General features: G+C 26.8%; 14 protein-coding genes across 21 annotated transcripts; 6 read left to right on the top strand and 8 right to left on the bottom strand.

Annotated features, from left to right (window-relative positions):
• Positions 1–1,455: 1,455 nt before the first annotated feature.
• On the bottom strand, positions 1,456–12,520 carry LOC127284477 (facilitated trehalose transporter Tret1-like). Of its 3 annotated transcripts, XM_051309919.1 has the most exons (5): positions 12,460–12,520; positions 12,133–12,185; positions 7,647–7,749; positions 6,627–6,807; positions 1,456–3,638 (listed from the first exon to the last, which is right to left on the bottom strand). In XM_051309919.1, exons 1-5 carry the CDS (start codon positions 12,500–12,502, stop codon positions 2,453–2,455), a joined length of 1,566 nt encoding a protein of 521 aa, XP_051165876.1. In that variant the 5' UTR covers positions 12,503–12,520; the 3' UTR covers positions 1,456–2,452. The 3 variants fall into 3 exon arrangements, with proteins under 3 accessions (XP_051165876.1, XP_051165878.1, XP_051165877.1); XM_051309921.1 differs by lacking the exons at positions 12,133–12,185; positions 12,460–12,520 and adding an exon at positions 9,949–10,129; XM_051309920.1 differs by lacking the exons at positions 12,133–12,185; positions 12,460–12,520 and adding an exon at positions 8,209–8,642.
• A 1,966-nt stretch (positions 12,521–14,486) lies between these two features.
• LOC127284696 (unconventional myosin-XVIIIa) lies at positions 14,487–113,127 on the bottom strand. 4 transcript variants are annotated; one of them, XM_051310301.1, is made up of 26 exons: positions 112,130–113,127; positions 110,042–110,590; positions 109,487–109,957; positions 100,572–100,706; positions 65,631–65,819; positions 65,202–65,378; positions 64,789–64,989; positions 64,289–64,441; positions 63,512–64,092; positions 63,136–63,318; positions 62,652–62,914; positions 62,233–62,395; positions 61,962–62,136; positions 61,021–61,179; positions 60,615–60,830; positions 26,737–26,865; positions 26,332–26,475; positions 24,501–24,590; positions 18,259–18,618; positions 17,770–17,924; positions 17,319–17,442; positions 16,789–17,243; positions 16,381–16,693; positions 16,056–16,319; positions 15,605–15,942; positions 14,487–15,499 (listed from the first exon to the last, which is right to left on the bottom strand). In XM_051310301.1, exons 1-26 carry the CDS (start codon positions 112,262–112,264, stop codon positions 15,493–15,495), a joined length of 6,129 nt encoding a protein of 2,042 aa, XP_051166258.1. In that variant the 5' UTR covers positions 112,265–113,127; the 3' UTR covers positions 14,487–15,492. The 4 variants fall into 4 exon arrangements, with proteins under 4 accessions (XP_051166258.1, XP_051166259.1, XP_051166260.1 ...); XM_051310302.1 differs by lacking the exons at positions 100,572–100,706; positions 109,487–109,957; positions 110,042–110,590; positions 112,130–113,127 and adding an exon at positions 79,826–81,093; XM_051310303.1 differs by lacking the exons at positions 60,615–60,830; positions 61,021–61,179; positions 61,962–62,136; ... (10 more) ...; positions 110,042–110,590; positions 112,130–113,127 and adding exons at positions 29,291–31,667; positions 33,210–33,358.
• Positions 105,216–106,935, top strand: LOC127284697 (cytochrome P450 9e2-like). The gene has a single exon (XM_051310305.1). The coding sequence runs from the start codon at positions 105,242–105,244 to the stop codon at positions 106,754–106,756; it is 1,515 nt and encodes a 504-aa protein (XP_051166262.1). The 5' UTR covers positions 105,216–105,241; the 3' UTR covers positions 106,757–106,935.
• Positions 113,128–113,641: 514 nt separating the features above from the next.
• LOC127284816 (MTRF1L release factor glutamine methyltransferase-like) lies at positions 113,642–115,587 on the top strand. The gene is made up of 5 exons (XM_051310513.1): positions 113,642–113,910; positions 114,110–114,198; positions 114,603–114,819; positions 114,913–115,157; positions 115,266–115,587. The coding sequence occupies exons 1-5, from the start codon at positions 113,683–113,685 to the stop codon at positions 115,504–115,506; spliced, it is 1,020 nt and encodes a 339-aa protein (XP_051166470.1). The 5' UTR covers positions 113,642–113,682; the 3' UTR covers positions 115,507–115,587.
• Positions 115,588–115,852: 265 nt separating this feature from the next.
• LOC127284464 (MTRF1L release factor glutamine methyltransferase-like) lies at positions 115,853–117,717 on the top strand. The gene is made up of 5 exons (XM_051309905.1): positions 115,853–116,134; positions 116,213–116,301; positions 116,520–116,736; positions 116,820–117,067; positions 117,300–117,717. The coding sequence occupies exons 1-5, from the start codon at positions 115,895–115,897 to the stop codon at positions 117,541–117,543; spliced, it is 1,038 nt and encodes a 345-aa protein (XP_051165862.1). The 5' UTR covers positions 115,853–115,894; the 3' UTR covers positions 117,544–117,717.
• Positions 117,718–119,163: 1,446 nt separating this feature from the next.
• Positions 119,164–127,722, bottom strand: LOC127284463 (bestrophin-4). Its single transcript, XM_051309904.1, has 9 exons — positions 127,384–127,722; positions 126,637–126,908; positions 125,030–125,169; positions 121,625–121,945; positions 120,914–121,472; positions 120,549–120,850; positions 120,132–120,346; positions 119,758–120,007; positions 119,164–119,677 (listed from the first exon to the last, which is right to left on the bottom strand). The coding sequence occupies exons 3-9, from the start codon at positions 125,098–125,100 to the stop codon at positions 119,329–119,331; spliced, it is 2,067 nt and encodes a 688-aa protein (XP_051165861.1). The 5' UTR covers positions 125,101–125,169; positions 126,637–126,908; positions 127,384–127,722; the 3' UTR covers positions 119,164–119,328.
• A 796-nt stretch (positions 127,723–128,518) lies between these two features.
• Positions 128,519–153,559, bottom strand: LOC127284787 (phospholipid-transporting ATPase VD). Of its 3 annotated transcripts, none has more exons than XM_051310451.1 (18): positions 153,080–153,559; positions 147,250–147,566; positions 145,444–145,696; positions 144,059–144,238; positions 142,278–142,538; positions 134,471–134,746; positions 133,980–134,148; positions 133,237–133,590; positions 132,872–133,164; positions 132,329–132,806; positions 131,818–132,250; positions 131,309–131,709; positions 130,913–131,200; positions 130,544–130,795; positions 130,355–130,459; positions 129,914–130,101; positions 129,654–129,788; positions 128,519–129,423 (listed from the first exon to the last, which is right to left on the bottom strand). In XM_051310451.1, the coding sequence occupies exons 2-18, from the start codon at positions 147,554–147,556 to the stop codon at positions 129,378–129,380; spliced, it is 4,419 nt and encodes a 1,472-aa protein (XP_051166408.1). In that variant the 5' UTR covers positions 147,557–147,566; positions 153,080–153,559; the 3' UTR covers positions 128,519–129,377. The 3 variants fall into 3 exon arrangements, with proteins under 3 accessions (XP_051166408.1, XP_051166410.1, XP_051166407.1); XM_051310453.1 differs by having other exon boundaries at positions 128,519–129,436; positions 153,084–153,559; XM_051310450.1 differs by having other exon boundaries at positions 153,084–153,559.
• Positions 153,560–153,932: 373 nt separating this feature from the next.
• LOC127284786 (rab GDP dissociation inhibitor beta) lies at positions 153,933–159,041 on the top strand. The gene is made up of 6 exons (XM_051310449.1): positions 153,933–154,104; positions 154,196–154,645; positions 155,806–156,228; positions 156,384–156,597; positions 156,807–156,989; positions 157,066–159,041. Exons 2-6 carry the CDS (start codon positions 154,485–154,487, stop codon positions 157,420–157,422), a joined length of 1,338 nt encoding a protein of 445 aa, XP_051166406.1. The 5' UTR covers positions 153,933–154,104; positions 154,196–154,484; the 3' UTR covers positions 157,423–159,041.
• Positions 158,786–162,826, bottom strand: LOC127284785 (beta-alanine-activating enzyme). Its single transcript, XM_051310448.1, has 9 exons — positions 162,701–162,826; positions 162,383–162,635; positions 161,486–162,315; positions 161,329–161,411; positions 160,358–161,256; positions 160,126–160,274; positions 159,897–160,060; positions 159,560–159,826; positions 158,786–159,492 (listed from the first exon to the last, which is right to left on the bottom strand). The coding sequence occupies exons 1-9, from the start codon at positions 162,702–162,704 to the stop codon at positions 159,124–159,126; spliced, it is 3,018 nt and encodes a 1,005-aa protein (XP_051166405.1). The 5' UTR covers positions 162,705–162,826; the 3' UTR covers positions 158,786–159,123.
• Positions 162,827–162,969: 143 nt separating this feature from the next.
• On the bottom strand, positions 162,970–165,206 carry LOC127284798 (S-phase kinase-associated protein 1). Its single transcript, XM_051310470.1, has 3 exons — positions 164,990–165,206; positions 164,058–164,336; positions 162,970–163,960 (listed from the first exon to the last, which is right to left on the bottom strand). The coding sequence occupies exons 2-3, from the start codon at positions 164,334–164,336 to the stop codon at positions 163,751–163,753; spliced, it is 489 nt and encodes a 162-aa protein (XP_051166427.1). The 5' UTR covers positions 164,990–165,206; the 3' UTR covers positions 162,970–163,750.
• A 481-nt stretch (positions 165,207–165,687) lies between these two features.
• LOC127284796 (DIS3-like exonuclease 2) lies at positions 165,688–170,301 on the top strand. The gene is made up of 8 exons (XM_051310467.1): positions 165,688–166,538; positions 166,615–167,408; positions 167,482–167,743; positions 167,816–168,336; positions 168,429–168,708; positions 168,801–168,994; positions 169,109–169,391; positions 169,501–170,301. The coding sequence occupies exons 1-8, from the start codon at positions 165,936–165,938 to the stop codon at positions 169,636–169,638; spliced, it is 3,075 nt and encodes a 1,024-aa protein (XP_051166424.1). The 5' UTR covers positions 165,688–165,935; the 3' UTR covers positions 169,639–170,301.
• A 65-nt stretch (positions 170,302–170,366) lies between these two features.
• LOC127284797 (E3 ubiquitin-protein ligase MARCHF6) lies at positions 170,367–176,241 on the bottom strand. Its single transcript, XM_051310469.1, has 7 exons — positions 176,109–176,241; positions 175,022–175,462; positions 174,629–174,950; positions 174,164–174,519; positions 173,443–174,099; positions 172,899–173,352; positions 170,367–172,835 (listed from the first exon to the last, which is right to left on the bottom strand). The coding sequence occupies exons 2-7, from the start codon at positions 175,403–175,405 to the stop codon at positions 172,081–172,083; spliced, it is 2,928 nt and encodes a 975-aa protein (XP_051166426.1). The 5' UTR covers positions 175,406–175,462; positions 176,109–176,241; the 3' UTR covers positions 170,367–172,080.
• A 3,114-nt stretch (positions 176,242–179,355) lies between these two features.
• On the top strand, positions 179,356–188,912 carry LOC127284814 (E3 ubiquitin-protein ligase UBR2). Its single transcript, XM_051310510.1, has 3 exons — positions 179,356–179,640; positions 181,940–187,447; positions 187,891–188,912. The coding sequence occupies exon 2, from the start codon at positions 181,984–181,986 to the stop codon at positions 187,342–187,344; it is 5,361 nt and encodes a 1,786-aa protein (XP_051166467.1). The 5' UTR covers positions 179,356–179,640; positions 181,940–181,983; the 3' UTR covers positions 187,345–187,447; positions 187,891–188,912.
• A 21,828-nt stretch (positions 188,913–210,740) lies between these two features.
• Positions 210,741–214,354, bottom strand: LOC127284817 (farnesol dehydrogenase-like). The gene is made up of 6 exons (XM_051310514.1): positions 214,174–214,354; positions 213,033–213,342; positions 211,799–211,925; positions 211,451–211,604; positions 210,955–211,098; positions 210,741–210,873 (listed from the first exon to the last, which is right to left on the bottom strand). The coding sequence occupies exons 2-6, from the start codon at positions 213,337–213,339 to the stop codon at positions 210,835–210,837; spliced, it is 771 nt and encodes a 256-aa protein (XP_051166471.1). The 5' UTR covers positions 213,340–213,342; positions 214,174–214,354; the 3' UTR covers positions 210,741–210,834.
• Positions 214,355–238,049: the final 23,695 nt, after the last annotated feature.

The raw sequence follows: 238,049 nt of genomic DNA, 5'->3' as shown, positions 1-238,049 counted from the left end.
TCCGTGTTTAAAAAAAAATAGTTTCTCTACTACCTTTTCAAGTAATAATAAAAAATTAATATTTTTTAATTTAATTTAAAAAAAATAATTTTCTTCTACATTTAAATATTAGTAAAAAGTACATTTGAAGGTAAGAGAAAATTTTTATCACAAAAAATACTTTTTAATTTTGAAATATTAAAATTAATTGAATTAAACAAAAAATTTAATTTAATTTTCCTCTCTATATTATTTTACTTATTCTGGGAAATCAATCTTCTTTTCTCATCCTTAAAAAAAGAAAAATCTCCATGTTTACCTGTTTTCAAGCTCAAGAAATCACTACTAATAATATTCGATAGAAGAAATTTTTTTTCTTATATATATTTTTCTTCTTTTTATTTTTTATTTTCCTATATACGAACTCAGTACAAAATGAAAACACAATCGAAGTCTAATATTGAAACTGGAAAGAGAGTTTTTGAAGAATAGAAGAGAAGCCAAGGATAAACTAATACTTTGACCTCTCTCTCTCTCACTCTTTTTCTTTCTTATCTCAGATACTCAGTTTTTCCCTATATTTTTCTTTCTTAATATTCTTTTTCCTACTGGTGAAAAGAAGAATCATGAGAAAAACATTTTATAGTTTTAGTCGTAAATGTGAATTGAAGCGATTTAGACGCATATATCCATTGAAGTAAAATGTCCATTTATCCACAAACGAAATTTTCGCACCACTGATCACGTTTGACCTCACTCTATTCAGTCAAAGCAGATTAAATACTCAATGTTCGCATTTTCTATTGTTATTTGTTAATATATATATATATATATAACAATATCGAGTGCCTCGCAAAATCAAATTTACTTCTTTTTTTTTTTGAAAGTAATAATAAATATTTATTTGAAATTTATTTAGAATATTTAAATATTTATTTTAGATTTTAAAAAAGAAAAAAATCGCTCAACGAAAAAAAATAAATAAAAGAAAAAAGATAATTTTTTTTTATTACCAAAATAGATAAAAAATTAATTAACAAAAATATTTTCACTTTAATTTTTAATTAGTTAAAATAAAAAAGAATTTTATTTATTCAATAAATCGGTTACTATTATCAAATAAATATTTATTTGAATGAAATAAACTGCGTTTAAACTAATTTTTGTATTTGAAACAAATACCATTTAATTGGCAGAAATAATAATTATTTAAGAAATAAACAATTATTTGATAATTAAGAAGCGGAATATTTGTTTGTATAATCGAAGGAGAGAAATTTGTAATAACTGTGTATTGGATATACAATGAAATAAATAATAATAATAATAATAATAATAATAATAATTATTATTATTATTATTATTATTATTATTTATTATATTATGAAATAATATATTTCTTGTGAGGATACAAAAAAAATTTTTTAGGTAAAAAAAATGTAAAACAGGTTTTTTTTTAAATAAATACAAAAACACTTAAAAATGTGAAAGAATCTATTAATTATTTAATTACAGTATAGTAAAACGATTAAAACATACATTATGTACAATATGAGTTTAAAATTTCACTTACATACTAAAATTGAAGATAATTTTCACTGAACAAAGTCAGAAAATAGTATTTATTTTTTTTAAAAGGTGTTATTATTGTTATTATTATTATTTTTTTTATTAATCATAGTTCATGTTTTTTAGCAGTCAGAAAATATTAATTTTTTTTACAAATTTATAATAACAAATGATAAAATTTTTCCTTTCTTTTTAAATAAAATTTCTTTTAAATATCTATAAAAATTTAATTGTTATTAAATTATAATTTAAATAAAATTTGATTTAAATTTCTATAGAATAAAATTATTAATTTTCTGTACCAATTAAATTGTTGTTAAATTAAACTTTAAATTCTTATTAAATTATTATTTAAATATTATCTTTCTTTAAAAACCAATGCTAAATTAAATATTAAAATAATAATTTCTATTAATTTATTAATATATTTAACAAAATATATTAATAGAAATTATTATTGTTTGAATATAGTAAATTTAAATTTTCTAAAATTAAATTGAATTGTTTAAATATCCGTTAATTAAAATTATAATTTTATTTTCATTGAAGAAACTACTAATTGAAAGTACCAATAAATAAATTTTTTTCTTAGTGATGAAAATGATCAATCATCATCATTTATTCAATCGCAATTGTCAGTTTAATAAACACTGGTATTAATTAATAAAAGTTGAAAAAAATAACTATTATATAACTTTGATCAATGACAGTATTTAATTAATTATCAGTAGCTTCAATTAATGGTACTTAAAAATAATAGGCAGTTTCCTACACTTGTAGTTAGATATGTGTTTTCAAGTAATATTTCAATTAATAGTTAATTGGCAACAACTGATAAATACAATTTTAAAATGCCAATAAATTAAAACTAATAATTTATTTAATAATAAAATTCTTTAATAAATTATTTACAACTACTTCTTCTTCTACACCTAAGTCCCTTTTGACTCAATATCTCTTGAATTTCATTTAAAGTTCGTTTTTTTGTTTCAGGTATAAAGGCAAAGACAAAGAAAAATGCAAGAAAACAAGAGATGGCAAAAAATGCAAACATCACATGTTCACCGTATGCTTCGCTTATTGGTGAATATAATTTAACAACAGTGAATGTGAGTATTCCATCGAGAATAGTGAGTGATGCGGCAGCAATACCTTTAACATTACCAGGAAAAAGTTCTCCAATCAATGCATTTGGCAATGTACCCAAACCAAGTTGAAATGCAATTTGAAAAAATACCATATCAATAATGGGAATTAAATTCACTGCCGATATATCAACATGCGTACTATCTATATAGAGATAAATGGCAAAAATTCCCAACGTTATTGTACAACCAATTGTTGAAAACATAAGCAATGGTCTTCTTCCATAACTATCAACAGTTAATGTTGCACCAGTTCCTGCTACTAAACCCGATGCAATAATAATAATAGTCGACACATGTGGTTCCAATCCAATATTATTTGTTTTCTCAAGAAGATTTTGAATATATTGCATCATACTAAAATTACCACTCAATTGTTGTGTCAACAATAATCCACTTACAATTAATAAGGCCTTACGATTATTAATTTGCATCAATAATTGTTGAAATCGTTCCTTCCAATTGCCCGACGATTCACTGTGTTGATTAATTGTTTCCAAAATGATGTCAAGTTCTTTGCGTACCTCCTCACGATCATCGATTCCCTTGAAGAATGATAGTACATTCATGGCTTCCTCATGAAATCCATTAGCTGCCAAATAATAAGGACTCTCGGGAAAGCAGAGAAAGACAATGACAAATATTAATGGAATTAAAAGTGCCACTGTTCCTAATACTTGATACGAGACCCATGGACCAATTGACACCATCAATAATGATCCAGTGAAGACATTAACTGCTATTAATGTTCCCAATGCTCCGCGAATTTTTACATCGGCCACTTCTGAGACGTACATTGGATTTGTCGAATAGGATATACCAACACCTACACCTAATATTATTCTTGCAAAATAGAGTGATTCAACACGCCAGGCGAAAATTGTCAATGTCCAACCGGAAATGTAGAATATACTTGAGAGCAAGAGACATCGCTTTCGACCAAACCTGCCAAAGTTAGTGAATTTTTTTTTTTTTTAATTATAAATTATTGTTTCTGTTCAACGACTGTATTTGAGGAGCAAGTTTTCAAAACCTGATAAATCCATATTTTTTTATTTCGAGAAATTTAAACAAATGACTTTCCACACATAACCACTAGAATTAATTTTAAAATAAAAAATTTATAATAATTTATTTCTATAACAATGTTTTTATATTCAATACGTTATGTTTCTAATTGAACTTTGTCATAATTGAGTGATTTACAGGTTTTGGTAATTTTTTCTAATATAAAACATACAAATTGTAAATCATCTTGGTTATGTCAATAAGTTTTTAAATTCAAAATTTGTAATTAATAAATTTTTTTCCTTAAATTTAACAGTGACAGATCGATTTGTGAGGTCCTTAAAATATTAAATTTATGGTTGTCTCCATTTTTTTGAAAAATGGATTTATCAAGTTTTGAAAATTTGCTCCTCATTTATTTATTGTGTGAATTTGGAACACATGAATAAATTCTAAAAATCAGTTAGAATTTTCATCTTATAGAATTCACATTTGATAGAATTTTTTCAGCCAAACATTTTATTTATTACTAGCAAAATTAAACGTGCGCAAGCGCGCCAAATTGAGTATTTAATTGTTTGTTATAAAAAAATTAAAGATTAATATTATCAATAATAATTTAATTTATTAGAATATTAAATTATAATAATAAAAATTATATGTTTACAGGCCTCGGATTATACGACTTTTTCCGATTTTTTTTCAAAAATACGACTTTTATCGACTTATTTTAATAAAATGGAACATTTTTTTTTTACATTTGAAAAAAAATGTAAATAAAATACATTTTTTTTTAGTATAAAATGTAAATCTTCTTCAATTCAATTATTTAACAAATTTTGAACTAAAATGATTCTTCACTAAATTAATTATTTTTAATAATTTTAATGAAATACATCACAAATTCAATTATATCAAAATTATTTTTCAATTCAAATTTTTATGAAATTTAACAATTGTTTATAATTTTAAAAAAATATATCACAATAAAATTGAATTATTTTTTAAAAATTTCAATTCAAAATAAACTAAAAATCAATTATTACCCGAAATTTTAATTCAAAATCAATTAAAAATCTAATAATTATACAAAATTTTCAATTTAAAATTTAATTATTTACCAAGTTTTCAATTTAGAATGCAATAAAATTCAATTATTTTCTAAAATTTCTATTCAAAATTAATTATCCAAATTTTCAATCAAAAATGAACTTAAATTAAATTATTATCCAAAATCTCAATTGAAATTCAATTATTTTCTAAAATTCCAATTCAAAATCAACTAAAATTCAATTCTATTCAAAAATTTAAATTCTAAATTAATTAAAATTCAATTATTTTCAAAAATTTCAATTCAAAATCAACTAAAATTCAATTATTTTCCAAATTTAAATTCAAAATCAACTAAAAGTTAACTAAAATACAATTATTTTTCAAAATTTTTATTGAAATTCAAATATTTTCAAAATTTTCCAAAATTTCAATTCAAAATAAACTAAAGTTCTATTATTTTCAAAAATTTAAATTCAAAATCAACTAAAATTCAATTCTATTAAAAAATTTAAATTCTAAATTAATTAAAATTCAATTATTTTCAAAAATTACAATTCAAAATCAACTAAAAGTTAACTAAAATACAATTATTTTTCTAAATTTTTATTGTAATTCAAATATTTTCAAAATTTTGCAAAATTTCAATTCAAAATAAACTAAAGTTTTATTATTTTCAAAAATTTCAATTCAAAATAAACTAAAATTCAATTATTACACGAAATTTTAATTCAAAATCAATTAAAAATCTAATAATTATCAAAAATTTTCAATTTAAAATTTAATTGTTTACCAAGTTTTTAATTTAAAATGAAATAAAATTCAATTATTTTCTAAAATTTCAATTCAAAATAAACTAAAATTCAATTATTACACGAAATTTTAATTCAAAATCAATTAAAAATCTAATAATTATCAAAAATTTTCAATTTAAAATTTAATTGTTTACCAAGTTTTTAATTTAAAATGAAATAAAATTCAATTATTTTCTAAAATTTCTATTCAAAACTAATTATCCAAATTTTCAATAAAAAATAAACTTAAATTAAATTATTATCCAAAATTTCAAGTAAAATTCAATTATTTCCCAAAATTTTCAATTCAATATGAACTGAAATTCAATTATTTTCCAAATTTAAAATCAAAATTAAATTTCATTATACTCAAAAATTTGAATTCAAAATTAATTCAATTTTCAATAATTTGAACTTAAAAGCATCTAAAATTTAATTATTTCTAAAATTTTCCATCGAAATTTTTTTTTTTTGAAATTTAATAATTTCAATTATAACTCTAAGGAAATTCAATTATTTTTAACTACAATGTATAGAAAATAAATTTATTGAAAATTCTGACTAATGAAAATTCGAACAAATTAAAAATTCTGTGAAGTGAATTTTCGGCTTTATAAAAATTCTATAATACAGAAAATCGGTTTAATGAAAATTTTACATAATAATATAATTCGAATAAATAAAATTCAGCTCAATGAAAATTATTATTTTCATTTCTTAAATTGCGAATAAAATTCTATTAAATGAAAATTCTAACAATTGATTTTTACAATTATATGGAAATTCCATCAAATAATAATTCGAACAAATAAAAATTATGTTATGCAGAAAATCGGTTTAATAAAATTTTTTGCAAAATAATAATTCGAACAAATAAAAATTCGGCTGAATAAAAATTCTACCGGATGAAATTCTATAAAATAAAAATTGATTTTATAGAACTTATTCATACAATTTTTCCTTTTTTTGGAGAAGAATTATATTAATTCAAAAATGACGCATTTTCGATACGAAAATTTTTAGTATTTTTTTTTTGTAATTTCTATATTTGTATATAAAAGGAGGGTAATTTTATTTTTACCTGTCCGATAACCACGCTCCCAAAAAGGATCCGAACATAGATCCTATCACAGTTAGGGAGGAAATCCATGATCCTTGATCGGAAGTGGTTTTTACTGGGACATCTTTCCCATTTTCCAGACGAGATATTGTCGTCGTGACCCATCCGTAAACTGTTCCCACAGATACCATCGATAAGGTCGCTGGAAAATGAATTAGAATTATTTATATACGAACAAAGAAATGATGGAAAAAATCGCAAAAAAAAACTCTAAATTCTATTTATAAATTAGTTTAATTTATATTTAAATTTAATTCAAAATTAATTTACTAATAAATTAATTAATTTTAATAATATAAATTAATTTATTAATAAATTAATTAAATAATTTAAATTAAAAATTATGGAACAATAAGTATTAGATATTTTTTTAAAAATTTGTTTTGGTATATATCTTTATTAAATTAATATCAATGAAAGTATTGCGAGTTTTTATAATTTTGTCATGAGATGTAATTAGTAACAGACAATTTTAAGAAATTTTTGACAAAACATTTTTCATCAAGTCAAATTGATTTTTAAAAGGGTTTATTGTTTTTCAAAGAAACCTTTTTAAAAAACAATTATCTTTGAAAACAAAGTTTCGTATAATTTTTTATATTACATCATTAATGAGGAGAAATTGATTTTATCGCTTTTGTTTTAATTGACATTTATTTAATAGTGACATTAGGATCCAAATAAATTTTAAAGAAACATCTTCTACCTAATATATTGTATACGACTTTTAAGAATTTATTTCTTACTAATTAATTTACAATTAAATAATATTTCACTGTTTCATATAATTATTTAATAATTTTTTGTAATTTTAACAATATTTTTTTTGGGGGGGGAAAAAGAAAAAAAATTCCAATCTTACTAATTAATTTACAATTAAATAATATTTCACTATTTCATATAATTACTTAATAATTTTTTGTAATTTTAACAGTATTTTTTTGGGGGAAAAAAGAAAAAAAATTTTTATAGATTAATCACCTGAAATGCAGGCTAGCCATTGTTTCCATTGAGTTCTTGAACTTTTCTTATGTAAACCATCAGCCAATCCTGGCTCTTTGAGCGTTTCTTCCGATGTTTTAATCTTCAAATTTATTAAATTTAAAATTATTAATTAATTAATTAAAGTTGAATAATAAGTTGTTTTTTTTTGCTTAGAAAGTAATTTTAGATAAATTTCCATAAAGAAAACCAAATAAAAAAAAATTATTTAAACAAATTCTTTTTAAAAAATTTTAAAAAAAACCTTTGTTATTTCTTATTGTTTATTTTTTTCGAAACAATTTAGTTAATTGTTGTAAAAACAATGTAGGAAAATAAAAACAATAGTTTTTTTTAAACTATAAATGGGAAATTTAAAATTTTTGATAACTGACATTTTATCGATCACTAATATTGATTTTGATATTGCACACGCGTTCTAAACAATTGACTTAACCTTATATGAAACACTCATATTCATTTTCATTCAAGAACGTAAATTTCAAATGAAAAATCGTTTTAATAAATTATTTCATTTAAAAAAAAAAAAAAAAATTCTTACCAGTTCAACAAAACTTGCCATTCTTTTATTTTTATTTGAATAAATAATTCACGAATAATCATGATAAATTTAATTTTATTTTCACAAACTTGTATTTAAAATCAATCACACATGCTGCTGACTAATATAGCACTAATGAAAAACACGTTCTACTCTTTTGAAACAGAGAGAGAGAGAGAGAGAGAGAGAGTATTTTTCATACTGTACTTATCTTTTGCGCACGCGTCTACAATTTCAAGTTGTATTTATAATTCGCCTCAAAAGCTTCCTCTCTTAAATTTTTTTTTTTTTTTTTTTTTCTTTCTCACACGTCAAGTATATCATTACTATGTAGAACAAATTTTTTCTTTTAGAGAGATAGAAAAAAATATTTCACATTTTTGAAAAACTTTCGAAAAATAAATTCTGTATAAAAAATAGTATTGTATCTCTCGAAATCCGTGTGAACAGAGTAAATTTTATTTGTTTAACTTTGTGTTAAGCCCCGCAGTGTTGTATATTTCGCAACATTTATTTTCCGCGTTTTCATTGATAAGGATTTATTTACATCAAGTGAATTCATTGTAGATAATGCGCACTTTAAAAAAAAAACTCCACATCGTAAAATTGAACCATTACTATTAATAACTCTATTGAAAAATTTTAAAAATAAAATTTGTCAACTAAAATTTTGTAAACGTTTAAAAAATTCTGGCTTTTAAAATTTTAATTTAAAAAATTAAAATTAAATTTTTGATTCAAACTATTAATTAAACTACCATTATGAATTAAATTTAATTCCCAGCAATTAAAATTACAATTAATTTAGAAAACTAAGATTAATATTATCTGAAAATATTATCAGTTGAAAATTAATTAAGAAATAATATTTTTTTCAAATTATTTTTTTTACAATTAAAATTATTTCAAACTAAAAATTTAAAAAAAATTAAATTAATTAAAAAGTACATTTATTTATTTATAAAAATAGCATTAATTAAAATTACTATTAATCGAAGCTAATTTGAAAAAAATAAACCCAGTAAAGAAATATTTTCAAATAAATTTGCAATTAAATGAAAAACTACTTTCGACATTATTTACATAACTTTTTATTTTTAATTCAATCATTCGTTTTTTAAAAATTGCGAATTGATAATTTATTAAATATTTAATTAAAAGTCACGTAAAAATGATTAAATTCAATTTCCGCGGAATAGTTTTAAAATATCAAATTTATTATTTTATTTCTATTAAATACAAATTGAGTCATCAATATATTATTTACATTATTTTTCGAAAAAAAATTTCTAAATAGAAATTTTCAAAAAATAAAAATTTTCTCTAAATGAAAAATTCAAAATCACATCCTGAACAACATTGACCCATTTTCCCGACCTTCGCCTACAACGTTGATCGATAAATATGTCTTCCGCATTTAAATTTCTGCGCATGATCATCGCAGATTTCTCACTTTTTAAATAAAATTGCCCCTGAACTTCAATTTCATAAACATTTGATTTCAAATTTTATTTTTATTTCAAAATTTACTTTCTTCAATTTTACAAAAGTTTTGTTTTTGCGCAATTTTTCATTTTCTTATTTACAAGAAAAATTGATAAACAAATAAACCGATAACTATTATGAATATTTCTTTAATTATTTAATTATTAAATTATTATTATTATTTAATTATCCATAATAATTATCTATTTATTATTTATTAGTTTTTATTAGAGTAAAAAAAAATTTTTCTCTTACACTCATGGCATAATTCCAAAAGATCTGTTCCTTAATCCAGGATCAATATTCGTAAAAAAAAAATATTCGATTGAATTTTGAATTTATCCCAGTATAAATTAGAAATAAATTAAAAGTTTTTTAATCTTTCAATTTAAAAAAAAAATGATCTTATCATTAACATCACTATCACTATACTATTTTATTCTCAGCATGCATACAATTTATATACACGTGATTTTTATATTCGATAATCTTTGGATTATCATTTATTTGACACGTTGTCATAAAATAAAGTCAATTTCCAAAATAGAATTTTTTATTATAAATAATAATAATAAAAAAAATTGTTTACTAAATTTTCATATTATAATTGTTAAATGGCAATTTTTTTTTTACATTATTATTTGAAATTAAAAAATTATTCAAAAAAAAAAAAAAAAAAAAAAAGTTTTGTGGTTCAAAGACCTCGATCGATATAATGTGCACATTAATGTATATAATATATATGTATACGAAGATGGTTTCCGCACTGTTAACACGAACGGCTCCGTTTTGAAACTGTGACCGAATGACTAAAAGACAAACTCGACAGCCTCCAGAATCGACAAAACTTTCACTAGGATTCTCTTTCTCACCAAGTGCAACTCTTTTTGACGCGGAAAACTTTTGCTAAAAAAATTCACTTTTTTTTATGGAAGGAACAGAAAAACTCTTTTACAGTTTCAAAAGTATAAAGTTCAAACTTTTCTTTATGAAAATTTATCTGATTTTGATAAAAAAAAAATTTTTTTTTTTTTTTTTGATAACTTATTTTATTTATAATATTAATTTAATTTAAATTAATTAACTGAATATCAACTAAATATTAACTAAATAATTATTTAATTATAATTTATTAATTTATTATATAATATAATAATAAAATAATTTATAATTAAAAATTATTTTGTATTTTTGTATTTGATACTAATTGCTTCTTCATGTAACTTTTTTTTTTTTTTTTTAATAATTTAAATTATTAGCCTTAATTTTAGTATTACAATTATTTCTATTCGCGACTTTGCTAATAAGTAGGCAATGACAATTATTATAGTCGAGTGAGCAGGAAACTCGAGTGAAAAACGAAATTCGAAACCCAACAATCTAAACCCAGCAGTAAGAACGTGCCATGTATGTTAAACATTCTATTCCAATTGTCTTATGCTCCTATTAAATAAGAGTTTTTTTTTAATTACTTCTTTAAATATTTTATCTAATTATTACTTTATTTTAATTTAATTATTAAAAAACCGATTTAAAAATTATAATTTCTTTCATTTTTTATTATTTATTAATTACCTTCGTTTCATTTATTTTTAATTTAATTTTTTTCTTTATTTAAACTTTCCTTATTGAAGAAACAAAAAAAAAATTTTTCTAAACAAAAAGAAAATATTTCAGAAATGAAGGTTCGCGTTTCCTGATGTTTGTCTGTCAATATTTCAGAAATATTAAACAATTGGAATATGAATGATTCATGGCGAGAAATGAATTTTAACGGAAGTTGATCCGTTGGTTTCTCAGTTTGAAAACTAACGATATGAATTTATCGTTCCAAACTGTAATTGCTCTGATGGATCGTCCGTCGCTTGTGTCGATAAAGCTGTCGATTCGCAACGCTCCACAGAAAAGCAAAACGAACTTTTGAGTAGAAAATTGAAAATTTTTGTTAAAACAAAAAAAAGAGAAAGAAAGAAATTCCACCTTTTTTCACAATCCGACATAAAAAAAAATAAAAATTCCACATTTCAATATTGGCAAGTTATGAATTTTTTTAACGAATACAATATAGGTGGCAAAAAAATTCCTTTATTGGCGGTTTTACATATAGGAGCGCGATAATAAATATAAAATTAAAAATATAAAATTTAAAACAAATTTTAAAGTGAAATTAAAAATGGAAAATAAATTATAATTTAAATAACAAAAAATATATATAAAAGTGTAAAACATTTCATCAAAGAGATTTCTTTTTGATAAAAAACTTCTCTTTGAATAGAATATCGAGACTAATATTTACCAGTAAAAGGAGTTTTTAAAAAGATTTTGATTGGAAGAAACGAGTTGAAATAGAAAAAAAAATGTTATTGAATTCTATCGAGTCAAAATGAATTTTCCATAATAAGTATAGGATAAATATTTAAGAAATATAAAAATACTTACAAGATTTTCTGTCACATTTTTTGAACCAGAATCATAAAACAAAAGGATTAATCCTATAAAATTCGAATAAAATTATCAAGTGAAATAATATTTTAAAAATTAATAACAATATTATAATATAAGTTTTATATTTTTGTTTTTTTGATTATTATTAATAAAAATAATTAATAACATTATTAATAAATAATAATCATAAATTAGTTTTTTAAGTTAGTGGGAAAAAAATAGTAAAACTTTTTAATAAGTACAGAATGGAAAAAATAAATCTAATCTAACCATAAATTAATAAAAATTTCATTATTAACATATTTGTTTATATTTTGTTACCTATGAATTTATTTTTAACCGATGTTGCCAGTCGAATATACATTGCACAATGGAAAACTAGTTTAAAAAATAATCTTCGAAATACATAGAACTTGAAATCATAAAAAAATTTTCAACGATAATGAAATATATTGTACCAACAATATTGCGTTTAATATACTTGACTCTCCTAATCAACATTTTATTACCCTATCACCGGCAAATATTTTTCATGATATTTCAAAATTTTGTAAATTACATAATATAATTACGTAATTTATTAAAAATTTTTTATATATTTTTAAATTATTAATAAATATCTAAAATTTTCTTTAAAAATTGTAAAAAAAATTGAAAACTATATTTAGCTGAACATTAGTTATAATTAAAAATAGAGAGGTCTGCTAATAATAAATGACAAATCTGAAAATGACGGATTTCAAATTTTCATAAATTTCAATCTTCAGCTGTGGGATTATTTAATTGAGTTATATTAGTATAGTATTTTTACAGCTCATTATATCAAGGGACGATATAATTATGAAATATATCTAACCACTAATTTCAAAATTATTCACCAAAATTTAACTCAATTTACTCTATAAATCTTTGGGAAATAATAAATTTTCAATTTAATTGCATTCCACCGCACGTGTATTCCATAATATCTTTATGTAATAAAACACCAAAAATAACGTTTAATTCAATAATTTGATGAAAAGGATATTAAAAAAAAAAAATCTTTTTTTTCATCCAGCTTGTAATTAAAAATTCACCTGAAAAGCAAGTCCCTTGTTAGTGAACCGTGATTAAATTAGAATTGTGATCGATTCTCAATTGACAAACAAATGCAAACATACACACATCGAATCAGCAATTCAAAGTTCCATTTGCACGCGTTTAATCACGCCCTACGAATCGTTAACAATTAAAAGAAATCAGTTTCACAATACATATAATGGAGTTTTCTCTCTCTCAAATAAATACGAAATTATACTTCATTTTTTTTTTTTTTTTTGTCACGTGAACAAAAATTTATGGAAACAATATAAATGCAACTACAAAATAAAAAAAAAGAAAAATTTTTTTTTTTAACTAACTCGAGAAAATAAACTTGGAATATTCATGATTCTTTATACGTTAAATTCAACGCTCAATAAAATTACGATTCTATTTCGATATTTAACGAATCCGTTGTATATATATTTTCACGAGGAAGTTTATTTCTTTTGACACGTTAAAGCTGAAAAAAAAAATGTTATTTCATACATTTGTTTTTTTTAAACAAATAAATAACTCAAAATATAATAATTTACAATTTCTGAAATAAAATTAGAATAATTATTAATATTCTTATTAAGTCTAAGTAATTAAAAAATGAACTCAACTATTATTATCTTTATGAGACGTGAAATTCAAATCGAATTATTATCTCAGCAGTAAATCGGAATTTGCAATCTTAATGAGTGTAATTAGGAATTGTAATATTCGTATGATCAATAAAAGAAAAATTTTATTCGATTATGCGAGGATGTCTTTTTCATTCAGAAATTCTTTGTTATCTTCTTCAAGAATTGGGTCGAACGAATTATCGCTTATTACGTCAACTATTAAAACGTAACTTTATCACGCAGACCGTCGTCTGGTTAACTCGCTGATCTAATTAGTCACTTTTCTTGTCTTTGAATAAAAAAAAATTACTTTTCTTTTTAAAGTCTTCAATAACTTACGCGAAATAATCCACTAAATTAACAATTTGTCCAAAAATCAACAAATTTAATAATTTGCTGAACATTAATAATTTTTTTTTTTCTAAAGTTAACTGAAAATATTAAGGGATTTAAACAGTGATCATTAATCATTTCATGATTTACTGCCCACTAATTAATTTCCCTTCAAGTTCTCTCAAAATGTAGAGAGTGAATTAATTTTAATAATCATTGATTATCGAGGATTAGGAGAATGGGAAAGGTGATTTATAAAATTGACCATTTTTTTTTTAATTAAATAAGATCTGCATTTTACAAAGCAATAAGTTACATAAATTCATACACGGAATTAAAAACACGTATTTTTCGTGGTCTTTGTTTTTTTTTTTTTTTTATACATATACATATATAGAATTTAATTTAATAATTTGATGACAGGAAATGACAAGTGTTATTTCACGTATAAAAAGCGTTGGGTGTATGTATATGAATTATTTTTTTTATTCTCATCTTCGTTACTTATTACTTCTAAGAAGAGATTTTTTTTTAATTTCATAAACTAACAAAACACACCCCTTCCGAGTGAGAGCATTGAAACAAATTTTCTGATAAAACTCGAAATTACAATCATCTAGACACAAATTTACAAAAAATCTATCAAGTCTCAATATTCTCAAAACAAATTAAATAACATGATTCAAATTGAATTCTAATTAAATAGAATTTCAATTCTTTCAATTAGATGGAATTCCAATTTTTCGCTAAATATAATTGCAATTCTTTTTTATTAGATTGAATCAGTCTAATAAATTCTAAATTGAAAAAAGATCGTATTAATTCGATTATTAAAATAAGAGACAGTGTTTTACCAGTTAAACTCGAAAGATGAATTCTGAAATTCGAGTTTGCGTAGTCCGATGACATTATCTTGGAAGACTGGAGAGCGACGAATCGTCGACGATTCATCGATATGTCGTGCGTGTTAGCACCAATTGAATAACAGACTTCACGTTTTAATCTCATTGTTAAAAAAAAAAAATTGGTTTCGCAATATTCATCAAGCGAAACAATGGCTTGAACTACAATCAGTCCTTTACTCGTTAATGGAATATTATTATTCGCTATGAAGAGCTAAAAGGAGCTACGACGCTTCAACTTTTCAACAGTGCTCGATGCGAGCTTTTACGATATAATATATGCAACCTACGCTTTCCTGCGTTGATTTTCTTTTTTTTTTTTTTGTAATCATCGATTCATTCATTAATCGAATTCTCTGTTCCTCTCTTTCTCTTCAATTCTATTCTTCGTTTTCCACATCGGACTCCAAGTCCGTTATCGACTCGGATCAGTCACTGTAATCAAAAAAATTCATTTCTTGTTAATTTCCCGAACTATTTCCTCGAAAAATTTGTTTAAATAGAAAAAAATTTATTTTTAAAAAGACAAAAAAAACGCACCTATCACTATTCTCACTAGTTGCTTCCTCGCTGCAATCCAAGTCAAGGTCACCTTGAATTGCACTTTGCAAATCGTCTATTCTCTGAAGAGCGAGTCTCAGATCGTCTCTGATAACTTTGGCCTCTGCCTCGGCAGACTCCAAAGATTTTTCCACATCTCGTCGCGCTCGTGTCGCTTCCTGTTCACGAGCAGTTGCCGATGCAGCTTCCTCTCTACTCTCACGAAGCGATCGTTGCAATCTTCTCGCGGCATCCTGAGCAGTTTGCTCCTTTGTTCTCAATAATGCCGATTCCGTTTGCAATTTATCCACACTCTCCTTGAGTCTCGCTATTTGCGTCTAAAAGAATTTTTTTTCTCCTTTAAATAAATTCCCATTCGAAATTCTCTTTATGTAAAATTAATAATATATTTGAAAATTAAGGAAAATTTCTAATAGTTAATGGTACAAACCTCAAGTCGTGCTCTGGTAGTTTGTTCAAGTTCAAGTTTACTTTCGAGTTCCTTGGTTCGAAACTCGAGTCTCCTCGTGGCGAGACTATTGGCGGTGGGATCACCAAGTTGCTCCACAGACTCTAACCGCTGACTAAGTTCTGTAAGCTGATCTTTCAAAGAAGATTTCTCAGCTTCCAAAGCTGCTATCTGTACCTGAGTTTCTTGAAGTTGTGCCTGTTCAGCAGAAACCTGTTGCACAGCTGCTCGATACTTCTTTAATACCTGATAGAAAAAAAAAAGTTTAAGTTTTTTTAAAAACTTAAATTTTAATCACGAATCTTACCTCTGCAAGTTCTTCTTCATTTTCTTCTAATTGAGACAGTAGTTCTGCGCGTTCTCTAGTGGCAGCATTAGCTCGATCCTCAGCTTCGGAACGTTGTCGAGTAGCTTCCTCCAATGCTGCTTGCGTCTCGTTCAAGTCCTGCTCCAGTGCTTGTTTCGCCTTCACCGCCACCGCCCTTGCACACTCAGCATCCTCCAATTGATTTTTGAGTTGACGCAGAGCCGCTTTACCAGTCGAATCACCCTTCGAACGTTCCAACATCGTTTGAGCATCTCTAAGAAGCGCTTTCGTTCGTTTCAAATCTCTCTTCAATCTGCAAAAATACAAAATCAAATTTATCAAAATGATAAAAAATTTTAGTATCAAATTTCAAATTCAGTATTGTAAAATCTAGTAATTAAAATGTACCTCTGAGTCATTTCGGCTTCAGCAGCACGATCAGTTCGATCTTGTTCCTCGAAGCAAACTAATCGTCGCTCTAAATCATGTTTCTCTCGCAATAATATTGTTCTTTCCTCATGTTCATTTTCAAGTTGTGCTTCCAATGATTTAACTTTTTTATGAGCATTACCTCTAACATCCTCGAGTTCCTCATCTCTCTGTTGCATTTCCTTACGCATTTCTTTACGCTGTTGCTCTATACTCATCTCGAGTCTTAATTTTGCCTGCTCCAATAATTGTACTTGTCCTGCCAAATCATCTAATTCTTCCTCCTGATCCTTACACTTCTTTTCGAGTTCGTGCTTCGCTTTCTTTAATTGTGCCACTTCTTCTTCAGTTTTTCCTCCGAATGTCAATTCTTCCAATTCTTGTGTCAATGTATGAAGCCGCTCTTCCTTTAATTCTATCTCTAATCGAGCGTCCTTTAAAAATTAAATCACAAATTGAAGCACTCTAACAAAAATTAAATAAAATCAAATTTAAAAAAAAAAACTTACACTTAAATTTTGTTCAACAGTAAATTTCTCAGCGATGGCAATCTCCTTTTCTCTCGCGAGCCTCTCTCTCTGTGCCTTCTCTTGCCTGAGATCATCCATCAAATTTTGTGTCTCCGAATCGAATCTTAAAAAACAATTTTTTTTTTTGACAAAGTTAGTCGTATTTCCAAGAAATACATAGTTAGTATCAACTTGTATATTTAATTTATTTCGTGTTGGCTCGGACTCATAGGTTGCCGATTTGGCATTATGCCAAACACTTGTTGCAGCTTAATGCAATGAGAATAGTAACCGGCAATGTCGACAATTCCAAAGGCAAAGGGGTTCAAATTCATTACAGAGATGATAAAAATCAAACAAAAAAAAAGGTTTGACAATTTTGAAATTTAAAAAAATATTTTTCAAATTAGAAAATTATAATACTATAAAAAAAAATCGATTGGCATCTTACTTGCGCTGTTTTTTCTCAAGTAGATTATTCCTTGCCGTTTGTTCTTCAAGAAGAAGTCGAAGATCGTGCATCTCTCCATTTAGTTTTTGAACCCGGCGTTTCCACTGGCCGACAACTTGACGTTGCTCCTCTACTTCCTCGTAGGCATCAGCCAACTGCAATGTGAAACACAACCAACTCTTTTAACTGGTCTCAATTAACCGCACCCGTAAAGAGTAAATAACACCCGTTATTCTCGTAACTAGTACATCAAATAAACGTCCGACTACAAAATTAATCATTTGCTGAGTCAGAATCTTGTTTACCTCCCCCGTCAAAAATAGGCTTCATGATTCTATTATTATTCTATAGTAAATTATTATTCTCTAAATCGGAATTAGTAACTATTTTCTTGTCTCCCTCATAGAAAAAATAATTTTAAAAAAATTTACAAACAAATTTAGTCATCGTGACTAAAAAAAGAAAAAAAAGATTAGTAAAAATCAATACCTTTTTTTCCAATTGTTTCTTTAGTCCAACCAATTGCTCAAGATCATCCTCATGTTGTTGTGCCATTTTTCTTTTGAAAAATTCCAATTCTCGCATTGCGTGCTCATATCTTTGTTTATAAACACCGCCATCTTCACCGTCCTCACCATCGGATGCAATTCCATTTAAATCAGCTGCTCTCGCATACAATAATTCCATTTCCAATCGTTCAGTTGCCTGTTGAAGATTTTTATTCGCCTCCGTGACATCTTGAAGTTCTCGTTCCAAACGAAGACGTTCTGATGTCTCAGCGTCAATTCGTTCAGCAGCCAACGTTGATGTGGAATGCTCTTCAGCAAAATCTGCTGTCATCTCACTCAACTGTAACAGACAAGATTTATTTATTTTTTTTTTTTCAGTGATCTAGTTTAATATTCTAGAAATATTTTAGAAACGAAAATAAAAAGTAATTTCGAAAAACAAAAACTATTTTTAAAAATAGATTTTCCACTTTTTTAAGAAAATGAAAAATCTGACCTCTCCGTTAATGGAAAGTGTATCTTCGGATAATCTGGAAACAGATCTAGAACGACTCCTTCCACCACTATTCGATTTTGTAAAATATTGAAAACCTTTAATCATTATATTCGTTGCACTACGACTCTTTAATAAATCTTTATTTTTATAATCAATCATCTCATTGGACTCGTTTCGATGACCAATTCTCTTCCATTCATCCATAATATGATCGGTTCTTTGAAGAAATTGTGAAATTTTCGAACTCAATAAATTCGATGCTGTTTCAGCTTCAAGATGTGATGCTGTTGGTTTAAATGATTGTCTAACTTTTTGCCTATCAATACCCAATACAAAATTTAGACTCGCATCAAAAATCACTGGCGCTTGCTCTTTAGTTGACATTTCTAAAATATCAAAACGACTTGAACATTCTTGTGGAAAAATTCTTCGCGGTGTTGGCGATTTAATAAAACCCGTTGAACGTAATGATGACGAATATGATTTTGGTGAATTGGTCAATGATGAATTTGATCCATAGTAACTTCTTGTACTTCCATTGAAACTTCGACAACTTGTCGTTAAACTAGGTGAAGGACTCCTGCTGAGAATTCTCGTTGAGGAGTTTGGTCTAATCACTGCTATCTTGCTCAGTGGTTTCGTTTGAAAGTGACTTGGTGGTAATGGTGGTCGTCGAATGAGATTTCCGCTCAAGGTACTTTCCAAGTGTTGATGAACACCACCAACAAGTTTTGGTGTGATGATTGGTTTATCATTATTGTCATCGATTGGTGTTCTTGAGTCGCTCGAAGTCGAGGAACTTGTTGTCAGTGGCATCGTATTTAACAGGTGGTTTTCCAAACTAAATAATTTTCAATCCAATTGCTTTTTTACACATTTTTTAAATTGAAATTGAAAAATAAATTTGTTTTCAATTTTGAAAAAATATTTTAAAACTTGATTTAAAATGGAAAATATTATTTTTGGAAAGAGATTTGAAAAAAAAAAATTTTTTTTGATATTATAACGGATTTGACATTCTCGATATGGGAAGCTTCACTAAAAGTTCATGACTGATTGACGGTTGCATAATCGATGACAACCAGATCGAGGAAAAGTCAAGATACGACTGCCTCGTTGGCCACCCGGTTTTTGTCCTGAGGTGTGAGACGCACTCGGAGAGGAGGTGGTCACCTCCGAGTTATTCTGAGAAGAAGCGAACACTTTTTGGATAAAGGCCAAATCCTCTTTTCCAATGAGGAACAAAAAAAATCACTAAAAGGAAGGAAGTATCGAAGTAATAAATTTTCAATTAAGTTATGAATTTTGCAACTCAAAATTGAAGCTATTAATAGGTTTGAAAAATAATTTTTACATTTTTAATAACAATTTTAGAAAAATGGAAAAAAATCATTTTTTTTAAAAAATTAAAAATTAGGTTTATTAAAAATTTGAAATGAAAAATTGTGTCAAGATCATGATCATTTGAATTTCCTTTATAGGAAGTTAGCAAAAGGCGTATTTCTCCTGTTGCTACTAGATAATAATCATGTAATGCGCGATCCGCATAGGCTCTCACACGATCTGCAATAAAAGTCATTTGGGAACGTGGTTATTTTATTATCTCAGTTGAATCTCTCTTTCGTTAATTACGTTGTCGTCCCAGGAGAATTACTTATCAGTCTCTGTGTACTCTCCAATAATCTCCTTTTTACTTTCCCACGAAACCATTGAAAAAATATATCTTCAACATCTCGTATAATTTTAATCCTTCTATTCTTTCAAAAAAAAAAAAAAAAAAATCCTTATAAATTTGGAACCAAAAATAATTTACACGACAAAAAGAATCAAACAGAATTACAGTAGGAAAAAATGAATTATTAATGAATAAAAAGAAATTAAAATAATTTTAAAAATATTTTTTTCTCAATATTTTGATATAATTCAAATAAAAATGGAAATTTTTCAATTTTTTATAACAAGAAATTATTGAATATTTAATTTCCATTTCTCCGTATAGAGAAAGATACAATCGAGTCTTTATGGGATTTATCTTTTTATTTCGATGAAAGGTCTTTAAATCAAAGTCTTAGAAAGCTTCTAATCCTATAAAATCTTGAAATCGTGGAATGTTCACCTTCACATTTCGAATTGAAATCAAGACAGTTGTATCTTGGAATTCAAATTCCTTTATACGACCTTCCCTAAAGGATCTCTTCCGCATTTAACGTGGCGGAGATTCACTTTGAGGTCAACCAGGCACGAAGGGCATTTGAGAAAATCGTGCGAGCAAATTTCTCTCCATAGGCAAAATCTGGGTCACTGGCACTTTTGTCTAGCGGCACTTTTCAAGTGCATCGGCTCTTTTGATTTTCAAATTAATTGACTTTTCTCTCTCTCTCTCTCTCTTTTTCTTTATAAATATATATCCCTCTCTTCTTTCTCTCCTGATAATATTGTAAAATAATACATATTTCTAATAAACTTCTTTTTCTTATAATTAACCTCATTTCTAGAATTATATTTTATTTTTTGTAAGAATTTGATTCTTTTATTTTTTTTATTTCGATTTTTTTATTGTCAAAATATTAAAAAAAAACAAGCAAATATTCTAAAAAAAATGTTTGTATGAAGCTAACGATGTTGTATAAATATGACTCATCATGATCAAAAAGCATAAAAGCTTTTATCTGGAAAAGTTAGGTAAACGATCGACTTTAATAGCAAGCATTTGCCTATATAGTACGGCTATTTAGAGCTTTAGAATGTACTTGATCGTCATAGTGTAATCCTGACAGGATCGTAAAATCTGTGCGGAAAATCTTTTGCCTTGTTCTTAATGAATAACCGGCGCGTCGTTGCTTGGATACCAAACAAGCCAAATGAGATTTAACGATGTCTCGTAAGTATCATGAAATTTTTTTTTTTTTTCTTTTTTTTTTTTGAAGCGCCTTTGTGCCCAACAGAAGCAAATTATACATGCGTAACAATGTTGTAATTACCAAGTCAGTCTGAAATGATTAACGACATTTACCGACAAAGCTTTTAAATTTGTCAAGCCATTCGCCTACAATTTTTTCTTTTCTTTATTTTTAATTTTATCTATTTACAAGAAAACCAGGAAGAGATTCCTTTTAATTTTTAAGAGTCTATGAATTTTTTTTCGTTTCACAAGTTGTAAAATATCGCGAAACATTATAATAATAAAATATTTTCCCTTCCGAAAGATAAAAAAAATAAAGTTCCATAATTTTATTTACATACAAAAATAATGCAAAAAATAAAAAGAAAATTGAATTAAATTTGCAAATTTTCTTTTTAAAAATTAATATTAATTAATTATTACAGTATTAATAGAAATTTTTTTTTTCATCGGGAAGGAAGAGTGAAAAGTAAAAGTCAAAACGTAAAAATCATTCAATAATAAAATCGGAAATTATTAATAATAACTTTCACATAAATTGTGATATGAATTTCTTCGTAATCATCATTTATGTGACACGTTTAATTTTTATAGTCACATGAAAATCGTAATTTTCATAAAATTGATAATTTTTCAAATAACATATATTTTACGCAAAATTATTACCATGATGAGAGTCGTGACAATTTCTCAACCTTTTTGTGAAATTAGTTTTTTTTTTTTTTATCTCTTATTCATTTTTTTCTCAACAGAATTATTAAGCCTGTAAACATAGACTTCGAAAATAATGCTAATTATTATTTGTTTTCTTTCCGTTTTTACTTGACTTTTACTTGTATGAATAACATTATAGTCTCCATATATACATGTGTACTCTCGCAAGATGTCTGTAATTTGCGATCTAGTTTATCTCCCTTGACTTTCTTTCACATTCTTTAGATACTGGTCCATTGTGCCATTTAAGATCAAGTGAAATTTTATAAAAAAAAAAAAAAAAACTGTCAATTTCTTTTACGACTCATGTTCTTGAATTTTACGAGGTGGAATTTTTATTTTCTCAATTTTCTCAATTGTCAAACAAAAAATAAAATCAATTTTTCGTTGCTTGAATTGTATATAAAAATTAAATTTTCCATTTTATTTTAAATTTTCTATCGTGAAGTCAACATTTTGTTAAAGGAATTTTTTTCAAAATCGAATAAACTGTTAAGTAACTGTAGTCCAATAAAAACGTAATTAAACGAAGTGTAAATAAAATTCTCAAATAGTTTTCTAAGTGCATTAATTAGAACTGTCCACGAGGCAATATATTACACACTTACGATTAAGTCATGCAATAAATGACTATATATAAGATTTACGCGTTATGATAAATATTTATCTTTAAATTACGATTTGAACTAATTTTAAAATTATTTTATTGACAGTAAAATTTATAGTATAAAAAATAAATCAATTTTTTAATTCTGTCAAAAAAAAATTTTTAATTATAAAAATTCTTTTTTTTCCAAATATTTTCAACTTCTAAAAGTTAAAAATTTGAATTGTTCCCTCATTATCTTTTAAGTTAACCTAAACAATTAAGTTTCAAGCTAAAATCAAAATTATTCCAATTAACCTATGCTTCTTTTACTACCCGAACTAATTCACCGTTTATCATAAAATGAATACCAACTACTTCTCATTACGTTCTGTTTTTTTTTTTTTTTTCAAAAAAAGAGAAAAAAAATGTTAAATCGAGCAATTAAATCTCGTTCCTGTTTCCTCGAAAGAAGGTTCGCGTGGGAGTTTTCATGGATACCGTTTTCATGGTGCACTTCTTCCTTACAGTGAAAAACTTCAGCAGTACCTAAATTAGAAATTTATCTTTTGCGTGAGAATACTTTAAGACAACAATTGTCTTTCGTCTTTTTTTATGTCTTATACAAATAACAGCTTTTTTTACTTTGAAAAAGCTTTGAAAAATAATTCTATAAATAGGAGGGAAAGAAAATATTCTCTTTTTCTTTTCATTTCAGTGAAAGGGAAGACACAATTAAAAAAAAAGGGGTAAGAAAAACGAGTTCAAAGTTAAATTCCCCGAGAATGTGAGAGAACGAGAGAGAGAGAGAGAGAAGAAAAATATTCTTTTGTCTAGAAAAAGAGAGAAGAAAATAATGTGATCGTCGATCATAAACCCTCTCAGTGGAGGTAATACTTGAGCACATATTTTGTGCTCGTCCTCGTTCACATTTTCCACTTATATACCACGCTAAACGGTCAAGTTGTATCGCTCTTAACTCGTTGCGGTTGTTTTCTAAGTGGTTTAATTAACCCACGATTCGCACCGGGCAAGTCAGGGTTGCCCCCCATTGAAAATGCTACACACCTTCAACTTTTTTGCCATATAAGAGAACGACGAGCAAGAAGGCTAATCCCAAGTTCCCTGGGAACATTCACGCAGGACCAATTTAATCTTCTTTGGCTTTTCTTTTTCTTCCATGGGTGAAGACAAGTTGGCTTTATCTTTTGCGCCAATCAATTGTCCAAATAAAGGATTTTTATTTCAACCTTTGCCGTGTAATTCGATTTAGCTTTTTATTTTTCTTTCGTCATTGTCTTTCTTTTCTATAATACCGCGCGTATCTCAATTATTTCAAATGAAAGTGACATTTTAAAAATTCTTTTTCGATTTTGTCACTGATATTTTTATTATTTTTTTTCTATTTAGTAATTTTTTTTATTAATCGAAAATGTTTTTTCGATTTTGTCACTGATATTCTTATTATTTTTTTTTCTACCTAGTAATTTTTTTTACATTTGGAGAATTTTAATTTTCACTCACCTTCGCTTCCAATTTGTCATTGTCGTGTTTGAGGTGATTTCTCTCCTGCTCCAAACGCTCAACCTTTGCCCTTAGGATTTCCAGTTCCTCCTGTAATATAAAAATTGATTTTAAAATTTTCTGTTGATTTTGATTAGAATTTTTTTATTCTAAATAAAAATTAAGCCTTTTCTTTACTTTGTTCGAATTAAATTACAATTTTCTATTCAAACGGTGGTTGAATTTCTCAACTAAATTTTTTCTAGTGTAATAATAACTTTGTTGATTCTGATTAGAATTTTTTTATTCCAAATAAAAATTAAGCCTTTTTTTTACTTTGTTCGAATTAAATTTCAATTTTCTGTTCAAACGGTATTTGAATTTCTCGACTAAATTTTTTTCAGTGTAATAATAATTTTGTTGATTTACATTTTTTTGTTCTAAATAAAAATCCTTTTCTTAATTTTGTTTTTTCGAATTAAATTTCAATTTTCTATTCAAACGGTAGTTTAATTTCCCAACTAAATTTTTTTCCGTGTAATAATTAAAAAAAATTCGATTCATAAGTTTGAATCTGTTTTCTAAAAAAAAAAAAAAAAAAGTGAAAAGTGATGTTTGGAATAAAAAATTCAAGTCATCAAAAGAGTGAAAGGGACATCGATCTGCTTTTAAAACAATCCTTAACAAGTGCCAAGTTTCTTTTTGTTTTTTTTTCCTCTCTCTCTCTCTCTATTTATTGTTAGTCTGCCAAATCCTTGTCGTAACATTGGCGCCGGACCAATTGATTAACGACTGACTGGTGTCATTCTCATTCTAATCGATCGATAGACTTCCAACCAGACGCTCCCATTTTACATGCTTCGATGCGGTCGATTTTATTTCACCGCATTTCAATTTCAGCTTTCGCGTTTACAATTCGTTCCTTTCACTGTATATTAGATGCGCGCAAACAAATATATATCTCGTTGCGCCTGGTTATTTATTGAAAAGCATTCATTGTCCAAATGCAATAAACCAATTGATAGAAAATATATATAAACCAATCGAGATTAGACGTCTTTTTAAAGTCGCATTTATATATTTTCAAAAGAAGTTACTATCGTGATTTAATATAGTTGACAAGTTTCTATTGAATTATTCATTTATTTTTTATTAAGATAATTATTGCAAAGAGAAATTCATTCTTTAAAATTTATATCTTTTTATAAATTAATATATATTTATCATATAGAATAAATAGAAAATAATTAATTATTATTATACAATTTTTATCTTTATAAATACATATATGAATAAATATTGCAGGGGGAAAGATTAACACCTTGAAATTTATTTTCTAAATATCGTGTGCGTACTAAATTTCTTTTTTTTTTTGACTGGTTTAATTAATTTGTGTATTTTTTCGAATTATCAACATTATGCGATTAAAGTCGTTTAATGATATTAGAAAACCGTTAGTAGAGACAGGTGATTACACCATGAAAGCGGGTTAGCAAAATAGAAACAAAGTGTAAATTGCAATATATCCACAGTTTTCCAATAAATGTTGGAATTTTATTCTCCTTTCTTCATTATATTTAAAAAATCGATTTCATAACGGTTCAATATTTTAATTTTTAATTTGCGACCTCCCATAAATATTTTTGATAAAAATTACATTTGTATAACTTGTTTAAAAAAACGAAAGCCTTTTTTCTAGATAGAATTAATTAATTGTGAATCAATAATTAATTATTAATTTATTAATGATTACTTAGAATAATTAATAATTCGTTAACGGAATTTATACCAATATTATTTGATTTAATTTTTACTTTTAATTGTATTCAATATTTTTTTTTTTGATACTTACTTGTCTTGCTTTTAATTGATCTTCTGTTCGATGAACATTCAAAAGTGGTGCAATTTTCACGTAAAGTCTCCACCATGGCCATTCTCGAACTGACATTAATTTTCGAACATTTCGCTGAATACATCTTACTGCCAAGTCTTGCAACTGAAACAATAATAAGTAACTCGTTAATGGAATTGTAATTGGCTCAATTTTTGACAATTATATGAAAAATATTTTAAACAATTTTACTTATAAAATAAAAATAAAATTACAATTTTACAAAATAATTATTAATTTCCTAATTTATTTATTTAGTTCTAAATTTTGAAATACAATAAAAAAAAAATATTAAAAGATAAAATTTCAGAAAGTAATTTACAATTAAAAGGAGAAAATTTGATAAAAAGACAAAAATATATTTACTTTCAAAGTATTGAGTTTCCTTCGAGCCAGATAACCCCTGCATCTTGCTTGAAGGAGTATGATGTGTCCGGTTAGTTTCTCGTCCCTTTGGGATTCAAGTCGTTCTAGAGCACCAGCCCTGAAGAAGATCTGCAAAACAAAAAACATGAAATATAAGAACTCGTATTAGTACAAACCAGAATCGACGATCTCGAGTATCAGAAAAAAAGTAAAGAAAAAAAATAACTTCATTCAATGTCAAATATTTCAGAAATATAATATCTCTATATATACTTATAATATAATATTAAGAAATAATTTTGAAAAATATATAAATATATAATATATTAAAAAAATTTTTTTTTTCCTCAAAAATATATTTAATTTAAATATTTCTTCATATATTTTACAAGATAGACAGACAGAGCTTTCTAATTCCCTGGCGCGGTGTTTTTTTTCCCAATCTTTCAAAGATGATATTTCTCAAATCAATTTTTTATTAATATAAATTCCAGATTTTAAAATAAATTATATCCACTCATTTAAACATACGTACTTAATGGAAATTGTAAGTCCGCCTACGAGGATTTGGAAGTAAAAAAAAAATCATTGATAGGAAAAAAAGAGAATTAACGATGTTGAAATGAGATCGACTGAAAGCTCGATAGATTAAGAGCCAATTTCAGTTTAGATAAATTATTATTGTATCTCACGATTGAAAATACGTAAATTTAGAATTTTTTTTAACTAGAAAAAAAAAATTTTTTCCCCAAATTGATTTTTTACTGAATCATAAATTAATCTGACCAAAATTATTTTCTGAAATTAATAAGTTTTTAATGTTACATAATTGTAATAATATATTTGTTTATATTAGGTAGTTCGCGTTTTAAAATTCTATTATATATTTTTAATGGTTATTTCCTTACTGTTTATATATATTTTTTATGATTATTTTTTCATTATTCTTTTCGTCATAGTGAAAGTTACGGTCATTTCATTTCAAATAAAAATGCAGTCGTTAAAATTGTTATCATCTTCAAAAATCAATTTTTCGGCGTTTCATTCTTAGAATTACATAGTTTTTTTTTACGAGATTTTTTTTTGTGAAAATGAATTTTTAAAAGAAATTCTGATTTTTTAAGAGACTAAAAATTGTTGAGAAATTATAAAGTCGATATTTTCTGTATAAATATATCAGGTAGAATGACATTATTTATTTACAGGAGATAAATATTTTTAAATCTAGTAAACAAATCCAGTGAATAAATGATTAATAATTAAAAATTAGCAAATAATTGATTAAAAATTTGTTTGATTAATTGAAGAAATAAAACGATTTCTTGAATTCAATTTTTTCACATTTAGAAATTATAATAAAATTTATATTATTTTTTTTTAATTCATTAAAAATTCTTCATAACCATTTTTTTAATATTTTGTAAATTGATCATTATACTATTATTTATATTATAATATTATTTACATTTATTTGTAATTTTATTCTTGGAATAAAAATAAATTTAAAAAAGAATATTTTTCAATGTAAGAATTATTTTTTGATTTTAAAAATAATTTATGCTAACTATAAAAATATAATTAATTATGAATTAATGAAAGGCATTTTTTCTTATAGTTAGAGTGTATGTATAATTATTTTTCCCTTTAATAAAATTTCATAAATTGAAAAAAAAATTTATTTGATTCAAATACTCGATTACTTGACTATTATTAAATAAATATTTATTTGTATCAAATAATTATTATTTGAGATGGTATTTGTTTCAAATACAGAAATTGTTGGTACAAATAGAATTTATTTAATTTAATTAAAAATTATTTGGTACAAGTAAATATTTATTTGATAATAGTCAAATAATCGTGTATTTGAATTAAATACATTTTTTTCAGTAGTGCGAGTAATTTACAAGGAATTATATTCTTAAATTTAGAATATTTGTTCAAATATAATTCAATTCAATTCAAAAATATAAATTCAAATATAATTAATTATGAATTAATTAAAGCCATTTTTTCTTATAGTTAGAGTATATGTATAATTATTTTTCCTTTTAATAAAATTTTATAAATTGAAAAAAAAATTTATTTGATTCAAATACTCGATTACTTGACTATTATCAAATAAATATTTATTTGTATCAAATAATTATTAATTAAGATGTTATTATTTTCAAATACAGAAATTATTGGTTCAAATACAATTTATTTAATTTAAATAAAAATTATTTGGTACAAGTAAATATTTATTTGATAATAGTCAAATAATCGTGTATTTGAATTAAATAAATTTCTTTTTTCAGTAGTGCGAGTAATTTACAAGGAATTATATTCTTAAATTTAGAATATTTGTTCAAAAGCGGACTTCTTTGGGGGGCCAAAAAACATGTTTCCTTTGGAAAAAAAAAATTGAATTTCGTTGATTTGAGTAAAAACACAAAACCGCAAACAACACGTGTCAAGGTCAAGTTTACGAAAGTTAACGTCGTCATCATCATCATCATCATCATTATCATCATTATATCAACTTGAAGAAAAAAAATGTAGATATTTCTACCTGTGAAGAAGTGTTGAGTGGAGCCGGTTTGGGGGCAATCTGTGGTCTGCGGGTGACCACCGCCACCGATGATGAAACCACACCATTATTAGTTTTGGCGAACGAAGACGCCGTCGTTGTTGTCTTCCAATTTCCTTTTTCCAGTACATTTCCTCTTTGAATTTTTAATGTCTCATCCCAACTATCGATACTACTCGCTCCACTCGATGTTGACAAACTACTTTTTAATGTTCTTACTTTTTCCTCCTCAGGTGGAATGAATCGTTGTACAATTGGCGTTGCTTCAAATACTTCAATTGTATGCTCCAAACTGTGATCCAAATCTTGAATTATCTCCTCGAGAAAACGTTTACTTTTTAATTCTTGATGATGTGCCTCTTCATTTTCATTTTCATTACTCATATGTCCACTGTCCTCTGAACAATTACCATCTGATACATAACCGCTGCTCTTTTCATCTTTTTCCTTTTTATTATTTTCCTTCAATAAATGCGAACCACCACTTTCTTTTATTTTTGACCATGAATCCTGTACCTCTTTTGTAGCTTCCGTATTTTTTGTATTAAAAAATTTTACCAAATGTTCAATATCCTTGGTTCTTTTTGTTTTATTTTCATTTAATGGATTCTTTTTTCCATTTTTACGTGATTCATTTTCAGGTTCGTCGTCTTTACATTTTTTAATTTGCATCTCCCAATTTCTTCTTATCTCCTGAATAGTCATTTCGGAGTCCTTTTTGAGTAGGCTCTCTTGACTTTTGGCAAATAATTTTCCTTTTTGCAAAATGTCCATTTTTCGTAGATCCTCTTTACTTTTGGACACGTCTTTTATTTTTACATTTCTCGTTTTGGAAACATCTGTAGATACGATTTTAGAAACATTTTTAGAAGACTCTTTAGGTTTAGAATCATCATGTTGTATAATTTTCGTATTATCTTTAATTTTAGATTCATTTTTCAATGCAACATCAATGGGATCATCATCCTCATCGAGCTGTGACATTAATTCTTGTGCTCTTCGCTCAAGATCCAATGAGCCGATTGGTGCAGATTTAGCTCGACCCAGTTTCTTTTTCTCCTGTTCATTATTCTGATTCTTGAGGTTTTCATAAATATGTAATTCCTCCTTGTTTGTGGATCTGACAATTGTCTCCTGACAGTTTGCGTAGATATGTTCATCCATTGAACGATCCACTTCGTCAAGATCCTGATTTTTTTGAACGCATCTCTCAGCATTATTGCGATCTACTTGCGTTAGATCGGCGAGAGATTGGCCCAGTCCAAAGAATTGTGTCGATAATGGAATTCTACTTGGTCTTAAGCCGGCAATTGATTTTGTACGTGATATTTTACCAGCTTCTGATACATTCCAAAGACTATTGGTTCTATCAAGAATCTTGTGTATTTTGCTGGTATCATTAATTTTTTTTGAATTAAATTTAAGTTTATCATCGTCAATAACATTCCAAAGGCTGGTAGAACGATTTAATGTTTTTTTACGTAATTCCTCAGGTTTTTTTGGCAATTTATCGGGCGTTGTTTGTAGGCCCTTTTTTAGTAGTGCACGATCCTCGAGAATAAGGGGAGTGTCTTTTGATTTTTTTTTTGTATCAACCTTACGGGGCGATGGAATTTTGGCTGGATGGGTATTTTTTGGACTCTTTGTTGTAGTGTTGGTTTTGGTTAAAGAAATTCGAGTCGCTGGAGTTGGACATTCGGCTTGTATTTGCACAATCGTGATATTGGTACGAGGCTTTGATGTTGGTGTATTTCTCAGTGGGGTTGTTGTGAGTTTCGAACTTCCGGACCGGTTTCCAGTTGGTAATCGTTTGGAAGAAGTTGGAGTTGTTTTATCCTCGGATTTTATTTGTTTTGGCGTTGTCGTGAATGGTTTCGAGACATTGGGACTACTTTTCGCTTTTGATAATCGTGGCGTTGTCGGTGACCATTGTAGAGCATTGTTTGGCTTTTGAATGCCAATTGTGGTTTTTGTTATTGTTTTCGACATTGTTGTAATTTGTTTCTTTTTTTCGTTGACAAAATCTCCTCTAGGGAATTGATGGCATTTCCTCTAAATCTGGCAATTTGTTTTTTCAGCACTTTCTACTCATTCAAGAATCCGTGTATTATATACTCACTCGGAGAACGTAAGTCGAGGTCACAACTCGCCGGCATATCGCGCACAGAATGAATATAAGTGAATGAAGCGGGGAAGGAGAAAAGTCTTATTCAGGGTTCGTTGATCGGGTGAAGAGGCGCGAACTCGTATTTCAACGATAAGAGCAAATTGCACTCGGCCAGAGAGTTATCTTTTTAATTGGAACATAAAGTCGATGTATGCCCTCCTCGTTACTCATTACTGGTTGGCAGTTTCGTTTCTAGGGGAAAGAAAGCAGGAAACGCCATATAGTACAAATCGCCACTTGGTTCGCAAGAAGTTGACCGATGTCGCGCTTTGAAATCAGGTCGAAACTTCCTTCTTCTTTTTTTTTTTTTTTTTTTTTTTTTATCTACTTTACAATAGCAGAAAACTTTTTTTTTCATTAAACATCTAATTTTTTATATTTTTCATAAAAATTAATTTATTTTTGTTTTAACGCCTCATATATGGGGAAATAAATTTCTGCTCATTGTCATATCGTTTATAGAAGAACCTGTTGCCCATTACTTTCTTGTGACTTATACCGTTAACGAATTCATAACGCATCGCTTGTACTCTCTCCTGTCTCTATAGAAAATCGATGACATTAATTAAACCCACAGTGTGTGTGCAATCGGCAAATGATTTGTTTCTTTTACATTTTGATAAGAAAAATATTTATTCAATTTGCAATTGGAATCATTGTCAATAGTAAAACAAATCGAATTTTTTTAAAAATAATTTTCGATTTTTGATATATTAAATAAAAAAATTTTATTTTAAATTCGAATTAATTTTCACGAAATTTTAATTAGAAAGTAAACTAAAATTAGGTAATAATATTTATCTGTATACATGAATAATAATTATTTTGATTTTTCTCACATTGTATTATTCAAGGTTAAGTAATAAATATTGAGAAATAATTTCTTATATATATATGTTTTCAAAAAAAAAAAAAAAAAGTACATAATAATTATAAAAACAAAATCATAGATTTATATATATATATAAAAAGAAGAATGAGAGCAAAAATGATGAAATTAGAAAATAATAAGGCTAATAATTAGTTAGCACTTCTTGATTAAAATCAAGAAGTTGAAAAACCAATTAGTTGAATGACTTTGCACTCTCATAGCAGTATTTCGAGAGAGTGCAATGGAAAAATAAAGCCATATTTATAAAATGTAATTAGAACAAGAACCTACTTAATAAATCTCACGAACATTTTTCTTACATTTTCTTTTTTAAAACAATTTCAAATTTAAAAAAAATACATTTTTTTCAAAAAAAATGGAATATCGCCTTTTATCTTTGTGAGGAAAAAAATTACTTCAGAAAGAAGTGATAATAAAAGATCAGAGGAGGAAGAAAATCGCAAAAAAAAGCGATTTGAAAAAAGGAATTCTGCAATTTCGAAAATGCAAGTATTCTTGGAATTTTATTGCTTTTCAAAGCTCCAAAGTCCTTAATAAAATAGATGAAATTCTCGACTTTCTTCTTTCAAAAAAAAAAAAAATCACTGAATTCCTTTGATTCTTATAAAAATCCCAAACAACCGGCACAATATATATATAGATATAAAAATGAGCAACAGGTCTTCTGGCACTACTCCCAAGAGTCACGTTTCACAATTTAAAAAAATAGAAATATACCGTAATTTTCAAATTATTGTAATTTAAATTAAATGTAAATTAAATCCTAATTTAAATTTAAAAAATCGACTTTAAAAAAGGGAATTTTTTTTTTTATTTTACACAATGAAAATTACAAAACCAACCCCTTGCAACCAATATGGCGATTAGAATTCGCGGTATTCGCGACACTTTATATCCATATATATATATAAAGAGAGAAAAGAAATGGAGAACACAACAACCGGTCTCTTGGTGGCGACCGTCGGCAAGACCAATGAGAACTGACTTCAGGAGTGGCTCTTGGATTTTCAGAGAGCTCGTGTGTCAGGTGCGCTCCCCTGGTCCCCACTACACAAAAGATGCTCTCACCGACAGTGCCTGATGAGGCCCACACAGTGAGGCCTCCCCTAGAATGGGAAAGGGTCACATGGACAATGCCATACACAGGTGCATTTATGCGGTACAAACAGAATCTTTTTATCCGCGAGAGGGGTATTAAAAAAAAAGAAGGAAGGGGAGCAGGGGTACCACGCGAGATCGCGCGGCTACATCAACAACATATATATACCCAACAACCGGTCCTTTAACCATCAAGTCCGCAGTTTTCAGCATCTTCTATTTTATTTATTTTCATTCTTTAATTCTCATTCTTCTCTTTCGTTTATATCGTTTTATATATATAAAAAAAAAGAAAAATTTGCAACATTTTTTTTTTTTGGAATCTGATAAAAAAAAAATCGAGAATTTAAAAAAGTTACTCGCTGTCCCTATATTGCGAAAAAATTCGCTGCCATTTTCCTTAAAAGAAGAAAAAAAAAATAGGAAAAAATCACACACTGGCCACGCGATGTAATACTTAAATTGCATTGATGCACTTTTACCTACTACCGTGGCGAATAAAGTGGCGGTGATACATGAATCTTGCACGCGAGAAAGATGATTGCTCAACGTTTTGCTTTGTTATTATCATTGAGAACTGACAGACATAATGATACAATGTTAGCTCGTTGAGAGGAGTAAGAAAAATGGATCAAATTTTTTTTTTTCCAATTTCTTGGTGAATTGAGAACGAGAAATTTCACCAAAAAAAGTATTTTTTTTATTTCCATATCGAATAGAAAAAAGCCTTACAATGAGAATTATTAATTATTTACACTGAAAATAATTTGACTGAAATAATAAAATAAAAACAATAAAATGAAAAAAAAAAAATTATAAAGTAAATGAAATAAAAATAATAAATATTTACTACAAATTTTTAAATAGTTGAATCAATAATTTTTCCATTTGAAACCAAATAGGAAATAATAATTATTTAATAATAATAAATATTTATTTGATAATAGACAAGTAAACGATTGAATTGAATTTTTATCAATTTTAAAATGCCTTTTAGCGAACAAAAGTGATTTCAAAAGACAATGTGGAAATTATAATCGTCAACAATTACGAAACGATTATTTTAAAAAAAGATGCTTTAATAAAAATAGAAAATACCATACGGAATGTATTATTTACAAACTAGTAAAACTAATAAAAAAAATAGCCTCGAGCAAATATATAAGAAAGCGGAAGTCACTGACATTAAAATGTGAATACTTTCAACCACATTGAGAGAGAAATAACAAACCCTTTTGCTGTAAAATGTAACGCTAATCAATCCTGTGAAATCTATATTCAGTTTATAAAGACCTAAGACTATCACAACTGACATAACCATTAATTTTTCTTGAACCGTCTGTTCAACCCACTTCCTGTAAACCACCCAAAGGAAAATCGTCACGATTTATATACACGCATGTACATTTCTTTTTTTGCCCTCCAGCGTTAGCGACCCAGCAGCACATATTAATTTCCATAATTACGAAAGGACCCGCATTATTATAATAAAAAATGAAACTCAACTTGTGCCATAAATTTCGAAAGAAGGTGAAACACACATGCACTTGCAATTTCGCGTGTTTCTCATCTTATAATTTTTTTTTTTTTTTTTCTTTTTTTCAGTATGTTCATAAATTTTGGCGCCGAAACTTCATCTCACGACTTTCCACAAGTCAGCCCTGTTAAATAAGTTTGGATTAAAAAATAATTTATCGATATGGCGCGCGGGTTAAAAGAAAATAATTAGCTGCAAAAACAAAATCACGCGAACAATCCATTAAAAAAAGAAAATTAAAAATAAGACTAACGAAAAATGAGAAGAGATTCATAAAAAGCTAATTATCATAAATAACCTCGCCATGTGGTATCATTTTTTTTATAACGGGAAAAGTTATTTTATCAATTCCGTTCGTAAATAATTTATTATATAATAAATAATAAATAATAAAATGGTATCAATTATTTTATTATTCTACTATTTTACTATTTTTAATTTTTAGTTTTGTAATTAAGAGGGCAATTAATATGTAAAAATCCAAAGAGATGTACATGGAGAGAAATAATATAGAAATAATAAATAATAATAATAATAAATAAATAATAAATAAATAATAAATAAAATAAAAATAAATTGTAATATAAATTATAATATTTATAATAACTTATAATTATTTATATGTATAATTATTTATTATTTTATTTATTACTAGAAAAATTAAACGCGCGCAAGCGCGCCAAATTGAATATTTAATTGTTTGTTATAAAGAAATTAAAGATTAATATTATCAATAATAATTTAATTTATTATTGGTACAAAAGTAGACTGAGGAAATTGTAAAGACCTAAAAAGGTGTACAATGAAAATAAATTTATTTTATTAATTTAATTTATTAGAATATTATGACATATTAAATAATAATAATGAAAATTATATGTTTACAGGCCTCGGATTATACGACTTTTTTCGCCTTTTTTCTTCAAAAATACAACTTTTATCGACTTATTTTAATAAAATGCGACATTTTTTATTTTATATTTGAAAAAAAAAATGTAAATAAAATACCTTTTTTTAGTATAAAATGTAGATCTTCTTCAATTCAATCATTTAACAAATTTTGAACTAAAATGATTCTTCACTAAATTAATTATTTTAAAAAATTTTAATGAAATACATCACAAATTCAATTATATCAAAATTATTTTTCAATTAAAATTTTTATGAAATTTAACAATTGTTTATAATTTAAAAAAAATATCACAATAAAATTGAATTATTTTTTAAAAATTTCAATTCAAAATAAACTAAAATTCAATTATTACAAGAAATTTGAATTCAAAATCAATAAAAATTCAATAATTATCAAAAATTTTCAATTTAAAATGAAATAAAATTCGATTATTTTCTAAAATTTCTATTCAAAATTAATTATTTAAATTTTCAATCAAAAATGAACTTAAATTAAATTATTATCCAAAATCTCAATTGAAATTCAATTATTTTCTAAAATTCCAATTGAAAATCAACTAAAATTCAATTCTATTCAAAAATTTAAATTCTAAATTAATTAAAATTCAATTTTTTTTAAAAATTTCAATTCAAAATCAACTAAAATTCAATTATTTTCCAAATTTAAATTCAAAATCAACTAAAAGTTAACTAAAATACAATTATTTTTCAAAATTTTTATTGAAATTCAAATATTTTCATAATTTTCCAAAATTCCAATTCAAAATAAACTAAAGTTCTATTATTTTCAAAAATTTCAATTCAAAATCAACTAAAATTCAATTATTTTCCAAATTTAAATTCAAAATCAAATAAAAATTAACTAAAATACAATTATTTTTCAAAATTTTTATTGAAATTCAAATATTTTCAAAATTTTCCAAAATTTCAATTCAAAATAAACTAAAGTTCTATTATTTTAAAAAATTTCAATTCAAAATCAACTAAAATTTAACTAAAATAAAATTATTTTCCAAAATTTTAATTGAAATTCAATTATTTAAAAAATTTAATCAATTTAAATTAAAATCAATTTAATTTAATCAATTACTTTCAATTCAAAATGAACTGAAATTTAATTATTTTCTAAATTTAAAATCAAATAAAATTTAATTATTCCAAAAAATTTGAATTCAAAATTAATTGAATTTTCAATAATTTGAATTTAAAAGCATCTAAAATTTAATTATTTCTAAAATTTTCCATAGAAAATTGTTTTTTTTGAAATTTAATAATTTCAATTATAACTCTAAGGAAATTCAATTATTTTTAACTACAATTATACAACTTTGTCAAAAATGAGAAAAAAAAATTGTCAAAATTTGACACGTCATAAGATTACTATTCAAAAAAACACGTAAAATCAGAAAAGGGCAACTTCAAGGTAGGACAGTAGGAAAGACCAAGCATTTTATTATTATATAATAATTGATTTGATTTTTAATTTTTGTTTCGAGTTGGATAAATATTTGAAAATATTAAAAATAGCTGTCATTAATATAATAACTATTTAATTAATAATATTCAAGTGACGAGATATTTCTTACCGTCCAATAATTAAAAATGCAGGAATCTGAAAAAACACATGGAGAAAGAAGTTATTAAATAACTTCAGTTATTCAATATATAACTTTCGTTTTCTTATATCTTCAAATATTCCGAAAGTAAAGAGAAGTCACCACAAAGGATCAAAGTGAAAGCTGCTAAATTTATCAATAATTATCCCCTAACTGCACTACTATAATTAATCATAAAAACTGTCATAAGTTAAAAAAAAAATTATTTGCCAAAAAAACCCACAAGCAGGAAATTTATAAAACCGGAACTGATAAATCTTTTCATAAATTTCAATATTGATTTTTACATTTTATTTATTCAAAAAAAAAAAAAAAATAAATAAATAATCAAGAGATTAGAAGAAAATTAATATACAAAAAAAATAATTTTTTTTTCTATTAAAAAAAAATTTTTTTTTAAATAATTTATGATCAAAAAGGGGGGAAAATATTTGGCACTGAATATATTTGACAAGGAATTTTACAATACAGTCAATTTGACGACTCGTCACTCTCGAAAATATTGTTCAATGTCTCGGCCAATGGCATGTATATATAAGAGTTACTTTCTCCGTTTAAAGACGAGAAATAAACAAAATCGAATCTTTGCACGGCAGCCAAGAGGTGCGCCTGAGAATTTTCGGTTCAGCGAATACGCACAAAACACTAAATCAACAGCAACTGATATAAGCTCGTAAACACGTTTTCACATTTGCACAAAAAAAAAAAAACAGAAAATAAGAAAAAAAAACAATTTTTTTCACACAGGTAAAGCGAAAGTAGCTTTTAATGATTTCGAAAAAAACGCGGTCTTTTAGTGAAAAAAAAAAAATGTCAGGTCAGGCAAAATTCACCTTTCAAGTATAAATAGAGATAAAGTTGTGTGTCCGACAAAATATCACTTGATTAGTGAAAAATGCCGTCTGGTCAGACTACATTCACTTATAAATGAGAAAAATAAATGTTCAAATCAGACAAAATTGGAAAAAATAATAGTTACTATACTTTTAATTTCAATTAATTGTAAAAAAAATAGAATTATTTTAATTGATATAGTAATAAATAATAACGGTAGTTGCAATTTATAGTCGATTTTGATTATTAGTCTAGACAATAATAATGAAGCTGTCTATTCTAATATTAAGTCATCTTTCTTTTGTATTGTATGATCAAACATTTTAATTTTGATAAATGATTCTTTCCCGAGGAACTCATTAATTTTTTTTTAATTCAAACGAAGCTTTTCGTTTTCTCATTCACTCTTTTGAATGCCGTGTGCGTGACATTTAAATTGTGTCACTCCCATCGGGAGAAAAAGGAAACGAAAGTTCATAAAACGAAATTTCACCCAAAAAAAATAATTATAATATTCTAATAATTTCATAAATAAAATTAAAAAATCGAAATTACATAATAAAAATAACAAAAAATATAATAAAATAAATACATGAAAATTGTATAATTGAAAATATGTAATTTAAAATTATATAATAAACTTCCTATAATATTGGAATAAAAATGACTCAATAAGAAATTTCATTGTCATGGACAATATACTGATCGAATTTTCCATTATTGTCTGATGTTAAATGAACTGTATACGATGACTTGCAGCTTATTCGTGCGTTGAGTAATTGCATTAAACAAAAATCCCACGTGTTTTTTTTCTGCTTTTTAATTTTTTTTTTCATTCGATCTTCAATATATATATATATATATATATATAAGAGGACGGGGATATATTTAACGAGACACGATCGTTGCAGACGAAAGTCCAACCATTGGATGATTTTCAAGGCGCACTCTCTAATCATAATGATTACGTTGTGAAATGACTGCAGGGCAATGATCTGAAGACGTAATTAGGTCGGTACGAAGGAAAAAGGAATCGCTATGGATTCCTGTGAATTTTCTTTTTTTTTCCCTTCCATCCCATAACAAACCTTCAATAATCTGACTTTTTGACTCCCAGACGGTAGAAAGAAATTTTTTTTAAACACCCGCAATAATAATATATAACGATTATAAAATCAAAATAATAGTAGAATTTACCATTTGGGCTGTAATTACTGCAGTGAAAAAAAATAATTTTTATGTCATTCAAATAATTGGTTACTTGAGTATTATGAAATAAATATTTATTTATATTAAGTAATAATTAATTGTTAATTATTAATGATAATAATTATTTGTATTAAATAATTATACTATTTGAGTTAATTAAAAATATTATTTGTTCCAAGGACAGAAATTATTGGTTTAAATACAGTTTAAATAAAAATTATTTGCTTCAAGTATAAATATTTATTTGGTTCCTTTAAATATTTATTTAATAATAATAAAGTAGATTATATAACCAAATAAAATTTTTTTCAACGTATGTATTTATTTCACTAGACTTATTTTAAACTACAATGAAAAAAATTTATTTTGTTCAAATAATCGGTTACTTGACTATATTATCAAATAAATATTTACTTGAACCAAATAAATATTTATTGGCACCAAATAAATATTTAGTAGAACCAAATAAATATTTACTGAGACCAAATAATTTTTATTTAAATTAAATAAATTATATTCGAACCAAGAATTTACGTATTTGAAACAAACACTATTTAAATGACTCAATAATGATTCAATAAAAATAAATATTTATTTTTCTTCAAGTAACCGATTATTTGAATCAAATAAATTTTCTTTTTCAGTGTAACTTTTTTTTACAGATAAAAATTTAAATAACATTAATTAATTAATAATTATTAATTAATATAATAATTATTTATTATAATGATTATTATAATAATAAATAATTAATTAATTAATAATAGATAAAAATTTTAAAAAGAAATAATAGGTATCTGTTATTAATAACTATGAGTTAATGAACTATATTTTTTAAGTGACGAAACATTTCTTACACCCAGAGAAATATTTTTTTTTTGAACCAAATATAATATATTTGAGTTAAAAAAATCTATATATTTGTCTCAGTTTATTTATTTGGTATAAATAAAAATTTTAGTTAGCGTAAATAAAAATTTTATTTGCCATAAATAAAATTTTTCATTTAAATAAATATTAATTAAATTATTTAATCAAATTTGGTTCTGAGAGAAATATATATATCAATTTTCTCGTTGTTGCATCTGATAAAAAAATTTTTTCTCAAATCTTCTAATAAACAATTTGTATCATGAATTTCGAAACTTTACTAAAATTCTTTTTTTCTCTATTTAGGATCAAAAAAAAGAACTGAATGAACGGATTATTTTTGCGAAAAGAATTTTGGGGGAGTTAACTTTTGAGTTATCAGAGATATTTCATCACACAAGGATATACATCCTGATGGGACATTGCTCTGTACTTTGAGACGAAGATAAATTACGAGAAAGAGGGCGCACAGGAAGAAGAAAAGAGGATCATATCGAATAAATAATGATATACAAGCGTCGTCATTTCGCTATTATATGCAGCACTTAAACCGTTTCCACAAGCATTTAGATGGAGCGCCATATTGCTGCGCAATATATATATATATATATATATATTTCAAGCTTCAATTTTCTATTATAACCGTTCATTTATCACTTATTATTATTTCAAATCTTTAAATTGCTTCTCATTTTCGTTTCCAATTTGAAAATGTTATCAAATTTTCGAGTTATATAATTTCACAAAAAAAAGAAAAGAAAAAAAAATAGGTACAAATTTTTAACTATAATTTTGCATAATAATTTTTAATGAGGTCTACTTACGGTAAAGAAGGTCTAATTGCAGTGTAACGTTAAATAGAACGGTACTCACCTGAAACAAATAGAAACAATATTTTCATTAGTAAAGACAATTATTGAAAATTTCTCATTAATTTATTGAATTATGAAATTTTATTTAATTTATTATTTTGTTATAGTTTGTATATTTATTTATTTTTATTTATTTATTTATTTTTTTTTTTTGAAGTTTTATTATCTTAAGTTTGTGCTAATGCATTTTTATAATATCAATAAAAAGCAAGTCAATCGCAGAATTTCTTTTATTCGATAAAAGTAAAACATAAAAATTTCATTACCAACATTTGATTGAGCCATTAATGTTTATATATCAGTGTCTTAAATCACTTCCGCTGATGGGTATATAGATAAAAAAAAAAAAAAAAAAAACCATCATCGATAACAAGTTTCTTTTTTATTGTTAATATTTAATACTATTTTCTCGAGAAATTCTCTATTTACCAATAATCAGAAACCTTGGCGCATGATTGCGAAGATTCTTAAACTAATTTTATTGATCGTGACATCAAGTATATACTTATCGATAAAATTTACACTTTATATAATTTTATCTTTACTATAAAATAACAATTTAAACATTTTATATACTATATATTTTATATATTTTATATATTTTATACATTTTATATATTTTATATATATTATATATTATTGAAAATTATATTATTTTTTATCACATTGCTATAATATAAATTTTGTGAACCAATTTCAAAGAGAAAATTGAAAATAAATTATAATTAAAAAAATCTTTTTTAGATGAAAGTTATAAAGAAAAGTGATTCCCATGGGAATAACAGAAATATAATTTATACTGACATTAATAAACCTCATTTTCGCTTATAATTTCTAATTGATTGCAAATAAGAAATTTGCCACGAAATATAATAAACACACAAATAACACCTATTTGGAATTCGGTCGTTTGGAAAATTTTATGTATCTTCAAAAAAAAATCAGTGAAATCTTGTTTCTTGTTAATGTGTTCAACAATAATTATTATTAATTAAAGCGTCTCTATATTAACGCTATATGAAACTCGAGAAAATATTTTTTTTGTAAAATCAACACCTCTCATAATGAAAAAATTTTTTTTTTAAAAAAACAGTCATAAAATGCAACTGTTTATATTTTTTTAATATTAATTTACACTAGATATATTTTTTATAATTAAAAATAATAAAACTACAGTGAAAAAAAATTTATTTCATTCAAATAATCGGTTATTTGACTATTTTTAAATAAATATTTAGTAGAACCAAATAAATATTTGTTTGAACCACATAATTTTTGATTTGAATTAAATGAATTATATTTGGACAAATAACTTCTATATTTGAAGCAAATAATATTTAATTAACTCAAATACAGAAATTATTGCTTCAAATTCAATCGAGAATTCAGTTTATTTAATTCAAATAAAAATTATTTGGTTCAAGCAAATATTTTTTTGATAATAGTAAAATAACCTATTATATTAATTAAATAAATTTATTTTAATTGTTTAGTAAAATATACAATACTAGAGTAAATTTTACTATACTCCAAATTTAGTTCAGTAAATTTTACTATACTCCAAATTGAGTTCAGTAAATTTTACAATACTTTAAATTGAGTTCAGTAAATTTTACTATACTCCAAATTAAGTTTAGTAAATTCTGCCATCACCTAAAATTAATTTGGTAAAATGTACCAACTAAATCGTGTTTATTATATAAAATCTTTTAGTTCAAAAATTATTTATCACTTCCTATTTTGTTTAACTCTTGAAAAAACGTAAAAAAAATATATAATTTTCTTCTTGTTTTGTGAGAGACAATAATGATTTTATATATAGAGAGAGAAAAATATTTACGGGAATTAGGAAGAAAGCGGAAAGACTTGATGCGGATTTTTCCTACATATTAGAGAGAATTATTCAAACAACCAGGAAATAATCTTTTTCAAAGTCGGCCGCGTATCCATTCGTCAGATTTCATTCCATTTACCTTTTATCTTCTCTCGATTTATGTTTATTTTGCTATTACCCACGTGCTCTTGTGTGCCATGAATTATGTATGATATACATTTATATATATATATATATATATATATATATATATATAGACACCCTGCGAATGGTGCTTTTGCGTCAAGGAAAAACTTGGAAAGAGAGAAAAAAAGAAAAAAAAAAAAGAGAGACCATTTCTCACGAACAATTGTAACTTCACCGCATTTTGTTAAACGGAAACGCATCTCTTCGTCTACTGAGATCGAACTTCCTGAAAATGCATTTTTCTCATGTTACACTCTGTGGATGACGCGGGGAAGACTCGGATTACTCGCATAAGAATGTGCCATTTTCCCCGGCGGATATTGAAAAAGTTTCAGGGCGAATTTCCTCAACGGGAGATAGCTCATGTCTCAAGGAAATCGCTATTTTGTATAACTCGTGCGCGATGCACTGTATTCAATTTTATTTTCCTTTCATTTTGTTCTTCGTTCAAGAGTATTCGAAAATTATTGTCAAAAAAAAAAAAAATTTATTTTCTTTTGTAGAACACAACCAGGAGAAAAATTATATTTTTCTCAGAGCCAAATAAATTTTTACTTGTTTTAAATAAATAATTATTTATTTATAAAATTTATTTGCAACAAATAAATATTTATTTGAAACAAGTAAAAATTTATTTGGCTCTGAGACAAATATAATTTTTTTCCTGATGGTTGTGTTCTACAAAAGAGAATAATATATTTTTTATCTGTTATTAATAACTATAAGTTAATGAACTATATTTTTTAAGTGACGAGACATTTCTTACACCCAGAGAAATATTTTTTTTTAAACCAAATATAATATATTTGAGTTAAAAAAATCTATATTTGTCTCAGTTTATTTATTTGGCATAAATAAAAATTTTATTTGTCATAAATAAGATTTTTCATTTAAATAAATATAATTAAATTATTTAATCAAATTTTGTTCTGAGAGAAATATATATCAATTTTCTCGTTGTTGCATCGGATAAAAAAATTTTTTCTCAAATCTTCTAATAAACAATTTGTATCAAGAATTTCGAATCTTTACTAAAATTCTTTTTTTCTCTATTTAGGGCCAAAAAAAAACTGAATGAACGGATTATTTTTGCGAAAAGAATTTTGGGGGAGTTAACTTTTGAGTTATCAGAGATATTTCATCACACAAGGACATTGCTCTGTACTTTGAGACGAAGATTATTGTTTTAAATAAAATATTTACTATAATAATTTTCTCTCATTGAAAATATTTATTTACTACAAAAAATATTGGTCATTTTTAATTATAATAGTATTTTTTGAAAAATATTAATTTTATTATTATTAATTTTAATTATTATTTGTTTTTATTTAAATTAAATTACTGAAAAATTCATTCCAAATGTACATATTTTACCAGTGGAAATTATTCTTTAAAGAGAAATACAAGATTCAAGGTGTGAAATTAGTGACGACTTGATTGTTAATCCCAATTGGCTTTCCTTTAAAGTTACAAATGAATAGAGGGAATTTAATTATTCGATAGTTTGAGAGTAGATTCTGAGATTAAACTTGCGACAAGCAAACTACTTCGCGTAACGAAGTATATAAGTATAAGTAACTAAGTAAGAACATATATATATATAAAATTCGGTCGCTATTTAAGGAGAGAAAACTTTATCTCAAAATGGGCATGTTGTGAAACTTTAAAAACTTTTTGATCTTATTCCGTCAGTTACATGACAATTATGTATCAATTAAATTAAAACATTTTCAGTATATATAAATTGTAATTTAAACATAATTATAGAATTTTAAATAAGTAAAAGTCCATTTTTTTATATTAGAAAAAAATAATACAGGAAAAGTTTTTTTTCCAATTTTTTTCTTTTTAGATATAATAAATGACTCGAATTTTTTTTTCTTTCTTTTAATAAATGATGACACTTAAGAGAGAAAATCTTTGACAAGAAGTTTATTTATATATTTACGTGATGTGTGTATATATATATATATATACTTTCAATTTTAAAAGAGAATCTTCTTCTTATGCAACTTTTTCAATTAGAGATTTTGCTTTTTTTTAAAGAAAAAATATTTGTGTATATATATATGTGTGAGTTTATCAGAAACTTGTCAGGTTCTAACGAAGACCAACCGGATAAGGAAGAAACACAGTTCGTTTCTCTGGTCACGGTTCGCTAATGCCGTCAAGCAACTTCTTATCGAAAAATAATAATTAGTCGTTTCCGAAAGACGGAAGTTATTAACGTCTCATCAACTAACCAACTGACATTTTTGCATATAGAGAAATTCTGATTTTTTTTTTTACAGAAAATAAAAAACATCTACTAGAAAATATAAAATTCAAGTATTGTAATTTTCAAGTTATAATGAGAGTTAATAAAAAAATGAAACAGTAAAAAAAAAGTTCAATAATAATAAAAAAAAGTAATGTAATAAAAAAAAGTAAAGTAATAGAAAAAAAAAGATAATAAAAATTTAAAAACTTATTACAAAGTGTTTAAAAATAATGAAGACCTTTTCTGTTTTCCTAAAGAGCAATTATATACACAAAGAAAGAAGGGAAAAACAAATTAAATTGAAAATACAATGTTAGCAATCTTGATTACACAACTTCTCATTGTCAGTTACTTGTATTATGCGAACCTGACCTAAACCCTCTCGGAACGTTAATTAATCGTATATTATGTAGTTGTTAAACGGATATATTTAATTACCGTAATTTTCCTATTTATTTCCGAAAATTCTTCTTTTCCTACCACAAAGTACAATTATCCTAATCCAAAGAACCTCATTTTTTAAAAAAAAACTTCGTATAAAAAAATTATTCTGATACAAAAAATGTAATACACTAATTATTACTAACGATTATTATTTAAGTTAATTAACAAAAAATTATGTAACACTAAAAAAAATTTATTTTATTTAAATAATAATTATGGTCATTTGACTATTATTAAATAAATATTTACTTGAATTAAAGAAATTTTTGTTTTAATTAAATAAACTAAATTAAAGTAATAAATAGTAAAAATAAATAAAAAATAACAATAATAATAATAATAAACTAAATTATAAACTTTATAACCAATAATTTATGTATCTCAAATAAATACCATTTAATTGACTCAATAATTATTTAATACAACTAAATATTTATTTTATAATATAAACTAAAAAAAATTTATTTGATTCAAATAATCGCTTACTTGAATATTATCAAATAAATATTTATTTGTATTAAATAATTATTTAGTCAATTAAATTACAGAAAATTAGAAGGCATTAAAATAACAGGGTGTCTACTAAAAATCTGAATTAAAATTCCAGGACTTTTCAGGACAAATTTCTTATTTTTCCAGGACATTAAATTGGATGACTTTAAGGAATAAAAAAATTTTTAGTTTAACTATTGTTTTCCGAAATTATTAAGAAATTAATTAATTACTTAAGTAAATTTTCATTTTACTTATTTAATGAATTTTTTTTAACTTGATTGACAAAATTAGAAATTTTTGAAAATTTAAAAGCAAAATATAAAAAATTCAAGGACAAAAATTAAAATTCCAGGACTTTCAAGGACATTCCAGGACATTTTTTCAAATTCCAGGACATTTCCAGGATTTTCAGGACTAGTAGATACCCTGAATCAGCTGCAACGCTTATTATTTTAATCTAATTTTGCTTATTTTAATACCAAAATGGATTAAAATAAGCAAAATTGGATTAAAATAATAAGCGTTGCAACCTATTTTAATGCCTTTTAATTTTCTGTGATAGTATTTGCTTCAAATACAGAAATTATTAGTTCAAATATAATTTATTTAATTTAAATAAAAATTATCTGGTTCAAGTAAAAATATTCATTTTATATAATAGTTACACTCAGAGAAATATTTATCTTAAAGACAAATAAATATTTATTTGCTGCAAATAAATTTTATTGTAATAAAAATTTTATTTATAACTAATAAAATTTTTATTTACATCAAATAAAACATTTCTCTGGATGCAAATAACCAATTATTTGAATAAAATAAATTTTTTAATTAAACAAACTGCGACCAAAAAAGAATTTTGCTTTAATTTTTCGACAACTACAATCAAAATCAATGAAAAATAAATCAATTTTTCTTAATTTCAATTACAACTAAAAGTAAATCTCCAAATTCGTTTCTATAATGAGCAATTAAAATAATAGAAATAGAATTTAATTTCTATATTATAAATGAAAATTGTTTTTTTTTTTTTTTTTTTTTTCCTTTGACCCAGAACAGGTTTTGGTATTAAAGAATGTTGTAAAATATTGCAGAAACGTGTTTAATTTAATGACATAAAGCGCGTGATCCAGGAAACAAGTGAAAGAATTCGTTTTAGAGTAAAAGAGTATTAAAGATACTTGCGAGCATGCAGTTATAAGTTCCAGTGATTATGAAACACACAGTAACAGCTGGTTTTACGCGTGCGGTCGTGCTTAGGCTTAACAGTGACGTTTAAATACAGTTCGAGTAACAACGACTAATTTTAGGTCTCTACGTACATCATAACAGTACATTATGTCCGGTTATTGCACGTAAACGCATTTATTACGACAGCAAGATACAGAGAGGTGACATTACAAACCGCGATCGTTGGTCAAATTTCTAATTTCTCCAAAATCCATTATAGAAAATAATGGAGAAAAATAAACGAAATCGCTACACTTTTTTTTTCTTTGCAAATAAAAATAATTATTATACAATATATTAACAGTTACAATTTTTATTTTCCTTTAATTTTTCTTTATCTATAAATAATAACTGTAAAAATAGTATTTTATAACTAAAAATTTTCTAATTTTTAATATTATTTTTAAAAATTACTTTTTTCTATTGATATTTCAACTCAGTTAAATATTCCACAAATAGAACTTTATTATACAATGTATATAAATTCATACGTATAATAATAATAATTATTATTATTATTCAAGATGTGAATTTGAATATCATATTATATTAAAATGAATCAACCCCCAGAACATAATTTCGTGAGTAAAGTTCACTACCCTGAATAAACGGGATAAAATTCTTATGCAAATAAACATTTCTCAGAGTCTGATGGAAGAATAAGCAAATCCTCGAGTTTCGCACCGCGCTTTGCGAAAAGCAGATGTTCAAAACACTATTCTCATTATCTTCATTGAAATGGTTTTTTAAACGTAAATAATTGCCACAAGTTTTACTATAATAGTTTAGGTATAACGACTTCTTGGGAAAATCTCTGATATTCATGTGTATTCTTTATAAACTTTTTCTATAGAACAAAAAAAAAAAAAAACAGAAAAAAAGTGTTACAAAAATTACAAAATATTTACTCGAATAAAAATATATTTACCGAACTAGAAAAAAAAATGGCTTATTTTGATGTTATTCACCTCTATAATCAAAATTCGTAACTCGTGCCAATTATCAGTACGTGACAGAAAAAAAAAAATACTTTGCATATTAAATTAATGAATTCCTTCTATGGAGCGATATTTATCAAAATTCACGACTATAAATCATCAATTTTCTCTAACTCAAAAATTTCATTCAAAAAATGTTTTATTATAAAAAACAAATATAAAAGTACCAATCAAATTTCCATTTCATCAAATATATAATATGAATAGAAAATATAAATTGATAGTAATTTATTTTTTTTTTATACATTCATATATCAAAACGAAAAAAAATGAGTCGTGAGAAAATACATGAATAATATAATACACAAAAAAAAAAAAAACTTAATAAATGAGATTTAAGCTAATCTTTCAACTTTAATCCAAAAATCCTATATAATATTCAAGAGGGACATGTAAAAAGTACAGCAAGACATGTATGAAGTTTGTGAAAAAGAGGAAAGTGAAAAGAGAGAAGGAAATTAATTTATCGTTCAACGTTTAAAAAAGAGTATAACGGAGAAAAATGAGATAAGAAAAGACGCGGATTTATGACACTCGGACAAATGGGGTCAACGCATTTATTAAAACGTACCTTTTTGCATATGCAGGCTAATTATTTGCAAATAGAAAAAACGTTATTCTCAATTGTTCCAAAAGAAGAGTTATCAGATTATTTTTCCAAATTAAAACTGAATATTAAAAGTTAATTTTAATCGAAAAATTAATAATATTGATAAAAAATTATATTATTTAAAAATAACAATATTATTAATATTAATTATTATTAAAAAAAATTATTATTATTATTATTATTATTATTACACTACAGGTTATATAACCTAATTTACTATTTTAGCAATTTAAAAGATTTATATAGCAAATATTCATAGAGTATTTTATTAATTTATTTAAATTACTTTAAAACACTTAAAAATTTGTTTATCTAAAAATTTTAAGATACATAAATATTTTCCACTTGTCTTTACTAAATATCCCGAATAAATTATTCTTTTTTGTGCGCATCATAGAAAAAATTTTTTTTTATCATCAATTACACAAAATATATGTATATGAGGAAATAAATTTACTTTTAAAAAGTGTGTCTTTCAGAAATGTAGTGTCACAAGGCCTAAAAATATTTTTATTATATAAACAAAAAATTGTGTACTATTTTGAATCAGAAAAAAAAATATTGAAATAATTACAAATAATAATAATAATAAAATTTAAATATAAAAATAGTTATCGAATTTTATAATTATAATTTATGTATAGTTTCATTTTTTTTTTTTTTTTTTTTTGTTAATTGAGAAACACATTTTTCTAATAATAAAAGAACAAAGGAACGTTTCTTGTGATAAAATTATAAATTCAAAGACTATTAAAAAAAAGATAAACTGTTATAGAAAAGTGTTGAAAAAAAATTGAGTTCGAGACATTTCAATGATTTAAAGGGGGCGAAAAAAAAAAAATATGAAAATAACGAGAATTTAAGTGGGAAATCGACGCGATGAGTATTGCACTCGCAATAAACGTCGGTCAGCAGTTTCACGAAGTGAATAGAGGTCAAATTCTGTGAGGACTGTAAAGATGCACCTTTCTCTCGAGAAGAGGCATACCTGTCGCCTACGAGGTCGACAGGACAATCTCCATTATTCACGCTTCATCTTCACTCTTATATTCATTCGGGTGCGGCCCTAAGGCCAATGACCTTCCTCTATAATAATAAAAAAAAACCCCCCCAATTTTCCATTTCTATTAATCAATCAATCTATACAATTTTCCTATTGCAGACTCAAAAAAAAATAATTTTTTAAACCCCTCAGGGTTCAAGAGAATTTTATTTTTTTAACGTGAGAGAAAAGTACTAAATTTGAATTATACTCACAATCAGAGAAAAGATTTATTTTTCTCGGAGCAAAATAATTGTTTATTTGTTTCAAAATAAATTTTATTTCAGTTAGATAAAAATTTGTGCTAAATAAAAATTTGCGTTAAAAAAAAATTTGTGCTAAATAAAATTTTTTTAAACAAATAAATTATTAGGCTCTGAGACAAATATATTTTTTTGTTTGCTCCAAATAAATTTTGTCTCAAACACCAATAAAATATTTCTCAGTGTGTATAGTGATAATGCCGTCACTAATTTAAATTAGAGAAAATTTCTACTAATTTTCAATTATTTTTTCACTAAAATTTTATTATAAAAAAATATTACTTAATCAAATGGTAATATTTTACTAATTAATGAAAATTTCTACTAAGAGAATCATAAGAATTATTTCATTTTGCGAAATAAAAATTAATTTTTAGAATAAAATATGCGAAAGATTGAAAATTTCAAAAATCCTCTCTGTCCTTATTTCCAATAACAAAGAAAAGTAGAGATCTTTTCTTGCACAAGGAAATGAACTCCAAGACAATATTCGCGAACGGAAGTGGGAAAAATAGCTACTTGGAATACGATTGGGTGTTTCATTTCTCAATCTGCAACTTTTTTTTTCCTTTCCATTTTTTTTTTTTTTTTGTCCAGAATCGCTGAGACCATAATATATAAATTGCACGACAGAATTGCAAGGAAAGAAAGCAAGAAAGAGAGAGAGAAAGAAAAGTCCTGACGTTTCTCCATTTTCTGGAACGAGCTACGACGAAGATTACCATGCAATGCAGGTGTCGTACATGACCGGTTCTGACATTCCTGATTCGTGGATAGCGGCGCGTCATTCAGGTCGAATTTCACGCGATTCAAACTTGCTTCTCTATTCAAGATTGATCTTTCAAGAAGAAACTAGGAATCTAGCTACTCTGTGATACACTTCCGCGACTTTTATCTCAGACTAGAGAAAGAAAATTTAATATAAAGAAGAGAAGTGTCTCACGTTGTCACAGAAAATAAAAAGTGCATTTACGTTAAATTTATAGAAAAAAAAATTCACCTCCAATTTTTATGCAGTGAGAAAAAATTTATTTGATTCTAATAAAGCTGTTACTTGAGTATTATTAAATAAATATTTATTTTTATTGAATAATTATTTATTTGTATCAAAGAATATTTATTTGTATCAAAAAATATTTATATTTATCAAATTATATTTATTTGCATCAAATAATTATTTATTTGTATCAAAGAATATTTATTTTTATCAAATTTTTTCTTTATTTGTGTCACAAAATATTTATTTGTATCAAATAATTATTTATTTAAATGAAATAAAATTTATTTGCAACAAATAAATATTTTTTTTGGGTCTTAGACAAATATATCTTTTCTCTGAGTGTAATTATTATCAAATAAATATTTACTGGAACCAAATAATTTTTATTTAAATTAAATGAATTATATTCGAACCAATAATTTATGTATTCGTAACAAAATTTAATTGACTCAAAAATTATTTGGTTCAAGAAAATATTTATTTAATAATAGTAAAGTAATCGATTACTTGATTAAAAAACATTTTTTTCAATAATTCAAAATAAATACAAATTTTAATTATCCTTAAATAGCAATTTAAAAATTGTAATTTTTTTCCCCCCAAATAAATAGTTTTTTATCTGAAATAAGTAAAATGTTTTTTTTTTTATCTTTCTTTTAAAATGAGGTCATCAAAATTCTCGAATTTCACGTTTGGGTTAAAGTTGTCGATCGATTAGTCGACAATCACCGAGGGGATAATAATCGTATATACGATCACAATCAAAATGCCCCGAAGGTAAATGATCTTACAGCGACTTCCCACGTGTTCCAATTAGCAAGAGAGGAAATTTCTCTTGAAAAAGATGGATTGCAGACAAAATGAAATTGTCCTGCTCTTCGATAAAGAAATGTGCAAACTTTCTTTCATTTGACTCTTTTTAACCGGGCCAATGTCGAACACGAAGGGAATATTAAATAAGATTGTATATATATAAATATATTTTTTTTTCTCTCTGACCTCGGTTGCGATTATTAATTATTATTAATTAATGTCTTCTTTTTTTACAGACTATACGGATTAAAACATTTTTATTAGCTAATAAAAAAATTTATAAGCTCTAAACGATAATAATTGATATAAAATTCCTGAGATTAATTTCCAATTATGTCGCGAATTTACATAAAATTTGCATTGTTTTAATTAAATAAATTGTGAAAGAAATTTATAAATAAATAATTGCAAAAGAAAAGAAAATGAAAGTAAAAAAAAAAATAAAATAATTGAAAAATGCAAAAATAATAGAAACTAATTTAATTATATATCCTTTCTAATCTATTGAATTATAATTATTTTCAGTATTAAAAGAAGAGCCTTGAGCGAAAGGCGAGTCTGAGAAATGAAAAAGAGACAAAAATGCCTAAAGACATCGAGGGGATTCTCCAATTACAAATACAAAGAAGGTGAAGTGTAATGGAGTAAAAAGTCACATCTCAAACTTTCTCGTGGCCCAGATGCGGAAACTGACTTGGACCAATCGATTTTGGCAAGTCCAGAAAAAAACCCCCAATCAATTATTATTCACCGAAAAAATGTTATTCGGAAATTATAAACGAAAGTTTTTCAATCTTTTCTCCTTAAAAAAAAATTTTTTTTTTTAAACAAATCTTTCGAGAATATTTATATTTTTGAAAATATGGAATGTGTGACCTAAGCTCTAATCGAAAATTTCACTCGAGCTCTTTCATACATATATATGTATATAAAAGGAGAAGAATATAAGTCGACATTAATGATTAAAGATGGTACCATGCCGGAGGCAAGAAAGGACCTCGTTGCACGTTCAGAATGAAAAACTCGTCAGAAAGGAACGGACCACTTCAAAGGCATGATTCCTTTTGCACTGCCTGAGGACACTTCCGCTTTTTGAATTCCTCAGGCTTGAGCAGCAAACTCTACTTTTTTTTCTCTTTTTACTAAGTCTCATCTTGGTCACGCCTCATCCGATTCTAAGATATCCCTTGAGCTATTTTATTATCAGCTATACATGTACAACAACAAACCAATCACTAATCAATCTTTCGATTAAAATTATTTACAACCTGGAAGAAAATTTTATCCATTCATTAATTACAATTTTGTCTCTTGGGTCACATTAATAATTCAAAATAATTATCTCCGAAAATTTAGTTAAGAAAAATTGAAATAATCCTTTTGTGTAAATAAAGGTATTTGATCATAAAACACGATCGTTAAATACGAAAATTGGACTTTAAATGTCCCGGGGACGTACATTAAAAACTAGAATGGTTTGTTTATGACTTAAACTTATATCCTGTTTCGAGTATCTTTAACATCAACACTTGGGGCACTTTAAACATATTTGAAAAATCTCTAATTTCTATACTATACAGACAAGAAAACGCGGTATAAATTTAAAATTTACTTTTCAGATTTGCAATAAATAATTTCAAGCTCACCATGAGAATTCGATTGACACTCACCTGGAACAAAAAAAAAAATATATTTGTTAGTCAAGAAATTTTTTTCAAAAATTTTTCTTATTCACTAATTACAAAGTAGTAATAAAAAAAATAATAATTTCCTTTTGTGGAATGAGAAAAAAAATTTCACATTCCGTCAAATGAAAATGAATTTTAGGGCCTATTCATGCGTATAAATTTCTCAGTGTACATAAAAACATGAAGATAAAATAAAAAAGTCATAATAAATAATAAGAACAAGGAACACCCTCTAATTATCATTAATATCAGTTTTATCGCATAACAGACATGGCTCGTAATAATTCTTATTCAATGCTCCACTTTCCTTGGGGGCTTCCTTTTGCATCTTTTTTTTCTCAGTGCAATTTTTTTTTTTTTTTAAAGAACTGTTTCTTTTATTCTTTATTAATTTTTTTCTCCATTTCTTTTTTTTTTAACTTTTCATTTATATCAAGAATTTTCTTTTGACTTCGACCTCGAGGACCTCTATAAAGAAACAGGTAGTATTAACACTCTCGGCCATTTTGCCTTACTTTCGAGGATACTTTCCCTGATGCTATTATTATTATTATTATGTTTCATTTAAACTCTTATCTCGGACATGGAAAAGATTGAAAATACAGTACAACGCCTATAAAACGAAATGATTACGCGAGGAAAATTTTCTCTCCATGAATCTCTACCCAATCAGGGAAATATTTTTTAAACCACAAACACAGGATCAATTTAGTTCTCTATTTCACTATAAGAAATGAAATGAGATTCTTTCATTATTTTTTCATTTATTTAATATGATACACCAGTAATGACAATTATCCTTGAAATTGGATTGAAAATTTCTAATTTTCAATAAAATATTGTAACAAGTTTTTAAAAATTAATATTTAATTGAAAAATTAATTAAAAAAAAAAAAAATGACTGAAATAAAAATTTATTTTTTCGAATTTTCTTTTTTTTCATTTTAAAATGAAGATATCATAAAAATTGGTACGCTGTCATGCAAAAAGTTTCTTTTGAACAATGAAATTGCATACCTGAGAAAGGGACGGTACGAAGTGGTGTGTGGAGAAATAACACGAGCAGGTGGAATAATACCTGACAAACGTGCTTTATCGGACAGCTCATAAATGCATTCTGTTGAAATGTATAAGTGCTGAAAGAGAGAGATAAACGGCGTCGATGCAACTTGACGAGCAGAGAAATTCCACATCGGTGAACGACGATGCATTAAAACACACATATCCTCTCTTTCTCTCTCTCTCTCTCTACACATATATGTCTACTTTTATGCACGATTAAAGTCTCCACCTCAAATACCGTAAATTCTCAATTGTTAAACAAACACCATAAACATACGAGGAAATTTTAGCATTAATAATGTTTTTCCTAATTTATTATAATACCTCTTCAAAATCTCTTTTAAAAATCTTTTTCCACTTTATTTATTCAACTATCTTTTAATCCTGCCATTTTTATAATTTTTATTATTTTTATTATTTTTATTATTTTTATTACTTTTATATTATTTTTATTTACTAAATTTATTATTTTTTAAAAAAAGAATTTTTTTACATTAAAATATTTTCTAACTTATTTTTGAAACAAATCGGAAGTCTACTTAAAGTAAAATTCATTCGATCAAAGAATGAGATTCATTTTAATGATCGCACTTTGAATTACATATACGCATCGAATATTCACCAAGGATATATATTATTGAAATTCAATCGGTAAATCGGATATGAATGCGGGGGCGCGATTCAATAAGTTGTTATCGCCCCATTGAAAATGTATAAGAAATCGCATCAAGGACAGCGATAAGCCGACGAGAAAATATTCGATAGATTGAATAATTTTATGTCCTCTATTTAAATACAAAATTAAAGTTCCACTCGCTAAAAGAAAATTTATGAAAACACTTTTATGCTAATTTATATATGATTAAGAAATAAGGAAATAATATTTAGAAAAAAAAGAAAACGAGGAAATATAAAATTTAAAATAAAAAATCAAATTAAAAATAAAAATTATTTTCCTTTTATCAATTTATTATTTAAATGGAAAAAATAAATTATCTAATCAATATTAAAAAAAAATAATCAAGAATTTTATTTAAAATTAATAGAAATAATTACTGTAACAAAATAGTAATGATAATAAATAATGAAAATAAAAGTAAATATAATAATCGACAAAGGAATTGTGTAAGAAATTTCTTAAAAAGATTGAAAGTACTTTTCCACCTGAATGAACAAAATGATGTGGGATTCACTTTATAGATAATTTTTTATTCCCCAGGATTGCAGAATTTAACGTTCAAATTAACGAGTCTCAACGAATCATAACTTAAACCTTTGAAATATTACCGACCAAAGTTTTTATTTCCCCATAGCTATGCTAGGTTTTATAGCTATAGGAAAACGAGGCATCTCCTCAAGTCTCGAGGCGTGGATAACGCTATTCGTGCAGAAAACTAAATCGCGAAAGCACCAACTGAATACAGTATTAATGTTTTACTCTAACAAAATTTATTTTATTAATTTTTTTTTTCATACTATTTAAAAAAGTAGTTTAAAAAAATTAATTTAAAAAAACAATTTTAAAAAATAATTTTAAAAAGTAATTTACAAAAAGTAATTGAAAAATTTAAATTTAATTGTAAACCTCTACTAATAAATTTATTAAAACTAATTGTTATTAAATTAATAATTATATCAGTTAATAATTCATTACAGAAAATAAATCCCAATTAGCTATCAATTAAAAACTGAAACTTATATATTATTTTTTGTCCGAATCAAAGTTTTTTTTCAATCGACATTTCTTGAAAATGATAATAATAATAATAATTGTTATATACAATTGGAGAAAATATATTAAGGTAATAAAAATTTGAATAGTTTAAAACGCAAACTTTCGAAAGAGAGAGCAGTGTGTAAAGAGCAATTATAGAAGATAATAATTGCTTTTAAATACATATAGCATTTATTTTCATACGGTAATGAAAAAAAAAAAATAAATATCGACAACACGTTTTGAATGAATTCAACCAACAGTAAATATATATAAAAGACATTCACCAATGTTAAATTTTTCCTTAAATTATATTAAAATACTTAATCATCTTGTAATTTATGAAAATTACTAATCTCACAAGTGTTCTAAATGATAAATAAAATAAATTTTCTAAACGAAATGCAATTTACAGTTGACCTGAATTATTTAACCCCCTTTTTACGATAAAGTTCTAGAATATTAGCGGAAGATTGAACTTTACTTTATTAAACTTCAAAGTTAATAGGTTTTAAACTTCATATAGCTAAAATACTTTGCACTCGCAAAAGATTAATAACACTTTATACATATATATATATATATATATATATATATATATAGTGTACCTTGTTTTATTAATAAATAATCAACGGATCTGTAATAAGACCGTAATTTGTTAAGGAGAGCCGATAAAATATAATTTATTCAATTCTAGCCAAGGGTGTTGTTGAATGAAATATGGGATCGTGAAAGATATAAATAAACTCTTTTTTTTTTAAATTTAGATAAAAATAATTTCTAAAATTATGCTACAAGGGTAAACAGGAAGTATCTTTCAATATTAATTTATGAATCGCAAATTTAAAAAAAAAATAAAACCTTCAACAAAAAATTATTCAAAATAATAAAAATATCCAATATACATAAAAAAAAATAAATAATAAGAAAATAAAATTCACAAGCAATGAGAATCTAGAACAATGGGAAACTAAACAGTGGAACTTCCGAAAACCATAAAAAGAGAAGATGAAGAACTAAAGTCCACTTTCTGAGAGAGTAAAAACGATGAAGAAATGAGAGATTCGCGTGTGAAATGACAAGAAGATAAAAATTAAACTGGACCACTTCGGTTATAGACAGAGAGAGATAGAGAGAGACGAAACTCGATAACTCTCTTTCTAAATTGGACGAGGCTTATAATATTGCGCCAATTTTGCGAAACTAAGGAGCTTTCTGTTTTAGCACCGGAAGTGCGCAAATACGAAAGAGAGAGAGAGAGAGAGATAGAGAGATGTCGAGGGAAATATGAGATCTTCAGACAGCAAAATTATGCTTGATCTTGAAAATAAAAAAATAAAGAAGAAAACTTGGCAAACTAGCGCCAGATCAACTCTACTTTATAATAATATATTTAGTATATAAAAAAACCTCATTTTCTTGAAATAAAATTTTACGCTAGAAAAGAAAAGAAAAATATCGAAAATTACCTTTCAACTAATTTCCAACCATGAAACTCCTCGTAAATACTTTTTCTCCTCCCTTCTTTTTTTTTATCACAAATGTACGCTTCTGTTTAAATAATATATTTTTACAAAAATGAATTTTCACCGTTAATAGAATAATTTTTTTTTTATAAGCAATCAAATAAAATATGAAAAACATTTCTAAATAAATAATAAATAAATTCGTATTGGAGAGAAATGATAAAAAGGAAAGACACGTTATTGAATAAAGCTCTGAATTATTATTTTTAATTAACGCAGCAATTAGTTAATAACGGTTTTCTCGCGAATAGAAGAAAATTAAGTGCTGTCAAGTTTTTTTTTTTTTTTTAAGGGGCTCAAGGAAGCGTTATTGGATCATTAAGTGATGATCAGTGAAAACCAAGACGCAATCTTCAATGATCTAGTATAAGTTATTCGACGAGAGAACAAGAAGATCAAAGAGGTCATCATCCAGGAAGAATAGCTTTCGATTACACCATTTGAGTTACAAATGTTTTATTAATCAGGATGAAGATTGATCTAAACACGTTTCAATAGATTTCTATTTCCTATATCACTCTTTTTATATAGTTTCTTGTAAAAACTACCAAAGTATAAAAAAAAACAAAAAGCAACGGATAAAAATTAAAAGAAAAGCAAATTTCTACAATCTTACAATTAGTAGACTAATTTCAAATTGAGTAATAAAAATTAATTTCTAGACATATGAAAATGTTTTTAAAAAAATTCTTTAAGAATAGAATGAAAAAAGAATGGATTAACGTCTATAATATGTTATAAATTAAAAAGCAATAAGAACATCAGAACATGGTTTCGCAAATATGGCATCAGACACGGTAAAGACAATAAAAACAATCCCTCAGTTAAGCCTACTTTACTGCTGATACGAAAAAGAACTTGTTCGAACTGTATTGGGATCTCTCGCTTCAGTACAACCATGTGGTCACTGGAAAGAAAAGTTGCGAGTGTAAATAAAACCAAGAAGAATCAGAGGGAGAGTAAGAGTGACGAGGAGAGCTTAGAGAGAAAGAAGAAATGGATATTAAGAAGTCAATGAACCAAACCATGCTTCACTGCAATTTAAGTGGTTTCAAAAAAAGAAACAAAAAAAGTGGAGAAAGATAGAAATTAACCTCTCAAATATTAGAGAAATATTCCACTCATCAAAAAGAAAGATAATTTAAACAATATATAAATAAAGTTTAAATAATCACGAATTAGAACTACATAATTAAACCTAAAACTGATTTGAAAATGTAATTTTTTTGAGCTATGAAAAAATTTCTATTTCAAGATTTTGTAATGAAAAATCAATTATTTTTGAATGTCTGTCGACAACAAAAGTCAAACAGCTAATAAAAATAAACCTCAAGAACCTCAATATACTCAATCATTCTCACATCGGGGGACACTTTATGTTATGACAGACATATTCTTTCACAAAGAAAGAAAAAAAGAAATTATTTTCTAGAGTCGCGTACATAGTATTTGAATTTACATCTGCCGCAAAACTCTTCCGCGTATTCGCATCTTTCACGAGAACCGTTATTCTTTTCTCAGAATAACCATAAGAGATTTCTTTCAAGAGTCGTTAGTGAAAGTATACATATTTGCTTATATTCTGACGCTTCAATAAATGCGTGCTTCCGATTTTGTGCCTCAGGTATTTCACAATTTAATGACCACTAAACAGGTGTTATATATTCTCATGGAGACATTATAATGATTTTTCTTTTATAATTCTACCATCTTGATATTAAAAAGTCTCTTATATAAAATCTTCAAACGTTTTTTTTTTTTTTTTTTGAATTAATGCTGACATTACATTGCGAGAGGACTCTCTTACAAACAAGCAATTCTACGAAGTGTACACTTGCGCCAATTTTATTTAATTTTGCTTCAGTTTGTTTAGCAAAACCTCACCTCATTGCTGTGTCATGCAAAAACAAATCGTGAATCGATACAAAACTCATTGCACAGTCAAGTTTTCATAATAATGTGTCAAGCTTTCTTGATATTCTGTCATTAATATGACTATTATTAACATGAGAAAAATTTTACTCTGATTTTTTTTCTATTCTTGACAGTAATATAAGAATTTAAATAATAATAATAATTGATTTACAATTATTTAGATTGTAAATTATATAAAATAGAAATTAAATCTTACCTGACTTTGTCCGACGCGATATGAAGCGAGATCCACGTCCACTGATAAAAGCATATCCTCCACAGCTCGACGTTCGTCAGCAACTGGACTTCCTGGTCGAATATTTCCATCACTCGAGAGTAATCCAAATCTTCTTCTAAATTCTCCAAGGGGCATGTGCTTTGGAAAACCAACTTTGTGTAATCGTACTGCTTCCACAATTTGTCCTCCTCGAATCTATAATGTTAACAAAAATGATTATCTCATTTTTAAAAAAAATTGATTTGAATGATTTTTAATTTCTTTTTATGTTAAATTTAATGTTTTAATTTAAGGAGAAAAATATTCTTGTAATAAAAAGAAAATATTTTCCTCTTAATTAACATTAAAAAAAATTTTTCTATTGATGAATATTTTCAGAACTTACCTGAGAGCGAAGAAGAGGCACATTTATAATATTGTCTTCACTTTGGTTTGATTTCACAGAAAGAATACTTTTATTGTCAGTGCAGCCCGCATTATGTTGGGGTAAAAGGCAATGAACAAATTTCATTTTTGTCCTTCGTAATGTTTCTACAAGACCATCCTGTAATAAAAATGTAGAATAATTAAAATCCATGAATTCACGAATTCGACCGAAACGGTAAAAAATGCCTAATAATATTTCCTCCGTCAGTATATAGAAAACTAAATTTGAAAATTTGATATATTTCCTTAGTAAAATAAAAATAAATTTCAAATATGTTTTGAAAAATGTTATCTTTAGAATCTTTTCAATTCTCAGCATTAAATTTCAACAGAAACTGTCATAGGTTGGTTATTTTAAGAAATATACATGAAAGATGAAGTCAAATTACTAAAAAACGATGAGAAAGTAAAAGAAGAATAAGAAAAACAAGAAAATGAAGTAAAATATTCAAACACGTTTCACTGTTCATTTTGTTATAAACACTACTATTTCTACTGTCAGAATGAAATAAAGTCTTTGTTGATAACATAACCTTTGAACCATTTCAACAATAATCGTTTTACAAAACATATTAAGTGTCTATTTTAATATTCGATAAACTTTCAATTTGAAAATCCAGATAATTATGTAAATAACAAGGATTAAAAATTAAAATTTGTAAGTTCACTGAGAAATAAAAAATAAAATACAAAAAAAAAGCACAAAAATATGAAGTAAAAATAGAAAAACGAAATTTTTAAACTAATCAGATATAATTGAGAAAAGTTATAAAACACAAAAAAAACTGTTTCCGTACTTTAATTTAGTCTTAATTTTACGAAATAAAATTATTATATTTACGTAGATTATGACAAATTAAAAAATTAATCAGTGACAAATTTGTGACAAATTCCACTTACCACAGTAAATTTCACTTGTAAACAGACATTTTTTCTTTTTACTGCTGTGAATGTTCGCCGGATGCTGGATGCTCTTCGCAAAGATTGGGAACCTTCCAAACCGTGGACAGAACCACTCAAAGCACCGGAAACTCCGGCTCCTCTTGCACAAACAAACAGTCTACTGACGTCTTCCCTGAAAGGAAAAAAAAAGAAAAAAAAAGTGAGAAGTGTTTCCAAGTGTCTTGGTAAACTACAAGAATTAGTACGTGCGAAAGCATTAAACATTTACCTAGTGCTTTCCTGAAGTATCGTGATGGCGCTTCTTGCTACTGGATTTTCACGAGTGGCTTTTATCCAACCTGTCGCTGTATATAAAACAGGATTTGTACCTTGTAGATGTTGTAAAACAAACTGATTATTGCCTGGTGCTTTTCTCAATAGCATTTGGTGATCTAGAAAAGAAGATTTAAATTAGACTGAAATAAAAATTAATTTGTCGGTATTGCAGATTTCTTTCAATATAAAAAATCTCAGTAGTTAAAATACAGAATTAATTCGAAATGAAAGTATGTACTTTCTGGAAATATAAAATTACAATAAAAATTAATAAACAAAAGATTTGTTTAGAAAACTAAGAATCGCGTGAATTTAGATAATTTTCTATAAATTCAATAATTAATTAAATTACAATTAAAAAAAAAGAATTACCTCGATCGCCGTAGTGAGAAAACAATCTATCCATGAAGGATTCATCGCTTCCTCCAGGACAAACAGTTTCCTCATCCAAAAGCCAAAGAACTCCCTTCCTCTCCATTTGTCTGATGCTGCTCAAATCACTTTGACTTGTTCTCAACATTGTTGCACTTTGAGAACTTCCTCGATCCAATAATGAAACAAGAGCTTGTGGTGAAGCAAGTCCATCGTCATCACAGTCATCTTCGTAGTCAACGTCAATGCCTTCCTGAACATACCTGGAGTTGAAGAAAAATTCCAAATTATTATAAAAATTAAACTATGAATGAAGCAGATGAAAACTAATTCAACTTGTAGATTATAAATACACAATTTTTTTTTTTTTTAATCGATTTTTATAATCCAGTAACATTTTATTATAGAAATTAAATTTAAAAATTAATTACATTTTAATAAAAATTAAATATTTTTTCTAATATTTTCTTTTTCTAATAGTTACCTGTCTTTAGGAGCCACGAGTGTTGTATGATGAAAGAGAAGTTGCAACCGTTCCTGTAGATAGTTATGACACAAATCCTCGAAAGTTGCACCAGTTTGTCGTCCACAGGATGCTGGATTTTGGAATCCTGGTGCGTCGCACAAAAGAAGAGAAGATACCGTGTGCACTGGTGACGATATCGATCTGAAAAATACACTAATAAATTAACTATTCCAAACTGTTACTACTTTAATAGTAGCAATTTTGTCTATTCTATTCTAATTACAATTGTATTTTAAAAATATAAAAAAATAAAAGTCAAAATCAATAAAAATTAAGAACAAATACAATTTTTCCATTGAAAAACAACATAAAATTACACTTTGCAAATTCTTACTTGTTGATCAAAGCAGCAACGCAATGAAATACTTCAGAATAAAGACCAATGAGAAATCCCTCAAGTGCATCAAGTCCTGTCACGTCTTTACTTTGATCTGTTGGACTGGGCGTTCTTAAAGTAGGTCTAGGTGTGTTTGGAGTACCACCTCCGCCATTACATGAAAATACAACACGACTTAGCTCTTCAACTGATGTTCCAAGTAATGTTGCAGCACGTTCTGTACATTCAACCCTTGCAAATTGCCATCGACTTTGTGAGCTTGTACCAGCTTTCACAGCGCCTGCACAACTCAAATGATAAATTCCCGCCAATGCCAACCAAATGGCTTTCTCATCCATTTCAGAAATGCCCAAAATTTTCAATGCCGCAACAATACGATTAAATTCCACCATTGCACGTTGTTTATCCTCATGTTTCTGTAGAGGTGTGATAAATGGATTATTCTCAGCTACCAAATTCGTGAGATGAAGCTCCTTTCTCAATGCGCCTTCAGCACCAGCTAGGAGTCTATAAATTGCATGAAATGTTGGATCTCCATTGCCACGTCTTCCTATTCTCGATTTTTCCAACAGCAAAACCTGTAGACGAGAAAATTATTAATAATAAATGACAATAAATTTAGGTAGAAATTAATTTTATCATTGTTAATAAACTTTACTAATTTAATACCTAAAAGATTAAATTATAAAATTTGTTCCTTTTTTGTTTTTCAAAACATAAATTAAAGTTATAAGTGACAATTTATATAAAATTTTCGAATTGAAGAAATCTCACCTGAAGGGAAGCGGAAGCTATTTGTCCAGACTGATCAAAGTCTAGACTGAAGAGTTGAGTAAAACGAGTAGCATTAGAATTCATGTGCGTTCGACTGTTACCGAACGCCTCGAGGACCGTAAATAGAGCATTAAGTTTCTCTATAGTCAAAATCTGAAATTCAAAACATTTGTCAATTGTTAGCAATAAGAAAAAAGAGATGTAAAAATTGATTTAAATATTATCACAGAATTAATTATCATTGAAACAAAAATTAACAAAAAAATAAATTAAATGAAATCTGTTAATTAATTTTTAATTTAAATTCTCTTTAATTTTTTTTTTAAAACAAAATCAAAGTGATAAAAAAAGTTTTTCAAAATGGGAAATTTGAATCTTAAACCAAATTTATTAAGCGATTATCTTTAAACATTTTCGTTTTAATTGAAAAAAAAAAAATTCGCGCAATTCAAAAAGAGAAAAAAAATCTTACATAATTGAATTAAATCTGGGTCAAGTACCTTATTAACTGTTCCAGCAGCCAGTACGAGGTAGTGTAAAGCGTGTTTGAAGTTTGTCGTCTTCCCAGATCCACTTCGTCCAAGGAAAACAAGCGAATGATCTCGTCTTGTAGCCAACATGCCTCTATAAGCTGATTGTGTCATGGCATAAATGTGAGGAGGCATGTCTTCACTCTTGCATCCTTTAAACATTTGGACCACCTGGAAAAAAAGGAATCGATTTAAATCCATCAATTCACTCGTGACATATATATATATATCCTTTATTTTCAATCTTAACTTTTTTTTCCAATTTTACAATCTTAATGAAATAAAATTGAGGAAAAAATTTAATAAAATCCATTGAGTTGAAATAAATCTTGTCGATTGTTATCATTTCAATGGAGTAAAAAATGGAAAAAGAAAATGCTCACCTTTTCCGAGTAAATTGCTAGTGGAGCAACAGGATTAATGACGACCATATTGTCTCCAGCGTAAGTATGAATAAGGTTACTGGCATATCTCTGTCGCAAAGTGTGAAGGACTGAAGACTCATTTAAAAAGCGTAGTTGTGATAATTCCTCCGCCTTGTCAAACTGAGGTGGGTTCGCCTGAAAGATTTATTGTTATCAATTGCCATTATCTACTTTTTTTTCCTATATGGACTTTCAATATTGAACTAAGATTAGAGAAAAAAAATGTAACTTTCAATTTAACATTAGATTATCAATTATATTTTCAAATTTGCAATTTAAAAATCAAAAATTTTTATTTTCTTATTTAATTGGATATTTAAAATTAAATATTTTCTCTTTTTTAATAATTAGAATTTTTTTAATTTAATTTTTTCTATTTATAGATACCTTTTCGACGTCTTCTTCGTCGACGAGAAGTTCCTCCCCAGAAGGAATCAAACGAACCCTCAATTTTCCAGTATCCGGATCTGCAGAACCACATTTTGTCGCCGGTGTAAATCCTCCCCGATGTAGAAGCCAAATTCTCTCAGATGCCAAAAAAGCTTGTTCCTGTGCCAGGTGCTCCTCAGATCGCGCCTAAAAAAATTGACAAACATTAAACACTTGTTTACAATTCCAGGTAATATATAACAAGAATAATAAATATAAATAATAATAATAATAAATATTTTTCAGTTTTACAGAAAAAATTGTAAAATTTTGTAACACCTTTTTGGTGTTGACAGTTTCACTGGGATTAAAATCACAACTTTTTCGCACAACTCGAAAAATGAAGAATATTAAATAAACAATGATATATATTAGGATGACGACATTCACAAGGAACATCGTTTCCCACCAAAAGATGAGAATGAGAGAGAGACACACGACAAATATTTGATTCGAAATATAAACGTCCGTTCGATTCGTGTTGTGCACGTGTTATGAACAGTTCTAGAGCAAGTTCTCCTTGTAGGTATACGCCTGTTACAGGCTTGGGTCAAAGTAGGTGGGTACATAGGGTATTAATCTCATTCGATTGCCGTTCGATTGCATTGGGAATCCAAAGCACGTGGGAGAGAGAAAACGAGAAAAATCCTCATCGTGCAAATGATCGACAACATTCCTTAAAAACTACTGTTTCTCAGTTCTCTTTACATTGTTGTTGTTTCATGAAAAATCAATTTACCAAGAAAATTAATTAAAATGTTATACATTTTTTTTCATTTTTCTTATTATTATTATTTTTTTTTTTTTTATTATTATTTTTATTATTATACTACTTTTAATTAAACTGAAAATAAGAATAAAAATGGAAATTTATTTTTAAAGTTCAGCAAAAAAGAAAGTAATTATTTATATATAGGAAAATCTAAAATAAATTCTTTGAAACAATATCAATTAATTTAAAACGCATTTAGAACAGAAGACCCTTTAATCTAGAGTGCTTTCTTATTTATAGTGCATTAAAATTCAATGCTGCGAGTTTATAATTAAAACTGAACGCCTCTCAAAATGATATATTTTACTGTTTAAAAGAGTCAACCATTAAAAATACTGAATCGCCACTACTGTAAATATTCAGTAATTACTAGAAATAGAAAATTCGTTATGATACAAAATAAATAATAAAATAATAAATAATAACAAATGAAAATAATAATAATAATAATAATAATAATAATAATTAATATGAATAATAAAAAAATTGAAAATATTTTATTTGAAATAAATTTCATAACAGAATAATTTTCTTGATTATCGATAAATGATTATTAATCACATCTATTTACATCGGTAGAGATCATGTAAAAATTAATTAATTGTCTCCTAATATATAAATACTAGAATAGCACATAATTATTTTATTAAATATTAATTAATTAGTAATTAACTAATTTTCAATTTATTATTAATTATTAATTATTATAATAATTGACTCAAATATTAATTAATTAATAATTAACTAAGATAAAAATTCTGTTCAAAATCCTGAAATTTTAAATCGAAAATTTTTCACGTTGCTAATTGTATAAAAGTTGAACTTGAAGATTCTCATCAAGATTATAATAAATTTAAAAACGAGAGATTAATTGGATAATTGCGGTCGCATCGTTTCCAGACGCTATATATTATATAAATAGAGAGGAGAATGAGAATCTGAGAGAGAGAGAGAGAGAGAGAGAGAGAGAGAGAGAAAGAGTGTAAAAATTAATCCGCGTATTTACATTCGCCATGTGAATGGCCTGAATCATATACGCTCTCTGAGAAATTGAGTAGCTCGAAGCCACTTGACCGTGCTTGAACTCTCGATTGCGCAAATATCTGGAGACCAAGTTCTTGTTTTATTTTCTTCAAGTCCTCCCACGTAAGGGAAAAAAAATCGACAACGATTTCTCGTAATATTAAAAACAATAATGCAATTTTATATAACCGAGTAAACGAAGAAATTTTTTTTCGAAAAATAGAAAAAAAAATAGAAAAATGGCACTAATAAAAATTAATTCAATTTTATTTAACTTTTTAGAGCTCAATAAATTAGTAAATTAAAATTAAAAACTAAAATTAATGTGAATAAAAGTAAATAATTTTGTTTCAATAAATTCATATAACGAAAATTTATTATTATAATTTCTAATAAATTTACGATATTAAAATATATATATATAACAAAAGTGATAAATTGTAAATATAAAATTTATAATATAATAAATATATAGTGTATATAATTATATGAAAAGGTCTCTGGCAGCAAAAGTAAAGTTAAACTTTTAAACTCTCAGGTGTATATAAGTATCAAAGTTCTTATCGGAAAATAACAACCATTACAAAAGGTATGACACGACTTTATAAGAAATAAAGCCCATAAAGCGACAGCTAATAATTAGCTAATTAACTATGCACACGTTGTCTTAACAGGCGTAACCCTATATAGTTCTATAAAATCTTCGTTTTTTAAAAAAATTAATCCCCCTTTAATTTAACTGCCTCGTATTTTACTTTTATTGCCATTTTTACAAAAATGCACTTCAACCTTTTCATAAATAATACCTAGAAAAAATTTCTTTAATGATAATCTTCGTTTCTTATAATCAATCATAAACATAATTGAGGATATAAAAAAAATTTATACGATAATTAAAATTCAATTTGCCACGTGTATAATAAAATCAATCGTCTAATATAATTAAAATCTTAAAGTGTGAAGAAAAAAAATTGTTTCAACATTTTTAATGTTTAAATGAAGCAATATGAAAAAAATTGATGCAAGGAAATAATTTGCTAATATATGGTAAATTACTGTCGGTAATAATTGACCAATAATGGAATTTAATTCATGTGGATAAATTTTTCCCTTTCTCTCTATTAAACAGGAAGTTGGAATATATATAACGTGAAACAACTTGGGTGGGTTTTTCTTAATGGAAAACTCGGCACTTATATAGGTAACATTACAGAAATCTATATATAATGACGGCGTTGACATCTTATGATCATTATGTCATATATGCGAGGGCATTTAAAACACCGTTTATCTAACATATTATTTTCGAAATTACAAATTATATTCACTGTCCATTAGTTTGGAAAATTTATTAATTAGTTCTTTATTTTATATACTTTATGAACCTTGGCATCTATTTGAAAATATTTTAATAGAATTTATTCTTGAGTTCAGCTATTCTTAAAATAAGAACACATTCTAAATTAAGAATTTGGGTCCTAAAAACATACATGATGGTCAAAAAAATAAAATTTTAATTTTTGACCATTTTAGAAATTAATTTCTTAAAAAAATTAATATTTTAAATATCTATCTTCTTTCTCAATTTTGACTATTTTTCATCTCCAATTTTTTTCTGCGCACTTTTTTAATGATTCTTAAGAATTTCTCTCATGGATTTTCAAAAATTTTAATTTTTTTAAAAAAAAGAAAGAAAAATATAAGTTAAAACATCATTGCACTCTTCTATTAAAATGTATCTTTTATCACAATTTTAAGTATTTTTTATCGTCAAATTTTTTCCACACTATTTTAATAAATCTTTAGAATCTCTCGCGCATGGATTTTCAAAAATATTAATTTTTTTAAAAAATAAAAATTCTAAAATGGTGAAAAAATAAAATTTTTCTTTTTTTGACTACCTTATATGTTTTTAGGATCCAAATGATGCAAGAAAAAAGTAAAGTAAAGTAACCGATTCAAGTAATCGGTTACTTTACTATTTCAAATAAATATTTACTTGAACCAAGTAATTTTTATTTTTATTAAATATTTAGACCAATAATTTCTATATTTGAAACAATTACCATTTGTCTCAAATAATAATTATTTAAAAATATTAATTTGATAATCAATTATTATTTGAATAAAATAAATTTTTTTGTTTCAGTGAATTAATAAAGTCGATTTAAATTTTTTTTAAAACTATACAATGAAAAAAAAATTATTTGATTCAAATACCTGATTACTTGACTATTATCAAGCAAATATTTACTTCAACCAAATAATTTTTATTTGAATTAAATAAACTGTATTTGAACCAATAATTTTTGTATTTGAAACAAATACCATATTTAATTGACTCAATATAATTATATTATTTAATATAAATAAATATTCATTTGATTATAGTCAAGTAATCGAGTACTTGAATCAATTAAATTTTTTTTTCATTGTACCATTAATATAATGTGCCATTGATTAAAATTTATATTAATTAAGTATTAAAGAAAAATAATTGCCAGTTACGTTTTTTAATTGAAAACTACCAATAATTTATAAAATCACTTTATCAACGCTAAAATAATTAAAGACTTCGTTTTGCGCCACGGAATAAAGAAAATAGACAATAGATAATAATTATTGTTAATAAAATAGTTACACTTTAAAAAGCTATCTCCAACAACTGATATATCACATGTTGATAATAATCGTTTATTTTGTTGCTAAACAACATTTTATAATGCGAATATATAAAAAAAAAGATTATGTGCGTTTATGTTTCTTAAGTACACACTATAGAATTTAGTATATAATTATAGTATTTACTTGCAGTGTGTATAATAAGGTCACTACAATATTTGCTGGGGGGAAAAAAACTCGTTTTACATCGATTTACCTGATCGCACTTAATTTTCATTTAACGCGAATAACCATACGTGAAGTCACATACAAATGAATTATATATGAATTTTATCTTCATTATATTTTTATCTCATTTAGAAAAAAAAAGTTTTTTTTATTTTTTACGTGCTATTGGCAAAAAAATAACGAGACACATGAGTTTTCATTGATTTAAATAAATAATTGTTGTACATGGAAAAATATAATTTGATTAAAATAATTTTTATATTTTATAAATATCAATGTTTTTCATCAAATCAGACACATTACCGATTAAAAAATTCGAATTTTTTCAAAGGCAACAAATTTATATCAATTAATGCACACAAAATGATTAAAAATATGATTAGATAAATAATTAAGCATGATTAATCAATCAAAAAATAAATAAAATGCGTTTGCTTATCAATTTTGTTTGGAAAAATGAAATATTTTACTGTAATGACAATATATTAATAATTATAATTATCACAATAATTCACTATTATTATTATTTCACGAAGCTGAAGTACGCAACGTTTATGATAAACGATTTTTAAAGAAATAATTTTTTAAAATGAAAAATTCTATCATTTTTTGCCTATAAAATATTTTTTTATAATTTGTTTATTAATGAAAACTACAAGAAATATTTTTTAAGAAAAAAATTATAGAATTTTTCATTTTAAAAAATTATTTCTTTAAAAATCGTTTATCAAAAACGTCGCATACTTCAGCTTCGTATTATTTCAAAAATTAATTTCAAATTAATTAGTTATATATTGAAAAAAAAAAAATTATTTGAATCAAATAAGTGGTATTTGTGTCAAATACAGTTTACATATTTAATTCAAATAAAAATTATTTGGTTCAAGTAAATATTTATTTGATAATTTTTAATTTTTTTTCAGTGTATTATTTAAATTAGGGTAAAATTACTACAATTAAATTTTACAATAACTTAATTAAAATACCTAATCAATTTGAAAATAAATTTTGAAATAATAATAATAATAATAATAATAATAATAATAATAATAATAATAATAATAATAATAATAAAGTAAATTTTCATTATTGGTAGTTAAAAATTAATGACACTTTCAATCAATGGCAGTTTTAATTAATTAATTTATAATCATAGTAAAATTTTTTTTTTTTTTTTTTGAAAAAATCTTTTAGATTAATTAAGATTCTTTTATAGAGCGGAGGATTTAGTTTGTTATCGTGAATTTAAATCACGAACGTTGGAACAATATATATATACAAGTTAATTCTATTAGCGAAATATGCATAATAAATAAAGGTAGTACATGCTCTTTGCAAAGGAGCATTACCGGGATGTTTGTAGATTCGCATAAATCGCGAATCAATGAGACATGCATAGCCATTGCACTATCATCGTTATATATATATTATAAACCACGATCTAAATCAATTGACAATAAAACATCAATGAAATATTTATACTATATTATACTACAATTAAAAATACAAACACATGGCCTCGTGCCCGAAAGCAATAATGATAATAATAATAATTTATTTCGCATGTCCTTGTGCTTTTCGCTCTCCTTTTCAATTTTATATATATATATATTATTGTATAAAACTTTAGGCTATAAAAGAAAATGTGAAATTCCGCATTAAATTCTGTCGAATGAAATTTTACGACATAGATCGATAAAATGTATATAATCATTTTTCAATTCCTTGGGAAAATAATTTCATAAGGTAAATAAAAAAAAAAAAAAAAAAAAAAAACATTCTACGATTTTGAAAGAACGAGTTAAAATTAAAAAAAATATTTTTTCTTAAAATTTCTATATATGAGCGAAAAAAAAAATTTGGATCCTTTGCTGAAATCTTTGACCTATAAATCATTTGCGTAATTTTTGAATTCCTTTTGTACGATATTAACGGCATGAAACTTAAATCAAACATATCTCACTTTTATCGGTTTATAAAACCACACAATTACACTTATGGTAAACCAATCAACTGTCGGGTTTGAAAACAGATAATGAAAAGGACGATAAATATTGTTGAAATATAATTTATAGAATATGTATTTAAATTATAATTTACGAACCTATCTTTAGCAAAAAAAAGAGGGGAAAAAAAGAGAAAACGAAGTTATCGCGTGTATGCGACAGAATTTTTTTTTTTTTTATACCGAATCCTTATAAGGCCAATTAATGGTTGACACATTTCACTTGTGATTTAATTGCCAAGTGGTACGACGATTCATCAACGTAACTGTCTAGGATTAAAATTTTTCAAATTTCATTTTTAAAAATTAATTTTTTTTAATTATTAATATTGAAATAGTTTTTTTTAATTATTTCAAGTTTAAACAAAAACTTCTATTTTATATATACGAAATAATTGCTCAATTTGAAATCAACCACAAATGGGAAAAGTTAATTTGAGAAGTAACAATTTTTTTAAATCAATTATCACGAATTGGGACTATACAAAAAAAGGTAAAATAATTGAAGACTTGCGCGACTAAAATGGAATAATTGAGAGAATGAAGATATTCGCAAAAGATCAAACTTTCGTATATATATATATATATATATATATATATATATATATAAAAATTTTTTTGTATAATTATCGAAAGTGACTTTTTTTTATTATTTTAAATTGCAGTGTAAAAAGACACATCAAATGTAGGACATGTCGGAAGAATAAATATAATATAAAAGTGAGTGACGACACGTCAATCATTATTCAAGGAATCAGAAATCTTAGAAAATGAATCAACCAGATCGCTATTTTTTTCCCCCCCCCCTCGAGCTATTATTATAATTGGAATCCTATAAAATATAGGTTATTATTACAATTAAGCTGCACGCTCATATATGTCACATATGAAACAAACTATTAATCATTGAGTTGTTATTTCAAATTAGAATATTATCGCTGGTCTCCTTCAGTAATTCATAATAGTAATCAAAACAAATTATTTTTATTTGCATATTGAAAAAGTTTTTCAAACATTTTTCAAATGTTAACCTCGTTTAAAAATATTTTATAAAACTATTTAAATTTTTTTATGTTGCTTACTTTTAATAATAATAAAAAAAAAAAAAAAAATATTACAATGAAAAAATGTATTTCATTCAAATAATCGGTTACTTGAACCAAATAATTTCTGTATTTGAAACAACTTGACTCAAATAATAATTATTTGATATAAATAAATATTTATTTGATTAACCAATTATTTCAATCAACTAAATTTTTTAAAATATTTTTATAATTATAAAATAAAGTAAAAGAAAATTTAACTCGATTATTACTTTGCAAATATATCGATTAATAATATAATTTGATGCAGCAAATAATAACTAATAACTTAAAATTCTTTTTAAAATAAGATTTTTATCGATTTTTGAACTTTCTTTTTGAAGGCAAAACTCGAGCAATAATTTTTTCTCGCGCAGGTATACAAAATGAAGGTGGAATTACATAAGAGCGACAATATTCGCCAAGCGTTTGGCATCCTTGATTTTGCCATATTTAGGGGTATTGGCTCATCGCACATTTTACTTCACGAGACACGTATTATTTTTTTTTTTTTTGGTACGTAAAGTGGCCCAAAATTATTTCTAGGATACTTTTGTATACCAAGAAAGAGAGATGAAATAAGAATACTTTCAATAAATACTCGAAAAATTAAATTCATTGAATTTCAAATATTGAAAATTTAGATTTTTTTAAATAAAATTTTTTTAAATAAAATTTTTTGAAATGAATTTTTTTTTAATGGTATTTTTTTTGACAACGAATTAACTAGCAAGGACATCAAAATCAATCAGAAAAATCAACTCGTTTGCAAATCATTTACATATATTTAGTGTCTAGATAATCTCAATGTTCAATATACAAGAAAAGTAATAGTACAAATTTTTTTCTTCTCCATTTTTAACATCAATCAAAAATTAATCTCTGAATATTCACGATTATAATGCCTATATGACAAAAAAATCTTTTTAAAAGTGACCAAGTACTGTGGGCGTGAAATTTGGCAAGGTGACAAATTTCATTGAAGAGAAGATAAAAAAAAAAAAAGTAAATTTATTTTATACTTTTCAAAAGCCTAAAGTGACAACTTCACAAAATATAATAGTAATTAATTTGCAAATTTTATATAAGTGGTTTGCTTTTTTTTTTAAACGCTACTTGACACATATAAAAGAAGTTCAAGTTCAATTATTGTTATAATAATTGAGCAAAAAAAAAAAAAAAAAAATTTTAATCTGAATGAAGACAGCTTCCTACGTTGATATGTATTCAAAGTATAGAAGAAAAAAATAGCGTAGGATGATGACTTGCCCTAATTAATTACAAGTGTCTCGAAGATGTAAATTCAAAAATTTCAAAATGAAAAGAAACAATTCGGTGATTTCAAATTATTAATTGAAATAACACGTGTTGTAACAATTTCTCTGATTCATAAAAAAAAGAATCAATAAAATGCCAATTTAAATAAAAAATATAAAAATTTAAATACATTTAAATATTATTATTATTAATAATAATAATAATAATAATAATAATAATAAAAAATTTGTTTCCTTCCTCTGAGTATTTTTAATTTTCCCAACAATCCAATGTTTATTTATTTAGTTAAGAAGAAGACATATTTCACTAATGGAAAAAAAAGTTGAGATATTTTTTCTCGTTCTAATAAACGTAGATAAAAATAGGTTCATCATGGAGGATTGATATGTAAATACAATGTCAAAAATATAAATTTGACTTTCATACAAACGAACCCAGTGATGTCCGGATCTAAGTTTATACCAAAATCTCACGGGTCATTGAACTCAAATTATATTTGCACACGATCATCACGACCAATTAGAATGCAATTTGATTTCAAAAAAAAAAAATTATTTTTTTTCCAATTTATTTTTTCATTAATAATTTAATCTAGTTAAAAAATAACTTCATAACATTTGACCAAAAAAAAAAAAAACTATACAATTACTTCTGAAATTTAATGTAACTATTTATTTATTTTTATTATTATTATTTGTATTATTATTATATAAATTATAATATATATAAATTTCCATTTTTTTCTAATTCTTTACTTTTATAAATTAGAGAGCAAAAAAAAATTGAACGAAACAAATGATTTTTCTCGATAAAAGAGAAATTGAAATTAAATTTGGAATTGAAATTGGTCACTGTTACAATTCTTATCTCAAGAAAGTCGATTTATATTAACATATATATATATAGAGGTCACTTTATATAAAATCTAGTTCCACTGGCCCAGATATTTTCTTATCAGTCGAATGGTATCGAACACAGTACTTTACAAACGACTTTGCCACAGAAAATAAATTCTGAATTATCCGCATTTGGTAATTCATGTTTATTAAAATTAGAAGAAAATTCTGAATAATAATATAACTAAATCGAATCATGAACAAAAAATAGCAAATAAATCATTAAATTAAATAAATGAAAAATATAAATAAATATTGGAATACAGTAATAGTTGTTTTTGATACCATATACTGAAAACTGAAAATCATCAAATTTGAAAGCGATTGGATTAAAAATAAAAATTTTCAAGGCAAGTTCACAGTCATCGTTTCGCGAATGTTAAAACCCTTTCTCCAACAATAGAACAGACAGAATCAGATAAATCATTTGAGGAATTTTCATTTTGCAATCATTTTGATTAAACAACATTCTAAAAGGCGAAAGAATAAAAAAAATCATCGATGAATGCGACATTATGGCGTCAACGAGTAATAAATATTACAAATAGCAACATCAGGATGCAAAAGCTCTTTTACTTCAATTTTATTACTGTTTTATTTCATTTCAATTTTTTCACATGCGCATTTCAAATCATACATAAATCTCCTTGAAGGAGAAAATATGCTATACACGCGATTATTAAATATTAAATATATATTTTCTTTTTTCACTTTTCTTATGTCAATTTTACAAATTATTTCTGTTAGAAAAAAAAACCTTTCTCGAAGTTTTTTCTGTTCATTCATTTTTTGAAAGAAATAATCTATTGAGAGAAAAATTTCAGAGAATATGTAATACTGAAATTACTTATCCCTTCAAAATTGATAACAAAATTACCCATAATATACTCAACGAGCCGCATGTTCATTGTATTATTTATATATTACATAACTAATTCTAATAAGGAATAAAATGAAATATAACCTTGCCATTTGGAAAAAGGCATAAAACACATTGAGAAAATTGAGTATATATATATTGTCTCGAAACTTGATATTTTTGTCGCGCATTAATAAATTAGCGTTTACTTTCTCCGGTGTGCAAAAGATTAAATAATGGTAAAGGCATTGTTTCGGAATATGACGATAAATCTTTTGAAATGAGGCTTATCCGGAGACAGGCCGACTTTTCTTGTCAGATAATGTTTCTATTGAAACGTATCGAAGTCACTCATGACCTCTCTCACTTATTTATGCATATATATATCTATATATCTATAAAAAGAGAGTTTAGAACAAAGAGCTACCAGGTGTGTCTATTTAATCGGTGAAATTCCATACATGGATTTAAAGTCGTTTTCGCGAGTGAGAAGAGACCATTCACGTGATTCGTGAAACTATTTTCCTTTTAGGAATAGATATATATATATATATATACACAACAAAAAGAGGAGACACGAATTTCCTGATAAAATAAATTAACATAAATCAAAACCGTTAAGGACAAATAGCAATAGCACGTGTGCACCTTTTTGAGATTCGCCACCACTTGTTTGCAACAAAAATAGAAAACATTGTTATTGCTTTCTATTATCTTTTTTCTCATTATTTATGACGACATCAAGTTATTGTCATATTCAAATGAAACTGTCATCAAGTAGAAAAAGAAATAAGGAATATTAATAATTTCTCAATTTTACAGAAAAGAGAGGAAAAAATTCGTGTCTTAAAAAATATAGAAATAATTCAAGTGTATAATAATTCTAACGAAATTTCACGCTGAAAATAGTAATTGTTTAAAATTCCTTTTTGGAATATAAATCAAAGCGTGTGTCACGCGAATTGATTGATGGATTTCTTTATTAAGACACACGTAATGTTTATTGAATTTCTTATCACGTACGATTCTAACAGAAACTTGTAGTACTCATGTCTGCATTTATAAAGGCCTCGAATCATTTATATAAAGTGACCAAACTAAAATTTTAAGGTGGATTTTACTATTCCCAAATAAAAAATCCTAATTGTTTCACAATTGAAACACAATTCAATTAATTCTCACAACTGATAAATAATAACTAATACATTATGAATAATAAATTAATAATAATAATTTCTATAATTCGATAATAAATAAATAATTTATAATAATAATAATAATTAATATTATATTAATATTATTTTCTCTTTATCTATAAAATAATATAAACGTCGAATAGATTATTTCAAAACTCCATAAAATCTATTTAAAATTCGATAAGATAAAATTTTTTCTTTTTACAAATTTCTATTAAGTAGAATCGGAAATCCTGAAATATTTACTTTATTACTAAAGATTTTGGAAATTATTGCTCAATTAAAGAAACCGCCTACTTTTTCTTAAAAAAAGAAAAAAAAATTAATATATTTTTGCCATTTACTACAATAAAAAAATAAAAATCACACATTTTAATATATTTGATGCAAATAACCAGTTTTATTTTTAGTTTGTAAATAAATGTTTTTACTTTTTATAAAGCTTGAGTAATTAACTTTGAATCTTTTAAATGTAATCGGTGAGAGTTGATTGCTACTTAATAAATAATTATGTATATCGCGTTGATTAGAAAATAATCAATTAAGTTAATTTTTTTTTTTTTAAATACATGAAATCAGAATTTAATATTGTAAATTTATACGCATAGTAGAAACAGCGTATGTTCATAGTAAATAAAGTCACAGTAATATTATAATTTTTCAGGAAGTTATTAACTATCAATTTTAATAAAATTATTTTTAAAAAAAGAAAATATAAAAATAATAATAAATGGCAAAATAATAAAGGATGTAAAAATATAATTAAAAACTCTATATCCTTGATGAGTATTTAATATAAAAGTAAGAATAATAACAATAATAGCAAGGTGCAATGAAAATATGAATATATATATATAGGCAAAAATGATTGTTCAGAATATAAAAATAAATGAATCGTGACATAAGAAATCATTGTTTAACAATCGATATATCTTAATGTTCTATGAAATCAACGAATGCAAAACAACTTTCTTATGAACATTTTCTCATATTATATGCACAAGAAATAACTCTTTTATGATTCATTCCGTAATGAAGTTATTTTCTACATATTAAAAATGACATTTCATGCGCATTAAAAAAAAAAAAAAAAAAAGAAAACTCAGGATGATTTCAGTATATAGTCATATTAAGAGAAAAATTACCATTAAAAATTTTATAATTTTTTTCATTTTTAAAAGAAAAAAAAATTATGCACGTTACAATTAATTAAAACTATCAGAACGTTTATATTTTTATTATTATTATTATTATTATTATTATTATTATTGAATATAATTTTTATTTCTGTTTAGAATATATATATAATTTTCTAAATGCTGCAAAACTTAATTTTAAACCAATCTAAAATTCTTCCAAATAAAAAGAAAACAAAAGTAAATCTTATTCTAAGAAAAATTTGAAATTAAGTTATCAATTTTGAAAATCTGATATTAATTTCAGCCTAAAGCTATACTGGGTATAATACAGAAAATTATTATAAATTCAGCACATTAAAAGCGTTGACAATCAGTAAAACAAATCAGAACACAGAAAATTAAAAGGCATTAAAATAAGCTGCAACGCTTATTATTTTAATCCAAGTTTGCTTATTTTAATACTAAAATGGATTAAAATAAGCAAAATTAGATTAAAATAATAAGCGTTGCAGCTTATTTTAATGGCTTTTAATTTTCTGTGAAAGTGAATATAAAATCAACAACAAAATCTTGCAACTTAAAATAAATTTAAATGTTTAACTTAAATAAATAAATTAAATAAATAATAAATTTAACTTGAATAATTCCTCGCCATAGAAATAATGAGACTAATTTCTACCCTTAAAATAAGATTTCCTTTATTTACAATGCAAATAAAATAAAATCCAACTCTATTGTTGTCATCCCTATAATTTGCTCGATTGAAATCAAGATAATTTTTCTTCTCCTTTTTTTTTTGCACAATCAGAAATACAATTTTATCCAACTATACGAAGGTAGTCATTGTGGAGAACGAATATATATATATATATATATATATATATATATATATATATATATATATACATAGGGAGGGCCTACACCGTGTTCGCCAACGCTTCGCAATGCTAAGCAAATCTTAAGCAAAAACGTCTAATTTTCATACCGAGAGACACACCCAATAATCGCGCTCACATTATTTCTCTATATAAAAAAAAAAAATTTATATACCTGAACATTTAGCGGCGCCTTATTTTCCAGTAGCACCTCAAGATTTTTCAAAAATTCACTCTCACCATTCTTACGTCGTCTATTTCCAAATTTTCTTGACAATGCCATTTCTAAAATTTCATCCCATTCAATAACATCATAGAGTGGTCTTCGTCTCGTTGGACTGCTTCTTGTTCTTTTTAATATTTTACCACTTTGAATTTTTTTTGGCAAAGAATTTCTTCTCGTCACTTTAGCATATCCATTTTCTCTTTCCTCATTGACACCAGTTATTCTTTCCCATTTTCTTTCTTTTGGATTTCTAATAATATTACTATCATCCCAACCATCTTCCATTTTTTTGTATCTATCATCATTTCCACTTCTCAATGATTCTTCCCAATTATCCTTTCTTGGAAATCTACCACCAGGTGAACATCGAAAACTTTTATTCAATTTCAATGATCTTGAATCGTTGATCAATTTATCCGAATGATAAATTGACTTTGCACAATCAATATCATCTAGTACACGATCAATTTTATTGATCATTCGACTTGTACGCTCTTGATGAGAATCAGAATTAACACCAGGTTCCGAGGAATTTAAACTATCACTGTCACTATATTCCCAAGAACTTGTACTATTTCTACTTAATTTTCGTGTCTTATTAACAGTATCACTATTTCTTCTATCTGAATTATTCCTGCCATTTTGTATCGATTTATAATCTTTTACTGAAGATTTTGATTGTTTTGCCAAAGAATTTTGCTTGGCAATACCACTTGCATGATGATTTCCACTGCAACCACGATGGTGATGAATGGAACCTTTACTGTTGGCTGGCATATTTCTCGTTCCTTGAAATTATCCTATAATCAAAACATTCCTCAAATTCTTCCACCTGAACCTGTTTTATTATATTTTTTTTGCCTCTCCTGATGGAATTATAATTAACAATTTAATTTCTTTTACATTTCTTATTCTTTCTTTTCTCTTTTATTTAAGGCAAAAATATTTTTTGATTTCGTTGCACTATTCTTCATGACGATAGAAACACAATCACAATAGTTTTTTTTTCTCTTTTTTGAAGGAAAATATGATGAATCTTGAAAAATTGTTGAGAAAAAGAAACACACAGAGAGGGATGTTGACTGATATTCATGAGAAAAAAGTCACGTTTGAAAACTCGACATAGTCGAGCACGAACTGTCACGAGGAAAAGACAACAATGAGTTGAGACAAGTAGGAGAAAATAAGAGGAGAGAGAGGTGAAAGAAGCACGCAGATCGTTCAGCAGCCGACTGACTTGAGAGCAGGCAAGGCGTGTGCCCACGACGCGTGTTTCCTCCTCCTTCTTTGCCACCAAGACTGCCTACTACTTGTTAAAGAAGTATAATATATATAAGCAATCGCCACATGATACCAACCATATATACAATTCTTGTCTCTTCATCGATATTAATTACAACAATCACAAGATTCTCAAATTCAGGCTAAATTAAGAAAATTATCATTAATAACACGAAACATGTGTAAAATAGCAGATTAACCTTTTAGCTGCGGGAAAATTTTAGTACAAATTGACCTGTCATAAAATCCAAAATTTATACATAAATTAACTGGATATATCAGGTAGAGTCCCCGACCTGATTGCTGGTCGATATATCGACCACCCCCGCAATCAAAAAAATGTGCAATAAAAAAAACCGAATCCGGCTAAAAATTGGTACTCGGGGGTTTTCGGGGTCGCTGATTACGAATCTGATGTTAGTTTTTCAAAATTCAAAATTGAATTTTGTCTAGAAACATTAAATATGTTGTGTTTCTTGAGTGGTCGATATATCGACCAATCCCGCAGCTTAAAGGTTAAGACTAATTTTACAAAACTTTTTTCAAATTTAAGACAAATATGTTGAAGAAAATTCTATTAATTTCAAAATGTTCTTTAATTTAGGCCAAATAAGCTGAAGAAAATTATCTTTAATAAAACGAAAGAAGCAACGTAAAGCAGAACAGAAATAATTTCAAAAAGTTAGCAGATTTAGGGTATAGAGTTGAAGAAAATTCTCATTAATAAAACGAAATAAAGTAAAACAGCAGAAAAGAACTAATTTCACAAAACTTTTCTCAAATTTAGGCCAAATAATGTGAAGAAAAATTAATAATAAAGTCAAAGATGCAATGTAAAGCAGATCAGAAATAATTTCAAAAAGTTAGCAGATTTAGGGTAGAATTGAAGATAATTCTCATTAATAAAAGGAAATAAACTAAAACAGAACATCAGAACTAATTTTACAAAACTTTTCTCAAATTTAGGCCAAATAATGTGAAGAAAAATTAATAATAAAGTCAAAGAAGCAATGTAAAGCAGATCAGAAATAATTCCAAAAAGTTAGCAGATTTAGGGTAGAATTGAAGATAATTTTCATTAATAAAACGAAATAATCTAAAACAGCAAATCAAAACTAATTTCACAAAACTTTTTTCTTTGTGCCAAAGCTGAAGAAAATTATCTTTAATAAAACCAAAAAAGTAATCATTAACAGATTAGAAATAATTTCAAAAAGTTATCAGATTTAGGCCATGTGAAGAAAATCATACATTAATAAAACCAAGTAATTAAATAAATCAGAATTTTCATTTATAAAACTGAACAAATAAAACAGATCAAAACTAATTTCGAAATACTTGAAGAAAATTCTCATTAATAAAACCGAAGAAGTAAAACCTACCAGAATTAATTTCAAAATGTTCTCAAATTCAGGACAAATCAAGAAAATTAATGAGCCAAAAGTTCTGAACGTTCAAAGAAACAAAATATTTTTTTCAATCTATAAATTATTAAAAATTATAATGTCAATGTAAAATAAAACAGTAATTTAAACAAATATTAAATTAATAACTTCTTTCTAGATATTTAAAACAATATTTTGTAATAAAATTCGTACTTAATGAAGTTTCAAAAAAAAAAATTTGTTCATTTGAACGTTCAAAATTTTTGGCTCATGAAAATTATTAATAAAACGAAACAAAGTAAAACAGCAGATCAGAACTAATTTCACAAAACTTTTCTCAAATTTCGGCCAAATAAGCTGCAGAAAATTATCTTTAAAAAAACGAAACAAGTAAAACAGATTAGAAATAAATTCAAAGAAATTAATGATTTGGTAAATCCACAATTCGAAGCAATAGTTGAAAATTAATTAGACCTAAAATAATATTTCTAAACAACCATTGTTGGAAAATATTTTTCCCAAGCATTATTTTTTATTTTTTTCCAAGCAAGATGAACCTAAAATTTTCAATCATCAGTATTTCAGCAACATCCAAAGGATTCTTTATAAAAGTACAATGGAAACATTGAAAATTATCTAAATATACGAGAAAGTATTCTTTTTATTATCTTCCAATTTTCACAAGTCACGTCAAGCATAGTTCGAATGAATCATTTCCTATGCCAATGGTAAATTTCACCTATACGATTCAAATTTCATTATTATAGGCTCTGAAAGGTCGATCGTCGTCATATTATAGAAGGCGGAGTAGAATATATTTAGGTATAAATTTTACATCTTACGACATTCAAACATTCTTTTGGAATACTAATGAAAAAAAATCTATTCAATCAGAAAGATTTTATTTTTTTTCCTTTTTTTTTTAAAAAAAAAAGGCTTTTTATAAGCCAATTAAAATTAGCACAGGTCATTGACTTTTATAACATACCAAAATAAACTGATTTTACACTCATGTTTCTCAAATTTTTTGTAGAATATTAAATTTTATTTTTAAAAGTCGGAATTTCTATTTTCATCACATTTATTTTGTACATGGTGAAATGTTTCTCTCTCTTTTTTTTTGAGCACCAAATTGCCCCGGTCTATCGCATCAGGAACCATATAGTTATTCTTAGCATTCCGCGCGTTTGGACATATAACAAAACGCCTTAAAACATATTTGACCGAAGGGGAGTGGTGCCTTTTTGCAAAGGTATTGTTTCATGCTTAACTAATTACACGGTATTTTAACACCGGACGAATGGTATTATTTTCTATATTACCTCCATAAAATATCATTTATCACGCCCCCGAGGAGAAAAAAAAATAAATAATCGTCTCTCTGATCCTTGAAAAATTTTCAAGGTTATTAAATATTTCTATTACTAAAAAGTGATACTAATCAAAATAATTAAATGCGTTTCATAATCTATCACACCAACGTAATATATGTATTCGATGAAAAATGTTTGAAGATTTAAAAATTCAAATTGGTAAATTTCATTTTGGTGGTCGAATCAAACAATTCTGATTCAAACCCAAAGTGTAATAAAAATAAAAAAATATAATCAAATTGTTGGGAAATAATCTTTCAATTAAAAAACTTGATCAAATTGTAATAAAAAAGAAAATCTTGTTTTTTTTCGCGTTCTTCTCAGACAATAACAATGAGAATTGTCATCGAGAGATGTTGGCGAGTACATATAATCATCAAACTTGTTGCAGAGGCGCATTGTGCAAGCAAATCCATTGTTTGACAATAGCATATATATTAGGTTAAAACACACAACGAGGATCTACATGCTGCTTAGATTATTTTCCCGTGGGTGGATTTCCACATACAATTGCATGTTCATCATTAAGATCACATGGAATTGTCGAAAAAAAAATAAGACGAATTTTAATTTTAATACAACAAACACAATAAAAAGTAAATTTTTATTAAAATTTACTTATTGCTTTTAAAAATTTATTTAATTTCAGGTATAAAATTAATTTTTTTTACCGGAAAATTTAGAATGAAGATAAGATAAAGAGAAATTAAAAAAAAATTGATCGGAAAAAATTTGCATTGCAGTTTGCGCCTCTGATTTTAGTATTAAATTAAAGGTCCTACCTTACAGTCACAACAAAAAAGAAGAAGAAGAAGAAGAAGATAAAGACGTTAAAATACACTCACCTGAAACAATAAAAAAATAATATTACACTTTTTTGTATTTTTAACTTCATTAAAATTATTACATTTTCTACTACTACTTCACTAAAAAAAATTATTTGATTCAAATAAGCAATTGACTTTTATCAAAATAAATATTTATTTGTATTAAATAATTATTATTTAAGTCAATTAAATTATTATTTATATTATTATTAAATAATAATTGTGGTTAAAATAGTTTGTTTAAATTATAGATTATTTAATTAAATATTTATTTGATAATAGTTAAGTAACCAATTATTTGAATCAAATAATTTTTTTTCAATTTTAAAAATCATTTTTTAGAAAGGCGAAAGAAAGCTGTGTATAAATATAACACCGTCCGACAAAATTCAACTTTTTTTTGACCCACAAAAAAATCCAATATTTTTGGAAACTAGGACCCAAAAAAAATACCCGTGTCTGGCCGTTTTGCTAGATCAAGTCGTTTTTGGTTTTTAGAGGTGAAAACAGCCCCTAAATAAAAAGTGACAAGACATCTTTTAAAAATTATTGATTATTAATCTGATGTCAGATTTTCAAAATTCAAAATGGCGGATTCAATATGGCGTTCAAAATTTTAAAAAGTTATTAAATTTTTTTTAAACCTTGATATCTAGGGGTTTTTTGGGTCGCTGATGACGAATCTGATGTTAAATTGTCAAAATTCAAAATGGCGAATATAAAATAAAAAATTAATAACTTTTTAAAAATTTGATCGCCATATTGGATCCGACATTTTGAATTTTGAAAATCTGACATCAGATTAATAATTAGCGACCCCGAAAACCCGCAGATACCAAGTTTTATAAAATATTAATAATTTTTAAAAGATATCTTGTCACTTTTCATTTAGGTGTTGTTTTCACCCCTAAAAACCACAAACGACTTGATCTACACAAAACGGCCAGATACGGGTATTTTTTTTTGAGTCCTAGTTTCCGAAAATGTTAAATTTTTGTCGGTCAAAAATTGTGTCGGACGGTGTAATAAATCTTAATTTTCGCACACAATTTATAAATTACTGAAAACAGTATTTATCAATAGAATAAATTAATGATAATTTATTCATACGATATCAGTGGTTCCTGACTTGATAATCGACAGCTGTATATTTTCTGAATGAAGTTATCAAATCAGATTGTTCAAAAAAAAAGTCGTTACTTGAAGGCGGACAGGTAGCGTAAAAGTTACGCGCATGAGAACAGAAAACAAGGGGAAAAATTCAAAAAAGACGTGTAATTATCCTCTACCTATCATTATTTTCTTTTTTTTTTTTTAAAGAGAGAAAAAAATCAATGAGGCAAAGTATAGCAATTTTCCCTTTTCTTGAAAAGTTATAGTAATCACACAATGGCAGTCGATTACTTTTAACCATGAGCAAAAACCGTATCAAAACGCACGCCTCTTCTATTACTATTATTTTTTATGCAATTATTTTCTTTATGAATATCTTATCTCTCACAGAAAATGTTCTCATGATTCAAATACATAATATTTGAGACATAAAAAAAAACCATAAAAAAAAACATTCCATCTAAAATAGAAAATTTTGTCAATTTTAAAGGAATGTAGATTTTTATTCTATTTTGAATTCTATACAATTCAAAAATTAAAAATTTCTTTGAATTGATTCGAAATTTTTTATTATGCAAAAATATATAACCATAAATTTTTTTCCTACAAAACTTTGAAAAATAAATTATATAATCGGAACTGCAACATCTTTATAAAAGTTTCTCAATTCAGAATTTTTTCATTATAAGTATTTTTGAGTTTAGAAATTATCGAATGTGACCTACTTTTTTTTATATTATATATTTTTAATATTCTGATTATTATTTTGGAAAAAAAAAATTTCCTCGCGTTTGAAAATTAAATATTAAATAATTTAACATGAGTACAAGAGAATCCGGAAATTGGTGAAGTTTCATGTCTTCCGCGAACACATGGTAATCTTCAAACGTGACATTTATGTTTCTCTCTCTCTCTCTCTCTCTCTCTCTCTCTCTCTCTCTCTCTCTCTCTCTCTCTCTCTCTCATAGAAATCGCATTCCTACGTCATTGAGAATAATAATTTCTTTTAAAACAAATGTTTAATTTTTTAAACTAATATTTAAAATTTATCTTTATTTTGTTTTATAAAATATAAAAAATAAATTTTTGTTTCATAGAATTACAAAAAATAAGATTATTTTTTTTTACATATTGTAAAAAATAAAATTTTTATAAAGAATTTATAATTATTTCTTAAGACACATTTTTCAAACTAAAGAAACACAAACTTTAATTGAAGAAAGAGCGCATGAAATATAATAATATAATTTCTCAAAACGAAATATAAACTGTGTGTGAAATTGATTTCTTCTATATAGACATATATGTATATATACGATTTGCCGACCTTGTATAAGGCAACAACTAGAAGTTAATAAGATCTGTGACTAATGTAATGTTATTTTACTTTTGCATCGTGTGGATCACACAGGTCATGGCTTTTACAAGTTTCATTGGCTCTAATGAACCTACTGGCAATAAGTAAAATGTGTATACAATATCGTCAACAAAGGTCCATTCCTCACGATTCTCTCTCTGAATGGAAGGCGAAAGGTTTCATTCGCTCTATATATGTCAAAGATAAGTGTTGTAGCAGCCATAAACTTTTCCTTATTTTTTACAATCGACAAAATTTCTATTATTTATCGCCGTTTATTTATTCCACATGCTTCAAATAAATATTTGCTTCCAATAAATATTTGCTCCAAATAAATATTTGTCTCCAATAAATATTTGCAGCAAATAAATATTTGTCTCCAATAAATATTTGCAGCAAATAAATATGTTTCCAATAAATATTTGCAGCAAATAAATATGTTTCCAATAAATATTTGCTCCAAATAAATATTTGTCTCAAATAAATATTTGCTCCAAATAAATATTTGTTTCGAATAGTTATAGAAATCTGTATTTCTATTTAATTCTACTTTGAATAAAAAAAAATTTCTACTTCTAATAAATTGAAAATCAAATTTTTTAAATCCCTTAAACTTCGCGTTTCAGCAAAAAAAATTAATAAACAGAATCCTCCTCATATTGAATTACAAAACAAATATTATTCCAAGTCTCTTGACATACCGATCCCTCATCCTTTCACAATAATCTGCCAGAAAAACATGATCAATATTCAAATTGTCTTGTCATATATATATACATATATATAAGAATATCTTTTCGTGGATGCCAAGCCTTTATTACCAAGCATTTAAATCTCCAGAGGTGAGAATTGGCAAATAAAGCTATAAGTAACTGATCTGCGCTATATAAAAAAAATGAATTTTTCTGTACGACGTATAATAACGAGTGATAGAGAGAGAAAGATTGAAATTGAAGATTCGAAAGATTTAAAAGAAAAAGGCAAATAACTCATATCATGAGAGGGGTTATGAAAGAGTATATCGCGCATTTAAATATACATCTGTTCGGCATAATAATCGAAAGCGTTGTAAAAGTCTGCACGTGAAATAACACGGAATATATAAAAGGTCATACGTAACCTCTTTCTCGTTATATATGAGAATGGCTCGTTTTCAAAGACTTTTGTCTCATTGATATATAGGGAGAATATTATGATTTCAAGTTATATACACCAATTATAAATGCAAATTTAGAAATGTACATCGATAATAATAATATACTCAATAATAATAATAAAGATGATCGTTTTTGCATAATAATTTCCCTTTACTTGTAACATAATCATCAATTTTTCCAAATCCCGGAAATTCCTTATTTCTCATCCTGGATTTTAGACACGCGAATCGATTTTCAAAATGTTATTCTACACCCAGAGAAAGACTATTTCTGTCTCAGAGGTAAATAAATATTTATTTGTTTCAAATAAATTTTATTTACGCTACTCTCTAAATTTAAATTAGTCATTTACTTTTTGCTTTTGAATTATAGTTAAACTAGCAAAATTAAACGCGCGCCAAATTGAGTATTTACTTGTTTGTTATAAAGAAATTAAAGATTAATATTATCAATAATAATTTAATTTATTAAAATATTATTATACATATTAAATGATAATAATGAAAATTATATGTTTACTGGCCTCGAATTATAACACTTTTTCCGACTTTTTTCAAAAATACGACTTTTATCGACTTATTTTAATAAAATGCGACATTTTTTTTACATTTGAAAAAAAATGTAAATAAAATACATTTTTTTCAGATATTCTTCAATTCAATTATTTAACAAATTTTGAACTAAAATGATTCTTCACTAAATTAATTATTTTTAATAATTTTAATGAAATACATCACAAATTCAATTATATCAAAATTATTATTTTTCAATTAAAATTTTTATGAAATTTAACAATTGTTTATAAGTAAAAAAAAATATCACAATAAAATTGAATTATTTTTTAAAAAATTCAATTCAAAATAAACTAAAATTCAATTATTTTCAAAAATTTCAATCCAAAATTAACAAAAATTCAATTATTTTCCAAAATGTCAATTGAAAATCAATTATTTTCAAAATTTTCAATTCAAAATAAACTAAAATTCAATTATTTTCAAAATTTTCAATTCAAAATTAACTAAAATTCAATTATTTTCAAAAATTTCAATTCACAATAAACTACAATTCAATTATTTTCCAAATTTCAAGTGAAATTTAATTATTTTCAAAATTTTCAATCCTAAATCAACTAAAATTCAATTGTTTTAAAAATTTTCAATTTTAATTTAATTAGTTTCATAAATTTCAATTCAAAATCAACTAAAATTCAATTGTTTTCCAAGTATTTAATTCAAAATAAACTAAAATTCAATTATTTTCCAAGTATTCAATTCAAAATAAACTAAAATTCAATTATTTTCTTAAAATTGTGGTTTTAAAATCAACTAATATTCAATTATTTTCAAAATTTTAATTAAAATTCAATTAATTTCCAAAAATTTTCAATTTAAAATCAAATAAAATTTAATTATTCTCAAAAAATTGAATTCAAAATTAATTGAATTTTCAATAATTTGAATTTAAAAGCATCTAAAATTTAATTATTTCTAAAATTTTCCATCGAAAAATTTTTTTTTTGAAATTTAATAATTTCAATTATAACTCTAAGAAAATTCAATTATTTTTGACTATTTTAATAATATTCTTTGAAAATTCAACTGTCTGAAACCATTTTTCAATGAAAAATGATTTTCAAATTATTGTATTTTGTCCGCATTTTCTAATAAATTTTTAGTGAAATCATCTAAAATTTTAATTAAAAATCACTTAAAGTTTCAATTAATTTCAAAAATCTCAATTTTAAATCTTTAAAAATTCAATTAAATTTAAAAAATGTTTTCCAAAAATTGTTTGATAAATTATTTTTAGTTCTGTAAAATTTAATAATTGTTTGAAAATTAACAATATCTTTTGAAATTTAATTATTTCTAAAAATTTCAACTTTAACCCTTCGAAAAGGATTATTATTAAAAAAAAAAAATTTTTATTTAAAAATCTGTAAAATATTTTTGTTAAAATAAAAAACAAATTCACTTGTTTTTGGAATATAAATCGACTAAAACGACTTTTTGTGTCTTTAAGTTGATTCGAGGCCTGTGTTTTTATAATTAATATTTAATAGGTGATCGTTGGCCCCCCTGGTACCTTAAAAATTAATTTTTAAAAATAAATTTTTTTCAAATTACTATCTTGTACGAAATTTCCTGGCGCATCTTTTTTCTCATCATAAATTTTTTGTATTTATATACAATTTTTGAATCAATATACAACTTTAAAAAAAATTTCGTTGGTAAACGTTGTGTACTTCAGCTTCGTGAATTGAATTTTCGAATTTGGAATTTTAAAGAAACTTATTCCGAAATTTGGAAACACAATTATACAACTTTGGCAAAAATGAGAAAAAGAATTGTAAAAATTTGACACGTCCTAAGATTACTATTCAAAAAAACACGTGAAATCAGAAAAGGCCAACTTCAAGTTAGGATAGAAGGACAGACCAAGCATTTTATTATTATATAATAATTTTATTATTTCGATTTTTTTTACTAATAATTATAATTAAATTTGACTAATTTATAATGGCAAAAAGTGATTCACCAATTCAAATTAGTTAAAAAAATTTACTAATTCAGATTTAGAGAGTAATTAAAATTTTATTGATATTAAATAAATTTTTTCATTAAAAAAAATAAAAAATTATTAGGCTCTGAGACAAATATATTTTTATTTACTTCAAATAAATTGTATAATATTTATTATTCAATGAATGACTTAAATAAATTTCCCTTGTTGATTAAAAATATAAAAAAAATGATTATAATAAAGATATAAGAATATGATAATAAGAAGAAAATGAACATTTTTTTTTGTAAATATTTTGTTTTTAAATTGACTTTAATTTAAAAAAAAAATATAAACAAATGTCGCTATATGTAACGTAAACTTGTCATTTTATAATAATCTAGTTTTCCATATGAGATAAGTTATTGGACTTCTGTTTTAATCAATTTGTCAGGAAATTTATTCAACCATCAACCGGTCTTTGGTAAAACAGTGTTGAGTAGCGGTGTTAGAAAACGTGTTGGAAATAATATCAGCGTGTAATCAAGCGCAAATCTAATATGTGTGCAATATGGTAGCAGTAAAACCATGTAGGCATTTATTGATCAGTTCCGTATAATTAATAATAAATAAAAGGGATTCAAATTTCCAAAAACAATCATTTTTTTCAACTTTTGAATATTTCTTCGCAATTAATTCGGAATATCAAAATTATTTACTTGAATCAAATAATTTTTATTTAAATTAAAATAAACTGTAGTGGAACTAATAATTTCTGTATTTGAAACAAATACCATTTAATTGACTTAAATAATAAATATTTTTGTTTTCTAATAAAAAAGTAATTGAAAAAAATTTATTATTTCGTCAAAAAAGTTTAAAAATTGAAAAAAATAAATGGGAAAATAAAAAGTTGTTAGGTACTAATAACATAATTAAATAATAATCTTAAAAAATTAAATAATAATTTTAGATAAATAAATAATAATCTTCGATAATTAAATAATGATCTTAGATAATTAAATGATAATCTTAGATAATTAAATGATTCATCTATTAGCACGTTACTGATATCAACTATATGGTGTGAAGAAAAGTAAAAAAAAAATATATGTATTATAGACAGACGCTAACACTATATGAACACGTGGGTAGTAAAGACTTTTTTTGGAAATTCAATATTTATAGAGAGTCAATAGCCTGACGTCATTTCTCTTTCGTCTCAGTGGGCGCATCAGTGCAATATATATCTGATTCATACCTTGCAGAGCAATGCAATTTTAATTCTGCATTGATCTACTCTCTTTTATCTCATTATCGCAGCCTCCTCATTTTATTTTAAATCGACTTTCATCATTTTATCACGCCATTTCTCAAGTCAAACGTTGTTCTATTTCATTATAAATCTAATTTTTTTTCAAATATACACTCACAAAATTTATAAATAAATTTTTATAAAAATTTCAATCAATGAAAAAAATTTATTTAATTTCAAATAATCGTTACTTGACTATTATCAAATAAATATTTACTTGAACCAAATAATTTTTTTCCCAGTTTATTATCAAATAAATATTTACTTGTATTAAAATAATTATTAAGGCAATTAATTAATTTACTTGACTTTTAGAAAATAAATATTTAATTTTGGACCAAATAATTTTCATTTGAATTAAATATTTGGAGAAATAATTTCTTTATTTGCAACAAATAAATTGACTCAAATAATAATTATTTAATACAAATAAATATTTATTTAATAAAAGTCAAGTAACCTATTATTTGAATCAAATAAATGGGATTTCTAATTTATGACAATTATCAACGAAAATTGTAATTAATAGTCTTGAAATAATATAACTTATTTCATATAATTTATAGTAGTTTTAATTAATGAAGTTGTCAATTAAATATATGTAGCTTTCACGACAAGATATACTTATTAAGGTCACTAACAAGATAATGTTAATTTAATTAATACGTACATTGAAATTTAGACTTAGGTATATAGCAATAAAAACGTCCTTGACGAAAGAAATGAAATCTTATTCGTTTAAGTCGTCGGAAATTAATATAGATAATAATCTGATTAACATAAGTAAAAAGAACTAACTTGTGCAATTACACATTGCTTTTACGAAATTCATTATTTAAAATTAGGTGGGCTATAAGGTTAAAAAAAATTTTCACCGACAGGAAAAACACCCACAAACTTTTGCCACATTTTTTTTTTTTTTGGTAATCATGTTACTTTAAAAAAAATTATCTAAAATAAGGAAACAATTACGAAACGATGATGAGAAATATAAAATATTTTCATCGAAAATTAAGAATTTTGAAAAATAATTGTTAACTCAATAAATTTCCATTGTTAAGCTTTTTTATGATTTTTAAAAATTATTTATAAAATTTCCATTCATCCTCTATTTGAAAAATAATAATAAACACCTAGCGCCTATAGTGAATATTCCATGAACCTTGTGGAGAAATCATCTTTACCAACAGGTGAAAATAATTTTACTCTGTCGATAAATGAATTTTCTGTGATAAGTAGTATAATTCCTAATTCTGTTGGTAAAGAAGTTTAGCGGCAAATCTGTTTTATCATACGAGTGGCGGGTATTTTAAGAGAATAATGAATTTCTCAGAAGATCAAAACAAAATACAACATACTTTAAAAGATTTTTTTTTTAAGAAACTCTTAAAAAAAGAAATTACATCTTTTTAAATTACATATACAAATATTGCAGAATATTTACGAGTCTACAAATATATAAAGGAGGTCAATTACGGGTTTGTAAATCCTATTGATCGCGTGTTAGGCTACCTAATGGAAAAACTGGGACAGTTTCCAACCGTAGCTACGAACAATAAATTTATATTGTATTTCGTAACATGAGAGTGTAACATATCGATAAGATCTTGTTAAAATAAAATTTATCACTGGAAGTTGTCAACAGAAATTGCAATTTCAAAAATATATATATATATATATTAAAAACAAAAATCGATCTCAAACCAAATTCAGAACCAATGAAATATTATGTATAAAAAAATTTAGAAAAAGAGAAAATAATTCTAAAGAAGATTATAAGGGATAGTTAAAAAGAAAATATCCAAAATTACAAAAGGAAGAAAGAAACAATTATCCGGAAATTGTATTTTAATGATGGAATAAATCTAAATATTAATTATTTAAAAACTTGTTATAGAAATGCATTTGAAATCGTCTCTACTTGGCAGTTTGTTCTGCGTTGATGCTCTCAAAAATTTTACCATACATTTTTATTTCATAGAAAGTGGTAAATAAAAATTAATTGTTTTCCATAATAATAATAATACGATTATATTTCATAATCTAGCGTTAGTTATTGAGTTAAGCTCGTTAATTTTGTCATAAAGACTTAATAAAAGAATTATTTCATTATTATTAATATTATTATTTTTTATATTTTTGTTATTATTATTATTATTATTATTTTTATTTATATTAAAAATTAACATATACATATTCAATTTGAAAGCATATATACAGTTAAAATTTGTATACAAAATTGATTCAAAACGGTTTTTTTTTTAGAAAAACGAAAAAAGAAGTGAATTATTTATTTTCGAAAAAAATAACGTCTTTAGTATAGTAGATGATTTAAATATGAATACTTTACGGTGACAGGAAAGTATCACTTGTTCCGGATAATCTATCTAGTAGCGGTTTCAGTTCGATACCGATCTCTTGCTTCATATATATATATGTATTATAATTACATATTCTAAGTGTCTTATTACAGTATAATAACGTTAACTAAACTATTTACCTGCATATGTAAATATGAAAGCATAAATATCGATTAAAAGAATATATATTAAACATTCCTGATTCCATGTATATTTTCTAATCCGTTATACATTTTCCTATTTTATTTATAATCTTCGTTACATTGTATATATAATAAATTTTTTAATTTAATATTTTTTAATTTATTATTTTTACTATAATTTTTATTTAATTCTATCCTATAAGTTTTATAAAAACGTGACTATTCCCTGAATGGGAAAAAATAATGTTATAAACGACACAATTAATTTTGATTGCAATACAAAAGTGTGTAATTGATATTGGAATGAATGTTTTGTACTAAAACATTGGAATATAAGTAAGAAATTTGATTGTTCAGGGAGGGGGTTAATGGCGGTCATGACATTGAAAAGACCCAACCATAATGACATGTAAGGGGGGTGTTTGTACCCTATATGATGGAAGCGATTTACGCCACGTAAGCACGCAATTCTTCCAACCACCCCGAAGACCATTAAATTTATTTACCACCCGCATGAAATTGCTCCATTGCCCCAGGGCGTGTCTTCATATATATATATATATACACATAGAAATACTCCTTCTTTGTATATACAATAAATATAAAAACAGAAAAAAAATAAATTGAATAAATAAATTTTTTTTTAACTATTTTGAAAATAATATAATAAAAATATATAGAATTTTTTTTATTACCGAAAAATAAAACATTCTTTTTTTTTTTGTAAAAGTAAATAAATTTATAGAACGATTTTTATGCAGTTCAATGATTTTCTAGAGTCTAAATCCCATTAAAGTAGGATTTAAGAAACTAATCAAGCCAACATTTGAAACCTTTAAAGATATATAGAGCTGCGAAATGCTGGCATTTGCACTTTTCACATTCCTGAGAAAGAAATCGTCACTATCGCAAGGCAATTATAACTTTATACCAAGGAGAAGAAAAAAACTTTCCTTGATTTAAAAAGAAGAAATTTCAAAATTTTAATTTTCCCCAATAAAATTTTGTTACAAACAAAAAAAAAAAGGGGAAATTTATTTTCCTGATTAAAAATACATAAAACGAAAAAAATTACATTTCCTTTGAAGATGTGACTATACGGAAAATTGTTATTATGAAATAGAAGTGGATATTGGAAAATTGAGAAGCTGATATATATATATATATATATATATACAGTAGAAGTTCTCTTGTCTATTTAGAAACGTCTGACAGGCCATTATAGTTGATAAAGTCCTCCAAGTCGAGAACTAGTTAAAACCGAGCACTCGTTTCATACTATAACGATCTCATCCATCGTTAATTGCATGAACTGCGCATTTCAACAGATGGGATACAAATTAACACCTCTTTATTGTAACAAATTTTCAAAATGACTTCACCGATAATTTTATATAACAATAAATTATCTCCTTAATTATATTACTAATCACTGACTATTGCAATTATTACTACTAGGAAAGTAAAATAGAAAATAAAAATGAAAGAAACAGAAAATAAAAAGAAAAACATTTCTATAGAAAAAATACAATCTCAGCAAATTTAGATCATTGGATGCTGTGAAATTATTTTTTTAACACTTCCAAACGAACACGAAAAAAAAAACAAAAAATCTAAAGACGAGAACAAACTAAAAAAACATTTTCGATTATTCTTTCTCTATATACAAAACGAGAAATTAAGTCGCGGTGCCTATTTCGAGAAAAAGGGGTGTATATAATTTAATTTTATATTACTTTTATGTTATGTAATTTATTTCCTGGACATTAACGTTTATAGTCAGCTTGACGAGGAAGCCATTCACTTTCGACGCTTCTTTCCCGTCAGACCTTTTGTTGAATGGCATTATACTATGCTGATATTTATTATAAGCATCACGTATTTTCTACATACAAAACCAAAAGGGTATATTATGTCACGAATAATATATATAATCGAAATTCATCAAATGAATAAATTCCTACTGTTATTAATAAAACAAATATAAAAAGTTGTATACAATAAAAATTATTACTCAAAAAATTCTTCACAAAAAAGGAGTTTCTTTTTTTATTAAAAAAATATATATATTGAAAAAAATTACCAAAATAAAATTAATTGTTAAAATAATAATTATATAAAAATATAATTAATTCACTATACTTTTATAATAAATATTATTTATATATAGCAAAAATTATTCTTATATTGGTTTTTTTTCATTATTTTAATAATTAATAATCATTTTATTTTAATTTGTAATTATTTTAATTAATTATTTTAATTTTGTAATTTTAATAATAATTTTTGTCAATTTTTATTTTTATGTTAAGCATTATTGTCGCATTAAAAAAAACTATATTGAAAAAAATTACCAATAAAATTATTTTTTTCAAATATTATGCATCTGCCAGTTTAAAAAAAGGAAGATACACACCCTAAAAAAAGTAATCTTGATTCTAGCGAATTCCTCTTAATTTGATGCATATTTTCCTCTAAATTAAATATCATTAATTAAATATTAAATATAATTAATGATTTATAGTTAATTACTTACATTAATTAATAGATTTGTTTATTTATTTAACTTTAATTCAATGTTTTTGACATCAGAACCTCAAAAAAATTGTTTTCTTTTATTATTAGTCACCAAAGAATAAAAATATTCTACATTCAAGTGGAATACTTTTGTTTTAAGAGGAAAAATTGAGAGGATATTAGAAGAGGATTTTTCCTCTAAATATGAGATTACTTTTTTCAGGGTGCATAATTTTAAATAATAAGTTAAAAAAGAAATTTTCAATTTTTCAAATGTAAATTCTAAAAAAAATGAAAATTTATTTCCTGAAATTTTTTTTTATATACTTTATCCTCTGAATAAAAAGAAAACCAATTTGGTAAAGTGCTCTCTGTTTGTGAGCAAATGAAGGATTAAATACAGTATGTCTAATCTTTTAGAGGATCTAGAAGGAAATGCTAACCCAAATCGAAAAAAGGATTGCGACCTACATTACACAAAGAGGGAGAGAGAGAGAGAGAATGAAGAAAAGAAAGAAAATGACGTGTGTGTCTCTTAAAAGTTACATTTCCTCTCTCGATAAGATTCTAGTTTGTCGACAAACGCGCACAGTTTTATCAAGTCGCACGCCAATAGTTGTAACGGTATGCAAAAAACAAGAAGCAAAAAAAATTAACACCGGAAAAACTAGCAATTAGTAACAATAAGCATTCAAGGGAGTCCTTAAAAGCACCTACTGAGAATTTATTTCCCCTTATTGTAAGAGTCCAAGTTTTTTTTTTTTTTTTTTTTTTTATTATTAATATTCCAGTACGAGAATTATGATATGGATAAATATCTCAACAATTATTAAAATGATAACAAATCTAAAAAAACTTGTCACATTAAACTCATTTCTTTTTTTAAATTATTCAAATTTTAATGAAAATTGAATATTTTTATTATTACTATTAATATATAATTGAATTATTATTATTACTATTATTATTTTTTCAAATTATTTTTATTATTATTGTTATTATAATTATTAAAATTATTAATGTTATTATTTTAATTAAAAAAAAAATTTAATCGGAATGTGTCATAGAAAAAATTAATTAAAATAATTAATTAATTAAAAAAAATGTGAATTTCTTAAAAATACGATATATAAGATTTGAAACGTCTTCTTGGAAACAAATATCAGTATTCATCAGGAGGAAATGAGTTTGTGACGTGAAGGTTCATCAACTTCATGGAACAATGCGCGAAAGGGGTCGATTGATAATTTAGATTCGTTAGCATGCCACAAGAGACTCGGACTTCCAGTCTTGGTCGTCGATGTGGTTATATTCATATATACATATACCTTCCTGGATAACGATTACGAGGTTAGAGTTCTTGAGTTGGTGAAGATCGTGGAGATGAGGCATTACGATACCATAGTCCCTTATACCGTTATACGATTACTATGCTGTATGCCGCCACAGGGAATGTGGGTGGAAAATCAAGAAAGACAAGGCAACCCTCCTTTTTTTAATATATATATAATAACAAAACCAAATATAATTCAACTTTTAAAGTAAATTCACTGAACTAAAAATAATATTTCATTATTCCCTCATTAAGAAATTCGAAAAATTCAAAAAAACAACAATAATAATAAAAAAAAAAATTAAAATAAAAAAATACTACCAAAATATTAATAAATATACACTGAAAAAAAAATTTATTTGATTCAAATACTCGATTACTTGAGTATTATCAAATAAATATTTATTTGAACCAAATAATTTTTATTTGAATTAAATAAATTGTATTTGAACCAATAATTTTTGTATTTGAAACAAATATCATTTAATTAACTCAAATAATAATTATTTAATACAAATAAATATTTACTTGTTAATAGTCAAGTAATCGAGTATTTGAACTAAATAAATTTTTTTTTCAATGTAATTATTATTATTAATTAATAATTTATTAATAATAAAAATACTAATATTAACAATAATAAAATACAACTTCAAACAGCGGCAGGAAAAAATCAAATAAATAACAAATATTGAAATGCCCTGAATGCTATTTAAATTCCAAACTAGTAGAACATAAAACGAGAAGCTATGAATGAAATGATATAAGGACATTTAAAATGTAAAGTGGGACCATGGTCTATTTCTTTTCTTCTAAGCTCGACTGTTTTCTATATATATAATTTTTTTTTTTTTTTTTTTATATTCGACTTGAGTTCCTTGCTCTCTCACGCTACAGCTGATTTACTTTTGCCACCAAAGGCGATCCCACGAGCGAAACAGACACCGCGGCGTGTTAGCAAAACGAGTAGAAGGTATACAATATAAGTAAAAGAGAGAAAAAAAAAACGTGCGAGAAACGACGACCGATTATGCAATCGCAGTCTCTTGCATTTTCTTTTTTAATCGGAGCAAAAATAGTACAAAATGCTTTTGAAATCATTTATCAAATATGTTTTTTTGCTAATTATAACTAAAACTAAATCTGAAGAAACAAACGATTTTCAAATGAAAAAAAAATCCCCTCCTAATAAATTAATAAAATATATTTTTAATTTACTAATTTAAATTTTAAAAAAGTTTACACTAATTAAAATAAAACTATCATTATACTAACAGATTCCATTTGATGAAAACTAATTTAAATTCATTAATTTAATTAACACAAGCTAGTATTAATTAAATTATTTTTTCTAAAATATTTGTTTTTAATTGCGAGACAAAAAAGATAATAACTAACGCCGAAAATCAACAATATTGTATATGCGTGAAGAAAAGAAATCTTAACCAAAAGAACTGGAAAATTTCAGGGCCATAAACTATTCATTAGAGCGCAAAAGTAATGGGCGAGAGGAAAAAAAAAAAAAAAAAACTAATTGATCTAGCTGTTAAGCGATTTGGACATTATCAATGGGTAATTAATTAGTTATGCCCATGTTAACAAGGCCGATTAAAAAAGAAATCGATTTTTTCCCTTCTCTATTTTCTAAAAATAAGAAAAAAAAAAAAAAAACTAAAACCATTTAAGTTAATTAACTCTATCACAATATAACATAATAAGTTTCACCTAAATGACTATAACAAGTCATTAAACATACATCTTATCGTAAAAGAAAAAAGAAACGTTTTCAACAGACAATAAAAAAAAATTTAAAAAAATTGGTAAAACTTCTTAATTAGATTCTTCTAAATTTTCATCATTTTAATTAATAAATGAATTCAAAACTTGCGAAGCACGTGCACGGTTACGTGCGTGTTAAACGAAACATGCACATCCGGTCTCATGTATATATATTCGTGACCAACACGTGGATTATAAATTAGGTAAAACTAAAAATCAGTGAACGTCAAATAATATAAGAAAAGTGACTCACCGTATTTTGATGAAAGCGTAAACTACCCGATCGACGAAGAGTACCACTGCGGATATTTGCAGGTGCAAGTTTCACTTGTCGTCCATCACTGCCACCCCGTCTCGATAATTCCGATAATTCAGCGACTGGTTGCACCTGTAATTAAAAAAAAAGTCATTAATATCGCTATATTAAATAGATTTTACTATTATTTGATTGTAAAAATAAAAAAAATTTTGAGATCTATTTTTTAGTTAATTTAATAATTATTAATTAAATAATAATTAATTATATAGAATAATTAATGACTCACTTTAAATATAAAAGTGAAAATTAATAGAAGTTAATTTACACCCACGACTTTAAATTGTATTATAATAATTGTACTAAAGTTATTGCCCCGATGATTTAAACACTCGGAATATATGTAACTTAATTAATCTAATTATTGCCAATTACTATCTCACATTAAAATATATTGATATCAAAAAAATATAATTATAAAAATTTACTATGAAATACACAATTTTTTTCTGTATTTTCCAAAAATATTTAACATTTTAACTTCTTTGACACATAAAAACACGTCTAAAAAGTGAACGACCTCTTCAGAATTCAGAACAGTTATTTAGCTGATTTGCCAAAAATTTCGCATAATATTGAAATCATATTCGAATTTAACCGCTATTAGAAATTAATTATTCCATTTTCTTCTATTAATTATTATTTTTCTATTAATTATTAATAGATAATTAATTAATTAATTATTTTCTCAAATACATTTTTTTCATCTCTAAAATTTTAAGCAACAAAATCTAATTTTGCACATATAATTAAATTTTTTAATAAATTTTATAATTTTAAATTTTTTTGAAAAAATTCTTTTTATGAGAATTTATAATACCTAAAGGGGGTGAAAAAAAAACGTTTTAGTGAGAAGAGAATAAAAAGAAGAATATAGGGGAGAAAATTAACAATCTTTTCCAAAGAGAATACACGTCATCGCCCTTCCTGGCCCATCGTGCAAAGAAGTTGGCGAAGGTCAGACAACCTTTTCAGAATTGCTAATGAATGAAGACTGACTTGGTGACTCACTAGACTCAACTTACATGGTTCAAGTCGATTCAATGAATTATGGGTCATAACGAAAATAACTCGATTTGCCTTTGTGACTCCGGATAGAAGAAGAAAAAGCTACTAATACCGGAACTAACAATATTCAACTTTGATCCATGTCAATTATTGAATTGGAAAATTAATGCCAGCACTGATTCTAAATTCAAATTACTTCCCGATCCAACTTTCTACCCATCTCCTTATTATTATTTTTTTTTATTATTATAAATAATTATCAATAAATAAATTTTTCAAAAATTAAAAATGCCTCCATAAAATAAAAATAGAAAAGGATATTTCTTTTAAAGAAAAAAAATGTTAGAAATAAAAAATTGTCTGTACCATTAAAATGAAGAATTTGAAAAGGATAATAATTTTTGAAACGAATTACTATGGACAATAAAAATAAGAAAAAAAAATCCCTTGACTTTTAAATAAAGATCAATGAAACTATATTATTCAAGTCACGTGCACACTTGGATGCTTGAACGAGTAATCTATGTCTTATCAAAAGAGTGCGAGATGTATATAATATATAACATGAATATAATTCGACAGCATCCTGCTTCCTGTAAAGCACTACTAGATCATTACAAGCACGTACTTATATGCTATTTATTTCCACTGATGCACAGTTACAAAATTCAAATTTTTTTTTCTAAGCATCTATTCACGTGGTCCACTTTTATACAAATACAATTTAAAAAAATTTAAAAATGTATTTTAATTAAATTATTATAATTTTTAAATATGAATTAAAAAATTTATTTTACTAACTTAGTCAAGATGACTGAAAAAAAAAACTATTTTACTGTGTTATTTCCGTAAACCTCCTTAAACGAACAAAGCGAATAATAAGCGTGACACGACTTTGTTCTAAACTGAAACCTACATTTGCTTTTTTTATTACACATTAAAAATCTAAAATGAGTAAAATATATTTACAACTAAATTACTTAATAATAGCAATTACTAAATAAAAAAGCCGTAAATAGAATTATTACAAAGAAGAGTTAATAAAAAATATATTTTAAACTCTGTTAGATTAAAATTCCAGATTCTTAAAAAAAAAGTTTGATAAAATGATAAAATTGATAAAGAATGAAAAAAGAAATGCAAAATAAAGTTTGCAAAAAGAAGCATAAGAAAATCTTTAAAAAAAATTGAATTTCTATATAGAGAATATGAAAATTAATACATAACATCCTTATTAAAAAATGTTTTTCTAAAGGAAGTTGCAAAAATATTAAATCATTGGCAATCTTGAATATTAGATAATTTGCGCATTGAAAAATAAAGAATTTAAAAAAAAATTATAATTTACATTAAATCTTAATTTGAAAATTTATATTCCCAGTATCCTTATATAATATATAATTTAAGTATCTAATTAACTTTGCTCATTTAATAAAATTACTAATAAATCATTTTTATAACTTTTAAAAATAAAAAGTAAATTCCGTCTTTTTCCATTTCAAAAATTTGATCTATACAATTAAATTTCACCTTTTCACTATGAATAAACTTCAAAATTGATTAAGACTTTAAATTCAGATAAAATCCAGACGCAAATTTGTCAATTTTTCTAAATGTGGAATTTCCTATCAAGATTTCCTGCTTTATTAATTCTTATCAATTTTTTAATTATCAATCTTATAAATGAAAAAATAAGATTACACTACTGTTATCAAATAAGAAAAATAGAAAGAAAAAAATATAAAAATCCCATTTATAACAAATAAAGAAAGAAGAGAAATAAAAAATAGAAAAAGAATGACAAAAATAAAATAATATTCGCGTTGAATAAATAAATAAAAAAGCACCAAAGAAAATAGGAATTAAAAGATCTTTTTCTATATATAAAAAATATATATATATCTTCACCTGAATATCATCCCAAAGTGAAAAAAAAGAAACTAAGAAGCTTACAAACTATATATAAGAGATGAAAAAAAAAAAAAATGCCACACATTTCTAGACTGATCCGATAAGATCCAAGTGTCAATTTCATTCGTTGAGAGTGGGAGACAGAGAGAAAAAAAAATAAAAAGAAAGAACCAGAGTAGAGGAAAAAAAAGATTAAACAAGATGAAAAAGTTGTTTGTTTGAAAAATCGAGCACGTGTTCCGGGGGGCAAAAATAGACGAGAGATACTGATGCGATTTACCGGTTGTACGAGAAAAAAAAAAATACACACAAGAGTATGAAGAAAAGAAGAAAAGAGTTGCTCGGATTGGTTCGTTCGCTTGGCAGAACGGAAGGCCAATGTCCGAAAGGAAAACTTGAACTCCACAATTCTCGAACAATTTGTACCTAAAAAAAAAAAATAAAATAAAATAAAAGAACAGAATTCTCTAACCATACCAGAAATTTTCTGCTCGAGAAAGAGCGTAAATTATTGACAAGTGTTAGAAAATCAAAAATGAATACAAACTAATGATTTAATTTATTTATCTAATTTAATTTTAATTCTTCAATTATTTATTCCGTCTTTTCCATTTATCTATTTTGTTTGTTTAATTTGCGAACATAATTATTTACAAAGAAAGGAGGAATTAATTAGAAGAAAAAAAAAATCTCCTCATTATGAGATTCAATAGACGATTCTATATTAGATACGGTTTTCACTCGATATTATCTAAGGCTAAAAAAAAATCAAAGGAATTTTCATTAACTACAGATGCAGCTGTAAACTCTCGCCTCGTGAAGATTCTTATCGGGATGTATGTAATAAGCGGAAGACGAGTCTCCGACAATGCACCACTATTTCCATCGCGCACACTTTGCTTCCCTCTTATATATATATATTATATATGCATTTGGTTCAAATTACGCTGGGCACATTGTACTAACAATCATCTTATTAAATTTCATTTCTCATCAATATTCTATTTATGCAAAAGCAAGTAAGAAAAATAAATATTTTCTAACATAAAAAATTTTACGTTTATTATTTTTGATAAAAATATTAAATAATTAAACTTTTTGCCAAATAAATAATTTAAAAAATCTTTGGTAATTAATTTCAAAAAGAAATATAATTCTTTTCTACTATTCAATTATTTATTAAAAATAAATTTCCACATATAGAATAGTAACAGTTTATCAACATAATTGCGCAATAAATTTCCCGCATTGCACAAGATTCTTTACGTATAGCGAAGAGTAAAAAAAAATGTTGAAAAAAAGTTCAAGGCATCTTTTATACCATTTTGCAGGTACGATGATCTATTTATATAATCTCTTTACGTAATTATAATTTTTTTATTATACAAAATAAAAATTTAATTTAAAAAATTCAAATCAATTCATAACTTTTTCAATAATCAAGTTTTGGCGAAAGTCAAATTATTTAAACATGTCATTAATAGAAAAAAAAAAAAAAAAATTTCTAATTCTTTTGTTTCGAAAAAATAAAACTCAGCTAATAATAAAAAATTCATGTCACTTGAAGAAAAAACGATGCGTATATATACAATATATATGATTTCAACAATTTTCCTACATATAAAATATAATCAGTAATGACTTATCGTCAGTATGTTACGAGATATTGAAGCAAAACGACTTGCAAAATGAACTCATTATTATATTTGCTACCATTTTCAATTGTGATCGGTGCAATTGGAATTTTAATTTATCTCTATAATCAATTAAATTTTTGGTCAAAAAAAAATATTCCACGAACATCATTATTTTTAACAGTGAAAACTTTTTATCAAGTATTTGGTCAACGTAAATCTCTACCCGAAATTCATCAAATTAATTATAATGCTTTTTCAAATGCACGTTATTTTGGTACGTTAAATTTTTTCACGCCAACAATAACAATTCGCGATCCAGAAATAATAAAAGATGTTCTTGTGAAAAATTTCGATCATTTCACCGATCATCAAAGTTTTGTTGATGAAAAAACTGATCCAGTTTTTGGAAAAAATCTCATATCACTAAAAGGTGAACGATGGCGAGAAATAAGAAATACATTATCACCATCTTTCACAGCTGTAAAAATGAAATTTATGTTCGATTTAGTGTCAATGTGTGCTAAAAGTTTTATCGAATATTTCAATAATCATCCTGAGGAAGCCGAATGTTTTGAGGGAAAAGATATTTTTACTAAATATACAAACGATGTAATTGCAAGTGTGGCTTTTGGAATAAGTGTTAATTCATTGGAAAATAAGAATAATGAATTTTACACTAAAGGAAAGGATGCGACGAGTTTCAATTTTTTTCGCATTATCAAAATGTTTCTTTTTATTTTTTTCCCAAAATTAATGAAATTAATGAGACAAAAAGTGTTACCCAATAAGACGGATAATTTTTTTCGTACTGTCATTAAAGACACTTTACGAATAAGAGAAGAAAAGAAGATTATCAGACCAGATATGATTCATTTATTGATGGAAGCAAGAGATAAGGAAAATGGAATTGATTTATCGATTGATGACATTATTGCCCAAGCTTTTTTATTCTTTTTTGCTGGCTTTGAAACATCATCGACTTTTATGTGTTTTCTTGCTCATGAACTTGCAGTTAATGAACAAATACAAGAGAAATTACGCAATGAAATTGATAATTTAACAGCTGACAATGAAATTTCCTACGATATTGTTAATAAAATGACATATTTGGATATGGTAATTTCAGAAACACTGAGAAAATATCCACCAGCCGCTGCAACAGACAGAATATGTGTTAAATCATTTTCTCTACCTCAAGCTACACCAGACACCAATAAATATACAATAGAACCTAATTCACAGATTTTTATTCCAATCTACGCTTTACAAAATGATCCAAAATATTTTCCAGAACCAGAAAAATTTGATCCAGAACGATTTAGTGATGAAAATAAAGACAAAATTAATCCCTATACTTATTTACCATTTGGTCTTGGACCAAGAAAATGCATTGGAAATCGTTTTGCATTAATGGAAATTAAAATTCTCTTTGTTTATATTTTGAAGAATTTTGTTTTAGAAAAAACTGAGAAAACAAAGGATCCCATAGAATTCGATAATAAATTTGCAATGTCTATCAAAGGTGGATGCTGGATCAAATTAAGAGAAAAAGTATCATTTTATTGACATTTTTTATATAATTAAAAATATTCTAAAAATTTTTGTGAAATATTTTGTGATATTGAAATAGAATGTATAGTCAATTTAAGACTCTTCCTTATAATCATGATAACTAGCATTAATATTATTAAGATAATAGAACAACTGAAAATAAGAGTGAAAACAATAAAAAAAGTCGTCGCGGAGCAACAGTTTTTTCATTTCTTCTATAACCCCCCCAATGAAAACGATGTAGAAATTTACACGACTATAAATACATTATCTACCGTCCTTTAAACGTGCCTCGCCTTTAAATTCTTCATAAATTCCTTAGGTAATGCTTCCCGGCTGGTCAAGATCATAATAATAAATAACAGGTTAGTCTCATTAGTTTGTGGACTTTAAATCGCCATATTTGTTTTTTTTTCGACTTCTCTTCTTCTTCTTCTTCTTCTTTAAAAGAAACTGGTTCTATTATATTATTCTATTATTATACATTCGACTCCGCCTAGACAATCGATTTGTCATTTTTAAAAATCAATATTTCATTCTAAAAAAAACGTTGAAAATTTAATTTCCTTGATAATAGATTTTTAAAACCATAAAATTAAAATAACTAAAAGTTTTTAGAAAAAAGAAAGAAAACTAAAATAAAATCAATCAAAGATTTCCTATAGATAATATCCCAAAAGAAGTAAAAAAAATTTTTTTCGAACTAAAATCGAGAATAATTTTTTTTTTCTATGGGGCAATATTATGCGCGGTGGTCATTTACGTAGATCTTTGAGTTCATTTTACCCTGGCCTTGATCCAAGAATTTTCAACACTCGCGAAGCGAGAATCACGACCTTTGAGGTCTTAAGAACTCCAAAATGTCGTATATATTTCACACGCACGAATCTTTTGAGAATTGTTAATTTTCAGTGTATAAAGGTTGATAGACTTTCCATTGGCTTTGAGCCAGTTTAGCAGGAAGCCAATTTGCGGAACGCACTCTAATATACCAATATTCCCGTTTCATTTATAGTTTGTCACTTTTACTTCTCGTAAATATTTTGCATCTCATTCGACATAACTGTGGCGCCACTATAAAAAAAACAACAATTTTTATCCAATTCACGATAAACGCAAAAATATTTTCGATTACAATAATTACTAATTTTTTTAAATTAACATCGAAATGAAAAAAAAATATCTAAAAATAATTAGAATAAATATTTAATGACTAGGAAAAAATATTCACATTTATAGCGAATTTGGGAAAAACATCTCTCGCGAAATATGAAAGCTATATAACTGCCTGTAATAGTTGTAAAATAAAATGAATAATGATCCTGGCTCCTTGAAATTAAAGGTCTATGAAACAACTTTCGACCTATTCCCTGTGGTCTCCTCCTTGTATATCGACCTCTCCAAGACCTCGAATGCGCCTTTCACCAACCACATTTTCTAGCAGACGCGACGATATGACTTTTGTAAGTCGCGACAAATCTTAGATACGTATTCGCGATATTTATACCTCAACACATGTGTGGAGCAAACAAAATTATATAAATATGACAGTCGAATCTAAATAACGAATAATTTTTCAAAGCAAATTGAAAATAACAAATTTTATCAAGAAAGCAAAGATCGTCAACAATAATAATAAATTTAATTTAATAAAACAATATTCCCTTTTTTTTCTTATCTCGAATAATCAAATTTCAATCCTACGATATCAAAAAGAAAGATTTCATTTCATCAACAAAGAGTTGAGAAATTTGTAAAATTATCCTCTTCTACAAAGTAAACTTTAATATGATTGAGATAGGTCACTTAATTCCCATGTCTATTTGGCGTGTATTCAAGCAGGTTAAGCTTCTCTTTGAATAACACGAAAACATAAGAGATCAATTTCTAAATATAAACGATCCAAATGAATTAATTTCACTCGTATTACAAAAGCAGAATTTGCAATGGAAACACTATAATTATTTAATAAAATTAGTGTATATTTTTATAATAAAAAAAATAAAAACATAAAATAAAAATGAGAATAAAAAAATTAACAAGATAGTAAAAATTAATAAAAAAAAAAAATTTTTAAATAAAAATAACATGCAAATTCAGTCTATTTTCTATTCTAAAGCACTTTTTAATGTCCATGTATTATTGAGGAATGTACACCGCGAGTCAGTAATAAAGGTTGCATAATGAATCAGTCAGTGGTAATAACAAACAAGATAAAGCAAATTGCATAGAGAGTGCACCGTCTCTAATGCGAGTGTAGAGCAAGAGAGCTCGATAAGTCAATGTCTTATCGAAGAAGGAAGTCGATGACTTTTCATGTTTTATAGTCCGATTCTCAATATAGGAATCTTTAACCGAAAAATAAACAAGAGGGAGGAAAGAATCTCGATTACTCTCTCACGAGATGAGAATGTTGCAAAAGTATATATACAAGATTCGGAAATAAAAGCGAGAGATAAATCTCTATTCTCTCTCTCTCTCTGGGTTACGGTAAACAGAACGATGACTGTTAGAAAACTTAATGAGTGATGTCACGAAATCATACAACGATTCAAATCCCTATTGAATTTTCTCAGAACCTTCGCGTGACTAAAACGATTCGTTTAAATCTTTTGTTGCACTATTCAATTTACACTAATTCTGTATGACTTTTGAAAAATTTAATACATATTTTTAAAAAACAATCAAAAAAATATAGAAGCAAAAAAAAAAATAATATTTTTAGCAAATAAAAAATTAGCTTACCTTGACCGTGACACTGCCACCGGAACCCTTTATAAGATCGATGATCTCCTCTCGTGGTTTGTCATCAACGCTGATTCCATTGACCTCAATAAGTCGATCACCGGGTAATAAACCGGTATCATTGATATTTTGCACTAAAGCACCAGGTTCCGCGAAAGTCACTGAACGCATTTGCGTGACACCATTGGGACCACGTTCCACAATCACAGCACGACGTAAAGAAAATCCAAAATCACATCTCGGTGGTGGTTGCCGTTGAATGGTGAGTTCCCTTGGTTCTGGTAATTCAAGTGGTACAATTTCGGGCAATGGCAATTCAACAATACCCTGCTCCTCAAATGAGGCCGACGACCTCCATCTCGAGAATCCCTGAGACTCTCCAACGGGCGACAAACTAAAGGGTGGAGTGGCAAAGCTCGAGTTAGTCGTGTCCGTCAATGAATCCGCGGAGGGGCTCGCACTTGTCACAACCTACGTTTAAATGAAAAATTATAATAAAAAATAATTACAAACTTATTGAAAATAGAAAAAAAAAAAAAAAAAATGTCCACCTACTTGAAGGAGTTTAGTATCCTGCTGTAAATGATGATGATGATGGTGATGATGATGATGAGGACTTCGTCTTTGATATGAAGATTCCTCTTCACTACATCCTTCATTATTCAATCCTAAAAGATGTTGACTGGGAATATTTTGATATGCAATTACTTCATTTTGAAGTGTATTTCTGACTAAGAGGTTAGCTTCCTGATGATTATTCTCCTGATTGCCATTCGGCACGATGTTGCTCTCACTTAGAATACTAACGCTCGTGATACTTAGCCGTGGACCTTTTAATATTCCACGTTTAGGTGGCTTGGGTGGTAATGGCGGTAAAAGTTTACCACCAGTATTTGTTAATGATGTGAGCGATGCCTCTGATGAATCACTTTGCGTAAGACCATCAGGAATTCGTGTCCAACTTGTACCAGCTGAATTTTGTGAATTATCCAACAAATCCCTGTCCAATTGGGCAAAAAATGATGCGCTATAGTCGGCTGTTATCCCGCTTGGCAACTTTTCCTTCTCCTTTCTACGACCGCGAATCTTCAAGGACCTTCGCACCTGTATTAAAGCAAAAGAACAAGGAGAGAGAGAGACTGTTATTATAGCGATTAATCATGCCAATGGAATGCGTTACCATAACTACTACTGCAAGGATCATTTGCTGTTACAGATTAAAACAATTTCAAATCACTTATTTCGTTTATATCAAGACATTTATTTTTAACTTTTTTTCATTTAAAATTCAAACTAACAAATTCCAATTTTTATAAAAATTTTAATTTGAATTTTATTATAAAGAAAATGATTGAAAAAATTTCGATACTTGAAGCAAATAATGCTCCAGTGACGGCGAGAGTAATTGGAGCAAAAAATAAACATAATGATCGGTCGGGTCGTATTTTATTTATTTAAGAATTAGCTTTCTCCAATCGGTTTTTCTTTGCTCTAATAACAGTACCATTATACCAGTTCAGAATCATTTTCAATGAGAGTAAGAGTAAACCTTGGGAAGAGGATGAGGTTTACTTCCACTTGCATCACGCAATTTGGATCATAACAATATATATAAACAAGATAATTTGTAATCGGTCATGCACGAAACACATTTCGTCACAGGGAAATTGAAAAATGATGAGAATCAATCTTAGATAAAACATTTGTTTACTTTCATTATGATCATTTATAACAAAAATGAAAGTAAACATTAAAAATCGATCATATTTGAAATTTTTCTATTTTATTAAACCTAATAAAATAGAAAGAAGAAAAATCAACCCCTTTATGAAAATAATTAAATATATACAATCATAAATTTTCATCATCTTTCTTTTACCAAGATTCATTTTTCAATAGAAATATAAATCAACGTACTGTTATCTGTGACGATAAATAAAAAAAAAAAAAAGTGAAAATATCTTCTTGTCTAAATATTATTCAATCTAAAAAAATGAAACTGCAATAAAAACATTTATATCAAAGTCCAAAGGTTGGAAAATTTTTCTTTCACGATAATGTCAAATTTTCAAATAATTTTTCCATCCATCAAAATAGAATTCTAGAAGTTTTTCTCTTTATTAAAATTTCAATATTTAAATTTTACCTCCATAAGTCGAAATTCTGAAAAATTTCACTTTGCATTGTTGACAAAAAAAATTTGAAGATTTTTAAGAAGATCCTAACTAAACTGAAGAACGAATTTTTTTTTTTTTGCAAAATTGATGTTAAATAAGAAATATCACCAAAAGAAATTTTACAAAATTGTAAAATAAATTTTTTGCGAAATGAAAGGACAAATATTGCAAAAATTAAAGAACAAATATTGCAATCTTGTGCGACAAGTGCAAAAAAAATTCAACACAATGTCATATGAAGAGATAAATAAATCAATAAATAAATGTTCCATTAGACCATAAATCGATAAAAACTATTTCCTGATATAACAGCAAATTGTTCTCTCTGATTCCATTAATTATTTTCATATCATTGAAACAAGTGCTGACTCAACATAAAGCTTTTAAATTTCAAAATATAGGAAACACATAGAAATTTTCTGATTCTAATATGACCTTGAAAAAAAAAAAACACAAGAAACCTCACCTCGTCGAGCCGAAGAAGTTCTTCAGCAGACATACTGCCACGATCTCTTTTTTTCACATCCTTTCGTTCTTTTTTCTCTCGTTTCCTTTTCTCCTTGTCTTCCTTCTCAGCAACTTTTTTCATAAAATTGAACATTTTTTTCACTATCGTAAACTCTAGGCTTTCCCAGACAAGAATCGATGATTCTCAGCACACATCACACACACCCCTTTTTTTCTAATTTCTCAAGATTGTAAAAATTACACTAACCGTATATCTCACGCGATATTCAAATTTTTTTTCAATAAATAAGAACAATAGAATTAACTTTTTATGATCACTTTCACTTTTTCTGCCCGGTTTAACAACTGACCGCCAACAAATCGGGGGATGTGATTACTCCAAAATTTCCAAGGGGCGTGGAATTTCTCCCGGGACGGAGACGGCGCTCCTCTTTCACAGCACACCATTAAATTCCACAGAATAGGAAAAGACAACGCGATAAGACTGCGAATCATTAAACCACAACATTCCTTTTACTTTGAGACACGCAAGACCGCAAAAATTTTCCGGCATGGACGCGGGTACATTAGCTCTCGTCCTGACTACACCTCACTCTCTTTCTCCCTCTCACTCTACCTGAAGGAGCACATTCGTGTAAATAACACGAGGTTAACGTTCCATTGATTCTCAATTAAAATGAATTCCGTGACAATGATTTATTATTTTTTTCCTGTGTATAATTTTGAGGTTAACTTTTATCCTAGAGGTTTCCTAGCTCTGAAATTCCGCACTTGGAATGAAACTGACAGCTAGGAACATCAACATATACAACGTCTATACATGAAATAAAAATGTTGTTATCAACTCGACAATGATATTTTATTTAACTTGAATGCGAGAACAATTCACGAGCTAATTATGAGATTATTTCTAGATAAATTACAATATACACACGCGAAAAACATGAGACAGAGACAACACGTTCTTAACGTGCACACACTTACTGAAAACTGTCATGGCAGCTACTAGTTTCGTCCTTCACCCCGCAAAAATTCAACCAATCAGAGACTACTTCCAGCGCATGCGCTGGAATTCAAAACTTTCTCCATCTTTTAATTCTAAATTTAAACTCATCGAAACTTAATAACTCAAAAAGTAATTAATTTATAGAACCTATTTTTTAAATATTGTTATTTAATATCTTAATTTTTGAAAATCCAAACAATTTTCAAGTATCTATAACAATTCCTTGAAAAGAGAAAGATGTTTTTTCAGTTGTAGGTAATCATGGGAAATCGTTTTGAGCGACATCTATTGAAAACCGCGGGAAACTTTAAAAAATTTAAAAAAACAAATTACCAAAAAAAACTATCAAATTCCTATTTTTCGTTAAAATTAGTTTAACAAAATTCTTAATATTTATCAAAAACATGATAAAATTATGAATAATTAAAAAAGAAGGAAAAAAAATCTTCAATCTGTTTCAAAAAATTATCAATAGATGGCATCAATCATATAAAAATTGAAGGAAATTTATTCTCTTCTGCTCTCTCAGAGGAGATGGAATAACAATGATGTTGCTCCGAAATTTTATAAGAATCCGTCCTAAATACAGTTTAACGTTTAAATTTAAATCAAATAATGAAAGATTATTTATACGCCATTTGTGTACAATAAATCAAAAAAATACAATTGGCGACATTATTAAACGCTGGCATCAACGATTTGAAGACGAAAATGTTTCAGAGCCAATCGAATCTATTGAACACATTGTCTGCCATGTGATTGGCAAAAAAAAGGTACAAAATTTAATTTAAAAATTTAATTCTTAAAAGAAGCATCTAGTAATGACAAATTTTCAATTTCACTTAAATTTTTTGTTAGAAAATATTTAAATAAAATATTATCTAAACATTTAAAAAGTTTAATTAAGTAATTCAATTATAAAATATGTATAGAAAACAATTAATGTTTTCATATCATTCTTTTAACATGCAGATAATGGACCTTGGAGGTCTACAAGAAAAGGAACTCACATTAAATGAAATAGAAAAACTGGAAATGCTTTGTGAATGCAGATTTGCAAGGTAATTAATTGATAAATATTATCATTTAATTCTTAAACGTAATTCACGTCTTTTAAAATTAATTCTTTCAAATAGAAAAACAACTTGTTCTTTACTAGAAGAAAAGCTTTTCTACTTTTTTAAATTTTCATTATAATTTTCACATTTTTATATTTTATTTCATTTAAATAATATAAATATTCTCTCCAAATAAATAAAAAAATATAAAAAAGACTTGAAAATTATAATAATTCAAGAAGTAAAACTTATTGATTCTAAATTTTTTTTAGATTTAAAAAAAATATATAAAAAATTGCAAATGTCGTTTCAATTTAAATGCATTAAAAGATTATTGACTTACGGGTATTATCGAGTTTCTTCTTATCTTCAAACGCAGATTAAACTGAAATCATCTGTTTTTCCAGAATGCCAGTACAATATATTATCGGAGAATGGGACTTCCGAGATATCACGTTAAAATTAGTACCACCAGTATTCATTCCACGACCAGAGACTGAAATTTTAGTTGATTTTGTACTGAAAAGAATATCCGCCGGTAATTTTAATGATTCCTGTGATATACTAGAAGTTGGTTGTGGCTCTGGTGCAATTTCCTTAGCTCTTTTACATGCCTGTAACAAGGTAAACTTAATTAATAATTAATTAATTATAAATAAATTATATTAATTATCCATCAATTTCAAAATTTAATAATAATTTACCGTTTAATTACAGATTAAGACTTTGGCTATCGACACAAATATTCATGCTTGTAATTTGACGATCGAAAATGCTAAAAATTTAAAACTCGATGATCGATTGACAGTGATTAATGCCACACTACAAGATGATGCAACAATTAAAAATTCATCAGATGAAAATTCTGTTGACTTAAATGACGAGAAATTTGACTTCATAATTAGCAATCCTCCTTATGTGTCAACCAAACAAGTTTTCAGATTAATGCCTGAAATAAAATTGTAATTATTTATAAATTAACTTTTCTTATATGAAAACAGTGAAAAAATTATATTTATTATTCTTTATAAAAATTAAGTAACAATCGAATGAAAAATAATTATTTGCAGATACGAGGATGTGAGAGCATTGGACGGAGGTGATGACGGATTAAAAGTCATAAAACCATTATTACATTACTCGTCAAAATCTTTAAAACCAGGAGGTCGACTTTTTATGGAAATAGATCCTGCTCATTCTGAGTACATACAATTTTTTACCGCAAAATATACAAATTTAAAACTCAAATATGAACACACATATAAAGATTTTTGTAATTATGATCGATTTGTCGAGGTTTCAAAAATATAAACAATATGCAAACAAAAATTAAACTTACATAAACATTGTACATAGAATATAATATAAATTAAACGAAAGACTAAAATTTAATTTCCAGAAAAAAAATTTTCATTTTGTATTTTATTTTTTAATTAATTTAATTTTTCTGATTTTTAATTTTTTATAATTTTTTAATTTCCCAAAAACTAAACGTTTATCAATCAATAAAAAAGAGAAAGTTTTAGCAAAAAATAAAAATTAGAACAACATTTTTTATCTCATTCTATGAAAAAAATGTACTCACAAAACGCAAATAGCGCGTGCTATTTTCAAATGCGTTACGGTTCGCTTTTCTATTTTCATTTTCTCTGTTGCAAAGTGTGAATTGCTACAAAGTACAAATTGCAGTAAAGAAATAATGATGTCGTTCAGAAATATTTTTAAAATTCATTCTGAATATTATAGTTTAACGCATAAATTGATGTTAAATATAAAAAGAAGTTCTCCAAAATTGACTCGCGATTTTTGTGCAATAAGTAAAAAAAATACAATCGGTAACATTGTCAAACACTGGAATCAACAATTTGAAGATAAAAATATTTCAGATCCTATTGAATCAATCGAGTACATTGTTGCTCACGTGCTTGGAACGATAAAGGTAATTATATAAAATATTTTTATTAAAATACTTTTAGACGAAAAAATAAAAAAATTATAACAAATTTTTAAAATAAAGATAAGGCAACTCGGAAGTTTACAAGAGAAAGAACTTACGACTGATCAAATAGAAAAAATAGAAATGCTTTGTAAACGCAGATTAGAAAGGTAATTTTTTAATTAACAAAATAATAAATTATTAAATTAATAAAATACTAAATAAATAAAAATTATCTTTAAATTCTCGAAAAGAATTTATATTTGTCAGAGTTAATTTTAATTCCTCTGAATTATATTAAGAAATAATTTAACAAAAAAAATATTGACTTACTGCGGCTTTAAGTTTCTTTTCTTCCTTCCTCGGAATTGAAATCATTTTTTTCCAGAATACCAGTACAATATATTATCGGCCAATGGGAATTCCGCGATATTATTTTAAAATTAGTACCTCCAATATTTATTCCCGAGCCACAGACTGAAATGTTAATAGATTTTGTCCTGCAACGAGTATCAGCCAGTAATTTTACTGATTTTTGTGAAATACTCGAAGTCGGTTGTGGAACTGGTGCAATTACATTATCCCTTTTAAATGCCTGTAACAAGGTAAATATAATTAATTAATTAAATTATGACTCACATTAATTCACTTAAAATTTAATAATAATTTACCAATATATTATTTGTAGATTAAGGCATTCGCCATTGACACAAACATTGATGCTTGTAATTTAACACTAGAAAATGCTAAAAATTTAAAAGTCGATGATCGATTGACAGTAATAAATGCCACATTAAAAGATGATGGAACAATCAAAGTTTCATCAGAGGAGAAAAAATTCCTCGACTTTAATAAAAAAACATTTGATTTTATAGTTAGCAATCCGCCTTATGTGACAACGAAGCAATACGTGAAATTTCTACCTGAAATTAAACTGTAAATATAATTTTTCAATTAAAAAAAAAAAGAAGTGAAATTCAAACAAAAAAAAATTACATAAATATTTGTAAATAAAAATATTTTGTAAAATTGCATAATAGAAATTAATTTCTATATTTTTTTTAATATAGAAATATTTTTCTTGAAGATTAGAATTTGAGAATGTAATTATGCAATTTTACAAATTAACAATTAAATGAAAAATAATGATTTTTTTTGTAATTTTTAGACATGAGGACATAAGAGCCACGGACGGTGGTGCTGACGGATTAAGAGTCGTTAAACCACTTTTGAATTATTCTGCAAAAGCACTAAAACCTGGAGGTCGCCTTTTTATAGAAATAAATCCCGTTAATTCCGAATATATACCATTTTTTACAACTATGAATACTCATTTGAAACTCAAACACGAGCACACATACAAAGATTTGTCTAATTTTGATCGATTTGTCGAACTTTCAAAGTTAAATTGAGCGCTCTCGAAAAAAAAATCATTCAAAATCATTCGTTCGTTAAAAATCGAATATTTGTAAACAAACATTCATACAAAATAATAAAAAATTCAACATACATAAATAATACACAATCATACATACATAAACATAGTAAAACACAATAATAAAAATAAATCAAAGACTAAAACCTAATTTCGCCAAAAAATTAGTTTTACATTTCTTTATCTCTCGTACTTTAAATAATTTAAAAAAAAAACTACACGAATCTCTTTTTAAAATATAAAATAAAAATTAAAGAGATATATACAGAAAAAATCAACTAACAATTTCCATGAAAATAGTGGTTTTATTTCCAAGGTAATACTGTTGAAACAATGGCATTAGATTTTAGTTTTGCACATTGTTGAGCACCAAAAATATTTAGTCATTGATCAATATATGTGTAATTCTAATTTTAATGAAGAAAATTTGCATAAAAATTTTCTTTTTAATTTCGATAAAAATATAAAAAAGCCAAATTTATAAGGCGCAATAGCACTAAAAATTTAATACAAAATGGTCATCATCATTATCTATTAAACGAATATTTGATACGTTGTACATGTTTTTATAAAAATAGACAGATAATTCAATTGATTAATAAGAAATAATTTTGTTTAAACTAAATAATAAAATGTTCAGTCAATAATTAATAACAATGGCTGAATTTTTTTGTATCACTATATGAAAATTGACGATCTTTATAGAGGATGAAGAAACAAAAACCGATAAATCAACTTTTCTAATTGCAAACAAAAAAAGAAAATTCTTTGCAAAATAAAGTGAATTTATCGATTTTTTTTATATAAATCTTTAATCCTCTATTATTATTTATATAATAATTTATTATTTAATAAAGTGATAATTAATACTGCTATACTTTCATATTGACACGGAAATATAAACCTATTGCTTGCTTTTTATTTAAAAATAGTAATGTGCGCTTTATAAATTGTTAAAAACTTTTGTTTTATTTATGTAAAAAAGCACATATTTGAGTAGCAAAGAGTTGAATAAAAAAAATTCTAGGCACTTTATAGGCACAATTATCCTGCAATTATTCGTATATATTTAAAAAATTAAACTCAATTTTTTATAAAAGCTCACAAAGGTCCGTGAAAAAATGAATAAGTACACACGGAGACAATCATTCTTTTCTAATGAAGCACTGTGACTCGACTATATGTATATATATAAGAATTCTACTGCCTCTTGGGCAATTTAAAGCTACGTATGTAATTCGCTATGTATATATATATATAATTAAAATTCTTCTACTTAAACCTACGAACCACTGGTGGTATTAAATGAAAGCCAATATATTTTAAAAAAACAACGATTTCTAATAAATTTCATTTTTCGTGCGATTCAATAAAATGATTTCATTTTAAAAAGTTCATTAAAATAAAGTCTCGCTTGTAAAAGGAGCTATCATAAAAATATTTCAATTCATTCATTGTACGAAAATGTCTTCGTATAATTACAAAAAATATATATGCTTAAAAAATTACTCTATTGATTTTAAAGAGAATTATTTTCAAGAGACGAAAATTTTCCTGAAATATATTGTGCAAGCTCAAGCAATTACAATAAAATTCTCTGATAAAAATTTAATTGATTTGAAATTAGTAAAGTTATTTCGAAATTTGAAATTTAAAATTTTGGAATATTAAAATTTCGAGAAAAAAACTTGGTGCACTTAAAACAAGTGTCTCTTTCTTTTTTTTATCACAAAGTCGTTTCTAATTGAGATTGTATTTTATACTATATATGACTTGTATCGTTGTCCTTATTATAACGACTTTTATCCGATTGCATAGCAATTTTCGACGATTCAGCAAGATCAGCGAGAAGAAGTGATTCTCCATCGGCTAAATCCACTAAGCTTTGTTTATTACTTTCGATGCTCCTTACAATTTTACCAATTGCCCTTGCCTCTCGTTGTTTTTCCCTTTCGATTTTCAATTTTGTAAATTCATCCATTGACTCATCCTCAGACGAATGCATCAGACTTGCATTACTACGATTGTCATCGTCATCCTCCTCATTTAAATCATTAATAAAACTTGGATCGTAAAGTGCACTCGATCTTGCAGATTGTGATGGTCGATTTCTGAAAATTGAAAATAAAATTTGTAACTATTCCGTTAAATGAAATGGAAAAACAAGTTTTCAAAAATATTTATTTTTTACCTCGATGCTGATCGTGAAACGCTAGCGCTTCGACAGCGAGCTGTTCCCGCGGGTGCGCTACTCGATAATAAATGTCCATTACGATGTGAGTAATCCTTTGCACCAGGAACATCAATTGAAGCACTAGGAGGTGGGGGTCCTTGGGGGAAAATAGAATTCACATGTGGCCGATGTTCGGGTCGCATCGACGTCATTGTCATTTGCTCGTCCACTTCTTCGATCACACCTATTCTCATCGATCCTCCAGGACCTAGAAGAAAAATCACACAAATTAAAAACAATTCAATAAATTAAATTTTAATTTGTACATAAAAATTATATTTAATTATATATGTCTTTAAATTTAATTTTTGTCGATTTAAAAAATTACTCACCAACTTGACGTTGATTTTGAAGCGAGGCCGCTGAACTCGAACTTGGAAGATTTCCTGGAGTTCTACCACTCGCTCCATCGGGTCGATCTTCTTTGCTAAACATTCTTTTAAGTACACTAGTGACACTTCCTATCCTTGTCAATGATCCTCCAATGTTGCTTGGAGTTGAGCCAAGACTCATATTCCTCTCTCTCTGACTAATTCGACTTGTACTCCTAAAAAGAAAAACATACGTAATCATATAATTTCATAATCGCAACATGACACAGAGATTCATTCTCAACAGTAAACAAATAACTCGGATTTATTTACTCAAATAATTGATTTTCAATACAATAAATAACAGTCCGGAACGAAAAAAAAAACGAGTCACAAGAAATTCTTTAGAGATACTTTATGATAGTAAAAAAAAAATACCTTGAGATTTTTCCAGCATTGAAATGAATCCCTGAAACAGCATCATCAGCAACGTCTGAACGAATTATTTTCGATTGATAATCCGGTGGTACCATTTCATCGATTCTTACTGATGAGGGCAAAATTTCTTGTTGCGCTGCTGATAGTTGAATATTTGCCGTCGAAGGCTCAGGATGCTCTTCTCTGAAAGCTTCAGAAGCAGCTGTGTAAGGAAGCTCTATAGGGAAAACTTCGTCCCAATATTGATCTCGAATCAATTGAGGATGCTCGTGATGCATCTCGTCAACTATTAAATAACTCACCTGTAAAAAATTCGAATCGATAAATAATAATTAATAAAAAAATCAATAAAAATAAAATTTTACCTGTAGATTACGATCGATAATCCAATTAACTTCAAAGTCATCGTCGTCCTCGCCAAATGGATTAATCAAAGTCTCGGCAACTTTGAGCCAACCCATATAGAAGAAAAATCGAAGAGTAGTGAAAAATGGAAAATAGAGATCAATCGCAGACATGGATTTATTTTCAACCCACTGTCCACCCATAACACTTGATATGAAATATGAATAAACAGCTAAGGTAACAACTTGCGTGTAAACGAGTGGTATACTGATATTATCATATTGTATCAGACTACCACAATTTCCGCGAAACTTATTTAGCTCATCAATCAACGTTTTCACCGCAAAATCATCTCGTATTCGACCTTCTTTACGTGCTCGTGTAACAATACTCGACGCCCATACAATTGGCAGCCAATGTTTACTTGGTTTGGGAAATTTTTGATTTAAACTCTGAAATATTGCTAATTCATTCTCGAGCAATAAACCGGCATCAACAAAATGATCTAATGTTGGAAAACGTTTTTTAACTCGTGGCGAAACATTCGTGAGGACAAGTGTGAGACAAACGCACACGTATCTAGAAAAAAAAGTAAATTATAATTACAATTTTTTTTCAAATAATTAAGAAATTTTCTCTAATATTGATAAAAAGAATTTGAAATATAAATACAATTAGGAATAATTAAAGTAAATGTAAATAGGAAAATAATTTATTTGAAAAAAAAATACCTTACGATGGTACGTCTCATTAATCTTCCTCTTTCATCATTGCCATGAATGGTGGCTGAGACATAAACAGCTATTGAATCAGGCCAGGGAATCGAGGTATATTGATTCCACCATCGGGTCATAACTATTGTCACGTAAAAACCCATGACAAATGCCAATGGGATGTAATCCGAGTACTCATTGCAATATACGACAATGTACTCAAATATTTTCTTCTGACGATCATCGAGAAGGAATAAATACGTCGCCGATAGGGAATAATAAATAATAAGAAATATAGCTAACTCTAACCAAACTAGTTTGTAAATACTAGCTCGCCACCTGAAACAAATAAATTTAAATATAAATTAAATTTTTATTTAAAAAAATATAGTAATTAATTTTAAAAAATTTTAATCTTTTTTTGCTTTTTATTAAAAAAGTTTCAGCCTAATTAATAAATCAATTGAATAGCATTAATTCCATGCAACAATGTTGCAGAATTTAATTGCGAAATATAATTCTTAACTTTCAAAATCTATTTGTCAACAAAGTATGATTTGATACGAGGTCTATTCGACTTTATTAACTAGTGACGGAAATGACGTAAAAGTATATTTGAAAACGCATAACGCATCATGTTTTATGCACTAGAAATTCTTTATCGTAATGCACGAATAACCACAAAGGATTTCAACAACGATATTTTAAACGTGACTGTCATTAATGGTTAAAAAAAAAATTACTACGAATTCCTTATTTGTTTTACGAGTCATTTCTTATTTTAAAACGTTCAAGTCACTTCCATAATACAAGAGTCTTTCATTCAGATATTGAATATCCGCATTTAATTGAAAATAACTTTGAAATTAACATTAAAATTAAATTCAAAATTAAAGTTAAAATGAAAAAAATTGTTTAAATTAAAATTCGAGGAAAATTAAATTTAAAAAGTAAATATTTTATTTTTTATTGAAACTGATGAAGAAAAAAAATGATTCTTTAAAAAATTTCAACTTTACAAGAGAAAATAAAATTTCAATGTGAAGAAATCAATGAATTATAAATTGGATGTAAATAGCGGTGTGGACGAACTCTGATTCAGAGCCAGATTCATTATGAGATTGAAAATAAACTGACGACAAAATGTCTCCGAGCACCGGACTACAAATCATGTGCAGTCATCTCGCAATCTTACACCTGGCAAAAATTATATTTGAAACATAGGTGTACATTTATTTTAAGAACATTTTCAGCTTTTAATTCCCGCAACAGTGTATACAATTAACAATTTAATTACCTTGAAGTTAAAAATTTACCTAATGTTCGTATAATAAACAAAACAAAATACAACTTAAATATAAACTATTTATAAATATTTACTATATAATTACTTTTTCCTCTATTCTACTAAACTGAAAAAGTTCAGAAAGAAAAACAATTAAAAATTAAAATATGTCAGTTATATGATCCATAAATTCTAAAGAATTATTTTACTCTTTGAGAGGAAGCAACGAAGAATTTAGTATAAATTTTTTCTAATTTTGCGTGACAAATTACAAAATGCGGTTAACTTACACTAAAAGAAAATGAGACACGCGATATTAAACTTGACATAATTCAAAAGCGAATTCATTTCATGATTCTAAACATTTCGAATATTATCTTTAAATTAATTTTACTTTTGTTATTTAAAGAATCATCAAAACGAATAAATAAATTATTTTATTGATAATTTTAATATTAAATTCAAATTCCTAATTCAATTTAAATTTCATTAATGAAAAATTTTACAATTCTGAATTTTTTTTCAACAAACTGTGTATATAAATTTTTTCTGTCAATGAAAATTTGTTTTCCTTGCACGACCTTATCTGCGAGTGTGATAACTGTTTAAAAATTAGCACAAATAGAAATAAAAATACGTAACTAGAACGACAATATATCTGTTAATTTTTAATAATATTTAAAATATCGATAAAAATTTTCATTTTTTTATGAAAAAAAAATTCGTATTGAAACAAAATATTGTTCTGCAAAAAAAAAAAAAATTTGCAAACATAAATATAAATTCAGTGTATAAATTTTGTATGCTTATAAAAGTTCTAAATATAAAAATAAGAATAAAAAGAGCAACAGAACCATTTTTTGAATATATTTACCAAGTCGACAAAAAAATTTTATATTTGAATTTCATACACGAAAGTGAAGTTTGCAAAGCCATTGATTATGCATGTATATATCTTATTCGTAGAAACATTCATGACACCATTTCACACATCGATCCTGTTTGACTGTATAATTATTATTATTGCCTCAACTGGTTTTAAATATAAAATATAATTTTAGAAAAATATATTATTTACTGTTTAATAAAATCATTTAGTAAATAAAAAAATATTTATTACAGTCATTTGTGAAATAAAATAAATTGAAAAAATATAAAAATAAACTGTGGTAAAACATATAATATATCTACAGGAAATATTTCGCGATATGATAGCGTACAAGATAAATTTGTACAAAACGGAAGTGCTCAATTCCAATAAATTAAGTAAAATCATGTAATTCTCAAAATGATTTTTACGAACGAGACCTATTTCAATCAATTGACCTCAGACTAAAGATAACATTGTTAATGCAAATTAGTTCAATGCATTAAAATGATACATAATCATCTGTTAACAATTTAGACTAATATTAAATTTTCAAATTGTACAAATAAAATAGAGATAAAAAAAAATCAAAAATATTAAAATTATGATTGTAAAGTACAAACAGCTGCATTATTTCGTTCCTGTTTACTTTCACATTGACTGATAATGTTAATGAGAATAATGTGTCTTTTAATCAAAACCATTAAAATCGTGACTCACTTGACTCAAATAAATGACAGAAATTTATTTTTCAAATATCATATCCATTCAATGATTATTATAAATAAAATAAAAATTCACGACTTCCAAATTTTGGTATTTCATTTTAGAATTTTAAAAAATATTCCAAATATATTATGCTATAATTTTAGAAGACTAAAATTAGTTCTAAAAAAAAACAAGAAGTTAAATAATTAAAAGCAGGACTGATTGCATGATAAAATAATTAATAAGCCACAAGATAGAATAAATTGACAATGTTTGGTATTTGTGCAAAAGGTTTCCTTGATTCAGACTAGCTATGTATGTATCTTATAATCAGTTTCTAGGAACGAGCTATGAAATTATTCAATAGATCTTCCATCTTCTCTCTGATCATGTAGCATTTGTGGAAATTTTTTCAGAAAATTACAGTTCAAAGATCATGAATAAAAAAACAAATTGTCATTGAATCACAGCTTCAATATAGATAATGTAAAAATTTACAAATAAATAAAATAATATATAAATAATAATATTAATTATAATAAATTATAGGAAATTAACTCACCTAAATAATAATTTTAAAAAGCAGCCCAGGCCCTTGCAAGTGGCAACTTCGGCTGTATAGCTAACCGTCATCCTTTATCAGTCGTTAGAAAAATCAAATAATTATAATCCTCCCTCGACATTAGGCACTTGTAGCCTCAACTGAAAAGAAAGATTTAATTTTATTAAAATTGAAACAATAAAAAAATGTCAATTCTAAATTTTACATCTTTTTTTATAACGAATTATTTTTTTATTTCATTTATTTGCAACATTAACTTTTTAATTAAATACCATTAGATATCCTGCTTTACCAAGGTCACAAACGCTCATATTATAAGACTTAACTAACATATTATTTACTTCTATTCTCGAATATCGTAACAACGAATCCATCATTCAAATATTACAATTTTTTTTTTAAGCGTCTGAAATAATATGTATTAACAAAAGTCTATTTGCATAAATAAAGCAAGGTTGTTTCGTTGTCATTAAAGTATCATGAAAAAGATTTTTTTTTCTCACAATAATTGTATTTTTTATGCTGATTTAAAAAAAAACAATTTCCACTTAATAAAATTTAAAGTTGATTATTTAATTAGTTGAAAAATTAACAAAACAGTTAATTGATGAATAATGACCTCGGGCGTTTGTCACGTGAGTATAGTTTACTCGCGTGGTTCAATTAACTGTTTCTCAGCTCCAAGAATGGAAAAACTGAGACAGAACAAGTTTTTCTTTCTTTGCAAACGAGATTGACAGTGTGATGCTCAATTACAAGTTTAGATGTTCTAATAAAGAGAGTAAGTTCTTGTATATAGGAAGAAAAATTAACAATGTCAACAATGAACAAAGCCATTATTGACAAGTGACACTAAGATATGTTTTGTTTTTAATTATAAAATAACTGTGATTTATAAAAAAAAAAATTTATAATGATAAAAAACAATACAATAAAAATGACAAAACCTTACTTTTATTTTATTTCCATTTTAAAATAAATTTTTATAGAAAAACGGTAAATTTATTGAATATAATATTGAATAATTATAATGAAACCCTCTAACAATTCAGAAATAATATTATGACTAAACATCATAACACTTATGTCATAAATTCCATAAATTCTTTTTTTTCTACAATATGTTTCTTTGTAAAATAATTAATATTGTACAAAATATTTTACAATAAAAAAATAAAAAAACAAATTGTACAATATGTTTCTACTATCGCATTTTCGCTCAAAATGTCAATAATTAATGTTCCTGTATAAGCGAATCACGTGCAACACTTGTTACTATTTTCTAAACTTCGTCACGATTATTAATGCAACACTGGAATTTATTATTCTTATTAAAAGATTGTTTTTTGTCAATCTCACAATTTAAATGGGATTTTTATAAAAGGATAATAATCTATAATAATAAAACTAAATAGATCCATATTTCAAAACTCCGTAAAAATATTTTATATTACTGTTTTCAGACACAAGAATCAGTATCATATTTATAATCAGTATCAATTAAGTAGCGATTACACTTAATCTATTATCAACAATATTGTTATCAATTTTTTCTCTGCATTAAAATTTTATTAAAAATTTTTTAAAATTAAATACATTATACTTACTTCATTTAAACAGTAACCATAAATTCCTTTTAATTGGATATAAATTCGCTTCCATGTCCTTTTTCATATTAAACTTCATCTGATCTTTTATCTCTGTGTTGTTAATTATTTTACTTTACACACAAAAACTTTTGGAGCTCAACAATCGTTTTTATTTATTTACAATCACGACCCAGAAAATGCTTAGAAAGGAGGTTTCATTTCCTTGTGGATCGATGCATTATCTGCTGCAGAATTTAATGCACATGAACTACATCGGCTACGACTTTCACCTAGATTTAGAAAAAAAGTAAACAAACTTTTTAGAAACAGATGAGAACATATAATACAAACAAATATCATCGGATTTTAATCACAAACATACACACAAAACTCATCGGCTATGAGAGAAAACAATTCATTTAAAGTTTACTTTTACTTTCAAATAGATAAAATTATTATCTTGCTACTGTATATGATGAAATATTTACACATAGTATATTTTAGAGTCGAATATATCCGTGAAAAAAAAGTATTTATAAATTCCACTTTGTAAATAAAAAAACATAACCTATCAAAAATCATTTCATGCATTTTTTTTTTTAAGAAAAAAAAATAATGATAAATAATAAATGATTTCATGGTATATGTAATAATAAAAATATGAAAAAATACCTAATCTAACAAGTACTTTACAATGATTTGTGGTAAACAATATAACTGAATTGTCATCTTTCAACCGGTTTCCGGGCAAATTTCTTTGTTTACCTCAATAAAAGAAATCTCATCCCTTTGATCAAAAAGATATTTGTGATGAGAAAGCAGCTGATTCATGAGTGTGCATGTTTATTTTTTGACTTTCATAATATAGTATCAAAAACTAGGAAGAGGTTTTGAAGTAATTAACAAAGTTCTTTTTTACTTTCGCCACGTACATTAACACTTTTAATCACTGATCACTTTCAAACACATGTGTATATAGGACAAAGGAGCTGAGAAAATAAATTTAACTCGATGAATAAAACACTGAACACAACAAACGCGACGAACAAACTCACACAAAAATGATGTTGCACGAGCCAAGACAATTACCTCCCCCACTATAACAACCTAACCTATATCCCCACTCTTGTCTTCTAACGGTATAATATATTAAATAACTTAAATAAAACTAATTTATTTGACTCGCATGTTATAAATTAATGACTAAGTCAATAAAGCAGAGTAATTGACTTGTATAATCACTAAAATCTTTTAATTATTATAAACTTTGTCTCGATTAAAATTCCTAGAATTTGAAAAAAATAAATCACGTGGTACAAAAACATCAACGACCCGATTGGTTAAAAAGAAAAAGCGGGAAAATAAATATTTAGATTTAAAAAATTTTTAAAAAAATAAGTTTGTGTCTTATCTTTTGAAGATTAAATTTGTTAATTATAAATTAATTATTTGTGATACCGTACCGAATAAATACATACATAATAAAACTTTATATATTACAATTATTTTTATTAATATACATAACTTTTTTATATTATCAGTGGAATGAAGGCGATCATTTAAATTATGTATTACTTGAAATAAATTTAATTTTTTTTTATTAATTATTATAATTTTCATAAAAAAAAAAAAAAATTATCTATTATTCAAATAATTCGTATAAGTATTTAAAATATTTTACTATTTTTGTTTAAAATTAAACAGCTTTGAATAAATATATATGTTGTTTAATTTATTTAATATTATAAATAAAATTTTAAAATATTTACGATATTAATATTAATTATGTACATTAATTACTAATTTTAGTGATTAATTTTTAATAATGTAGATATTATTATTTTTTTTTATAGCAAAAAACAAAAACAATTTAAATAACTAATAAAAAACATTAAAGTAGTAAATGAATAAAATAAAGCCATTTATTCGTTTCGATAAATCTTATAAGATTTATAAAATTGCATAAAATAACATACAGAAAATTGTGAATGGCACTGAAAAATATACATCAGAAAGTATCGTAGCACAAAATAATATACAGAAAAAAAATAATGTCAAGCAAATAAATATTTCTGTTAATAATAATTCATTTTTTTGTTGTTTTAATCTCCATCTATTCTCTGAATTACGTCATAATAATTCTAACTATTTTCTACTTTATCAAAATATCATATCTCGTTAATACTTCTACATCATAATTTGTAAAAATCTATTTAAGTCTGTAAAATTAAAATAATATATATCATGATATAATAATACTTCAGCAATTGTCATTAATTACTGAATTCAAAAAACACGTTCATTATGTAAAATTATTACCTACTATTTTCATTTTGTATTAAATTTATAGACAATATTTATTTATTTATGAAACAATAATGTCCATTTATTTAATTATTTTTTGCACACTCGTTTCAAATATTTGAAATAAAAATTCTATTTCTCGTTGAACAGTTTCTTTCATTAAAAAGAAACTTGGTCCCTAAAAGTCACAGCCAATAAAATGCAAAGGCCACTTGAATAAAACAATAGTGACAGCACTGACAATGATGAAACAGTATCACACAATAATTGGTGATTATTATATAATAAATATAACATTACAGGATCACTCAGTAGTCTTTAAAATAGAATTCGGCACGTAAATCTTGTATTATTTTTTCTCCCATACTTTTTCTTTTTTATTTAAAAATTCCTTTTTTTCTATTTTATACATTCCCGTTAATTTAGGAATTTAAAAAATTCCCTATTTTTTGCCGTCAGGCAACAATCATTGTTAAAACATCATTCCTGGATGTTCCAGATCTGTAATCAAGCACTACTGATCAAATTACAAAGAACTTATTTACAACTCGATGAAATAAGAAAAAAACAAGAAATTTTTAGAAACTGGTAAAATTCGTAAAAATATTCTAAGTTTAATTAATGTTACTATTCTTCTTGTATTTTTGTTTGTTCAAAAAGTTGTTTTTATATTCTTATGTCTTAAAATATTCTATATTATAAATTAATAGAATTGAATAAAAAAAAACTACCTGATAGTTGCGTGTTGAGTTCCAGCAACTAAATTTGAATCATTTCGTCTTTTAATTCTTTCTCGAGCTTGATTACGAATTGTTCGCTGAATTATGTCAGGTGCAACTGTCGTTCGTACAGCCCTGTACGTCAGTCTGAAAAATATAATTGTAATGTATTTTTTTTAAATTCAGAAAATATTTTCTTAAAACAAAACAATTAGTAAAAATTAAAATAAATTATAAATTAAAAGTTTTGTAATAAAAATTGTCACACTTACCTAGGCAACATGGCGAGAACTGAAGATAAAAGAACTGTTAGCCAGTAATTATGTCTCGCTATTGCTATCTGCATTACCCAATATGAACCCGGTAATCCCATACAATTAACACAAGTTGCATTGTAGAGGATACAAAATCCAAAGAATGTTCCCAAAGATACGAGAATTGCTCCAACGTGCATTAGAGTCTAGAAATTTTACATAAATTTTAATTAATCATTAATTTTCCAGTATCTTTTCTTTTTATTTCTTTAGTTACAAATTCGATTTTTTTATTATTATTATTAAATATGACTATCTAATTACAATGTTATTTTCTATTTTCTCGAAAATTGTATTTTATTCGATTTTATTTTAATTTATTTCCAATTTGAATACAAAGTATCTTTGTATTTAAACAAGAAAAATTAGAATTAAATTAAGAAAAATTACAGAACTTACCCACGATCTGGTTTCAATGCTGACATTAATTAACATCGATATTAAACAGGAGGTAGTAATTGTTGTTCCAAATTCCCATATATCCACATCAGTGTCATAATAAGCCTAAAATGAAAAAAGATAAAAAAAAATTGAAGAATAGAAAAATTAATCATGAAAAAAAGAGAAATTATTGGGAAAATAACTTACAGCCTCGGTTAAAAAGAAAATGACGATGCTTTGATAAAGAGCATCAGCCATTGTCAGCCAAAATGAATGCGTCTGATAAACGAGAGCCAATCGTCCTCTTTTATAAAGTTCCGGATTTTCTAAAAGAACTCTTCCTGGTGCAATTCTATCGTAAACACCCAAAGCTAGCGGCGACAATGAAGTGAATAATAAATTAAACAGCATCAAATATATTTGATCAATCATCACAGCCCCGGAAAATCCACAATACAGCTGAAAATTATGTTTTTGAGATTATTTTGATAGGAAAATAAAAAATATTTGATACGATAAATAATGAGAATAAATAAACAAACAACTAGACTAATAGATAAAAAAAAGTAAATTTACCTGAAACCAAAAAAGTAGGAAGACAAAAGTCGCATTTTTGTAGAAAAAGTAAAGAATCATTCGCGAGAGTCGATCATAAGACCAATGTCCGTGCATTAATAGAAGTCTCGATAACATGGAAAATTTTGCAATTGCAAAATCAGCCGCCATTATTGCCTGCCTTCCTTCACGGCCAGAAACACCGACTCCAACATCAGCCGTTTGAATCATGCTCACATCATTTGCTCCATCGCCAATAGCAAGGGTTCGCATTCCAAGTTGTTCTTTTACAACTCGAACGATGTAGGCCTAGAAAAAATGATAATATTAAATATTTTTCCAAAAGAAAAAACTATTTTAGAAATTAAAACTATTTTTAATAAGTTAATAATTAAAAATTTATAAAACTACATTTACTTTTTGTAATGGAGTGGCACGACATGCAAGAACACTGGAACAAGCTCTTGTTAAATTAAGAAACGGTGTTGTTAGTCCAGTTTGTGGATCAAGAATAAACGTCAATGTTTTCCCATCGACAACAAGAGCTCGTTGTCGTTTCCATGAGCTACCAATTCTATAAGCGACCCTATCAGCTGAATCGAGATCATGTGAAACTACTTCTCCGGTGCCATGAAAATCAGTCATTTGTCTCTGTATTCCATCGTTTGCAGCATTTTCACGTTGAATCGCTTCCAAATGACTGTGAATCAAACTCTCAGCGACGGATTTCGATCTCGCTTGGAGCCTCAACAATTGCATTGCCGGCGTAAATAAACACGCCGAATAAGCGATATTCACTGCCGTCTCCGGCTTGTCACCTATAAGAAAAAAAATTACCTCTTAATTCTATCTGTAAATTATTAATAAATTGTAAAATAATAAAAATTAAATTAAATACTGATATTTTACAAAAAAAAAAATTTTACCAGTTAAAACCCATACGACAATTCCAGCAGAGACGAGAGCCTCCATTGTTTCAGGAACTCCGGCCTGGAGTTTGTCCTCAATGCCAGTTACACCGAGAAGTGTTAAATGTGATTCGAGTAAAGAATATGAATCACGAACACGACGATCGCGATTTTCAGTTGAAAGTTCAGCTTCTTGGTGTCTTTGTCGCCAGGTCTCGAATTCCTGAGCGCCAAGAGTTCTTCTCGCCATGACAAGAGTCCTTAAACCTTGTCGGGCATACGAATTCAGCTGTTGACGAATTTTTGTCATCGAACTCGTATCCTCGTCAGTTGATGACAACGATGGCAATACTGTCGAATCCGCGCCCTTACTATAAAGCACTATTTCACCTGTAATCGGATGTCGTACCACAATCGACATGCATTTTCTACTCGAGTCAAATGGCAAAACCTGTAAAGAATTTTTTTTTTCAAATTAGAAATTTTGTGATTATTTTGCCAGCAACAAAATAATAATAAATAAACATACATGCAAAACTTCAAAAGCAAGAGTAGAATTATCAGGCAAAGAGACAACTGCACTACGAGGAGTTCTTTTTATCAATTTGACATTATAGGCACGAGCGGCACGCACAAGAGCCAATTCATCTGGACTCTCGGCTTCATAAATTTGTGGTGGTTCCGTAGCTGATTTTGCTCCATCATCAGCAGTCGATTGATTATTTCTCAAACCCATTGGCGAGAGTTTTCTCACAAGATCCATTCCTAAATTTGGAATCGATCTTATATTTAATAATCGCGGCCTAAGAACACGACTACGAAATGTTGATGAACTATTCGATGGCATTTCAGTCGATGACGAAATTGTTGACAGGGGAATTCCATGATTTGGTGGTGTTAAAAGAATTGCGGAAGAAGAATTTGTCGTTAATGAAGATGATGATTCTTCCGTTGATTGTGGAATTGGAACTGGCGTTGTACTTCTTGACTCATTAAGTCTCATGTATCTATGGAAAAATTAATTAATTTAATTATGATAAAAAAGAAAATAAATCAAATTTTCAAAATTTACCTAGCACTACCTCCGTTCTTTTGAGGTTCTTCGATAACACCACTCGAGTTCATGATGTCACGATGAGGATGACTATTTACAACAACCGTGTTGCAAACTGCCATTAGAACCAAAAACTCCTGAAGGCGATGCTTACAATTTCCTATGAGTAAATCTTCCTTTAATCTTGTGCACGGCATCGGATTCTCACCATCGCCAGTGTGAGCATAATCCTGACCGCCTACAGCACATCTTCTAAACAACATTTTATTCTCAGTCAGTGTTCCAGTTTTATCCGAAAATACATATTGAACCTGTAAATAAATTAATAATTTACTAAACTTCTTAATTATCAAAATAAACAATTTTTTATCAAAATTTTTTACCTGTCCAAGATCTTCAGTGATGTTTAAAGCTCGACATTCGGCTTTTCGACCAGATTCTGAATCATAAAGAAAAGGATCTTGACCAATATGATAAACTTGTCCGACCTTAGCCATCTCGAGTGTTACGTAGAGACTCAGGGGTATCATCACTTGGAGAATGATGATAAACGTCCAAAACGTGAGCATTCCCTCGTAAGTGGGATCTTGAATAATTGGCAAAAAAGGAACAGGTCCAACGTTCGTGTAGGCAGTAAGCCATAATCTACATCCAACTGCACCAACCACACACAAAACAACCAGAATAACAACGCACCAAATTATATCTAAATTCATTTGTCGTTCCAAACGAGAACGCTGTAAGAAAAAATTTTTTTTAATTAACTTCAATTATTTATTCAAACAATAGAATTAAATATTTTAATTAATGACAATTTTTGTCAAAAATTTCTTTAGTAAAACAATTTAAAAAATGAAAAATCACATATTGTGAATAATATTTTCTAAATATTCAATATTGAATAAATATGAAAAGAACAAAAAAATAAATGATAAACGTGTAAAACAAATGTTTTACATTAATAACAGATTGTTAAATTTACATTGTTGGGGGATTTGAATATTTATAAGCTGTTTTCTTGTTAAAAGCAAATATATGTGTGTGTGTGTGTGTGTGAAACTGTGTCATCTCTGATGAGTTGTAAAATAAAGAAAGGAAAAAAAAGAAGAAGAGGAAAGATCAATACCTTATACCTAGGCCCCCCATTGTTGAGCATCGCTTTAGTCTCATGACCAGCATATACTACAATTCCCTCGACGAAATCTGTATTTTTTAAAACACACTCCCTGAGTAAAAGATTTTCCGTCGAAACAGGCACTCTGGCACCTTTAGGATGAACTACTGCTCCATGAAATCTATAAACAAAAAATAAATAAATAAGTTACAATTCGTAAGATTCGCACAATTAATTCTTTAAAATAAAATAACTCTTTCGATAAGGGACATTAACTTTACTTTTTTAAAATTGTTTTCAGTTTTTAATTATTATTTTTCAATTATTTTCAAACAAAATAGTTTCACTTTTTTCACTCTATAAATGTTTGAAAATAATTTTCTAATCTTTTAGGTAAAAAAATAAATTATAAATAATGAAATCTTCTTCTCGGCAAAAAAAAAAAAAAAAAAAAAAAGAAAATTGAAATAAATTAAAAAGAAAGATCTTTTGATAGAACTCACCTATAAATTTTCGTACTTGGTTTATCGACTTCGATAACCGAATGGAATTTCGAGGGTTGGAAAGAGTCTTGAAGGTCCAAGAAACCTCTCACCACTTGGCGTTGCTTCAAATTGGTTTCTCCATCCAAATTGCAGGTGTCGAGATAAGCGAATCCCTGAGGATCACTGCTTCTCAGGAGTAAGAGATCAGCCGGAACCAATTCGTTATTCGACAAGTGAACCAGGTCGCCGACCTTGACGTCTTTCCATGGCACCTTCAAATACCTATCGCCATCGCTGCAAAATAGAAAAATATACAAAAAAAAAAATCAGATAAGCAATTTAAACTCGCCACGCAATCTATATTGTAAGAGGGAAATATTGGTTTAATTTCACCCACGTTATTTAACTTGGAGAAAAAAAATTCGAATTACATACAAGCGAATAAACAAGTTATTTCTAGAAGATGGTAAAAAACGTATTTTTAATATTTTTTTTTATTTGAATATTATTTTAAATTAACAAGTTTTTAATTCCGCTCCGAATTTTTCTAATTGCTGTAAATTTTCTTCTTCTAGGATTTTATTAACATTAACTTAAATAAAATAAAATTATTCAATTAAATAAAATTAAATCCTGGAATTCAATTAAATGTAATTTAATTAAACTAATAGTCATTGAATTAGAAATTTTCCGGTTTTTTTCCTAAATTTAATCCCATATTTTCCTTCACGGATGAGAGAATAATTTTCTATTGCACAAAAGAAGTCCCAAGAGTGTCGTCATGAACGCAAATGATCAGAAGCAGTACATTTTGTTTCCTTGGAAAATTTCTCGGCTGATTCCTTGAATAATCCAAGACAACTCTCGAGGAGCCTTTGTAACATTAATTAATTATCTAACAATGCATTTTCCATATTTGTAGCATTTATTCAACCGAAGGACAAAAAGCTGACGTTATCATGGAATTTAAATATAATAAAAACAGATTTCTATCTCTCTCGACTAAAATAATATTAAATAAAAAAATCAACCAATACAAGATGTAAATGGAGAAATAAATAAATTATAAATATTAAATAAAATTTGCATTAAAAAAAAAACTTTCTTCAAATATCCAATTTTTTTTTTATTTATTTATAAATAAATCTAATCAAAATAATCTAAAAATCTCGAGATCAAATGTCGTAAATTTAGAAAATAAGAAATGCCATTTATTTGGAAATAGAAGTTCGAGACCGAGACCTTTTGTTAGTGCAACCTTTCAAGTTCTCAAAGAAAAGCACAAGTCGTCTAAAATAAATTCATAATAATATTGTAAACTGTGACATCATCAGTGATGGTGACATTCATCGCGTGAACTTGGTGCATTTATACACGGTTCTAATTGGCTAAATAACATGAAAAAAAAAAAGAATAATAAAATTCTCCTGATAAAAACTTCTAAAGCAATAGCTGATTAAATGGTCGACTGTTGGAAATATTTTTAGAATTTAAAGAGTAATAAAACGAAAAAAAAAAATGAGAAATTACATTTCGTTAATATTTAAAACAAAGATTGCACAATTTTAAATGTGACTCTTTTAATAAAGACCCTTGTAATTTTCTACTAATGAATTTGACCCTAAACAATAATAGAAATGAAAATAAACCATAAATACGTGACTTGAAGCGTAAACGTGACAAAAATATATTGTTTACGTTAGAAAATGAAATTAAGAAAGAGTCAAAATAACAAATGAAATAGCCAATTTTCATTTAAATTGCAAAATTCCAATTTTTATGAAATTTACATTAAAAAATTATTTATTTTACAGTAAGAAAAATAATTAGAATAATAAATCACTAATAAGATGTAGTAAAATTTGTCCAGTACTATAAAAAAAAAATTCGATGTTTTGAAAAACACAGTCCATTTTAAAGATAAAAATCGAGATATGCCTGAGGGATGATTTAATTTTCAAAGTAAATTTAATTTCTTAATATTGAATTCCGGATTTTCTGTGAATGAATGAGAGACAGTGAAGTGATAAAAAAAAAATCGCCGTCCTTGCCTTCTGGCTTTAAACGTAAAAAGGAGAAATAAAATGTTAGCCATCAATTGAATGGAATGATATTGGAGTTCCTTGCTGATCATTTCCGAAGGTCAGAAATATCGACTCAGTATTATAGTTTACTCTAATCGAAGATTGAATCCATGCAGAGTTTAATCCATCGAAAAACACGTAAGCAAGGAAATAAAAAAAAAATACTGTCAATCAATTTATACAAGAATATGTTTAAAATTGATCAAGCACTGGATATCAAAAGTTCTTTTTATCAAAAACTAAAAAAATATCAAAATTTACTTTCATGAAAAAGTATTTCTATCTAAAAGTGATTTGATATAAAAAGAAAAAAATGCTTCCTCAAGAAAGAAGACCGAAGAAATATTTCAAGTTTGAATGTTAATCAAATGAACCTTGGATTTAGAGAAAGAATCTCAATACACATGTGCCATAAATCGAAACATGCATATTGTCCTGAAATTGGAATCCAATAAATCGAGTTAAAAAAGAACATTTCATTGCATCTGATTTTCAGTGTGTAAAATGAAAAATGATTCTATTCGTTTGAAAGCTTTGAGGTCAAGTCCTCTCATGTCTCCATAAACTTCAATCAACGTGGATCAATTTTATGATGCGCTCTTTTTCTTTTTTAGAAATAAAGCATGAATAAAATTTCAATTTCTGTTGCAAAATTTGCAAACATATTTTAGTCGATTAAATATATTCCAATTAAAAACAAATTTTGCGAATTAATTTTAACTAATGCTGACTGAGAAATATAAATTGGATCGATTTGCTATTTTGGATAAATGACGACGAACCTTTAAGCGGAAATTAATTTTGAGAAATATTTGACTCTCGCTATTTCGAGTAATGTGCCTCATTAAATATATGTCCCTGTCTCCAATGAAGAGTCGTCACTCCTTGGATTATTAGTTACTTTTATTGAAACACGAAGCGAGATGAAAACTTCTCAACGTCCAATTCATTATCTGTAATAATCATTGAAACTATTAGAAACGAAATACATTCTTCCCATTAATTGGAAAATGGAAATTTTTTTTTTATTTTTAAAAATTATAATTTTAGAAAATAATTTAAAATCATCTGTGAGAGATTATGAGGTATTGATTTTTTTTAAATACATCAGACACAAAGTTTATTTAAATAAGCTATACAAATTCACAGGTCACCTAGTTTAAATTTGCTTTCATTATGAGGAAGTAAAAAAAAGGAGAAACTTTGCGTGTCTAAATAAAAAAAAAAAAAAAAGCAACAGAAACTTGGTGATGACCGAATCGAAGCCACGCTATTAGTAAATTAAATGATGTCATTGCCAGTTTAACGGTATAGGAAAAATTACAAACCTCCGGGATTTAATAGCTAATAGGCATTGACAATTATTCTCTCCATAATTAAAATCTTATATACTCTTTCACGTTTATCACAAATCATTCTCCGAAAATTAATTTACTCTAAGAAGATATTTCACAGATTTTTTATGAGTATTTTTAAATTTATATAAGTAACAATTAAATTAATTTAATTATTTATTAAATTAAATACTATTTTTACATGAGAAACTTGACCTGATACCAATCGGTAGTTATAATCTTTGAAGGAAAAAGTAACTTAATTTTCAGATCCACTTATTTTTGGTGTTTTCATTGAATCTTTTAAGTATAGACAACTTGGAAGATAATCAAGTTGGAACATTTTCAATTTTTCTTGCATACACACACAAACATCGGAAGTTTGCTGATTTTCTCTCTCTTGCGGAAATGCAAAAGACACAAAAACTCTATCTTTTTTCACTTCATAAGCTCAAATATTATTTAGATTGAAATTACATTTAAAAAATTATTTTCCTTTACATTACAATAGAAAATTAATTAATTCATAATTTATCAAAATTATTATCATAAGTAAATTAATTAATTGAAAAAAAAAATTTTGTAACCTCTTAGACTCTGGGTTTCAACAATGAAAAATTGAAATTAATCTACCTCGAGAAAAGGGCACTCTTAATTAATTCAAGAGTACTCGTCAGAAGAAGGAAGAATTAATTTCACGTGAAATTGTTGAACGACTTTGAGAGGTAATTTAAAAAAAAAACTTAACAACTCTTTTGAGTATACTCGCGAGATGTAAATTTTTCAAAGCAGTTCGAACAAAAAAAAAGTAGTAAAAATGTGTTCAATGTAGGTAGAGGCCAAATAAACAGGGTTGCTTAGAAAGGTAACTAGGTTGATTTTGACGTTCAGGTCGACGGCTTTGACAAACTCTCTGTATTGAATACGTATCAAGCAAGTGAAATACGAATTAATTGAAATTGATAAACCCCTTTCACTATACAAGTATCACGTTTCGCATTTGTTTACCGCGCCTTTTTTCCACTAAAAAAAAATAAATAATAATAACAATAAAAATGTATTATCACTTCCTCGACGTTTACATATATATAAACATGTAAAGTTAATTATCATAATCAACTCCCATCACGAACTATATAAAAGCAGATTAGAGGAAAAATTTTTAATTAAAGTTCTTCAACAAAATGTTTCTATTAACAGTTAATTAAAAAAAAAATAATTACATCACTTTATGCGTGTTTATTATATTATATTTTATGTTTATTAATAATTTTCATATTTAAATTTAAAAAAATTTTTTTATTATAAAATAAATTCGACATAATTTTTCCACCAAAATAATTAATTAAAATTATTTCTGAGGTAACTTTATAGTTTTAATATTAATTTTTTACGTTTTTCTACGATAAAAAAAAAGAATTAATAAAATAATAAATTAGAAAAAATTAAATTCAATAAAAAATACACCATAATAATTTGCATGAGAGTTTTTTTTTTTTTAATGAAAAGCTATTAGTTGCCTTTTTTTTCTTATACGCTCAGATAAAAATTTATTATCATTTTGGAAATGTAGGTTTATTGTTTGTGCAAAATCTAAAATAGATTCACAGCATATCGTAAATGTTTGTTGCGCTCGTAAATTTCCTCGCCAGTTAGAATAACTTTTTAATGGATTTCATTTTAAATTCAAAAAATTAGAATTTCTTTTTATTATGGGATTTTTAGTAAAAGTTTCTTTAGATTATTATAATTTTTTAGTTATCAATTTACTAATATTATTATAAGTAATTATTATAATTCGTTATATTATTTATTATAATTATCTTTTAACGTGATTCAATTACTTTATTTTATTATAGATCAGTTATTTAATATTTATATTAAATCAATAATGAATTAATTATTCATTTTTTGGACTTTCATTTTATACATAGAAAATTTTGACAATTTTAAGAGCTACTTCTACAATTCCGGTTCGTGTTAGAAAGAACTCAATTAAAATTCACATCAACACTTTATTCATGTCAAAACTTTCTGTTCGATGAAAACAACGAGTGCACAATTATTAATCTCTATTTACACTGCTCAACATAAAAAAAATATTTGAAAATAAAAGTTATTTTTATTTGAAATCAAATTATCTTTTGTACCTATTCAAGAAAATAAATATAATAATTACTATATTTTAATAAGAAACATTTATTAATTAACTTTTAATAAAAAAAATTTATTAAATTATTATTATTTATTATTTTTTTATTTTTATTGTATTCTTATTTTTTTTTATTTCATAAAACTACAATTCGCTAAAGTGAGAAAAGTAAAATAATGAAAGGAAATTATTGTTAATGCAAGAAACTGAAGAATGAATGCGATTGAGGGTGACGAAGGTAAAGGACAAGGTTACTGTAATAGTTTTATAAAGAAATGTCGGAATCGCGATACATCGATTGAACAATACGACGATTTAATTGCATTATAAATGACGTTCGTTGCAACCGATCGCATGAGGGCGTTTGATCAATCTTTTATCGTATAAGATAAAGTTTTATCGAATTTATCAGGGAGCGCATGGTAACCGCAAAATCGATAGAATTAATTCTGAGATTATCAATTTTTTTTTTACAATCTGATTGTGATATCAAACAAACAAACCGAAAGGTCCACGTGTTCATAATTTATCAGTTTTATTTGTTTAGAGAGAGAAAAAAAACATATTTTAGCCCTTGAACTAGTCAATAACATTAGTCTTTAACTATATAATATTTTAAATCACAAATGTAAGAAACGTAAAATTATTTAACTAAAAATAAATAATAAAACTCGATTTTTAATCAATTTTATAATTTTTAAATTTTATTATTTTAATCACTTATTAATTAATTATAAATTAATTATTTAGCAAAAAAAATTTATCATTGATAACTATAATATCGAAACTCATTGTTTATTATTTTCTAGGAAATGAATGTTCTTTGAATTTTGATAAAATTCTGATTGTAATCAAATTTTACCTTTTTTTTATCGACAACAATAAAGTGAAATTATCTTTACTCGAAAAAAAAAGATTTTTTAATAATTAAATCGAAATATTTAACCTGATGAACCTTTAATAATATTTTTTTTCAGATTTAGATCAAAACCATTTAAATAAGGTTTCTCATTGGAATTTGCCGCCTACAATTTGAATAAGATTAGCATAAATTTCAACCTAAAATAAAGAATATCGCGTGATTCTCGAATTTCTAAGGCTCTTACCAATTCCAGCATTTCTCTCTCGGTAAAAGTAATTTATTTGGGAGCAATGTCCTAAGATAAAATTTTACCTTAAATGATATATCATTTTTTTTCTCTCTCATACTAAATATGAATTTCAAAATAGTATTTTTTTTTCTTTTTAATTTTACCTTCAATTCATTTTAATAATTACTTTCAATGAAAATTCACAGGTAGCAAAGCTATCGTGTTCTTTGATAATCGACAACGTGAAGAAAGCGACATTCAGCAAATAAAAAAAAAAGAAAATGCTGAGAGAAACGATTATCTGCGACCAACGAACTCTAATAGCATTCCAGATGTTCCCAACAACTTCTCTCAAGGGTTATGCAATCTTTTTCTCCTTACATATTTCTTTCAACATACTAACGACCTAAACAAACTAAATGAGAATGTTCAAAATTAGCTAATTTTGTTTTCACTAACCAATTATAATTTTTTTTTTCACTATTTGTCATTATTTAAACTTTATTTGAGTTATTACAAAATTATTTTCTATTGCAGAAAATTTTTTTTCAATTAATTTTTTTTTTTGTTCCCATTCTAAGATTTTTCCACTTTTCATCTTTTTTTCTTATTATTTTCTTTGTCCCTTCTTTTCTCATTAAAAAATACTTTGGTAAAGTTAATTAAACAATTTTTATCGACCTTTTACTTTCATCAAACATTGTCTCTCCACTTTTTAATTAACCTTCCTATTACTAAATACTTCGATAAAGTAAATTAAGCAATTTGAATCATTAAATTTGCTTAATTACAGTAACAAGAATATTAATAAATATTAAAATAATTTCGAAAAGAAATTAGAGAAAAAAATTTTTAATTTTATAATTTAAAATCATGTAATTTTGTTTCATATAGGGGTTAATTTGTGGCGGATAAGTATAAAAAAAAGAATAGAAAAATATAATTTTTTTTTTTTAACAATATAGAGGTGATTTAAACATGAGTTGTTCACGCACGAAAGTAAAATCGCGTGAGTAACATTGACCTCAATTTATTTTTCTTACTCTCGTTTCAAATCGATCTCTTTCTTGGAATTTTTTTTAAAGGACCCAGGGCACTATTTTGATAATATCAAAATAATTTTCTTTTTATTGTTATTATAATTTTTATTTAGTTACTACTCACCTCACGTATACTCGACAGGTGGAATTATTGACTCGTTTATCACTTGCGAGTCTTCTTCTGTCTTCAAAAAAATCCTTCACAGCTGTGACACCAAGAACAAAGAGAACCGGAAACATGGCAATCTCCTTTCCAAACGCATTGATTTCCGGTACCCAATTTAACATTACAATAAATATGAAATATAGATTTGCCACACGATGAAATTGCTCCAACAAATTACGTGGCAGGAAGCTCAAAGTCGTATACTTGGTTGTGCGTACCCTATATTAAAAAAAAAAGTAACAAGTGATGAGAAAAAACAAACTAAATTAACTTGAACAAAAACAAATTAGAAACAACAAACATGAATTTAACTTATATGTATGAAAGTATATTACAACGTTAATAATACATTAGAATGATCTTGATGACCTATATAAATTTTATGAAAGTAACGGAATTCTCTCTGGGGTTGAACCTCAACTTAGGTAATCGATATTTATTTTCAAGGAATTATAATTATTGACTAAATATTCAATATAAAAATGAAAAAGTAATAAAAGTTATATTTGAGTGATCAAAAATTATCCAATTCCTCAAAGTATATATTTATTTTGTTTTTTTCATTTTATTTTTTAAAGGAAAAAAATGTTTAACGAATGAAATTCAACCAAATAATAATAAATAATAATTCACCTAAAAGAGTCATTATCTAATTAATAAAATTTTTATATTTACATTTTTTTTTTGTTTATTAAAAACTTTGAAAAGATTTTTGTTAAAAATTAATATTGCTTCTTTAATAAACGTATTATTTGTAAAAATCTGTTTAAATAGTGAAAAGAAGAAAATCACGAATTAATACCTCGATTATTCGGTAAAATTTAAATAAAAAATAAAAATTTATTCATTTGATCCTGAGGTTTCTATATTGTATATATTAAAATAATATCAAATATAAAAGCAGTATTTTTCTTGCTATACCGTATAGCATCAGCTTGCATCCTGGTTCAGTTAATCGGCTTTAATTCTTTCAGGGTTAATGTAATGATAATACAGATTTTAATCAACTGTATAGAATGCCATGTTTTCACACAGATTCTTGTTCCACTAATCCATTTCTCATCAATTAACAGAAATGTACAATAATTATTTAAACAAATATTTCTCTTTCCAAAAGATTTATCTTCGTAAATTGTCATTAAAATTTAATTGAAAATAAATATAGAATAAAATTCAATGTAAACTACATTCTCCACAACAATAACTATTTTAAGAAATCCTTAGAAGCTGAGATGTATATCGATAAAATGTACAGATCTTTTCATTCAGAACATATGAGACCGAGAATACAAGACGCTTGAGTAATCTGTGTCATGGAGTATATAAAGTATATAAAAAAAAGTGACTCAACATTCGTGTAACCATAAGAATTACATAATTATAAACAAAAAAAAAAAAAAAAATTTACCAGAAATTATTATTTACACTTTGTGTGTCATCATCACTCTCAACAACTCAAATCTGGCGCCGCAACTTTTTGAAACGTTAAAACTTTAAATGGATTTACATGTTCATATTAATGGAAAAATAGATTTATGATTCCATTTCATAGGAAAAACAAACTTCAAGACTATTTTATAGTATACAATAAAATTATTGAAATGGTCTTGAATTTTTATAATCATTAAAAATAAAATATTTTTCAGTAAAAATTAAATTTATTTCGCCCTATAAAAAAAAAGAATTTTCTGAATTTATTATTTTTGTATAACTTCGGAAATCAATCAATTTTATCTCACCTGTTATCGATTCTAGCACCATTTGGATGGCGACTTGGTGGAGTTTTTGGTGATACCAAATGATTTGGTACAATTGTCCTAAGTCTTGGTTCCTCTGGAGGTGAACCAAAACAATATACCCAAATTCTTCTCCACCAAGGAGGCGCTTCACTACGTCGAATTGTGTAAATTGATTCCGATCTAAGAGAAACATAAAATTTTTGATAAATACAAAAAATTCTTTTTTAACAAGAATAAAATAATACAAAATATAGTTTGTAAATTAAAATTTACTATTTGCATTTACTTTTACAAAATTGAAGTGTATGAGAGTTGGAAGCACGTTCTAAGCCGAAAGGCAAGAACTGTATAGAATAAATAAATAAATAATAAAAAAAATATTCATGTAGTATAAAAATTATTATATAAAAAATCTGAAAACAAAAGTGATCGTCGATATGATAATGGAAAACTTAGTGAAATCAATAATTTATAGGCGTGGTAACGAATGTTTTCTTTTCTATATATTTTTTTTTATTTCGCGTGCAAAATAGCCTAGAGACGTCTATACTGCACCGGAAATTTAATAAGAAACCGTCGACCTGAATTCTAAATCTGCCCACCTTAAGCTGACCTTGATCCATCTCTTCAGAAACTTGAGATATTACAAACCGTTATATAACATTTTAATAAAAGTCTCTCCTTCATTCAAATGAGGAATATTATTATTTTTTTTTTAAAATAATACACACGAGATTTGCAGTTTTAAATTTAATATTTCACTCGAGGAAAAACAGTATCTCAAATTTCATATATTTCCATATATTATCTCCAGAGAGCCACCTTAATGATTCATTTCACTACATTAAAGAAAACATTAATTATATAATTTACATTCACCATGAAATTACCTAATCGGCGAGAATTCTTTGAATCCTTAGCAAATTAAAAAAAAAAATGTTCATGCGACAGACAATTACTTTCCAAACAATATAATATATTTCTAATAATAAGTCTGACCGGAGTGTGATTCAATAAATTATTAAAAAATAATATTCTTCATTTACAAAAAATTTTCCTTCAAATTATATTATTCAGTTAAATAAAAATTTAATTTGTAAATGTAAGGTCATTGAAATTTAATTCAAATTGCATAACTAAAAATAAAATAAATTTTCGTTTTTTTTTAAAGGAACAAACACTCTGACGAAACATGTATATATAATAAAATAAAACATAACTGAGAAATATAGGAGAAGAGAATGGCATAACCTGATTACTAAAGTGTCCTACATTTAGGAATGATGTTATAGCGTAATATTTGTGAAATAAAAAAAAAATTATAATGTATAGAATTTACAAGGTAAGAAAAAGGAGAACCTTGGGGATTAAAAAATATGTACTACCTGGAGGCTTGTCGCGAGTGACCTCGAAAAGATGGAACCTTCCCGCTGCTTGGAGGTCGGGGATCTTCTCGATGACCGGGTGGCAAGATAAAATCGGTTTTTGATCCAACACGATTGTGGGCCATGACCGGTTGGCCCTGGACATTGACCACTTGACCTTGACTGAAAGCCCGCTGATGACCCGGCTTCTTCAGCACCGAGGGTCTTCCCGTCATCGTCCCCGTGGCACCTCCTGGCGTTGAGAATGCTGATCCTATAAATAAAAATTCAAAAATTTTATTTAGAATATTTTTCTTAATTCTTTTTTTTTTAATTATTTATTTCAACAAATTTGTTTTTATATTAAAACTTTTTGACCTTTATCTATTGATGTATTTATAGTTCATTTCTAATTTAATATTTGGACCGAATCCATTGAATATCGTGTGGGTAGTACAATCTTCAAAAATTAATTGCGACGGCGATGTGTACTTGAAAATTCGTAAACGAGTTCTTTGATTATCATTTTTAAATTCAAATTTATAAATATTTATTCATTCATTCAATTTTTTTAAAAATATTTTTCTTTTTCTCCCTTTTTTTATTGTCAGTAAATTTTTATTTTAATTTATTCCTTTAAAACACTGATTTTTCTTTTCATTAAATATTTTATTATTTTATTTTCAAAAAATTAAATTTTTTTATTTCTTTTCTAAGATTGAAATAAAGAAAAATTTGTTTCACGACAGATTTATTATTTTTCTAGTGTTTTGTAGAAAAAAAAGTATTGTTTCCTTTATTTTTATGTATGTGTTTAGTTTTTAAATACGAAAAAGAAGTAAACACGTTAAATAATAAACTATCAAAAAAAAGAACTAAAACAGATCTTTTACCTAGGAAATTGTATATATAAAAGAGAAGAAAAGCCTTCAACTTTTTTGTGACAAACTATTCATTTCTCACTCGAGTTTTTTTTTTTTTTTTTTTTTTGACGAAAAAATGAAACTGTATGTTAATGACTTGTTTATAATGTGATTTACAAAGTATTTATAATATTCTTTGTACATTTAGAATTTCTTATTTTATTCTCTATTTCGGATATAAAAAAGTAATTATAACTTACAACGTTGTGTAATTCACAAAAACAAAAATTCAAAATTATAAAATTAATTTTAAAAAAAGCTTTGGAGAGAAATAATTAAAATGAGGAAAAAAATGAATACAAATTTATTAAGTAAAAAATACTGTTAGAAGAAAATTAAAAAAGTGGAAATAAATACGTCAAGTAGAAACAGACAAGATAATAAGAAATTGAGTTTTTCAGTAGAAAAAGTCGGCGGGTGAGACAGACAGGAAAATAATATATTGTCCGACAAATCTGTTTTCTTCTACTTAAAAAATCAATGTCCGTATAAATAGATTAGTACTCAATTAATATAAAAAATTAATTTTAGAAATTTTGCTTTTTTATCTTCAACAAATGAAGTTTAACAAAATTATTAATTTATTTTATAGCTGATAAAATTATTAATTCAATATACAGTTAAACCTGATAAAATTAAATCAATAACTACTTACATATCTCATTTAACCAGGTTTAACTGTACTTAGCAAAATTTATTCTATTTTTCCTAATAATTTTATTTATTCCATTTTTTATTTTCTTATTGTTTTCATTAAATTTATTTTATTCTTTTAATAAAAAAAAACTCCGGCTTTTTTTTGTAGAATAAAATCATGATTTTTTTTTAGTGAATATTCATTGCGTTAAATTTAATAACAATTCATTATTAAATATATTAGAAGAGGTGAAAAAAAAATATCCACCTGAAGGTAGACCCGTTGACTGCCAAGGTGGTGGTGGTGTCGTCGCCAGGACTCCCCCATGACTGGCAGATCTCGTATGAGTCCTGAGTCCTGGTGCAACTCTCTTTTTCCATTTGTTCCCATCTTCTTCGTCGTCGTCGTCCGCGAGGTTTTCGCTTTTCCCTTTGCCTGATGTAATTGTTCCTCCTAGTGTTGATGTCGCCGAACTTGGTCGTACCGGAAGTAGAGGTGGTATACACGGAAAGACGTAAAGCGATGCTTTCTTTTCGTTCTCCTCGCACGCTGCTTGCACGCCGCTCTCCGACATACTGGCTCATCTAAAAATATGAAAAAAAATTATATATATAAGTTCATATATACTCTATTCTTATCAAAAAAAATTCTTCTTAGAATCATATAAATTTTTGATAATAAACTAAACAAACGTTATCAGCTTTTTTTTTTTTTTTTTTTTTTAGAAATTCTGTCTTCTGTATTATACCCTAAAATCTATATTAGTTTTCAATGCCAATTGTGATAAGCGAAAAAGTATGAGTAAACGTGTAATAATTACGTAAAAAAACGAAATATTAAATATAAATAAATACAGGAAGTAATAAAACTAAATTACAAATTAATAAACAAAATTTTGGATATTCTCTCTTAATAATAATTAAAAATAATATTTAATTACTGTAAAAATAATAGTAATTATATTTGTTACTAGTTACAATTGAATTATTTAATTACAATTATTATTTAATCAAACAGCAAATAAATTATAATAGTAATTAAATCATTTTCAACATTTTCAAATAAATTTTAAATTAATAATTTTTTTTTCCATACAACCTTGTAAATTTCAATTTCATAAAAAAAGCCTTCAAAATATAATTTCGATGATATGAAAATAAATAAAATTCACGAGAGAACAATCTCAAACCGGAAATTCAACAGTGTAATCAGTTGATAACGTTAAAACCTGGTATAACTACCGATAATTAGAAGTAATAGCAGTGCACAATATAGAAAGCTCACAAATACAAAATATATGTTAATGAAAAAAAAGAGAGACTGATTTCGACAAATAACTTCCCGTAAAAAATAAACAAAAAAAAAAAAAAAAATAGAAAAACACAAATCTATAATTTCGAGAAAATTAATAATTCAGACCGAAAATCCATAAAAAGGAATTTCATCATTTTGTGACATATTTCTAGTATCACTTCAAATATCTATAATAAATTTTTTATCAAACTATTGTTGTATAGGTTTCATTTTTTTTTTTTTATCAATAAAACGTCCAAATTTATTTTTATCAATAGTGACTCATGATTTTTTTTTTAATTATTGTTCAACTGTCAATTACTAAAACCTTCAATCATTGTTTGAAATTGATTTTCAAAATGTAACATAAAATAAATATTGTCTCGAGCTAATAAAAAAGACTTTTTGAAGGTTGTGTTAATAAATAATTTTTAATTTTCTAACTTTTCCATAATCAATTATCTAATTTATAAGAAATTAATTATTAAAATTTTTTCTATTCTTATTAAAAAAATTTTTTAAAATACTAAACGCAATTAAATAAATTCGTAATTTCTTTGTAAATATAACTGAATATTATAATTAAAATTTTTTTAATTATTCGTTTAAAAAAAATTATTTTCTTAATTGAGTAATCATTTTAATTTTATTGAAAGATAACTATTAACTGGCAAACAAATCAAATTCAACTATAAATTTGAATAAAAAAGAAAACAATGATTTGAAAATATTTCTTTTTGATTCATTGCAATAAAATTACTATAATTAGCTAATAATAAAATTGAATGAAAATGTACTTTTTTTATCAAAAAGGCAACCTGATTACGATGTTTTTTATTTTTTTTAACAATAGAATAAACAATAGAGCCATTGACGTCAATGTGTTTATTAAAATAAATATAATATTAAAAATTATATTTTCCTTATAATAAAAAAAAGGTAAAAAAAATTATTAAAAAGCATTTTCTTAACAACTGTGTAGAGAAAAATTTAATTATTTATATATTTAAATTAATTGTTGCAAAAAAACATTATTTTAAATTCTACGATATTAAAATTATCACAATTTTTCAAGTTTTAATGATTTCTTCCCAGGAGATTAGAAACTGACGTATTAAATATTAATTTCCACTTTCAGAAGCCGATTATAAATTCTTTGCTCCTTTAAATTTTAAAATTCAATACCATAAATGTTACTTAATTTTTGATAATATAAATTCATTATTTACAAATAGAATGTCTTCATTTCAAATAAAAATGAATTATAAAAAATTACATTTTTTTTTAATCTATTATATTTGCGGCAAATTGACAATTTAATCTGATTATAAGCATTAAATTAAATTTTTTCTCTTAATAATTTTTGCGATTTTATATAAATATATGTAACACAAATTTGTAAATAATAACAGGGAATTTAAACAAAAAAGTGATTAGGTGCACGTGAAGGTGTAAAAAAGTTTAGTGATAAGAGTAATATCGATTCTTAAATGTAAAAAGTCAAACCTACTGTGAAGCTTAACAAAGCTAAAATAAAATATATTAAAAATAAATTACATTGTTATATCGTTATAACTTTTTTTTTGTATAAAGCGCAACTTTAGAACATTTAATTGATTTACAAACCTAAAGTTTATACACTTGACTTCAGAAAAGTTGTATAAACATTTCTTTAAATATTACAAACTTTAAAATCAATTTAGCTGAAATTCATGAAAAATTCCTGAAATTTAGAGTGTTCATTATAATTTTTTTAAACAAAATAAAAATACCAAATGTTCGAATTATATCTGAAATATTAAAATAATAATTTAAATAATGCAATTATTATTGTTTAAAATATTCAATAAAATAATTAAATTTTGTTTATTTTAATTATCACAATTGAAATAGTAATTTATCAAAAATTATTTCAGTAGAGTAAACACTTCTTTTTTTTTAATACAAAATGAACCATTAAAACTTCGGGGACATTGGTGTTTGTTTTTTAATAATTGTTCATCGTTTTTCAACGCCATGTTTTTAAAATGTTTGTTTTGTTGTTGTTGTTTTTTTTTTTTTAATAAAAAATATTCCGAGTTAATATATCGAATTAAGCGCCATTCCTATCGTTCAATAATCTAATGTTTCCCTCTTACTGACAACGATCGTTAACCCGACTTGATATAAATTATAGAAGACTGCAAAGTCAAGGAAAGAATTTACCTACTAGCATGTATAGAGAATATGTAAACAGATTTTAATTAAATAAATTTTCTCACACGATCGATCAGATTTGTCAAATAAACATTGTTTTTCCATTTCCATTTTAAATTTCACAAAAAAAAAATCGTTAAATGAAATTAATTTTTACTGCTATACTATTATTAATGATTCAATCAATCATAATTTTAAAGCAATTTATAGTAATGAAAGATATTTGTTTTTTTTCCAAATATCAGGTTTTTAATAGAAAAAAATATCAAGAATTTTCAATACTTAATTATAAAAGTTTAGAAATTAATAGAATTCTATACTGATTTGTTCTAGTTCTCGCAGGATATATGTTAGCTAGCGAAAGTAGTTGTACAAGTGAAATAGTACACGATCAAATGTATGACACAATTATTGTATAATACAAAGCGTAGGTTGAAAATATATATATGAGACAAGAAGAATTCTAGTTAGGATCGATCAAGATGAATAAATCTGACTTTGCCCCATTATAAACATTTAACAAAGTTCAATTTGAAAGATTCACTTAATGAACTCAATTTTTAAAGATCACTTAATTGTTTTTCAAGAAGTTATAAATATTAAAGAAATTTCATTGTACAATAAACAAAAATTAATAACAAACCAAAATCCAAGAATTATAAAGTAAACAATTAAAAAAAATATTTATTATAAAAAATATTTTTGAAATTCATTTTAAGTAAAATAATAAAAAAAAAATTGCTCCAAGAGCGTGAAAAGACTCGAGAAATAAATATAAAAAAAAATAAACATATTATAAGAACTAAAAATAGAAATTTCATAGCCAAGAAAATTTTCTGAAGGAAATTACGTGAAAATAAAATTTCTTATCGAAATGATCAGATCCTTTTTTTACACTTGAAGTAATCGGATCGGTCTAGCGAAGTTACTTTCTAACATCAATGAGCAAAATAGATAAAATGTAACTACTACTGGTTTGCAGCTTTTAAAATGATTTAAATCTTAATGTGTAATTTTCTATTTTAAATTACATAATGTGAAAAATTGTTTCCATAAACATTAACAAATTTTAATGAAAATTGATTTTTTTTTAAATAAATAAATATTATTAAAATATGTCTTTGGTTTTAACATATTGCTTAGAAATAAAATCTTCTGAAAAAAATTTCAATATCTTTACAAGCTTTAGATAATAGCAAACAAATTTTATAAAAGAATAAAATAAGTAAAGAAAAGAGAGATAAGATGATATAATGACATCATATATAGTTAACAATAGTTTAAATTTTCATACGTAGTGAAATTAAATTTTTTCTCGAAAATTTCCCTTTAATTAGATAAATTAAAACTATTTAAAAAATTAACTGCTACTAATTTAACATTGAATTCATATTTCTTCATTATGATAAAAAATATTTTTTTCATTTATCATTCCCATAATTTAAGTAATAATTTTCTTTATGTGAGAAAATGTGCACATAAAAAAATCCTATTATTTAACGATATTATAAAAAAAAAATCAATGAAAAATTATATCATTATTTTTATTTCTTTTTTGTTGTACTTTCTACTATTTTCTTTTATTTCTTTCATTTTCCTTTAAATTATAAAGCAATCTGGGAAATGATCTCAACCCCTTTTTGATAAAAAAAAAAAAAAAAAAAATGAAATATTTTCTGAATTCGATCATTCTGGTTTTTACTCTTTAGTAAATGATGATAACATCGTAATTAAAATTTAACTTTTATCGATTTTAATACCAAACCAATGAATCATATGATAATTTTTGCCAATAAATTTTGCCCATAAATTAAATGGTTTGTTTAATTAGAATATATATTAATGAATAAAATTTTGAAATTACTCTCTTAAATATATCTATAAATCCAAAGTATTGAATTGAACAATAACATCATTTATAGAGCGAATCGAGCATCGGAGCACAGAACAGAAGGGCATAAAAACGAATCATAGGTTCTTTAACGTTCTTTAGAATCGAGTTGCTAACATATCTGCGGTGAATCCATGAAACCGGTTGGAACTCTTTAGTTTCTTATTGGTCTTCAAATAGTTAAAAGACAGTCATAAGTTTTTAGATTCTTTTCTTTACTTCTTTGCTTTAAGAAAAATTGCTTCTCACATACATATTCTGCAAATGATAAGAAATTATTTCATATAATAAATTTTCCTTAAATATAGAACAAAACTCGAGACTAATTTCTAAAAATCTGTCCTCTAAACAGAAAAGCAAATACATATAAACAAAATCTATATGAGTCAAAGAAAAATAATTTACGTTCTACTGTTACTCTCTTTTCAATTTAAATTGCAAATTAAATTCAAAACGAAGACACTATACCATTTTCATATTAAATTTATCATGGCACAAAAAATTAGAATGTTGATAACAATCAGAATTCGTAAAATTGTCAATTATTAGCAAAATGTAAAATTTTTTTTAAACGAAGATAAGAAATATTAAGAGGAGAATCTCGAAAAATAATGATCAATAAAGAATACCGAGCTGAGAGGTCGGAAATGGAGCAAAAGTAGGGTATTCGGGTGCAATAACGTTTCGTTCGAATAGAGTATATCTGATGTCATTCACCTACATTTTTCTGGACTTCCAACGCGTCCACGTGGCCCTCGGTTATCCTCACACAATGATGAAGAATTTGCAATGAGCTGGACCAACACAGCTTCACAAAGCCCCTCTTTACATCTTATAAGATTCAGTAACCTACGTTGAGGTTAGGAACCATAATTTTTTCTTTCACTTCTTTTGCACTTGATATTTATATGAGATGAGTTCGAAATTTCACTAGAGCATCCTTATTTCAAAGAAATAATTGCAACAATAAGAAGAAATTCCAAAAAAATATATCACTAATGCACATTTTTTTACTCTCTCAAGGCACAAGGTACCGTGGGATGAACTGGTGTAATATTTTGCACATATGTTTGAATTTACATGTTGATCCTTTTAAATAAGAACAGTTTTAAACATCCACACCGCGAACTGCTTATCACTTTATTGTTCGTTCGCGTCAAATCGCGGATGATCGCGGACTGTCGCGTCTGACGTTTTCTTGACTTCGCGGAGAGACCTAAAGTTAAGAAATTGAAGTTAGAAACAAATGTCACAGTACTGCCAATCGAAAATTCTTCCCTATGATTCTTTTCTTCTGACAAATATTTTGAGTGTTTAACTCTATAATACATTTTTTATTTAAAAAAAAAGTCAAAACAAAAGATTTTAAAGCAATAATTAAACTCTAATTATATAACAATAAATATATATGGTTTTGTTTTTTTTTTATTTGAATTTCCTTGGACAACTATTGGTCAACATGTAACAAACATGGCGGATGTTTTCTACCAACTGTCAAAGTTTATAAACGTTTTAATTTAACCTCAAATTTATTAATTCTAAATTATTCCTGCAGATAAAAGTGACCAGGTTAATTAAAAATATAAAAAATATATTTAATTAACAGGAGGAAATATATTCTATTTCATTTGCTTGTATGAAAGTTCAAGATCTAGGGTTTTTGCTGTGTTATATCATAGATCAATTGTTGATAATCTGACAAGTGGTAACCTATTGTTCAAATTTTTATCTTTAATTAAAAGGTAAGCTTTAAATAAAATATTAAAATTATCTTTGAAATTAAATAAACTTTTCATTATAAATAAAGTTTTGTGGAAATAAACTGCGGTGTAGTTTCAAGTCAATTGACAGCTGGAAAGAAGGTGCGCGCGTTGGTGAAGATTGGCGGGGTAAGGGGGTGATGCTCTAGGGATTGTGATTGACGTAGCCAGCGACGAAGAGCATCAAAGCAGAAGGAGGGTCTTCCGTTCCGGCATAATAGTCTCTGTGTAATAGTCTTGTGGTGCACAAACTAAGCTTCTCGAATTTTTCCTCTCCCCCACAACAGCCATTCAATTATCATCAAGAATTTTTCATTGAATTCATCTAAAGAAATTGTGATTTCGCAATTGATTAATTCACCATGGATGAGGAATACGACGCTATTGTTCTCGGCACCGGTCTCAAGGAATGCATCCTCTCGGGAATGCTGTCTGTCAGCGGAAAAAAAGTGCTACACGTCGACCGCAACAAGTACTACGGTGGCGAATCTGCTTCCATCACGCCCCTTGAAGATCTCTTCAGGTAAGGTCATTTTATCAATTCATCCACCGCGTGCTCAAGGACAACGTGTCTGTAATCTAAACTTTTATTTCCGATATATTACATTTTATTGATTGGCACGAAAAAAAAAAAATTGTTTACTCTCGTTGAGCCCTGTGCATATAATGGTTTTTATTTTCTAATAGAAAAGAAGATGGCAAACAAACTTTTACGAATCATTGATTTTATGAGAATAGAGATTTAATTAAATGAGAATGATCAACAGAGTAAGAAGCTATTTCTTTCCAAACCCTGGGGGGAAGGGGTCCGCCCTATTCGATCGAACGTGGCAAATCCCATTCTCTCAAGTTTGTTTAAAAATTGGTCAATTTTTTTTTTTCCTTTTATTTTACAAGGTTATCATTTGTGCATGGAAATATCTCCCTCATGCCATGCGTAATCGAATTTCCAGCTTGGTTTGTTGGATATTGCGCGATGTATTTACTCGATACTGTTGGATCCCTTGCGACCCAGAAATTACATTATGTACTTTCTATCAACGGCAGTGGCGCACGCGACGAAAGCAGCTGTCACATTTTGTGTCCGTTTTTTACTAATCATTCACTTAATGAGATGCGACTATAATGTAATGCTACAAAATTTTCATGATTACTCTATACTTATATCAAGTTTCCTCAGAGATACGAGAGAGAAAAAAAAACTATTCCATATGCAAACTATCATATGATAATATAGTTAAGATTTATTTTTCTTTTTATAATAATTTTATTTACCTTTAGAAAAAAGAAAAAGTTAATTTTCGTTCATTTTGTCGATAATTTCGTTTAAAATTAAATTTAATTCAAATTCCTCGATAACTATATTATAATCGATTTTCGTTGTAGGGAAAGCAAATAATTTTATCTATAGACAATTTCTTGTCTTTCCATTCAATTGCATCAAAGCAGAAACTTCATCTATCTTTACCAGAAAATATCAATTTAAAACGTTGAAATGACATTTTCCATTTAAAATAGAAACAGCTCAATTTAATTTCAAAATAGAATTTTACTCCTTACTGATTTCACTTGCAATGTATAATTTGATTTTGTATAATATAATTACACAAAAAAGAATGATTATAAATGAATTTTTAATTAAAATTAATAATAAATTTTTAAATTGTTTCCTTTTTTTTGCAGCAAATTTAATACACCACCACCGGACGAGAGTTATGGTCGAGGACGTGATTGGAATGTGGATTTAATTCCTAAATTTTTAATGGCAAATGGAATTTTGGTGAAACTTTTAATTCACACTGGCGTAACACGTTATTTAGAATTCAAGTGCATCGAAGGTTCTTATGTCTATAAATCCGATAAATCGGGAAAAATTGCCAAAGTGCCAATTGATCAAGCTGAGGCATTGTCAAGTGATTTAATGGGAATGTTTGAAAAGAGACGCTTCAAAAGTTTTCTTACATGGGTGCAAAATATGCAAGAGGATGATCCTAAAACATGGGATGGTTTTGATCCATTCAGCAATAGTATGAGCGCACTTTACAATAAATTTAAACTTGATAAAAATACCCAGGATTTTACTGGACACGCTCTTGCACTCTACAGGTAATTAAAAAAATAAACAGTAAACAGTTCAATTAATTTTTTTATCCATGTAAATTTAATAATTTTTCCGTTTTTTAAAAATTAATTATTCGCTTAAATCATAATTAAACTGTTTTGGAGAGATTAATTTCTAAATGTATAATATGTCTTTTCAGGGACGACGATTATATTGGAAGAAGTGCAATAAATACGGTTCGTAAGATAAAACTTTACAGTGATAGTTTAGCCCGTTATGGAAAATCGCCATATCTTTATCCAATGTATGGCTTAGGGGAACTTCCTCAAGGATTTGCACGTCTAAGTGCCATTTATGGAGGAACCTACATGCTAGACAAGCCGATTGATGAAATAGTCGTAGAAAATGGAAAGGTAATTTATTTAGAAATATTTTATTCTTAATTGCAGTATTTAGCAGAGTTTTTTTAAAATTTAATTTATTCTTTTTCAATTTTATATTAATTTTGTTTCAGTTATTTTAATGAAATTTGTTTAAAATCAAATATTCTCTTTTTGTGTATTGTTTCACATTTTTTGTTTTTGTTTCCTATTAAAATTTCACTATTTGTTTTTTAATTTAGATTGTAGGCGTTCGTTCAGGAGACGAAATAGCTAAGTGCAAACAAGTTTTCTGTGATCCCACCTATGTGCCTGATCGCATAAAACGAAATGGCAAAGTCATTAGATGCATTTGTTTGATGGATCATCCAATTTCAAATACAGGTGATGCATTGTCAACTCAAATCATCATACCCCAAAAACAGGTAAGATTTTTCTTTTTAATGTTTTAATTTCTCAAAATTTATATAAAAAAAAATTAATTAAAATAAATTATTAAAGGTGGGACGTCATTCTGACATTTATGTGTCAATGGTTTCGCACACACATCAAGTTGCTGCGAAGGGTTGGTTTATTGCAATGGTTTCCACAACTGTGGAGACAGATAATCCTGAACTTGAAATAAAACCCGGTCTCGATCTATTGGGACCAATTAAACAGAAATTTGTATCGATTTCTGATTATTTTGTACCGACAGACGATGGTATTAATAGTCAAATTTTTGTTTCGGAAAGTTATGATGCCACGACACACTTTGAGACAACTTGCCTTGATGTCCTCGACATTTTTAAACGCGCCACTGGCGAAGAATTTGATTTGAATAAAGTGAAACATGAACTCGGTGACGAGGATCAGTAACTGTAAGAAAAAATGAAAAAAGCCCAAAATTGGTCTATTGAATAAAGAAAAAATTTTTGACAAAAAAAAAAACATCTCGTACTATACTGTGTAAAGAAAAAAAAAAACTCGCTCTCTTGTGTCTCAAGTTGCTGCGAGCGGAGCCTAAGAATTCCACAAAATTCTTACATCCTCAAAATAAAAAAATGGGGGTTTAGGTAAAGATTTTTTAGGGAATATATTTTTTAAGTTAAAAAAAAATAATTGTATTGAGAAACAATTCTCAATGTCAATATATTTTTAAGTTTAGAGGAAGAGAAGAATAAATTTGGCAATATGTCCAAAAAAAAAGTAATTGCATTTAACGAACAAAAGGGCGACGAGATAAAGAGGAGGGAGAGGGGAAAAAGAGAAAGAGGTCAAATACAGGAATTTCCAACATCTCAAATCAATACTTCTTACCTAAAAAGTCTTACAATAAAAAAAAATAACATTAAGAAGAAAGTACAAGTGTTGACGCGCATCTAAGCGAAGATATTGCAAATGTACCATATTTTAACTAACGAATGTTATACTGGTTATACATAATGTAAACGAATTGTCTATTATGAGTGTGACCGATACGAGAGAAAGAGAGAGAAAGAAAGAAAGAAAGAGAGAAAGGAAATTTATTCAAGTACCTCCTAAGTGAACGATCTCGTTAAAAAAAAAATAATCCAAATTTAGAAACGATGAATTTTTCTTCAAGCCGTCGTTTTTAAACAATTACGATCGTAACGACAGCAGGCCTTCGTTTAGAAAATGATCTAAATTATTGTCATACCTAGCATTATTATTATTATTTACTATTATTATTATTATTATCATCATAGTAATTATCATTGTAAAGAAACTGCAAAAAATCTGTATACAAATTGTATACTATATTAAACTTTATACAAACAATGTACACTTATAATGTTATAATAATTATACATTATGCATTATTATTATATATTATAATATATTATTATTATTATAAAATTATATTATTATATATAATAATATTGTATATATTATATAATGTAATGTTATAAGAATCTTATCAGAATCGAATGGTTATTATAATACGGGCTGCATGTGCTATGGGAAAAACTATTTTAGAATTAGGGGAAAGTACGTTAAACACAAATAAAAAGAATATGAAAAATTATTTGTGATATGTGTGAATGTGCAATGTGGCGAAAAACTGGGCCGAAAAAGTACGAAGCATTATCAATTTTACAAACTTTAACAAATATTATTGAAGCATTTTTCTCTTTCGTAAAAGCTTATAATATACAATAATAAATTTTTGCTTTTTCATAAATGTGTCGTGATAATTGTCGTTAATTGTTTATTATTAAAAGAAAAAAAAAAAAAAAGAAAAGCATGTTTACTGTGTCTGAATAATTAAAAAAAAAAGTTTTTGCCGTGCTTCCACGCCCTTGCATAATAAAGCTAAAATTCTAGCTACACGTGAATCAACATAACGTACAATCTCACAAATTATCAAAACATAAAAATATCCGTTTCGCCAAGCGAAACATTTTCAGGATATGGCGATTACTGTAATACGAGAACCTTACAAATAAAAACATATTGTGCTACTTTCTCTCTTATATTTATGCTTATCATTCAGTGTTCCTTAAAAAAAATTCAATTTGATACCAAATGGATTTTTAATTTAAAATATATTTATTTTTAATTTGAATCGAAAAGTTTTAAAATATATAAATTGTTATCTCGACAACCAACAATAATGAGATCTCGATACAATACAGGTGAAGAAAATACTTCTCCAGGAAGTTTATAACTGGTGAGAATTTCTCCAGAATTCGAATCGAGAATTTGTAAACTACCATCGATGCAGGCAATTAAAATTAATTTTTCTGCATACCATGGTGTTGCAATAATTGAATTCTCCATCATTGACGAGAATTTTAAATTTGGTTTTAAATTACATTCAAGATAATAAAGAATTTTATTTCTACTTGCAAATAATATTGATTCTCGATTTTTCACAGTGACCAGGTGAGAAAATATATTTCCATTTATAGTATAAGTCCATAACTAAAATACATGAAATTATATTTTCGAAAAGAAAAAATTGATATAAGAATGTTTTTGAAATTTTTACCTTTTCTCCAGATTCAATATTGAGGCATGCAAGTTTTCCAGAGACACTAGCAAAAATAATAACGTTTCCAGTTTCGAGAATTGCTGGCGCTGAAAAAACAGGATCCAAGAATGAATATTGCCACTTGATATTACCTGAAACTTGATCTAAACTGACACAAGTTCCATTCAGAGTTCCAAAGAAAAGACTTTGTGTTTCATTATGTAAACGAGCTGTTCCGGAAATACTTCCCTCGCTTGCTTTCATTCTCCATAATTCTAATCCGTTCTACAAAATATTTTAAAATGTGAGTTTTTCAAAATTTACATTTAATTCAAAAACTTAATAAAATATAAACCTCTAATGAGAGACAATACATGTGTCGATCATAAGAACCGACGAAAATATTCTTTTTTTCTAAACAAGTGATTGCCGTGCATTTAATTGCATCTCCTGTTTGAAATTTCCAAAAAATCTCTCCACTTTTGAGATTCAAACAATATACATTTCCATCATAACAACCTGAAGATTTAAAAATCTAATTATTAATTTCAGTATAATAATAATAATAATATTGCTTCACTCACCAACAACAGCTCGAAAATGATCAAAAACCAAAATCGATGCTTCAATTCTGTCTGGTAGTTGGATAATGTAATTCTCATATGAATTCGAATTTATTTCCAATGTGATAATCATTCCCGAATGAGAGCCGACTGTTGCGAATACCTTTCCACTGTGTAAAAAAAAAGATTACATTTACTTTTCTAATACATAAATATTTTCATTCAAATATAATACATTTAAAAATTGTAACACCTGGAATATTGAAAAATAGTTGCAGAAGCATCTATACATTTTTTCAAATCGAAACATTTTATAATTTCAAATTTAAATTTTCTTTTCAAACAAATCGCTTTCTCATTTTCTATTTCATTATCTTCGCCGTTTGTAAAACCTCGACATTTTTGCCATAAACATTTATCGTTTAATTCATCCTCGTAATTAATTAAATTTCCTTTCTCTTCATTTCTTTCCAAGAATTTGTTTTTTGTGAAATTTTTCTTTTCTTTCGAAACATTATTACTGGAGGAGGGAAAAATTTCAATTCTAGGCTCTGAATTATCTTGTTCTTTATTTTTCTTCATTTCGCTTTGAATATACGTGAGACAATTGGAATAATTAGCATCGTTCAAAAGCAATCCTAGAAGTTCGGGAAATTCTTGTTGGAATTTTTCCGAAAGGGAATTTACAATTTGTAATGCAGCAACTGAATTTCCACCTGATTTAATAAAACCACATTCAAATGAACCGGCTAGTAATTTCCATAGATTAGAAAAAATACTTTCTAAGTTTTTGTTGAATAATTTATGTTTCTCAATACAAATTTTCTTTAAAGATTGATAGCAAATTTTTCCATTTTCAGTGAGTGGAAAATTGTTGATTATATGAATTTCATCGGGACGATAAATACTTGTAAGTGTTTGTAGATGACTCATCAGATCGAGTTTTAGAATATTTTCTTCTTTGAAATTTAATACTGGTGTGACGCAGACGTGTAACTTTTGTTCATTTTCATTCCAAATGCAACAGCAATTTTGAATTGATTTTAATTTTAAAATAGCATTTTCTAATTTACTTAGATCGACTTTGTTTCCGAATCTTTTTATTATTTTATTATTTCTTCCTTTATAAAAGACTCGTTTAGTGTTATCAATCTGGAAAAAAATGAAAAATATTAATATTAAAAAATTTGTTAAATTAAATTAATTGGTTGTTTAACTATGTACCTTAACTTTATCTCCTGTATTCCGAAAAACCGGGGAAGTTACATTTATTTCCTCATCTATTAAACAAATCCTTTTTTGGCTACCTGAAAAGTAATTTAAGTAACAAAAAGAATTTTTTCATCAATAGTGAAAAAAACAGTTTTATCGAAATTTATACCAATGAATAAAATTCCTTCTCCTTCTTTGACAATTTTATCATCCTCAGTTCTCACTTCGAAAAGTGTCTCAAAAAGTGGATCGCCCAAAAATCCATGAGAAATATCATTTTCTGTTTCTTTGTTAAATTCCACGATACTTGCCCAACAGGAAATTTCCGTAATTCCATAGATATTAAATATTCTCGTTTTATTTTGTTTGTCTTTGATACTTTCAAGAGCACTGATTTTTGGAAAAGGTTCACCTCCAAGTAACAAAATTCTTAAATTACTTCTTTCGCCTAATATTCCATGTTTCAAGTCAATTTTTGCAAATTTTCCAAATAAAAGAGATGGTGTCGTTTGAAATAATGTGACTTTTTCACGATCCATAATTTCCAAAAGTTTTCTCGAATTATTTTGTAAATTTCGTGATGCCATGAAAAGTGTACAATTGCTGTATAATGCTAAAAATATTTCCACTATACATGGATCAAAAGTCAGAGGCGTAAGTTGTGCAATTTTATCTCTTTCATTAATGGAAAATCGAGTCCTTAAATCGAAAATATTGTACATTATACTCGCTTGAGGAACTTTTACAATTTTTGAAATACCCGTTGTTCCTGAAGTAGTGATTGCGTAGGTAAAATAATTTTTATAAAAACTCTCTTCAAGATGAGTAAATTTTAATTTTACTAATTGAATATTCTCTCCGTGACAATTTAAATGTTGAATCAATTTTGCATCGGGAATTGTAGTTTTGGTAAATAAATACTGAACTTTTAATCGAGAACATAAATCCAAAGATGATAATGGTGAAATATTTAAAAAACCACGACCGGTTGATAGTATTCTGAAAAATTAAAAAATTGTAGATAATTGAAATTAATTTTAACAGTAATAATTAAAATTCTACATACCCTAAAATTAAAGATGGAATGCAAAAATTCTCTATCTCCAAATCTATAGCTATAAATTGTGAGCCATTAATTTTTAATAAAATATCTTTTATTTCCGATTTTGTATTTTCTATTTCATTGTAGGTGATTTTTTTAATAAAATCCTCGTCATGAAATTCTATTGCTATGTTGTTCATTAAAAAATTATTACACATTGTATTTAATAAATTAAAATTTGTTTCATCAGAAACTTTAAACCTTTTTGCATTTAAATCTAAAATTTAAAACAAAATGTAAACAAAAATATTTGTTTAGTAAATAAATAAATAAAATACTTACCCATATTAAATTGTTAATAGATTATAATGTTATTAAATTAATATTATTTTATAATTAAATTATACAAACGCTTATTATATTTTTTCATCATGTTTGTTTATATTTTTTTTTCATATTTGAGGTTAGTTCTTAGCACCATCTATTAAAATTTCTACAAATTAAATCGAAACATTGGAAATTTGAATTTGAATTTAAAAAAAAGAGGAATGTAATCGTTTAATTGTTTGTTAAATTATTTAGGACTGTCAATATTTAAATAAAAACACATATTTTACAATGTATTAGCATTATTTATTTTAATTTTAAACCTCGAACTAAGGTAAATTTTCAATCTACTGCTCTTAAGAAACATCAAACAATCTCTGAAATATAATTACTTCAGTGATTAAATATAACTTTTAAAAGTCAAATCGTCGAGAAAACAATATTTTAAACATAAATGTAATTTTCTTAAAAGTACTAAGATTTATGTTATATAATAATGATGAAATATTCTTAAATATTGACAAATAAAAATTCAATTTTTAACTCAAAATCAAATAGGTAGAGTGTACCAGAAGATATATACCGTTAATTTCCATCGCCTTTTTATTATCTTAAACTATTTTCCTCTACTTATATATTACTTTTTAAAACACTCGATATTATTATAATATTAAAAATGATTTTTTTTTTAATGATAGCTAAAACACTCATCAAGCTAATAACATTAAACTGGTCCACTCATCCTGTTTGGTTACCATAAAAATATTTAATTTTACTTTAAAAGTAAAACTTGTACTATAAAGAAACGAAACAATGTATAGTAAGGTTGGGAATATTAAATTCCAGGATCATGATTTATCTAACGGACGAAGTGTTACAAAGAATTTACAACAAATGACGAGTGTAAAAATCGTCTTCCTTTTTTTATGCGATACGTGGAAAATAAATCAGATCTGAAGAGAGGAAAAAAAAAGAAACGTTGGAAATATAAGTGGAAAAAAAGCTAGAAGAACCTTAAATAAATAATCTCTCTCTCTCTCTCTGACTGTCACAGCACGAAAAAATTTACTTTTCTTCACACCATTCATTTTCTTTACGAACTTGCTCTTCCTCAGAAGATGAGAAATCATTCTTAATATTGAATGTTTTACGTATTTCATCGGGCGTTTTTCCTTTAATCATATTAGCAACTGTTTTGCATGTGACATCAAGCAAACCTTTGATATCTAAATAGTTTGCAGCTAAAATCAATTCAAAAAGTGTACCTTGATCAACCTGCAATCAAAAAAAAAAAAAAAAAAAAATTGATAATTTATTTTTAATTGTAAAGACAAAAAATTTTTCTTTTAAATCAATCAAATCAAAAGTTTACCTTTAGAAAATCTGCGTCCCACGAACTAATATCATCTGTTCGTTTTTCTTTGTTCTCATCATCCTCAAGAGGAGGAGGATCGTCCTTGTGATAAGTTGCCCATTGAATCACCTTCCTTAAAATCGCCGAATTAACATTAGGCAATGGAACAACTTCCTCTTCATCTTCATCCATACCTAAATCCTCCAACATAGTTTTAATAGTAACTGAACATTTTGCAATTTCAACGTCCACCTCGAATACTTCCCCATCAGAACTTTGTAATTTTATATTCGGCATCTGCAATAAATAAAAACAAAAAAAAAAAATTAATTAACTCAAGTTTAATTTTCAACACATAAAATTTATAATATTATTAATTTAATATAAAATCCCTATTAATATTGTTTTTGTAAACATAAGATTTCAAACTAAAATGCAAATTACTTTTTAAAACCAAAATAAGTCTATTGTCACGGGGAATTTTTTTTTTCAATTAATTACTATCATATTGACGATATTTACAGATCTAATAAATGTGGCGACGTGGAGCTTTTTCTAAAATATTACATTTTATTTAGTGGAAAATTTATATTTCTTTAATCTAATTTGTTAAATACTGTTTTCCCAAAACAAAGAACATTAATTGCCAAGAGAAATTATTAATAAATTTGTGTTGTTTCCAAGGTTAAATGTACAAAGCTATATAGACAATGAATCATTGGATTTTCTGTTTATTGCGGATGATAGAAATTTTAGACAGTAATTTCAATTTGTCGCATCAGAAAGTAAAAGCTCTGTTATGATGTGAAATTAATTAAAATCAAGTTCTCAATTGTACTTTCATTACTGATTTTATCAAAAAAAAAAAAAAAAAGAAAGCGTTCCTAAGTAAAAAAAAAAGATTATTTACCTGCTGCATAATGTCGGAAAATAACGAAAATCTAACTTACCTTTAGAATTAGTTGATATTATTTGAAAATTGTCAACAGCTTTCCTTTATTGAAGGTTTTGACCACAAATTGTTTAAGTACAATTTAAGATAATTTTGAAACAATGCTAATGGGAAAATGCTTAATGCAAGTCGCGTTTTGCTGTAAAATTCCTTCAACGAAATGCACAAGTCCTAACAGGATACAGGAAGCCACGAAGAATTCATTCAAAATGGTTGCTTGTCGTATGGCTATGTGACATGCGCATTTGTTTCTTGTTTCGTTTTTATTTTTCGTTCATTTAAACGATTGACAATAAAAACTACTTTCTTAAAAATGTATTACAATATTATTATAAATTAACCAATTTAATCTAATTAACAGACTATTATGTTTTTAATTAACCTTTTTATTAATATAAAGAATAGTAAAGGCATGCAACATAGAAAAAAATTAATTAGTACTACCAACTGCTTATTTGAATTTGTTTACATTTTTCCAGATAAAGAATTTATTATGTATCACATTTTGTAATAAAAAAAAACATTAATTATTTACTTATAAATGTAAAACAATGAATTTTATTCTTTCTAAAAGCACTGAATTCTTTCTGTTTTTGTGAGAAAAAAAAATTAAAGAAATTTATTATCCATGTGAATTACACTTAAATATTCCCACCAATCAGAAGCTATTACAATTGACAAATCAATCAGCTGATTTCCCAACCTAAATTTTTTTACAAAACAAAGAGATAAAAATACAAAATTACAGTATCAAGTTCATTGTTCAATTTGATAAATAAAGTCTTAATATTAATTATGACAAATAGTGAAATTTAATCATTAATCGTCGCAAATATCACTTGATTCTTTTGATTATACATATACATCATCAATTCTGGAAATAAGATAAAAAAATATTAATCAAATACATTGTTTATATTGCGTTTCTTCTTGTCAAATCAAGTATGTCAGATAAAATAATTTCAAAAGGGAACAATTTAAAATGTCGTCGTGGAAATCGAGGTGTAAAAAAAAGTTCAGAACCTAATGATAGTGATCTGTCAGCAATTTTTTCCTCATTTCTTGATCTATCCGGTTCTTTTGAATCAAAATCACTAAGACGACCGAAAATTCCTTTAAATCATGCTCCTTTTGTTGAGAAAAATGCCGAAATTCATCAAATGGTGGTAGAATCTAGTGATTGGAATACAGTGTCCAAAAATGGCAAGAAACAGAGGAAAAGGAAAAATAAAAATCCTCAGCAAAATCAAGTTCAAAGTCAAAGTTTACAAACTCAAGATGTATGTAAAGAACATAATTCAATTCAACATGAGGAAAAAAATCATATGATTGCAGAAACCAATGACTCGAAAAAATTGCCAAAAATTTTAAAAAGGCAGAGAAAAAAGAAAAATGTCATTCAGAGCCAAAAAACTATTTCCATTCAAACCAATGAAGTTTCAATAAAAGCACAAGTTATTTCACTTCAAACTGATGAAGATAATTTATTAGAAACTCCACAAATTGTTGCAGCTGAATTTAATGCAACTGCAATTTCTTCTCAAGAGGTCAGTCTTTAAAAAAAAACATATTTTAATTAATTCTTTTTTTATTGTTCTTATAATTTTTATTTACATTTTACAGCAAGGATCAATTTCTGAAGGTAAAAAGAAACGAACAAGAAGATCACAAAAAAATAAAGCAAAAATTTTAGAAAATATTATATCAAATGAATTGAGTCGAATTCAAATTAAAGATGCAGAAAATTGTATTGAAAATGTGACAGTAAAGAAACAAAATAGGAGAATTTTCACTAGTTCTAATCTTCGTAAAAAGACAAAATCAGACAAAAAATCTAATTCACAGATAAAAATAAAATCAGAAAATGGTGAGTCTTCCAGTCCAGAGAATAATAAGGAGAAAAAAGATCCAGAAAAAGAGAGATTTCCTCCCTATATTGCTAAACAGGAAGTTGTCAAATTATTAGAAAATCAATCTAAAGATAATCCAGATTTTGTCGAAGGATACGTTCGTATAAATATAAAATTTTACAAACATGCTTATGTTTCTGTATCGGGACATGAGATGGATATTTTAATTGTTGGAATTCGTGATAGAAATCGTGCACTCGAAGGTGATTTAGTGGTTGTTTCAATAAATCCCGAGGACAAATGGCATACACATTCAACAAATGAAATACAAAAGACTGGTGTTATTGTTTGTATTCTCGAAAAAAATCATCCACGCAAAGCAATTGGATTTATTAAGAAAAATCAATCGGGAATTATATTTCAACCACGTGATTCACGTGTTCCTTTTATGAAAATTACTAATCCACAAATTTTACCACCAATTTTTCACGAAAATCCTAAATCTCTTGAGAATACACTTTTCTTAGCTAAAATTAATTTTTGGATTAAACCCGGATTTGCTTTTGGGTAAGTTTTTATTTATAAAAAAAAATTTAAGTATGTATCAAAATTATAAAAAGGTTTTTTTTTCGAATTCTAGGAGATTGAAACAAAGCGTTGGTAATACTGGCGATTTAAGGATAGAAACAGATGCTATTCTTCTTGAAAATGATTTAGATGTAAATCCATTTGATGATGGTATGCTAAAAGGGCTTCCTCCTGGGAATTATATTCCTACTGAACAGGATCTAGAAGGACGAGAGGATTGGCGCAATCATTGTATTTTCACTATTGATCCTGCGACTGCTCAAGATTTAGACGATGCAGTTTCTTGTCAATTATTAGTTAATGGCAACTATGAGGTAAAAATTTAATTTTCTTTTTTTTAAATTGATTTAATTTCTTAATTTTAATAATTCAATTCAATTTTCCAGGTGGGCGTTCATATTTCTGACGTAACTCATTATTTAAAAGAATTCACGGCGTTAGATGAAAAAGTGTCAGAACGTGCAACAACTGTTTATCTTGTTGACAATGTATTTCATATGCTTCCAAAACAATTGTGTGAAATTTGTTCACTTAAACCTGGACAAGATAAACTTACATTTTCTGTTATTTGGGAAATGACACCATCGGCCGAAGTTGTTAGACAACGATTTGCAAAAACTGTCATTAATTCATGTTGTCAATTAAGTTATGATCAAGCACAGGCAATGATTGATAATCCATTAATTGATTGGTCTATGGATTCTCAATTAATTGTTAAAGGTGAACATGACGGTACACAATTATGCGATATTATAAATGATTTATATAAATTATCATTGCAAATGCGTGATAGACGATTTGCTGCCGGAGCTTTAAGAATTGATCAACCAAAATTGATGATTACACTTGATCCTAGAACTGGATATCCGTTTTCTTGTTTTATTGAAGAAAACAAGGACAGTAATAGGTAACTAGTAAATAAATAGAGACAAGAAATTTAAATTATAATCAATAATTGATTCAATTTTAAAAATTTATTTAATGATTTTCATCTTGCAGGCTAATTGAAGAATTTATGTTACTAGCTAATATGTCAGTAGCTAAGCAAATTTATGACACAATGCCGGAAGTTGCTTTACTTCGAAGTCACAAGGAGCCTTCGAATCGTATTTTAACACAAACTCGTGATATGCTTGTAAAATTTGGCGTAATTCTTGATATTGAATCATCTGGTGCTTTGCAACAAAGTTTAACAGATTGTGACGTTGAGTCATCGTCAAATTTTGCAACTAAAAGTAGAATGTTGGTAATAAATTCACTTTGCGCAAAGTCTATGACGGTAAGAATTTTTATTTATAGAATAACAAAATTTAATTAAATTATTAATAATTTAAATTTGCAAAAAAAAAAAACGTTTTTCTTATTTTTTAGAGGGCAATTTACAGATGTTCTAATTCAATAAAAAACGTGGACGATTTAAGGCATTATGCCTTAAGTGTACCTTTCTATACACATTTCACATCGCCAATTCGACGTTATCCTGATTGTATTGTTCATCGATTATTACATGCATCGATTAAAAATCTTCCTTTATCTCCAAAGTGGAACTCTGCCTTGTGCGCCAAGTAAAACTTGTTTTTATTTTCTCTTTTTACTCAAATTACAAAAAAAAAACACTATAGTTTTGAATTAATATTATAAAAAAAATTATTATTAATTGATAATTTTTTTGTATTTAGATTAGCAACGAATTGCAACGTAAAGAAATATTCAGCAAAAGTGGCACAGGAACAGAGCACTGAATTGTATTTTACTTTTTTGCTTGAATTAAGAGGTCCAACAAATGCACAAGCAGTTGTTATGGATGTTAAGGATCGAAGCATTGATGTGATTATCATTGACGTAGGATTAAAAACTCGAATTTATATTTCTGATATTGAAGATGAAGTTTCTGCCGAATATTCAGTAGAACATTCTGCGCCTACTATGAAACTTAATTGGAAAAAAACAGGCTTACAACAGGTATGACATTCTAAACAATAATAATATAATAGTAAATATAACTAATAATTACAAATAATTTAATCAAATTTTATTTTTGTACATTATTTCCTTTCATTTTATTTTTCAGGTAATAAACGTTTTCAGTATTATTGATGTACTGATTCAAAAGCATCCTTCATTTTTCCGTCTACATGGAATTATCTTACCTCCAACTGATAATAATATAAATACAAACAAAAAGCAAAAAAGAAGAACTCAAAAATAAATGAGCGCTAATTTGAAATATTAAACTTGATTAACATGTCAAGTTGATTGAAGATAATAACTTCATTTATGGAAGTTTAAAAAAAATTTACCCTTTAAAGTAAAATATTTACTAAAGTAAATGTTATATTTGATCTCGACGTCAATTTCAATTCTCAACTTGCGTCTAGAATTGTTAAAAACACTTCATTTTTTTTCTGATACAGAAAATATTTCGAAATTTTTGTCATCTAAGCCGTCTCTTCTTTTGCAATTTTATTTATGAGTACCTGATTTATTATCTGATGCTTATTGGGTGCAAAGAATGTACAAAACAAAAAAAACTGAGAATTTTTCTCAGAAGAATTTTGTTATATTTTTTGTCGCAATTATTAACTTCAAGTATAGATAAAGTAAAAAACTATATTGGAAAATGAATTTTAGCTTCCTTTTTTTAGAGAAGCAAATATAAAAAAGATTCTGATGGAACTTTAAAAAAAAGAAAGGTAAATCTTTTTTGCAAAATTACGTTATCCTGTCTTTATTTTTCTCACTGTTCATTCTCCATAATTTTGATATATATATTTATATTAGATGGTTTATTTAAAAAAGGTACTCAAATTTTATTAATATTTAATTTTCTAATTATTTTTTCAAGCGCTAATAAAAGAAGCATAATTTTTTATATTTTGTTCTTTTCTATAGGATAATTTTTGAGGATTTAAATCGAAATAAAAAACTATTTTAAAATAGTTTTCTTTTTATTATTATTTATTTATTTCTTCTAAGTATACACCATAATAATGCGTTTATACAAGTAGTTTTACTTATATATATGTGTATATAAATATATACATAAATTACATTTTCCTTTTCTTTCTTACTTATTTTATAAACTATTTTAAAATAGCTTTTTTAAGTTGTGCAAACCTATTCAAATTTTGTAAAATTAAAACACAACAAAATATGTTCTTAACAAAAAAAAAAATTTCTGATTGCTAATAAAAAAAGTCATGGGAATTTTTACAAAGAGATATTCTTTATTCAGGAAGTTCCCTGCAGCGTAGAAAATTCTTACACTGTTTTATTTTTGTATTGTTTTAACGGGTTCAGTATTATAAATTAACGACGAACAAATTAATTTTCTGATAATTCGTTAAATATGAACAGTGCACAAAATTTTGACAGGTTTTCGTATTAATAACCATTGATTTTTATTATTACATATTATGAAATGTACACATACTCTCAGAACAATGTTATTATTTTTGTTAAGTGATTATATTTATTTCGCTCAATGTTTCTAACTGCGTACTTACAAAGTCAGATGCATAATATTTACTTTTTATATTTTTATATGAAAACAAATATGTTTCTTTTTTAATCGGCTTTAATGATCTCAAAAAAAAAAGAAATACGGAGGGAAACTCAATTATTCACATTTGTATGTGAAAAATAAAATTGTACCGAAAAGCAATTTTAATTTTGTAAAAGTTTTCACCGGTGGAATAAAAATTTTCGAAACGTAAATAATTTTTCTTATTTTTAACATTATTCATCTTTTCAATTCCAATTAATATCAAATAAACCTTTATGATATTTTTTAAAAATACTTATTGAAATTTAAAGTTAGTGCTTTTTTTTAAGTTGCAATTTGATGTATAAATTTAAAAGATCTCATTTGAAGCAACTATTTCGTTAAAAAAATATGAGCGGTAATTTTTCTCTCTAGAAAATAAAAAAAAAATACACTTCATATGATAACGACCTATAATTTTAATCAGGTATATTAATTATTATTAATGGAATATCTTTAAAATTCATTTGAACTTAGTTGATTTATTTCAAAAACTAAAGTCAATCGAATTTTAAAGAATTTATGGAAAAGTCAAATAACTATTATTATACTTTAGTACATTAATTATTAATCTAAATCCTTCTCAATATTCAATCCAGTTATTTGTACACATACACTTCCATATTAACTGAACCATTAAATTTCACATTATTTCAATTTGAAATACATCCAAATTCCAAAATTAATGTAAAAATTTTTTTTTTTTTTTATAAAAAAAGAAAACAAAAAAACCACAATCAGCTCTTTCTTAAAAACAATTTTTTTCCGTTAAAAAATTTTCTCTATTAAATTTTCAAACGAAATGTAATGTTTTAAAAGAAATTCTGTAAAATAAAACCATTTCCGTTCGTCGCTGACCCGATAATAAAAAATAAGTTAATAATTGACTATAAATAAAGCATCGTGGATTATTATACAACTGACAAGCGATAAACTCAAGAACAACAGACTTTTCATTAAGTTAACGCCTTTTAGATAAATATATTAAACTATAAAGAAACAAAATCCGAGTAACGTTTTTTTTTTTTTAGTTATTAATTTATCGTTACTAATCGAGCTGATTCATCAGAATGTACACGAAGCTAAATCTAAATCGTGAATCAAAAATCAATTTGATCTCTGTTGTTGCTGTTGTTGTTGTTGCGATTGTGACTTATTTCTGTGCTCATAATTAACGAGCCTTTTACCCACGAGGTATTTATCATTTTTAATATGCTCATAGAGCTTTTTGAATTGACGAATTTGAAATAGAATGACAATGCAAACAACATTGACCAATAAAAGAAATGGATAAAGACGTCGAGCTATTAGAATTTGTGTTTGAATATTTGTCACTAATAAAGGAACAATTCCATAAGCGACGGCATAAGGAATTGCAAGAGCAAGACCAAAACAACATATTACCGGTGCTGCTAATTCAGTGACAATGAATTTTAAATCCATTTCTCGAATTCCATCAGTATAGGCTTTTTCAATTGCAAGACGTAAACGCCATTCGGGACCCATCATTGTCAATGCGGTTGCTATTTTTGTATAAAGAACACCAAGTGCCCAATCTTGCCAAATAAAAAGAATTGGATTTTGCTCCAATGGTACACGCAATGGAACCACAACAACAAGCTCTAGAAGTAAACCAAATAACAATGGAATCACTCCAATTAATAGGAAAAATGCTACTGACGCTTTAGCTCCAAGAATTGCCCAATGTTTGATACGATCAATTATTGCTCGTCTACCACGTGGAAGCCAAGATATTGCCAATGCTAATCCACGGAATGCCGCCCAACAAACGTACGTTCCACAAGCAACTGTGTAAACTTCGTGAACTCTTCCGCATAATGTCACAATTGGACCGCTTCCATCTAGAGAAAAAAAAAATGAAAATGAATACAAAATTAGTTTTAAAAAATAATTTAAATACTTACTGCTGGTGGGTATTGTCGGTGGTAAAACTGGAGGCGACGGTGCAGGTGCTCCAACCATCCACAAAGCCATTACTCGACGTCCAAGCCAAACGGGAAGTGTCATGGCTATTAAACTCGCAATAACGAGAGAAACGCACACGAAAAGCAATAATCCAATCAATCTTCCATGGAACCAACGTGGTCTTACGTAAGGCTGGAAATCAGTCGGTGCTTCTCTTTGAATCATTGCTTGATGAGCAGCTCCCAAATCTGGATGTTGCGGCTCCTCGGCAATAGCCGGTCCTGGATCTTCCGCTTGATCTCTCAACAGATACGATTGCAAATCAAGAATCCAAGCCACCACTTGACACCATCCTCGCACCAATGCCTTCAACCAAGTCCTCGTGTGACTTTGCTCCAATAAAGCCGGCAAAATCACTTGCAGCAATAACAATTCCAACGACAATTCACTCACCTGAAATTAAAGAAAGAAGAGAATTAATCAATTAAGAAGATTCATTAATAATTATTAAAACATCTTTTTTTGTACAAAAATAAAAATTACCTGAGCTTCACTTTGAACAGTGACCGTGTAAGGTAAAAATCCAGGCCAAGCCCATCGAAGAATTCTCACCGGAAGCCAAAGCATCAATAATATTGCAGTACCAAAAATCACTGCCGACGCAACAAGTCGTCTCACGTGTCGTAATATTGGCAGATGTACCATCTCTTGTATTGGCGAAAAATCAGGATCATTAAGATTTCTCAAAAACCAAAGAACACCGGGTCTTAATACTTCGCGCAATAAAAGAATAAAGGAGGCAAAATAGTAAATATAGACCATTCCAACGAGCCAATGAATAAACATAGATGTACTTGGTGCATGACGAAATGATGATTCTCTATCCTTAAGTGTGGCGTCAAACATTGCCAATGAACAAATATCTAACCACCATCCACAAACCAATGGTAATACACCAATTTCCACCACCGATAGTAATGAGACTTTTACGACAACGTAACAAAGTCCAAGAATACGTTGCGATGTACGTAATCCAAAAAGTGCGGCCAACGTGTGTAATATCACCAAACACACGCCAATTACACAATAACCACTGAGCGTTGTCACCAGTCCCTCAAAATGAGAGGCTGCTGCGTGATCCTGAAGTCCCATGTTTGCTATTGCAAAATGTCCAATATGATATGGACAAAATGCAAATACCTGAGGAAAAAAAATAATTAATACGCTATTCAAAGCATTCAGAAGAAAAAAAAACAATTCTTACAACGATGAAAAGGGTATTTAGAGAAATAACCCAAAAGACATGCTCGAGAAAAAGTAGAGATCCATCTAAACCGAGAAGACGTTCCCAAGTTAGTTCCTCCGCTGGTCGATCCCATTCCATTGGATTCCAATTCGCTTCTTCTGCCTCGCCTTGAATTTGTGCTTGACCCTGTAATGGAGCTGCTTGTCCTTGAAAATGAGCCCTCAAATGAGCCAAATTTCTCATCACTCTACCATTTGGTCTGTCTACTTCTTGACGAGGAGCGGCAATTTCCTCCTCTCTCACTAATCCTTCGGGAAAAACAACTGGATTCACTTCCTCCGGATACATTGGATTATTAATCAACGGATGAATTGCTATTAAATAAAAATTTCAATTTATTGTATTTTAATCATTAATAGTAATGAATAATAATTATTAAAATAAAATTGTTATTAAAAAACAAGTAGTTCAAATATTACAAACCTTCGTCGCCTGGTTCTTCTTCGGCGGGGGGTTCATCGACAAAAGGTGGTATATTATTATTCTCAGGTACCTCTGGCTGATGAATCACACGTTCCTCATCATTCTGTTGTTGTTGACCCTCCACCGCTGGTGGATTATCAACAGGTGGCAATTGTACATTATCTCTTTCTAACCAATCTGGACCGCCTGCATGTAAAATTTGCTCTCGCAACCATACCAAACCAATAAAAGCGACTAGACTACATATTATCACGAGTCCACCATGAAACACGTCCGACGAGATATTTTCCGTCGATATCATATCCATTGGCAATGACAAAATCTAAAGAAAAAAAAACAATTAGAAATCCAATTTCATTAAAAAATCATTGAAAAATGAAAAATTAATCTTACCCGTATTAAATCAAGTGATCCACTAAATAAAACTCTGTAAATACGACATGCTGTTAGTGGAACAATACCGAGCCAAGCAATGGCAACTAGAGTATAGTGTAACCAATATTTAACTGCGGTGACGATACTTGAAAATAAACCACCAATAACGTCTCGTAATGGTAAACGTCGTGGCATATCGGGACTGTAAATTGGAGCAAATGAAAAACGATATCCACAAAGTTCGCAATATTCCTTTCGCGAATATCTCATCCATTGAAGTAAACATTCCTGATGTATCCATTTTATACTACCCGTACAAATACAAGGATGAAAGAGTGGTCTATCAGGATCGTCTGATCGACACACTCTACATATATCCGCACCTAACATGTCCTCCGTCATGTTTAGGTTTTTTTTTTGAAAAATTGTCTCAACTCCCAGCCACTGAAATGACTAATCCTGAAAAAATTCTACTCATTAAATTTCAATTACAAAAAAAAAAGTTTACGAATTTTTATATAATATTTGCAAAAAAGCAATATGGAATATTGAGAAAAAAAACATTTCGACGCATTTAAAAATTTTCCTATTCATGTAATTAAATATTAATACTTTCCAAAATGTCAGTTTTTAAAGAAACTATTTCTCTTAAATTTGAAATATGGCAAAAAAACACATATTTATGTATTTTTACAAATTACTTTTCTACAATGATAAGTATACATAATATCGAGATAAACACAATGACAATAAAAAAATTTGTTTCTATGACTTATCAATTTTAATAAATATACATGAATTTTACTAACGTGTCAAGAAAATTTCTCTTTGAATCATAATATTTTGAAAATTATATTGTTAATAAACAAATGATTTTGTATTGTGTTTAAAAACATTTTACAAATAAATTGAAATTATCTATTTTATTATTGCTACAAGCTGGAATTTGGAATTGTAAAATAGTATTTACCAAGTCAGCTAATTAAATGTCAAAATAGGTTAAAGGCCTTGATTAAAATTTTCCACTAAATACAACTTTTTTTTTATTATATACTTAAATAGATATAAATTTTAAGTACAAATTAAAAAAAAAAATTATACTTACGTGCTTTTTTTAATATCAAAAAAGTACGTAAAAACGAAAATTATAACGCAAAAATATCGAAAATTTTCTACTGCTACTTTTCCTTCCCGTTTCTAGTACTTTCTGTCATATATCTAGTTCACACTGTTGACAATTAAAATCACTAAAAAAATCTAGTGACTTTTATTGAAGCAAAATATAAAGCTCGGTACACATGAATTTCAAATATGGACAGTTTTGGTTGAACCAATCACAGAAGACTTGTCCAAGCGTGACGTCATATCGATGTATCGATATTGCAACTTCGATTCAAGTGAAGTCGCCATTTTCCTTTCGCCCAATCAGGATCAAGCACCATTTCAGCGTATTTGAACCTGTACGTTACTTTTGAAAAGGTCGTATCTCCCTGATTCTTCACATTTGTCTTGGAAAGTCATGGTAAGTATGAACGATTTTTTTTACATAAATTTTTCGCCAAGTGGAGGGGAATAATATTTCAGGTGAATTGGAACTGAATATTTCCTATTATTCCTCTAATTTGTTGCTAAAATTTACAACAATTAAAATTTTCCACAATGGCGTCGTTTGTTGTAGTGAAAAATTTGCAAATAATTTTTGTTCATTTTTATGTTGCAGCTCATACCCAATGGCGGCATTGTTGGAAGACAGGACGAAAAGCGCAGTTCCTGGTTGAATGATGAATAATGTTTCGATGTTTTTATAGAACCTGGTCTCCTTGTAAGGGGAACATTATAAATTTTCTTTAAATGGAAATTTAACGAAAATTTGGATTAACCTAGAGGAGGGATCTCCAGGGTTTATTTAGACTAGAAATGTTTTCATCACACCGGGCGGAATTCATGGACAGGAATTCGCGCTATTAATTGGTAAGTGTGAAATGCGTTTTTAGACTTTTTTTTTTTTATAAAATTAATAACCTAATTATTGAGTCAGCATTTTATCTTTAATTCACATTTAATTGTGATTGATTTCTAATTATTTGTGGGAGTTTGTTCATAATATCGAAAAAGTATCGTTTTTGAGGTTTTAGACAATAGCAAATAATTTTTGTTCATTTTTATGTTGCAGCTCGAATGGCAACATTGTTGAAAGACAGGCCAAAAAGCGCAGTTTCTGGTTGAATGATGAATAATGTTTTGATGTTTTCATGGAACCTGGTCTCCTTGTAAGGTGAATTTTCCAAATTTTCTTTAAATGCAAATTTAATGAAAATTTGGATTAACCTAGAGGAGGGATCTCCAGGGTTTATTTAGACTAGAAATGTTTTCATCACACCGGGCGGAATTCATGGACAGGAATTCGCGCTGTTAATTGGTAAGTGTGTAATCAGTTTTTAGATTTTTTTTTATATAACTAATAAACTAATTATTGAGTCATCATTTTATTTTTAATTCATGTTCAATTGTGATTTAATTCTTATGATTTGTATGGGAGTTTGTTCATAAAATCAGAAAAGTGTCATTTTTGAGGTTATATGCAATTGCAAATTGCTATCTTATACTTGTAATTCTATATTTGCATGTTTTTCATTTTCAAATTTAATTATTATGTTGATATTAATTCAAGAATTGAATGATGCACGATTCTTGTCGAAACTTGAATCGATGGTTAGGGATGAGAGGGGTGCTTGATTCATTGAATATGTTTATCGACCTTTCACAGGTAAACAATTGGGGTTATCCAACAATTGTTTTACCTCTTAAATTCTCTTAATCTAAAATAGTTTAATCTGAATTTTACCTAAACATAGAAACACATCATTTAATAATATTATAAATAATTAAAAACAGCATTTTGATAAATAAAAAATGATATATTTTAAAGTTTTTTACTATTTCAGCAATTAAAATTGTTTTTTCTTTTTCTTTTCAGAGCTACATTCGGAGATAACAAATTCCAGAATAATAATAAATAATATTTAAATTCAGTGCGGGAATGTATATAAATACATTTAAATCAAAAATTTCCTAGAGTTGCGAAAATTAAAAAAAAGTGTTCCATTTTCTTCAAATTTTATAAATCTTATAAAATAATTTAGATAATATAATTTATATACAGTACGGGACTTATAATATTTTTTCTAATAAATAAATTGAAATTTTATAGTGTTGCGAGAATTAAAAAAAAAGTGATTCTAAAGATTTGAAAAACTCCAATTATACTTTATTTTAACAGGTAATTTAAATTAAATAATTTATTTTACCTTTATATTTACAGTTTTAATTTGCTTAAACTAATTAACTTAAAAATTTAATTAGTACATTAATTTTTTGAATTTTATTACATTTTTTATTTTTGTAGGTTAAAAGGACAGAAAGGAAGGAGTTTGCAGGTTGCAGATCAGTCAAAATCAGTTTTGCAGAGGAATAATGGACCCAGCATCCCGCCAACTTCTGAATCAACAAACGGTGAGTCCCTCTTGTCTAAATGAGACAGGTTGTAATTAATTTGTTAAATTCCACAGTGAAAGGCACTTTAATTCAATTAGTATTTTATTTAGTTGAAATGAAATTTCATTTGCTATTTCGATTTGGGTTTTTCAATAAACTGATATTTTTCATTCGTATTTGTGTCACATTTTCGATTTATTTTTCGATTTTTGATCTCTTTTTGTTTTCCTATGCTTCGTTGTCGTTTTCTATAATCTTGATCTTCTCTATTTGTTTAGTTGTTTGTTTTTTTCTTGTTCGTTTTTGTGTTTCATCTCCAAATTCGTTTTGTTTCAAAAATTGTGAAAATTTCTGCAATCAAAAAATAATTATTTAATAAATAATTCATTAATTTAATAATAATTAACTACCATTTTATATAAACAAATAATAAACAAATAAAAAAATTAATAAATATTTAATAAATAATAAATGAATAAAAAATAAATAAACAATAAATACATTTTTTAATCATTGTTTATAATATGGAACATTAATTTAAATTATTATTCCACAATTAGATTGGATAACAACAATAGATATTTCTTAATTACTATTTAATTAACAATTGAAAATAGTGGTTTTTTTATATTAAATTTCATTACATTTAAATTTTGCCGCCCCCTCGTTTTCATGAAATTTCCAATATTTCCTTATGAAAACATTGAAAGTTTCAATGAAATTTAAAAAAAAAAGTTGTGTAAAAAAAATGTAATTTAAATTGGCGCTGCTATCAGTTGAGCAGAAAATATTGTAGTAAAGAGTAGTAGTTTCCAATCTTAGCATTTGTATATAATCAAAGTATTTTGGCATTGTAGCCAAGAAGAACTAGCGATTTGTAGCCATTTTGTGTGTTGTGGAACCAGCTGTCTTGTGTATATCAAAGTGACTTCCTTATTAGTTTAACGTGATATGTCAAAGACAGCAGTCATTTAATAAAGAAAAAATGCGCAGTGTCAATGGAATTGCGCTAATTGTCTTGAAATAAAAAAGATTTGATAAACAAATGCTGAATCAGGAATTAAAGATCATTGGCATTTTGTAAAACAAAGACATTTCCTTGTCTACTTTTATTGACCTTGGCCTGTTCTTCATATATACGAGTGAGTATTATCCTCGGAAGTGGTTAAAAATAGGACAAGTCTCTTTTTAATTTCAAAAAAAAAGAATTATGCTAATTTTTTTTCTATTCAATTGTGTCTATCACGCTCCTGTTGTTTTTTTATTCAATCAGTGCGTAGCACATTTATAAAACATGTTGGAAACTACTGCTCCTCACTATAAGCCTATTAAACATCATTATTTGATTATAAAAAAAAAGGAAAAACTAAGCTGGCTAATTCAATCAAATGACATTTGAAAATACATATTATTGCATTAATATAGTTTAAAGTTTAAATGTATATACAGACTAAAATAACTTTCTCTTGAATTGAAAGGGATACTTTAAACGTCAAAACGGAATGAAATAGAGGTCATAGCACTTGTGAATTCAGAGAAAAATAATTCTTATATTATATTCTATAAATAATTTAAAACAAAAGGTTGGAAAATTTTCTTTTGTAGTATTTTTAATTTTTTAAATAATCAATATTATTTTGATTTTTTGTTTGTTTATTGTGTGCTAAGATTTTTCAAAATACTTATCTTTAATTTATAAAGTGATTCGTAATCGTCATTTAGTTGTGATTTAAATTTATAAAAAGTTAATTTACTGAGAAAATTTGTTATGTAATTGAAGTACTTTTGTTTGTATTTGTCGTAAATCATAATAAAAAATACGTAGAAACAAGTAATAAAAATAAATTAAGTGTTTTATAAAATCGGAATCTTTTTTTTGTTTTTGAATTTATATTTTAATTTTAATTAATTTTATTTCTTTTTTTTTATATTGTGACGATGATTATGTAATTTTTTTTTTGCAGTATTTCGACATTTAAAGAAATGTAAAAAATCTTTGGCACATATATAAAGACGAGTAATAGTTTTTAAATTATTTTAATGTTTTGTAATATGAGTAATATGTTTATGTCTTGTTTTATTATTACTCATTCTTACAAATATGTATCTAACATTTGCTATATTTATTTGTAAGATACAAAATCTATAATATATTTAAAAATGCATAGTCATCTACAAATTTAACTTCCTGGGAGCCATTTAAAATCTGATTCATTTGTGATGGTGATATCACTACGTCATTTTTAGGCTTTAAAATTGTTTTTCAATGTTTTCCTGGTTTAAAATTTACGATTTTTTTATTTTATTTTTACTTTATTTTCACTTATTACTATTTATATACAAAAAAATTGTTTTTTATGAGAAAAAAATTCTAAAAATCATGATTCTTTTATTGATTCGTATTTTTTAAAATAGAATTTTCCTTTTTAATCGATTGATTCATAATTACAAGGAAAGAAAATTTTCCATCTCATTAAAATTGAATAGTAATTTTTTTTTGTATAAGAGGAGAATTTCTCACACCTTTTATTAAATTCTTTTAGAAATATTTAACATTTCAGAAATTCTGTAGATTTTAAAAAACCAAAAAAAGAAGATGTGAAAAAATTTTATTTTAATCCTTTGTGTTATGATACACCTTTGTTTTTTCGTTTTTTGCGTTTAATTTTATTAGTTTATGGAATTAACCTTCGGAATATTTTTTATACTAACGTTAAAAGTAAAAAAGAAGTTCTGGAAAAAAATATAAATTCTATAATTTGTTAATTAAAATGGAAATTTTGCTAATTAAAAATTTCTGCTATATAAAAATTTGTTTAAATAAAATTTTATTTAAATTAATACTTTTTAAAATATGAGTCAAAAGTTTTGAACGTTCAAATGAACAACATTTATTTTGCAACTTCTTTAAGTACTAATTTTATTACAAAATATTGTTTTAAATATCTAAAAAGAAATTGTTAATTTAATATTTGTTTAATTAACTATTTTATTTTACATTGACATTATAATTTTTGATAATTTATAGATTGAAAAAAAATATTTTGTTCATTTGAACGTTCAGAAATTTTTGCTCATTTTAAAATAAAAAATTGGTTAAATGAAAATTTGTTTAAATAGAAATTTGGTTAATTAAAAATTCATTTAAATAAAAATTTACGCTAAATGGAAATTTGATTGAATTAAAATTTGATGAAATAAAAATTCTATTTTATAAAAATTTTAAAAGAAATTCCATATTTTGAATTTTGATGCTCTTTAATTTGAAATTTAGTCTGCAAATAAAAAAATATATTTAACATTATTTTATACAAGGCAAGTTTTTTCCAAAAATTTTATCAACGTGCTCCTCTGTAAAAATTCTCTTGGAAATTGATAATTCTTTATAGATGACAATTGTGGGTTTTTTTTTTTTTTGTAACAAATCTGTTTTATTTGCAGTATTCTCTACTGTAAAAAACATCAATAAAAAATCAGGCAAAAGGATGAACGAGGAAAATGATCAAAGTGAACAAAGTGAAAAGATGGGTAAACCATCGCATGCCCTTCCAATGTATATTAATTCCCATAAACCTTGTGTCAATATGTGGATGGATAAAATGGATAAAGGTGCCCTTTCTCTATCGAATTTAAAAGAACACTGGAGAATTTGGGTGCCAAAAATTTATAGTCCCGAGCCAAATGATGATTGTCTCGATTGGAATTTCGATGAGGATACAGCGAAAAAAATGCTCTTTAGTACACTCGAGGAATTTATTTGTAATGGGGAGCCACAAATTGTTTTAAAATTATTAAGCGAATTAGATAATCCACCATCGGTTTGTGGACGTGTTCTTAAAATGGGTGAACCAACTTATAATTGTCGTGAATGCGGTGTTGATTCCACGTGTGTATTGTGTCTCGATTGTTTTAAACAATCGGAACATCGTAATCATAAATATAAAATGGGAACATCGCCTGGCGGTGGTTGTTGTGATTGTGGCGATACTGAAGCATGGAAAAAGGAACCTTATTGTAAAATTCATTTGGCCGGTATAAGAGCAAGAGAATCGGGTGCACGTAAATTACCACAGGATGTCACTGATCGTGCTGTTGTTATATTTGAAGCGGTTTTGAAATATTGTTATGAATTATTATCAATGGAACATACACCAGGTTTACCATCGGATTTATTATTAAAAGATACTGATGAAAATCCATTGGGTCTATTAGCGACAGCTGATACATATTGTACTGTTCTTTATAATGATGAGATACATACATTTGATCAGGTTATTAGTACTCTTACACGTGTGATAAAATGTACTCAACGTGATGCAATTGAATTTGTCACGAATATTGATCGTGAGGGTAGAACAGTGATTAAATGTTCTGGATTTTCACATTGTAGTGAATTAAAATCAGAAATTGAACGTTACATGACAAGGAATAATAATCGACCGTTGAAAGTTCTTGTTGTACATGCACATGTGATAGCGCATCAAATATTTGCCATGAAATTATTAAGATGGTTGCAGGGTTTTATTAGTCTTTGTGAAGGTTTTCGAATATTGTTCAGTAATATTGCGTTAAATACAAAATTACCGGAAATGACAATTGTTGAAGGTATATTGATGAGGGATTCACAACTTTGGAAATCGGCGAGAACTGCTTGGCATAAATTATTTATTACTGGAATGCTTATGGAATATGAAAGTAAAAAAGCACTTGCAATTGTTTTTACACATAGATATGGTTCAGTTATGAAGGATTTTATTCGTGATGATCATGATCATTCATTTTCAATTGTTTCATTTTCGGTTCAACTTTATACGACGCCAACTTTGGCACATCATTTGATTGCACATCATGATGTTTTGTTTATTTTGTTTAATACTTTTATTTCGGAGAGTTCACGTAAATGTAATGCTGCCGGTAAACTTGAATTTGAAAGAAATTCACCGAATATTCCATTTAAGAGGGCGCATTTTATTCTTTATGATTTGAGATATTTGTTGAGTGTTAAGCCAGATACATGGACTGATGAATTGAGAAGGGGATTTTTACAGGGTGTTAATTTGTTATTGACACTGTTGTGTAGTATGCAATCAATGGATGCTGTTGTGAGGCAAGTTGGTCAACATATGGAATATGAACCCGAATGGGAGTCGGCTTTTAATCTTCATATAAAATTATTTCCGGTTGTTAGTCTTGCTTTAGAATGGTGTGGTTCTGATAAATTGGTATTGATAAAAGCATTTCGTTTGGTTTTGAAGAAACTTTATGAGCAACCTGATAGTGGACGTTCACAGGTGAGAGAATTGGCTGATTATAGTACATCTTGTATTCAATATGATGTTTCCTCAGAACCGGTGTCAATACATCTTCCATTATCACGTTTTCTCGCTGGATTATTTCTCTATCTTGAACAATATGATCTTCATTTTCAAAGTCCGGAATTTTCGGCTCAAACAAAACCAACACCTGAACAAATTATCGAACCAGTATTACGAGCACAGGCAATGATTTCTCAAGTTCATGCGGGTATGTGGCGAAGAAATGGATATTCCCTTATAAATCAACTTTATTTTTATCATAATGTGAAATGTCGAACAGAAATGTTAGATAGAGATATTATTCTACTTCAAGCTGGTGCTGCACTCATTGAGAGTAATGAATTTTTAATATTGATTTTAAATAAATTTAATCTTCTCAATTGGGCTGATCCTGAATTTGAAATAAATACATTGAGAAATCCAGAGGAGGACAGTATTAGGCAGACTATTAATTTAGTGGAGGAATTTCTTGGATTGTTGAATACAATTATTGGTGAGAGACATGTTCCTGGTGTGGGTCAAGTTACTGAGGATGATCGTTTGAGAAAGGAAATTATTCAACAACTTTGTATAAAACCATTATCACATTCGGAACTTAATAAAACATTACCTGATGATGTACATCATGAAACTGGAATGGAGAGAGTTATAGACGATGTGGCGAATTTTAAGAAATCAATGAAATTATCCGGTGGTAAAGGATTGTATAAATTAAAACCACATTTATATCCTGAGTATAATATTTTCTTTTATCATTATACAAAAGAGGAACTTAGTAAATCGGAGGAAGAGCAACGTAAACGTCGTAAGGCTGCTGGTGAATTGGAATGTTGCCCGCCACCACAATTGCCAAAATTAACCGAATCATTTAGTTTAGTGGCAAATTTATTAAAATGTGATGTTATGTTTCATATAATGCAAACTGTACTCGAACGTGCATTAAATTTACGGGCGAGAAGTTATTCCGAGCCGCAGGTGCATAAGATACTTCATTTGATTGGTTACGCTCTACAAGAACAGGAATCGGGGAATTATCCATTTTTGAATTTTACCAATCGTGCAATAAAATGGAATATTTTGAAATTATTGGAAGATCTTTCGAGTAGTCCGCGTATTGATGCGCACGCCGATTTGCTCACTTGGGTTTTGGGTAAATATCGTGAAGTTGCCGGTGTTTCAGAGAAGGAACCAGTTGCAACGACATCAACACAACAAATTGAAGAGCCAGAGAAAAATGGCAAGGAATGGCGAACAAAAATGGCAGCGCAGAAACGTGCAAAAGTCATGGCACAAATGGCAGCGATGCAAAGTCATTTTTTGAAGAAAAATGCAAAATTATTTGAAGAGACAACACTTGATATTGATAATAGTGAAAGTAAAGGATCACCGATGGATTTAGTTGAATGTACGCAGGATACAATTGTTGCATTGGGTCATGGACAAACAAATCGTTTGTGTGATAAAAAAACAGATACATGTATTCTTTGTCAGGAGGATCAAACAGTCACGGCATCGGGTTCTGGTCTACAAGTTATGGTATTGGCAGCGTTTGTTCAACAGTCAACTGTTCTTTGTCAAAATCGTGACAATAGTGTTGAACCGGATCCACTTTATTTGTCGGCAAATTTGGGAGCATCGCCACATACACGTACGTGTGGTCACGTGATGCATGCATTATGTTGGCAAAAATATTTTGAAATTGTTTTTAATAAGGAAAATAGACGACCGTATCGATTGAGACAGCCATCGAGTTTTGATGTTGAACAATTGGAATATCTTTGTCCACTTTGTGAATGTTTGAGTAATACTATATTGCCATTGATGCCAGCATTGGGTCATTTGCAACCTTCTTTTCAACAACCGAATCTCACATTTGAATCGTGGTTGAATGCATTGAAAATTGCATTGAGTTGTAAAAATCAAAAAAATGATTCGGTGGAATTGACAAATGTTCATGATGCAACGTGTCGATATTGTTTGGCAGCTGTAAAACAGGGATCATCGGCCGAGGCATCATCGTCCGAGAGTGAAATAATTTCATGTCCGGTGCAGAAGATTATTGATCAACTTGGTGATGATGGAGTTGCATTTCAATCGCTTTATTCAAAATCGGGACCGAGTTTATCGGAACATTTGGTGTCGATGATACATACTTTTGCTGAAGCAACGTATACGAAGGGATTGAATGTGATTGCACATGGTAGAGATCCAAGAGTGCCGCTGCTTGCTTGGAAGTCAACGGCCTTCACTATTCATGCAATTGAATGTTTATTGAGAGAAACAGATAAGCCGTTACTTGGTGCTTTATCGTCGAGGCAGAGGGATAGTTTGGAAGGTTTGGCAAGAATTTCGGCAGTAATGGGATCAACGTGGACGGATTTTTCATCGGAATCTGATAGTTCAAGTAATGATATGACTATTGCGAATCATGCACTGGATTATTTGTCGATGCTATTGGAGAGCCCGCAGGACGGTGTTTCGATATATGATTGGGATCCTTTTGGTCTTCTGGTTGGACTTGTCAATTCACTGCCAAGTTTATTCAACACGAAAAGTAATGAGAATCCAACACTTCTTACGGGAGGAATTGCGGAACTTTATGCTTTGAAACTTGTGTTTATTGGATTGATTGTGAAAATTTTATTAACAACAAAATTCGAGGAAGGCGAAGTAATGGATGTTGATGGACAATTGTCAGACGATGATGATGATCATTGTAAATCGATATTCAAAATGGCTGAGACAATGAAAATTCCCGTTGGTAATCAAACAGCTGCTGAATTATGGAGACGTGTTAAAAATGCGTGTTTACCATTTTTGAGATGCTGCGTTTTATATTTTCATTATGTGACTGATGTACCGGCATTGATTGAATTAACAAGAGAAGGCGGCGATACGTATGAGAATATTTGTAAATATCTTGGACTTCCGATAACGTGTGACAAATTATTAGACTCGGAAATTGTTATGCAATTGGCGAAAGTTTGGTCTGATCGTCCTGATGTGAAGGATGAACGAATTAAAGATGTGGCTATTAAGGAACCATTGAGAGTTAATAAATTGGTTGATCTTCCCGATGATTATAGTGAGCTGATCAATATGGTATCGTTGTTTGCATGTCCAAATAGTGATCGTGAAGATTCGAGAAATCCAACAATGTGTTTAGTTTGCGGTGCAATGTTGTGCTCGCAAAGTTATTGTTGTCAGACTGAATTAAATAAAATGATGGTCGGTGCTTGTTCATATCATGCAAGTAAATGTGGAGCTGGTGTTAGCGTTTTTCTACGTGTACGCGAATGTGAAATCCTCTATATGAGAAGTCCCAATCGAGGCTATTTTGCATGTCCACCTTATGTCGATGAATATGGAGAAACTGATCAAGGTTTACGGAGAGGGAATCCAATGAGACTTTGCCGAGATAAATATAAACAATTAAATCAACTTTGGTTAGATCATGGACTACATGAGGCTATTGCAAGAGCCATTGAATCTTCCAACAATCTCATGTCAACACAATGGCATCATCTATAACTGTTTTAGTGATCATTACAAATTTTAGCCTGGACGTTTAACCAAAAAAAAAAAAAAAAAAAAAAAACTAAAAAAAAATATTAAAACAAGAATTATGATTAGTGTAAGTAAACAAAATTAACACTATATATTGTTAGTTTTTCTTTTTCTCAAATTCACCGAAAAAGAATATTCTTCACTAATAATAAGTAATAATTTAATTTTTCAAATTTTTGGAAAAACAATTTAATTACTTATTGAAGAAAATTTTGATTATATTAAGAAAATTATTTTTTGTTTTAAAAATGAATTTTCTTTGAAAAAAACAATTTTTTTAGATTAATAAATGAATTTTGCCAAATTTGTCAAATATTTTTTTTTATCAAATTATTTTTTGATTGCTTAGAAAAATTCACTCTGGGTTGAATATTCTAATTTTTTCAAGTGTCAGATGTCGATATTCGGATTATTTCTGGAATTTGAAGAATTCTTTTCTCGGTGTAGATTGGAATCTTTTCTTTGGTTGCAAATTCGTTAAATTCTTTATATGTATGTATATATTTTCAGCGCTTGAATGTTACCTCTAGAACTTGGAAAAGGGCGCAAGAAGGAAACTCAAAAGTGAATGAATCTGATTGTTTTTCGATTTTTTCTTTAAAAAAAAAAAAACAACGATCACAGAATTATTATACCAGTGATTCTATTATTTGAATTCATTTTGCGTCCATTTTGTTTAATTTCAAAATCATTATCGTTACAGCGTTTCAAATTCTTTTAAAGTTTACTCAACTTTTTATTGTGTGAATTTAGATATAAATCCATTTACAATTTACTAATCAAAAAAAAAAAAAAAAAAAAAAAGAAACAGAAAAAGAGAAAGTTTTGTGATTTGCAAACAGAGGCATAGCTAACGAGAACTTTGGGTGTTATTTACGGCAATAATTATAAACTAAAAATCAAAATTTATTTTAAGTGCGAAGTTATATGACAATTATTAATTTATAATTGTTGAGTGATTTTGATTATGTTGAAAATTGTAGGAAAAATGAAAATTGTTTTTTATAAGTCCCAAATTATAGTTTGTTAGGCCACTGTGTTATTTGAAAAAAAATATTAACAACGCTTCGTTTTTCCCCTTAGCCAACTAAAATACCCGTCCACAAAAAATTATATTATGTATTCTTCGTTACAATTTTGAAGAAAAAAAATATTTGACTTTCTTGTTATGCTCGATAGAGTATTTGAGTTGCTTGGCAAAGTTAAATTTTAGTTGATTTCGAATCCTATAGAAATGAAATTTTATTTTTTTTAAATGAAATCATTTTTTTAGTACAAATTGTTTTACAATGTTTTTTTTTTGATAATTTTTTTGTTTAAAGAGAATTTTCACTAAGTATTGTCGTGTAAACGAAAAATTAATAGTGTATAACAAGGAAGATTCGATGTAAAATTTTTTATAAGCATAATTGATTCTTTTAAATATAGGAAGAATTCTCTGTAAATATTAGTCAGTATTTATAAGAACCACAAATTTCTTAGAGAACTTCAATGTTAAAACTTATTTAATAAAAAGAAAATAGACAAAAATATGTTTTGTCTCATAAATGCGATATTAAAATGTTTATTTGAAATTACTTTATATTAATTAATTTTCTTTTTCTGACGTTTAAGTTTTCTAAGATGCAATAATTTTTATTGGCAATTTTTGAAATTTTTTTTTAATCCTGTTTTTTTTTTGTATTTTTAATTGATTTTTTTGCTGATATATTAACGTTCTTAGTTTTACTTTAAAAAAAATAGTTTTATTTTTTAGTTGTTAATTTGGTATTCCTGGTGATTACTCATTGAAAAAAAGAATTCTAGTTGTAGTAACTTTTTACAAGACTAAATTAGTTTTTTACGTTTCAATGATATTATTTTTTTTTCTGATAAAATTGTACCTTAATATATACATTTAAGTCGTTATTTGTGAATTGAAATGTTTGCATCATAAGATCATATTTTGCATCATAATTGTAAAATAAATTTTATTAAATATTTACCAAGTTTCTTTTTTTTGTGATAAATATTTAAAAAGAAAAATTGTTTAAATTTTCTAATAGTTTAAGTTTATTTTTTACAATTAAATAATTGTTTATATTATTTGATATATATTGAAGAATATATTTGAATAAAAATGATTTAAATGTTTTTTTTTGCCAAATTTTGTCTTAATTTTAAATATATTTCGAAAAAAAGGAATTTGCGTGTTACAATCAGTTGGTAAAATATCTACATTATCAACCATTGATATTTAATTTTATCACTGATGGTAAATTAGATTTCTTTGTTACTTTTCGGGATAATTATTTATTTTATAATTTGTGAATATTTAATTTATTAAAAATAATAAGACAAATTTTTTATTTGTTAAAAAAAATAGTTTATTTATTTTTGAAATAATAACTAGTATTCGAGGGGAAAACTTTTATAATGCCCCTGAAGAAAGTTTTTCCAATCTACTTTTCTGTATAGCTGGAAGTCTAACAGAAGGGGCTTTTAATTAAAAAAAAAATTATTCACATTAATTGAATTATTAATGAATATTATTAATTATAGTTAAAAATTAAAAAAAAAATTTAAGAAATATAAAATCAAAAAATATTTTAATAATATAAATAATAATAAAATAAATAATAATTTTCTTTTTTAAGAATATTTTAAAAACAAAATGAAGCAATATTAATAATTAAATAAAATAATTTTTTAAAACTATTTTCAAAATTAAACAATTTTTAAGAATGCAATACAATTATAATTAGGAATTAATTGTTTCATTTATTGATATAGTTGTGGTTGTAACTTAAAATTATAGTAGTTCAAAATTTTTGTATAGGAAAATATTGGTTTTTTTTCAAATATTATAGTATTTTCGAAAGATTGTTGATTTTTTTCTGCTAGTTAGTTTAAAAATATTGTTAAAATATTTTAAGCAGAAGAGTACTTGGTTGAAGATCTATTCTTTTTCCCTAAGGGAAAAAATTTCTTTTGTTTCTTGTTTAGCTGATAATCCACAGTTGATATACCATTTTTAACCTCGTAATAAAGTTTTAATCTCGGTCACGTTGAAGGTTGTATTAGAGAGGGAGAGAGAGAGAGAGGGAGAGTAACAAGCCGTTGGCGATGATCGATTGCATAGTTTTCCATAAATAAAAAAAATTTTGTCATGAATCTATTTCACCCTGGATTCTCGAGTTACAATAAAAACTGCGTATATATATGCCTCAAGGGTGTTTGGTAAAGAAATACAAAAATCGAAGAGTATAGGAGATAATAACACATTGTGCCATTGAAATCGAAAAAAGCATTGATGCAATATTTCAGTATAAAAAGTTAACTAAAAAAAATTTGTTATTAATTTTTATTTTGTTATTAAAAATAGATTGCTTAAAAATTAAACAAAAAAAATTTATATCAATTATTTTCATTTCTATGTTTTTATTTAAATTATATTTATTATTTATTGTTATTTTTTTATTCTTAAATTTACGAATATATTTTTATTTGAAAAAAAGGAATACTAAATATGAGAATAAATTGACAAAAAATATATTGAGACTATAAATTTAGTTTTAATAATAATGATATTCGATTTTTCTAGATTTCTTATTTAAATTGATGATATGTTGAGTGTAACTTGGTCCATGAATGGAAATGAAAACGCTTTGATCCTTAGGGATATCGAGATAGGAAAATAGGGCAAACCAGGTCGTGTCTCGTGTCTGTCCTATTCTTATACTTGAGCCTCAATGTGCCAAAGTACTTGTGTGGCATGTAGGTTCCTTTGTTATGGGATGTCTAATACGCCCTCGCATCGAGTGATACGATAAGCGAGCTGAGTGGTACTCTTGGTGTTGGAAGCTTCGAAATTAATTCTGGAGAGAAGAACCCCCTTATAATACTCATACTTCCTCTCTTCTATATATATAGTATTCTCTAGTCTTTCGCTTACCCGAACAATTTCTAAATAAGTTTCTCAAGTCCGAAAATGACAATTACAATTGGAAAAATAAATTCTAAAATTAGAAATAAATATTCTGCGCATTTAAAATGCAATTTATTGATTCTTCTCTATTTTTTATATGTATATTTTTAAATCGATAAATAATTTAAATATGTACAAAAGGCTTTTGATAAAATTGTTTTCCAATGAAATGTTTCGCAATAAAATTGACGATAGTTTTTTCCTCATGAAAACAATACAGTACATTTTGAAAATAAAGCTTCTTTATTCTTTGTTTGTTTCTATTTAAAGGTTTCTTATTGCTTCTTTCTGAAGCTGCTTTTACTCTATCGATAAAATCCTCGGTGAAAGGAATAGTTAGAATTCGACGCTCTTCTTTTGTTTCTTTTTTTTTATATACCCTTTCTCGATTTCCTCACCGGAAGTGACTGGAAGTCTTCCGCACTTTCCTGCTTACCGCTTTCTTTCTTATTTTTCTTTTTGTCCCTTCTCCCTCTCTCGCTCTCTTTCTTCTTTTTCTCTTTTTTTTTTGTAAACTCGCTTTTTCTGTGGTTCCTTTGAGGGTTGCAAAGCAAATTTACAAATATACGAGAAACGACTTCTAAGAAGAAAGGATTACGAGTCAATAGAGAGTGTTCAATGTTCATGTGTATTTACGCGGTGAAAAAAGGAAAAAAGAGAGAGAGAAGGGGTGAGGAGAAAAAGAAAATAAAATAGGAAAGAAAAGGAGATGGACAATTTAAGAGATAAAGTATCAGAAGAGCTTAAATAATCAATCGACAAGGCTGACCAAAGGCAAAAGCCAGTAAGGATTGGATAGTGTGTAAAATGCTTGTAGTTCTTTCACTTCTTTTTCATTTTCAATTCCCTATAGTTGATTGTGAGTGAATAGAAATCCAATTTGTGAAAAAAAGTTAATGCGCTGAAATGTAGAAATTGAATTATTTTCATGGATAGAAAAAAAAATTATTATTTTAATATTTTATTGTTAAAGAAAATTTTGTTTTATTTTCTTTTCATTATTGTCGAAGAAAATATTTAGAAAACAAAATTTTTGTCTGGCTATTATATCTATTTCTATCTTGAAAGGCAAAATTTTGTCTGACTTAATTTATTTTTTCTACTTAAAAAGTAGATTTTTTAAAACTAAGTTTAAGTATTTTTAGTTTACTTTTCTACTTGAAATGTGAATTTTGTAACAAAAATTTGATTGTATTAGAAGTGTCTGACCTAAAATAGTTTTTCTACTTAAATTCAAAAATTTGTCTGACTTATCGTTTATACTTTCTACTTAAATGTTAAATATATTCTCATTTGCACGGAGAGACCGCCGGTTGGAAAAATTACTAAAAAGATTTACAAGTAGCGGAAATAAGGTTACTTTGTCATATATTGCTGTAGGAAATCGAAAATTCTATTAGCAGCATACTTAATAAAACCTGTATACTATAGTAAAATTGCACACAAATTAGAATAGAAATTACTATAGTCTACAGTTTTATTAAGTATGCTGCTAGTAGAATTTTCGATTTCCTACAGCAATGTTTGACAATGTAACCTTATTTCCGCTACTTGTAAATTTTTTTAGTAATTTTTCTAACCGGCGGTCTCTCCGTGTGGTGTTATTTTTTTAGTTAAAAAATTGTCTAAATTAATATATATATTTTTCCATTTAAAATATTGATTCTATCTTTCTACATAAAAATGCGAATTCCGTCTGACTTAATTTATTTTTTCTACTTAAAAAGTAAATTTTGTTTGACTATATTTTTTTTTCCTTGAAATGTGAATTTTGTAACAAAAATTTGATTTTATTAGAACTGTCTGAACTAAAATAGTTTTTTCTACTTAAAGTCAAAAATCTGTCTGACTTAACGTCTATACTTTCTACTTAAATGTTAAATTTAGTCTCAATTGGTATTCTTTTTTTAGTTAAAAAATTGTCTACTTTTCCACTTAAAATTAATTAATTTTTTCTATATGAAAATGCGAATTTTGTCTGACTTAATTTAGCTTTTTCTACTTAAAACTTAAATTTTGACTTGATTTTTTTCTTAAAAAACTTAAAATATTAATTTTGTTATTGAATAATAATTGTACTAGTAAGGCGATTATTGTCTGAACTAAAATACTTTTTCTACTTAAAGCCTGACTTGATTCTCTTTTTCTACTTAAAAATCGTTCATTTGGTCCTTCAATTCATTCTTCGATTAGTGTGGAACTTTGTTTATCTTCACATACTTTCTCATTATTTTCAGTTACACTGAAAAAAAATTTATTTGATTCAAATACTGTATTACTTGACTATTATCAAATAAATATTTACTTAAACCAAATAATTTTTATTTGAATTAAATAAATTGTATTTGAACCAATAATTTCTGTATTTGAAATAAATACCATTTATTTGATAATAATCAAGTAATCGAGTACTTGAACCAAATAAATTTTTTCTAGTGTATCTAGTTTTAAAAAATTTCTATTTATAATAATAATACTAAAAAATTTTGTATATAATATTTTTTGAACAGTTTTTTTTCCACTGTAAAAAATAATGGAAATAGTATTCTTTTCTGAAATATATTCAAATATGTTATTTTTTGTTGTCTGCCCCATGAAAATGTTCAACAAAATAAATTACTGACAATCTTTTTCTTCATTACCTACAAGCTATTTCGTTTACTTCATTGAACCTAAAGGGGTATGTGAAAACTCGCAAAGTTCTTTAGAGTTTAACTTTATAGCGTTGAATGTGAACTTACACAGTTTATGAGAGTAACTGTAACTTCCAGGTTTCTTTGTCGTTATATTTTCTCGCACCTTTTTTTTCTCTTTTATATATACAATAGTGCAGTAATGGTACACTAGTGTAAAAGTAAATTATAAAACTAGTCATCCTTTTTAACTTTTAAAAACTTGAAATTAGAACAAAAATTTGTTGAAATAATTTTTTTTTAATCGAAGGAATTAAACATTTTAATAATTATTAAAAAATATATGAATGCACGGAGAGAAATTTATGCTACTGGGTAACATAATGATGTTAAGGGCAACCATATTTAGTGCTAAATATACAGACAGCGATAAAGATTGTAGTATTTACTATCAGATGATTATAGAAATTTGATTGTACAATTTACAATCTTTGATGTTAAAAATTTTATACGATCTCTTTACGTTCTCGAGTGGCAAATATACACGAACCTAACCTCGCTTTTTTTGTAAACTTAAATAATTTCATTTTATTTTAATAAGACATTTCGATAAGAATTTAAACTTTAAACTTTTTACATAAAAAAGAGTATGTCTATTTTTTCACTCCGTCTATAAAAAAGACTTGCTTAAACATAAATATATTTATCAAACGGTACATTTTTTTCACAGAGTCAATTGAATTTGTATTATGTTACTAATTTTTAATTTTAAAAAAAGTAAGAAAAAATATGAAAAAGTTTTTTTTCCAAAAAAAATTTCAATAAACACATGTACATTTATACAAACGAAAAAAAAACTTACTTGATTTTTGTAATCTTGAAATTTTTTAAAAAATTTTAAGCGAGGTTCTGGTTTTGGTATAATGATTGATATTGTATCATTGTCCAGTAAGTAAAACGATTCTTCATCAATTTCACCGTCTAAACAACGCAAAATTGTTTTGAGGTTATAAACACGTTCACACTTCAGTTTTCGCTAATTCAATCAAAATAATAAACCTACCTCCAAAAGATGGAATCAAAGATTCCATATTCAACGACATTAATAAATTTTTAACAAACTCGTCCATTTTTTTATTCACAACTTTTTTCACTATATATAAACACGTGCGTGAAAACACAAGGACCGCAATTGAATAGGCGAAGTATACACCACAATCAGCGCATGCGCTCACATTTAATTTTTACAATATTTGATAGTAGTGACTACAATCCAAAAGCTAACATATTTTACGTCTTTGGGTAACATCTTGGATAGTAAAATGTTGATAGTAGATTCTTGTCAGTAACACAATGATAGTACCTTGTACAATCTTTCTTTTTACTATCAAATTCTTACTATCCATTTCTCTCAGTGTGAGTTTTTAATTATAAGATTTTGTATAAGCGGCATTTCCAATTTCTGCCTATTATATATATATATATATATAGTTGAGGGTTTTCAATTGAACATGGAAGATTGAAAATTCCCGTAAGTCCGTGAGGCATAGACAAACCGCTAGGTCGAGTGAAAGTTTTGGCACGACTGTGTAAGGACGGAATTAACACGCAGAAACGGAAGGACGAGGAAGTCTCTAAGCGGGTTAATTCTACAGGGGCGTGGGTTAATTTGGAAAACGTGCTTCCTGGATTGTTGTTATGGAAATGAGAACGTTCTTCCCTCCCCTCCACAATTCTCAAACTGTGACTTAATCTCAGCAAATGCGAAATGCCATAGTAACAAATGGAATAAGTAAATACGCGAGATGTGAAGAATTTGTGTTATAGTAAGTCCTGATAATAACGGCGTCAAAAAAAAATACAATTTTTTAGGAGACAGAAATTTTATCGATTTTTGATTCTTTGTTTAGGTTAGGTTTCGAATTTTAATTTTCTCAAGTTTTAGGTTGAAAAAAAGTTCTTTGATTAAAAAAAATTTTGTTTGAATCAAATAATCGATTTCTTGATAAATAAATATTTACTTGAACCAAATAGTTTTTGACTTGAATTAAATAAATTGCCCACACAGCACCCAAAATTCCCTGAAACTTGACAGAACCTCACATGGCGAGGTTAGAAAAGTTTATTGGCAAGGTTCATACAAGTTTGTGTTGATGTTTAAATGTCCACAAGAAAAGAATATTCACACGAAACTTTGAGGAAATATTACACATAAATATTCACGTGCAATGTTCAGTCAATGTTGTGTCAATATTGAAATTACATTTTCGCCTAGTTATAAAAATTTCATTTACTAATATAATAAGTATAGGTGAACATTGACACAACATTGACTGAAATATTGCACGTGAATATTTATAGTGTAATATTTCCTCAAAGTTTCGTGTAAATATTCCTTTCATGTGGACATTTAAACATCGACACAAACTTGTATGAACCTTGCCACTGAAGTTTCCTAACCTTGCCGTGTAAGGCTCTATCAACTTTCAGGGAATTTTGGGTGCTGTGTGGGTGTATTTGAAACAAATATTTAATTTTAAATAAAAATTATTTGCACAGAAAAAACCTAATTTCAAATTGAGTACAAAATTTATACTCAATTTTATACGCATAAAAAATGAGACAGGCAGATGGCGCCACGTTCTATGTCATTTAACATGAATTCATTTTGAGATGCAACAAATATGAGTCCAACTTTTTTCTGTGTGGAAATATTTGTTAATAGGTAACCGTTTATTTGAATGAAATAAATTTTTGTTAAGTGTAGCTTTAGTTGTTTTACTATTATGGTGAAATTTTAGGAGAATCACATAAAAGGAGTGAGTCGTTTTTGTCTTTTTAAAAGGGCTAAATTTTTTTTTTCTCTTCTGCGGTGAAAAAAGTGATGAACTACTGTCTAGGCCATCATTCGCACCACGACGAATTTTCGCTTCGTTTAGCAAAAGTTCCTTCTTAGAGAGCTCAGAGAGCAGGTGAAATTCATTTTCCGCAATCTCTCTCTCTCTCTCTCTCTCTCTCTCTCTCTCTCTCTCTCTCTCTCTCTCTCTCTCTCTCTCTCTCTCTCTCTCTTCTAAACCGTCTGAGAACCACAAACACAACGATGGCGTCTCTCTTTGCGGGGGAAACATAATTAAGATCCTCTTTGCCAGAAGGTTTACGAAATTGTACAAGACTGTTTACAGCTTCTGGAGAATATTGCTCGAATATTTGCATGAAAATTTACAACAGAGAAATATACAAAAGTATGAATTTCTTGTTGAAAATAATTTTCAGCGCACTAAAAATTCAAAATGAAAAAGTAATATAACTTTAGAGAGAGAGAGAAAGAGAGAGTTCAATAGTAGCAAAATGGCATATATTTATAAAGATTTTCTTTTTTTTTTCACTTAATGTGAAAGCAAGAAAGTGAAAAGTGCACCATTATGCTTGGTGTAAAAAAATACTTTATGGATTCTGTTTTTATTCCCATTTTTACAATCGTAATTGAATATTGTAATATGATGAAAATATCTGCGTTTGCTTCGTGAAAGTATAATGGATCTTATATTTTTTTTTATTTTATTCCATAGGTTTATCTTTCGCTCTGATGCGTTTCCTGGTATTTTAGCGCATGTTTTTCGTTATATTTCCAACCGTAAACGAGTATCAAGTATCATATCTGATAGATGAAATTTAACGGGATATTTCTATTCGGAAATTATTTTAATGAAAATGCAAAACCTACTCAATTTCACGAATTATAAATTTGTTTTACTTATTATGAGGGCTATTTTTATTTACTTCGCGTGTTTAATTTTTGATTTATAGGAAAAATAGGGGAACATTATTATTTCATAAAAATTATATACAATCCCACGTGAAAAAGTTCCCGGGAGACTCCCGGGAATGTCCCGGGAGTTGATTCCCGGGAATTTCTCAGAAAAAATTCCCGCAAACTTGTTAACCCTTACTTGAAGCATTGTAGGTATCTCTGAAACAAAAAACTTTTGTTTAAGGCGTAAAAAATTTTTGTAAGTATTTAAAAAGTTTCATTTAACACTAGGAAGTACCCAGAAGCATATTTAAAGTTTAGGTTAATCATATTTTGCATGTTAATTACTTATAGGAACCTATTAAAGGTTTTAGTCTGAGATCCAGGTAATTAATCGACATTTTCCAATGTATTAAACTGAAAAAAAATCAATAGTCGATTACTAGGATCTCTCCAGGTACTTCTCTAAAAGTTAGTTAAATTTCGATAACTTCTTCGAGGAAGAAAACCCTAAAATATGAAAGACGATCGCTACAAGAGGTTTCCAGGTACCTATGATTACTCAGGGTAATTTTTCGTCAACTTCTGGAACAAGTTAACCTTAAAACGTGATAAATGATCACTAGGAAGTTTCAAAATATTTTCCTAGTGTTCAGGTCGTTTTCATAAACTTTTTCAAGGAAGTTTATGTTAAACAGCTCAATCGTTTACGAGAAGCAATTATCATATTATCTAAACTCAGTCAAAATCAAATATCTACAATTAACCTTCAAATATTTGCTCCTAGGTCAATTGATTTTTATCAACTGTCTCCCTCAAATTAAATATAAATCAGTTATTTATTTATTCCATGTAATTTCAAACAAAAAGTTTGTATCATAATTAAAATTTTTTCTTCTGATTATTTATTTATCAATTTATACTTATATTTTTAATTCTTGAAAAACAACTAAAATATCTTCAAAAATATCGTTGATTTTTAATTTTTATTCAACTTTTATGTACAGACATTTACTAAATTACAGAATAAAACATTTTGATTAATTTTTTTTAACTATAAAACATTCTCGAAGTATTAAACATAACATACAAAAATACCAACAAAATTGTCTGAATTTGAAATTTCATAACCTAAACTTTAAATATGCTTCTGGTGACTTCCTAGTGTTAAATGAAACTTTTTAAATACTTACAAAAATTTTTTACGCCTTAAACAAAAGTTTCTTGTTTCAGAGACACCTACAATGCTTCACGTAAGGGTTAACAAGTTTGCGGGAATTTTTTCTGAGAAATTCCCGGGAAATTCCCGGGAGTCTCCCGGGAACTTTTTCACGTGGGATTTTTCTAATGAAGAATTTTATTGTCTAATTTTTTTTAACGAATTTCAATTTTTCGAATTTGACAAAATTAATTTCAAAACGAATTTGTACTTTTCAGAATTTTTAAGTAGGAAATTTTTATTTGGTAGAAATTTTATTTTACAGAATTTCTCTTTACACAATTTTTTATTTAAAATAATTTTAATTTAAACGAATTTTAATTTAGCAGAATTCTCATTTAATAGAATTTTAAGTGCTTTGAATTTTTAATTCACCGTATCTGAATTTGTGCAAATTTTTATTTGTACGAATTGTTACTTGATAGAATTCTTAAAACATTGAATTCGTGAAAATTAAAATTCTAACAAATGAAAATTTGCTGAATTAGAAATTTTAGCATTTTAAAAATTCGAATCACTCAAAATTCTGTTAAATGAGAATTAAGCTAAATTAAAATTCGGTTAAATTAGAAATTAAAAAGAAATTCTGTAATTCTAATTCGAAAAATGAAAATTCGTCTAAAAAAAGTCATATCTAATAAAATTCTTGAAATTGAAAATTCTAAATAATTATTTTTATGAATAAATCATGTGTCGCAAAAAATAAACTTCGTTAAATTTTAATTGATATTCAGTGGATTTTAATAATTAGGAGAAATAATAAATTAAAAAGAAAATATTTAAAGTACAATAAATATTTTCCATTTGGAATGTTATATGTCTGTCTTAATCACTTGGAATATACTTTGGAAAATCTTATATACAGTAGAATAGAATGAAAAGTTTTTCCATTCAAATGAAAGGTAAATACGTTTATTCCCCGTTGAAGTTTACATTCAGGCAGTTGAGAAAGAGAGAGAGAGAGAGAGAGAGAGAAATTCTTTTTATACCCATTTCAGTAGCATTGTGGGGGGGGCTTCTCTTCTTTTCTCTTTTAGGCGGTGTCAATATACAGTTGGAGATTGAGGCGATGCTAATGCTGTTCCAAGTGCTAATTTCACGATAAAGTGAAAAGAATCACTAAAACGGAATAAATTATTCAATTTAAAAAAAAAATCTGCCTGCAAAAATATAAAAGTGTATTTAAATTTTAAATTTGATTTTTAAATTGAATATCTCTACTTGTGGCAAAAAAGAAAAACGATTTTTTAAAAAATTTTTTTGACCCTCTATATTTTTAGAATATTTTTCTTTAACATTAATATTTTTGGTAAATTCTTCAAATTTTTCTCCACTCTCTAAATATGACTTAATGAAAATTTTTAACTAATGACATCCATTTTTTACTTTCAATTTAGTAAATTTTTATAATTCGATAGTAAATTTTTTTTTATTACTAATTATAGTTAAATTTAATTAATTCGAAAGTAAAAAATGAGTGACTAATTCAAATAAGGTAAAATTTTTACTTTTAAATATAGAGAGTATATAATATAATTTTCTCATTATTATAAATTAATAGTAGGTGAAAAATTAATATATAGTGCGATGAATTTTTTTTACTCGTTGTTATAGTGTTAATTAAAAGATTGTAAATTGCTTGATGTTCCATTTGAGATTTTCTTATCAGGATGAGGTAAGATGCACTGGTGATTAAATTCATACTTGGAATAAGGAGATTAGGAGTAGGGCTGGGGTCGGACGAAGCTAAGAGAAACTATTCCACAACTTTGTCGTTTCGCAGTTTCGCAACTGCGGATTAAACAGCGAGTCGGGGCGTAGGGTGGGGGCAGGGGGTGGAGATGGTGGTGGTTGGAGAGTAAGAGAGAGAGAGAGGGGTGGAGTAAGAGATAACGCGCTCAGTTTAAACTGTATTTCCTAAAGCTGGTCGCTGAGTAGAATACGCCACACTACTTCGGGATACTTGCAGCTGTGTCCTCCATAGCACCCTTAGCTATATATATAGAATACAATAAATTATTACGAATGAGAGGAGACAATTAATTTTTTTTTCTTTTTTTGATAAACGTTCTTTTGGTTTTGCTCCACTTGAAGAAATCCATTGTTGCTTAGGAAAACTGATTTCTTCAATCGAGTCAAAATTTTATTTAATTAAAGAAATTTTTAGAGAGGCTCAAAAAAAATTTAAGTTAGAAGAAATTTTATTCTTATTATTTTATAAATACAGGAATTTCCCATAAAAATTATTAGTTAACATTTTCATTTTTAGGAGTTGTATTAGAATTATTAATTTTTATTTTTTAAATAAGCATTTGTCAGAATTTTTATTTCAGAAAATTTTTAGGTATTGAATTTTTATTTCTATTTTTTCGTAACTGCAAATTATTCCGGCGCGAATTTTAAAAATAACCAATTAGAAATTATCAAGAAAATTGTAATTGGTTCATTTAAAAACTCGAGCCTAAATCTTTCTGTCAATAGTTTTTTCGGTCATTTGAAAATTCGGACAAATAGAAATTCGATGTTTTACGAATTTTATCAAATAACAAATCGTGGAAATAAAAATTTGGACAAAAATGGAAAATTCAATGAATTAGAAATTTTTGAAATAAAAAAAAAAAATAGTTACCTGAAATTTTGGTTGAGTAAAAATTTATTTTGAAAAAAAAATAATTATTGTTATTATTATATAATAAAAATAAAAAATAATTATTATATTATTATTGTTGGAGAAATTATATAAAAAAAGTTTTATTTTAAGAAGATTGGTGAGCATTATAATGATATTGTGCGCTGTCATATAATATAAAGAATAAGGATCACATATTTCACTTGGAAGTTATGCCGCGAGTTACTTTCAAGTATTGTTAAAGGTTTTCTGGCATTCCATGAGCCAAGTTAGAAGTGTACTTTTATATAGAGAGAAAAATATGTAAGGACATTGTGAATGTGTACACATTATAGTTCTCATATGTTAGATGTTAACCTCGAAAAATACGAGTGCGGTTTTGTTATAGCTGAAAGAATGAAGTTAGTAATTCTCCAGAAGGTTGTTATTCCACATCATTTTTCAGTTAACTGAATTCTTACAATTTATATATATATATATATATATATATATATATATATATATATATATATATAAAAGAAAGAAAGAAAGAAAGAAAGAAAGTGAATAAAGTAACTCAACTTTTATATTTCAAATTCCTTCTATTTATACTATTGTACATATAAAGTAATTTAAATATTTTGAATCATCGCTTTATTTATAGAATTGAGAAAAAAATTTTCTTTTAAAAAATTATTTTTTATTTTATTTAAATTTCTTTTTTTGGAACATTCATTGTTTCGAAAAAAGATTCGAATAATGTCCAATCAAAAATTTACTACTGGCGCAGTAATGGCGCAGTATTGGCGCCTGAGTTGGCGCAACTTTGGGATGATAACTTTTTACCAGTATTGGCTACCAGCGTTGGCACCAGTACTGGTAACCACTGCTGGTTCAGTACTGACCGACTACTGGCAGTTTTGTAATTTATTGTATACGAAAAGAAAGCTTTAACTATAACAGAGATAAGTTTCACTGCAATAGTAAAATCTCTGCTCCAGGTAATACTTTTTTTTAGGAAAAAGTGTGTGAAATTTTTAGTAACCCAACACAAATTAAATATTAATTAAATTAGTCAACTAACTAATTAATATTTTATTATATATAAAATCGAAAACACCAAGAATTTTTATTCTTTATTATAATATATATTGCAAATTATTATTTTAAAAAATCAAAAAATAAATATAAAAATATGTTTATTATAAAACCAAAGTTTTGAGAAAAAAAAAGTATACGTAATTTTTTTGGTAGATTTATATATTTTCCGGTAAAAATTTTTGAATTTAAGTTTCTTTCAAAAGTATATCTATTTTTATATATTTGCATCAAAATGAATTTTTGAAAAACTTTTTTAAGAAAATAAAAGTTGTTTTTTGATTTTTAACAAGTGTTGACAAGAAATTTTTTTTTAATTTTTATTTTAAAAAATATAAATTTTTTATAAATAAATTTATTTATTTTAAGCTTGATGGTTAAAAATTTTTTTTTGGTTTATTGCATATCTAAAAACAATAAGAAAATCTTGGAAAATGTTTTCGAATTGGTCTCAGGAAACTTTTTGTTTAAATAATTTTACCCACAGAAAAGCAAAATAAAATACATTTAAATTTTAAAAAATAAAATCAAGGTGAAAAAATTTTTATAAACAAAATATTTAAACAAAAAGATTCATCAGGTTCACTCTAGAACTTTTTGTAAACTAGTATTAATCAAAAAGAAAATCTATTTGACCCAGTACTGGCTCAATATCGGCTCAGTATTGGAAGGGTGGTACTGCAACAGTACTGATACAATGAAAATACCAGTACTGGTTCAGTACAGACTGCCCAGTCTCGGCAGCCAGTAGTAAACCAGTACTGCGCCAGTGGTCAACTCTGGTATAATACTGAAATTTTTGGTTGGGTGGTTGTGACTAATTTGTTGTTCTAGATTTTTTATTATATTCATTATTTAATGTTATTATTATTATTTTGTTATTTCGGATTGTTAAGTGAGGAAAATTTTTTTGAATAACAAACCAGGTTTTGGTTCTACTATAACCCTTTTATTCTCCGTGTATTGTTTGATTATTGGTTCCATTGTTTTTTAGTTCATTGTTTCTGACCCTTTATAGTTGATTTTGTTATTAGTTGGTTTTTGTTATTTATCGAATATTAATAATTTAGTTATGTATGATTTTTTGATATTTTTTCCGACAAATAATAATTGTATAAAATCAGAAGAATATTTTAAATTGCAAATTTCATATTTAACGATCATTGAAATATGGTTGAAAATAATTTTTATATTTCTGTTATGTATGTATGAGACATGAGTATATTTCAAATGCAGCTAATAAAGTGGCTTTACATTACACGTTATTGTATAATATCATCAATTTTTTGTTCTATATAATACAATAATAATATTTGATACAAAATCAAGGATCATCATGAATTAAAAAATTTAAAAACAATTTTTGTCAAGTCAGGTTATATTCGAAATGTGAAGATTTAGTTCAACACCTATTAAAAGTGATATTTTACACTTTTTGATGTATACGCACTCGAATCAGAATTGAGTATCATTCTGAATTTTGTTTCAATATCAAATTAAAACTTGAAATTCAAATTGACTTCTGTTTCAATCATTGAACCAAGAGATTTTTTCATTTTGAAAATGTGAATTATAAATTTTGTCTCGGATTTATATTCTTTAAATTAAATAAATTTTTTCATAATATATTCTTTTTGTATGTTATTAATAAATTATCAGTATATTTGAACTGAATTAGTTTCATGGAAAAAAAATGCTTTATCTAAAACAGCGATTTATTTGACTTGAGAAAAGAAAAGAGGTTGAAAAATGAAGTTGTAAAAGATATTGTTGAGCGAGGGAGACGTGTGTTTCTTAATCCCAGGGTACGTTAATGTTATAGTCAGTTAAAAGCATTAGTATTATATTCTCATTAGGTGCGTGCGTGACCGAGAGATTTGAAGCAATTAAATGTGCAAAAGAAGAAAAAAAAGGGGAAAAGAAGTAGTGTGGCAACGTTAATTTGTAAATTTGCATTTTATTGTTCTTGCAAAGTGAGTTTATGGCTATTAAGTGCGAGTAAGTCAGATTAGTCGGAGCTTTTCGAGACCTCCACCCCTCTTTAATGTTCATATTCACACGTTATGTGACAGAGGTGGCGCGTCTGTATAAATGCTTTCCTGTTTTTGCTTCTCTCTCTCTCTCTCTCTCTCTCTCTCTCTCTCTCTCTCTCTCTCTCTCTAGTTTTCTCTCTCTAGTTTTCTCTCTCGCTCTCCTAATTTTCACATGTCTCTTGTCTCTCACCTCTCTTCCTCGTTCCTACGACATCCACAAACTGCTTCAAATCTGACACCGCATTGGTGCACGTACGCCTCTGGTTAAAGTGGGTATATTTGCACTGACAGTGTTCCGCTAACGAACCCATCGTGGTGGCTTTAGCTATCCTCGCCTCACCTATCTCAAACCCTCTTCTACTCCCCTCCCCCCCTTTTGGTATACGCTATCTCACTTTACTTTACCTAGTTACCCTTTCTTCTTGTGTTGGAATTTGTAGTCTCTCTCTCTCTCTCTCTTCCCTCTTGAAATCAGTTTCTGGGACCTCCTGTGTTGCAGCCACAAATCGTATTGCGTTGAGTGGCTGCACTGAATTCTTAGCCAGCTAAGAGAACATGGATTCGTGTACCGCATTGTGACCGTACCATCATAGGAGGTCCGATTGTTGTCTTTCGAGAGTTTGTATCATGTTGATCTGATTTGCTATATGTTGCTGTATATGTAGAGAGAATACGGAGGGTTAGTTTTCGTCAGTGTGTTTATTGTTTAAGAAGATTGGCTCTGTGTTGAATATCCATTATTGTAATAGCTATTATCCATTTATTTGTCTGTGGATATTGTTTAGATGTTCAATATTGAAATCGTAATATGCGTATCTGGAATAATTGTAATTTTGTCTGATTAAATATATACCAGGGACTGACACGGAAACGAAACAAAATGCCAAATCAATTTTGTGTAGTGTTGTGTTCAATCACAAACACATTTCATAATTTAAAATGTTTTCGTGTCCTGACCAGACACTTTTGTAAAAATTAAATGTTTTCGTGTCGGGACACGATACTTTAAAATTTTTTAAATGTTTTCGTGTCTGGACACGACACTTATAAAATTTTTAAAAATGTTTTCGTGTCCGGATATAACCTATTTTCTCATTGTGAAATATTCTCATGAACAAATTTACTTGTTACGCCATATTAAATCCGCCACTTTGATTTTTTTCATTTTTGAAGTTACATTTGGATTCAGTGATCTTAAAAACTAGCAAGTAACAATTTAAAAAATAATTCCATGAATTTTATGAATATCACGTTGGATCAGCCATTTCTTGTTAAATCTAACATAAAATTCCGAATCAGCATCCTAAAAAACTCATGAGTATTATTGAAAGGAATTGAATGCCCAGCTTGTTTTGTTATAAATTAAATAATATTCAGTAATTTTTGTCAAAAATCGCGTTTGCGTAACTCTCTCCTGTCAGTTTCTAAACATGAAACATTTAAAAAGAATTATGTCTCGTGTCCAAACAAGAAACGTTATATTCAATGAGAAAATGTGTTTTGTCTGGATACAAAACATTTTGGTATTTTAAATGTGTTAGGTCTGAATACAAAAACATTTCTTTATTTCAAAAGTGTCGGCTCCGGACACGAAACATTATTCGACGAGAAAATGAGTCGTGTCCAAACACGAAACGATAATCAATGTAGAAATGTGTCGTGTCAGGACACAACACATTAGTCAATGTAGAAATGATTCGGGCAGGTCCCTGATATATACCATTTTCTACATAGACAATAATAAATTTATTTATTCGAATAATTAATATTTGAGTGGATTTTGCAATATTTTTCTATTTGCTGGTTAGTTAATAGTTATTTTACATTTATTATCAAAAGATTGAGTTTATTGTATCTACTTAAGAAGAAAATAATTTCTAATTTGTATATTAATTTTCTACTTAAAACTTAAAATTGATCCTGACTTGTTGTTTTTGTAATTGAAAATAAAATTTTACCTATTTTTATTCTCTTTTTCTACATGAGAGGAGAATTTTGGGTCATATTTTGTTGTTTTTCAATTTGTAGAAAAATTTCCTTTCTATTTAAAATACCATCTATATATAAATGTTACTCGATGTTAATTTTCTACTAAAATGTGAATTTTATCCTAATAATTTTATTGTATTAAGGAATATGAGTGTTGTCTGACCAAAAATACCTTTTCTACTTAAAATCTGAATTATGACTGACTCGACATTAAATACTTTTTCTACTTAACCGCTGTATTTTATCTCTGGCTTACTGTTTTTCTTCTACATAATTAGGTAGAAGAACTATTCACTATTTAAATAGTAAACTGTGTCTAAATTAGTTTTATTTTTCTACTAAGAAAGTAAATTTCGTCGTACAATAATTTTTAGTAAGAAATTGTCACTCATTGAAAATTCGCTTATTACTAGCGAATAGTCGCTAATTCAAATTTAGAGAGTACTTCTGTATTTTGTCTGACTTAGAGTTCTTTTTCTACTTAAATAGTAAATTGTGCCTGACTTGGTTCCCTTTTTGCTAAAAAATTTAATTTCGTCTCATAATAATTCGTAATAAAAATTTAATTTGTCCTAAAATACTTTTTTCTATATTTAATTAGTAAATTATGTCTGACTTGATTTTCTTTTTCTACTTAAAAGCCAAATGGCTCATGACGTTCGTCTATAAATAATAATTTTATTGTTCTATTTAAAAAAATGAAATTCGTCTGACTGAAAATTCTCTTTCCACTTAATATCGTTGAGTGTTTGTCTATAAATATATTTTCCCATTGTCAACGAACATTAAGGGTGTATATATCGAAATCGTTACTTTGAGCTAAACATTCGGTGATTAGAGGTAAATGTTCACCAGTGGAATTGGATATACTATGTATAGTGCATAGAAGGACAAAGGGCACTGTAAGCATTGTGTTTCCTTGTATATATATATATATATATATATATATATATATATAGTTGACAAATAAAAGTAATGTGAGACCTCGGTGTTATGGCCCGTGAGACGGAAGACGATGATCGTTATACGAAAACGTGCCGGCTGTTTCTGGACTTCTCACGTATTTTTCGTATATACAAACTTTATACTTGTTTCGAATCAGTGCGAATTTTTCCCTGATAAAAATTTCTATACCTCTATATACAATAATACCTTTATATATATATATATATACATACTTTCTCTACTTGGTTTCTCGCCTTTTCGTAAACAAGCTTCCAAGAATTTCACAACATTACATTTACCTTTCATTTTGCGTTTTCTGAAATATCCATTTACAACTTATATATATTGTTGGTTCTTTGCGTTTCTGAATTCAGAATTGCGCATTTTCAAAGTTTTAAACTTGGCCGACAATATTTTTGACAAGTTTTTATTACATAGTATTTTATTTTTCAGTAATTTATTCCCAAGTAGCACGTAATATTACAGTATTCTTTAAATGTCCGCTTGTTGGTAATATGACAGTAATATTACATGTAACACTACTGTAATATTACAGTAATATTTTCGGGTAATACTTAATAATTTCGGGTATAATAATAATTACAGTATAATGTTACTGTTAAATTAATATTAATTACTGTATTATTAATTACCGTGTAATATTACAGTAACGTTAAGAGAATATTTTTTTCGAAAAATAGAACCGCATCCGGGAATCGAACCACGAACCCAATGCATATGAGTTGAGAGTTATAACCAATAAGCCAAATAACTTATAGCATATTTATGTTTATGAGTAAATCACGGCGAGCTGTAATATCACTGTAATATTGGAGTAAAATTAATGTAATATTATCGATAATATTACCATCAGGTGGACATTTTAATATTACGGTAATATTAACAGATACACGCATAGAAAAAGTTTGCTGTCGCAGCGAACTATTTGATGTCACATCAAATTACCTTAGCTAATATAGGGACAGCGAACAAATTTGCCGTGGGGTCAAAAAAGTTTGATGTGATAGTACATTTTTAAAAATTAAGACTGAATTGTTTATTACAGCAAACTTTTTCGTTGTCATTGAAAAACATTTAGCTGTGGTTACTAATTTTATCCGATAACAAACATTAGTTAGCATCTGTAAGCAATTTTCTTTTTTTCCGTGTAGTGGGAACTTTTTTGTTTGTATTTATTTAATAGAAGATTTATAAATTCCTTTTGTCTCTCCTATATATCTTTGGAAATGGAATTTTACGGTTAATCGATTGTTGTCAAAGAGGAGTGAGAAATAAAAGAGTGTAACAGTATCAGAGAGAGAGAGAGAGAGAGAGAAAGATGACACGATTTCGATCAATAAAGAGCGCCAGACAATATAAAATGTATAAATGTACGCAATGTAATCGATGTATATCCTATGCCTAGTTTGACATGTTTAGGTATTTCTATTAAAATATGTAAATTTATCGTCGCGCATATTTGAAAACGGATAAATTATGCCGGTCGTGTATCGTTCGCTAACTCCGCTCGCTTGCTCGGTCGGTAAAATATCGATGGGCACGCGAGAGTACGGGTTCCGCGCATAACGGCACGCTCTCTGTCGGCCAACGCAACACGAATGTTATTTATGACGCTCATTGTGTAACGATCATAAATTATCTCGTTATTTACGAAAGGAGTCGACCACCACATTTATAAATATAAATATATATATATATATATATATATATGTATAATGCAGAATTCACTTTTATATTTAGTGTGATTTTATAATGCGGATGAAGCTTTTGGAAAAAAAGTTTTGTAACCGCGTTCTCATATAACTTTTCTGCAACAAAATCCACACTAATAGTTAAGAGCTAATTTAGATAGCTTTTGTAATTCGAATTGTTTCTGTGATTGCTCGTTTCGAATAAATGCGCGCGGGGCATTTTGTGTCAAGGTTGCATTCGAATTGTGGTATAAAGTTTGTTATTGGCTTGTTGTATTGCTGTTGAAAAATACCACAATATAGTTTATAGAACTTCCAAATCGGAAAATATATTTTTGTTTATAATTTAAGGGAAATAATTTCTTTTTTATATTGTTTAGTTTCAGGGAAAATATTTAAAAATTAATTTTTCTGTTTGACTGAATTAGTTTAACTACTTATACGGAAAAAAAGGAATTGCTTACAGATAACTGATGTTTGCTATCGGATCTATCGAAATTAGTAACCACAGCTAAATTTTTTGCTATGACAACGAAAAAGTTTGTTGTGATAAATAATATCAGTGTTAATTTTTAAAAATTTACTGCGTCACAGCAAATTTGTTCGCTGTCCCTATATTAGCTAACATAATTTGATGTGACAGCAAATAGTTCGCTGCCATATCAAACTTTTTCTATGCGTGTAAAATGTTTATCAAGTTTCTCGCAAATATATGATTGGCAGGATATTTATGTCTGACCTAACTTACTGTGTTTCACTTAAACACACGGAAAAAAAGGAATTGCTTACAGATGCTAACTGAATTTTTGCTATCAGATAAAATTAGTAACCACAGCTAATTTTTTTTTGCTATGACAACAAAAATGTTTTATGTGATAAACAATATTAGTCTTAAATTCAAAAATTTACTGCCACAGCAAACTTGTTTGACTCCACTTTTCTGTTTCTATATTATCTAACTTAATTTGTTGTGACATCAAATAGTTCGCTGCCACAGCAAACTTTTTCTATGCGTGCAGTGAATTTTACAATTTCTGGTATTGTTTGTGATTTTTTGCATTGTTAAAATTATTTTGATAATAATTTTTGAATATTTAAAATATTTATAGGTTCCAAATACCTGTTGGTTATTATATGTATATCAGATAACTGAAACTATTCTTCGAATATTGAGGGCTCTCTCTATCTCTATGTAATTTGAGACGCTTGAAATTGTTCCGATACTGACACTATGTTATATATGCATCTTGCTATTCGAAACTTGTTGTCTAATAATAATTAATTGTCAAACAGGAAGTATGTCTTTTCGAGAATAATTACGTGTTTTCACCACCATTGATAAATTTGCATAGTTTTAAAAGGATTATTGTTGCTCAATATAGTTTTTCAGAAAAAAAACCAAAACTTTCGTCGAAATATTTATTTGTCTAAAAAATTAGAAGTTGAAAATTTCGTATATTGACAATATTATTCACATATTGGAAAATTTTATTTCATTTTTAATTGTTTCCCGTCCTTTGAATTGACATTTCTGAAACCTAAAAAGCGAAATTTCAAAATTTGTTTCTTAATGTGAAAATAAAAATTGGCTAATTGGAAAAATTAGGGATTTTTTTTACCTGTACTTCGTGTCTAGTGCCAAGAGCATACATTAAAGCATCCGCAATATCTTCTGGTAAAATACGAGGAAGGGATTCGACAAATTCTTTAACTTCTGGAATGTTTAGGCCCATTTCTGTTTTGACTAATCCTGGACAAATGCCCTGTAAAAATATTCATGTTTAAAAAAAATTGAAACAAATACTAATTTATTGTATTTAAATAGAAACTACTTTCTTTCTGAAAAAAAATTTAATTGATTTAAATAAACGGTTACTTGATTATTATCAGATAAATATTTATTTGAAGCAAATAATTTTTATTTGAATTCAATAAACTGTATTTAAACTAATAATTTCTGTATTTGAAATAAATTGGCTCAAATAATAATACTAATATAATTATTATTACAAATAGATATTTATTTGATAATAGTCAGGTAATTATATTTGAATTAAATAAATTTTTTTCCAGTTTAAATATGGAACTATTTATGAAAATAAAATAATAACGCACAGTTATTCGAATTGGAAGTTTAGCTGCTTTTATTTCATTACGAACACATTCTGTCATTGCAACAGTTGCATGCTTGCAAGCCGGGTATAAATTCCAACCATTGCATCCTTCTTTTTCACTAAGTCCACTCTCAGGAATTATGTGACCTAACGCACTTAATAATTATTATTAATAATTATTAATATGAATAATAAATAAGGCACATAATTTTATGTGTGATTTTATTAATAATTTTATTAATAATAATTTATTAATTTTACTAATATCAAATAATAAAAATATGTTTATCAAAAAATGAAAAAATATTTTATTGACAGATGGAAAATAGATATATAAGGAAAAAAAAACCTGTTTATGTTGAAAATATGTCCCTCGACTTTTCTAGCCTTCATTGAAGCAACAGCCTTTTTAATGCAAGTTGCCATTGCAAGAACGTCGATATTCAATAAACGTTCGAAGGTTTGTCTGTCACTATCTAAAAGTGCAATTTTTTTTTTATTCACCTTTATTAAGAAAATAGCAAATTGCTTCTATAATAGAATAAAGAAAAGGGAAATTTTTTATAAAAAAGTAAAAAAAAATTTATAAAAGGGGAAAATATAAATAAAAGTGAACGAATTATAAAAAATATAAAAAAATGTTTATTGTAGAAACAAGTGATAGTTTCTTGGAAAAAGAAATGAAAGTAGGAAAGCTTGAAAATTTTTCACTATGCCTTGCATTTCTCATTTCTTTTTTTTTTCTCTATATATATATATTGAAGACATATAAGCTTCGTTCTTCCGGTAAATTACCACACTTTTATGGCACAGTCTTTGCCGGATATACTCGAACCATACTTACACTATAGCCTTAGAATAGCTCTTTACTATACGATACACTGCGGAATGTCGCTTAGAAACTTCTAGCTTTTACAGAGTTTCAGACTTTTTATTTCTTGCAAAATGGTTTTTCTTTAGTCAAAATGTTTATTTTTGTAAAGAGAAAGGAAAATTTTTTTTGAATTAAAATTTATAGAAAAATTAAAAAGAAATTATAAATAAATAATTTTCAAGTTATGTTTTTAAAGGGAAAATAAACTAAACGCGATAATGGTGTATTGAGAGATTTTGCATTAATATGATAGTATATAGAAAGTGTATAGATATAATATCATTTCATCCGATGGAGTTAATGACATTGTTGGAAATTTCAACGTTGAGTACGTTTCAATTATATCGAAAATGTTATCATAACAAAATGAGATTTTCAATATACGGGACATTTCACCATTCTCCACACATTGTTCACATCTCTTTTTTTTTTTTTTTTACCAAAACTTTTTAAACCAATGTTAAAAGTTCTCGCGTAGGGTAAAACAATATCGAGGCTATATATATATGAGAGAGTAAAATGTTTTCAAACTAAAAATATCAATTTTTAAAAAGGTTTAAATTTAGTGCTTTTCATTTTATTATCAGGTGAGGAAATTTTTTTTAGATTAATATGTAATTAAAATGAATTTGTTTTTTTTAAATTACAAATTAATTATAGCAATTCTTTGAAACTATTTTTAGTTTTTATTTTTGTTATTATGACTTACCGATTATTCGTGAATAATTGCAAATTCCCGCATTGTTCACCATTATGTCAACACCACCCATATTTTCATCGGCAAATTTAAAAGCTTTTTGAATATCATCATATTGAGTTAAATCACATCGAATTGGATGTAATTTGCCAAAATTTTTGTTTTTATTCGTTTCATTGGCGGTTTTTTCTAAACGTTCTTTTTGTATGTCCAAACCAACTACGTTTATTCCCTTCGATAAAAGAGCTTGCGTTATTGCAGCACCCATACCGGAAGCAGCACCTGTCACTATCGCTGTTTTTCCTCTCCAACGGTCCATATTCTGAAAATTGTTATCCGTTGTTGAAATTTTTTTTTAAACATTATTTTGGTGATTTTTTTTTTATTTTAATAACTTTTTATTGAACAATTTTTTATTGAAAAAAATGATTTAATTCAAATAATTGATTACTTGATTAATATCAAATTAAATAATAATTTATTTGAATTAAATCATTTTTATTTAGATTAATATGAATATATTAATAATAATATTTGGATCAAATATTTTTGGATTAAAAGTTGAAAGTAATTTAAATTTTTTTGATAAAAATCATTCTTTTTTGATATACAATTAATTATTTGTTTGGTAATAATTAAGTAAATGATTATTTAAATTAAATGCATTTTATTCAACATGTACACGATATTTGTATTCCTTGTAAACGAATCGTTTCTCGTTGTTAAAAATAAACCGGTTTTAATGTCACTCATTTAGATAAGGAACTTCACTAATGCAAAAATTCGTATTCTGAACAATTTTTAGAAATGATAGAATTTAATTTTTAAAAATGTTTTGAATTTTTCGTTCAAGAAAAAGAGAAAAATAGATTTAATAAATTTTTTTTAATAAATGTTTGTTTATTTTTTTTAAGAAAACTTTATTACTTTATTTTAATTAAAAAAAAGAGTAGGTTTTTGCACAAAAAAAAATTAATTGATTATGCTATAATTAATTCAACTAATGTTTTGTTATCTAAACTAAAATTTATAAAAATATTATAAAAATTCTTTTTAGTTAATGCGATAAATTAACTGAAAATAAGTGAAACTTGATTGAAATTAAAAGATTATTTTCTATTAATTTTTTTAAAAATTTGTTTAATGACTTTACCTGCGTATAAAGTTTAATTAATCTGCTCAAATCTTGTGCTACTAAATGTGGATAATATTGTTCTGAGCACGCTGCTCTCCACTTGGCAATATAGGTGTTATCTCTCTAGTTGTGACTTTACTTTTCATTACTTCAATTACATAATAGTATGAAGGTCGTTTGGTTGTGAAGTGATAAAAATTGTAAAATTTAAACAGTTTAACACATGCGTTATATTATATATACATTTATGCGTAATGAATAATTGTAATCGATATATTTGAATTTTATTCAATAATGTATTCTTTTTATATAATTTATAATTTTTAGCTTTTATTTTTCAAAATTTTTCAAAATTTTTCATTTTACATATTTTATGGAGAAAGTATCGTGAAGCAAATTTAAATATTTGCAAATCATTTTTTTTTTTTAATTGTCAAATTCTGTTATAATTTTTTAGCATTTTGAAAAAAAAACTTTTTTAAGTACAACTTTCACAAATCACGATGTGCACAACTTGAAACTTTTCCATTTTATGGTGAAGTGAGAGGGAACATCGACAAATTGCTCGAGCTCTATGGAACTTTTCTTTAACATTTTATCCGCATGCTTGCCGATGAAATATCTCAAGACTCGTAATGATTGCCGCGAGGTATTCTAGTTTCTGAGATCACAAATTAACCGCATTAAATACGCGATGCCATCACCCAGTAAATGAGGTCACTTTTTTTTTTCTTTTTTACACTTTTCTCCGTGAACGCTGAGAAATCAAAAATTTCTTAGTTTACGATTTTTAAAGGCGATACGTGAGTTTAAAGAACTTTGAAGTTTTTTTTTCTGAAAATGATAATTTTTATTTGATTAATAAAATTTTAGTTTGAAATTTTTATTAATATTTTCCTTTGTTTTTTTTGTTTCAGGTATGTTTGGCAATTTTGTGATATTGAATATGTACTGGAAATTGGTGAGTGAATTAAATAGTTTAAAATTTAATTTTTTTTCGGGAATTCTAGTAACTTTTTTGTCAAGCTAGGGACTTTTTTTATTCTGGTGACGATTGGTTACTTTCTATAATAACTTGTTTGTTAGTTTAGTAATTTTTTTTTATAATTTAGTAACTTTTTTCGGGAATTCTAGTAATTTTTTTGTCAATCTAGGGACTTTTTTTATTCTAGTAACGATTAGTTACTGCAAAAATTGATATAGTATGCAAATTTTATGCTAGTAACATGATTTTGTTATTAATTTTTTTTGTAGATTTAGTAACTTTTTCGGGAATTCTAGTAACTTGTTTGTCAATCTAGTGAATTTTTTTACTCTGGTGACGATTGGTTACTGCCGTAATTGTTATAGTACACAAATGGTGTTCTAGTTAATTGTTTTTTAGTTTAATAATTTCTCTGTAGGTTCAGTAACTTTTTTCGGGAATTCTAGTAATTTGTTTGTCAATGTAGAGACTTTTTTATTCTGGTCACAATTAGTTACTGCATAAATTGATATAGTATGCAAATAGTATGCTGGTAACTTGTTTGTTACTTTAGTACCTTTTTGTAGGTTTAGTAACTTTTTTCCGGAATTCTAGTAACTTGTTTATTAATCTAGGAACTTTTTGTATCTCTAGTAACGTTTTTTTACTTCAGTAATTGTTTTAATATTCAAGTAATTTGTTTTTTTTAGTAAAGTCTTTTTTTGTATTCTATTTACATGTAAATAAAATTTAGCAAAATGGATAATTTTCTTTGTTACTTTGTTTGTTACTTTAGTAATTGTTTTAATATTCTAGTAACTTTTTTGTTATTTTAGTAATTTGTTTCTATGTTTAGTAACTTTTTTGGACTTTCTAGTAACTTGTTTATTAATCTAGAAACTTTTTTGTATACTTTAGTAATTGTTTTAGTATTCTAGTAACTTTTTTGTTATTTTAGTAATATTTTTATAGATTCAGTAACTTTTTCGAACATTCTAGTAACTTGTTTGTCAATTTAGGAATTTTTGGTATACTTTAGTAATTGTTTTAGGATTCTAGTAACTTGTTTATTACTCTAGTAATTTTTTTATAGGTTTAGTAACTTTTTCGGACATTCTAGTAATTTGTTTGTCAATCTAGAAACTTTTTGTATACTTCAGTGTTTGTTTTAGTATTTTAGTAACTCGTTTGTTACTTTAGTAATTTTTTTCATGAGTTCAATAATTTTTTCAGGCATTCGAGTAACTTGTTTGTCAGTCTAGGAACTTTTTGTATCTCTAGTAACAATTTGTTACTCCAGTAATTGTAAGTAAATTCTTTTTGCGAATTCAAGTGACATTTTAAGTAAAATTTAGCAAAATGGATAATTTGCATTTCTCACTTTTAATTGTTAATTCGTGATTAAAAGCACGAAAACTATCAATTTGTTGATGCACGTTGACAAGTAATCTCATTGCTTTTCAATGTTTTGTCCTTTGTATATATATATATATATATATATATATATATATATATATATATATATATATTGTTATTCGTGAAATTATTTTCGACGGTAACTTGTTAATTACCTGGATCCAAGCTGAGGCCAGTCTCACACTCTTGTTTCCTGAGTTCTTCGGTAACGACTTCCCACACTAGATACGGTCCTGAGGACCATCTCATTCATACATATTCATGAGGCAATAAGGCCACCGCTGATCTTCCGGGGAATGGAATTATGAAACAACAAGAGAAGAATAGAAAATAGGAACGTAGCGCAAACCCTTGCAGCTATATAGGTTAGTTTCCCTTCGCCCCTTTTTTTGTCCCTTCTTTCTTTTTTTTTGCTTTCCCTTCACTTTTTTTTTAGAGTTCCGTTTCATTTTTCTCTTTTCTTCATTGTTTCGTCCATTTGTATTTTCTTCTTTTTGTGTTTTCTTCCATTTTTTCGAATTATGCATTAATTTTAATAATTAAAAAAAAAACATAATAATAAAATTGTTAATGTAATGTATTGTTTATGCGAGTAAATTTGTAACTATCGTAAGTGGTTGTGGTTTCTGCAAGTTGTACACGTTGATGTTGTTGAATTATATATATATATATATATAGAAGCGAGTTGTAAGCATTGATGCAGTCTTTCACAATTGAGTATACAATCTCAAAGTCAGCACAATAGATATAAGTTTTAATTAGCATCAGTATGAGACGATGTGACAAAGGAATTTACCTGCCGTCAGCAGATAACAGATTGTCACTCATCAAAAGCACAGTTTTCTTTAGCAAAAACGACACCATGTATAGTGACGCGACGGTATTTTAGCGTAGACGCGAAAACAATGAGACACACCTGCAAATGGAAAATGTTTATTATAATTATAATAGTAATAGAAATTAACACAATTTTGTTTGTTTACAATATTTTCTATTATGACAAATTATAATTCGAATTTCTAAACATTTTCATGAATAGAATAAGATAACAAATGATTTTATAATGATTATATATGTCGTGACGTGGTGATAAGGATCTTAGAAGCAAAAAATTATGGATGTTTTGAAATTTTTAAGTAAAAATACACAAAGATCCTAATAATAACTAATGATGTTGAAGTCTTCATTGTATCGAAAATAATCAATAAAAATTAATTCTAATATTAGTAACAAAAAAAAAACTTTTAATCAGGGTAAAACTGACTTAAACATAACCTATAATTTTTTGCTTCTAAAGTCCCTTTCAGGACACATATTAAGAATTATATTTTGAAATATTTTTTTTTTGCAATATAAAAAGTCGTGACTAATATAATATGTAATTTAGTGGGAATTTTAATCTTCTCTTAGGTGGGATATATTGTATATTGCAAACGTCACTCATGTCCAGAAACAATACTACTATCCTCGGATATAACTCTGATGGACGCACAGTATTCATATTTGAAACTTGCTCACAAACGGTTTCCTTGTCTCTCGTTGAGTAGAAGCTACCTCGACAGATCCACAAATTTGCAATCACGACAATGATCCTCCAAGCAGAGGGTAAATCTACCCTAACGGTAGAATCGATATGTTAGGTATGCCAAGTGCAATTGTGGTGTATATATATATAGAGAGATGCGTGCCGAGTTACCCAAAACAGTATATTTGCATATACAATTAAAAGTTTCTAATTTCCCATTTCTCCATTTCCACATTGGTTATATAATGCGACATTTAAATAGTATTTTATTACAAATGGGAAATAAATTAGGGACTTTTTTTCAATAGAACGATATTTAAGTGAAAAAATTTTGGAACGCATAATTATATCACATAAAAATCAAGTTACTATTTTCATTTTAAAGAAATTAAAATTAATTTTTTAAAGAATTTTCATTTTTCGAATTTGTATTTGACAAAATTTATTTTAAAATAAATTTTTACTCTACAGAATTTTTATTTGGTGAAATTTTTATTTTACTTTTCTCATTTAATAGAACTTTAAGTGCTTCGAATTTTTAAATGCTAGAATTTCCAATTCACTGAATCTTAATTTGTCAAAATTTTTATTTGTACGAATTGTTTTCTGATACACTGAGAAAAATGTTTAGTCAGAGCAACCAAAATTTGGTTGGGCCAACAAAAAAATTTTGTTGGTATTTAAGCAACCAAACTATTTGTTTGAGTCAACTAAAAAATTTGGTTGAGTGTTTTTTATTGGCATAACAAAAATGTTTGCTTGATCAAACAAAAAGGTTTTTTTGTAAAATTAAAAATTTTATTCTACCTTATTTCTTTTCCTTTTATCTTTTTTATTTATTTATTATACAATTTGACATTGAATTTATATTTATCCAATTGAAATATTTGTGGACTATGAAAAATTTCATCTCCGCCTGGGATCGAACCTCTGTTTTAAAACTGAAGATCGGGAGCTCTGACCACTGGACTACCCATCCTTGTGAGAGATTTAAACTAACTGTTCTCTTAAGCTTTGAGCTGAGAGCGAATCAAATTATTTAGTTGTCGCAACCAAATTTTGATTAGGACAACAAACAATCATTTGGTTTTTTAAACCAAACTATTTTGTTGTGTTAACCAAATTATTTTGTTGTCGTAACCGAATTTTGGTTGGAATTTAAAAATATTCAACCAAATAATTTTGTTGGCCTAACCAAATGTTTGGTTGAGAGAACTCTGCGACTTTGTTTCAGCCAACCAAAATTTGGTTACAAGAACCAAAATTGCCTAATCAAACAATTTTGTTGCAAACACTAAATTTTTTTTCTCAGTGTATAGAATTCTTAAAACACCAAATTTGTGAAAATAAATATAAAAGTTCGGTAATAAAAATAAAAATTCTTTTAAATAAAAAGTTGGATAAAAAGAAATTCTGTGAAATAAAAATTCGGTACGTATACTGAAAAAAAAAAACTTTATTTGATTCAAATAATCGGTTACTTGACTATTGTCATATAAATATTTATATCTAATAATTTATATATTAAATAATATTGATTAATTAAATGCTATTTATTGTAATTATTGATTTAAATACAGTTTAGTTCAAATAAAAATTATTTGGTCCAACTAATTATTTATTTGATAGTCAAGTAACCGATTATTTGAATCAAATAAATTTTATTGCAATGTACAAATTGGTTCGGGTACAAAAATGCCAAAAAAAAAATTGACACGAAAAATATCCAAAGCTTAAAAATTTCAAAGTATATTTTCTCTAAAATACAAAATTTTCAAAGTAAAAAAGTTCAAAAATTAAAAAATTTCCCAAATAAAAAAAAATTCCTAAAACACAGAAATTTAAAAGGCATTAAAATAAGCTGCAACGCTTATTATTTTAATCCATTTTTGTATTAAAATAAGCAAAATGGGATTAAAATAATAAGCGTTGCAGCTTATTTTAATACCTTATAATTTTCTGTGAATACAAAAGTTTTTTAAAAAGTGTGGTAATTATGCATCCCAAAATTTCTTCATTTAATTTTGATATTCAATTTATATTCTATCCCAGTTTCATAAAAAAAATAGAGTTTTCATTTGTTGATATAAAACAAAAGAATTCAAAAATTGTTTATTCGTCTCTATTGTTGTGGTTTTCGATTGTTTTTCCATTTTCGCTATTTTTTTTTTATACAATTTAAAGAAAGAAATGGAAAAAGGATTCGAATGCATTTTTTTTTCATAAACGGTGTTGGGCTATGAAAATAAGGTCGATATTTGCAAAAAATCATACAAAGAATGGTTTTTGGTGCATGACACGTATTTCGGTTTTACACTAATAAATTTCTCTCTCTCTCTCTCTCTCTCTCTCTCTCTCTCTCTCTCTCTCTCTCTCTCTCTCTCTCTCTCTCTCTCTCTCTCTCTCTCTCTCTCTCTCTCTCTCTCTCTCTCTCTCTCTCTCTCTCTCTCTGTGCTTGTTCGGGCATCGTGTAACAGTGGCAAATAGTATCCGGGAGAACGTTATTATGATGCATTATGCGTCTCTCAAGGTTTTTGTATCTTGGCCAGAGCGGAAATTGTAGAGGCTTTAGTTTTTTGCTTTCGACTAAATTTAGATTTATTGCTAGCACGATAATAGGTCCAGGACACAACCACCTCTATACACACTCTCATTATCTATATACTATTGTTTGTTCAACTCCCTTCATCTTCGCTGTTTCTGCTTTTGTTTCTTTTACAACCTCTTTTTTCCCCAAAAACTTTCTCGCTTACCTTCGCTTGTCTAACTCATTAGAGAATGTCTTTTTAAATTAGAAATTGTTTTTTTTGTATTTTTTTTTTTTTTGCGATAAATTATATTTAAACTAATGAAAATATATTGAAAATAAAGAATTTTTAGTTTACTATATTAAAGAAAAATTATTGATAGTAAATTAATATTTTATGTGAAATTTTTTTTTTTTTTTTAATGAAGTATATTTTTTTTATGACGGGTCAGATTGAAATATCGAAGAGGAGTGAGATTTTTATTGTCGATTTTTATAACTATTTAAAAAAAAAAAAAGAAATCCCTATATTAACGTGACGAAAAGAAAAACTGGCGCGAGTAGGAACTTTGTGGAAATAGTTCCAAATGGGAGTCATTAATTTTACTCATCCGCACCGCGAAATATAACTCCATGGGTAATAACGAACGTGAAACGATATGAGAAAAGTTGAAATACCTGCTCGCCGCTCCACTTTCGTCTCGTCTCGCGGAAGCTGTCACGAGTGTAGGGGGTTAATGCTAAATCTCGTTTACGAAGTAAGTTTTTTTTATGATGGAAGCAATGGTTTATGATGGTTTAAGTTTCATCACTATTGCAATTTTATTCTAACCGGCTATTTTCTCAACTTTGTATATCTTAATTAATATATATATATTCCTGGGAAAAAAATTTAGTTATTCGCTTCAAGTAATTTTTTTTTCTTTATTCTAATTGTGTAATTTTTCAAATTTAATTGCAAAGGAGCTTTAAAAAATGTATTTAAAAAAAAAACTATGGAAATTCCTTTTTGTAAATGTTTACTAAAAAAGTAATTTTGTTATTGCTTGAAATTATTTTCTAAGAAATATAAGGAAAATAGTTTTGTAGCTGTATACACGTAACTTTGATACGAGTACCACTTAATGGACAGTCAATTTGCCTAATGAAGTATCGGACTTACCCATCGAGGTCCAATTACGTGTGAGAGGTCCTGCAAGGAACCAAGCTTCACTCAGATGCTGCGAACTTTGAAATTGATAGAACTGTATATATATATATATATATATATATATATATTAAGTCAGAGCTTAAACGAATATTTTTTTTTCCTCAAAGAAATTTAGTCAGAAATTAGAAAAAAGAAAGAAATTTTATTTTCCTCCAAATATTAAAAAGAAAAAATAGCACTATTGATGAAACTTAAAACAAAATTATAAAAATTAATTAATAAATTTTTTTTTTGTTCTCTCTCACGAAAATTATATATTTTCTTGACGGAAATATTTCTCCTGAACCCTTTAGGTTTAAATCTTTCTCATACTATTTTGTCTCCATAAATATATTTCTTATCTTCCTTTGAAACCACATTCATCGCGAATTAATGAGAAAAGTTTAGAGAGTCAAAGGGGGTAAGGGGTCTGGGGAGGGGGTGAGGGCAATGAAAAGGGGGTAAGGTCCAACTAAAATTTGCAATTTTCGAAAATAATTGGTGTAATTTGCCAAAAGCTTGGGGTTAAAATGAATTCATAACTTTTGTTTATATGATGAAAATGTCCTAAACTTTAAACCAATGCAAAAATAACTTTTTCACTAGAATAAATCAATTGTTGAAATACGTTTATAATAAATTTTTTTTTTTAATACTTATTTAAGGAATTTATGGAATTAAATAGAATTAATGAATTTAAAATTTTATCGAAAAAAAAAGATATTTTTAATTTATTTCAACTCAAGTACAAAGGGCAAGTCCAAATTTCGTGTTCTAAACTAATTTTTCGGTTAATCGCGATATATTTTTTGACTTGATTTCTGTTAATTATTCTTTGTAAACAATAATAATAATAATAATAGGAATAATAATGCTAATCATGTGTATATGCCGTCGACACATTAATTAATACCCGCCCTATACAATTGTGTTTCGTAAACAATGAAATTCGAATGTGATTTCGTGCAATGTACTATTGTAAAGCCCATTAGTGATTGCCTCATATAATTTCATGATCACCGATCGAGAATATTATTTGTCACACAAACCGGAAGTTTCCAGCAATCGTGATGTTTCAAACGATTAAAGCATTAGCTGTTGGTATGACAATCGAAAAGAAAATTTATTTATTTATTTTTATTCATTTGTTTTTATTTCGGGTTTTATAAATATATGCATTTATTAGACAGAGTTTACCAATCGAAAAAGATAATCTGATGGAAATGAACTTTTACTAAAAAATTAGAATTTAAAACGTTGTCTGACTAAATTTGAACTATATTACTATAACAGTATAATCATAAAAATTTAATATCTGACTAAAATCGATTTTTACTACTGAAACTAAAAATTAATATTTTTCTCTAAAGAATGGGAAGTGATTTTTTTTTTTTTAGAACAAATTTCGAAAGTCTAGTTTTTTTCACCCCACTTTTGTTAGAAACATTCCATGAATTAGACACGGGGGAAAAAGGAGTTCAAACGAAATGTTACACAATCCAAAGCAGCTTTTGCCAAAAGGGTCTTCTTTTGCTTCTTCTTCTTCTTCAAAGCGCCGCGGGGTTCGGCCAAAAGTTTCTCAGCAAAAGCGTGTATCTAGAAGAGAGAACGCCACACAGTTGGGCGCTGATTCTACCTGTGTCTTATCCATGCGGCAATCTAAACTTTACTAAGTCAATAGGAACTTTAGATGAGAGGTTTCCGCATTCTTCGATTAGTTTCTTTTCTGCGCTTTTGCAAACTTGGCAGAAATCAGCCAGCTCGTGTGGTTTACGATTCTTTAACTTTACTCTCTCACTCACTCTTTTTTCTTTTTCTATTTTTTTTTTTTTTTTTGCTTTAACCCTTTCATTTTCCTAGTTAACTTCACTTCCATTCACTTCTTTTGCCGTTTCAACTGCAAGGAGCGTGCAAAATAAATTTGATCAACATTTTATTTCACTTTAAAATAACACAAATTCATTGAAATGGATTTTTTTCACCTTTTTTCTAGGGGGGAAAAGTAATTTAGTTTGTTTTAAACAGTTTTATTCGACTTGTATTTGTTTTAGGTTGTTTCTGTATGAGTGTAATTGGTTTCTACTACTGATTTTCAAATTAGAGAAATTTAACACATTTTGTCTGACTGCAATTGACTGCGACTACTTGTGTATTAAAATTATATGAATTTATCATGTTTTTGGCTGACTGAACAATGATTTTTATAACTGATGTTAAAAATTACGAGAGAAGAAAAACATTTTAATCATCCTTTCTGACTGTAACTTAATACTACTACTATTTAATAATATTTGAAACATTGTCTGACTAAAATTGCATTTTACTACTGATTTTAGAACACGAATTTTCAAGTCCGACGAAAATTGATTTTTACTACTGACCCTTAAAATTACAAAAAAATTCTAAACTTGTCTGACTGAAAAATACTTTTACTACTAATATTGGAATTTTTTGTTCTGTCTGACTAAAATTAGATTTTACTACTGCTTTTAAAACGAGAATTTTCAAGTCTGACGGAAATTGATCTTTACTACTGACCCTTAAAAGTTTGAAAAAAAATTCTAAACCTGTCTGACTAAAAAATACTTTTACTACTAATATTGAAATTTTTTGTTCTGTCTGACTAAAATTAGATTTTACTACTGCTTTTAAAACGAGAATTTTCAAGTCTGACGGAAATTGATCTTTACTACTAATTCTTGAAATTACATAAATATTACCTTGTCTGACTAAAAATCACATTTACTACTAATATTTGCAATGTCGTCTGACTAAAACTGAATTTAACTACTGATTTTTAAAGAAAACTGATTTACTATAATGATAACAATTTTTTTTAATGCCAATTTGAAAAAGACAGCATTTTAAAAAAAAGAAATTAAAAACTATTTCCAATCATTGTTTTCCATTTCATATTCAAATTAGAAAAAAAGAAACAAAATTTATATATCCAGAATATTTTTGACAAATTTGAAAAACAATACAATTGTTAGAATAACTCGGCGAAAGATATTGAATTTTTCAATTAATATCGATTGACAAATGACAATTTTAACCATCTCTCTCTCTCTCTCTTCCTCTCTTGTTATTTATATATATAAATTTTCTGAACAAAAAGCAAAATTAATTCTGATGTGTTGTAAAATAATATTTCGCCATCTACCTTCACCCCTCACCTTCCCCCCTTTTTCTCTTGCCCTCCCAGTCATCATTTGTTCAATACAATGTAGCTCTGATGTAAACAAATCAGTGATCGGTAACTTCCGGTTCCGTGGATTTCAACAAAAGCCCACGTCTGCATGAAACTGAAAAGCATTTCTGCACTATATGCAACAAAAACATCCACACGTGACACACTGGTCGAAAAGCTGCGTGAAAAATCGAAACCACGAGGGTCGTGCGACTATGCATTTGATTCGATCATACAGTTTACGAATTCACATTTTCGAAATAGTCGACAGAAGTTTACAGGATCGTCGTTAACCGTGTAAAATGTTTATTCATCGATGCGTTGACAAATTTCATAATAGTTGTTTGCATCATGGAGAATCGAATTGATGAGCGTCAGTTTACATTGTTTTCTTCTTTTTCGTATTTTTTTTTATTCACCTCTCTCACAAAAATAATAATCAACTTTGATAAATATATACACTCTCTAATCATGGATATTTTTTTTTTCTTTTTTTATTTGCTTTATTTTGATAAATGATTTATTTGTTCAATTCAGTTATGTAATATATGTAATAAAATAAAATAAATTAAATTTTATTTAATTAATAAATTAATTAAATTTTAATAATTCGATAGTAAAAAGTATTTTTTTTACTATTAATTATACAGAAACAAATCTTTATTTGAAACAACGATATGTTTTTATAGAATAACGAAAACATAAATTAGTTAAAATATTTTTTTTTACTATTGAATTATAGTAAAATTTAACTGATAGTAAATCAAATATTCAGCGCTCTTATTCAAATTAGTTAAAAGTTTTACTCATTCATATTTAGAGAGAGATTTAGCTATTAATTCATATTAGTAAGAATTTTTACTAATTTTTAGTAAAATATTAGGTGCTGTTTGATTTAGTACTCTCTAAATCTGAATTAGTAGTTTTCTACTAATAAAAGAGTGTGTTTTCGTTTATCAATTGAATTAGTAACAGTTTTGACTAATTTTTAGTAAAAAACTACTAATTGCAAGTAGAAAACTACTAATTCAGGGAGAAAATTGGCTTACTAATTTGAAATATTAAAAAATACGATATACTCCCTAAATTAGTAGTTTTCTTCTAGCAATTAGTATTTTTTTTACTACAAATTAGTCAAAACTGTTACTAATTCAATTGGTAAACGAATACGCACTCTTTTATTAGTAGAAAACTACTAATTCAGATTTAAAGAGTAGTTTAACATTTTTTTTTTACTAAAGTTTTAGTAAAAAGTGACTAAAAATTAGTGAAAATTTGTACTGATTTAAATTATTAGCTCACTACACTAATTTACATTTAGAGAGTTGTTTTTTATAATTAGTAAAAATGTTTACTAATTTAAATTAGTGACTCACTTTTTGCTTTAAAATTAGTTAAATTTGACTAATTTTTAGTAAAAATTCTTAATAATTAGTAAAATTTTACTAAATCAGAAGCAAAAAGTGAGTCAGTAATTTAAATTAGTAAACAGTTTTACTAATTATTTAGATTTAGAGAGTTTATTTATTTTGTCGGTTTTAAGAAAAAATATTTTCGTTTTATTCTTTTTTTTAATTTTAATTAGAATTTTGAAAATGGCTTTACTCGTACATTTTGCTTTTTTCTTTCTTTTTTTTTTTGAAAATAAAAATTGTTCATAACGGCAAAAACATCTTTTCGTGTAGTTTCAGTCGACAGTTACCTTTAAATATTCGAGGAACTCGAACAATCCTGTTTCACTCGCGGAAAACTCGCCTTCTATAGTGTAAATATTTCACAGACCCTTTCAGCTCGACGCGACGGGACTATATTCGTCGCACGAATTCCGGAAGAACGATAGTCTCAGGCGTGAAAAACCGGATGCAATCGTAAAAAGAGAAGCAAAGAACGTCTTGTGAATTTTCTTCGAGGAAGATTTCCTATCTCTCGTCTTTTTTTTTTTTTTTTGTTTTCTAAAAGAACCATTTACATTTTGGTAGGTTTTAAACAGAAAAATAAAAAAATTTTTTTCTATTTTTTTTAAGTGTTTTTCTTTTCTTTTTCTTTTTCTTTTTTATTTGATGTAATTACATCAAGCGGCATACCTATTGTAAGTCACTCACTGCAGGAGGCATATAATGTTCGCCTTCTGTTTCATGAACACGGTCATTTTTTTCTTGTCTTTTTATGGTTATTTCAAGCTGGCTTTTACATTTGGTCTGCCAGTTCAACTCCAGTGGAAACTCGAGACGCACATAATTTAGAGACGTATTGTTAAAGTAACGAAAGTTAGTACCAGTCGTTAAGCGAATTTTTTATTTCGAGGCCTAGAGCCATCGTAAAACGAAAGAATTGTATCTCTCCCTTTTGTGTGTTTGTTTTAACATCTTTCAACTCGCACTGGTCTTATATATAAGACGGCCCTTTTAAAGTTACTTGCACTTGGGAAAATCACTAACTGTTGTATTTCATTCGTTTTTAGTGTGGATTCATTTCTATGATAACTGATTTCTTTTCTCTTTTAAGTTGAAAAAATATTTGCTCGAGGGAAATTTTTTTATACCTACTTAATGTTTTGTAAAAGTTTTTCTTTTTTATGAGTTTTCACATTGTGAATTGAATTTTTTTTTACTTATTTTAATGAAAAAAAAAAGAAAATAAAAAATATTTGTAGAATGATTATTTAAATTGCTTGATTCACGGAGTGTTTTCTTATATATATATATATAACGTTGTACGCTATTTCGAAGTGATCTTCTATTCAGACGAGCACTTTAGTTGCGGTGTTCCCGCAAGCACTCCGCGGTCTCTTTTTCACGTAAATTCACAGTTTCTAGGAGCACTGAGAGTAGAGGTAGTAGTAGTCTTGAGCAGTTCGATATACCCTTTCGAAAGCACGTAGGTAAGCATTTATCCCGGAATATCCTATTTATCTTGGCAAGAGAGAAGGCCGTCCTCGTATTTTTCGGAAGCTGGTCACGTCCCACAAGTCCCGCGTTTCACCGAAAACCTGCAATTTCGATTTCTTCAAGATTTACCCTTCCTTCATACATCGCTGTGAGTACATACTGCAGAATGATGCTTTACCCCCACCCCATCACCTTCTTTCTTTTTTATCTAGTTTCTTCTTCTTCTTCTTTTTTTTTTTTTTTTTTGACCTCTTTTATCCACCCGTATATGGCTGTTAAATTAACGAGCATAAATTTTTCAATTCTCTCGACGTTCAAAAAGTAAACCTCTGCGTAGAATTTTTGATGAAATATATTTCTTGTGTGAATGTCTGATTGTATAAATAATTTATTATATATATATCTTTTTTTTGGTGGATTAAATTTAATATTCTCATTTAAAAGAAAAGCAGTACTTGTTTTTCAAGTGAAAAAATTAAATTTTGAAAAACATTTTAAAAGTAAATTTTATAAAAATGGTACTTTAAATTTTGATTGGGGCACAAGTTACAAAACAAAGATACCAATTCGTAAGTTCAAAAAAAAAATCCCAAATTTAAAGAATACAAAATTTATTTTTCGGCAAAGTAGAAAATTTACAAAAATAACAATTTTAAAAGCAAAGATTCAAATTTGTAAGTTCCAAGAAAAAAGTCCCAAATTAAAAGGATCCAAAATTAATTTTTCCTCAAAGTAGAAAATTTCTAAAAGTAAAATGTCTTAAAGTAGAAAATTTCCAAAATAAAAATTTTAAAAGCAAAGATTCCAATTTGTAAATTATAAGAAAAAAGTACCAAATTTAAAGGATCGAAAATTCATTTTTTCAAAGTAGAAAATTTTCAAAAGTAAAATGTGACAAAGTATAAAATTTACAAAATAAAAATTTTCAAAATAAAAAATTCAACTATTCAAATTTTTAAGAGTATATAAAAGTTTTTTTTAATAAGATTAAAACTGTAAGTTGTAGCCGATGGCTTTTAAATAGTCAAGAACGTCATTTTTATTTACATAATTTTTTTTAATTGCTTCAATTAAATCTTTCGCTATTCTAGTAAAATATTTCGCTGTTCCAGGGGAAATTTTTCTTCTGTGTATATTAAAATATTTTTTTGAATTAAATTGGCAATTTCAAATTTGAAAAATAAAAGAAAACAATTTTTGAAAAAAAACGACTATTACACACTAAAAAAGAAATCTTGATTTCAGCCTATTTTTGAGGCTGAATTTAAGGTGTAAACGGAGTCAGACCAATTAAAAAAGGACAGACTTATGCAAAATATATGGGCTTAATTTAAGGTGTAAACGGTTTAAGACTTTGTTTTTACTGTGTAGAAAAAAACAATTTGGAAAAAATTATAAACATAATAATTTAGACCCTTAGGAATTGAAACTTTTGTTTTGAAACTTTTGTCTCCATAGCCAAAAATTTTAGAATAATGTTTTTTTTTTCCAATCTCATTTGCCTAAAAATTTTCATTTTTTTTTATTTGTTACTTTTTCGTACGATTTTTCAATAAATTTTATTTTTCCGATATTTAGCGATGCACTCTATAAATCGGGAAAGGGAAATGTCAGTCAATAAAACGATGAAAAAGCAATAAAAAAAAAGAAAAAATAAAATTAAAAAAAAAAAAAAAAAAAATAGTATACGAAAAAGAGGGTTAGCAACTGAACAGTCCGGAGGGATTGTCACGCGATCTGATATTGCTAATTATTCTGTAAATTACGCCATGACGTTTGGCGGACAGCGTGCTGGGTTTTGGTTAGTATCTGGGAAGCTCGTTTTCAACGGATCCATCGGTTTCGCACTGTCCAATTGTCTATATATATATATATATGTTGGGAAAATTATTTTGTTTCTCTCACAATATTATTAAACAGTAAAATTTGCATAATTAACTACTTCTTGTAATAATTTACCTGTTTTTTTTGTTTCAATCAAAATTGTTGTACGAATTCAAAATTTTTTATTGATTTTAATTAATATTTTTTCACGTAAATAATAAATTTCAATGTTTTATAATTTTTTTTTCATTTGTTTATGTTAATTAAATTAAAATCATTTTATTGTTTAAAATTTTTAGTAGCATTTTTATTGAAAAATAATTTTACTTTTTTTATATTATTTTTAATATAAAAATAATAAAAATTATTATTTTGGTTATTTGTATAAAAATTAAATAGTAAATTTCACTTTGCTTATTTTCGGATTGTAAATATTGTGGATACATATATATATATATATATATATTTGAAATACAAAAGTGGTTAGCTATTCAAAGTTAACTTTTTAACTGTGTTGTAACTGTTAGAAAATAAATGTTCTTCGCATGTATGTCAAAAGCCAAAAGCGCACCAGAATGAAAGAGAGAGAGAGAGAAAGAGAGAGAGAGAGAGAGCAAAATAATGTCTTTGATGTGGTAAAGCCGATGGTCCGGAAATTATTGCTAACAGTGCAATGATACTGTATCATAGGCAACTTTTTAAACATTGACAATAAATCCTCGGACAAGTGATACAAAACTCGAAGAGTGTGCGAATTTATTGAGAAATCGTTATTATAGAGAGTCGTAAAATCGACGTTGATTCGATATATATCAAATTTTTAAACTTTCCTACGTAATATTTCTTCCCAACTTTTGAAAAATTTACATAATTACATTCAATTTTTTTTTTAGTTTCATTTTACACGAATTTTTTTTTTGTACTTTTTTTTATTTATTTTTTAATTATTTATTGCATTATTCATTTTATTATTTATTTCATTACTCATTTTTATTATTATAATTTTTTTTTAAATTTTTATTACTCATTTTTGTTATTATTTTTATTACTTATTTTTTTTACTCATATTCTCTTTTAATGAATTTTTTTTTTTTTTTTTTGAAATTTATTTTCTGAAAGTTTGACGACAACGTCAAAAATAATATTTTCGAATGTTTCGATTTAACGATAAAAACAGTGACTGAAATGTTTTTGATTTATCACTTTTTACGTGTCAATATCCATCAGGGGCTTCCTTTATTTTAAAAGATCTGATAATTTTTGAATGCTTATGTCATTGGATTGAGTATGTTCAGAAATTTTGTTATACACGGATCCCTAAAAGCCTGCCCATTTTGCTTGGAAATTTAATCGAATTGGAATCCGTTGAAGGGGAACCCATTTCTGAAATTAGATCAGCAAAACTTGGGTGTATCTCGATTAATCGATATATATATATATATATATATATGTGTGTGTATATAACAATAGGGTGATTCTTATATTTATATTTTTTGATTAAAAATATATAGAGAGCTCATTGAGTATCAAAATAAATTTTTAAAGAAGAAACACTTGTCGAAGCAGAAAAATTTTTTTCTTTTTTTTTTTTTTAATTAATCAAGTAAGGTTTACATTAGTAAATTGTGATTTTTGAAAAGTTATGAAGAGAAATTTCATTGTAGCAGAAACAATTATGTAAATTTGATTAAAAAAAAAAAATAAAGAATGAAAGGGTAAAAAGTAACCACAGTGAACATTGGTCATAACGTGAAGCAAGTTTGTTTCTAAAGTTAAACGGGAGTTGTGGGTTGTATGATTCGCTGCTCATGTATTCTGGATGAGAATTCACATTACTATTTTGAAAGTTTACTCGGGTGCGCATATTCTCTCTCTCTATATATATATATACAGTGAACTAGGTGGCATAAGAGTGTGCGGAGAATAGAATTGTAGATAAATTTAACCGCAAATCAACGACTGGACTTGACCAGCAATCAGCGATACTGTCGATCAATCATTGGCGTAGTCATTAATTAAAAGCGGAATTTACGCGAATGAGTCGACAATGAACACTTGACCGATTCTATCGTTGGGTTGCTTTACCCAGTGGGCCGCGCATTGCACCATCATCGTATACTGTCAAGTACGCTCCTGGATGGTGTTGAACGCACCATGCACTACACATATATATATAAGTATATATATATATATTTTACCCTCCGCGAAATCCCACTATTTCTGCATCCCGAAAATTCGTCCTAACCGCCCTGCAATTTCGATTCCGCTCGTGCCCCCGATACCTGCTCTGTAATTTGATCAATTAACGCCGGTCCTGTTGGAGTCTGCGCTAATATGCCCCTAAAGCTTTACGCTCGTTGAACATTCATCCTGTCGAATTAGATCTATGCTCTGTCGATCGATGAAAAGATGTCGGATTTTATTTTCACGCTTCCTTGAAAAGTTGAATAAAAATAATATACCCAACCAAAAATTTCAGTATTATACCAGAGTTAACTACTGGCGCAGTACTGGTTCAGTATTGGCTGCCGAGGCTGGGCAGTCTGTACTGAACCAGTACTGGTATTTTCATTGTATCAGTACTGTTGCAATACCATCCTTCCAGTACTGGCAAATTAGTACTGAGCCGATATTGAGCCAGTACTGGCTCAAATAGATTTTCTTTTTGATTAATACTATAGTTTACAAAAAGTTCTAGAGTGAACCTGATGAATCTTTTTGTTTAAATATTTTGTTTATAAAAATTTTTTCACTTTGATTTTATTTTTGCAAAATTAAAAGGTATTTTATTTTGCTTTTTGTGGGTAAAATTATTTAAACAAAAAGTTTCCTGAGACTACACTGAGAAAAAGAATTATTTGTTTCAAATATAAAGATCAGTTTAAAAGTTTTTGTTTAACCCAACACAGTTTTTATGTTTAATTTTAATATATAGAAAATATTTTCTACTTTGGCTTAAAATTATTATTTGTTTGAATAATTATGTTTGATTCAAACATATTTTCTGTTTGGCTTAAACTGAAAATATGTTTAAAATTTTTATGTTTGATTTAAACATAACAATTTATTATGAAAAAATTGAAATCAACCATAATTTATGTTTAAATTAAATATATTTTCACATTGAATCAACCAGAGAATATATTTAATTTAAACATAAATATGTTTGACTGTATAACAAAGCTATTTTAAGTTTGGGTTAAACATATTATGTTTGAATCAAACATATCGTTTTCTCAGTGTAATTCCAAAAAATTTTGCAAATTTTTTTTATTGTTTTCAGATATGCAATAAACCAAAAAAAAAATTTAATTTTAAACGATCAAACTAAAAATAGATAAATTTTTTTATAAAAAAATTAATAATTTTTAAAATAAAAATTTAAAAAATTTTTGTTGACAAACACTTGTTAAAAATTATAAAACAACTTTTATTTTCTTAAAAAAGTTTTTCAAAAATTTATTTTGATGCAAATAATTAAATAGCTAATTTTATAATTATATACATTAAAAGTATTTTATAAACATTTTTATTTTTACTGAACTGTTTTTATATATTATAAAAACTTTGGTTTTATAATAAACATATTTTTAAATTTATTTTTTGATTTTTTAAAATAATAATTTGCAATATATATTATAATAAAGAATAAAAATTCTTGGTGTTTTCGATTTTATATATAATAAAATATTAATTAGTTAGTTGACTAATTTAATTAATATTTAATTTGTGTTGGGTTACTAAAAATTTCACACACTTTTTCCTAAAAAAAAGTATTACCTGGAGCAGAGATTTCACTATTGCAGTGAAACTTATCTCTGTTACAGTTAAAGCTTTCTTTTTGTAGCTTTCTTTTTTTACTGGTAAAATGTTATCATTCCAAAGTTACGCCAACTCTGGTGCCAATACTGGGTCCCAGTACTGCGCCAGTACTGCGCCATTAGTAAATTTTTGATTGGGATTATTTTTTTTGTATTGTTAAAAATAATATAAAATTAGCTTCTAATTTTGTCGAGAATTATATTTATATAGAAAAAAAAATTAAATCTCAAAATTTTATTAAATTTTACAAAACTACCAGTACTCAGCCAGTACTGAACCAGTAGTTGTTACCAGTACTAATGCCAACTCTGGCAGCCAATACTGGTAAAATGTTATCATCCCAAAGTTACGCCAACTCTGGTGCCAATACTGGGTGCCAGTACTGCGCCAACACTTGTCAGTACTGCGCCATTAGTAAATTTTTGATTGGGATTATTTTTTTTGTATTGTTAAAAATAACATAAAATTAGCTTCTAATTTTGTCGAGAATTATAATAATATAGAAAAAAAATAAAATCTCAAAATTTTATTAAATCGTAAAAAGCGAGATGAAAAGAAATTAAAAATTTTGAGTAATTTTTTGGTTATGGAGGAATGTGGAAAATGTTTCTTTGGTTAGAAAAAAAACGCTTGAAGCGCGTGTGGTTATGTTTGACACGAGACAGGAAGTTGGAGACGATGAACGAAACGCGGTTAAATTGTCGTTTACGATATTAGCACTGGCATTATCGTTTAGAACTTTCACGCGCTTGGATGAGTCGATCGAAAATCGATAACCGGTTGGGATAACGGTGTAAGGAGTTATCGGTTAGTCGTATTGGTTCTTTGGATTAAAGGAAGCGAAGATGGTTTTCCTATCTTACTACACTTTGTACTAGGGCATCAAAATCATTTTTGATATTATAAAAGCATTAACTTTCTCTCTCTTTTTTTCTCTCTTTCTTTCTATGTTATAACAATGCGAATGTAAAAGTTTAAAACCATAATTACTTGTAATATTAATTAATTACTTTTAATTTTATAATATAATTCCAAAGAACACAAAATGTTATCACAATATCACAGAAAATTAAAAGGCATTAAAATAAGCTGCAACGCTTATTATTTTAATCCAATTTTGCTTATTTTAATACCAAAATGGATTAAAATAAGCAAAATTGGATTAAAATAATAAGCGTTGCAGCTTATTTTAATGCCTTTTAATTTTCTGTGATTGCATCAATATTGCGAATATTGCACGGCAATGTTGAGGCAATATTCGTAATTTTTGTGTAATTTTTTCCAATTATTGTTAAATTAACTAATTTTTGTAATTTGTTTTTTAAAACGTAAAATTTTTATATAAATTTGTTTTTGAAATTCCGCATCGCGCAGATGTAAGCAATGTTCATTTAGTATTTGAAAAAAAAAGAAATGAATAACTCGGTTTACAGGGGGATGTAAGTGGTATTTTATTTTTGTCTTATTTCGTACTTGAGCAGACTAAAAGGCACTGTATAAATTAAAAATACATAAAACGGCACCGGTTGGGCCAAGTGCTTTTTATTTCTATTCTGAAAGCGTCTTAATTACCCAAGGAGTTGTTGGATTCAGCGGGCGGGGATAAAAGAGAGGGAGTGGGGGGAAATTTTAGAGAAGGACGAGTGAATAAATAGAGCGAATAACGTCTTCAAGTTGGCATGAAAAAATAAAAAAATTTAATTTGTTTCTAACAAGAGTTTATTAACTTGAATTTATTTCTCATTTAATAAAAAAAAATGATTAAAATAATTAAATTAATGAATATTTAGTTAAAAAAAAAGTTGTTTATAATTTTTTTTTTTTTTTTTTGCATCAGATTTTAAAACTCATCACGTAAAGAAGTCGCGTACATTGTTTATTGTCTCTGGATTTTTTTTAGTGTAGACGATTTTTCGACTGACACATTTGCGATTGATGTCAGTTCACTGCTGATTCGTTTCCACCTGATTGGATCTCGTATATAAGCTTTTATACAAGTCGTAAAAGAACCTATAATTCTTTGCCACACAAGAAAGTAGTTTACGAAGGAATTTTTTTTTTCTGCCGTAAAGATTAAAAAATCATTTCTTTTCGAAGTTTAATTAAAACAGAAAGAAAGTATCGAAATTGTAATTTTTTTTTTGTTATTTTAAAGTCAAGTTTCGAATTTTTTTTCTAACTTCTTTGGAAATAGAGGGAAAAAATACTAGTTGTACTAAAAGGGGAAATTATATACTATAAGAGGTGATGGATTTGGCTCCTACAGCAATGTCCGGACAGACACCTGTTTGTTGATCTCTGTGAATATCATTATTACTATGGGTTCAGTCCTGAATGAGGTAAACACATTATGTTGCCTAAGGCGCTTATCCATTTGCCAGCTTGCATTATTATGCATATACATAACTATTAGTTCAATGTTATTTGTGATATCTTAATGTCCGAATTATTTTACTCGCACAATATTTATTTTATTTCGAATTAAATTTTTGTACCAAAAAAAATATGAGACGAAAAGCGTATAATTTTTTTTTTTGTTGAATTGAAAAACGATATCTGTATAGGAAAAAGTTTTTTTTTTTTTTTTTTTATTCTTTTGTGAACATGTTGTAATCGACAAGCGTCGCAAAATCGAAGTCTCTCTCTCTCTTTCTCTGTTGAAACGAGGTAGAATTTAACGTCTTTGAGAACAGGAAAGGAAGGTAAAAAGAAGTTCAATGGGGTGTCGGTTGTGAGGGATGAGAGGGGGGTTATGAAGCGAAGGTCGACCTGTGATTCCTATCCACTGTGTGCTTTACGATGTCTGCAAGAAACTAGACTGCCACCACGTTAAAAAGTATCGTAGTACTTTGGTTCGCCAGTTCACCAGTTCAATCAGGCGTTCAGTGGGCAACAAACCGACCCCGTTAATTGGACCAGACCAACTCTCTCGCTTTACGACGCAATCGAGTCGAATTATCCGACCTGCATTTCCGGGTCGCCTGTAACGTTACTTTCATTTCGTAAAAGCTTAACTCACAGGGGCACTGCGCTTATTCCTCTTTGTCGATCTTACAATTTTTTCTAAATTCCGTATCGATTTTTTTCGTTTTTGTTTTTTAGATAGGGATCGAAAAAATATTTAAATTACTTTTTTTTTGGATGGAAAGAAAGAGAATTACTTTTTCCAAATTCCGTATCGTTTTTAGGGTTTTGTGGCATAGACCCGAAAAATTTATAGTTTTACTTTGGCGTCCGTCCGTCAGTCGTACACTAGTACGGTTGCCATGGTAACAGTTAACATAGCAACTGTCTCTGCGACAACCATTACCATAGCAACTATTACTATAACAACCGCTTCAATGGCAACCGTTACCATAGCAACAAAACGTTTTAAATTCATGTATTAAAAATCTAATGTAAAAAATGTTACATCAGGTATAAAAAATACTTTTCATTTCATCACAAATACAGTGATTAACAAAATTAATTTCTATATAGAGATATATACATTTTGGATAAAATGTTTCACGGGAGATCGATAAAAAGAACAATGCTTTTCAGTTATCGTGTGACAATTCTCACACGCGAGGGGAAACTCGAGAAACATGACAAACAAACGCAAAACAAAAAAAAAATCCTCACAAAATGAAAAGTGGTCCATTGTCAATTTACGGTTATCCCTTGATGGAATTACACAAACTGGGTATAATTTTCTATATGTATATATATATATATTGCCTTGTACCTGGATTTGAACTTTCGTAACAACATTTGTAGGTGAGCGGGCTGCATTAATCTGACACGAGCATACATTATGTGCAGGAACAGATATAGAGAGCAACTACCAGACTCGATATATCGACACTGTCTTATCCAAAGGTGATCTTAATAGCTGTTCGATGCACAATATGTGTAGGATAATCTACAGTTGGCAGTACTGCCACGTAGTATTCATCCTAATCTCATTTCTAGACAGTGTGTCATGAATTTGTTGTTTTAACTTATCACTGAGCCGACTAATAGATTACTACTATATGTTGGCTAATCAATTTCTCTAATGACTTGCTCATTAAGCAAATTATATTTTATCAGCTAATGGTTACTATTTTCGAAGTGGTTGAATTATTATTTTTATCATTTTATCTTTTTGACTCTCGTTAAAGTTATAATTATTAGTAATTTATTATTAGGAACCAAATGTTTTGAGTGAAGAATTTAAAGTAAAGAATGATTGATCAGAATTTAATGCGTCTGACTGAAATTGACTTTTACTACTGATGTCGAAATAATAATTCGAAATATTTGTCTAACAAATACTTACTTTTAGTATTGAAATAAAAATTGACACTGTCTGACTGAAACTGACTTTTACCACTGCTAATATAGCGAAAGGAATTTAATATATTTTTTGTCTGACTAAAGCCTAATTTTACTACTGTGACCAAAATTACAGTTTAAAATATTTGTCTGACAAATACTTACTTTTACTACTGAAATTAAAATTAACATTATCTGACTGAAACTGACTTTTGTCCCAGCCAATAAAGCAAAAGGAGTTTAATATATT

This window comes from Leptopilina boulardi, unplaced genomic scaffold (assembly GCF_019393585.1).
Source record: "Leptopilina boulardi isolate dan_hultmark-lab unplaced genomic scaffold, ZJU_Lbou_2.1 LbouV2_325, whole genome shotgun sequence".
In the NCBI taxonomy this organism is placed as follows: Eukaryota; Metazoa; Arthropoda; class Insecta; order Hymenoptera; family Figitidae; genus Leptopilina; species Leptopilina boulardi.
The sequence above is the reverse complement of the archived record's forward strand: the minus strand, read 5'-3'. Positions and strand labels throughout refer to the sequence as shown.

Bases quoted from the DNA above. Each gene is read 5' to 3' on its own strand.
- LOC127284786 (XM_051310449.1), top strand. From the start codon at position 154,485: ATGGATGAGGAATACGACGCTATTGTTCTCGGCACCGGTCTCAAGGAA. The intron at 156,598-156,806 runs GTAATTTATTTA...TTTTTAATTTAG, and splicing joins TAGTCGTAGAAAATGGAAAG to ATTGTAGGCGTTCGTTCAGG. The intron at 156,990-157,065 runs GTAAGATTTTTC...AAATTATTAAAG, and splicing joins TCATCATACCCCAAAAACAG to GTGGGACGTCATTCTGACAT.
- LOC127284787 (XM_051310451.1), bottom strand. From the start codon at position 147,556: ATGTCGGAGAGCGGCGTGCAAGCAGCGTGCGAGGAGAACGAAAAGAAA. The intron at 131,710-131,817 runs GTAAAATTTTTT...TTTTTCTTATAG, and splicing joins TGTCGTATGGGTTTTAACTG to GTGACAAGCCGGAGACGGCA. The intron at 129,424-129,653 runs GTAGTTTTTTTT...GCTTGATTACAG, and splicing joins ACTCAACACGCAACTATCAG to ATCTGGAACATCCAGGAATG.
- LOC127284464 (XM_051309905.1), top strand. From the start codon at position 115,895: ATGATGTCGTTCAGAAATATTTTTAAAATTCATTCTGAATATTATAGT. The intron at 116,135-116,212 runs GTAATTATATAA...TTTAAAATAAAG, and splicing joins ACGTGCTTGGAACGATAAAG to ATAAGGCAACTCGGAAGTTT. The intron at 116,737-116,819 runs GTAAATATAATT...TATTATTTGTAG, and splicing joins TTTTAAATGCCTGTAACAAG to ATTAAGGCATTCGCCATTGA.
- LOC127284798 (XM_051310470.1), bottom strand. From the start codon at position 164,336: ATGCCGAATATAAAATTACAAAGTTCTGATGGGGAAGTATTCGAGGTG. The intron at 163,961-164,057 runs GTAAACTTTTGA...TTTTGATTGCAG, and splicing joins GGGACGCAGATTTTCTAAAG to GTTGATCAAGGTACACTTTT.
- LOC127284696 (XM_051310301.1), bottom strand. From the start codon at position 112,264: ATGTTCAATTTTATGAAAAAAGTTGCTGAGAAGGAAGACAAGGAGAAA. The intron at 65,379-65,630 runs GTATCTATAAAT...TAAATCTTTCAG, and splicing joins ACGAAGAAGACGTCGAAAAG to GCGAACCCACCTCAGTTTGA. The intron at 15,943-16,055 runs GTTTGTACCATT...AAATTCTTTTAG, and splicing joins CTACCAGAGCACGACTTGAG to ACGCAAATAGCGAGACTCAA.
- LOC127284816 (XM_051310513.1), top strand. From the start codon at position 113,683: ATGATGTTGCTCCGAAATTTTATAAGAATCCGTCCTAAATACAGTTTA. The intron at 113,911-114,109 runs GTACAAAATTTA...TTTAACATGCAG, and splicing joins ATGTGATTGGCAAAAAAAAG to ATAATGGACCTTGGAGGTCT. The intron at 115,158-115,265 runs GTAATTATTTAT...AATTATTTGCAG, and splicing joins TTAATGCCTGAAATAAAATT to ATACGAGGATGTGAGAGCAT.
- LOC127284463 (XM_051309904.1), bottom strand. From the start codon at position 125,100: ATGACGGTTAGCTATACAGCCGAAGTTGCCACTTGCAAGGGCCTGGGC. The intron at 120,851-120,913 runs GTAAAATTTTAT...AATTTTTTACAG, and splicing joins TTATCGATCGTAATCTACAG to GTGAGTTATTTAATAGTTGA. The intron at 120,347-120,548 runs GTATTTTTTTTT...TTTTCTTTTTAG, and splicing joins AATGCTGGAAAAATCTCAAG to GAGTACAAGTCGAATTAGTC.
- LOC127284697 (XM_051310305.1), top strand. From the start codon at position 105,242: ATGAACTCATTATTATATTTGCTACCATTTTCAATTGTGATCGGTGCA.
- LOC127284477 (XM_051309919.1), bottom strand. From the start codon at position 12,502: ATGTATATTCGACTGGCAACATCGGTTAAAAATAAATTCATAG. The intron at 7,750-12,132 runs GTAAGTATTTTT...ATAAATTTGAAG, and splicing joins AAAATGTGACAGAAAATCTT to ATTAAAACATCGGAAGAAAC. The intron at 6,808-7,646 runs GTGATTAATCTA...TTCATTTTCCAG, and splicing joins ATGGCTAGCCTGCATTTCAG to CGACCTTATCGATGGTATCT.
- LOC127284785 (XM_051310448.1), bottom strand. The intron at 161,412-161,485 runs GTATAAATTTCG...ATTACTTTTCAG, and splicing joins AGAAGGAATTTTATTCATTG to GTAGCCAAAAAAGGATTTGT. The intron at 160,061-160,125 runs GTGAGTGAAGCA...TTAAATCTTCAG, and splicing joins TCATTTTCGAGCTGTTGTTG to GTTGTTATGATGGAAATGTA.
- LOC127284796 (XM_051310467.1), top strand. From the start codon at position 165,936: ATGTCAGATAAAATAATTTCAAAAGGGAACAATTTAAAATGTCGTCGT. The intron at 166,539-166,614 runs GTCAGTCTTTAA...TACATTTTACAG, and splicing joins CTGCAATTTCTTCTCAAGAG to CAAGGATCAATTTCTGAAGG. The intron at 168,995-169,108 runs GTAAAACTTGTT...TTTTGTATTTAG, and splicing joins AACTCTGCCTTGTGCGCCAA to ATTAGCAACGAATTGCAACG.
- LOC127284797 (XM_051310469.1), bottom strand. From the start codon at position 175,405: ATGACGGAGGACATGTTAGGTGCGGATATATGTAGAGTGTGTCGATCA. The intron at 174,951-175,021 runs GTAAGATTAATT...TTTTTTCTTTAG, and splicing joins GATCACTTGATTTAATACGG to ATTTTGTCATTGCCAATGGA. The intron at 172,836-172,898 runs GTAAGTATTTAA...TTTTTTCTCTAG, and splicing joins ACCGACAATACCCACCAGCA to ATGGAAGCGGTCCAATTGTG.
- LOC127284814 (XM_051310510.1), top strand. From the start codon at position 181,984: ATGAACGAGGAAAATGATCAAAGTGAACAAAGTGAAAAGATGGGTAAA.
- LOC127284817 (XM_051310514.1), bottom strand. From the start codon at position 213,339: ATGGACCGTTGGAGAGGAAAAACAGCGATAGTGACAGGTGCTGCTTCC. The intron at 211,605-211,798 runs GTTTTTTTTTCC...ATAATTATTAAG, and splicing joins CATATTTTCAACATAAACAG to TGCGTTAGGTCACATAATTC. The intron at 211,099-211,450 runs GTGCGTTATTAT...ATATTTTTACAG, and splicing joins AACTTCCAATTCGAATAACT to GGCATTTGTCCAGGATTAGT.